At 32.5% G+C, this 288358-nt stretch overlaps 21 protein-coding genes and 1 long non-coding RNA gene across 28 annotated transcripts in view; 11 read left to right on the top strand and 11 right to left on the bottom strand.

The window, feature by feature from the left end:
• Nucleotides 1-29482: 29482 nt before the first annotated feature.
• On the top strand, nucleotides 29483-36467 carry LOC115877507 (metallophosphoesterase 1). 2 transcript variants are annotated; one of them, XM_030893707.1, is made up of 8 exons: nucleotides 29483-29605; nucleotides 29693-29796; nucleotides 29853-30202; nucleotides 30320-30486; nucleotides 30543-30622; nucleotides 30710-30844; nucleotides 30994-31125; nucleotides 36198-36467. In XM_030893707.1, the coding sequence occupies exons 2-8, from the start codon at nucleotides 29698-29700 to the stop codon at nucleotides 36327-36329; spliced, it is 1095 nt and encodes a 364-aa protein (XP_030749567.1). In that variant the 5' UTR covers nucleotides 29483-29605; nucleotides 29693-29697; the 3' UTR covers nucleotides 36330-36467. The 2 variants fall into 2 exon arrangements, with proteins under 2 accessions (XP_030749567.1, XP_030749568.1); XM_030893708.1 differs by lacking the exon at nucleotides 29483-29605 and having other exon boundaries at nucleotides 29699-29800.
• A 4592-nt stretch (nucleotides 36468-41059) lies between these two features.
• LOC115877505 (cytochrome B5-like protein) lies at nucleotides 41060-43837 on the bottom strand. Its single transcript, XM_030893706.1, has 2 exons — nucleotides 43497-43837; nucleotides 41060-41743 (listed from the first exon to the last, which is right to left on the bottom strand). The coding sequence occupies exons 1-2, from the start codon at nucleotides 43683-43685 to the stop codon at nucleotides 41558-41560; spliced, it is 375 nt and encodes a 124-aa protein (XP_030749566.1). The 5' UTR covers nucleotides 43686-43837; the 3' UTR covers nucleotides 41060-41557.
• A 7612-nt stretch (nucleotides 43838-51449) lies between these two features.
• LOC115877504 (probable RNA-binding protein 18) lies at nucleotides 51450-52718 on the top strand. 3 transcript variants are annotated; one of them, XM_030893703.1, is made up of 3 exons: nucleotides 51450-51681; nucleotides 51741-51954; nucleotides 52190-52718. In XM_030893703.1, the coding sequence occupies exons 1-3, from the start codon at nucleotides 51611-51613 to the stop codon at nucleotides 52481-52483; spliced, it is 579 nt and encodes a 192-aa protein (XP_030749563.1). In that variant the 5' UTR covers nucleotides 51450-51610; the 3' UTR covers nucleotides 52484-52718. The 3 variants fall into 3 exon arrangements, with proteins under 3 accessions (XP_030749563.1, XP_030749564.1, XP_030749565.1); XM_030893704.1 differs by having other exon boundaries at nucleotides 51451-51681; nucleotides 51784-51954; XM_030893705.1 differs by having other exon boundaries at nucleotides 51452-51681; nucleotides 51787-51954.
• Nucleotides 52719-53137: 419 nt separating this feature from the next.
• LOC115877627 lies at nucleotides 53138-53782 on the top strand. The gene is made up of 2 exons (XR_004049369.1): nucleotides 53138-53610; nucleotides 53657-53782. It is a non-coding gene; the product is annotated as an uncharacterized LOC115877627 (long non-coding RNA).
• Nucleotides 53783-55225: 1443 nt separating this feature from the next.
• Nucleotides 55226-66380, bottom strand: LOC115877503 (nuclear pore complex protein DDB_G0274915-like). Its single transcript, XM_030893702.1, has 8 exons — nucleotides 66366-66380; nucleotides 65830-66006; nucleotides 65472-65779; nucleotides 64396-64586; nucleotides 61457-61697; nucleotides 58532-61393; nucleotides 58339-58473; nucleotides 55226-55931 (listed from the first exon to the last, which is right to left on the bottom strand). The coding sequence occupies exons 1-8, from the start codon at nucleotides 66377-66379 to the stop codon at nucleotides 55738-55740; spliced, it is 4122 nt and encodes a 1373-aa protein (XP_030749562.1). The 5' UTR covers nucleotide 66380; the 3' UTR covers nucleotides 55226-55737.
• A 6930-nt stretch (nucleotides 66381-73310) lies between these two features.
• Nucleotides 73311-117109, bottom strand: LOC115877501 (extracellular matrix-binding protein ebh). Of its 2 annotated transcripts, XM_030893700.1 has the most exons (6): nucleotides 116527-117109; nucleotides 94940-97321; nucleotides 89978-90076; nucleotides 85002-89913; nucleotides 77376-84809; nucleotides 73311-75682 (listed from the first exon to the last, which is right to left on the bottom strand). In XM_030893700.1, the coding sequence occupies exons 2-6, from the start codon at nucleotides 97293-97295 to the stop codon at nucleotides 73912-73914; spliced, it is 16572 nt and encodes a 5523-aa protein (XP_030749560.1). In that variant the 5' UTR covers nucleotides 97296-97321; nucleotides 116527-117109; the 3' UTR covers nucleotides 73311-73911. The 2 variants fall into 2 exon arrangements, with proteins under 2 accessions (XP_030749560.1, XP_030749559.1); XM_030893699.1 differs by having other exon boundaries at nucleotides 77376-89913.
• Nucleotides 103345-105647, bottom strand: LOC115877502 (putative nuclease HARBI1). Its single transcript, XM_030893701.1, has 4 exons — nucleotides 105221-105647; nucleotides 104891-105166; nucleotides 104637-104829; nucleotides 103345-103838 (listed from the first exon to the last, which is right to left on the bottom strand). Exons 1-4 carry the CDS (start codon nucleotides 105491-105493, stop codon nucleotides 103615-103617), a joined length of 966 nt encoding a protein of 321 aa, XP_030749561.1. The 5' UTR covers nucleotides 105494-105647; the 3' UTR covers nucleotides 103345-103614.
• A 15264-nt stretch (nucleotides 117110-132373) lies between the features above and the next one.
• LOC115877500 lies at nucleotides 132374-142691 on the bottom strand. Its single transcript, XM_030893697.1, has 5 exons — nucleotides 141941-142691; nucleotides 141633-141877; nucleotides 141120-141347; nucleotides 140140-140392; nucleotides 132374-132608 (listed from the first exon to the last, which is right to left on the bottom strand). Exons 1-5 carry the CDS (start codon nucleotides 142455-142457, stop codon nucleotides 132448-132450), a joined length of 1404 nt encoding a protein of 467 aa, XP_030749557.1. The 5' UTR covers nucleotides 142458-142691; the 3' UTR covers nucleotides 132374-132447.
• Nucleotides 142692-143120: 429 nt separating this feature from the next.
• LOC115877499 (Y-box factor homolog) lies at nucleotides 143121-168350 on the top strand. 3 transcript variants are annotated; one of them, XM_030893696.1, is made up of 6 exons: nucleotides 143121-143302; nucleotides 144584-144681; nucleotides 149620-149786; nucleotides 158950-159155; nucleotides 165079-165335; nucleotides 167555-168350. In XM_030893696.1, exons 1-6 carry the CDS (start codon nucleotides 143230-143232, stop codon nucleotides 167630-167632), a joined length of 879 nt encoding a protein of 292 aa, XP_030749556.1. In that variant the 5' UTR covers nucleotides 143121-143229; the 3' UTR covers nucleotides 167633-168350. The 3 variants fall into 3 exon arrangements, with proteins under 3 accessions (XP_030749556.1, XP_030749555.1, XP_030749554.1); XM_030893695.1 differs by having other exon boundaries at nucleotides 143122-143302; nucleotides 149620-149798; nucleotides 158950-159149; XM_030893694.1 differs by having other exon boundaries at nucleotides 143122-143302; nucleotides 149620-149798.
• A 22159-nt stretch (nucleotides 168351-190509) lies between these two features.
• LOC115877608 (cuticle protein 19-like) lies at nucleotides 190510-191803 on the bottom strand. The gene is made up of 2 exons (XM_030893853.1): nucleotides 191686-191803; nucleotides 190510-191172 (listed from the first exon to the last, which is right to left on the bottom strand). Exons 1-2 carry the CDS (start codon nucleotides 191692-191694, stop codon nucleotides 190510-190512), a joined length of 672 nt encoding a protein of 223 aa, XP_030749713.1. The 5' UTR covers nucleotides 191695-191803.
• A 2483-nt stretch (nucleotides 191804-194286) lies between these two features.
• LOC115877606 (cuticle protein 19-like) lies at nucleotides 194287-199496 on the bottom strand. The gene is made up of 3 exons (XM_030893852.1): nucleotides 199485-199496; nucleotides 197438-197623; nucleotides 194287-194673 (listed from the first exon to the last, which is right to left on the bottom strand). The coding sequence occupies exons 1-3, from the start codon at nucleotides 199494-199496 to the stop codon at nucleotides 194287-194289; spliced, it is 585 nt and encodes a 194-aa protein (XP_030749712.1).
• A 4905-nt stretch (nucleotides 199497-204401) lies between these two features.
• On the top strand, nucleotides 204402-206198 carry LOC115877605 (zinc finger MYM-type protein 1-like). Its single transcript, XM_030893851.1, has one exon. It carries the CDS (start codon nucleotides 204402-204404, stop codon nucleotides 206196-206198), a length of 1797 nt encoding a protein of 598 aa, XP_030749711.1.
• An 11038-nt stretch (nucleotides 206199-217236) lies between these two features.
• On the top strand, nucleotides 217237-218521 carry LOC115877634 (cuticle protein 19-like). Its single transcript, XM_030893881.1, has 2 exons — nucleotides 217237-217298; nucleotides 217830-218521. The coding sequence occupies exons 1-2, from the start codon at nucleotides 217290-217292 to the stop codon at nucleotides 218472-218474; spliced, it is 654 nt and encodes a 217-aa protein (XP_030749741.1). The 5' UTR covers nucleotides 217237-217289; the 3' UTR covers nucleotides 218475-218521.
• A 1334-nt stretch (nucleotides 218522-219855) lies between these two features.
• On the top strand, nucleotides 219856-221713 carry LOC115877626 (cuticle protein 19-like). The gene is made up of 2 exons (XM_030893875.1): nucleotides 219856-219917; nucleotides 221006-221713. The coding sequence occupies exons 1-2, from the start codon at nucleotides 219909-219911 to the stop codon at nucleotides 221648-221650; spliced, it is 654 nt and encodes a 217-aa protein (XP_030749735.1). The 5' UTR covers nucleotides 219856-219908; the 3' UTR covers nucleotides 221651-221713.
• A 2755-nt stretch (nucleotides 221714-224468) lies between these two features.
• On the bottom strand, nucleotides 224469-225797 carry LOC115877624 (cuticle protein 16.5-like). Its single transcript, XM_030893871.1, has 2 exons — nucleotides 225767-225797; nucleotides 224469-225128 (listed from the first exon to the last, which is right to left on the bottom strand). Exons 1-2 carry the CDS (start codon nucleotides 225773-225775, stop codon nucleotides 224484-224486), a joined length of 654 nt encoding a protein of 217 aa, XP_030749731.1. The 5' UTR covers nucleotides 225776-225797; the 3' UTR covers nucleotides 224469-224483.
• A 23-nt stretch (nucleotides 225798-225820) lies between these two features.
• On the top strand, nucleotides 225821-230024 carry LOC115877625 (cuticle protein 21-like). Its single transcript, XM_030893874.1, has 2 exons — nucleotides 225821-225924; nucleotides 229398-230024. The coding sequence occupies exons 1-2, from the start codon at nucleotides 225874-225876 to the stop codon at nucleotides 229992-229994; spliced, it is 648 nt and encodes a 215-aa protein (XP_030749734.1). The 5' UTR covers nucleotides 225821-225873; the 3' UTR covers nucleotides 229995-230024.
• Nucleotides 230025-233770: 3746 nt separating this feature from the next.
• On the bottom strand, nucleotides 233771-235151 carry LOC115877604 (cuticle protein 21-like). The gene is made up of 2 exons (XM_030893850.1): nucleotides 235143-235151; nucleotides 233771-234355 (listed from the first exon to the last, which is right to left on the bottom strand). Exons 1-2 carry the CDS (start codon nucleotides 235149-235151, stop codon nucleotides 233771-233773), a joined length of 594 nt encoding a protein of 197 aa, XP_030749710.1.
• Nucleotides 235152-240304: 5153 nt separating this feature from the next.
• Nucleotides 240305-242097, bottom strand: LOC115877603 (cuticle protein 21-like). The gene is made up of 2 exons (XM_030893849.1): nucleotides 241890-242097; nucleotides 240305-240913 (listed from the first exon to the last, which is right to left on the bottom strand). The coding sequence occupies exons 1-2, from the start codon at nucleotides 241896-241898 to the stop codon at nucleotides 240305-240307; spliced, it is 618 nt and encodes a 205-aa protein (XP_030749709.1). The 5' UTR covers nucleotides 241899-242097.
• A 3107-nt stretch (nucleotides 242098-245204) lies between these two features.
• On the top strand, nucleotides 245205-247533 carry LOC115877602 (cuticle protein 21-like). Its single transcript, XM_030893848.1, has 2 exons — nucleotides 245205-245428; nucleotides 246907-247533. The coding sequence occupies exons 1-2, from the start codon at nucleotides 245420-245422 to the stop codon at nucleotides 247531-247533; spliced, it is 636 nt and encodes a 211-aa protein (XP_030749708.1). The 5' UTR covers nucleotides 245205-245419.
• A 14731-nt stretch (nucleotides 247534-262264) lies between these two features.
• Nucleotides 262265-271788, top strand: LOC115877498 (adult-specific cuticular protein ACP-20-like). Its single transcript, XM_030893693.1, has 4 exons — nucleotides 262265-262293; nucleotides 262357-262509; nucleotides 265319-265553; nucleotides 271154-271788. The coding sequence occupies exons 1-4, from the start codon at nucleotides 262285-262287 to the stop codon at nucleotides 271180-271182; spliced, it is 426 nt and encodes a 141-aa protein (XP_030749553.1). The 5' UTR covers nucleotides 262265-262284; the 3' UTR covers nucleotides 271183-271788.
• Nucleotides 271789-275097: 3309 nt separating this feature from the next.
• Nucleotides 275098-276984, bottom strand: LOC115877623 (cuticle protein 7-like). Its single transcript, XM_030893870.1, has 2 exons — nucleotides 276924-276984; nucleotides 275098-275703 (listed from the first exon to the last, which is right to left on the bottom strand). The coding sequence occupies exons 1-2, from the start codon at nucleotides 276930-276932 to the stop codon at nucleotides 275134-275136; spliced, it is 579 nt and encodes a 192-aa protein (XP_030749730.1). The 5' UTR covers nucleotides 276933-276984; the 3' UTR covers nucleotides 275098-275133.
• A 5051-nt stretch (nucleotides 276985-282035) lies between these two features.
• Nucleotides 282036-288358, top strand: part of LOC115877497 (transcriptional adapter 2A) — a 9039-nt gene continuing 2716 nt past the window's right edge. The window contains exons 1-2 of the mRNA XM_030893692.1: nucleotides 282036-282183; nucleotides 282364-283243. Coding sequence (XP_030749552.1) covers nucleotides 282123-282183; nucleotides 282364-283243 — 941 coding nt within the window. The 5' untranslated portion in view covers nucleotides 282036-282122. The remainder of the gene's footprint in view (nucleotides 282184-282363; nucleotides 283244-288358) is intronic.

The following is a 288358-nucleotide window of genomic DNA, read 5'->3' as shown; positions in this document are numbered from 1 at the left end:
CCGTTGAATGAAGTTTTTCATGTTTAAATAGAATTAAAACCTATTTGCGACAATTGCGACATACAATCACTGAAGAAAGACTTAATAACTTGGCCACAATGTCAATTGAAAAAGAACTTTTAAAAGACTTACTCAAATTAATTAAACCCTTCTATGAAGATATAATCGACCGGTTTGCAAGTTTAAAATCCCGAAGAATCGACCTGTTATATAAGAAATAGAAAGTTTGTTTTGGTAAGTACATTTTTTAAATTACAAAATACCTTTGTATTCTGGATTATTTTATTACTATAGGGCAGCAGAAAATAGTGCATCACTCTAAGAACAAAAAATAGGATTAGACGCGTGATTAGTATACATTTTTTGTTACACCAGATCCGAGTCATTTCTTTTTTAAAATTATTCAAATGTTGTGCTGTTTGGTCCCCATTAAAATGTTTGAAAAGTTTTTTTGTCCTCTTAGATGCATAACGTTTTAGGATTTTTTTAACGAAAGTGACAGGGGACGGGGGCATTTTTTCTATTATTGCTTCCCTACTTTTTTTTGCCACGAGCCGCCACTGGTATATTTACAACAATGTACAAAATGGAAAACCAACGGTTCGTTCCATTATAAGAAAAAGCATAACAAATTATCAGCAAAGCACATACAAGGCAATGTCAATGTCTAATCAGCCACCCTTGTTCCATTTGAAAAAATTGAGATATGATTTAAAATACCATTTGGGCATCTTTTAACCGGCCAGGACAAGACACTAAAAATATTAGACGATCAAATATATTTTTCCAAAGCTCCTTGATTAAAAATTAGTGTTTTTAACACAGTCATGGCACTCTAGATTGAAATTTAAAATCAAAAAATTCAAAAGTTGACATATGATATTATGTCGTTCTATTCAGAGTATCATTTTCTATCGAACAAAGTAAAAATGTACCGAGGGTACCATTTAAAAATCAAAAGTTGTAGTCATTTCCGGTGAAACAGGAAGTGATCGAAAACAATGGAATACGTCAATCAATCCTATTTTATGTCATATACTAACATACGAAATCTCGTTTTTTTATCTGAAAAAATAAAAAAGTTATATGGGTGAGCCACTTTCGAGACGCACTCGGTATATTGGGGTTGTAAATTAAAAATATTCCCACTTGTTACCGCTCTGTAATTTTTATAGCTTTGTAAAGCCATGAAAAGAAAATGTAAAGAACTAATTAAAAGTTGATTTTAAAATTAATTCCGTAATAATATTTTTGATTTACTGCTATAAATCAGAATAAATGCCACATAAAAAAGAATCACGGCCTTTGCTGGATCTAAGGCAGTCAGAAGTGGCCTTTATTATCCGGAGATATTAGCTCGGGCACTCTCGAGACGATTTAAGTTTTCAGGAAATTGGGTCGAGTGCCTATAAACTTGAAACTATTCCTGTGCCTTTTTTTCAATTCTTCAAAGGATAAAAATATTTTTAATTTATAGGATAATAATAAAAACTAATAGAGATTGTGTATTTCAGATTTCAATTGGTGTTAATTATTTAGAGATCAATTGTAGTATAGTCCGTCTAGAAAGTATCCGGAAAAAAGAAAGCAAAATTGCATTTATCGATATATATTTTTATTATAGGACTTAAGTTAAAAAAATTATAACAAATTATTAATTTTATTTACTTATACAACCTCCATTTAACTCCAAACACTTAACTAAACGTCTAGGTATATATAAAAATTAGGTCCACACCATAATGTTCAGCAGGGGCGGATACAGGAATTTATTTTAGGGGGGGCCTAAAATAAAAAGTAATGTAGAATGTGCTTTTTAGGGCCCATTTTTAACCGAAAAGCTTAAGATTTAACCCAATTTAGAGATCTTAGCGGGGGCCCGGGCCCCATGGGCCCCCCTCTGTATCCGCCACTGATGTTCAATGGCGGTAGTCCAGAACTGAGCGAATCAAATCTTGTTTATTCTTCATTAGTATCCATATGTTTTCAATGGGACTAAGGTCTGGTAAAGCTGCTGGCTATGGAATTGTTGCCAAATGGTGTTCTTGTATCCAAGCTTGACTATAGGCAGACGTATGGCATCCCGTTTTCAGCCACCCCGTTTTCAGCAGGATAATGCTAAATGCCCATCAGAGTTGTTAAACTACACGTAGTAATTAATAAACTACATTTACTACATGTCACAAGTAGTTTTTAAACGTCGAGTAGTAAATGTGTAGTTTATGTAACTAATGTAGTTTTTTTAAATAAAAGTGAAAACATAACCTAAAAACTTTGTTTGTTGATCAATTTAAAGAAATAAATCTATATTTTGTGAATTTGTTCCTTATTATGTGATATTTTTGATACTTAGTAGTTAAAAATGCTTGGAAGACGTCGATGTCTCCATACCTTGCTCCATATCTTCTGGGAAGAGGGGAATTATGAAGTTGTGCCTTTAGATGTAAAAAATCATATATTCTCCTGGAGAATGTCTATGGAGAATTTCTCCATAAGAATTTATAGTTTATTTTGTGTTCAATGTTACTTTGTTTTTCGTAGAAAATACACTTTTGTTGAAAAAAAATTGTCTTTTTTTCTGATGTTGTTTAACTTATACAAATATAATATAACTTCATACTTCCATGATAAGAATTTGGCTTGATTTTTGTTTAAAGTCTAAATTGTTTATGTTTTACTATATTTTTGTAGGTAGTTTTTAACGTAGTTTTTGTGTAGTTTTTGAGGTATTTTTTAAAATTTTAAAACGTAGTTAATACAAAAAACTACGCGTAGTTTTTGGTATAGTTTTTTGCTTCATAAACTACTTAACAACCCTGATGCCCATAGGTCTCTGGATATAAAATATGAGCCGTTTCAAGAAGAAAACCATTGAAAATATCAAAATATTTTGCACTATTAACAGTTCCATCGACTACACACAGAGGTGTAGCACCACGCTGAGATATTGCTCCCCAAACCATTATTTTAGTGAAAAAATTTTGAAACTTGAACGGTAAAATTTTCTTTTGATAAATTTTTTAGGTGGTTTCCACCAAGCTGGAAACAACTTTCGTCAGAAATAAAAACATTATTAAAATTATCTTCTTGAAAACGTTGACAAAAATCCATTCTCGCTACCTTTGTAGAGGTGTTATTGCAGGGATTTTTTTTGACTTCCTTGATATGTAGCCTTGTCTTTTCAGTGATATGCGGACGGTTTTTGGACACACTTTTAATTTTCTCTGACTTCCAAATCTCTTAACCAATTTGCGAAACCCTAGGCGCAGATTCTGTCGTCCTAATGCCACTAAAGCGTTTAAATTGTTTTCGAGAATCTTACGCGGTCTTCCTGAAACTGTGCTTCATATCTGTGCCATTTTTTATCCTCTTTATTGTCTCATATACTGCACTTTTTCCGAGTTCAGTCAATTGCACTAATTTTTTATCGTTTCGAATACCTTTTCTATACAAATATTCCACCATTACTTCGACCTTACTTGCGACAATATAGATAGATTTTTTAGGAAATTTTATGCTCTACAAGAATCCGCGATGTAATTTTTTTTATCGTAAACCGTTTCAAAGTTATGGAATGGAACTTTTAATGAAAAAATGGAAAACTTTGAATGTTCACCGACACATTTTAAAACTGAGCTAAAAATCCTGCCTTCCGGGGAAATTTTTTTATCGGTTGTTTGGTTGTTGGTTCATTTTAACCCGTAAATTCCATAGGTTAGTTTTTTTAGCTCACCTTACTATACAGAGTGGCCTCATAGACATGCTAATATCTAAGGTGATTCTTGGACCTATTTTAAGAAAAAAACCTCCTATGAATATAATATATCCTAAACATCTTAACTTTTCAGATACAGCGTGGTAAAATTTTCTATTTTTTTTCAAAATAACTCTGATGGTATAGTTAATACACGTCTTCCATACATCAAAATGCTTATTTTGAAATACAAAAAAAATTGTTTTATTTCTTAATTTCCTTCCAACTGATGCAGAAATGATTTCCACACAACAGTCAGATCACCGCATCAGATTTTCAGCGACTTGACCCCAAAATAAAATGATTTTAATTTTTATAAGCAAAAACTATGCGTCGGACAAAAAAATTAAGAAATAAAAAATGTTCAGAAATGAATGGAAATTTTGCAAATAATTGTTATTTTAAGAGAAGTCAGTAGTGTACCACTTTTTTCTCCAAACATATTCGATGTAAAACCCGTATGGACGGTACTGGTTGAAATAAATAACATTCATTGTACACCAAAAAAAGATATTTTGATGCATATGCACGTGTATCAAGTTTCATAAAGATATCTGTAATAAAATCAGAGTTATTATGAAAAAAAAAATGTTAGAAAAAATTACCACCCTGTTGCTCAGAAATTAAGATGTTAAGAACCATACATGCATATGAAGTTTTTCTCTTAGAATATGTCCAAGAATCACGCCCTTAAATATTAGCATGTCATTAAGGAATATCCTGTATATACATACCGGGTGTTTTCAATAGTGACTGTAATAGACAGAGAGCTGGCTACATAAAAAACCTTATCATCGTTACATGGCTAATTTTTTGTGTGAAGTATCCTTTTGTGTAGCCATTATGAAATAGTCATGTCTGCCAGCGCGATCCCGGGGCTTAAAGCGGGGGCGGCCGATCGATAGGGTGAAATTTTGACACTAAAAATATTATAAGGTGTTATAATTGCGAAAGGTGTTATAAAGCGTTATAATTGCGAATATAGCTTTTAAGCCGTATGCAAAAGGACAGAAAAAAAATCAGCGGTAGACCGTTATAAAAAACGCGATATGATAAATACAGGGTGAATCTTGAATAAGTGCAAATATTTTCTGAGCTGGTTAGGAGCTCGATAAAAGAAACATATTTTCTTTTTACTGTTTTCCAAATAAGTCCAAAATAACCGAGTTATTCAAGTTTGATTTAAAAAGAAATTGATTTTTTTAAATTTAAAAAGAAATTGATTTATTTTTAAATAATTTTGTGAGACACGTACTTGCATCCATTATTTCAGTGTCGTAGCCATAGAGTAAAGCTGTAAGCATGGTAGGGGTAGGTTAAGAAATAATTATACCGTTGGTAAATTTGCGGTGAACAGGCAATTCTAAAAAGTTTTCTAAAATTATACAGGAAAATTTAAAAATAATGCACGATTTTATCTTTTTTCCAAAAAAAAATCATAGACGTGTTCCTTGGGGTCGAAATATATCACCCTTAAAAGTATTTTCACTTATTTAAAACTCACCCTGTATAAGCGTTTTCAAGAAACGCTGGCGGCGTTATCAATTCAAACATAATACCTGTAAGTCTACAAAAATTTTATGGTGCAGATATCGACTTAGAGGAAGACACTTTTGCGAGAGCGGGGATCTGGAGTACGATGAGTGAGTACGATGATATAAGGTCTGTTCTCAGAAGAATCCCTGACTAGTCAGCACGTTTCTTGTTGGTTAAAATGCGTAGAAACCTGATCGTTAGTCTGGTTTCTACGCATTTTAACCAATGAGAAAAGCGCTGACTAGTCATGGATTCTTCTGAGAACAGACCTATAATAGTATACATGATTTATCTATACTTAAATGGATGAGGCGGCGAGCGTTTCCTGAAAGCGCTAGAGTAATATCCCGCTTTTGATAACTGTCTGCACTTGATTTAGCCACGATCTTTTTGTCTGCCCTTTTGAATACGGCTTTTACAATAAATAAATCTGACATTCCACCAATCGGCATGCATGTATGCCATAATTTTTTTTCATTCTTCAAATTTCATTTTTTAATAATTTTCGAGATTATTTTTAAAATTTCATGCCCCTTCGCGTTGTCTGTCGGCATTTTAGCGACCAGAAAAATGTCTGCCAACGATTTTCCACGTTTCTTAATAATAAATAAAAGCTATTTTCGCAATTATAACTTGTGTACCTTATAATATTTTTAGTGTCAAAATTTCACCCTTTCGATTGGACGCCCCCGATTTAAGCCCCGGGATCGCGCTGGCAGACATGACTATTTCATAATGGCTACACAAAAGGATACTTCACACAAAAAATTAGCCATGTAACGATGATAAGTTTTTTTATGTAGCCAGCTCTTAGACTATAACTCCCCTATAACTTTTAATTTGTTCAGGTAAAAAAACGAGATTTGACATTTATCTATATGACATAAATCAGGATTAACTGACGTATTCAGTTAGTTTTGATTACTTCCTATTTCACCGATTCAAATGTTTCCTTTTTAACTCTTCTTATCAGAACTATTACTGGTTCAGTTATAGCACTGCTGCGGTCTCGCCATAAACCTTTTTTTTTCAAGTACCTACTGACCTTGTTGCTATGGTTTATATAATACCTGAACAAACAAAGTAGGAATTATTTTAAATATGTCTAATCTATTCCTCTATTCTAGAAAAACAAAAAATATGTTTAGGCTGTTTTCTATTTTTAGGTCATTGCTACACAAGGTTAGTAGTAGCCATGGGAACTATCGAATGAATTAGACTATCGAATGGTTAATGAATGAATGATTTCAACTATCGAATGGTTTTATTCGAATAAAATCATTCATTCATTTGTATACTAAAGCATATGTGACAACCTCGCCGTGCGACTAAATGGTTATCGTTGAGCCACGACTATCGAATGCTTTTGATAAATGAAATTGTATTCGTTTGATTTTTGTGTGTGTCAGTGCATTATTAGTTCTTCCAAATTTTTATAACTTCGCCTTATAAATACTGTGCTATTTTTGCGTTTATTAAAATATTTAAAATACTAAAATTGTAGTTTTTTTTTAATTGACGTTTGTGTGCCGTGTGCAGGTGGTCAAAATTTTTCCGAAAATTTGTGTGATTTTCCGTGGCCCGATCTTTCAATTATTTAATTTTATATGGTATATGGTCTATTTTTTAATGGGATATTTTGAGAAGTAGCAATTTTTAAGAGAGATGAGATGAACTTACAATTAATTTTAAAAATACATATTTGTATTTTAGATATTTTAATAATATGAATTAGTTGAACTTAATAATCATATTTAAGTAATGTGGTTAAGTAAATGGGGGGTTATCGAACTCAAACTATGGGGTCTGAAAATTAAATTGAAAGTTTTACACTTGCCAATTTAAAAAAAAGTTAACGATGTTTGTATTTTGTTTATGCTAATTCTCTTACATGTAGTTTTTTGCGAAGAAATATTTTATTTATTTTTTAAAGTAAATGCCAGTAAAAGTAAATATTACTTTTAAATAGTAATATAAAGTACCTAATATAAATAATTTTGATTTCTAATTTTTTATTTATATTTTCCTTCCATTACACTGCATGCTTAGAAAATTAATAAATATTTATATTTCATGATTTTAAAATTTGTTGTTAATATAACAAATTAGTTCTGTAATTATTATTATTTAATAAAGCAACGTTGCACACAAAAAATTTAGAGACTATATTATTTTTAAATAGTATCTAATATAAATAATTTTGACATCTAATTTGTTGTTTATATTTTGCTACTACTTAAAAAAAATATTTATATTAAATGGTTTTAAATTTTGTTGTTAATAGGTATAACAAATTATTACTGTTATTATTATTTATTAAACCAGTCTTTGCTTAAAAACATTAAAAATAATTTTCCTACATCCAAAACAACAAGTATTATTGCAGTGTAACAACAGAATATTAATAAAAAAATGCAGAATATATAGACATGCCTACTATCCCTAACTAACTAAAGCCAAACAATAATATTCTTTGATAATATCAACTAATACCAAAATATGACAACAGCGCCCTTCATAATGTATTTTCTGTGTAAATACTAGCACCTTAATAAAAAAAATAATGTGTCCTTATCTATATCTGACTCCGCAAAAAATCAAAGATGCCGGCTTCTTTCATAGCATTGCCACCGACCGCTGTCGGGTTTCTCGGAAAGAAACCTACGTCGCGTCGCCGGGCGACAACTAAAATTCAGTTAATATTTTATTATAATCGATCCTGACGACTAAATGAATTTCATAAATGAATGAATTTTATAAATGAATGGTTTTTGCTGCCGAATTATTAGAATACAATATTTCAAGGCAGATGACGGATCTATTCGATAATTTTTATTCGAATAGTTTTCAACGAATGTTTTCTTACTAACTATCGAATTATTCGAATGAATTGCAACTATCGAATGTTCCGATAGTATTCATTCGATAGTTCCCACTACTAGTTAGTAGTCTGAAAATTAACATTTTTGTCGTTTTTCACGATTCATTGCCACTGTGGCCAGACAGTGGATAGTATAGAAAAATTACGGCGTTAGAAAAACTTCTTTTCGATTTTTTATTAATTTTTTATACAGGGTGTTTCAAAAAACATGTGCCATCTCTGGTGGGGAGATTCCTCACGTACAAATAAGATTGATTTTTCATATCAACATAGGTCCGATTCTGCTTTGTTTCGTAGCTACGGAGTGTTAAAGCACAGTTAAAGTCTTAATATTTTTTCGATTTATTATAATTTTCTTCTAAGTAACTTTAGCGTTTTAAATAAAATTTTGAGGGTAAAAGTTACTATAAATGCGACATATTTTAAACATAAAAAAGTGTCGACATATTCACCAGGGACGTGCAACGTGCATATGAGTTATCACTGGAATAGTTTTCAAAAAAATGCATGTACGCCACTGACTTTTTTTCTCTAGCGAAATAGTGTAAGCAATTTAATGCCGATTAAAAGTGGTCTCTTGATAGTTTGTCGATTTCGGCCTCCTTTATGAAATAAACACATTTTTGTGAAAGTCTTGTCTTGAATTTCTTGCAAAAGTCTTGGTCTTGCAAGACTTTTTCAAGACTCTTGTGCAACACTAGTCTGCACTAGGTTTTCGGTTTCACTTTTTTTGTTCTAATTTCTACCTTGAAGTTTTAACGCCTAAAAAATATTTGTGTACGAGTTACACGTACTGAAAAAAAAAACCATTGAAATTCATTTTTCGTATGCAGACAGCGTGGTGGTTGACTAGCAATAAACACTCGATTCGACTTTATTTTAAATGCAATATAAACTTCATCCAAGAAGCCAAACCGTTACGAAGCACATCTGAATCCTGACGCACTCCCTTTTCCACCCCAACCAACACCGTTTCGAAATAGAGAAGTCGATGAACTTTCGGTTCGTATGGGGTGACGAGCTGCAGTCCCTTACCTGCTAAGACGGCGGCGCCCCTCAGCTTTTTTCGTAAAGAGAACGCGGCCTATATCAATACCACCTTAACACTATACTAGAAGAAAAAGAGTAGTTCCACTCTCCCATATATTCTGCCAGCCGACAAAATTCGTCAGATTGTTGGCAGCATGTAATGTATTAAAGGCTTCATTTGAATAGCTTCTACGTCCCACTAGTTAATTCGCATACCCAACAATGTTGCCGTTTGCTGTCGCATTATTTTATGAACGGTTTTAAGAACGGCGGAAAGTAACGCCTAGGTATAGCCAATTTTAAGCTGCTGTGGATCCATTGATGAGGCCGTCGCTTCGGGATCGAGAGGTTTCAGGTTCCGGTCTCACAAATATAGAACTTTTATATTTTTTTACAGCTGTTTTTATTTTTTATGTCTCTGGGGTAAGTTTTTTTTTGTTTAGAATGCACGAGAAATACTCGATAGTTTATGAGCGTGCAGCACTGTGAAATTAAGGGACAAAAAACGGCAAAATTGTTGGGTATGCAAGTTGACTAGTGGGACTTAGAAGTTAGAAGCTAGTCTTCAATTGAGATTTTTCAGTCGAGCTGCGTTGTCCGACTCTATTAATAAACAAGTAACTTGTTAAAATAAATTAAAAATTGAATAAAAAAATCACAAAAAAGGTTGAAACCAAAGCAATCAAAACTCATTCGTGCAACTTTGTGTCGATTTGTAGTCATTTACCCGGTTGCGATTAAGTAAAATAAAATAACAATAAATAATGCTCTTTTAAACTAGGTTGATTTATGTTAAATAAATAATGCATTTTTTACCTTATTTAGGAAAATAATTACAGAATATAGTAAATTTTTAGAAAGCTTATAACAAGACAAATAAAACAAAAAAATAATATACAGAGTGTTCCATTAAAAAAATATACGTTTGAGTCATATTTCTAAAATTATAGCTTTTAATATTAATATTAAAACAGGTTTCTGTATTCTATCATTACTTTTCTTATAAATAAATATACAGATGGCCCTCGTAATTCGTTTTTACAAACTTCACTTTTTGCGACTGGTATAGATGAGGGAATTTGATTATCGCCATTTTTATTTTAGAAAGAGTTTAAGAAGAAGTTTAAAAAGCCTTTGGTCGTTGTTTTGGTTACAAACAACCACAAAATATATCAAATTATTAATATTTTGAGGCATAGATACCTGGTGTTAGGTAAGCATTGACTGAATATATTGATTGTGTTAGATGAACGTTAACTCGGTTGCTTATTGATTCTAATAATTATATTATTTAGATCTTTTGTTAAGCTATACCGGGTGTGTCTCAAAAGTAGCTCACCCCTATAACTTTTTTATTTTTTCAGTTAGAAAAACGAGATTTGCTATGTTAGTATATGACATAAATTAGGATTTATTGACGTATTCAATAAATTGTTTTCGGTCACTTCCTGTTTCACCGGAAATGACTACAACTACAACTTTTGATTTTTAAATGGCACCTTAGGATTTTTTTTACTTTATTTGATAGAAAATGACAACCTGAATAAAATAACATATCATATGTTACTTTTGACGTTTGAATTCATTTCATTCATTTGAATTTTGAACATTCGAATATGACTTATTTCAAATTGTAACAAGTGGTTCATAACGACAATTTGAGTCGAAATACCAAGTATGTGGTATCAAATTATTCGTAAAAAAATGCTTTTTCCAAATATGCTAATGAGCCACCCTCGTTCCATTTGAAAAAATTAGGATATGATTAAAAATACGATTTGGGTATCTTTTAACCGGCCAAGACAAGACACTAAAAACATTAGACAATCAAATCTATTTTTCCAAGGCTCCTTGATTACAAATTAGTGTTTTTAACATAACCGTGGCACTCTAGATTGAAATTTAAAATACAATTTTTTATTAAGCGAGATTATCAAACGTTGACATAATATGATATGGCATTCTATTCAGAATGTCATTTTCTATCAAATAAAGTAAAAAAATACCGACGGTGCCTTTTAAAAATTAAAAGTTGCAGTCATTTCCGGTGACCGAAAACAATTGAATACGTCAGTCAATCCTAATTTAAGTCATATACTAACATACCAAATCTTGTTTTTTTATCTGAAAAAATAAAAAAAGTTATAGGAGTGAGCCACTTTTGAGACGCACCCGGTATTATAATCATCAACATGGTAGAATAAAAAAGAATATTTCCTGCAATCTTTTGTTTGATTGACCAGCCTTCAGGACCTTACGTAAAAAGCTCTCAGCGAAAATCTAGCTACGCCACTGTTCTACGTGAAAAACTCTCTAGTTTTTCACGAGACTCTACTAGTTTTCACATTTACAATAACTTACAGAATAACCGAGATACGAGGGGCGTCGAAAAATTAAAAGTTTTCAAATTTGCCCTATATTTCAGGAACTATAAGAGGGCTAGGACAAATCTGTGTGTAGCAACTTTAGTTTTATAAAAAAGTAACATATGTTACAGTGATGTGGAAATCGCTTTGTATTATTGTATTTCTTCTCATAAACAAGAAACCCCATATAGGACACCCTGTACATAAAGGGCCCCGCTTAAGGCTTTAGTTCTTACTATGGTGTTGCCAGTAGTTCACGCCTCGTCATAAATCAACTCATCAAAGCTGAACGACAACGCGCGTATGGTATTTGGTAAAAATCCTGAGGTTCCGGAATTAATTGAGGGAAAAATCTTCGGAGGTATATAAATAGAAGTAATATTTTCTGTAGGAATTGTTGATGGGCTCTTAGGTCGTACGATTAATAGGCATACCGCACGCCGTTTTGTCAAAAACTATAAATAAGGTTGAAGATTGGATAAGGGCGAAATCAGCACTTTTGATTTAAGGGGTGCTACAAAATGGAATATTGTGAAGAAAAATAGGAACGGTATTTTTTTAGAGATTTTAATATAACGGGTGATCCAATAATAGAAAAATCAAAATCGTCAGAAACTCGAAGAACCGAACTTAAATGAAAAAAAAATGGGTAAATCTACAAAAATTTTTCCAGTTTCTGAATTTTTCTGAAATTTTAAGATAAACTCAAATAAGAGATTGGAATAATTTCTACTATACCATTGTAGATTTGTAGATGTTATATGGGAGAAGTAAGTAGTACTTTGATTTATGTAAGTACTTTATTTTTGAAAATAGACAAAACGTCAGACAACAGTTTTTAAGTTTATTCATTAGAATTTTGTATTGCTTTCTTTTTTACTACTACTATCTTAGTTACATCTGCTGATGTAATCCTTTCTTGAACAGTCCCATGAATACGCCTGAACCCAGCAAATTTAATTACTAACCGATCAAGAATCATTTTTAGTCAGTGTTCTGAAATTTGCGGGGCAAACCATAGATTCATACCTATTATGTTTGAAAAAATCAACCTTAATTTTACTTCCTAACCCATTTTCGGAGCTCAAACTTTTCTAGTAAAAAATAAGTTTTTATATGGAACTGTGTAATTTTGAAAGAATAAAAAGCTTAAAATTTACAAAACGCGTATAGTGTTAAGGCAAAAATCTATAGAAATGTCAGAAATCATATCAATATCACTTGGAAGATAAAAATGAAATCTGATATTCTGAATTTTAAATCCGCTTTTATTTAGGCAGATCAAAGGAAAAAAATGTATCAACTAGGATGTTTTTTCCTAAAATAAAACTTTTTTCTCTGGCCAGAGTTCAAAAAAAATATATACCTACCATTGAAATCCTAGAAAATCAAATATGTATCAAGCTTTCAATATAAATATTTATATTGCTTTAAAATATTTTTTTTAGTGTTATATTATAGGATTATATTATATGATGAAAAAAGGCGCCTCAGTGTGGCTTTAAAATGATGATCGCTGTAATTTCTCGGACATACCCCGACATAAAAACTTAAGAGTGCATATTTATCATAAATGATTAACAATATATTATTATATTGTTTGTTCATAAACGCTATTATTTATATGCATGTGATTCAAATTAAATAAATTTTCTGGAAATTATTATTCACAGGATGCACCAAGGATGAACTCATAGAACTTACAGGATTACTTATTTGTTGTCTGTCCGTTTGTCATATAATTTAAGTGATGACTGGACAGCTACAACTTTTACTGCCGTTACGCTGATCCGCCGTTCTGCTTTTCCAACGATGGGATGGACTTACTCTCTTTGGAGTCTGAGCATCGTATTAGAGGCGCCACCTTGTATATTAAATAAGTATTTGAAATTTAATAATTATATTATTACTAGCGTGTACCCGCGACTTCGTTCGCGTCGAATTAATCATTTATAATGGTGATGATAAAGCAAAGTAAGAATTTCCATTAACATACAAATTGGATAAAATTTTCTCACATTTACGTCAGCGTGAGAAAAAACAATATGGCGATATTATTATATAACTTGGTAATATTGGAGGGGTAGTTTCATTTCGTTGAAATTTGACTTTCGAAAAATCCGTTTGCCAAAAATAAGCCTTTTACGTAATTTTTTGGAACACCCTGTATAATTTTTTAAAAAATTTCAAAGTAAGTAAAAAAACAAAATAAATTATGCGTGACTAACCGTTTTTTAAATAACAAATATTGTAATATTTGAGGGGCGTTTTCACCCTCTTGAAATTTGAGATTCGAGAAACCCCTCCTTATCGAACCTCTACACCCCACAGTCAATCCGTTTGCCAAAAATTAGCTTTAAACGTCAAGCAGTTTAAGCAGAATCGTGATTACTCAATGGACATATTTTATAAAACACCCTATATAAATGTTTAAAAAATCTTAAAATGTGTAAAGCAACAAAATAAAATACACGTGTTTAAGAGTTTTTCCGAAAAACTCACCGGTTTTTAAATAAAAAATATTCTAATATTTGAGGGGTGGTTTCACCCCCTTAGAATTCGACTTTCGAAAAATCGTGATTAATCAATGACCAGATTTTTCGAAACACCCTGTATACATTTAAAAAAAATCTTAAAATATGTAAAAAACAAAATTAAATATACGTGTTTAAGCGTTTTTTTGGAAACTTGACCGTTTTTTAAATAAAAAATATTGTAATATTTGAGGGGTGGTTTCACCCCCTTGGAACTGGAATTTCCGTATTTTGTATGCCAAAATTGAACTTCTTACGTTGAGTGGTTTGAGCAGGATCGTGAATAATCAGTGAGCCAGTCACTTAAGGATTTTATATATTGGTATAGATTTAATACTACTACGGGTCAACTATTGATTGTTCTGTTAGAAAGATAAAAACAATTTAATCACGCATAAAACTACTATAAAACTTAACTGTAATAAAAGCACTATTTTTAAATATCTCAAAGATTTTAAATATATAAAACCTGATAAAAAAGAAAAAACGATAAATAATTCATCTAGCGTGCCTATTTCCTTCTATTGTAAGTTGACATGACTTCCGTTGTATGAGTTGTAGTAACCTGTGCCATAAATTTTTATTAAACAATGCACTAGTTGTAAAGATAAGCTATAAAAAGTAAATAAAATTCTACATATACCTTAATAGCGTGTCTTTCGTTTACAATCACTTAAGTAGACAAAAATTTCGTCTGAAGAATCTTAATTCTAGAATGTACAAACAGTTTTATCAACTTTACTGTCTATATGTACTTTCACAAAATAAACTGAGTTACTATTTATACAACGTTTAGGATAGTTTTAGAAATACAAGTAGAAATTTCATCACAATTTTTCATTTCCTGTTTTGTTTTTATGAGAAATGTACACAAATACTAAACAAGTCCAAATGTTAGTAGAAAAAAAACGACAAGTGCGAGTCGGACTTGGCCACCGAGGAAGACTATATTTTTTATGATTTAATTACAAATAGGGTACAATTTTCAGATTGTTCCCTATACTTTTAGTATAACACGGTATTACTTGTCAAATGTCATAGTTCTAAGTCAACGAAAAATACACTATAAATTTTGATTCCCTTGAGAGCATAAAAATATAAGTTTTTTTGCGGCATAAACGGCCGTATCTTTTTTTTACGTTAATTTAGAAGTCTTGAGTAGAAGTCTTGAATTTGAGTTTATCTTAAAATTTCAGAAAAATTCAGAAACTGCAAATTTTTTTGTAGATTTGTCCATTTTTTCTTCTCTGTGACCTGTGACTGAAAAGCTCGATACGTGATGTTATTTCTCTAGCGCACTCCGGACCATCAAAAATCTCATTTCTTTGTTGCCTCTTTACTTTTTGGTTTTCGCTGTTAACTAAGTTTACAATCCTTCTCCATTGCGTTCTATTGTGCGCTGCTTCTTCCCACTCATTCTGCAAGTTATTCCCATTTTAGTTTTCGTGGAAAATATCCTTGTACATTTTGAGTTGTCCATCCGGTTTCCTCTTACCGTCTACAAGCTCACCGTAAACCAGAGATTTTGGTATGCGGTTTTCTTGCATTCTGCATACGTGACCAGCCCATCTTAAGTGGGATTTTGTAATCATAACTTCAACGTTCTCGCAGCTTTTTCAAGGACCGATACGTTTGAAACATGATGGAACCATTTGAATCCTTAAAAGCGGGCGGCCACTGCGAGCGAAACTAAACTAAGCCAAGCGAAGATAAGATTTGTAAAAATCAGCTCCCATACTTTTAAATGCATCAGCGGCCACTTGAGCGAAACTAAACGAAAATATATGAACGAAGATTCAAATCGTAGTTTAGTTTCGCTCGTTTTAGTTCGTGACAGGTTCCAGCGAATTTTTCGCAGCGATTAGTTCTATGACAGCAGAGATACAATACGAAAACGCAGCTAACTTAGCTGACTACTGAGCGAAAATCGTTCCCAGTGGCCGATGAAACTTATTTTCGTTTAGTTACCGTTTGTTGTTATATTCTTAGCTTAGTTTAGTTACGCTCGCAGTGGCCGCCTGCCTCAAGAGTTGTCTAAAGACCTGTCCTCACTTAACAACATGTTGCTGCAATATGTTGGTGCAACATGTTGCAGCAACTTGTTGACAACTTTTAGGACGTCCACATTCAAAAAGTTGGAAATTGGAAGCCCGATTCTTCTCGCGGCTGCAGCTTGCGTAATTTTAGCATGCAGAGAAAAAAATAAGAAGTCCTCTGGAACTGCGTAATTAAGCTCTTTTTTCCGCGATTTGAGAATACGCATAATTTTTTAGCTGTCGATTTTTATAGTCCTTCGAACGACAATCCCATAATACCTCGTGTTCCTTAAATAATTCAATTAATTGAATAGTGGACTCTTTGCTCCACTCCATGATGTATACTGGTGAACCGACTAAACAAAACTAAAGATGAGAACCAAATAAACAAATACAAAAAGCCAGTGTGGACGTAGTCGCAACATGTTGCCAACACAATGTAACATACAACTTGTTGAAAAAACATGCAACTTGTTGCTTTTTAATGAAATTTTCGTAAACATGTTGCGAAACATTGTTGAAAACAATGTTGATTAACAAGTGTGGACGCGGCTTAAGATGTCTCTGTTGCAACTTGTTTAATGCGTTCATGTGTCGGCCGTACGGCACCCAGATTTCGCTTCCATATAACATGGTGGGGATTATTATTGCTCAGTACACTGCAAGTTTCGTTTTTGTCCTCAAGTCATGATTGTATAAAACCCTGTCTTTTAATTTCCAGAATGCTCTTGAGGCGCTGCTAATCCTGTGCTGAATTTCAGAGTCGATATTGGCTTTTTCCGAAATCAAACTGCCGAGGTAATTGAATTCCGCTACGTATTCCAATAGTTCTTCTCCGATTTTTATAGCACTGTTATGATTTTCCGGGGGAGTACACACTACACATGATTTTAGTTTTGTCGTTGGTCAGCTTAAGGCCCAAAGCCTCGTATGCCCAGGTATATATGTATTCAGCTTTTCCTGTAATTGCTGTAAAGTTTTTGCAACTAGAGCGCAGTCTGTATTAGAAAAATTCTAATACAGGCTCATCCAGGGACATCCTGTGTGCTTCTTTACCTCAAAGTTTTATAACACAATAAAAAAAGTAAAATAAACTTACCAACAAAAACATTTTGGCAACTATTAAACAAATGGATTTTTTCTGTTTTTTTTTATTATTATTTTCATTTTTAACTGACGAACCACAAATTTTATGATAAAAGAAGTGACAACGGCACTGAAAGCCGAAAATACTGTTTTATCACCAATACTGTGTTGGGTCACCCTTTTCCTGAAAACTTTATACCCTCTCTTTCCTTTTACTATCCTATAAACAAGTAACTTTTGATTATTCGTCAAGTATTGAGAAATGTTCGGAAGTTGTCGAGTTTTATTTATTGATACCCTTATACAAAATTGACTGAAAAGAAAGGGCTATACAGAGTAACCCATTTATTTCAATTCACTATTTTGTTTATAAAATTGCTGACTAAAATAATAGGGTTCATTTTGAAAATAGTTTTACGGATATTTTTAAGAATAAAGGAAGTGAAACAGACTGCGGAAATTACCGGGGAATTTCACTATTGGCTATCGGCGGAAAAATTCTTGCAAAAATAATGTCAAACCGCCTGCACCCATACATAGAAAAAATCCTTCCAGAATCGCAAACGGGTTTTCGTACCAACCGCGGCACCGTCGATTCCATATTTTCCATCCGTCAACTACAGGAAAAAATAAAAGAGCAGCAGTCTAAACTTTATGTTGCATTCATCGATCTACCAAAAGCCTTCGACTCTGTGAACAGAGATGCACTTTGAACAATTATGAAAAAGTTTGGAGTACCCAACAAATTTCTTACAGTGTGTAAAAGCCTCCATAACAACAACAAGTCAAGAGTGTCACATCATGGATCACTGAGCGACCCATTCCTAACAAAAACAGGAGTTAGGCAGGGATGTGTCTTACCGCCTCTCCTATTTAACATATTCATGGCAGCGCTCTCCATTATAGTGGACAGCAAACTGCAGGAGAGAGGATTGGGCATTAGATACAGATACGACGGCGGTCTATTTAACATAAAAAGACTCAAGGCAAAAACACGTACAAAATTCATCACAGAACTTCAATACGCTGACGACTGCGCTCTAGTTGCAAACACGGTACAACAATTACAAGAAATGTTGAACACATATACCTGGGCATACGCGGCTTTGGCCCTTAAGCTAAACACCGACAAAACTAAAATCATGTGCACTCCACCGGAAGATCACAACAATGCTATAAAAATCATCGGAGAAGAACTATTGGAATCTGTGGCGGAATTCAATTACCTTGGCAGTTTGATTTCGGAAAAGGCCAATATTGACTCTGAAATTCAGCACAGGATTAGTAGCGCCTCAAGAGCATTTTGGAAATTAAAAGACAGGGTTTTCTACAATCATGACTTGCGTACAAAAACAAAACTTGCAGTGTACCGAGCAATTATAATCCCCACCATGTTATATGGGAGTGAAACCTGGGTGCCGTACCGCCGACACATGAACGCATTAAACAAGTTGCAACAGAGACACCTTAGACAACTCTTAAGAATCCGGTGGTTCCATCATGTCTCAAACGTATCGGTCCTTGAAAAAGCTAACTGCGAGAGTATTGAAGTCATGGTTACAAAATCCCTCTTAAGATGGGCTGGTCACGTATGCAGAATGCAAGAAAAGGGCATACAAAAATCTCTGCTTTACGGTAAGCTTGTAGACGGTAAGAGGAGGCCGGGTGGACAACTGAAAAGGTACAAGGACATTTTACACGAAAACTTAAAGGGGATTAACATGCAGAATGAGTGGGAAAAAGCAGCTCATAATAGAACTCAATGGAGAAGACTTGTAAAGTCAGTTAACAGCGACAACCAAAAAGTAAAGAGGCAACAAAGCAACGAGATTTTTGAATGTCCGGAGTGCGGTAGGCAGATAACATCACGTATCGGGCTTTTCAGTCACGGAAAAGCTCATGAAAGAAAACGCCTTGCGTGACCATCTTCTTTATGTGTGTCGTATACTCGTCAGCGAGGAACGGCTGTATGTATGTATGTATGTAAGTTTTACGGATATACAAAGTGATTCAAATAAATTTTACACTACAGATATAGTTATTGAATGGAATGATTGTTAAAATCATACGGTATAATACTACATCTCCGTTATTAGTAAAGATAGAAGGACGTGGTTTGCACAAAACTGTCCCACTTTTTTACCAAACGAAAGATGCTGTATACAAAATTTTCATAACCCCCTTTGTTTCTGAACTACAGGGTCTTTTCGAAAATTTTGCAATTTGGTTAGGTAAGTACAGTCTCCGTATCTCCGTTATTATGCATGATATCGAGAAGGTGAAAACTGATTTTTATAGAACTTTTTCCGTAGTAATTTTTGTTTATTTTAATTTAAAAAGATTGGATGTGACAGCTTCCGATTTCTGAAAGCAACGGTATTGAACTTGTTTCCATGGCTAACTAAGTGAAATTGTTTAAAAATGATTAGAATTGGCTATAACCCTTTATAACTCAGTAATTTTTCGAAAAAAAAAACATATTATAGCTTATGTCGCTAAAAAGCTTAAAAAATGGCGCTTTTTATGAAGTCATGGCCAACTATGGTTTCCATTTAAAAAAAATATGTTTGTATCATATGTCAAAAATGACAGGCTTTAGAAAAAAGCGGAGGTCACAATCTCATTAAGGATGTAATTATCTACAACTTTTATCTGAAAACTTTTTGTCTAAAATAGATTATAATGGAATTAGGGACAATTTTTAAAATAGCCAAATTTTTTTTTTTTCGAAATATCTAGTAAGCCACGAACTTTTTCAAAAATCTAAAAGGCACATATTTATGACTCCACAAAACTGGAAATTCTTTCCCCATTTAACCTACTCTCTATCTTCAGTAGTTTCGAAGATACCCATAGAGAACATCGCAGGAAACTCACCCTGTATAATGTGAATAAGTATTCGAAAAAAATATTAACTGTGCCTTTCTCCGTAAAGATCACTGCATCGTTATGAACTTTTGACCCATTTTGTTTATTATTTCGGGAATTTGGGCCAGACTCATCAATCCGATGATCTAAATCGATACACCCCCCAGTATTTTCACGTATACATTTTGCAAACTCACTCTTGTTCCATATTTTGGTCATGTCCTAGTAATTAATAACCAGGCAATCAAAATATCATCCCCCTCTTTTCAATTATGTATTGTATCCCTAATATAGCCACAGCCATTATTCTGTCGTTCGATATAAAAGTACTAAAGACTGAAAACAAAAGAAGAAAACATTTGTGGAATCTTAAGAATAGATCGTGAGAGAGAAGTTATAAGCTGTTTTCTAAAATACAGGGTGTCAAATAAATACTTTTATAAACAATTTTAACTGTCATCAGTTATACAGGGTGGCTGATATGTATTCTGCATATTATTGTATATTTCGGTTCTTCCTTCAATTCTAAGCAAAAATTGAGATACACACAATGTACCTCAAAGCAACCGTTTCCGAGTTATTGACATTTGAAAATATCACTTAAACAATTCGATTTAATTAATTTCGATGTGTTTGTTTTCATTTAACGATGCCATTCTGCCGAAACTGTGATACTTAATAATATTTGACATTAGCTTTCAAGTTATCATTTATAGATGTATAAAATGAGATTATATCTTTGATTATATCAAGTCTAGAAATTAAAAAAATGTTCGGTTAAAGATGGGTATTCACTTGGAACAAAACACTCCGAACGAACAAAACGCGCCGCGCGCGCTGTAACAAGTTTGTGTCGTTATCGTTAAACGGGATTTGCTCAAAAGAATTTGTTCGTTGGCCGATGTTCAGTGGATACGGCAGTTTTGAACGTTCATTGTGTTTGGGGTGTTTTTCTTTCTATGCATATAATCTAGGTCACTAAGTAAGGCCATATTATATTGACGGCGCAAAAAGAGGCGTCTTGTCCACATTTTTCGTCCTGTCCTTTTTTTTCTCTTTTTTGATACCCGCTAATGCCTCTATAATTAAAAAAAGCACCAGCGGCTATGGTAATATCAGATGCATCCTTATCGACAAACACACTAACACTGATTACTGTTGGGAACGCAGCGAACACCGCAAACAGGCGGAACGCTCCGCGCAAAATGTTTTGTTGCAGGTCGTTCAGAGCGCTCCCGGAAAATGTTTTGTTGCAGATTGTTTGGAGTGCGCGGCGCGTTTGGTTTGTTCGGAGTGTTTTGTTGCAAGTGAATACGCACCTTAACAGCTCAAAATACATTATGTGTATTACGATTATGTACCTAAATTCAACAATTTCCGAACTTTGAAGTTTTGACTTTGAAATGTTTTTTGAAATTTTTAATTTTTTAAGTGCCCTAAAGAAGATACGCAAAACTGGAATAGACGCTGAAATGGACGAGCTTAAAGGAAATTAATAAACAAAAAGGACGTACGGACGTACTATTAGCATGGATACCAAGTCATACCAACATTCATGGAAATGAGGTAGCAGACAAGTTGGCCAACGCTGGACGGCTCCTACCCAGAACCACCGTAATAACTTGATACGTCCTACCTCCCACACTAACACCCAAAGCAGATTATAAAACCTTTATACCAAAAATGAAAGAATTCATATACAATAAATGGAAAGAAAAATTTGTAGCGATTGGTAGAACGAAAGGGAAAGAATATTGCACTACAGTTCAGCAGTCATTCTGGACTTCATGGTTCAAGCAATACAAATCCTTGATATATTGAAAGCAACAAATAACCACCATTTGTCGACTCAGATCAAACCATTACTTATCCCCGTCACATCTCTATAAAATCAGAATCAACAGAGACAATTTGTGTCACTCCACACTGACACAAATTGGTTGCTGATGTCTTTCATTTGATAATTGCTTGTCCACACAATTATAATCACCAAAAAATCTTATACTCCTATTTCGACAATGAGATAGAGCAAAAATCGATTTCCCTGCTTGCCATCCTTTTCAAATTCAACAAGACAGAACGCATAAAACAAATCGCTTTGTTTTTGAATGTTATTAATTCAAAAATCTAAATATTTACTAATAACAAGCCTAACATTAACCTTATAATCCAGAAAAAAAAACTAGCTGCAAATCTGAAATGTCATAACCACATTTTCTTGAAATGCACAGTAATTATTAGGACTTAGAGCTACTTAGTACTTGTAGAATGCATGCATAACTGAATAGTCGCAGAGCTTAAAGCAACCTGTTTAATAGCTTGAATAATTGTTAGTCGTTAAGAAAGATAAATCAGTGAAGGTCCATAAAACATGACCACCCAGAAGAAAGAAAACCAGAAAAGTACTTTGCCAGAATGGCCCTGGCAGCCTACGCAACGCAACTCTCTCCTGAAAAGGAGAGTTTGAGAAGAAAGAGGAAGAAGAAGAAGAAATTTTATACACAAAATTAATCAAGAAACTTAATTTTCCTTTACATTTGTAGTGAAATTTCTTTACGCGCGCTAGGAGTAAAAATCGAAAGCCTGAAACAGGAGAAAGGAAAAGAGGACACCCTACGGCTTAGAAAAAATCCTCCGATTTGAATGAAATTTGGTATATCGATAGATTAGACCAGGACCAACCTGGCCCTGTAGTGACGTTTCACTTCAAATTTGGTGGGTAATGTGAGCGACGATGCACACGATCCCACCCTGCAAAGTTGGATACGACGCCGACGTTTCGTTTACATCTTCATCAGGGTGAGTCAAAGGATTTAGCATTGAAGAAAAATGTGGGTCGATTTCGGCATAATTGGGGACGGGCTACAGGATGACACCCTCGACGTTTCGAAATTATGCCGAAAATTGTCAATAATTGGGCAAAAATCCAGAAGTATGTTGCAAAAATTCTTTTTTTGTACGATTTCATTCAAATTTGGTAAAAACACTCTATGCCAGTAGCCCCTGAACCCAGTTAGTTTTAGCTGACTTGAGAGTGGTTGGGGGTGGTGGGGGGATTCATAAAATGGAAAAATCATCTTTTGACTAATACACCTAGCAAAATGCGGTAAGAATATTTTACATTTCATTAAATTTTACGATTTTTGGTAGAGCCAAGATGAAACAGACAAATATTGAGCAATTATTACTCCTCCGGCATATACAGGTTTGTTTTATGTTTTATATATTGACTGACTGTATCTTTTTATTCGACGTTTTCGAAAAAAGTGTCTTGAATAAAGGTTTAATGGTCTCGAATACATTTTTCAAAACAGTCTTCTTTGCATATACAGGGTGCCTTAGAAATCCTGTGCGTGGCCCAACTTTCTTATTTCAAATTAGTACCCAATTTTTTATTTTCTCCTAAAAATCCTAACTACTTTTATGTAGCATGGTCTATACCTAATTTGAAATAAGATAGTTGAAAGACGCCCAGCCTTTTTGAAGCACTTTGTATATGCGAAATAGACTTTTTTGCAAATTTATTCAAAACCACTTTCATTTGAGAGTTTTCGGAAACGTCAAATAAAAAGGATAAAGAGGGTAAAATATTCGGTATATGATATATTTAAATAGCATTTTTCCTTCTGATTTTGAAATGCCCACTTTGCTATCACTATTTTTAACCATTGGCCAGTAAAATGGTAATATTTCCCACAAAATCTTACCTACTATTTACTGATATTTTGTTTTATAACAGCTGGAAGCAATGGTCACGAAGTGCACATTTTTAAATCTGAAATAAAAATCCATTTCATTTAATTTAAAAAATTAGGTACTGTCAAAGTTTGTCAATTTGTCAAAAAATGTCATTAATTTGACATTTATGACATACCTCTTCGGAAATCTTGGAAAAAATTACGTAATTTTATATTTCAAGTTCTTCTCTAGCTACTATAACAATTAATTTATGAGAAGTATCCACATAAAGGATCTTTCTATACACATACGCATGGAGGCTTACGCTTCCAATAAATTTAATGTTGCGATTTTTTGCGATTTTTTTGACTTAACTTTTCTAAGATAGAATATATGCCACTACCAAAAAAACCTTAAATGATTATGTCCTACTTTGACCTTTACCTAGTTTTTATCCAAAAAATCAAAATAAAAGATACTTTTTTACTTACCTTAACATTAAATTTATCGCAACCGGGAATCTACCTAAAACACGTTATGACAATTTCACAATAATAATTATTGACAGCAATCTAAGGTCGTCCAATTCAATTATTATAATACTGTGTCACTTGAACGCAACGCCTACTATTTAACAAATTGTAGAAAAAAGGCAGTTATTGGACACAAATTAACTGAAAATGTAAGGTTTTGCGCAAAGTTCGTTTTACAGCCCATCGAAAGAGACTCCGAATATGTTTTTTTCTTAGTTTTATGTGGTTTCCTCTTAACTAATATGTTTCCAATCTAATGTTATTGCCATAAATGCTAACTGTGGATGTTATTTTTTGCAACTTGGTTTGGACATATTGCCTACTGTGGGACGTTTCGAACCAATGCCTCTAAATTGACGAAATAATCAGGATTTCTCTTAATTATTGTGGGCCCATTGGAACCAAACTCGGCACGTGGATAGAAGTACCCGAATGGAGTCCTCAGACAGAGAGACGATTAATTTAATACAAATTTTGTGAAAGTGAATCATATTATTTATTAATTTTTAATTTATTAGTTTTTCAACATTTCAAACTCCACTTTTTGACATATGTCATTCAAATCCTCCAATTTAATAGCTGTTAGTAAGAAGTTTCTCTTCAAATATGTGCACATAGTGCACACACATTTTTTTTATTTCGGAGATCGAAGAATTATGAATTTTATAGAAAATTATGTTCCTCCAATCTCTAATTTGAAATGCACACTTTCCCGTCTAGCCCGAAAATTAGTTGTATTCTGGCAAAAAATTATCCAGAATACGTGTATTTTCTGATCGATAAACAAGTTTTTTTCCATTCAAAGGGTGTATTAAATTGTAAGTGACACGTGTATTGAATATAGAATTATAGGGTATATTGATCCAGATATTACAAACAATATGTTCACCCCCTTTTTATAGCCCAAACAACATAAATATAGGTCACGGACCATCGTCCACATTTTATGATGTTTACCGAAGAAAGTGGTCAAATTAAGTTTTATTTTTTACGACTTTCAGAATTACCGTTGCCCCCTCCGGTCTTATAAATCATAATTGATATTATATTGGGTGTTCTGAAGTCTTAGACCAAAGTAAAATATTATAGAGCGAAAATAAATATATTTTAGAATATGTGTACTGTGTACTCAAACTTTGAGGCGGTTTCCTCCCTTAGGTTGGCTGCAACGACGCGCGAAGTCCCGTAATCCTGCTGTTACATAATAATTGGTTTTTATATACAGGGTGCTACAAATTCAAGGTACGAACATTGGTATCTCGGAAACCGTAATAGATACGAAGATGGTTAAACTCGGGTAAAGTTGCGCTTTGGGATGTTCACCAAGATGTCATCAAAAAAATTTCAAGGATTGCTGAGTTTAAAAAAACGGAATTTTTTGAAAATCAATTTTATTTTTTCCTGTCCTTACTTTTTATAAAATCAAAAAACTAATTACACATTCTCATAGCCACTTTATTAGAGCTATCTGATAGTATTTTTAGAGTTTCAAATTAGCTACAACAACATAAATATAGGTCACCGATTATCGTCCATGTTTTTTGTTTTATGATGTTTACCGAAGGAAGTCGTTAAATTAAGTATTATTTTTTACAACTTTCAGAATTACCGTTGCCCCCTCCGGTCTTATAAATTATAATTGATATTATATTGAGTGTTCTGAAGTCTTAGACCAAGCTAAAATATTATAGAGCGAGAGAAGAATAGCGTTGGTAACATAGACTTAAAATAAAATATAGACTACACTATTTACATCTCAACGCGGTCAAACAATATTTTTTGTACACATGTTTACTTCTGGGTACAGTCGACCGAGCCTTCCTCATCCAGCCTATGTTGTCACGTCTTTAATATTATCAATATTTTTTTTCTTGTTATACACATATATTGAGATATTAATACTACAGTTTAATAAAGTAGGTTTTAATATTCCATAGATGTATTAAATAGTCCTTATACTACTAAATTATAATCGGATACTATTTAAAAAGGATAAGTTCTTTACAATATGACAACACCGATTAGAGGCGAGGGAGCCTATTCATTCATTTATTACCTTGTAGTACGCGTCGCACGTGTGCGGTAAAGCTTTGTTGCCGCTATGTCCCCGGCTGTATTAACGCATTTTCTTAGCTTGTAGTCCTTAAGTGTTTATTTTATTGACTTTTTCTGTTCAAGAACTATAAAATATGGTTCGCCAGTGCCAAATTTGCAAGAAATTTAACTTAAATAATCCATTTAAGTCTTGAAACGGCTTTCGACCGGCAGGCAACTCTCAATTTACCCATTGGGAGTCAGTGGCGTTGTTGTAGAAAGGCGCTTATTTAGATAATATTTTAGTAAAATGTAAAATCTGAATTTTTTCTCTTACATTACATTATTTACTTACTTACATTGTAACAAAATCATAATTATAACCCTGTTAATAATTAATAATGTTTTTATTAAAAATATATTCCGGTTTATTCTAAAATTATCTTCAGAATATAAAATAACATACAAGAATTTTAAAATCATATTACATTATGAAACAATATCTTTTAATATACCGGGTCGTCTCAAAAGTGGCTCACCCATATAACTTCGTTATTTTTTCAGATTAAAAAATTAAAAAAAACAGATTTGTATGTTAGTAGGTATATGACATAAATTAGGATTTATTGACGTATTCAGTTGTTTTTGGTCTCTTCCTGTTTCACCGAAATGATTACATCTTTTGATTTTTAAAGGCACCCTCGGTATATTGTTACTTTATTCGATAAAAAATGACACTCTGAATAGTGACATATCATATGTCAACTTTTGACATTGTCGCTTAAAAACAAATCGTATTTTAAATTTCAATCCAGGGTGCCATGGTGTTGTTAAAAACACTAAGTTTTAATCAAGGAGCCTTGGAAAAATTGTTTTGATCGTCTAATGGGTTTCGTGTCTTGTCTAGGCCGGTTAAAAGATGTACAAATCGTATTTTTAATCATACATATGTCAATTTTTTCAAATGGAACAAGGGTGACTCATTAGCATATTTGGAAAAAACATTTTTTATGAATATATTGATACCACACACTTGGTATTTCGAGTCAAATTGTCGTTATGAACCGCGTGTTACAATTCCAATTAAACCATACGCGAAACTGTCAAAAGTTGACATATGATATGTCATTCTATTCAGAGTGTCATTTTCTATCGAATAAAGTAGAAATATACGGAGGGTGCCGTTTAAAAATTAAAACTTATAGTCATTTCCGGTGAAACAGGAAGTGACCAAAAACAATTGAATGCGTCAATCAATCCTAATTTATGTCATATACTAACATACTAAATCTTGTTTTTTTATTTGAAAATATAAACAAATTATGGGGATGAGCCACTTTTGGGACGCACCCGGTATAATAAAGACAGTACCGAGTTAAATAAATGTAGTTTTCATTTTATCCACTTCCTATCACCTTCCTTGCTTTAATCGAACAGATATATGTTTTCTCTAATTTACATAATAAGACATCACTTAACCAGAAAAAAATTACAACAATTATATTTTTTTTCTCTCCCTGTCGCCGATTCTATTATATCTGTGGAATAGATCCTGTTTTGATTAATATTAGGGGTTGTAAATGTTTGACTAAAATTAATAATTTTAATTAATTTCAAAAATTACGTAATTTCGACTATAAAATTTCTTCTATAACGTGTATTTTATTATTTTTATCCTTTTGGACTCTAAGACGTTTTTCTAAACTTTTATTTAAAAACCTGTCCTAAATCTCAATAAAATATAAAAAAGTTTAAATACGATATATTTTTAATTTAATTATAGCTTCATTAAAATAAAAAAATTACCCGGCTATGATACGGAGAGTTCAGGTGTACTTGAGAAACGAAAGACAGTGTTGTGTTTCTCGGCAGAGTCGTCAGAGAACGACCGTTACGACAGAGACAACCTATCTATCGCTCGTGTCGCACTCGTTATAACCTAAAACAATAACACAACAATAACAAGATATTGTCTGACCGCATGTTCCAGCTATTTATGAATGAGATGCTCAGTCTATATTTTATTTTAAGTCTATGGTATATAAAATGTTATGGTTGCAGTTAATTATTTACATCCCCTCGTATTGACGCCAGGCTACGCCACGGCCGCTTAATTTGGTATAAGCGGCGCTTATACCAATAGATGGCATCTAAAAAACTGGATAAATCGGAGCCATGGAGAAGTTAGCTACGCTAAATGTTTATCAGGAAATGGGCGATTCAGGAATTACTTATATAAAATAAAACTTACCGATAGTCCAAAATGCATCTACGGTGACCATTGCACGATATATAACGACACAGCAGAGCATACAATCCTGGAGTGCAAAAGGTGGATCTATGAATGGAATAAATTAATGGAGAGTCTAAATAGGTACGAAGGAATTAACTTACACCTCTGACTTACACCAACTTACACCATCTTGGTTCCAACGATGCTTAAGTCTAATGGAACTGGAAAGCTGTTCGTGAATAATGGAAGTGCTGATATCTGCAAAAGAAAACGAAGCCAAAAGGTCCGGAAAGTAATTTAATTTTAATATACCTTACTTACCATACTACTCAAGTGCTCAACTTTCACTAAAGTGTTCAAGTAGTGCTCAAAGGTAATTCCTCGGGAAGATACTCAAAGCGGTTTTTGGAGGTTTTTTAGTCGGTAAGGTACATGTAAGGTATTTCAACCACCCCGACAGTATTGCTTACGGTCTTTAACATAATGAATTAAAAATTATAGAAATATAAAAATCAAGATTTTAAAATACACTATACGATCGAAAAAAACGCGTTTGAGATGGCTATGAAATCAACATCGCTGTCATTTTATATGTAAAATTATATGGGAAATGTTATCGATGTTCATTTCCAAGCCAACTATAATTGAATAATTATTGCAAAGAAAATCATCCAATTTTCATAATTTCCTAGAAAAAATATTTAAATCCTCGTGGCGCCATCTTTTGTAGTAGTTTGAAATTTAGAACTTTTAAATTACAGATAATTATTATTTGGCTGTTGGCCTAATTTAGTCTGTGGTTGTCAGTAACTTCGTCAGTATCTTAAACATCGCAAAGCTAAAGTATCTATGTTATCTAGGGCCTTTGAATTGGCTCAATGAAAGCATACATTTTTAATATTTGAATATTGGCCACACTTGATTTTAAAATACTCAAATCAGCTGATTATGTAAATATAAATAAATAAATAATAAGTATTTTTTTAAAGATTTTGTAATGTATTTACTACATATAAATATTAAATAGAAAACTACAGGTAACATAACTTTATAAATGTTAGTCAAAGTGTTTTAAATTCGATTTTGTAGAGTATTTTAAAGTACTACCTGATTTTATTTTTCAGGCATAATGAAACCATCTCTAAAACTATGTTTGAATACTTTTGTAGGAATCTTATGCCTTTTTTTATACTGTGAATATCTAGTTTTTTATTTTGTACAAATATCAGTAGGTATAATTTTATTTTGATGCTAAAAACGGTAATAAACAGACGTCTATTTTAGTGTTCATGGCCCAAATTGAATTTCGAACATATCAGTAATAATGGCAGGCAAAATAATGAACCAGTTAAAATTATGGTGATTGCTGACACACATCTATTAGGCAGTCGTAATGGACATTGGTTTGATAAGCTTAGAAGAGAGTGGCAGATGTATCGAGCATTTCAAACTGCTATTACTTTGCACAGTCCCGAGTTGGTTTTTGTATTGGGTGACTTATTGGATGAAGGGCATTTTTGTAGTCCACAAGAGTTTGACTATTATATCAAAAGATTTTACAGTTTATTTAATGTGCCAAAATCAACAAAAATGTATATAGCAGTGGGAAATCATGATATTGGTTTTCATTACAGGTTAACAGTTTTTATTTGTTGTTTAACATCTATTATAAAAGTTTTATTATAATTGTTTACATACTTATGGATAGTATTGAAATGTAACTTTAATTATCTAAAACTATTTTGTTTTAGAATTAATCCATATTTGAAAAAAAGATTTGAGGATGGATTTCAATCACCTCCAGTTCAGTTAATAAGCTTAAGAGGCAATCACTTTGTCCTTATTAACAGTATGGCATTAGAAGGAGATGGTTGTTTCCTCTGTAAACATGCAGAAGAAGAATTAACAAAAATAGAAAGTATGAAATTCTACGTAATATTTTTATACATGTATACTATAACAAATTTTTTTTAGAAATTTTATCTTGTACAGAAAAACAAAATGCATATTGTAATACCAAATTGGATCAGTACAGTAGACCTATTATGATGCAGGTTTGGTTTATTTAAAAGATAAAAAAATATGTGTAATATAATAGCTACAATGTGCAATTATAGTACTAAAAGGAACCGTTGTTTTAGCATTATCCTCTTTATCGAAAATCTGATATTGAGTGTACCGATTTTGATGCAGCACCTTTTCCAGAAAGGGAAGAACCATTTCAGGAAGCTCGAGAGTGTCTAAGTAAAGGAGCTACATATCAAATACTGCAACAGGTATAACATATCATTTTAAGTCAATAACTAACAATAATTAAACACCTGGATAAACTGGATATATTAATGGTTAATTGTGGATTTTATTAATTATTAATGGTTAATTTAGAATATTTCTATATCTATTACTTATATTTTTTTAATTGCAGATAAAACCTAGATTAGCTTTATCTGGTCATACACACCATGGATGTACCAGGAAGCTACCTGTTGGTGATGGCATTGAAATTACTATTCCTAGTTTTAGCTGGAGGAATAAAGATAACCCTAATTATGGTTTGGTAAGCATTTGTATTAAACTATTTTTTTCCTTTCTAAATACCGAAAATATATTTGTTTTAATTATAGCCTTTTAGGGAATTTATAATAAGGCGTTTTTTATAAAAGCAGTTTCACAGAGTAATTCTAATATTTGAGATTAAATGGTTTATGTATTTAACATACATATCTTGAAATATTTAGAATTGTTTAAAAAGTATAAATTTTTATCCATACATTTTTATTTATCCATCCATTCAATGATTCATTCTTATTGGTCAATAAATATGTAGATGTAGTATTAAAAAAACATAGATGTTTGAAAACCATATTTTAACTTGCAAAACTGATCAAATCTCGAAAAAAAAGTGTGGTCTGGATTTTAACGCGTAAGACAGTGATGTAGGCAGCTTAGTGGCAAATCAAATGTATTAAAAAGAGATAAAAGTTGGGTTGATACATTTCTTCTATGCCGTATTGCCGGATTTTGCATCAAAAATTCAAACCGCACAAGTAGGCGTTCATGGAAAATGTTGCATCATGGGTTGGAACCTTATTTTTCACAATTAGTTACTCATTTTACTACAGATGTAATAGATTATATTTAGCTTAGATATATTATCTTCATTTCAGTAGTATACATGAAAGATTTTAAAATAGTTTTTTTTTCTACACAAATCTTCCTACAAACGCACAAACTGGCAACACTGTATGCCCCTTTTGATTTTGTCTCTCTGTCTGTCAACCGGTCATTTATATTATTCTCTGTCTTACGCGTTAAAATCCAGACCACACCTTTAAAATGACCAAATCGGTATTAATCCAGTAAAATTGTATCGCCGTATAGAGAGTGAAAAAAAAATTATGGGCAAGCTGATTTTTTCAGAGTTTGTCAGCGACTGCCGTCTGAGTGTAAAATTAACAAAATCGGAAATTTTCCCCTTGCGGTTTTTGAGCAATAGGGGTGGTTTTTTTAAAACTGTACTACAACAAAATAATTAGACGCATATTGTACATAAGAACATTCTCTATAAGTTCGCCCAATGAATTTTTTTATAAGTTTATTATTTCCGGACTTAGCGGCCGTTTCATGAGCCCTTTGGGGTGGTTTTCAAAAAGTTTGTATTACAGCAAATTGACCCGTATGAAAGTTGTTCATAATGAATGGACAAGCAACTTTTCCTCATGAATTTTTTTTATAGCTTGATTATTTTTGGAGATAGCGTCCAGTTCATGAACAAATTAGGGTAGTTTTCAATGTTACTCTTTTTTCAGCAAATTCACCCTAGGAAACTCGTTCGAAATAAGAGTACATATACCTTTGCCTTATGAACTTTTTTTGTAACTTGACTATTTTTGGAGATAGTGCCCAGATCATGAACAAGTGCTGGTAGCTTTTTAATCCATCACACAAAAGAAGACGATACAAATAAAAAAAATCATAATATTCATTCGCTTGATGAATTCCATGTTTCGTTTTGGGGAAATAAATACATATGATAGGGAAGTTTGCATGTAATTTTAATATGAACACCTTTAACTTGGTAAATTTGTAGAACTAAAGAAAAATTATGAAACTACCCCAATTTATTCATGAACTGGACGCTATCTCCAAAAATAATAAAGCTACAAAAAAAATCATGAGGAAAAGTTGCTTGTCCATTTATTATGAACAACTTTCATACGGGTCAATTTGCTGTAAAACAAACTTTTTGAAAACCACCCCAAAGGGCTCATGAAACGGCCGCTAAGTCCGGAAATAATAAACTTATAAAAAAAAATCATTAGGCGAACTTATAGAGAATGTTCTTATGTACAATTTGCGTCTAATTATTTTGTTATAGTACATTTAAAAAAAAAACACCCCTATTGCTCAAAAACCGCAAGGGGAAAATTTCCGATTTTGTTTATATTTTACACTCATAAGACAGACAGACTAAAAATCAGCTTGCCCATAATTTTTTTTTAAATGACAATTTTATTGGATTATATATATATTCTGTTAGTCTGTTCTACAAAAATATATTTTATTCATAATCGACATTTTTTACACTATATAACAACAACGTAAAATTGATAACAAAATTTGTTCTCAACTCGTTCTTCCACTTCTTTATTTAAATATAACGCATTAAACGTATCAAAAATGCTTAATAGTAATTTTTTATGCGGCATGAACTCATGAACTGTACTACTTTTTCCTACTTATCAAATTATTAATGAATACAGGAATGTATTTATCACACAGATTAAATATTTTCATTCAGAACTATAACTGGATAAATCCAGATATTCGTATGATTTGTTTTATGTAGTAAATTGTGTTATGGTTTTTGTGGTTACTAATTATTAATTATCGAGATTGTTAAACATTACGACGCATTACTGAAGTTCTATATAGCTTTACAATCAAATATGGGTTTTGACTTCACACAGACATTTCAAAAAAAAATAGTAAAATTTTATTCTGAGATATAGTTTATACATACTTAGTCTATAGCTGTCTTTAGGCTCTTAACAGTGATATTGACAACTGATCATAAGTTATTTGAAATTCCTGTTAACAGTTTTTAAAACATATGTCTAAAAAAATAATTAATAAATAATATATTCTTGCCTTTAGCTGTGTATTTTTTCTAATTTCGAAAAATCGAAAGTAGAGAAAAAAATAAATCGTAAAGGGGGGAACCAAGCTCCACTCCCACAACCGGTTTCTGGGCCTACCCTTCAGCAGGTGCGCTGTCCAGGGGCTGGTTCTCACCGATACGGCAAGCAAAAAAAAATTAGAAAAAATACACAGCTAAAGGCAAGAAAATATTATTTATTAATATACACAAAAGCCGTAAGAATTTTGTTCATTTCATATAAAAAGAAATTATAGGCATATAACAGCATTGCATGCGCAGATATTAACATACATATTTGATTCACTTTCACAAAATTTGTATTAAAATGATCGTCTGTCCGTCTAAGTACTCCATTCGGGTAGACCTGTTCGGTGTTGAGATGTGAACACCGGTGTTAGGTGCTGATGACCACCGGTGTTTTAGTCGGTGTACCGGTGTCAACACCGACACTGGTCTTTATCTCAACACCGGTGTTCATTTCAGCACCGGTGTTCATCTACAACACCGGTGTTTAACTCGACACCGATGTTGATCTCAACACCGGTATCGTGATGAGCACCGGTATCGAGATCAACACCGGTGTCGATGGTGCCGTTTGTTTGTTTTTTTAGTTTTTTTTAATGTAATATTTTTTAGTTTATTTATATATACAGCTATGAATTTTTGTTTTTTATGTTTTGTTTTGTTTTCTGTTTGTTTTTAATCGTTTAATCAAACAATTTTTACTTATAGTTGTTTATCGCTTCCACTTTATTTTAGTGATTAGTCTGGCAAAAAAAATATATTTAAATTTGAAAGCTTTAGGTTAAAGTCGGTGCGCTTTAATAAACGATAAAAATAAGCACCAATACGACATTATTATTATCAGGTTTATTTTGAACTTATTAATTAACATTATTTCTTCTTTAATCCGTTTACCAAACACCGGTGTCGACATCAAAACCGGTATCGAGATGAACACCGGTGTTCAGACCAACACCTGTATCGAGATGAACACCGGTGTCGACATCAAAACCGGTATCGAGATGAACACCGGTGTTCAGACCAACACCTGTATCGAGATGAACACCAGTGTTGTAGATGAACACCGGTATCGAAATGAACACCGGTGTGGGTGCCAATACCTATGTCGGTGTCGACACCGGATAGCCCATATTTGGCCACCGGTGTCAGCCCAACACCGGTGTTAAAACGGTGTTCCGGTATTTGGAACAGGCCTACATTCGGGTACCTCTATCTATGTGCCTTGTTTGGTTCCAATCGACCCACAATTAAGAAAATTCCTGATGATTCGTCCATTTAGAGGCATCGGTTCGAAACGTCGAGGGGGTCATCCTGTAGCCCGTCCCCAATTATGCCGAAATCGGCCCACATTTTTCTTCGAATCAAATTCTTAGTCCTCTGATGCAGATGAAAACGAAACGTCGCGTCGTATCCAACTGACATGACAGTCAGAACTATGTACCTCCTTTTTAAGTAATTAAACTAAAATGTTAATTTTAAAATAGATTTTTTTAGTTTTTGGTTCAGAAACACAAGGAAATAACAGTTGCATTTAGTTTAAAGCCCAGTCTAGCCATACTATTTTACCTTGCGTTCAGTGTGTCATTAAAACGGAAGATCTCAATTGGCGGCAGTTCTCTAGACGATCTTTATTTTGTTACATAAAATTTTTATGGCTCTATATTAAACACATAGATTTAAAAATAACATATACCCTATATTTTTTTGAGCGTAGAAACTTAATAGCGCTTATTAATTAGTATTTATAATTAACTCAGTGAACCTATTCTAAACATAACATCACATCGTGGCCGTTTCATGTTTTTTCTAGTTTGATTTGGTTTGCAAAGAAAAAGATAAATTTTATTTAATTTTGCATTTTGCAATCGCACAATTTGTGAGCTATAAAATTTTCTAAAAGAAATAATTTTAGTTATTTATTTAAGTCCATTAAGAATTTGTAAATAAAATCAAAATGCGTAATTTTGTACACGAGATTTGTGGAAAAAATTACAACATGCCATAAGATATTACACGAATGAATTATTATTTATTTTTATGATGAAATTGTGGCAAATATTATATTTTAAATATAAAATTTTTAAGGCCCTGGCCCAACATACTTGCATATGTAGAGCGGAGCGGACAATAGTAATATACGCGCCAATCTGCAATACGCCTCGCCTGTACAGGGTGTCCCACTAAGAATAGCTCTCGGCTGTATCTCGGAAAGTATTAGCCGTAGGGCTTACGGAAAAAAATATTTGTAACTAAAGAGACTATGACAAATTGCTGGAAATTATTTTCAAGTTTGTAGAACGGCCGCTAGAGGGCGCAACTGCTATAAAAAATAAGAAAATGGAAAATTTGTTCTTGGCTTTTAAGGTTTTCATGTGATTTTCATGTAATCTTTGTAGTTTTAATAATGTTATTGTTTGTTATTTTTTAGTAATATATATTTTTAGGGAGTTTTTACACCAACAAACTACTCATTTACCAAATGCCAAATGCCGAGAGAGTCAACAGTGATCAACATGTATATATTGGGTCTTGTAGGGCTGTTTAGCTGGGCGTTTTACACTGGATTAAGAAGATAAGTACGTAACTGTGATAATATTAGACAAATTACATTATTTTTCATAAATATAATCTTTAAGGTTAATCCTTTACTGATTGGTTTATTCATTAGGTACATAAAGTGTCACGAATTTTGTAAATAAATTGGTAGAATTATTCAACTTTGTTTAATTATGTGTCCTTTGATTTGAAACTTAAAGGATATTCTTATTAATAATTCTGATACCAATCAAATAATCCTAGTGGCATTTTATCATATACAGGGTAGTCCGAATTGTTTTCGTTGAACTTCGGCAGCATATTCTGCAGATAAAAATAAGTAAAACAGTTCGTATAAATGTCCTGAAATGCTTCGTTTCGGAGATACAGGGTGTAGAAATTTCATTTTTATTTCGATTTTTCCAAATAATTTCTTAACTAACATCGATATTTAGATGAAAATTAGTGTCTGGGTGTTTCCTAACATGAGATATTCGATTTCAATGTTAACATGACTCTTACTTGTAGTGGCCGCCACCTACAGTGGTGGCCAAAAGTATGGAAACTTTTTTAATTTGTCATTTATGCTGAGAAATTAAAATATGAAATAAAACGACTTATATAATCGTGACCTACAAATAATTTCCTACAAAACCTAATACATTTAAATAAAAAATTACAGCTATCAAAAAATATATAAAAAATTATGAATATTTTCTTGGCAAAAGTATGGAAACTTAAGAAGAATGTTTATTAAAATTCAAGATAATATAAAAATTACTAATATTTAGTGGAATATCCCTTTGAATTAATTACTTCTCTACATCTTCGTGGCATCGAATCGATCAATCTCGTACAATTTTTACTGGAAGTGGCCGCCCATTCAGTTTTTAGCACTTCTCATAATTCATTTTTATTTGAAATAGAATGGCTTCGAATTTTGCTATCTAAATGGTCCCATAAATTTTCTATGGGGTTAAGATCCGGAGTCTGTGAGGGCCAATCCATTAGTGGAACATTATGTTCATTTAACCAATTTTGAACAAACCGAGATTTGTGCTTGGGATCATTGTCTTGCTGGAACAACCATCTGAGTGGCATTTCTTCATCAGCATGAGGCAGCATATTATTCTCCAATATGTCTTTGTACAAAAAACGTTCCATTATCCCATCAATTTTAACAAGAGGACCAACACCTGAGCGAGAAAAACACCCCCATACCATTATACTCCCACCCCCATGTTTTACTATGGGCATCTGGTACTTATGGCTGTACCGTGTACCTTTTGGTCTTCGGACATAACGTCTGCCGTCACTACCAAACAGTTGAAACTTGCTCTCGTCGCTAAACAGTACGGTATTCCATTTCTGATAAGACCAGGTGAGATGATCTTGAGCAAATTTAAAGCGGGCCATCCTATTTTTCTTTGATATTAGTGGTTTCTTCACCGCAACTCTTCCAAATGTCCCATGTCATCCAACCTTCTTCTCACCGTGCGTGCAGACACCGATATTCCCCTTTCACCCATTTCTCGAGAAATGTCTGTGGATGTTTTTCTTGGATCTCCCATTGATATTCTCTTCATTACCTACTTTCATTGTCCTGTTGCACAACTTTCTTGGTCTTCCTGACTTAAAAGCTGTTGAAACGTTCCCTGTTTTATTAAATTTACGAATTATTTTCGAAACGGTGCCTTTTAAAATGTTTAAATTTTTACTTATTTGAATTTGTTTATAACCGCTCTTGTATAATTCAACTATTTTATTTTTTAAATTCGTAGAGAAATATTTAGACTTGGGCATGATGTTTATATTTATCTGAAGCAAATCGTACCGTTTATCAGCTCAAACTAAATAATTTTAATGTATTTATTTATGGTTTCCATACTTTTGGCCACAAGAAATCTATTGTTCTCTTACAAAAACTGCTAAACAGATTTTTTTCGCTGTGTAATTTTTGGAATACTTTTATTTGCTGATAAGCTGTTCATTTATATTCCTGAGAGTTTAAGCATAGCAATATTTTCTGTGATATTTTAAAAAGTAAAAAGTTTCCATACTTTTGGCCACCACTGTACATGTTTTTTAACTGTTATGAAAAATAATAACTCTTTGTCTGTACCTGTATAAAACTACTGAGTGAAAAAATATACATTTCCGTCATTTTTTACGTAAAAAAGGACTTGGTAAAAATCGTTACGGACAACCGTTCTCAAGCTATCTAGAATGGAAATAATCAATGAATGTCATTATTGACAAAAAATAAAAATGATGTAGTAGATAGTTGTTTGACTAAAATAAAAACATTTTATTTTTTAATCATACAATTTTTTTTCAAAAATATATCTCTGTATCTCCAAACTTTTACTTATTTTTATCGCCAGAATATGCTGCCGTAGTTTTCCGAATACAATTCGGACCACCCTGTATACTGGGTGTTTCTCAAAAGTGGCCTACCCCTATAACTTTTTATTTATTTATTCTGAGAAATAAGTGAGATTTGGTATGTTAGTATATTACATAAATCAGGATTCGCCGGAAATTACTACAACTTTTGATTTTCAAATCGGACCCCCGGTATTGTTTTACTTTATTCGATAGAAAATGACACTCTAAATAGAATGACATATCATATATCAACTTTTGACATACTCTCTTAAAAAGACGTATTTGAAATGTCAATCTAGAGTGCCATGGCTGTGTTAAGAACACTAATTTTTAATCAAGGAGCTTTGGGAAATTAGATTTGATCATCTAATTTTTTTTGTGTCTTGTACGGGCAGGTAAAAAGATGCCCAAATCATATTTTTACTATGATTAACACAATAACTTTATACATTAATCATAACTCAATTTTTTCGAATAGAGTGTGGCTCATTATCATATTTGGAAAAGCATTTTTTCGATAATATGGTACCACACACTTGGTATTTCATAGCGAAGTCACAGTTTCGGCCGAATGGCATCATTAAATGAAACTAAACATATCGAAATTAATTAAATCAAATTGTTTAAGTGATATGTTCAAAAGTCAATAACTCGGAAACGATTGGTTTGAGGTACATTGTGTGTATTTCGATTTTTGCCTAGAATTGAAGGAAGAATGGAAACATGGGAATAATATACAGGGGTTTCTATTTAAAAAAATGAAACTTTGATGTGCCACGACTTTATGACCGATCCTGAATACATAAATTTATTACGCGTCGATAGACATTTAATAACCCTATAATTTTTGTATTTAACTTTTTGCAGCGACTGTCATATTACTGCCAACCATGAACATATTCGGCGCCGTGCTGACTAACTGAAATTTAAATTTCACGCTGGAGATTAAGGTAGTAAATCTGCTTTAAAAAAATGTCAAGTTTGCCGCGTTTATTTATTTATTTCCTGACATTGTCATTCGTTTTGACACTTTAGTTCTGTATTACGAGTTTTTGGTTTAAATATATAGTGTTGTGATACTTTAAGCTTAAAAATGTTTAGTAGCAGACCTTGCAGTCGAACATTGTTCTTTTTAGAACCTCTTTTAGTGCGAAAGGTACAAGATAGCTTAATAGCCGTAAAAAACTCATCACAACTTTATTAGAATATTTTGAACGGGAAAGCGGTAGTAATGGCTCTTTATGTCCCTTGGGTGATGTTAAGATGAGTTTTGTTGATGTAAATAATAACTGTTTATATATTTATAATTTACTTTTGTTTATAATGTATTATAATATCCTGTCTGTATCCAGTATAGGTTGTTTGTATAAATGCAAGAAATCATAGTTTAGACTTTTTGCATATTTGACCCAGACATTTGCATGATCCCAAATACCGATTTGTGTTTTTATTTATTATAAACTTTTCATTGAAAGAATCGTTACATTTTATGAAGCAATTTCTTCCAATTTAGTTAGGTGTTTTTTTGCAAAATACAGCAAAATAGTGTATTTTTATAATTGTATAACTCATGAGGTTTATGGGAATATATAAATGAATTATGGGAATAATAAAAAAATAAAAAGATGTTCAACTTAATAGAAACTGTTTATTTTATTATAAAAACATAAATATTAATAAATAATAATAATTTATACATATAAATGTCAAAGAAAATACTGATACACTGATACACGTACTTCCCTCATGTGATTGTTTAATAATAACCAATAAAAGTACCTAAAATTAATTACCTAAGAATGATTTTGTTGTATAATATTCTGATGTATATTGATGGTTCAGTTGACCTATAGCTTTTATTGATATTTATTACTATTTCATAACATTACGAAGATATTTTAGTCTTAAAAACAAAACTGCATTATTGTTCGCTAAAAATAAGAGCCATATTGACTCTTCAATCGTCTCACAGTAGTTTTACTAAATATAGTTTGTTTTTAATTAGAATTTTTAAATAATAATTACAGGTTTGGTGGTCAGTAATACATATCTTAAATTCTGGTAAATTATAGTGATTTTCCATATTTTAATACTGTATGTTAGCATATTTTTATGAATTTCACAAATTTGAAATTCGTAATGAACAAGGATAAAGATAAAAAAATCGCTGTTAAAATTTATCAAAACATTATAAAATTTTCTGTAATTTTTTCTATACTATCGGTAATAAGTACTAACAGCATGTCAAAAAGACGACAGACTAAAATTGATATACTAAGCAATTTTAACTATAACTGCAAGTCTATAGTCTGTCCAGCTAAAGAATATAATGACCGTGACAGTTAGTTGTCTGTCACTTTAAATCAAAAGTAGATTGTTCTTCTGTCTTTTTTTTTGTTAGTTTTCGGTCGAATACATGTAATTCTCCATTGGATAGACTATATGTCCTAGCTTACCCGTTTTTCCTTAAATTTTTTGTGTTATCGCCTATTAAGTGTAAAAAATAAATATAAACAATAAATTAGTGTAAATTCAAATTAAACATTGCTTAGATTAAATAAATTATGAAATATTTCTTTGACTTAAATGGCGAAACTTACATAAAAGTACTGACAATAAACAAATACTTAATATTGCAATAACAGTGACTAGGAGTTAAAATTTTGCTACTTTTCTTGGAACATTATACATACGCTACTCATAATAAATAAATTAAATTTAAATAAATAAATAGATTAATATAAATTAAAAATCTTTCAATTTTTAAAAAGCCTAGTGTGCTAACTCTAACGTAACTTCATTTTAATCTCAAAACGATCCAGCAATACTGAGTAGTATTTTTCAATTGAGCCAGCAATACTGAGTCCAATCCAATCAAGCCTTATTCTGGCATACCGGATAGCTTTATACCACCAGGCTTCCTGAAGAGTCTCTCGTTCACGGGTAGTTCCCCTATGAGGTACTTCTCCAGCCTTTTGTAGATCGCAGGCCCATGTCCGGCACCTCTGAAGGCTGTGGTGGCATCCCGGCCGGCTTGGTCAAGCAGTACTTCATCCCCACCTTCGTGCTGCAAAAAAATAAAACAATATTATTTAATAATTTGAAACTAAAGGATAATTTGAAACTAGTTTTTATTTGATCGGAAGTAGCTACTAAAGTAAGCAAGATTAGTAAATAAAAATATTAATCTAAATCTATTTTTTCTATATATTTGATATACCTGATGTAATCCATCAAGTTGAATGAACTTAAATGATGACACCTAATACTCAAACATTATAAAAACTAATTTTGTGTTGCATCAGAAAAATAACACAAAAACTAAAAAGATTATTAGTTAATCACGAGTAACGAAAAAACTGATTATTTATTTTTATTTTCAACAAAATGATTAGTCGGTTATAATCAGGCTGTGATGTTTCATCATTATTAATTACTCCTACATCATGTGGAACAGTGATCATGTATCAAGCATTAACACACTGTTTGCCAAATTATTAGAGGTCAGTTGCGGTTTATCAGAAATTATTTAGGCCCTCTCAGCAATTTGTTTATTAAATGATATATCTGGGCTATTTAATTAAAATGTATATTTTTTAGAAGTAATTGAAATAAACCTTCAAAAGCCAAACATATTTTTTATCGATTGAAGATTTTTTAATTTTTAACCTGGCATGGCTTATTTCTTTTCAAAAATTATTGATAGTTTGAAATTGGTTATAAAACTTCTAGAAACAAACCTAATATACCGGGCACGTCTCAAAAGTGGCCGCTAAAAGAAACCCTATAACTTTTTTTTCTCAGATAAAAAAACGAAATTTGGTATGTTAGTATACGACATAAATTAGGATTGATTGACGTATTCATTGGTTTTTGGTCACTTCCTGTTTCACCGGAAATGACTACAACTTTTGATTGTTAAATAGCACCAGTCAGTATTTTTTTACCTTATTCGATAGAAAATGACACTCTGAATAGAATGATGTATCATGTCAACTTTTGACATTTTCGCATATGGTTTATTTGAAACTGTAACATGTGGTTCATAATGACAATTTGACTCGAAATACCAAGTATGTGTTACCAAATTATTTGTAAAAAAATCCTTTTCCAAATATGCTAATGAGCAATCCTTTTCAATTTGAAAAAATTGAGATATGATTAAACGATATGGGGCATCTATAGATACGATTTAGACATCTTTTAACCGGCTAGGACAAGACACGAAAAACATTAGACGATTTATTAGACTATTTTTCCAAGGCTTTTAATACATGACTCTAGATTGAAATTTAAAACAAGATTTTTTTAAACGAAAATGCTAAGTTGACATATGATATGTCATTCTATTCAGAGTGTCATTTTCTATCGAATAAAGTAGAAATATATCGAGGGTGCCATTTAAAAATCAAAAATTATTGTCATTCCCGGTGAAACAGGAAGTGGCCAAAAACATATGAATACGTCAATCAATCCGAATTTATGTCATATACTAACATACCAAATCTCGTTTTTTTTTATCTGAAAAAATATAAAAGTTATAAGGGTGAGCCACTTTTGAGACGCACCCGGTATATTTAGAATTACATGTAGAATTCAAAAATCAAAAAATATATAGGGCGTTCTATTTAAAATTAGCAAATAGGCAAGTGGAAAAATGTTTTAAAAAGAAAAAAAACTTAGAAACATTAAGATTTTATTTAAATTAAATTCCATAAAACTTTTAATAAAGCAGTTCCTTGAAAACCGCTGTATATTTTAATAATGGCGTAGCAAATGATGCATCCAGAATCTTTTCTTGTCAATAAATAAATATTTACCTCATTGATGAAGCTTGTGATGTCGAACACTCTGTCATAGACCACTATCCAACAGTCGTGACGGTTGTCATGCCACGACACTTCACTCATACTGATTTCCTTTAGATCCGAATCAGATTTTTCAAAGGAAATCGGCGAATACCTGCCAATCGGGCAGGAAAATCTAAAGTTTACAATCGCGTTGGCCATGATCTTTTGTTATTTGACAACAATAAACACAAAATAAAATCGTATTAATAAAAACTTATGAATGGAATTATATCGATATATGTTAACTGCTCGTAATCTGTTTGTATTATGTATGGATTCTGCTACTTCATTTGCCTTTTATACGCGGCTATGGAGAATGATGAAAGAACTGGACTAAGTTAATAAACTAATAAACGTAATACGGTTGGACTATTTTGAAATGCTTCTTATCGTGTTTCAAGGCGACGTAACTTTATATGTTTTTTACTGGGTGATATGCAATTTGCAAAAATATCAAAGAATATTTATGTAAAAAATGTAATTAATAAAATAGATTTTTTAGAGGATATTTCTTGGAATATAGCCATTAAATTAGCCTCTATGTTGAATATAGGGTTTCCATGCATGTCTTTGGAAACTCCGAACAAGTGAGCAGCTTTGAATTGTGGTCTTCATATAAAGTTTGTCTAACGAGGGAATATCAGACAGTGAGAGTTGTCTGTCATTTAAATTCACAGGTGAATTGAATTTTTTATCATTGTTCGGATGTCGTCTGACGATGTTCTTCCATGACACGTTGGACAGGATTTTAAAGGGGAAATGGAAAATTAAAGGCAGTTGAAAAAGTGTATACTCTTTTGCCTTTTGTGAGCAGTACTAAGATTTGTACTGGCTGTACAAATCTTATTAGTACTTAGTGGATTATCCTTTTTTAATAGAAGGGAAAACTTTGATTATTTTATAATATAATAAATATAACAACGAAAGCGTGTAGTAAATAATTACTACACGCTTTCGTTGTGGCATTATTAGATTTTTAATTTTATTGGAATCCTGTTTAATCCCTCACTCGGAGGCCTTGTGCCCATTGCGATAACCCTATTATTATTGTACCAAACCTTCCTCTCATTCTTTCTTTGCTCTAAAGCACTTTCAGCCTTTTGTAAAGTTCCCGGTGTCGCTGACGTTGGCTTTTGCTGCTTCCTCTAGTCCCTTCAAAAAAACTTGCCCTAAAGTTTTAAAGCGTCGATGTTCCAATGTCGGACAGTGGGACAGCAGGTGCTCTATGGTTTCTTCTTCCTCTCTGCATTCTCTGCAGTAGTCGTCGTTGGAAATCTTCCATTTCTCGAGGTTTACCCCTGTGGTGCAGTTTCCAGTGATGACACCTACAGTTATGCATACTAGGTTCTTTTTGTGCTCTAGTAGTTGTTTTGTCTTTTTGCTATCTACCACTGGCCACAGTTCTCGAGCTGTAGCCAGTGGTAGATAGCAAAAAGGCAAAATAACTACTAAGCCAAATAAAATACTAAGATTCTAAAAAAATATCTAAATACCTGATATAAGATGAAATTAAAAAAGTATTTCAAATATAAGACGAAAATACGTATTTTGTATATCTGTATTTTTAAAATACTTGTATCTGAAATAAGTCACATCTCTGAGAGTTCCTCCTCCTCCTAGGTGCCTTCTCTGTTGAGGTTGGCGATTAATATGGCATATGACTCTCTGTCCAGAGCTTGGTGAATAAGGGTGTTTCCGTCGGTGTGAGAGTTAGCATGAGCTAAAGTCTGTCTAACGAGTCAGGGAAGATTTCGACAGATGACATTCAAGACATGACAGAAAATACAATTTACTTGTGAATTAAAATGACAAGCACACCTGCTACTTTAATGGAACATTGAACAGACTTATATTCATAAAGGCACGCGTAATCATAACACAATAAAGACAAACGAATTCACAATTCACATACACCAGTGCGCCATAAATGAAAAATTTGACCAGATAGCTATTGGTACTTTCGAACAATGTCAGTTTAGTTGATACCTGAGATCTGTCCGTGTGTTTTCCGACCGTCTGAGAGTTAGCCCGTTAGAAGGGGAGTTAATCACCGCGACCTTATAGATCTATTGTGTGTGTGAGTTAGCCCGTGGTTACATTGGATGCGTGTCCGTACGTTTTTTTGGTCGTACGTGCTCGGACGTGCACGCAGCAAAAAACAAACAAATGGTCTCTATGCAGGCGGTTACATTGCATCGGAGTTTGCGCGTCCGTGCACGTACGTCAATTTCCGTTGGTCGGATGAAAACAAACTGGTTTGTTTTTTAATACGTGCACGTCCGAGCGTTCGAATTTTTATTTCTCTGGGCCCAATACATTTGAATATAAAATACCGAAAAATTTGATTATTTGTGAATACCAGGTTTATATATTTTTATTTAGGATATATTAATGTTGCTGGAAACATTCTAAAATATTCAAAAAACTTGACCGGTTGCTGTTTTAATTCACCAAATATTTTACATAATATTCATTTTCTTCCCCTTTACTTGCATATAAATTATTTACCCTACATTTTCTTCTGTTCATAAGCAGTTATTTTAACATTAAATCCTCAGACAGCATCAAAGCAGTGGCGTCCGTTTTATCAAACTCAACACACAGGACACCATGAACGCGCATCTAATGTAACCATTAAAATAAAATAGTCGTGCGAGTAAATTCCGTCAGAGCTCGCACGTATAAAAAAACGCACGGACCCGCGTCCAATGTAACCGCGGGCTTTAGCATGAGCTAAAGTTTGTCTAAAGAGTCAGGGATGATTTCGACAGATGACATTCAAGAAATGACCTACCATATGACGTGTCATATTTAGTTATATTATTTAACATAGATATAGAAAGTAAAAAAATAATAAAAAAAACTAGTAATAAAATATCTACGATAAAATGTCATGTCATTTGATATTTGATATACGTAATCAAATAGAGGAATAATTAATGCACCAATAATAATAATTGTATAATGTATTACATTATCCCAGACTTAAGAGTCTATTACGCCGGGTGGCTCTCATGAGATTGGATAAAGCGAGTGTGTGGTCGAAGGAAATATACAGGGTGTTTCAAAACAAATGCGAAAAACTTCAGGGGGTGATTCCTTGTTCAAAATAAAGGGTAGTTTGCTTCATGAACGTTGGGTCAAAAGTCAACCATTAGGGAGATATCGCGGTACAAAGATGGCGGAAAAATAATGTTCTTATCTTTTATCTTGAAAATGAAAAGAGATAGACTAATGAAATTTTATGGAAGCATTACTGTTATGAAAACACACTTTCTGGTAATTTTTTCACTTTTTTAAAATGAGTGGAAGGGGTTGAAATAAACTACCCCTATCATTCTTGTTAACGAAATTTAAAGAAAAATCTTATCAAACACATGCAAAAAAATAATTTGGATAGTTTAGTTTGTTTAGAAACTTTTTTTTATCTCTTGTATTTTTTTATAAAACTCACTGATTTGAAATTAAAAAATAAAATGTAAAGCATTACATGTCAGAACTAAAAATATTTTTAGATTAAGAATCTAGTGATAATAATGATAATAATAATAATCTAGATAATAACGTATTGCAGTAGGGTAATGTCAAATAAAACAATATTAGAAACATCCTAAAAAGTGACAGCGGCCGACTAGATTTTTTCCTAAAAAAATGACAGCTGCCCACTAGATTCTTTATCTAAAAATGTTTTTTGTCCTGACATGTAATGCTTTACATTTTATTTTTTAATTTCAAATCGGTGAGTTTTATCAAAAAAACACAAGAGATAAAAAAGTTTCTAAATAAACTAAACTATTAATTTTTTTTTTTTTGCATGTGTTTGATAAGATTTTTCTTTAAATTTCATTAACAAGAATGATAGGGGTAGTTTATTTCAACCCCTTCCACCTCATTTTAAAAAGTGAAAAATTACCAGAAAGTGTGTTTTCATAACAGTAATGCTTCCGTAAAATTTTCATTAGTCTATCTCTTTTCGTTTTCAAGATAAAAAATAAAAACATTATTTTTCCGCCATCTTTGTACCGCGATATCTCCCTAATGGTTGACTTTTGACCCAACGTTTATAAAGCAAACTACCCTTTATTTTGAACAAGGAATCACCCCCTCAAGTTTTTCGCATTTGTTTTGAAACACCCTGTATATTATATTTCAGAAATCTGCCTAAGGCTTAGCCCGATCCTGTCGTGTTAAATCACACCCAAATTTCCAAAAACATAATAGCTTCAGCATTTGCAATAGCTTCAGCATTTGCCATAAAATAGCGAGCAGTTTTTTTACAAAATCATATAAATTATATATCACTGTAATCACAAAATTTCAATCTATTTCCGTATTTTAACGCAATTTTAAATTATATCTTTATTTTCGAGAAAATTTAGTCCAAACATAGGAATATTTTGTTGAAGTTTGACCATCAAAATCTTAAAAATAAAGAAGTTGTCTAAAAATGTGCTACAATACGGATATAGTATAATCCTTTATCTTTAATTTCCTTCTTCATTGGTGTAAAAATACCTAGCCAGTTTTACATAAAACGTTAAATGCCGAACGCTTATTTTGCTACTTTTTTCGGACTAGTGGAATGAACTCTTAATACAGAAGTTGGATACAGAACAATGTTTGACTTTCAAGTTTTATTTTTGTTGCAATATGCTGCCCCATTTCATTGAAGTTGTAACTTATTATTTTATGATTGTAACTAACTGAAAATAACTTTGCAACCCTATATAGAAAAATCAGAATAGCCAGAAAATCGTAATCATTCATCAATTATCATTCTTTGAGAACAATACTGTTGAAAAATTGAAGACTATGAAGATAATACCTTTTTTGAAATCAAATTCTATTTATTATTGCAATTTTAAATTTATTAATAATAGACGTAAGCATAGATATTATTTATTAACAAATGTTTTTTTTTATTATTTACGGTATTATTGCAATAGTGACAATAAGCGTAAATGGGTAAACATTAATAACAATATATATTGTTACTAACAACAAATGGTAGCCAATTTTTGTAATAAATTTCATTCTTGCGTCTGATACCATGACGCGAAAAATATTAAAAAACAATAATATAAAATTACGAAATACTTTTCTAACGTATGTTGTGATGTGGACTAGAAATTTTATTTCGTCAGACAAATTATAATTATTTTCATTTACTGAAACATAGATTGAGCTAAAATTTAGTTAAGGCGGGTTCTCATTAGTCGATTTTATTGATCATTCTCATTGAATCTATACCATTGAAAATAGAAATAAACGGAAAATTCGTTCGCATGATTCAAGAATATTGAACATTCAATCTAGTTTTAAAAATGGTTGCCATAAGAAGAAAATTGTGCGTATGCTGGCGTTCGTATGTTGTGTGAACATTTAATTTTACTTTTGATTTTGCTTTTAACATCGGTTAAAGTTAAAGATTCTATGTCCCATTCCAACACGAATATTTTCATAACTTTTTTCCCGTAGCGTTATATTTTTATAATTTCCACATTTGAAGTTCCATAAACATTCCTCTGCCTGATATAACTCCAGAAATTTTGCAACATGGAAATCCCTCCATTTAAACGACATTTTGATCTACTTATTTCAACAGAAACACACACCGAAAAATACTTTGATGTGACTGAACGCTTGTTCCAGCTTGTTCTCACGGGCAAGCACCAGTGGCGGATACAGAGGGGGGCCCATGGGGCCCGGGCCCCCCCTAAAATCTGTAAATTGGGTTACATATTAGCCTTTTGGGTTAAAAATGGCGCCCTAAAAAGCATATTCTACATTACTTTTTATTTGGGCCCCCCTCAAAAATAAATTTCTGTATCCGCCCCTGGCAAGCACTATTCAATTTCATTAAATCGATACGATTGGTCCACCAAAAGCAGAAATGGCTTCCATCAGTTTTCTAGAAATGCGAAAACATTGAACAATATGATTGAAATAATGTTCACATTAATCTGTTTTATTTCAATGACATAGATTCAATGATATTGATCAATAAAATCGACTAATGAGAACTCTAATGAAAAAATGTCTAATTTTTCTCAAATTGCTTGTTTTGGGATGTTGTAAATAACTATATATTTTCTTAATTTTTATGGTTACAAAGAAGATTCATTACATTTTTGCTTAAATTAGATCATTTCACGTCTATATAAGGTAATAAAGTGCTAATATGTGATGTTTTTACTGAATCCGTGTAGATAATTTTACATATTTGCTGTCCGTCGCCTGTACCCAAAATACGTTTTTGGCCGCTTTTTAAAGAAAAAAACTTATTCAGCCAACAATTTTTTTGCTTAAAAATGTTCGATTTAAGATAATCTTGTAAAAAAATCCCCAATAAGTGTTAAATGCGTGGAGACCTATTATTGTGCACAAGAACCCTCAGAAGGTAAAGAAAAGGTCAGAAGAACATTTTCAGAAGGTAAGGGTTCCTTAAGGCTTGTGAAAGCCTTAAGGAACAAAATACAATCAAATAGTGTACAGAAAAATCACATTATCTATCGAAAAATCAGAAAAATTTTAAGAGCGACATGACGCTAACAACGGAAAAAGTCGCACTGTCAACGTTGTCAGATTGAGCAGATGTAAAATAAAATAACACAACCATTTTTTTTGTATATATTTAAAACGTGTTAGATTTACTATTATTTTGTAAAGGTTCAATTCGTTTTGTAGAGTTAAAAAAATGCAATATTTGTAAATTAGAAAAAATTTATATAAAGCTTTAGCAGTGGCGCATCTAGAGATTGAGTCTGGGAGGGGTATTGTGAATATTCAAAAAAGTACTAAATTTGAATTAAATTTTTGTTGGAAGGTATTGTAACTGTCGAAAAAATCTACTTGGATTGGTTTGCATATTCTGTTTTAATTTGTATTATTAACTTTTTGTAACAATTTTAGTTTATACCAAATTTCATTCTCAACTCTTTACAATTTCCTGTCTCACAATGTATCGTTTGTGTCCGGGAAGGGTTCATAGTTGTCGGTTTTCTAAAGAAATAAGTACATGTATATTATTTGGTATATTTTTATTATATTGATTTTATGGAAAGCACTGTTCATTAAAATGTTGTATCCTATATGTTATAGGGCTTGTTTCTCTCTACAATTTCCTGTCTCACAATGTACCGTTTGTGTCCGGGAAGGGTTCATAGTTGTCGGTTTTCTAAAGAAATCAGTATATGTATATTATTTCGTATATTTTTCATTTTATTGATTTTATGGAAAGCACTGTTCATTAAAATGTTGTATCCTATGTTATAAGGCTTTTTTCTCTCTACAATTTCCTGTCTCACAATTAACCGTTTGTGTCCGGGAAGGGATCATAGTTTCATAGTTGTCGATTTTCGAAAGAAATCAGTACATGTATATTATTTCGTAACTGTCGAAAAAATTATTTCATTCATTTTATTAATTTTATGGAAAGCACTGTTCATTAAAATGTTATATCCTATGTTATAGGGCTTGTTTCTCTCTACAATTTCCTGTCTCACAATGTACCGTTTGTGTCCGGGAAAGGTTCATAGTTTCATAGTTGTCGATTTTCGAAAGAAATAATTAAAATAAATTAATTTCTTTCTGGGAGGGTAATTACCCCCATTACCCCTCCCGTATATGCGCCCCTGAGCTTTAGAAACATTTCTATGAAGATTAATTTAAATAGACATACGATCTGGTAACGCTGACGCCGTTTTTATTCGATCATACGCTACAATTCAAATAAAAACTCAATTCAGTCATTTAAAATACGCCATTACCAATTTGTCTGATTTTAAAACTAAATTAATATGAAAACTCAAATAAAAAAATCTCTTCGAAAAAATATGAATGGGTATTTAAACAGATTTAAACGTATTTCATTAGATTATTATCTTTTTATATTATTGGCAACATTGGTCAATCTAGTTTTGTTTGCTATGGTCTGTTGGCTAATCTGTCATTTGTCATCTCTCCAAATTATTTTAGGTTATATTTCTATTTTCTATATTTAAAAAGTTGTCATTTCTAGTCATTCCTCAATTCCAATTTTCTAAAATAGATTGCTATATTTAGTCAGATTTAGTAGAATTATTATGGAAAATAAAACTGATATTTTAGACGATCGTAAATTATGGATTGGCAGTTTGGACCCAAGAGTCACCGAGTAAGTACTAATTATATATTTCTGTAAAGTGTAATCCTAACATAATATTTCCTTTATTGGTATCAACTTTTGAAACTCGTCCAAATATATGGCAAAATCGAGAAGTTTGACTTGATATTCCATCGTACCGGTCCATTAGCAGGCCAACCAAGAGGATATGCCTTTGTAACATATATGAAATCAGAAGATGCCTTAAAAGCCAAAGAATCTCTTAACGGAAAATTAGTTGGACAAAGGAAGATTGCAGTTACATGGGCTCATAGTGCCGATGAGGTAAATAACATTATACATTAAATTTTAATGATTTGTTTATATGTTAGGGACAATGATGTATACAGGACACTTACAGTAATATTCATATTCATATTTCATTGGATAATATTGTCATAGCCTGGATATTTACGAAAATGGCTATAATTAAGTTGTTACAGGCTGGTTTTACAACTTTGACCGTAACATATATATTAGGTAACTAGCTTAAACATTTTTTAACTCATTAATTTTTTAGGATTACCTTCCTGTCCCTAAACCGAAACCTGAAATTTCAATTCCTGCCTTAGCTTTGTCCAAAGATTCCAAAAAGACTGATCGAGTTTCACAAATTCAAGCCATCGAAGCTAAATTGAAACTCATGGAACAGAAGAAAGACGAGTTGAAAATAAATGATTCTTTATCGACTAAAACGCCTGTCATACAACAATTTCAATTTAATAAAGAAAAGCCTTGTGGAACTACTTCCAAGAATTTCAAGTCACGAATAAATGATAGACATAAGAAACCATATAGTAAAAGAAAACCATAAAAGTAGAGCAATTAGGAGTCATGTTATTTATTTTAGTTATAATTAGTTTTATTAAATTTTAATTTAAGAGAATCATGAAAATACATTGTCATTATCTAGTACTTATCTTTCATAAATCATTGCTGTACAAAATTATATTGTTTTTATCATTCTGTGGCCATTTTTTTTTGTTAAACTGTAAATAATGTGTGAATTAATTAAACATGTTTTATGTGCTAATAAATTACTGTTTTTACTATATATGTATTATTATTTTATTATTTATATTGCAAGTATTGATTGGTATTAACATCAAAAGAATATCTGGATAAAAAATTTTAATGAGCAGTTTCATATGTATAGGCTTGTCCTATGATGTAAACTTTGACTTGTTCTTGTCATACTATAATATCAATCAATCATTTATTTTTATTGAAAAAAAAACACGTTAAATCTTCTGAAGGTATCAAAAGATTTAGCTCTTTATTTTTTTAGAATTTTCACAAATTGAACTTAATTTTCAAATAATGGTAGAACAAATTTTTCGTATACTCGCTATTTAACCTCGTGTATTTGTATAAGTCGGTGTTCTACGTGGTTTTCCAATGGTGGCAGCACCGTCGAAGAATGCCAAGTACGTCGATTTTTTACCAGCCACCTACAAGCAATGGGCTTGTTCCACAATTTTTTTTTATTTTACCAATCGAAAGTACAACTAAAAAATAACAGATCTACCAAAAATTAGAATTTTATTCGTACGTTTAGTACCTCAAAAACACGTACAAACATCTATTGGGCGAGAAAGGGGCGTGGCCAGCCGCTACGTCATAGCACCACAGGTCGGCTGGCGACCGCGCTCGATACAATGCACAGGTCTGCTTTGCCCGATTACAGAAAGTGTGTTTTAAATTTATAGTATAACGTAGTGTAGTACTAAAGTCTTTCTTTTATTCAATATTAGTGTAAAAAAGACAAGGAAACGTTATGTAGTGCCAGAATGCACAAATACGAATAAAAAGTCCCCAGAAAAACTATTTATTTCTTTACCGTCCGACATAAAGTTAAGACGAGCATGGCAGCATGCAATGTGAAGACATGATTTTGTCCCTGACAGAGGCACCAGATTTTGTTGTGAAGATCACTTTAATGTACGTTAATACTTACAAGTAGTGTTTCCTGTTTTTTTTAATATAGGTTGAAGAAGACAGAAAATTACATATATGTACTTAAAAACTATGAAATCGGGAAGAATAAAATTAAAATCAGGTGTTATTCTTTACATTTTTGAGTGCCAAAAAAACGATCTTCTGCTTCAAATACTGTAAAGTGTAAAGCCTCGAGGATTGGCGAAAAAAAGAGAACAAGCAGCCATTATTAAGGAAATATTAAAAGACGCGAGGCAGGAGGCAAATGAAAACTTTCATTTCGGGGCCAATACAGTAGACAAGGATCTTAAAATGCATGATCAAGAGCAATCAAGAGGAGCGCATTTCAAACCATCAAATTTATGCAGCCACATAAGAAATGCTACCGCGTGCTTGCACGTTCGGATGCGGCACAGTCATTACACTTTGCTTCTATTACACTTTTTTCACTAGTATTTATAATAATGCTTTAATTGTTTCTTACTTCATAAACCTTTAGATAATATCCATAATATAAAATTTAAAAAAATTCAAAAATAATTAAAAATAGTTTTCTACAACCGTGTTAAAATGTTTTTCGCCACACTTCGATATATAATAATATTACTTTAAGGTACTAGCGCTTTAAAATTTACTTTAGTCATTAAAGGAAACAAAAAAATATATATTTGAGGAAAGTCTCTTATTTACTTGTACAATTATTATGTATTAATTCAATATTAATTATATTTATATTCTAACTTAATTATATTATTAATATAAACAATAAACAATTGTTAATTCAATAATTAGCCGAAAAGCCTCAAAGTGCTAATTAATTGTATTAATGTTACAAATAGAAGAAGATTGCATAGGTTAGGTAAGAGAATGCATAGGTTGCCTTCTTTCATATAGGGTAAATAACCCTTTGTTTTTTTACCCTAGCGAGCCGCCACTGCTTTCCGATACAGATATAGGTATTTAAGCAATAGAAAATATCTTAGAAGGAAAATATAATAGAAATTAAAGGGTTTACTTAGTTACCTTTGTAAATTTATTTCCTTCATTTCTGAACTAATAAACTCCTTATTTTTATTAAAATAATCCATTATCATAAAAATGTCCGCTTCTGGGAGATTGCCCGAATCAGCTTTATTGAACCCTTTTCCTACCGAATGCATCTTGTGAAAATAAACCAACGAAATAGTCTAAATAACGATAAAATGACAAATCACATTAATTCAAATGAGTGTTTCCGTTACGAACTGATTGACGGCCGAAGTCGGGTGTAGTGGAACTACGTCACGAGGGGGCGTGGCCTCGTCTAGCCGTTACAAACAAGCTCTCATATCTCGAAAACGGCAAAAGATTTCGTTTTGAAATTTTAATGGTGCACTTATTATAATAAGTAGTATCCAAAAACGTTTAAAAAACATACCAATAGGATATGATGGAACAAGCCTATTATCTTTGAAGGGAATCGCCAAATTGAAAAAAATTCTACAAACACCCACCCTCATTTTTAAAAAGTAATAATCTCCTGAATTGTACTAAACTTGTATCAAAGATTTTTATTTATACAGTAGCCATAAGGTAAAACTTGGAAGCCCCAGCTGCATTTAAGAAAGTAGTAAAACAATTTTAAATTACTGAAAAATTTATTCTTATTAAAATATACAATCTTGTAACAAGAAAAGAACCCGCGACATACTTAAAAAATCGACAAATCTGGAGTAAAAATAAACAACTTTAACATATTTTCCATCACTGTACGCATATGCATCTGCAAGCATGACGAATAATAAAACTTTATGTATAATTACATATATCACATTTTCATAAATAATTTATAAATATATACAACAAAAATAAAGACATAAGAAAATATAGATCATGCTTACGTCGCATATTTACATCTTTTGAAATAGTTTCATACAAACAGAATAGTATTAAATAAGAATATTTATCTAATTAAAAAAAACGGTACATTAAAAATAAATTTAAAAACAAACTTTTGTTCTTTCATATCTCCCACATTACTTTGTTAATTACATCCTTTACTATATTTATATATATGAGTTACACTTTCATAAAAAAGCATATAAATATTATTGTATAAAGTTATAAGTCATACATAGCCATACAAGTATATTATGTTCGTCTTTTTGCCCTTAACTGTGTCCTCATTCGCCCTGAAGATGTAGATCCAGAGCCGATGTTAAACACACCTGCAGCAGGGGGCGCTGCGGCTCCAAAACTGGGACCTGTAGCGGAAAAATTTGGTGCGGTGGTTCCAAAAGCAGAGGGGTTACTTGAACCAGTAAATGAAGCATTGGCTGTGTTTCCTTTAAAAAAATGATATTATATGATATTGTGTAGGTTAAGCAATAAAGATAGATGTTTAAATAAAAATACTAAAAAAGGTGTCTAATATTATTTATAGGACACCACATCAGTCTCCTCAATGAACACCTAAGTAGATTGAAGATAAGAAACAACGGCGCAGAATGCAGTTCTGTGGGGAAAATGGGGAAACACCAGAACACATCATCAATGAGCGTCGAGACGACAAGCATTCGTGCAATAAACTTTGGTACAATTGATATCGGAGATTGAGAACTAACCTCTGGAAAACCGTCTCGGATACTGGCTTTTCTTACAATCCTGAGACTATGAAAAGTTATAGTTCAAGAAAGGGGGGCACAATAGATCTATAAGGTCGCGGTAATTAACTTCCTTCCTCCCATACAATCGATAATCTATATTATTTATACGTATATTCATGCGTTAAGCAGGTTTTACGATTTGCTTGTGATTGGTGCCATTTTATATTTTCATTTCCATAACGATTTCGATGTTTTACTTATAGTCTAAGAGCTAATAGTCTATAGTCTAGTTTTCGAGAGAGAATTTTAAGAAAGCTGGTTCTTTAAATATCTTTTGTTCTCTCCTGAACAGAGTGCGGTATCCGTCTGGCTGCCGGTAGACGTTGCGTTTACTACTGCGCATCATATCTGTATTCAACATCTGTTTACTACTGCGCATCACAAATTCGCCCTGTGTTTAGTTTCATAAAAGCATATTTAGTTTCATAAAAAAGTAGCAAAGTAATGTGAAAATCGCACTCATAAACGATAAATCCTATAAAACATACTGTAGAGTTGTTGTAGAGATGGAAAATGGAATGTAGAAACTTGTAGGATTTGTTCAGACCATTTTACCGATGACGACTATGAAAGAGATCTTCAAGTAAGAGGAATTATTAGGACTTGGAAACTAAAAAAAACATTAAAAGCAATTGGTAAATAATTTAAAGCTTTTCGGCTTTTTTGTAATATAATATTTTTAGTTATATAGGTATGAGTAGAATCTTATGTAATAATAAAAAAAAGTCAGTCCACCTGACAAAATTGATCCATTGAGGCAAAAACGAGTTGAACAAAGAAGAACACAAGTGACGGTGGAGGAATTACTAATGAAAAATTTCGAGGAAAGCAATGTAAATGTTGCCAAGGAACACAGTACCGTGGCATCTGGAGCTGTTATTACTTGTGTTGGTCAACCAATGTATGAGGAATTATTGTTAAAATATAATGAATTGAAAACTATCCTATCTCTAAAGGAAGAATTATTGATAGCAGAGGACCAAAAAATTAAGAAATAACAAAAACAACTTCGGTTAGTTTATTTATAAATTTTAAATTCAACTTTTGTTCTAATAAGTTTTAAGAAAATAAAACAGAAATGCTAAGAAATTTTATTTTTTTTACAATGTAAACTATTTTTATTTATATACATATTTAGAAATTAATTATACAAACCATGTCGTAAAATTGGTATTTCTGAATTGTTTAAAACTATTTGTACTAAATTTGCATATACATCATTTATATTACAAATAAATAATTTATTGCTTTGATTAGGTACTTTGATTTATTTATTTCAATAACTATACAAATTCAGATATTACTAAATAAAAATGTAAGGGTATTGATAATAATTTCCAAATATTAAATTTTATTTATTGTATCTATCTTTATAAATATATACCTAAATATTGATGAAAAAGAAAAACAAGATTTATTCACGATAAGATCCTTTTACAAAATCTTCAAAATTAATTAACTTTATACATTTTAATACATTTACACATTTCATTTAAATTATATGAAAATAATTTTTTACATTTTATAAAAAAATATTGAACATTACAAAATATACGAATTTTTTTGTATTTTGCATTATTTTAAGAGAGACAAAATTCATATAACTTCTAGGCTAGACAAAGAGGAACTGGGTCTCGGGCTGACGTCACGCGCTATGATTGGTTAGGCTTAGGTGAGGTAACCTTTAGAGTATAATAACCTTGAAGGTTGCCAACACTTGCAGTTGCATACCCGCTAGATTCGTATATTTAAAGCCGCTACAATCCGCTAGGAATGATATTGAAACTGAACCTTTTGACATCTTTTGGTAAGGTCCTCATCGCGTGCTGAGACAGAATTAACGAGACTTCGAAGATTCTAAGCATAGGTACTTTAAGAATATAATACAATAAGCCGCTAGCCGGCTAAATTATTTTTTCCGCTGCTATACCGAAAAAAAAAAACGTTAGATCTGCAAAAGTGCATGAAGATTTGTGTAAATTGCCGCCATGAGATTTGTTGCATAAGATAAGTTAAAATGATCTGTCTTATTATTGGGCATGCTTTTATCATGTGGTTAAAGTAGTAAAATAAAACATACTCATACCTGTAAAGTTAAAAGTTGGCTTTGGTATCTCAGGTGTCATAAAAGATGATGCTGTCGGCGTCGAGTTGGAACTGAAGTTAAAACCTGCATTTTGTGAAGGCACCGATGAACCAAAAGCATTATTATTTCCTGCTCCTGAAAAAAGAAATATGTATTTATGACTTCCTCGCGGGAATGTAATTTTTATAATTACCAAAAGTATTTGCGGTATTGCCAAATCCTCCAGCGGTATTACCAAATCCTGCCGACGTCGCACTGAACCCTTTTTCTGTATTTCCAAAACCATTGGGAGTACTGTTTGGCTTCGCAAATGCAGAATTACCAGCCCCCGAACCAAAGGCAGTACTAGTTTTGTTCTCGTTAGAAGAACCAAATGAAAAATTCGGTTTTGATCCAAATCCGAATGGAGTTGTTGTAGACGCAGTTGTAACAGTGTTGAAGGCAGAAGATGCGGCAGGAACATTACCAAAGGCGGAACTTGTAGCCGATCCAAAGGTGGGCGTCGGTGCCACGCTTGCAGCATTTGTGGAGCCAAACATAGTTTTGTTTGGAGCTGTAGCTCCAAATATTGCCGCCGAAGGAGCACCAAAATTAGTAGTTTCCGTGTTTCCCGTTCCAAAAACGTTAGTAGACCCAAAAGGCGGTTTAGTGTCAGTGCCAAACGAAGGAATTGCAGCTTGAGTTGTGGCTGGAGCCCCAAATGCCGACCCGGCACTTCCAAAACTTGGTGCTGGATTAGTCGAGGACGAACCAAAAATTGGGGCTGAAGGAGTTGCTGCTGATCCAAAAGCTGGAGGGGAAGTGGTTGGTGCAGAACCAAAGCTAGGTGCCGAAGTAGTTGGTACAGAACCAAAAATTGAAGCCGTCGAAAGTGGCGCTGAACCAAAAACTGATGCTGAAGTAGTTGGCGCTGCACCAAAAGCCGGGGCGGAAGTGGTTGTTGCGGAACCAAACGCTGGTACCGAAGTAGTTGGCACAGAACCAAAAATTGGTGCTGAAGAAGTTGGTGCCGAGCCAAAGACTGATGCGGATGTAGTTGGCGCTGAACCAAAGGCTGGTGCGGATGTAGTTGACGCTGAGCCAAAAGCTGGTGCGGATGCAGTTGACGCTGAACCAAAAACTGGAGCTGTGGTAGTTGGCGCGGAACCAAAAGCTACGCTAGGCTTTGAAACATTTCCAAATATTGAAGATGCTGTGGTGGCGGCAAATATTGGCGCCGTCGTTGTAACTGTTGAAGTGTTCCCAAACACCGATCCTACGACGGACGAAGTTGTCCCAAAAGCAGGAGAGCTTTCTGCAGTACTGCCAAAAATCGGAGCCGCGTTAGTGGGTTTGTTAACAATGCTGGGAATTGATGGTTTTGGAGCACCAAAAATTGAGGCGACTGTGGTGGCCGGCTTACTATCACCAAAGGTAAAAGGTTTACTTATAGGTGTTGCTTTTGAAGCTCCGTTTTCGCCAAATGTGAAATTAGATGCGGCGGCGGTGTTGGTGGTTGCTGGTATCAACGAAGAACTAGCTTGAGGTGTAGGCATACCTTTACCAAAAGGTGAACTACTTGGAAACAAATTGTTAGAACTTGCTACAGAACTAGTTATGAATGTTGAACTAGTAGTAGTCAAAACAGAAGAACCAAATGCTGGAGGAGGAGATGTTACAGCAGAAGAAATAGCTGAACCAAATGTTGCCACATTTCCTGTTGATGACCCGAAAGGAGTTGCTGCTGTGGAGCCTGAAATATTTTGATCGCCCGAACTTTTTAATGCGTTTCCAAAATTAAATGTAGGTGACTTAGTTACTTGGAAATTGAAGGTGGGTGCTGCCGAAGCCGTCGTAGAATTAATATTGGTTTTAGACCCAAAATTAAAACTCTTTGATTGATCAACATTTGGAAGGGGTTTTCCAAACGAAAACGAATTAATTATATTTGAACTTGGCAACGATGCAATATCCTTTTTAGATTCTGTCGGATTAACAGGAAAAGAAATATTTGAAGTCATAGCATTATTTTCTTTAGATGATGTATTTACTCCAAAAGCAAAAGAATTCTTGACATTTGTATCACTTTTAGTATCTGTTGTTTTACCAAATGAAAATGTCGGTGTTGAACTAGAACTAGTTAATGAAGAAGGCAAACTAACTAAAGAACTCGGTGAGAACGTCAAACTAGGTTGCGTCAAAGCAGTAGTAGAGGAAACCACGTTGCTACTACTCGGTACCTTCAAATCAAATTTAAAACCTCCAACTTTTGGAGGACTAGTAGTTTTAGCAGTTTCAGGCGTTTTAGTTGGAGTACTTTCAAGAGATTTTGGGACTGTAAAAATCGAAGGAGCACCACTAATTAGTTCTTTTACAGAACTACTCTGAGGAGTTGAAGTAGGCGAACCAATATTTCCAAATGAAAACTGGGACGATGGAGCAGTTGCTGTTGAATTTATTTTCGAGGTAGGTATGGCATTGGTGGAATCCTTTAGCGGTTCAGGAAAACTAATTGCTGCTTTGTTTACCGATGATGAAGTAATTGGTGTTACAAGGGAAACCGTCGTTTGAGTGAGTGTAACTTGTCCATCTCCAGAGGTAGAGGAAGTAGAAGCTGCCAAATTAAAATGAACATGTCTGTCCGATTTCACTGGTGACGTTTCTCTTGATTTAGGCGGTGAAATAATCGAAGTTAAAGGTTTATCCACTGTATCAGTTTCCTTTTTATTTCTTGAAGGTGTTAACAAAACTGTAACATCTTTAGCCTGTGATGATGACTGAGCTGAAGTACTGTTTTGTCCAATGACTGAATTAATAGAACTTCCAGCTAAATCAGCTTCTTTGCCAGCCAGGTTTCCCATTAGAGCTGCCAATCGATTTCTTCTAATTTTATCGAGAGACATATGATTAAAAATTCTTATTGAATTTTCAGCTTTTTGAACGCCAGGACTATCAGTTCTGTCACCAGGTGAATCAGTCTTGTTTGATTTACTTTCTTCTATAGCAGGTACAGTCTGAGTTTCAACACTAATCAATTTGATTTGCTTTGGATCCTTTAAAGATTCTGTAGAAGTACCTTAAAATAAAAAGAAAAAATAAGTACTTTATTTTTTAACTATTTGATTCAAAATATACTAACTTATTGTTTTCCGTTTTGTTAATCCTGGTTCAATATTCTTTAGAAAGGAGAAGTCTGTTGATGATTTTGAAGCAGCGTATTCATCATAAACACACAGTTTCTTCTGGGATTGTTTTGGAGAATGATCCTGTGATACATCTAATAATGGTGAGTCGGCTCTTAACCTTTTGGATGTTGTTGGAGTACCATTATGAAGATCTGTACGAAGTCTTTTACCGGAATCCTCATTTAAATCGTAATCCTAAAATATTACATACAGGGTGAGTTTCCTACGATGTTCTCTATGGGTATCTCGGAAACTACTGGAGATAGAGAGTCGGTTAAATGGGGAAAGAATTGCAGTTTTGTGGGGTCATAAATTTGCGCCTTTCAGATTTTTAAAAAAGTTCATTGCTTACTAGATATTTAAAAAAAAAACAAATTTCGGCTATTTTAAAAATTGTCCCTAATTCCATTATAATCTATTTTAGACAAAAAGTTTTCAGATAAAATTTGTAGATAATCACATCCTTAATGAGACTGTGTTCTCCGTTTTTTTTCTAAAGCCTGTCATTTTTGACATATAACACAAACTTATGTTTTTTAAATGGAAACCATAGTTGGCAATGACTTCATAAAAAGCGCCATTTTTCAAAAGAAATTGTTTAAAAATTATAAGAATTGGCTATAACTCAGTAATTTTTCGAAAAAAAAAACATATTACAGCTTATATCGCTGAAAAACTTGAAAAATGGCGCTTTTTATGAAGTCATTGCCAACTATGGTTTCCATTTAAAAAAACATATGTTTGTGTCATATCTCAAAAATGACAGGCTTTAGAAAAAAACGGAGGATATAATCTCATTAAGGATGTGATTATCTACAACTTTCATCTGAAAACTTTTTGTCTAAAATAGCTTATAATGGAATTAGGGACAATTTTTAAAATAGCCAAAATTTGTTTTTTTCGAAATATCTAGTAAGCCAGAAACTTTTTCAAAAATCTGAAAGGCGCATATTTATGATCCCACAAAACTGCAATTCTTTCCCCATTTAACCGAGTCTCTATCTTCAGTAGTTTCCGAGATACCCATAGAGAACATCGTAGGAAACACCCTGTATAGTGTTAATACACAGGGTGATTCACAGCTGTGGTAGTTTAGACATTCAAGGAGAAATGGTAATAGGATTTTTTTTGGAAAATTTGTTTTTTTTTATATAAATGCACCTGCTCCATCTATCTAGGAATGGATTAAATGCATATCTTATCGGAAATAACTACAACTTTTGATTTTACCCTCGGTATATTTCTACCTTATTCGATAGAAAATGACACTCTCAATAGAATGACATATCATATGTCAACTTTTGACATTTTTGCTTAAAGACAAATCATATTTTAAATTTCCATCTAGACTGCCATGGCTGTGTTAAAAACACTAATTTTTAATCAAGGAACCTTGGGAAAACAGTTTTTATCGTCTAATGTTTTTCGTGTCTTGTCCTGGCTGGTTAAAAGATGCTCAAAGCTTATTTTTAATCATATCTCAATTTTTTCAAGTGGAACAAGGGTGGCTCATTAGTATATTTGGAAAAAGCATTTTTTTTACGAATAATTTAGTACCACACACTTGGTATTTCAAGTCAAATTGTCGTTATGAACTGTATGTTACAATTTCAAATAAACCAAATGCGAATATGTCAGAAGTTTGGTTTGGTTTGGTTTGGTTTGGATTCTATTCGGAGTATCATTTTCTATGAAATAAAGTAGAAATATGCCGAGGGTGCCATGTAGAAATCAAAAGTTGTAGTAATTTCCGGTAAAACAGGAAGTAACAAAAAACAATTGAATATGTCAATCAATCTTAATTTATGTCATACACTAACATACGAAATCTCGTTTTTTTATTTATTTAAAAAATAAAAAGTTATAGGGGTGAGCCACTTTTGAGAAGAACCCGGTAGAATAATCCGGTGTTTAACCATAGTAAATTTTTGTTATTTTTAATATAAAATTCAATTGAAGTGATTAAAAAGTACTCCCTCAATACAAAAAGAAATGCACAATTAAGGAATAAATAATAAATCAAATTCAATACAAATTTCACTGGTTTGAAATGATGCGTAGAAAATTGTGACATCACCTATCAGCATTTGACTGAATAGTTGACAGAGGGCGCTCCAGCCACTGAAGAATAATATTATGGCGTATCTAGTTCTCTGCTACCGTATTTACGTCATATATCTTAAAATCACGTTAGATTTTTCTATTTTTATTAAGATCGTTAAAAAATACGTTTTTATGTGGGATTATTCTTTATTACCCCAATATTAAATTTACTTTTATATTTTTCACTACTAGAAATTAAAACTTAAATTTTTATAATTAACAGGTTACTGCCATTTTTATCGAAGCATTAAACACTACCAAAGTTATTCGGATGTTCGAGGCGTTCGAGGTTAGATTTGTATTTTGTTGCTTTTGCGTTTGGCGTTAAATACTTTGAGTTTTCAATTTTGTTTTGTTGTACCCTCTTTATTATTTTTGTAATGAAGGGCATTAAAGTTTGTTTTGTGAAGAGCTGTCTAAATAACTCTGAAGGCTCTTCAGAAAAAGTTTTTATAACTGTTCTTTTGGATGAAAGCCGTCGAAGAGTTTCTTAAGTTTTATTTTACAATTAATTTTATATCTACTTTAAAATACATTTAGAAAAATGGTTTTTATTTACCTTTGTACCTGGTGGCAAACCGTGACACTTTTGATAGGTGACGTCAGAGATTGCAAGTGTAAATTTGAAATTCTTAATATTGATTAATTTTTTTAAAAAAATGGGATGAAATTGAAGTAAAATAAAAAAATACGGGTGTCATAAAATTGTATGAAGATTAATTATTTGCAATAAAAAAACTATGGTTAAACTCCGGATTGTGAAAAGTCTACTGTATTATATTATATTTACCTCATTAGAATGTATTCTTTTCCTTGATATTTCCTTTAAAGCATCTAAAACACTTTTTGGTCCTGTCTCACTACTACTGCTGCCTTTAGGAGATGAAGATAAAAAACTATGTTGATTTTGAAATCTTGGCCTCAATACTCCATCAACATTTCTGGGACTACTACGCTGAAGAGGTGAGTGTTTTAAGTAATCTATAAGAATAACAAAAATTCAGCAATAATTAACAAAAATTGAGAGATTAATGACTGGGACGAATTTCATTATGAAATACAGTATTTCACTTCTATTTTACCATACATGGATAGGGTAGCACCACACATACGAAGAGGAGGCTCTACTGTAGGTTAATTAAAAGCATTTTTAAAAATATAGAGTTCTACAGGGAGTCCCAAAAAATGACATATCAAAAAGTAGCTTTTTGTAAATGTTGCAATCTTCTATTTTAAATGAAACGTTCAATATATTATTTAAATTTTCAATAGAGAATTCATGTCTCCTCAAAATACTATTAAGATTGCCTAACCCCCAAACAAAGATTTTCCTAGCTTATTATCATTTTTATGATTTAGTCTCAGTAGAATTTTAGTATTCGATAAAATCTAGGTGGCAGACACTATCCCTCTGACGTTACTTTAACATAGCTGACAAATTAGTTCAATTTTAACAACTATCTTCTTATTTTGTGCCAGTTTAACCAAAAAAAATCACAGAAATCTGCTAATAATGGAAACTTATCGTAGGGTAAGAGAAGAATAAAATAAAAATGTAGACTGTCTCAGTTTAACTGAAAAAAAATCACAGAAATCTGCAGAAAGTGGACACTTATCCTAGAGCAGAAATAATTTAAATTATTTTGGGGACACACTGTCTATATTAAAAAAAAACTCATCAAATTTTATTTCAATACAAACTGTCATTTTCCTTGGAGCCTCTTCATATGAGAGGCGCCACCCTGTACCCTGTATGTTTCAGAAATATTTCACCGTATTTCACAAGTACTTAATTACCTTGTGTGTTGTATATACAATATATATCTCAGTAAATAAACCCTCATAAAAATATATTGATATGCTTACCTGAGTTAGATAACTTAATTTTAACCCTATTTAAAGATTGATCTAAAACTGGAGGTTTCCTTTTAAATAAATGAACTATTGGAAACAATCCGGGACTATCATATTTCTCCTGATGTGTTGGTTCATGATTTCTTTCTGCTTCCTCATTATATAAAACCACTCGTTCGACTAGTCCAGGGCTTTTGGTTTCTTCGTACATGCTTACGCTATCTTTATAACTTAATGATGCTAATAATGGTCCTTGTATGTGACTGGACCTATTTGTTATGGATGATTTATTTGCAGGACTCATTTCTGATAAGGAGTACCTAAAAAATTATGATGTAGTTGTAATAGAACATATTATTCTAATGTTTACCTTCTTGGGCTCCCCAGATGTGGCTTGGGTGGCGATAAAACTATACTGTTTCTTCTTGGCATTGAAGCAGGCGAGGCATGTAAAGGAGTTGAAGTCACTTTGGGGACACTGTTATAACTGTTGTTAAATTTAGTTTTCGAATTATTCAAATGGTCCGAATCATTTGTTTTCTTTGAACTAAACATCGTTAACGTTTACATATAAATTTTACACACAATATGATAAATAATACTTAAAATTATTTTCAAACTTCGCGCATCCCTTTATACAAGATTTATAATTTTACTTGTTTAAACTTGGTATTTTAAATGCAAGTAAAAATTAAGCACAGTAATTTACTAAAGATAAAACACGCCATTTTATGGAGGTTAGGCAAGTTGTCAATTACACCAACCGTTAAATTTTTGACAGTATGAATTTTACTTTCAATGTTGCCAATAAGAAAACATTCAAATGTAAAAATTAGGAAAAATATAAAATAATACAAATCTTTAAATGTGTAATTATTAATAAATGTTTTATAAAAACACAAATACTTTAATAAGTACATATTATGGTAAGAGGATGGACGTATCTTTAATTTAAATAATACAATAATACCCCAATGTCGCCAACATAAAACTCATAATTGAAACCTCAGATTAAGATTAAAGCCAGGGCAAGAGCCAGGGCAAAGAGTCTACTCTTTGACAATACAGAAGTGTTCTGTGGTAATTACTGAATTACGGCCCGTATCCAGGATATTTTAATTTTTTAAAAATTAATAATATCTTAATTGTTTTATGGGTTTTGCTCTATTCAAAACTGTCTTTACTGATTGTTATACCATTATATATATTTTTTTATATTTGGACCCCAGAAAAGTTTTTTCCCCAAAAAAGGGAAAATTTGAAATTTTTTGAATTTTTTTTTTGAAAAATTTTTTTTAGTTAAAAAACAATTTTTTCATAATGTGGCAACATAGGTAGTTGATTAAATTTACAAGAAAGAAATTCCAGAAAAGACCCAGTTGAGGACTTGAAGACAAGGCGAAATAAATAATGTGTGTGTGTTCTAAGAGCCAAAATCAATATTTCAAGTAAAACGACATTTTTTGTTATACAGGGCGTTTTAATAAACATGTGCTCTCTCTTGTGGGGAGATTCCTCACATAATAATGAAAGGTTTATTTTTCATATCAACCTTTGATATCAACATAGATCCGATTCTGCTTTGTTTCGTAGCTACAGGGTGTTTGGTGTGGTCAGTTTGGTTGGGTCAGTCTTTATATTTTTTCGATTTATTATAATTTTCTTCCAAGTATTTTTAGCATTTCGAATGAAATTTTGAGGGTAAAAGTTACTATAAATGCGACATTTTTTAAAGCCACAGTTTAAAGCTAAAATGGACCCTTTAGTCATTGGCTAAAATAGTGCCAACATATTCACCAGGGACGTGCATACGGGTTATCACTGGAATATTTTTCTGAAAAAACGTGTACGCCACTGACTGCACAGTTTTAGAGTTACAGGATGTTAAAACTTTTTAAAGCTAGGTTTTTTGTAACTATCTTAAATACCATTATTTTTTTATTTGAAATTGCTGTAGGTTGGACTAATAGAAGGCTAATAGTAATAATCGAGGTAATAATATATAATAAATTAGGTAAAATATATAATTTATTAATTTAATTTTATTAACTGTGATTAATAAAACTGCGTTGATCTCACCAAGGAGGCCGAATTCGACAAAATATCCAGAGATAACTTTTAATTGGCATTAAACGGCCTACACAATTTTGATATCAAAAGAAAAAAGTCAGTGGCGCACATGTTTTAATAAGACTTTAACACCCTGTAGCTACTAAACAAAGCAGAATCGGACCTATGATGAGGAATCTCCCCATCAGAGATGGCACATGTTTTTTGGAATACTCTGTATAACCAATGTAAGAACGGGTGGCGGTCTCTGAGAATTTTTTTCAATACAATAATTTAATAACCGTGGCACATAGTGCTTAATATATGTTGTTGGTTATGGAACTTAGGACATTTTACAAATAAAAAGCTGGATTTATAAACTCGGAAGTTGGCGTTCAGTTGAGGTTCAGTTGCAGTTGGATGTTCGCGGCAGTTGAGGTTCAATATTTTTGCATTTATAAACTGTCAGTTTCGGTTGTAGGTTAGGTTTGGAATTGTGAAAATTTCGAACGTTTTTCTTTCGATTTAAAAATACTTCTGGTATTTGTCAAAGTGCAAACACAGTAATCCACGATTACGCAAAATATAAACATCACATTAACAGAAATAATGAAACAATAATAAGGGTTATTTTCCAATGCATCGGCGTACTGTGCTTCACGTGATCGACAGGCGCCTATTCATTGGCTGTCGCCGAACGTCGCCAGCGGTCGCCAACTGCCCGCAACTGCCGACATAAACATTGACCATCTTTGAACTCCGCTGGACGTAAAACGAACTGCCAACTTTTCGACCAACTGACTTTATAAATGCGCGCGTTCATTTCATAGCGTTGAACATTTTGAACGGCAACTGAACCTCAACTCCCGAGTTTATAAATCCAGCTTCATGAAAAAGCGATTTTTTGACATTTAGAACATTATTTACTTCAGTCTTCAGTTTCCAAAATTTAAGCAAAAATCATTTTTTTTTTTTAATTTTCAAAGTAACTCGGTTATTTTGGACTTATTTGAAAAACGGTAAAGAGAAAATATGTTTCTCTTGTCAATATCTACCGGCCCTGAAAATATTTGCACTTATTTAAGACTCACCTTGTATAATATACATCATTTGACCTCGCCTTATATTGTATATCTATACAGAGTAATCGTTTTATTCAAAGATACAGGATGACCCATTTTATGAGTAACAGTGCTATTAACAGCGGAAACAAAAACTTTTTAGGATGGAAAGTTCATACTGTCAAAATAAGGCCCCTTTTGGGCCTATATGTCGATATCATTTAGGTTGATATTATTTTTTCCTGAAATAAGGTTTTCTGTCTCAAAACGCGACTTCAGTCACGAAATGCAAAGATCGACAAAAATAACAGGCTTATTGTACTAGGCGCGTGTATACGTGCGACGAAACGTAAGCCTGTACATATGCTATAAAAATTTAAAGAGAAGAAACGAGAGAGAGAGAGAGAGATAAGAGTCTAAACAACATTTAACTAGTAATAATTTTATTGTACAATTAACTATACCAAATTATAAAAATGATTTTCTTATAATAGTTTTAATGCACATTACAAAAATAAAATATTGTTAGGTATACAGTGTTCACAAAAAAATGACTATTTCTTTAGGTAAAATTACAAATTAAAGAAAGAAATACATAGAATTTCTTCAATTAACAAACACTATACACAATCGCATTCTTGGCAGCAAAATAATTTTTATATTCAGTCAAAACAAAAGAGGACTATAATAGGCAATGCATATACAATTTCATAGAAATAATTAGAAAAAAGCACCAAATCAAAATAATCACTAAAGAAACCTACCGTACCTAATCGGGCAATAGTTCTTGCATATTAACAAGATTACCTATATTATGTATATATTAAGAAACGGTTCATTATCCGTTATTATATATTTTTCATCTTAAAAAATTTAGTATATAATACATGTATAAAAAGTCTCTACGCATATTCGGTCTTAAAAAATAAAAGGAAAATACACTTATCGACAAAAATTAAATCAATGTCTAAGGGCACGCAGACTTTCAAAAAAAATCTAAATTTCAATTTCAACAATATTTATAGCACGATCAGGTATAAATAAGAAGCATACGAATTTTGATTATAAAAGTTGAAGCTTATAAACTAGAATTAATTAGTTTTTCATGAAAATCGTGAAAAAATTAGCGCAACAAAGGTGCGTCAAACGAATAATGTTCTAGTACATTTTATATAGAAAAATTATCATAAATCACTGAATTGATACAATCCATAACACCATCAACTACAGGGGTCCTAATACAAATATACTTTATTATTTCTTACGATTTATTGATTTATTTGAAAGGATTTTTTTATATTTTAATTCTTTGAAGCTGTATTGAATATGTTTGATACCTAAATAATTAGGAAGCTAATAAAGATATTTAAATAAAAATCTAAACAATTAGTTAGTAATATCCTTGTTTATATATTAACTAGTTATTCAGCGTGAGTTAGTTCTGGGTGTTCACTGATAGATGGCTACGAGAATTGTACCGCCAGTATTTCAAAAATTTTATCTTTTCTAATTAAGTGAGACAATTGCAAGAACGGTAAACTAATAAGAATTAGTAACCTAATAAGTTTACCGTTCTTGCGATTGTTAAATTTTTGAAAGACCCGCGATGCAATTATTCTCGTAGCCATCTATCGGTGAACTCCCAGAACTAACTCATATGAAACAAGGGTAATATGTATATTTACTTAAAAACCTAAAAAAAATTGCAACTATTTTTGGGGTTTATTCTAAAAAATTTCGACAGAAAAACCAACATTTTTCGATTTGGAAAAGAAATATTTTGTATGGAATTTTTTGGCATTATTACTATTGAACGGCGAGAAAATTTGTTTTTGAAAAATAATTTCCAAAGATAGATAAAATAATGAAAATATTTTGAAATATTAATGAAAATAATTATTGCTAATAATTAGGGTTTCCATAAAGTCTTTTGAAAATTCCGGACATGTGAACTCAGAAATCCGGATAAATGAACTCTGAACTCCAGACAAAATCCGGACGTCACAAAAAAGAACTATACGTTTATTGATGAACTTTTATAGGACGCAAATAATAGCCCCCGAATCAACAAAATATAAACCCAAAAAACATACATTTTCCAGGAGTGCACAAAAAGCGAAAAATTTGAATCCCAAAAACTGCGAAAAATTTAAATGTCCAATTTAAAATAATGCGACTTTATACATTTTATTCTTCCGAAGATCATATTTTATTTATACTAAGCAGAACGTCAATATCTGAAAGGTATATTTCTGTGTTTTCTATATTTTTTTTCAACAAGAATTGTATATTTTTTACTTACTAAATATGAATGTTACTTTGTTTTGTCTATTTTAATAAAGTTCTTTTCTCATTTCATTTTTGATATTATGTACCTGCATTTTTATTAAGTATTTCTTTAGAAAAAAGGTTCTCCCTTCTTTTCTTGAAGCAAATTAAATTTAAATAAACATGTTAAAAGATTGTGAGTTTTTTGTCCCCAACCCCTCGTTAGAGGTTTTACTTTGATATGTACTCACACTGTGTTGGAGAACGTTTAGTTTAGTTTATTTCTTTAGATTAAATTTCTCATTCTGATAGTGAATCCCGAGAACCCGGGATTATAGGTTCTTATCCCGGAATTTCAAAACGGGATCCCGATCCAGAAAATTGGAAACCCTAGTTTACACTGCGGTTTTAAAAAAGGTTTTTTTTCATTGAACTTTTTGTTCTTTTGTTTTGTAGTAATACCTCGTTTTCATTAATATTTTAGAAATTTATTTTCATTATTAGCTACATTTTGAAACTTTTTTCAAAAAGCAAATTCACTTACCAGACATATTAAACGACACCAAAAATCAGTTAGAAAAAAGTGTTTAGAAGTTAGAAATCCACCAAAGAAATATATGACTACAACTAGTGAAATAAAAAAATTGTTGAAATTCTTTGGAATCGCCCTCAAAAAAAAATTGGAATTAGTAGACAAAATTAGTAATATTGTATCAACTGTTTTGACAATCGATTTTTATTTTTGCTTAATTATTATTATAATATAATACACATTCAACACAGTTTCAAAAAACAAAGAATTTTTTTATATTAAATCAATGATCGGATTATTATATTTTTGAAGGAATATTTTTATGAATCTTAATAGCCCGCCATACACCAAAATATAAGTTGACCGATTTGATATAGCACCAGCCAAATCCGCGGATAAAAACTTTGTATTAGTGTGACGGACCAAACCTGTGGCGAACCAAGCCTGTTACGAGCCCAATCCGCAGGCTTGATCTGTCAGATTAGATTGGTCTAAAAAACGATCGAAGGATAAAGTCCGCGGACTTCCTTTCTAAGTGAAAATACATCAGTTTTTATTCTGATAAACGTTTATCTACAGTCACTGGCACGAAAAACGGGCACCTTAAAATTTTGATGTAAGTATTTTAAAATATTATATATTGTGTTTTAGTGGGCCGATTTTGATGATCTTTTAAGCAATTTGTTGCTAAATTATTTGATTTTTAGGACCTCTTTCTAAATTAAAAATGAAACTTCCCATCTGTTAATTATACGAGTGAACACAAAATGTTGTTATTTTGGTGAAATTTTAGAACACCCTGTGGGATATGTTAAAAACGCAAGGAATTTGAAAATCATTTTATCATCTAGGTACATCTTTTCTCTATAGTTTATTTTTTGGTTCATCTCAATAGCTTTATTTTTATTGGAGATATTCGCTTTTGAAGAAGACACTAACATTTTTTCGTAATTTTTACATTAAAATCATGCCTTTGCTTTTTCTTAATATATTATATATACTTCAGAATAAAGAATTTGAATATCGACCGTACTGTTTTAAAGGATTGTTTGGATTATTTTCAGGTTAGCGGTCAGTGACTAAAAAACTTATTTGTTTATGTCTCAATATTTCGTAAATCTTTATTTACTTCGTCAGGAGATATACTACAAAGTCAAAAATAATGTCATAAGAAAGGACCAATCAAAATACACAAAAATTATACTTACAAAACTAAAATTAGTCGTATCTTTCAATATAAACATTCACCAATAATCTACTTTCAGTTACAAAATTGACGAGCAAAGCAAACGTACACTACATGGTGTTTAAGTTACAATGAAACTGACAAAAAAATTTTATTTTTAGATTAGAAAGAAAGATGTGTGATTCCTTCTTTTTGTTTTGTCCAAATGTATAACTATGTTGTCTTACTGTTTGTTAGTTTTATCTAATTTGTTTATAAATTTTTTTTGTCAGTTTCATTGTAACTTAAACGTCTGCTTTGTTTGTCAAATTTTGTAACTGAAAGTAGATTATTGGTGTAATGAATGTTTATATTGAAAGATACGACTGGCTTTTAGTTTTTTAAGTATAATTTTTGTGTATTTTGATTGATCCTTTCTGATGACATTATTTTTGACTTTGTAGTATATCTCCTGATGAAGTAAATAAAGATTTACGAAATTTTGAGCCATAAACAAATAAGTTTTTGAGTCACTGACCGCTAACCTGAAAATATTCCAAACAATCCGTTTCCATTATATATACTTTCTTAATAATCGATAAATTATTAGGAAAGTACGTACCTAGATGATAAAATGATTTTTAAATTCCTTGATACCTTAACATATTCCACAGGGTATTTCAAACTTTCACCAAAATATCAATATTTTATTTTCCCTCGTATAATTGACGGATAAGAACTTTCATTTTTAATTTAGAAAGGGATACTAAAAAGTCTAATAATTTAGCTACATGCTACTTAAAAAATCATTAAAATCGGCCCACTGGAACAAAATATATTAAACTTTAAAATACATCAAAATTTTAAGGTGCCAGGTATTAAAATTTTAATACCAGAGTTTTGAGATGTGACGAGCCAAGTCCGTCGACTAAATCCGCCGATCAAATCCGCTGGTGTATGGGGGGCTAGTTCAGATTTTTATGAATTTTATGACAACTGGGACCCCTGTAACTCTTAAATTTGCCCTAAAAAGCTGCCAAACAGTATTATAACGTAAAGAGAACCATCTAAGAGAAAAGAACTATCAACATATTCTTTACATTACCCATCTAGCGTAACTTTTCGAATATAACTAGAGTGTTTAATTTGTGTTGTTGTTTTTTTACATTAATGGACATTTTAAAAATATATAAGAGAGTAATACGCTATGAAAATCATGTAATATATACCAGGCAGCACTAATATTTACACATTCTAACTTTTTTACGACGCGTTCTTTCCTTGTACTTTCCGGTACAACGTACCGTTACAATAGTTTTCTATAAGGAGCACGTTAAAATATTGCGAATAGGTTAACAAAAGCGTTCATTTTTAACGTCAGCTGGCCGTGTTACTAGTCCGTCTTTTACCCTGTTCTTTAACACTGTCCACTTCCGTCTTTTTGCCCTTCGTTAACGCTAACATAGTCACTAGTTTTTTCGGGGAATCACCCACGATCCAGCCGTGCTGAATGGGCCTGTCCTCTTCGTCTTCGTACTCTTTTCGTAAGGGTTTAATCTCGATAAGGGACTGGGACTCGTCCTCGCTTGAACTGGACCAATGGTATAACGGATTGGCTGCAGCCCTTTTTCGTCTGTTGACCGTGGAAGAGGGGATGTTTGGATCTTGAGGGTTTTTCGTTTGAATTTTAGGTTTCTTGCTGGTAGTAGCTATCTTTTTCTTTTGGGTTAGTTTGTTGGGTTTGACTGGTTTTATTAGAGGAGGTTCAAGGAACAGGTTCTCCTTTGAAAGGTCGGGTTCGGGTACGTTTGGTGTCGGTATTTCTTCTTCCAAATCGTCCGTTTTAGGTTCAGGTTTTTTCTTCGTTTCCTCTTTGGCGGCTGGTGGAATCTTCTGAGTCTCGAGCAAGGCTTCAAAGGCTTCCTCGTCGGAACTCCAATACTCTACTAAAATGTTCTGTTTGCCGCTGGTGCACTTTCTTTGACTTTTCCTGCTGGCCACGCCGATACACTCTTTCAATTCCAACTCTAGGTTGATACCGGAATCGTCGTTGTTCTTTCTGTTAGTTCTTTTCCGTATCGTTTTATTTAAATTGAATTCGTCGTCGGACGATTCCGAATTACCCCGCATCCGCTTGCGGTTTTTCGGCTTGGTACATTTTTTCTTCTGATCACTATTTTTGTCTGTTTTCACTTTCGGACCTAAATGCTTGCTTACCGACTTTTGCGATTTAGCAGCGGGAGTCGGGTGATGATCGGTTACGTCCTTACCCAACAACTGATCAAAGAGCATGTTCATTTCTTCTTCAGTCATTTTAGGTTTCTTGGGTAACTCGTCAAATGCCGGAGGCGGCATCGGAGGTGGGATAGGACTGCTAACGTTTTGACAGCTACGGACGTAATTTTCAACCAACTCCAGATTGTCCATTTCGGGAATTTCGGGAATATTTCTCAGTTCTTCGTCGATTTCGTCCATCTTGGATTTGGCGGCGTTTTTGAATATCTTGCCCATTATCATATATTTCTTCTTGGTTATGTTTTCTGGAGTAGTCACTTCGGGCTTTTTGAATGAGATGGCGGAAACAGAAGATATCGTTGATATAGATCGGGCATCTGCACCGTTGGAGTCCGTGTAATCTAGGCTCTCATTATCACTATTTTCTAAGCCACCAGTTGTTTCTTTGATATTAGACTCGTTCTTATTAATGATATCGTCAGAAGTGGGTTTTACAAATATATCAGTATTACACTGAGTCTCTTCAAAATTATACACGTCTCTTTTAGTATCCATAATGGTTGGAGTTTTAGGAGAATTCTTCTTCTTATTTACTTTGAATAACAAATTACTACCGACCTGAGACTTCTTCACTGGTTTAGACTTTCTGGTAGGTCTTGGCTTAGATGGAGTAACAGGAGTATCATTAGAAGGTTCTGAAATGTCTTGCGCAGTTTTAGTTTCATACTTTTTGTTCAAGGGACTGTGATTAAGAAGCTCCAAATTCAATTCTTCCGTCGGAATCGACACCTTCAAACCCTCAAACACTTTTCTGGCTCCTTTAGTTATTATCTTCTTACTTGCTGTGGAACAGTCACTATCGTCCTTTTTTTCATCTCCGGAATAATTCGGCGTTGAAGATGTAATTTCAATCCTAGAAAAACAAATTATGGATTAAAATGATAAAAATTTAATGTGATTTAAAATTTATCAACTCTTGTGACGAACAGGTCCCCACGAATTAGAGCTTTTTTTAATTTATAAAACGGACCCCATACTCTATGGAGTAATTTAAAAGAAAAAAATTAAGAGTTTTATTTACGATTTTGTGAACATACAGTAACAATTTTAATGCTTTTTTTCTATAGGCGTATATAAGATTTCAAAACCAAATATTGTACTGAAGTTTTTCTGTTTACTAAATTTTGTGTTGCATTAATAAAAAAAATTGGCGCCGGGAGGCACGTATAGCCGCCCATACTAAAATATGTTAATAAAAAGTTGGTAGGAAAGGACTTTTTTCAATTTTTTTTATCTCAAAAACTGCGACTTTGACTGATTTTGATGTTATTACAAATTTTGTTGCAAATATTATTCCTAATCTTAAATTGAAAACCGCGTTTCGCTAACTACTGTAATTTTGGAGTTACGATTTTTTAAAATTTTTAACCTCCTCCCATACCCCCTTACCAACCCCCCACCACCACCAAAAACTAATAGCCAGATTCTCAAGTGCCACAGTACTTTTGTGCCAAATTTGGTTAAAATCACACCATGAAACAGACATCATGAAAATATTTTGACAGATACCATGAAAATATTTTGTATTTAGGACATTTATGACCCAAATAACTCATTTTGAGTGAAATTAAAAAAAACTTTTTTTTGCCGATCTGAATAGCCTACCATACCTATTGGTATGGTCGGCAAATAATACTACTTTATTACCTAGTGTTTAAAAATTTATTTTAAATAATTACTAGCTTTAAACGCCAATAACTTGGAACACCCTGTATATTTTACGAGGATCAGATGCAGGATTTAATTGTCTTTCAAATTGTTTTATACCATTTTTTACATATCTCTTCAAGTTTTGGTAGAAAATGCATTTTCTTATAAATTAGACCTTATTTATCTATATACCCATGGAATATTGACATTTTAGATTATTTTTAAAAATGTAACAAATTTACTTTAAGTACAGATACTAATATTGTCAATATAGTTCGCTTGTTTCATTAAAAAAATTTAAAAAAAACTGTTTAAATATTTGTTAATGAGGACCAGTTAATATGATCCCAGTATTCAAACTACATTGATTGACGGTTTGCGTTGATTAATAATCGCTCAAAATACTAAAAAAATCAAATTTTGTATGTATATTAGACAGTATGGTAAAAAATAACACCTTATAAATTGTAACTACCTTATAATGAGATCTAAATTATAAGAAAGTGCATTTTCTATAAAAACTTGAGCAGATAGGTAAAAATGGTATAATACAATTTTATAGACAATTAAATTGTGCATCTGATTCTCGAAAAATATACAGGGTGTTCCATTTAAATTAAACTAATTACTGCCGTTTAAAGTTTAAAGCTAATGATTATTTAATATAAATTTTTAGACACTCTGTATAAGGTACTATAATTTTTATCATAGCAACACAAAATTTAGTAAATAGAAAAACTTCAATACAATATTTGGTATATATACATGTAGAGGGCGTTCCATTTAAAAAAATCCATTTTTTGGGGCACTCTGCCAAATGTTCAATTTTTGATAATCTTGCAAAAAAAGAGTGTTAAATATGTGAAGACCTATTCGTTAAAAGAACTAAACCTTACCTTCGTTGGATACTTGGACTTGAGCCGAATTGATTTTTAAGACCTTTGGTCAACATTTCTCCAAACGAAATCCCGGAATGCGAATCATTGTCTTCTTTACTTATAACTTCTTCGAAAGAGAAACTTCTATTTTCGGTTGGTGGTTTCTCAGAGTTCAAGTGCCAGTTCGATGATATTGTATTAGAATTAGAGGCGTCGTCGTCGTACGTATCTCCTAACGGAGTTGGAGTTCTCGAATTATCGGAGTACTCGTGTGCTTCTTCCGATCTCTGAACTAATTCCACTTCGTGTCTCCATTTGCACTCGCTAGACTCTACAGGATGGCCTAAAGGTTTCTTTGAGTTTTTGGAAAAATTCGAATTCGATACTTCGGAACCACTTTTCAACAAACTGCAACATTCTAAAAACAATTCCTCGTCTCTGTTTAGTGTTTTTCGTTTTTCCCGAGCTATAGTCGAATCCTCGGAAATTTCTTCATAGTGATTCGGTTTCACAAAGCCTGTCTGGGGATTGTTGCAATCTGGCATGAGTTCGGTGTTGTCGTGAAATGATCTGTTCGAAACATAAGAGTTTGCTTCAGAAACGTCAGAACCGTTCGAGCAAGATGAGATATCGATAAAATTATTTTCGTGCTCAGGTTGGATACTTGCATTAACATTTTCTAAATTACTTCCTATTATATTTTCCAAAAGATTAATCTGCTTTTCTAGGATTGATGTTTTAGATATTTCCGGCTGAAGATACGGATCTGGTATTGAACTGCTCATGGCAGAGAGCTGACTGTCGGCATCAAAACTTTTTCTTTCAGCCAAACTCTTATATTGGCGACCATCAATTTTATTTTGAATAGCCATATCCGAATAACTATGTTTTCCAGCGTTGTAAGTTTCTAAGACAGGCTTGTTTAAAACATCACTGATTATATCAACCAAATTTAAAGACCGGTTATTGGTAGATGTTGCGTCTCTTTGAACGACTTGTGGCGCGGATGTTTCTGATTGTTGCAAAATGTCTGTTATACTGATTTCTTCTCTTACTTGTAGGGGTGCGCTAGATACTGTTTCCGAAGGATCCTCTACATCAGCTTCAACATTTTCCGCACTGGCTCTCTTTTCAGCTTCCTTAGCTTCCAATTCGGAAAGTTTCGAAATATGAGTAAGAGTGGTTTTGTGTTTTAACAAGTTCTCTATGCGTATGAATGATTTGTTGCATATTTCACAATAAGCGGGTTTTTCTTTGTTATTGTCTTTTGATTTATCTTCTTTTGGTTTTTTGTTGTCAATTGACGGGGAACTTAGATTAGCGCTAATATCCTCACTGTCAACGACAAAATCTCGCTTACTAGCCTGAAATCTTTTCTTGGATTTACTGAACAATTCGCGTATTTCTTCTGTGTTCTCCGGACTGTCTTCTGTGAATTCGTATATTTTATCAATATCAGTGACGTTAGCTTTATCTTCAAACGAGTATGATTCTGGAACACTGCCGAAATCGGATGGGATATTGCTTCGAGTGTCGTCATTTGCGATCAGTTTATCGAATTTGTCTAGATTAGAAGTCTTCCCTTTGCATGATGCATCTATTTTATCAAAAACAGAGCATGTAGTCTGTTCGTTGCTATGTTTTTTAGATTTCTCCACGTCTTGTACCGAGACATCCTTTTTAGAACTGGACTTGTCAGCGGACTTGTCCTTTCGGACTTGACTTCTCCGCTTCTCTAAAGCGTCAATAAGTGGGTCGATCAAATCGTTTTCGTTGTAGGACGCAACCTTCCGACTACCTCGACGGCTCCTCCTTAATTCTTGGAACTCGTTTGTTTCTTCTAAATCTGATTTTTCGAGATTTTCATTTAATTGATTTAAATTATTCTCCTCCTCGACGTTCTTGTCCATTGCCATGAAAGTAGACAACGAACAATTTTCTATACTAGACACCATAGCATCTGTAGTGGTAGATTCCTTTTCTTCAGCGGAATAATTTAGTATGTTTTGATCAGAAAGTGAATTATTTACTTCAGTTTGCCCGGATGAAATATCCATAACGCTATCCTCAGTAATTTTGTTAGTAACGTCTTCATCCCCTAAAATGCTAGTATCCATATCTTCCACAAGTTGATCTAATAAATTAGTTATTGCAGTGTTGAATTTAGATTCGCCAGATTCCGCCAACTTCGCGTTTATATTTTCCAGTGCTTTAGTTTTAGCCGATCTATTAGAGCGTTTCCTAGTGACGGTGGTTGTGTCAACGCTGTCAATATTATCTAAAGGTTCTTCAATATCTACATAAAATGAAGATTTCGATTTAGTTTTGCTCTTATTTTTGTATTTAGTTTTAACTTCGACTGTCTTTATAGTGGGTTCTTCATTGAACTCATAGATATCTTCACTTTCTAAGGATTTGTCGATTTCATCCAGCACTGGAGCAATGTCCATTTCAGAACTAGTGATAATGTCTGTTAGTGGTACCTCCGAGAAATCGTTGGCTTCTTCTTCACTATTTTTGTTAGGATTGATGACTTTTAAGGCACCATCAAACATTTTAAAAACGTTCTTTAGGGATACGACCGACTTGGATTTCTTTGATTTTTGCTTTTTTGATTTAGTTTTCGTCACAGTCGGCTGTTTACTTTCATCTTCATTACTGAATATATTGATAGAATCAACAGCTACTTCATTAAGAGTTTCGGTTTTGTGATTATCTGAAATTACTTGATCAGAATCGGACTTTTCTATATTTACAGTGGTGTCAACTTCTGGTTCAATAGGTTCACAATTGTTTTTCGATGATACTACCGCTTCATTTTTGAGTTGTTTATGTTTCTTGGCCTTTTGCTTCTTTTTAATAGTCCTAGTCGTTTCAGTACTAGATTTAATCATTTTGGATTCAAGGATGTCGTCTTCGGGCTCATTTAAAACTGTGTTGAATGTATCAAATATTTCACCATTGATATTTATGTCCGCTGGAGGAATATTTCCCAGATCGATGTCATTTTTGTCTTTTTCAGTAGAGTCACGAACTGTAGTTCCTTGATCTTTTGGCAGTTCAGCTTCAATTCTATTTGTCTGATTTGTTAAAGATTTCTTATTTCTGGACGATCGTCTATTCTCGAATCCACTGTCAACATCCAAAATGTTTGATATATCTATATCCATATTGTTTCTAGGTTTCTTAGATTTTCTCGATTCTGGGGTCTTAGTAGGTGAAATTGATGCGCTGTTATTTAGATCGGCTTGTTCATCTTCATATAATTTAAAAAGCTCTTTACTTATGCTGTCATCCGATTCTTCCTGTGCCATAACACTCCTCGGTCTTTTAAGGTTCTTTGAAACAGTAACCTTATCTATTACATCTTCTTCTTTAGCCAATTCTGGTATATTTTTCTCCTCTACCTCATTAGTTTGATCGTTTATTAGATCCTTTTCACCAAGTTCCGTTGTTATTTCTTTAACAAAGCTCGAAGTTTCTTGACTGGTAGTAATTTGCTTAAATTCTCCAGATTGAACATTATTGGAATCGCTTTTATTTAAAAGTTCTAAAGTTTCAATTGATTCTACATCTTTCTGAACTGTTGGAGGGTCTTGAGGTTCTGTAGAATTTGTTTCTATAGATGTTTTCTCCAAGTTTTCTTCATTGTAATTAATATTTCTTCTCGAACGACGGTTTTGCCTCGTTTTAGAATCAATATCTAATTCCAAATTATATTTTCCTTTATTTCGTTTTGAAATTTTATTTTCTCTCTCTAGATCAGTTATAGATTCTGTAGAATTTATATATTCAACTTGATTTGTACTGTCATCCAATCTCTGATCATTTGTTTCGTTCAGAGTCTTTTCGTTTTCATTTTGTACCAAAGACTTTTTAGTCCTTTTTATTTTAGAAATTTTCAATTTTGGTATAGTGTTTACACCATTTTCAATTAAATTTTCTGCAGATATATTTTGACTTATTACTACCTCTTCGGGATGTTCATTCTCTATTGTTTCTTCGACGCATTCAACCATATGTTCCACTACAGTATTTTCTATTTCTTCAGATACCGGATTAGTATGAAGAGTTTCGAAAGTAAGTTCTTCAGGGTTCTTAGCTATTGAACTGACTTTTTCTTGATCAGTGTTATTAATTTTCTTATTGGTATTCTTTTGGCGTCGTTTGGACTGTTTCTTACCAACTTTTTGAGTTAAAGATAATTTACTTTTATTTTGATCAAGATATGTATTTTTAATATCTTGTTCATCTGTTTTGGTTGCTTCGTTATCATCGCTTGTGAAAAAATCTTCAAAATCAAACACTTTCAAAGGATTTATGAAGTCTTCTTCTTTTTGTACAACTGGTGAGGAAATTATTTTGTCAGCAGTGTTTGCTGGATGTTCAGAAGCCAGAGAATTATCGTCAGATTTTTCAAAATTATCAGTCTCTTTGGAATGATCTGAAATATCAGTCTCCAGTAATTCAGCCGCCGTACCCAGTGCTTGTTTGACTAGATTCTCCTCATTGTAGTTCACAAGTTTACGCGATCTTCGAGACTTTGTACCGACAGATTCTAGATTCAAAATTGACTCTTCAATTTCACTGATATTCTTATATTTGACAATTTCTGTTGTTTTCTGTTCTGTAAATTCAATAGACCTTTTCGTCTTTTTATTATTTGCTATTTGGTCATTAGCAACTGCTACTTTGGCTGGAGAATCGTTACAAATAAGAGGACTAACTTCATGTGCGGTTACTTCATCTTTTTTACTATTTTCATTATCTGTTACAACTTCCTTATTAACAATTCTGCTTGATCTTCTACGCCCCTGGACTTCATTGGGCGGTAAAAAGTCCGAATTTAAATCAGTAGAAGAAATGTTGAGATTCTGACAGTCGATATCTTCAGTATCAACGTTGTTTATGTTTAGTTTTGTGTCAACACTAGAGACATTTAAATCGCTGAACGAATCTAACAACTTTTGTTCCTTCTTTTTTCTTTGGAGTCTAGGTGATTTTTTATCAGTGCTATTAAAACTGTTATCAGATATAATATTTGTTTCCTTATTTTTAGAATTTTGTATATCTTCGGATAATATTAGCCTGTCTGCATCAGAAAATTCAATACCTTGCAATGATTCTACCGCTTTTTTTATTCTGGAAGATGCTTTAGAAGTCCGCCTTACTGTTTTGTTCTTTTTGTTTTTCTTGGGTTTTTCTTCATACGATTTTTCAATAAACCCTGAATCTTCGGTAACTATACTGTTAAAAATATTTTCTTCTGTCAAATTTTCAATATCGCATTCGTTTGTAACAACAGACTGGTCTAAGGGTTCCTCTGAAGGGTTTTCAAAAAAGATATCTGATTTTATTTTCTCGGCATCACTGACTTTTATGGCCTGTTCCAAATCTTCTGTAGGTATACTGTTAGTTTGTGTATCTGCTATGCTATCTGTGTCATTTGTTGGAATGTCAAATAAATTTGTTTCTTTAAGGCCTATAAGATCATTGTGATCATAAATATTTTCTTTAACTTCCAGGGCTATCTGTGCTGCAATAATATCATTATTTGACATGTCAACATAGGCTTCTTTGCAAAGGCTTAGCAATTTTGTTATCTGACAATCATCAAGAGGTGAATTGGCAGATTGTGACTTGATTTCTTCCATCATTTCTTTAATATCACTCACAACGTCTATTGCATTAGTTTCTTTAATATTTGTCTCTTTCTGTAAATTATCAGTTAGATTCATTACCCCTTCTTCATTAGTTAATATATGAAAATCTGTTTCACTTTCTTTATCTCCTGTCATTTTATCTAGTGTTGGTATATTCAAGGTGTTTAGACTAGTATTAATTTCAGGAATTAACTTTAACTTTGAATCGACAACCTTGTTGGTACATATTTGTACGTCATTTCTCTCAATAATACTAGCGTTTATGGGAATATCTTCGAGTTCCATATCCATTTCTTCAACAGTATCATTTAGTTCTATAGAACTGTTTGGAGAAGGATCTTCAGAATTACTATGGGACAACAGTAGAGAATTATTTAGAGAAGTTTTTAAACAATTGTTTAAATCTGCATCTATATTGTCGGGCATCTTTTTAATGTTTTCTGTGGGTGAAATGACTAACATGTCAGAATCTAAAACGTCATCACAAACTGAATCATCTACTATACTAGACGGAAGAATTCTTTTAGTTTTCTTATTTATTACCAAAGAAAAATCTTTAAACAATTCATTATTAATTTTGTCGATCTTTTTAGAGCTTTTAGATTTTCGTCTTGTTCTTTGATTGGTGACGGAAGGTTTTGTTGGTTCCTTGATATCTGTTTCATTATCTGCAATTAGCGAATCTTGTTTAGGGACATAACTATCTTGAGAAGGCATTTCGGTTATATCTAATTGGGATTCGCCACTTTTAACATCATTTTGGGTATCAGTTATTATTGAATCTTGGATAATAACATCGTTAACCTGAACAGAACTTTCAGATATTTGATCATCAGTTTCTTTTACTCTGCGTCGCCTTGTTCTTGGACTATTTACCAATTTTTTTGTTGATTTATTAGTATCGGTTTTATTATCTATATCAGTACCCTCCATACTAATATTATTAGCTTCAGTAGATATTTTCTCTAAATTTAAATCAGACTCAAGATCTTTTATAAGATTTTCGCTATCCAGCTTAGTGGTATCATTAACTTCAGAAGAAATTTCAATTGCATTTAATTGGGTGTTCTTTCCTTTTCTGCGTCTAGTTCTCGGGCTGTTAATGGAAGATTTAGTTGGTTTATCAGTTTTGCTTTCTTTCTGAATCAAATCATTTACTGTAACATCGCTAATCTGGATATCCTTCTCCAATATATTTAATTCTAAATCATCTTTTCCCATATTTTCAATATTTACATTTACAGCATCTTGCTTAGTGGCATCAAGACTTTCAGTAGAAATTTCAGGTGTATTTAACTGGGATGCGCAACCTTTGACTCTTCTGCGTCTTGTAATTGGGCTCTTAATCAAAACTTCCTTTGGTTTATTGGCATCATTTTCCTTATTTACATGTATTGAATCTTCCTTATTGACATCATTAATATCGGTGGTCTTTTCAAGCATATTTAATTGCAAGTCCTGATCTTTAACATAATTTTCGTTACATGAAAGTATAACATCTTGTTTGAAGTCGTCAAAAACTTGATTAGAAATTTCGGATGCCTCTAGCTCAGACTGATGGACTTTTTCTTTTCTGCGTCTTCTTTTTTGGTTATTTGGCACATTTTCAACTGATTTCTTGACATCATATTCTTGAGTAGGAATTTCAGATATATTTAATTGTGATTCATCACATTCCACAGCATTTTCGTTATTTACCAAATCTTTCTTGCTTGTATCACTAATCAGAGCTGGATTTGCAGATTCGTCTGATTCAGATACATTTGGTTTTTCTCTTTGTCTCCTGGATCTTCGGCTGGTAACTGATTTCTTGACATCATATTCTTGAGTAGGAATTTCAGATATATTTAATTGTGATTCATCACATTCCACAGCATTTTCGTTATTTACCAAATCTTTCTTGCTTGTATCACTAATCAGAGCTGGATTTGCAGATTCGTCTGATTCAGATACATTTGGTTTTTCTCTTTGTCTCCTGGATCTTCGGCTGGTAGTGAGGATTTTAGCTGGTTCACTATTTACATTTAATAAATCTTGTGTTATTACATCGTTAACGTCAGAAGTTACTTCGGATTTGTCAAGTTTTACATTGCATTCATCTTCTTTAGCGATACTATTAATTTCATTGTAATTTTCAGATGTATTTAGCTCAGTTTCGTTGTTTTTTTCTTTTTTGCGTTTAGATCTTCGTCCAGAAACTAGAGCTTTAGATGGTTTACTAACATCCATTTCATTACTTACAAGTATCGAATCTTGTACAGTAGCATCTGTAATTTGATATGTAGACACTTCTGGTTTATTTAAATTAGTTTCATTTACATTATTTTCGGTATTTACAATTTCCGACTCTAGCTTAGAGACATCAGTAACTTGAGAAACAATATTTATCTCAGATTTCTTTCTTCTTCCCCTTCGTTTCTTTACAAGTTTAGTTGATTCATTTAAATTAATTTCAGGATCCTCATGTAATTTATTTTGCTCCAAAACATCGCTCTTTTGAGCGGGTATTTCAGATATAACTGATTGTGGTTCACTGTCGCTTTTCGATGTTTGGTTGTCGGTAGATAGTTTTGGTAGCTCGTTTTCATTCAATAATTCATTATCTACAAACTTTAAATCTTGCTCTGTGCCACTGACTTGATTAGGTAATTTAGATGTCTCTAACTTGAAGTTATTATATTCTTCTATTTCACGAGTTAAGTAAGTTCTTTCTTTGTCAAGGAAAATTCTAGTTGATTCTTTCGCATCGTTATCTGATGGCATATGATCGGATTCTAACTGAGTGACGTCGTTAACTCCGATGGACAGGGATTCATCTTCATCTATAACTTTATTGTTATTTGCAAGTTTGATGTCTTGTTTACCACCATCTTCATTGTTATCTTGAAGAGGAACTTCTGATATGTCTAATATGGCACAGTCCTTTTCTCGTTCTAGTTCCGTATTTTGGCTATTAAAAACAGCTTCATTTGATTCTTTTATATCGGCATTAGTCATGCATAATTCATTGGTATCTCGCTTAATTTCATCACTAACTTCAGATGGTATTAGAGATATATCTAACAGGGACTGGCTATCTTTTTTAATTTCCTGTTCTTCTGTTGTGTTATTAATGGTAAGTTTAGTGACCTCCTCGTTGTCTTTCTTTTCTTCATGTGTCCCATCTTGGTCAGTAACAGCACTAACTTCATTAGGCATTTCAACTAGATCTAATTGAAAAACACCAACTTCATCTTCTTTGTTCCCTCTATTAATTAAATCTTTAGATGGTTTCTTTGCATTATCGTTGTTATCTTGTGTTACAACTTGCTGAACGACATCAATAGCTTCAGTAGATATTTCAAGTATATTTAATTCGGGATCTTGGTCTTTCAGATTGACTTTAGAACCTTCGGGATGTATTAATTCTTCTTCAATCGGTTTTGAGGAAGTTTCTGAACAATCTTGGTGTACTGACTCTAAGTTGTTTAAGGCTTCTGATTCCATATTACAAATGCTATTACTGGTATTTTTAAGGGTTTCTATTTCAAAAAAATCATTATTGTAAAGGTTCTCTGACAAATTAACTAGATTATCGTTCTCGGTAACGGATTTTCTGTCATCTACTAATTCTGATGGTTCTTCAATCAAATTTGGTACCAGCGAACTGCCAATTTGCGGTAAATCTGGGTTATCCAAAATTAACTTATTAGAGGTATGTTTACTCTTAAGAACTTCTTGTAATTTTCTGGTCTCTGAAAGAGACTTTGCTTTGGATTTGGCAGGAGGCTTTTTAACTACAGATTTTGCTTTCCTACGTTTCTTCCTCGGTGTTTTAACTATGTCTGTGCTGTTCTCTACAAGTACGGGTTCCTTTTGTATATTGACATTTTCATTTTGATTCAGGGTTTGATCGTTTTCCTTTAAGCTGTCGGTGGTTAAATGTGCAACTATATCTTCGGTTTCGTTTTTAGACAATGATTTACCTAGTGTTTCGGGAGTACATGTTTCCAAACTCACTTCAAAATTCTCCTTGGTAGCCTTATTTTTGTTTAGATTTTTCTTTGCTATAACCGCTAATGGCAACTCGTCTTCAGATTCGTATTGCGGTGCTGTAGATGCAGTGTCAATACTTTTATTTTCCAAAATATGAGGCGTTTCGTTTTCCACGCCTAATACTGTGTCAATAGTTAAATTAATTTTATCGGTACCTGGATTTGGTAGAATATTTGTAGCACTACCTTCCTTTGATGGTGCTGGAGTCTGTAAAACTAGATCTATGTTTGTTTCTAGAACGGGAAGTTTGGCTTTATCAATTATATCATTCTTTTCGCCCTTCACCTTCTTTTTATTACTAGGAGGCCTACCTCTTTTTCTTACCACCACAATTGCATCAGTCACATTAGTTGTTTTAACATCTGAAATAGTACTATTCGATTCTTCGTTTAGTTTTATATTATTTGTTATATTTTTTTCAATATTCTCAGTTGCATTTAGAGTTTGTGTTTTATCCTCTTTGGGTTCGTCAGAACTTACTGGGCTTTGTTCATTATTAGAAGTAATATTTTTTATTTCTGATACTGTCTTTGTAATAGTTATATCTAGCTCTGGGTGTTGAACGATGTTAGATGAAATAAAGGCAGGTTTTTCAATGTTTGGACACGGTCTACTTAGATTTATAGCATTTTTATGGGCTTCTTCAAGACTTTTCTGATTTGCTAGAATAGCATTCCTTTGTTGCATTTTTAATTCATTCTCTTTAATCTTTGCTATTAAAGGCAATTCTTGCAAAGTACTCGATGGGGCTATTATAAGTTTATCTTTTCCGAAAATAATATCTTTAATTAAATTATCGTCTGAATTTTTCCTCCTTCTTGGTTTTTTAGAAGACGTATTTTTAACTTCATGGCTTACGTTTTTCTCTTCATACCAAGTACTACTGGAATTAACCACGAAATCAATAGTATCATCGACGTGGGTTCGACCTGTGTAGAAAGTTTTCTTATTCAACTTTTTAATTGGGCTAGAGGGGTTCTGGATAGCTTTAATTAAGTCTACAGACCACGTAGGTGCTGCTAACTTCTCTGTTAGTACCTCTTTACATTTATGTTCGATAACTCCCTCAATAACTCGGTTTATAGTATTTTCTATGGCGTCAAACTTAATATCATTGTGAGATGCGCTTAGTAAATTTGGACTACTGTAGGATTTTTTACTGAGATCTAATGCAGCCTCTTCCTCGACCACTGGGGATTTTGATGCCTTAAACGATGGAATTTTAAGTATACATTCGTTTTTTTGTTGCTTTAAAGGTGGAAAACCGCTTTCGACTGGAGATCTAAACTCGTTTCGTACTTCGGAACTAGTGACTGAGGACGTACTAAACAGGCTTTCTAAAGATGAGGACACTTTTTCTTCTTTTTGCTGTAGTTTGCTGGTGAGCATGGCAATACAATCATTCAATCCCCTATTAGGTTTCTTTATTTTTCCTTTTAAATTAGGCGAAACCATCGGAACACATTTTGGTTTTAATGTCGTATCTACGAGCACCGGTAAAATACTTTCGCTTTTCGATGTAGGGATAACAGGATGTTTTGTTTCTTCTAAAGAAACATCAGTGGTAACGGAAATAATGGGATTCTCTCTAACTATACTAACTTCAACATTCGTTTTTGTTTTTTGATCAAAATCCAGCTGACCTTTGGCCTGCAAACTCTTTTCCTCGCTGTTGTTTAAGTTGAAAATCGTTTCAGGTATGGGAGGATTTTCCTTTGAATCTGACAGGGTGGGAACAATAGGGACATGATCTTTCTTGCCTGACATGTTTTCTCTGACTTCGGCGGGAGACACAACTGTTTCCGGCTGCATAATATCCAACAGTGTGCTCTTCTCCTCTAAAAAAGGTTGCTCTTGGCTTCCCTTCGGTAGGTTCTTCTTCGTCGGTTGTATCTGCGTTTTCTCAGATTTGGATTTCTTTACTTTGTCGATGATATCTTGTACTCGACGCTGTAATTTTCGCTTTTTCGGTACAGCCTGTTCTGTTTTAGTATCTTCACTATCAGGATTACTACTAGCTTCAGATGGTTTTGTAGTTTTCGCTTTTACTCTAGTAGGTTTTTTTGCAGTTGTGTTTTTTGGGTCGGAAGCATCAGTTAAATGAGCTTGGTTTACTTGAATATTGTCATCTTCTCGCGAATTTCTTTTCCGCAAACTCAAAGCTCTGACGAAACCTTTTAGGCCTCCCTTTTTGTTAGTCTTAAAGTGCTGCGTATAACCGGAATTGCTATTATCTTCCAAATCATCAAGTGCTTGGTTTTTCTTTTTGTTTCTTGTAGCATTTTCGGTGGTATTGGAAGAATCTCCCGAAACAGCACTTTTGGAGTTCTCCGATGATTTTTTTCTGATTGGAAAAAAATTCTTGATATTCAGTCGGCTGGTTATTAGTTTTCTACCTAATGTCCTCTTTTTATTTGTCTCGGGACTTGATTCCTCAGAATCTTTCTTGGGTGATTTTCGTTTTTGCGACACTGACGATGCATCAGACTTTACAGAACTCGTGTCATCGTCTTCTTGTTCTCTAAGCCTCTGTATAGTCGACCTGCGACTATGTATGGCCTTCATTTTTCTCTTGACCATTATCGAAGAGTTAAAGTCCAAAATTCTGGACGATAATACTTTGTTTATACTGCGTAGAGACTTGCTATGCGATTTGTTATTAGAAACTTTTGAATTATTTGGCACTGTGGACTGTTTGTTGCATATCGTTTTACCACAAGCGATTTTTCTTGTTTGGGTGGTTTGGTTTTGGGATTTCGAATTAGTTCTCGATTTAAAAACGACGTCGCGTAGGGAGATCAGACTTCTTCTGGAACGTTTCGCTGGAAGATTCGCCAACATTCTTTGAATCGTGTCAGCTAAAATATAAATCAATTGAAACAATCTGCGGATGGATGTAAAAAGTGGTTAAGATTAACTTACCATCACTAGGTCTTTGACGCGGTCCTTCCAAAGGTTTCTTATTAATCTTCTTTTCAGATGGTTCAGTCTTTTGTTTGTTTGAAACCCGCCGCACCAAACCTATAAAATGGTGAAATAATATGATAATGCAGTTATCTAAAAACAATTTTTTATACAGTTACGTTTGCCAAAAACTGAGGCTCTTGGATAAGATTTTTTTATATTAAAATATTGCAAAAACTTTATATGCGATCGATTCAGTATGCCTGATAACAAAAAACATACTAAAGCATTGTGATGTGGGACAAGACATGTCATGGATTGGTCATGGAGATGTTTTGTGCATGTCATATAGTAACAGCAACTGTCATCTCCGCAAATTAATAAACTAAAAAAACGTCGAATTTCCAACTAAATCACGATCCACATCCGGGAGATCATATTTGTATAGAGCCGGTTCTACACGATGGGTCCAACGTTGGTTCCACGCTGGAACCGACGCGACGTTGGACGCATCGATTGGCATAGGTCTCGACAATATTAAGCCGGCTACAGACGGCATGGCAAGCCATGGCCAGCGTTTCAGCAAACGTTTGTAGAAGCGTTGGTCTTTGCTTGATATTCGCGCACCGACGACCGTACACACTACATGTTTTATCTTTGCCAGTCTTTTCGAGGCAAGTGAAGGCGAACGTTGTACAAAGGTACAAATAACATAAGAAATGGAGTTCGACTCCGATGATGAAGTAATACCAGCGTCTGCTTTAAAAAAAACAATAGTTGACAACAAGAAATATTATTAAATGTACTGCAGTACTTATTACCGTGCACGACAAACTTCCTCAAGGGATACCATAAACTATTCAAACGAATTAGAATTTTATTGTCATTTAAACTCAAGCTCTCTTGGACTAACATATTATGTCGTGTGTACGGCGATCAAGCCCACTGGCGAGTTTCAACAAGTCCCTTTGATGTGTGTCGAAAATACCGCTTCATAGGCGAACCCTGGCCAGCGCCAACCTTGCCTTTGCTTTGCCATATGTTTTGCATACACACGATGCGCCAACGTTGAAACGAGCGGACATTGGCCAAGGCTTGCCATGCCGTCTGTAGCCGCCTTTACAGTTGACAAGTGTGTCTCGTACACGATGTGGAAAATGTGCATGTGTCCAACGTTGGAAGGTGTTTGCCACATCGTGTAAGACCGGCTTAAGTAGAGTTTTCAATTTTCAGGATCATGGTCCCGTTTTGAAATCAATAGATTTGAACCTATAATCCCGGGATTGACTATCCGACTGAAAAATTTAATCTAAAGAAATACTTAATAAAAATGCAGCTACATACTTATATCAAAAAGAAAATGAGAAAAGGGCAACATAAATAAACAAAATAAACAAAACAAAGTCACCTCGAAAAATATTAATATTTAATAATTAATTACTAAGTTCTTAGAGATTTTCGGGATCCCGGGATTTAATATCGGGATTTATTATCGGGAACATACACCGGGATCCCAATCCCGGTGTATGTTTATCCCCGAAATCCGTCTGTAGCCAGGGTTTCTAAACTGGAGTTTGGAAACCCTAATAAGTAGGTAGCTACTTACTACTACTTACAGTACTTTTTATTTACCGATAATAATAGTATTTTATTTTCTCATACACCCGGCTCTGAGACTACGCCTCAGGGTGCATCCACACTATCTTAGAAACGGCGTATCAGCGTAACGACCTTGAATAGGTTTCCAGTAATTCTAGTGGCTGAAATTTTTGACAGATGAATTGATACATGATAAAATTTCTGACGATGAATTTTTCAACCAATAGAATTGCTGGAAATCGATTCAAGGTCGTTACGCCGATACGCCGTTTCTAGGATAGTGTGAATGCACCCTCAGATAAACGATCTACATTTTATTTATTTATTGGAGAATGTCTACCTGAATTGCAATAAAAGTAATAATGATCACACCGAACAGTAGAAAAATATATTGACTTGTCTTATCTATATTTTTATTACTCGTTCTTTATGGAGCACCGAATAAGGGTTTATATACGGGGGATTTCCCTACAACTTTTTTATTTTTTCACATAAATAAACGAGATTTGGTACAAGAGTGTATGACATAAATTAGGGCTGATTGACGTATTCAACTGTTTTCGGTTACTTCCTGTTTCACTGGAAATAACTATAACTTTTGATTTTTAAACGGAACCCTCGGTATTTATTCTATAGAAAATGACACTCCAAATAAAATGACATATCATATGTCAACTTTTGACATTCTGGCTTTACAAAATTCGTATTTTAAATTGTCTAGAGTGTCATGGTTGTGTTAAAAACACTAATTTTTAATCAAGGAGCTTTGGAAAAATAGAATTGATCCTCTAATGTTTTTCGTGTCTTGTCCTGCCCAGTTAAAAGATGCACAAATCGTATTTTTAATCATAACTCAATTTTTTCAAATGGAACGAGTGTGGCTAATTAGTATACCGGGTGCGTCTCAAAAGTGGCTCACCCCTATAACTTTTTTATTTTTTCAGATAAAAAAACTAGATTTGGTATGTTAGTATATGACATAAATTAGGATTGATTGACGTTTTCAATTGTTTTCGGTCACTTCCTGTTTCACCGGAAATTACTACAAATTTTGATTTTTAAATGGCACCTCGGTATTTTTTTACTTTGTTCGACAGAAAATAACATTCTGAATAGAATGACATATCACATGACAACTTTTGACATTTTCGCTTAAAACAAAATTGTATTTTAAATTTCAATCTAGAGTGCCATGGCAGTGTTAAAAACACTAATTTTTAATCAAGGAGCCTTGGAAAAATAGATTTGATAGTCTAATGTTTTAGTGCCTTGTCCTGGTCGGTTAAAAGATGCCCAAATCGTATTTTTAATCATATCTCAAGTTTTTCAAATGGAACGAGGGTGGCTCATTAGCATATTTGGAAAAAGCATTTTTTACGAATAATTTGACACCACACACTTGGTATTTCGAGTCAACTTCTCGTTATGAATCGCGTGTTGCTATTTCAAATAAACCACATGCGAAAATGTCAAAAGTTGACATATGATATGTCATTCTATTCCCAGTGTCATTTTCTATCGAATAAAGTAACAAAATACCGAGAGTGTCATTTAAAAATCAAGAGTTGTTGTCGTTTCCGGCAAAATCGGAAGTGATCTTTTTTGTATCTCAAAAAAAAAAAAAATATATATAGGGGTGAGTCACTTTTCGAAAAAAAACGGCCGCAAAGACGGCTGGGGAATAATGACAATCGATGATAATTTTGGCAAGGTCAATTACTAATAATTGACATAAAACCTGTCAAAAATTGACACCGAGATTGAAACCAAATTCAAAAAAATCAAAAATGGATGGAACGTTTCCAGATACACAAATCTATTTTTTTTTAATTTAAAAATATACCATTTAAAAATCAGTTTTACTGAATATAAAAATAAATTACAACCTTGACAGTAACTGACAGTACAGATGAGCAAAACTGCGATTCTCCAATCGCAATTGAAACTGCGATTGCGATTTTTAAATCGCTGCGACTATAATCTGCGATTGCGATTTTAATATTTACATACTAGGTTTTCTATTCAGAGTGTCATTTTCTATCGAATAAAGTAAAAAAAAATACCGAGGGTGCCATTTAAAAATCAAAAGTTGTAATAATTTTCTGTGAAACAGGAAGTGATCGAAACGAATTGAGTCAATCAATCCTAATTTATGTCATATGCTTACGTACCAAATCTTGTTTCTTTATTAGAAAAAATAAAAAAGTTATAAATGCAAACCACTCTTGAGAAACACCCGGTATATTATGATTGGCATTAGAAAATAATACCTTCTCTATAAATAAATAAAATCAGAGAAAAAATTCAATCGCAGTTTCAATGGATCACAAAATTACATTCGCAACAAAATGGCAACTCCTAAAAATTGAAACTCGCAGATAGAAGATTATCATGGTTCTAGTTTATGAAATCACAGTCCCAACAAAATCGTTGCTTAAATTGAAACTCGCAAGTAGAAGAAATCGCGAATCGCAGCAAAATCGCAGCTATAGTAATATTGGTTGTTATAAATTGAAAGTCGCAAATAGAAAATATCACAGTCACAGTTTTCTATGAGAGCCAATCGCTGATTGAATCCCAGTTTGCCTTTTGTTAGCGACGGTAAGCGTCATTAAAAACTAAAGAAGCGTACGGGCCAAGTATTGAAGTCTAGGGCTTGATCTCGCTAAAATTATTATCGACTGTCATTTCCTAGCCGTCTTTGACGTCGATTTTTTTTCGATCGTATTTCGGTACTATTGTCGTATCTTACAAAAAAAAACGGAAGGATGAAAATGGAAAAGAATTGGAAACGTGTATAATTGTAATATTTTAAATGGTTTTCTTCTTGAAACGGCCCATGTTTTATATCCAGAGGGGTGGCGTTTTCAGCAGGATAATGCAAGATACCATACGTGTGCCTATACTCAAACTTGGATGCAAGAACACCATTTGGCAACAATTCCATGAACAGCAGCTTAACCAGACCTTAGTCCCATTGAAAACATATGGGGACTAATGAAGACTGAAGTGGAACGAGCAGCTCCACGAAATAAACAAGATTTGATTCGCTCAGTTTTACAGGCCTGGACTACCGCCACTGAACATTATGGTGTGGACCTAGTTTCGGGTGTACCTGGACGTTTAGTTAAATGTTTGGAGTTAAATGGAGATAGAAGTAAATAAAATTAATTTTTTATAATTTTTTTTAACTCAAGTCCTAAAAATATATATCGATAATTGTAATTTTGCTTTCTTTTTTCAGGATACTTTCTAGACGGACTATACATATTCAGCATTCTACATTTCCTAGCCGTCTTTGACGTCGAATTTTTTTCGATCGTATGGTACTATTGGCGTATCCCGCAAAAAAACATGGAAACGTAACTAAAAGAAACTCACCTTTTCTTTTCCGCCGAGACTTGGCCCCGAACGGTCTATATTTGCACTTTTTCCTGGCCAGCATCCAAGTCCAATCTCCGCCGCACTCCAGCACATGCCTGTGAAGTTCGCCCAGAGAGTTGCATTGTTTCCCGCACTTGGTACAAGTCCGCGAGTCGCTCCGCTTCCACTGTTTGCACGATACACTATTCTCTACCACACCGATTTTGCCTAAACCCGGTATACTCAGATGCCGATACAGTTCACTCTGATTACCCACGAACTCGTAATGCTGCACCCACACGTTCTGATGGTACGCGCTTTTGTGGTCGAGAAGGTACCGCATGTTGGGGAACTTCCCTCCGCACGCCGCGCATATGTACATCCTGCTTCGAGCCCATTCACCGGTCAGTTCGATTAGTTCGTTATTCGATCGAGACTTGTTCGTTGACGCTTCAAAATTCTCAGTTTCCTGAGAGGAACAGATCAAAGCTATCCTGTCCGAGCGATCTATTTCTTCTTGGATGGAAGAATCTCTGCGTCTTAGATCTAGGAAAACTGGTATTTGCCGGTGGTCGATTTCCTTACTGTCGTTTTCCGTTGGTCGGTCTTCTTCAGTAACCACCTCGAACACCCTGTCAAGAATATCGTTCAAGACTTCTCGGACATCGGAAAAAACTTCCTCGCTGATATCCTCGTCCGAGGTCAGGTTTAATTTGTCGAAAGCCGCCTTCTTGCTGGCTTCTTCCTTGAGATCTTCGAACGGGCCTCTCCTGTCCAAAATTCGGTTAAGTTCCTCCTTTTTTATTTTGTTTTTGTACTCGTGCCCCAGAGTGTACTCTTCCATTTCCTTCGCGCTTTTCTTGTTGTTTGATATTCGTTCTTGGCGCTCCTTCACCACCATTTGAGTCCACATGTCTAATTTACTCAAGTCTCTGTTTTCCTTCTGTAAAAGTATGCTGGCCTGGTATTTTCTCCGGGTGAAGTATTTGTAGTGGACCTCATCGTTATTGGTTTGGGTCTTCTTTTTCGATGGTTTCGCTCCGTATTCGATCTGAGATTCAAAATCTTCACCGAATTGGGGGTTTAGGGAGATAGAAGCGACGGGGGTGATGGCGTTGAGCGAGAGATCGCAACCGTAGTTCTCAGGGTTGGAGTTTTGTACTTCCTTTTCGAAATTCGATATCCGGCTTTCGGACTCTTCGTTTTTGAACAGTTTTCCGTCGATATGGTGGAGGAGATTCTCCTCGATATTGCACTTGATTCGGTTGAAGAAGGCTTTGTCGAACACGTCGTCGAAGGTGAGCGAACTGATTTTCAAATTGTCGATGGAATGGTCGGTGATTTTCTTAACGCGATAGAAATTGTCGAATTCGGGATAAGGGTTCACGCACGCACCTTTGCTTTTGTCTGTAGTCGTGTCCGACTTGCCGGAAGTCGGCGCTTTTCGTTCGCGACGTTTCTTTTGCGAGTCCGAGTCTTTCGCCTGCGCCTGCAATCGCTTGCTTCGTTTCAGAGCGATTTTTGACGTTTTAACGCCGATCTTCTTCGTTCGCATGTCCTTGATTTTGGTCTTCCGTTTCGACTCGGGTCTCTTCGCTACATCAGAGGCAGTGTCCGTCTCGGGTGAGTCTTCAGTCTTGACCTTTAACTTGCTCCTTGTCAGTTTAGGTGTGATATTTTGATCAGAGTCGTCCGAATCGCCGTCTTCCGCCGGGTCCACTTCGTATAATTTCATTGGGGGCTTTTTGTCCACCGAATGTTTGGAAGAATTGTGGTCGGTGAGGTGGGGTAGAGTCAGAAACCTCTCCTCGCATTTGAGACATCCGAAGTACTTGGACGTGTGCTCGCGGACATAGTGCTTGAAGAGGTCGTTAAGCGTGTGCTCCGAGGTGTTGAGCTTATCGCAGTACACGCACGGAGTCGCGCTTAACTGATTCTGCCTCCTGGCGCTGACTCGCCGGTTGGGTTTGGTGGAATGCGCCCGTTCCACGTGCTTCTGTCGCAAATTGGCACTGACGAAGGATCGGTCGCAGTATAAACACAGCATCTTCCGAGGCGACTTGGCTTTGTCTTCCGCCGTTTGGTCGGGCGGTGGCGTGGTGGTAAGCACCCCCTGGACCTTGTCCAGCGGAAGGCTGCAACAGAGACTGGCCTTTTCGTCGTCATCCTGGGCTGCGGTCTCGTCCGATCGGGCCGCGGTCGGAGCGCCGTCGGCGGCGGAGTCTTCGTTGTCGGCGGTCTTGGAGCACTCGGTCTTGCAGGCTACGTCGGTGGCGTCGCCCGAATCGGCCGTTTGGGAGACCGTGGTTGCGTCTCCGAGTTGTTGGTAGCGCGGCTTGCCTGGGTCCGAGGTGAACGAGCCGCTGTTGACCATGCTGACGCGGCTCTAATTAACCTAACCTGAAAAAGGAAACATAAGTCAATAATTTTTAAGCACCAGTTTTATAGGTTCTACTTATAACAACAATACAAAAGATATACAAAAATTCTTGTTCTTCAATAAAAACTGAAAATAAAGTATCAAAAAGATTAAGCCAATGGTGTTGCCTGTCACCAACTTAATTCAAAATATACGTCAACCAAGTTTAAAAACAGAGGAAAATCAGATGTAGAGGCATGGGCATACCAATAAGTGATGATATCATCAGGGCGTTCAAAAATCTACGCCAAATTTTTAAATGGAACACCCTGTATATTTTTTCTTAATTAGAAGGAAAATCAAAAAATAAACATTTTTGTATTTAAAGTATTTCAAAATTTTTATTGGTTAGTGTAATGTATCTACGAATACACGCAGTATTATTTCATATGGCTCTTTCAACGATAAAATACTAGAGAAAAATTATTGGGTGGTTTGATAAAAATTTACTCTGGAAAATGTCATATGAAATATAAAACAGCGAATCTGCGAAACCGTTAAAAATTTTAAATTACTCCAAATACAAAAAATGTTAATTTTTTAATTTTCGTCTATTGAAAAAATAATATACAGTGTGTACCATTTAAAAAAAATCCAAATTAAAAAAAAAATTATTATTTTAGAATGTGTAGCGTAGAATTTTGAATATCCTGTATGTTTTACGATTATCATATTTATAGCAAAGTAAGTACAGATCATCTAAAATACACACCTAATATAGTTTTGATTCCCCGACTGTTCTATTCTTAATAATTTTTTTAAGAAAGGCTGAAAAATATATTTTTTTATTTATTTATTAATATCTCTGAAACTATCGAAATATATTTTCTCATATCTTAGTGATCTGAAAGAAAGCCAAAAATGCAATAATATACAGAGTGTTCCATATAAAAAAAATCATCCCGATCCACTTACTTTTTTGGGCCACCCTATAAAACTTCAAATATTTTCCTGAAATACATCCTAGTACATACTTAATAGTAAGGTTTGCACTTAAAAAAAATTCCCAAGTTTTATATTCTAGAGGTGGGTATTCACTTGCAACAAAACACTCCGAACGAACCAAACGCGCCGCGCGCGCTTTATCAAGTTTGTCTAGTCAGTACGTTGCGCCGAACCGAACCGAACGCGCCAAACATTTTCCGAAGCTTGTCGGTAAACGGGATTTGCTCAAAAGAATTTGTTCGTTGACCGGTGTTCAGTGGATACGGCAGTTTTGAACGTTCGTTGTGTTTGGGGTGTTTTTAAACTGTACCTAGCTATGGAGTGGAACAGAGAAAAGTGTTTAGAGTTAACTGATGAGTTTGAAGGTCGGCCTATTTTATTAAATTAATAGTTAATTATTAAATTAATTAAATTCTTCTTATGTATATAATCTAGGTCACTAAGTAAGGCCATATTATATTGACGGCGCAAAAAGAGGCGTATTGCCCAAATTTTTCGTCCTTTCCTTTTTTTCTCTTTTTTGTTACCCGCTAATGCCTCTATCATTAAAAAAGCACCAGCGGCTATGATAATATCAGATGCATCGTTATCGGCAAACACACTAACACTGATTCACACACTGATTACCGGTGGGAACGCAGCGAACACCGCAAACAGGCGGAAGGCTCCGCGCAAAATGTTTTGTTGCAGGTCGTTCAGAGCGCTCTCGGAAAATGTTTCGTTGCAGATTGTTTGGAGTGCGCGGCGCGTTTGGTTTGTTCGGAGTGTTTTGTTGCAAGTGAATACGCACCTTAGGAGCTACAGATGCCCGACGCACTAAAGTCGAACCCTTGTATACAAATGTTATTAATCAATAACCTATATAAAATTTTCTTATTCTGATGATATTGCTCACATTGTACAAACTCACCCAAAAAAACTTCGGAAATTTCAGCAGTTGTCACTGATCCAAAGGTCAAAATAGAACTAACACGCACATTTTACCCATTAACTACTCACTACCTACCTATCTTAAAGTTATCACAATTGCCTTTAAATGTTAAATATACATAGCTGTATTATTTATTATATTGAGTTTATATAGAAATTTACCCCTATTTAGACCAGGTAGGAAAAATAAACTTTTATTATATGTTCAATAAACCAGGAGACAAAGAAAAGTAAGCGACTTCAAATTTACTACTTAATTTCTTATAAATACCATAGAATCGAAAAAAAGGGTGCCAGAGTTGGTTTGAAAATGAAGATCTCTGTCATTTTTATATGTAAATTATAGGGTGAATGTCATCGATGGTCATTTCCACACTAACTTGACACCATATACGTATTACTTTTTACAAATATACTCAGGGTTCCCTATTTAACCCCGTGTGCAATTTCTGTGCCGTAAGAAAAAGACAACATAACCCAGCTCCATATTAAAACCATATACGTATTACTTTTTACAAATATACTCAGGGTTCCCTATTTAACCCCGTGTGCAATTTCTGTGCCGTAAGAAAAAGACAACATAACCCAGCTCCATATTAAAACTGCATAAGTCTATTTCACCCGGATATGGATTGAACTGCGATTGCGCCAAACTCCGATTGATTGTTGTTTTAGTTCTGTTTGGATTACTTTTTATTTGTGCGCGTAAAAGAGTGATTTTGTTTAGTTTATTGTTTCCAACTATTTTTTGATATTTTTCCAACTCCATGATGATGTGTTATAAATTGGTTATAAATAATAAAAATATAAATAAAATTGAAGGTTAGGGGAAATGTCAGTCAACCACTTCCCTTTAAAAACATCGACCAATGAAAACTTCTTCAGGTGAGGCATGCTCAGTTAAATGAATATCCGGGTGAAATAGACTTATGCAGAATTCCATATTGTTCTCTCACTGTTTGGGCTTCACTTTTTGGAGATTAGGCTGAGTATATTTGTAAAAAGTAATACGTATATGCTTGACACCGCTTTGTTTTCGATCATAGAGTAATTTTTCTATTACCAACTTCAAAACAGTAATAAGAAAATGAGGAATATTTAAATAATATTGAAATAGCTGTATTCCTATCGTAATAAAAGTGACAACGGCAACAGTAGTGGTAAATCTTTAGGGTCCGAATTCTGAACACCTGCACCGATTGACGTGAAATTTTAACAGTGAATAGAGATATGTGTAAGAAACAAAAGTTACAGAGTAGCGATGTGTGCTTTCACCGTGGGGGTGAGTGCCACCCCTTCTCGGGGGTGAAAAATAAATCACTCATTTTAATTACAAAAATCAATAAAGGGATGAATTCTAAGCAAAAAATGTTCTATAAAATTTTTACAAAAAAATAATATTTTCCTAGGACAGAGGACAAGCAATTTTCCCAACTTCCTACTTTTTTTTAGAAGCCATAATACATGTAATAATGTATCGTGATAGGAATAAAAACCCTTGTTTTAAAAAAAATTGTTTTATTAATTTAAAATTTAAATTTAACATTATTGAACATTATAAAATGCATAAATAATTATTGTTATGACAACTCTAAAATTAAAATAAAATCGTACCACCCTTAATATTTTATTTAATAACTAGCGTGTACCAGCGACTTCGTTCGCCTCGAATTAATCATTTGTAATGGTGATAATAAAGCAAAGCAAGAATTTCCATTAACATACAAACTGGATAAAATTTTCTCACATTTATGTCAGTATGAGAAAAAACACTATGGCGATATTATTATATAACTTGGTAATATTTGAGGGGTAGTTTCATCTCGTTGGAATTTGACTTTCGAAAAATCCGTTTGCCAAAAATAAGCTTTTTACGTCAAGCCGTTTAAGCAGAATCGTGGTTAAGAAATTACCCAACTTTTTGGTATGGTTTGGTTGGGTAACACCCTGTATGATTTTTTAAAAAAATTCTCTGAAAGGAAGCCAAAAATGCAATAATATACAGGGTGTTCCATATAAAAAAATCATCCCAATCCACTCACAATTTTTTAACTACCCTATAGAAGTTAAAATATTTAGACATCCTCGTACATACTTTAGGTTTACACTTAAATAAAATTCCCAAGTTTTTTATTCTAGCATCTACAGATGCCCGACGCACTATTGCCGGACCCTGTATGTACCTACCGTATAAAAACGACGTCCAGTTGGCTGGGAAATGATGATCGATGACATTTCCTATATAAATTTACATATAAAAGGACAGCGATCTTCATTTCATAGCTATCGCTGACGCCGTTTTTTGTCGTTTTTTTTTTGATATTTCTAACATATTTCTATTATTGTTTTCCATAACTTTCAGTCTTCCAATACAGAGCAAAAAGTATACAGAAGAAAGAATTTACATTAGAAGGGTAGCTAAATGTAATCGATATGATCTATTCATAGTTTTGATAAGATAACTGTAACATGTAGATATTAATAGTTTAAAAAAAAACGATGTTTTAAGTGGAATGAGATATAGGCGCAACTATTAGGTAATTTTAAAGATAACACTCTTCCATTGCATATTTAAAATATCTCTGAAATACGTGCAAAGATTAATTAAGTTATCAGAATGTAGGATAGACAAAAGGTTTTGTCTAAACTGAGTTCAAACAACATAAGGCTTATTATTTATCAGCGCCTACAGATTTGAATATACGGTATATACAGGGTCCTGCAACAGTACGTCGGGTATCTGCAGCTCCTATAAAAAAGAACGTAGAAATTTTGTCTAAGTGCATACCTAAAATATGTACTAGAATGTATTTCAGGAAAATATTCTAACTTCTACAGAGTGGCTCAAAAAGTGTGAGGGGATCGGTATAATTTTCTTAAATGGATCATCCTGTCTCCTGTATAGATATGGTTGCATTTTTGACTTCCTTTCTGATAACTTTACATAATCCTGAGATATTATTAAATATGTTTTGATAGTTGTAGAAATATTAATTAATAAAAAATATATATTTTCAGCCTTTAAAAAAAATGTCCGGAAATCAAAACTATACTAGGTATTTGCTATAGATGGGCAGTATTTATATTGTTATACATACATAGCGTAATTTTAAATCATTCAGTTGTTTTGTGTTCAAAATTCTACTCCAAATTTTCTAAAATATAAAATAATTTTTCGTCGTTTTTTTTTTAAATGGAACAACCCTTTATATATATTTTTTTGTTAGATGCAGAATTAAAAAATGAACATTTGTTGTATTTAAAGTATTTTCAAATTTTTAACGGTTTCGCAGATATTCGCGGTATTATATTACATATTATGACTCTCTTTCAACAACAAATTTTTATCAAAGCCTAATGATTTTTGTCTGGTGTTTTACTAATGAAAACGCCATTTGTAATAATACAGCAAATATCTGCAAAACCGTTAAAAATTTTAAAATACATTAAATACAAAAAAAAATTTACATCTAACAAAAAAATAATATACAGGGTGTTTATTAAAAAATCAAGAAACCATTTAAAAAATCAAGAAAAATTATTTTATATTTTAGAAAGTTTGGCATAGAATTTTGAACACCCTGTATGTTTTAAGACTGACCAACTAGAGTAAGTAACTAGCATAGTTTTGATTCCAGGACCCATCACATTTTTTATATGTCTAAAAAATATATATTTTTATATTTTATTTATTTTTATCTCTGAATTTATCAAAATTTTTTTAATAGTATCTTAGAAGTATGTAAAGTGATCAGAAAAGAAGTCAAAAATGTAAATGTAATATTTAGGATGTTCTATTTAAAAAAATCATCCCAATTCACTCATACTTTTTGAGCCACCCTGTAGAAGTTAAAATATTTTCCTAAAATAGGCCCTAGTACATACTTTACGTATGAACTTAAACAAAACTTCAAGTAACAAAGATCTCTTATATAGGACCTATAGATGCTTCACGCACTGTTGCAGGCCCTTGTATAGTAGGAGCAAGTAGGAGTTTATGTAAAAATAAACTAATTTAGAATAAATTTATACAACTTTATTGTTTTGTTTCAATCAAAGAATAATGTAACACATTTCAACAAATTTTAACCACCAAAATTTGGAAAAAAGTATTGTTTCTAACTACACAAATTTTTTAATACAACGAATACATAAATAATAATTAAAAATTAATAATAAGTAATATTACTTACAAACATTTTTACAACAATTATTTTGGCATTAGTTTCTACATATTAATAATAAGTACCTACTGAATAAAAAAAACATAAATCAATAAAATAATAACAAAAATATGTCCGAATTTATCTTAATATTACAGTAATAAAAATAATATCTAATAACCGCTAATCCTAAAACTGTGATTAAATTAAACACTAATATTGCTAACATCCTCAACTCAATTCTCGAGCGACTCCTCCTCACAAGTAATATTGTCCTTATATTTTAAACCTAAGTTATACAAGGTCGTCGTAGCACAAATTACAGCTGGGCTTGTTGTGAGTTCCGTCGTGAGTCCTCTGTGCAAGCACGGAAACCGTCGTTTATAATTACCAAACGCACGTTCAATAACCTCCATTGTGCCTTTGTGAGCTTTGTTGAAGCGTTCGTCACGTGCACTAGCTACAAGAATCAAATTAAAAAGTATTATAATATGTATACAGGGTGCTACAAATTCGAGGTACGAGCATTGGTATCTCGGCAACCATAATAGATACGAACATGGTTAAATTGGGGCAAAGTTGCGCTTTAGAATTTTCACCGAGATGAAAAAATTGTATATTGTGGTTTTCACCGAGATGCCATCAAAAAAGTTTTAAAAATTACAAGTATTGCTGAGTTAACTCAGTTTTCTCGAAAAGATTTTTCCCAGAAAAACGGATTTTTTGAAAATCGATTTTATTTTTTCCTATCGTTACTTTTTAGAAAATCAAAAAACAAATTGCACATTCTCATAGCCACTTTATTATAATCATAACCACTATCTGATAGTATTTTTAGATTTTCAAATTAGCTGATAATTTGTGAGATACATAGTCTTATTTCTCTTTATAACTTAATTTTTTTAAATACGGACCTGCATTTTTTATTTCATGTTTTGAAAGAACTCGGTCTCCTGAGTACAATGATATACCACACTTAATATATATATTTTTTGTTTTGGACATTTGAACCCAATTTTTTTAAACTAATTTCAAGTCCGACTCTGTTTTTTTTAATATTTAACCTATTCATCATTATAATATTGATTAGCTTTAAAACCTAACAATGATGTGGGGTAAAACATTAAATACGGAAAATTAAATGCAATCAAATAATAAAAAATATTATAAAATAAATAATATAAATATAATATTTGATGGCATCTTGGTGAACATCCCAAGGTGCAACTTTGCCCCAATTTGCCCTTTTTTTACTTGCCTGGATGAACAATTGGTGTTAGCAGATTTGGTCTTTTCTTCGGATATCCTCTATCAGCCAAAAGAACGCCCCCCATTTCACCTTTCTCGCAAGCTACTCGCAGATAACTTCTATCATAGATTATGCCGTCAGTGGATGCTCCGGGATATCTAGCAACAATGTCAATCATTTCCCTCTGTGGACCCACCGCAATCTAAACAGGTACGTTCGTTTTAGAACATAATTAAAAATAATTGTTGTCGTATATAACTCACTTGTATATTTAGAGAGAAGATGCCTCTGCGATTTGTGAAAACATACTCCTTGTGATCTCCTATGTTAGCAATTTTAATATGCATACAATCTACGCACGCTGCCACACCAGGAAATCCAGCTATTGCCTGAAACAACCTTACGTTTCGTTGTTTCTGTTCCAGGTATTTAGGATGTTGAATATAGTCACGCAAATGCCTAGCTATTCCCTCGGAAACATTTTTTATTATAAGGCTTACTGATTCCCGGCTTATTCCACGTAAATCCCCGTTAACCAACTAGAAAATTAAGATTGATTAGAAACATGGATTACAAAAACAAGAGGAACTTACCTGAAAATCTCCTGTTGCATAATATCGTAAACTGGTTAAAAGTTGGATTAGGGGCGATACGGGTTCGGAGTCTAGGCTATTGGCAACAAGAGGTAGTAAAACATTTAGCACAAACGTTTTCGAAAAACGATAGCGGTAGCAAAACGCCTGGTCCTCGTAAAATTCAATTGGGTTTTCGGCATCACAAATACATCTTTTGTGCACTCTGTTTTCAGATACCTCTTCCACATTGTCGAAATACTCAAGGAAATCCTTAACTTCTTTTAGATCCATTTATAATTTATGAAGAATAGTAAAAACAATTCAAAATTCAAAACACGGGCGACAATAAGGTAAACAAAAGTAAAGACTAGAAAAAAAGTAGGTTATGTTTGTGCAGTGTTCCACATATTTCATTCCAAAAATCACTAGAAAAACAAATGTTACTAAACTTCACTTGCTCGAGCCGTGAACTGCGCATAGAGGCCGGAGACAACGATTCCGACGTCACGATCGTAGACGAGCTTACTTTATTGCTTTGTGGCATGTTATTGCTTTGTGGCATGTGCCCAGGGCTGCCTTTTTTATTGTTAATCTAAGAGCTGCCTGCAAGCTCACAGAAAATTTAAGTAGTTTTTTGATTAAATCATTTTAACGACTTCATAAATCATTTGAACTTACGTTATACCGGGTGCGTTTCAAAAGTGGCTCAGGCTCACCCCTATAACTTTTTTAATTTTTCAGATAAAAAAAAACGAGATTTGATATGATGTTAGTATAGGACAAACATAGATAAAAGACTTATACTATTAAATAGATAGGCAACTTATAATACATTTCAATTTTATTATACAAGGGCGCCTCTGGTAGTCGGAGGAAGAAATACTAATGGAAGAGAGGGGTGCGGGGAAGGGGGGTTGTTTTAGTTAATTTAAAATAAATTTAGACATACATGTAAGAACACTTTGTGTGCTTTTAATTAGGTCGAACATATTATAAACGATAAATCAACTTAATTAAAAGCATACAAAGTGTTCTTATGTCGGATATTAATTAAAAATATATTAAAAGACTAGAAATAGTATATATTAAGTTGTTACAGTTATAATTTAATCTTTGGCGGTTTTCAGCAAATAGCAGGCAGTTTTACATAATTTTCCTCCCTTTGAAGTGAATTGGAAACGGCTATATAATTTTGGTGTAGCCAAGATTCCCAGTTTGTTTCCGTTTGAGACCTGAAATAATAAAAACAAATTAAATTAGATGTAATCATCTGCTGATCATGCTAATATAACACAACACGCGTCCTTAATTCCTTACATGCACCGTAAAAAAATTAAATAACTGCTCAGCAAGTAGCATTTATTAGCAGTACTAATTTAAAAAATCTATAACTGTAAGTAGATATGTTTAATTTACTTACCATTGTATCCTTCGGAAACCAGGTGTACAACAATTAAAGTCCATGATAAAAAATAATTAAGAGTCTATACAAAACACAAATTGTCCCACCATTTTTAAAAAACATTGTCTAAAAACAGAATACTGGCAAAAACTCTGAAGGAATTTAATTTTACAATAATTCGACAAATCAAAACGAAATCAAACCGTAAAATCACAACAAAAGCGTCTCTGAGTGACAGTTAAAAATCAAATTTTATTATTGTCAGATATTGACATTTGCATTGTTAATATTGACAGTTTTAATATTTTGCGCCTCTGCATCTTGGAGGAAAAACTATTTTTAATGAACCGTCATTTCCATTTAAGTTTCTCAGCCATGGACACAAATTAGGATTGACTGACGTATCCTCGTATCCAATTGAGTGTCCGGATTGCACAACGACCTTAGCGCGTGGCCGCGGGCAGCCCAGTAGGCAAGCGAGACAGCGACGCGCCGATTTAACAAAATAAATAATTTTAAACCTGCCGTCGCGTCATTTCGTTAATAATTATCGTAGCGTGTTGATTTTTGCGACAAGCTAAATAACTGGATTATTTTTTATATTTTCGATTTGATTACATTGCCCCAGCATATTATAACTTTGAGATAAAAAATCTCTGTTATAAATTTTAAAACTGACAGATATGAATACTATCATTTAATTAGTTATATATCTTTGAATAAGAAGACTAAGGAAGGAGCATATCAAAAATCTTAGGTACACCGCGATGGGCCTCAAATATGGCCGACTTAAATTCCGGTTTATCAGTGTCGTTCTAATTTTATTTAAAAAATGTAAAACTATGATGTAGGGTAGACGTGGGGTAGACTCAATAATTTGTTGTTTTATTTTACGTTGTGAATAAATGTTGGTAGTTATTAAAATTGTTATAAAAATATAATTCTAATAAAAATAGATAAGTTATAATAAGTATTTATTAACACAAACACCCGATACGCTACTGAAGCAGGTAAGTCAAATTAACGTATCTAAATTCTTTGACATCTAATCTTTGACAAGTAATAAATAAAACCTAAAATGCAAGAAAAATATATAATTTAGTTAATTTAAGTGAATTTCATAAATGATCGGTTTACTACACGTATGTATATTATATAGTCACTTACTAGCGAAAAGTTGTTCCATTATTTCACTCAATTTTTGCCGAGATCTACCGCACGCTACACAACCAACTATTTTAGAGTCTTTTTTCGATAAATCGCGATAGTGTCACTGTTAATTTAAGTTCTGCCACAATTTCCATCTAGATTTACTACCTTTATACAACTATCAGTAGTAGAATAAATAATAAATAACATAAAATAAGCTCCATAAAGACTGACAAATCCACAAAATTTCAAATCAAATTCAAATGTGTCAAATGAATCGTCAAACAGAACTGTCAAGGATCCCCACCCTAGAGAGCTTTTATGGTGCCTTTTCCGCCCACCATGCATGAATACATGGATAGCATTATGCTCCTTCCTTAGTCTTCTTATTCAAAGTTATATATTTAGTTAAAACATATTCAAAATTTAGGTCTATCGGTTTATGCTAGCAGTAATAACGAGTATAAATAAAAAAATGGTCAGTACAACGCTCGCCGTTTTTAGCGCACGTTCAGCTTTGGTCTTAATTTTAGCGCTATTTTTACAGAAAATAAATTCTGAACTTTGATCAAATGACAAGAACATTATCATTGCCGATATCTCCTGGTTATAATGTAGTTCTTTTTTCAAAATATTGCATTGTTTTAGCTTAAAAAAAACTTGAATTATGCGGCTTTTTTGCGAGAGCTACCGGAGCTGCGTTAATAAAAAGATGGCTATGTACGTATTGTGAATCATCCTTAACGCTGGAGCTACGGCCGGCCTTAATTTTGTACAGTAAGGTTTATCTATTTATAGAAAAAAAAACATTTTTGGTAGTACAATCTTCAATACCTACACTACCATAGTGTGTAGTTGGCAACTATTGATTTTGGTTAGAAATTGTGTGTAACAACAATAGAAAACCAGAAACGTAAAAACTGCCTAGATTTTTATGGGTAATAAACTAGTTGGAGTCATAAACAGCAAAATGTTTCCGTATATATAGGTGGCTATAGAGACTAGAAAGCATCATAATGCGAAAGTGAAATTATTGCTTTGTATTTAAACTTTAGTATTCCACATAAAAAATATTTTTTTTGTCTAGTCTACCAATTACAAAATACAAAATTAATATTCACTGATTTGAACTTTTCACAATAAAATCTCACACCAAAAAACAAAAACCTTTTATACGGAGTGTTTTAAATTTAACTGTCCGCATTTGAATCTCGAAATTATAAAATATATTTACAGAAGGTATATTATAAACTAGCGTGTACCCGCGACTTCGTTCGCCTCGAATCATTTGTAATGGCGATGATAAAGCAAAGCAAGAATTTCCATTAACATACAAACTGGATAAAATTTTCTCACATTTTTATGTCATGAGAAAAAACAATATGGCGATATTATTATATAACTTGGTAATATTTGAGGAGTAGTTTCATCTCGTTGGATTTAGACTTTCGAAAAATCCGTTTGCCAAAAATAAGCTTTTTACGTCACGGAGTTTAAGCAGAATCGTGGTTAATCAATTACCCAACTTTTTGGAACATCCTGTGTGATTTTTTAAAAAATTTCAAAATATGTAAAAAAACAAAATAAATTATGCGTGTCTAGGCGTTTTCCCGAAAGACTAACCGTTTTTTAAATAACAAATATTGTAATATTTGAGGGGCGTTTTCACCCTCTTGGAATTTGAGATTCGAGAAACCCCTCCTTATCGAACCTCTACACCCCACAGTCAATCCGTTTGCCAAAAATCAGCTTTAAATTAAACGTCAAGCAGTTTAAGCAGAATCGTGATTACTCAATGGTCATATTTTATGAAACACCCTGTATATTTTTTTAAAAAATCTTAAAATATGTAAAACAACAAAATAAAATATTCGTGTTTAAGAGTTTTTCCGCAAAACTCACCGGATTTTAAATAAAAAATATTTTAATTTTTGAGGGGTGGTTTCACCCCCTTAGAATTCGAGTTTCGAAAAATCCCTTCTTATCGAACTTCTACACCCTAAAGTCAATCCTTTTTCCAAAAATCAGCTTTTTACGTCAAGCGCTTTAAGCAGGATCGTGATTAATCAAGGACCAGATTTTTCGAAACACCCTGTATATACAATTTTAAAAAATCTTAAAATATGTAAAAAACAAAATAAAATATACGTGTTTAAGCGTTTTTTCGGAAAACTCACTGGTTTTTAAATAAAAAATATTGTAATATTTGAGGGGTGGTTTCACCCCCTTGGAACTGGAATTTCGAAGAATCCCTTCTTCGCAACCTGTATGCCAAAATTGAGCTTCTTACGTTGAGTGGTTTGAGCAGGATCGTGATTAATCAGTGAGTCAGTCACTTAAGGATTTTATAAATTAGTATAGATTATTAAAAAAATATACAACAGTATCTGTCTCACCTATAAAAGAAATCTTCCCCCATATAATAAGTATCTAAATCTATTCGTCTATTTTATCATACCGTATTAATTGTTATTGTTTATAACTTTATGGTTTACGCTTAAGTATAAAAATCAACAAAATCAATTACAAAACTATTTTATTTTTTATAGAATTTAAACGACTGGACTTAATCATTTTATCGTTCTTGGGATAGTGTTTTTATTTTTATTGAAACATTATTTAATTATAGTAAGCCTTGACTGAGAGACAAACTATTAATAATCAGTTTTTAACAATCTTATCAAGGTATTTATTTATTGCAGATTGCAGCTATTCGGTTTATTAAAATATATTATAATGCATTTAGATATTCCCCCGAGTTAGGATATTTGAATATTTAAAATAGAATTACCTGATAAAATAGAATAGAACTACCTGAATATTCTGGCCGATCATTCGAACTCGTGTAAAAATACCGGGTGCGTCTCAAAAGTGGCTCACCCCCTATAACTCTTTTATTTTTTCAGATAAAAAACGAGATTTGGTATGTTAGTATATGACATAAATTAGGATTGATTGACGTATTCAATTGTTTTGGCACCCTCGGTATTTTTTTTACTTTATTCGATAGAAAATGACATTCTGAATAGAATGACATATCATATGTCAACTTTTGACATTCTCGCTTAAGGCTATGTTAAAAACATTAATTTTTAATCAAGGAGCCTTGGAAAAATAGATTTGATCGTCTAATGTTAATGTCCTGGTCAGTTAGAAAATGTTCAAATTGTATTTTTATTCATATCTCAATTTTTTCAAATGGAACGAGGGTGGCTCATTAGCATATTTGGAAAAATCATTTTTTTACGAATAATTTGATACCACACACTTGGTATTTCGAATTAAATTTTCGTTACGAACGGCAAGTTATAATTTCAAATAAACCATACGCGAAAATGTCAAAAGTTGACATATGATATGTCATTCTATTCAAAGTGATATTTTCTACATAATTAAATTAAAAAATAACAAAGGTACCATTTAAAAATAAAAAGTTGTAGTAATTTCCGGTGAAACAGGAAGTAACCAAAAACAATTGAATACGTCAATCAATCATAATTTATGTCATATACTAACATACCAAATCTCGTTTTTTTAAATGGAATAATAAAAAAGTTATAGGGGTGAACCACTTTTGAGAAGCACTTGGTATAAAGCAGGGTAGACCGGTAGACTCAAACCTGACTCCTGACTCGATAATTGGTTTTTTCATTTTAAATTGTCAATAACTGGTAATAGTTATTAAAATTGCGATAAAAATATGCATTTCTATTAAAAGTAGATAAGGTATAACTGGGAAAGCAACCGAGTAGTGAACACTCAAGAGATAGCAGTCTACACTAGAGTTGCCAACCGTCCTCTATTCCAGAAGACAGTCCTCTTTTCTCTCGCGCTTTGAACAAGTCCTCTTTTTTTGCATACCAAACTCAAAACCTAAAAAATATTCGTCTATCGCCACAATGCTTTAAAAAATTGATATCTGTCTTTCGTTTTAGCCCAGGGCCGATACATCGTTTTACATGGGTGACCTTCAACAAATTAGAGACAAGCTGCGATTTTGCATGGAGCTTCATTTTGTAGATCTTTAAACATCCTGAAACCCCAGCGATGAACCGTTGAGCCCGTCACCCCAAAACCATCCCTACAAGGGGTAAAAATGACCCTTTTTTTACTTTTTCTTCAATAACTCTAAAACTACGAATTTTAGTAAAAAAAGTCATGAGTAAAAAATTGAAGAGAAGAAAATTTCCTACTACATAGGTAAAGAACCAAAATTTTTAGAATTTCAGTGGCGCAGATGCGAATTCTTTAATTTTGGAGGATTGTTTTAATAACCGCTCGACCATTCTGTGTTTAACTTCAAATGAAAGCATTTTTGATATAAATCTCGAGAGCAAAAAATTTATTAGGATACAAGTTCCTATAAAAAGGAATATATGGCGGAGATAATTTTTTTAAATGTGTGTTTTTTACATTTTAAAAACATTGAATAAGAAAAATTGCAGTTTTACGCATAATTTCCCATGAAATAGGTATATTGAAAAATGTACACGTTTAATAACAAAATAAGAAAAACCTTAGCTCAAAAATAGGATCTTATCTTAAGGATAGTCCTCATTCACTTCCATATTTGTTGGGTTCATACATGTAATGCCATTGCATTGACCACATGCCATAGTGCAGGTGAGACAAAAAAAAGTAGATATGGATAGTGCCAGATACATGCTTTATCAACAGTACGTAGCTAGACGAAGTCTTAATACCAACTTCAACTTGGCATCATTACCACCTACCTCCAGTAGTGCGAAATATCATGGACTTCGAGTTTTTCATCAGGTAAGTTAAATTTATGTTGCATTCAAATGTTAACTAAATTCACATTTCATAAAAAGTAGCATGTACATGCAGGCGAATGGGATTCACCTGCACTGTGGCATGTGGTCAATGCAATGGCATTACATGTATGAACCCGACAAATGTGGAAGTGAATGAGGACTATCCTTAAGATAAGTTATCCTATTTTTGAGCTAAGGTTTTTCTTATTTTGTTATTAAACGTGTAAATTTTTCAATATACCTATTTCATGGGAAATTATTTGTAAAACTGCAATTTTTCTTATTCAATGTTTTTAAAATGTAAAAAGCGCACATTTTGTTTTGAAAAAGTTTTGTTGAAAATGGTTTGTTTTATTTTTTTCGAGTTAGTTTTTTTTAGTTTCGATTAGTTTCGAGTATAACATTTTTAAGAAAGTAGGAAAACCATCAATCGCATAACGTTGAAAAATTTTTGATAAATACTGGACATTGGCCAGGTTTCAAAAAATGTTTTGCCTGTGCCTCTTTTTTACCCTATCATCCTCTATTTATTTTGAAAGTTGACAACCCTAGTCTACACAGATGCTTCCGTACCTTCAGGAGGCACAGGTATAGGCTCAAGGTATCTTCTCAGAGGAACTAGACATCCGACGATCTCATGACTGTAATGTTCTCGAAACAGAGGTTTACGCCATAAAGGAAGCGATCAGTTGTATACGAGAGAAAATTGCTGATAGACCAATAGGGGATATCGTGATATATTCTGGCAGCTTAGCGATTTTTGACCTACTAACTGAACGAAAAGTATCAGATATTTAGAAATTTTAAGTGTCTAGGCAAGGACTAAACCTAAAATTAGAGCAATGTCGAATTGAAAATGCAATTTCGGTGAATGTTTAATTATGTATATTTATTTATAATCAGACCACCACACGGTGTTTTGTATAATTAACTACACAATATTAGTTTCATCAAAATAAATTAAAACCGCCATTAAAGTTAAACATAAAGGTACACTGGCACGAAAAACGGAGACTTTAAAATTTTCATGTATTTTAGAGCTTAATATACCGGGTGCGTTTCAAAAGTGGCTCACCCCTATAACTTTTTTATTTTTTCAGTATGTGACATAAATTAGGATTGATTGACGTATTCAATCGTTTTCGGTCACTTGTCCTTTTCGGTCATTTTCCTGTTTCACCGGAAATAATTACAACCTTTGATTTTTAAATGCCACTCTCGGAATTTTTTTACTTTATTCGATAGAAAATAACACACGTAGACACATGTCAACTTTTGACATTCTCACTTACACAAAAAGTCGTATTTTAAATATCTAATCTAGAGTGCCAGTTAAAAACACTAACACTAATAATTTCAAATAAACCACATTCTAAAATGTCAAAAGTTGGCATATGATATGTCATTCTATTCAGAGTGTTATTTTCTATCGAATAAAGTGAAAAAATACCGAGGGTGCCATTTAAAATCAAAAGTTGTAGCCATTTCCGGTGAAACAGGAACTGACCGAAAACAATTGAATACGTCAATCAATCCTAATTTATGTCAAATACTAACATACCAAATATCGTTTTTTTAAGTAAAAAAATAATAAGGGTGAGCCAGTTATAAGGGTGACGCACCCGGTATTTTTTGAAAATCAAGTTAAATAAAAAAAACTGAATTTTTAAGAGACTAAACATACAATATAGGTATGTAAATAACATTAAAATGTCAATGACCTGTCAAACCAGATACCAGAATTTGTATCTTCGTTTTATAATACAATATGATCGAAAAAAAAACGGCGTCAGCGATGGCTATAAAATGAGGATCGCTGTCATTTTATATGTATAATTATATGGGGAATGTCATTGCGGGCGTCGTTTTTTTTCGATCATACAATAGTACAAAGATGGTATAATAAACACAAAGCGAATAGACATACACTATGATCAAAACGCTTTTTAATTAAGATTGCTTTGTATAATAATAGTTACACAATAGTTACAAAAAAATATATTAGATCTCGGATTAGATTTCTTCAGTCTCGTCATTAAAAAAAAATTATCGTACAGTAGGTATCATAAAATCAAAAAGTTTTATGATCAAGCAGGCTTTGACAGGTTGACAATTCAACAAATTGAAATGCCATTTAGGTACGTAAGAATTAGATTAAAGAAGAAATTTAATTTAAACAAATTTAAGGTAAGTACTTTCTTAGTAGAAATAATACCGTATGATCGAATAAAAACGGCGTCAGCGATGGCTATGAAATGAAGATTGCTGTCATTTTATATGTAAATTTATATGGGAAATGTCATCGATCGTCATTTCCCAACCAAATGGACGCCGTTTTTTTTTCGATCATACGGTACCTATACTGAATGATCAAATTGAGCATATTGTAGGTGGGTACACCTATATTCAAGCCTATATTATTTGAGTACCTACTCATATCAATATTTCTTTAAAAGTAGGTAGGTACAATGCGATGTGTACTATGTGAAAAATCGCGTCATAGTTGGCTAGGAAATGACGATCGAATGACATTCTCCAAACAATTTTACATAATATATGAAACGTCATCAATCTTTATTTCCAATTCAATAGTCGTTCTTTTTTTCGATTGTATGGTACAATATACTCAAACAGTTGTATGATTAAATGTATCGTATGACCGAAAAAAAACGGCGTCAAAGACAGCTGGGGCATTACACTCAATGAAATGATCATTTTGGCGAGGTCAATCTCTAGGCGTCTTTTACTAAAAATTGACATAAATATTGTCTAAATTAGGTAAGACTAATTATAGTATATGAAAAAAACGGCGTCCAGTTAGCTTGGAAATGACGATTGATGACGTCCTATTTTTACACATCAAATGACAGCGATCTTCATTTCATAGCTATCGTTGACGTCGTTTTTTTCGATCATTAGGTAGAAGGTTTCCAAACACAAATCTGTTTCAAGAAAATTATTTTTTATCGAATTCTAAAATACCTACACCATTTAAACATCGTTTTTACCGAGGTTTTTACTCAATATAAAAATAAATTACAACCTTAAGGCCAATTGAGAGTAAGCGTCTTTAAAATTAAAAAAAAGTACGGGCCAAGTAACGATATCTAGGGCTTGACCTGGCCAAAATTATCATCCATTGTCATTCCCCAGCCGTCTTTGACGCCGTTTTTTTTTCAATCGTATTTATACATGGCAGATAAACAATTCTTATATGAAATAGCATTAGTGCCTACAACTTGAACTAAAGAAGACAGTCTGCTTGATAATATACCTTTTTTTATCACACGGTAGGTATATTTTGAATAAATAGTTTAAATTTTAAGTTAAAAAAATATTGGTTGGTTTGTAACATTTAATTTAAATAATTGTAAATACAATATCAAGAAAACTGTTAATCGTTTTAATGAAAAAGTTATTTTTCGTTAAATAAAATAAATTAAGGTTGCCTATAAATATTTACAAAATGCATAAAAGTACATAACTTTGGTATGTACCTGAATTAAAAGCTTTATTTATCGAAGTACGAACCCATCTGAAGCTCAGAAAGGTGTACTTAGGGTCAAAAAATTGTATCTCAGACGTTTCAATAGGGTCCTATTTTCAACACTTCTTTATAAACCCTCGTATTCACGTCAATTCATGGAAATATTAAATTTCCAAACTTACAGTATCTTTATTTCAAACAAATATAGGGTAGTAGCTTTGGTAGTAGATATTATAAAATTGATCAAATTTGGCAGCAGCATACACATAAAAGTATGTAAGTAGACACTCGCCTGACGATGTAAAAATAGTGTCAAAAAACAGCTCCCAGTACAGGCCTGTCTGAGTGCATTCAAAAATTCGACAAAAACTTAGCCCGTGCATCGAAAACACGAGCCCAACTTCTAATTACCCGATGGTAAATAATGATTACCCGAATATCGTAAGGCTGCATTCGTACACCCTTTCGTCCAAGGACACACGTAACAACAAAACTGTCACAAGTAACTCACCAAAATGAGGTTAATCCTGTTAGTGTTCACCTCGATATGATGTTGGGTGGATGTCCCAGGACTCCACAAGCACCCAGCACGAGCATTTTGCCAAGTTCTACTTAGTTTAAGGTTAATATCAACAAACAAAAACAACTTTGTTTTAATTTAGAATAGGGCGAAGCTTCACGTACGCGCACGGTCTCGTCGAACTAACGTCGATGGTCTGCGCCTGCGCAAGACCTGTCTCCAGCTGATTAAGTACTTAAAAAAATATGTATTTTATTTTTAATACCGTTATGCTGGTTGCATTTTGGTAAAAAAGGGATGATTTACAAAAATATTTGCGTTCGCTTCTCGGCGAACCGACCCGTTTCGCATCGATATTTCTGCCCTTTAACCGCATGAAAATCGAAAAGAGGGCCGTGTAAATTTTCTTGTTCTTAATAAAATCAATAAAATGTGGTTTGGGTACTTTTGTCATTTTGTCCAAATTTTCGTTAATTTCTCATAAGTAATAAATTCTGAGTAAAATGGAATTAACATGTCTTTAATAATTTATTCTTTACCTATGTAATGAATGCCAAACTTTCGGGGTACCTATCATATATTTCTTTAGATAATATAAATGAAAGGGTAAAGAAAAAAAAACGACGATGTCCATTTTTTATAAGAATTTTTTAATTAATCAACTTAATCAGTAGAGAATACCTACTAAACACAATATGCTAAATTATTGTAATTGAATATATTAAACGATGTCCAAATAATTTATTTATTTATTTATTTATACTCCCTACAAACACAATATCAATAATTGTAATTACATACAGAGAGTTGACCACACTTAAGCTTAAAATTTACAAAAGAATGAAAACAACACTACTACAGAAGCATACTCGAGATGTATGGTCTCACTAACGTGCTAACGTGAACGTAACATACAACTTTACTATGCTCGACATATTGACAAAATTCTTTGAATTTCTTATCACAAATCCTAGTACCCTATAGGCTTTACTTATCGTGTGATTGTAATGAGCATTAAACTTTAGATTTGACTACATGACGACTCCAAGATCCCTGAACTCGCCCTTTCTACACAAAATGGTGTCATCTACACGATAGTTGAAATTTATCGGTATTTGTCTTCGCGTGAGAGTGGTGTAGAACCGCATTTATCTTTATTTAGTGACATTCTATTGGTTATAAACCATGCATTTACTGCAGTTATATCTTCTTGTAGAAGAAGGCAATCCTCCTTTCCATGGACCGTCCTAAACATCTTAAAGTCGTCAGCAAAAATTAAACATGATGAGTGTTTAAGGCAACTTGGTAAATCGTTGATAAATATTGCGAACAGTAAGGGGCCCAAATTACTCCCCTGTAGCACCCCTGAGGTGACAGATATACAATCTGAGAGACAACTCCCTACCCTTACTCGTTGGGTTCTATGTGACAAATAAGACTGCATCAGTTTCAGAGCTGGGAGCGAGAATCCCGCCATTCCCAACTTTCTCAGTAAAAGACCATGGTCCACCCTATCAAATGCCTTCGCACAGTCTGTCATAACTGCATCGAGCTGATGTCCACCCTTGATCGCCTCCGAAGCTGCCTGAGTAAAAACTAATAAGTTAGTGCATGTGGACCTGTCTGTCAAGAAACCATGTTGCTGATTTACGAACAAGTTTGAAAAATGCAGAATGATGTCTTCATACAGTAATGATTTAAATATTTTGGCTACAGAATTCAATATACATATCGGGCGATAGTTCTCTATATTTCTATTATCTTTAGCTTTAAAAATAGGTGTTACAATAGAATTTTTTAACACTTTAGGAAATATATTTGATTCTAGACATAAGTTAAAAAGATATGTTAAAGGGTATGCCAGCTCATCCATACATCCCTTAAATATATAAGAAGGAATATTATCCTCCCCAGTAGCCTTCTTAGGTTTTAGTCTTTTTATACTGTTCCTAACTGAAATTTCTGATATTTTGGAGAATTTAAAGCGACCCAATTGGTTCAATTCAACCAAATTGCAATCAGTAGACATCTGGTAGACAGAACTGAAAAACTGTGCGAAAGCATCCGACATGACATCCGGCGCAGTTAACAATTGTTCCTCATATTTCATTTCAGAAGGAATGGACCCCCCCTGATTTTTAGATTTCATGTAAGCCCAAAAAGAGCTGCGATCATCATTAATGTTGGTTTCAATTAGATGTTGGTATTCTCCACCCTCATGCTTAATCTGGTCTTTGATTAGTTTTCTAAGCTCAGAATATTTGCGTTTAGTATTTAGGTCAGCCCCAAACCTTTTGACCTTTTTGTGCAATTGGTTTTTTTTATGTTGGCCTTCAATTCTACATAGTAAAACCTTGGGTATTTATGTTTATAATTTTGAACTATACGCATACTATACCCTGTGATCGAAAAAAAAACGGCGTCTAGTGGGTTTGGAAATGACGATCGATGACATTCCCCACATAATTTTACCTATAAAATGACCGCGATCCTCATTTCATAGGCATCGCTAACGCTGTTTTTTTTCGATCATACAGTATTTTTTGTATCTTTAACATGGTACTACAATATGATCGAAAAAACGGCGTCGGCGATGGCTATGAAATGCAGATCGCTGTCTGTTTTATTTTATATGTAAAATTATAATGGGGAGTGTCATCGATCGTCATTTCCAAGCCAACTGGACGCCGTTTTTTTCTCCTTACCTTTCAAATTATTTAATAATATTATATAAATAAATCATAATAATTTCTTCATAATTCTTGAATTTAAATTTTGTTTAGCTCACTTACAGGTTCTACGATTGTTATAAAAATAAAATGAAAGTGTGTAAATTTATGTCAGAAAATATGATTATTACATGATGAGCAGTGGCGGATACAGAGGGGTGGCCCGGCCCCCCTAAAATTTATAAATTGGATTAAATATTAAGCTTTTGGGTTAAAAATCGCGCCCTAAAAAGCATATTCTACATTATTTTTTATTTGGCCCCCCCCTAAAACAAATTCCTATATCCGCCCCTGATGATGAGGACTCACATGAATACTGATATGATAAATCACTGATGTTAGAAGTATTAGAAAAACAGATTAAATAAAAAAAAATGAGAAAAATAAATCTAGAAAAGCAGTTTAAAAGAAATTGATGTATTTTCGTATTGAAGTAATTCTATTCTTCAGTAACCTATAATAATTTCTTATTACAGCTGGAATTTATCCTTTTATGGGTAATGTGATTTTTTAATATTGTTATAGATGTCAACGCAAAAAAATAATAGTATTCTTAATTTTAGGTCTAGCTTATAGATTATAATATAATTGAATATACGGGGGTGTTATGATAAATTATTAATTTTATCAGGAACGATTTCAGCACTTCTACGTTTTTTTTAAACTTAACATGTAATTTGGATATTTAATTTATTCAGTGCTAAATTTTAACTAATTAGCTTCTCAAAAGAGTCAATTACGTATTACTTCACTATACAGGGTGGTCCGAACTATATTCCGGAAACTTCGGCGGCATATTCTGCAGAAAAAAATGAGCAAAGAAGTTCGTATAAATGTACGCCATTAAATGCTTAGTTTCGGAGATACAGGGTGTAGCAGTTTCATTTTTATTTCGATTTTTTCCAAATAATTTCTGAAGTAACGTCAATATTTAGATGAAAATGGGTGTCTGGAAGTTTTTTGATATGAGAAATTTGATTTTGATGTCAATATGACTCCTATTTGTATTGGGCGCCATCGCCACCTACATGTGTTTTAACTGTTTTAAAGAGTAATAACTTTTCATCCGTACCCGTATAAAACTACTGAGTGGAAAAATTTACATTTCCGTGACTTTTTACGAAAAAATGTCTCTTGATAAAAATCGCTATGAGTAACCGTTCTGAAGATATTTAGAACGGAAATAGTCAATACATGTCATTATTGACAAAAAATAAACACGTTGAGTAGATAGTTAATTGACTGAAATACTGAAATAATAAATTTGGGAAATGCATATTTTTTTTTATATTAATCATAAATTTTTCTGCGAAAAAATGATGATATAACAGTTTCTGTTGAACTTTTGGCACAAAAACACTTCTATTTAGTCAACATTTTTAATTTATATCAATGATGACAGGTATTGATAATTTCGGTTCCAAATATCTCGAGAACCATTACTCGTAGCGATTTCACCAAGAGACCTTTTTTAGGTAGAAAACGTCGTAAATGTATATTTTTTTACTCAGTAGTTTAATACAGTTACCGACGAAATGTTATTATCCTTCAAACCAATTAAAAAATATGTAGGTGGCGCCCTCTACAAGTAGGAGTCATATTGACATCAAAATCAAATTTCTCATGTCAAAAAACTCTCCGACACGAATTTTCATCCAAATATTGACGTTACTTCATAAATTATTTGAAAAAAATCGAAATAATGAAACTTCTACACCCTGTATCTCTGAAACTAAGCATACGAACTTTTTTACTTATTTTTATCTGCAGAATATGCTGCCGAAGTTTCCGGAATACAGTTCCCCGGACCACCCTGTATATAATTTTTCAAAAATCCTTAAATAAAGAAATTGAGAACGGACAAATCCGGAGATTTGGAAGCTCATCGTATTAGACGATATCACCATATACGTCAAATAAACACAATACACATTTTACAATGATGTGATAGGTTCTAAATAAAACTAAAACAATAATTTCCAATATATATTTCTCTACAAACCATTATAATAATGTTTAAATACAGTAACCAGGGGTTAACATATACCTTGTATCATATATTGTCGAATATTTTTGATCCTTAAACCAAATTTCAACCTTTACACTTTAATATCAGCCTAATAATCCTGCACATTATTAACGAAATTAATTAACGTATATTTGTATAATTAATTATATAGGTAGTTATTATTTAATATATCCATATGAATAAATATTCCACATATAAGGTTATGTAAGTTTATATATTGCACTATAACTAATTCTTTCTCATGAAGCAAAAATAAGTATATTTTTGAAAAACGCGTTAGTACAGACTTCATTTCCGTATGATCGAAAAAGAAACGGCATCCCGTTGCCTTGGAAATAAACATAGATAACATTCCCCATATAATTTTACATGTAAAATGACAGCGTTCTTCATTTCATAGCCATCGCTGACGCTGTTTTTTTTCGATCATATTGTATAATCGCAAGGCAATCAACAATCAGAGGATTGACATTGACATTGAATTGAATTTTGCATATATGTCTCATATCCGTTATATTTGAGAAGGAATTAGTCATGTTTAAATATAATAATTGGCTTCCAATATTAAGTGTGACTTGCTAGGAGACATATTTCTTATAAAATAAAATGTATTATACAGTGCGTTTATTTCTTCGTGCTTCTATTAACATTATATATATTATAACACTATTTTTACATCTGCTATAGTCTGCCCATCGATTCAGGAAAGATTTCGACAGTTGAAATCCAAAAAATGACAGAAAATACAATTTGTCTGTGAATTAATATGACGGACAGAACTGTCACTGTCAGAGAACAGAACACCCCGTTGGACAAAATATCATTAGGTCGTGTTTGAAATCTGCAGTTATGAAATTTGGGATAAAAAACTTTGGTTTTTAGCATACCTAACAAAAGATTGAAATAAAATGTCATAACTGCGACTAAAGAGTATTAAACAAAAAAGGAATTTGTCTTGACAATTATTAATCCAACTGTATTACAAACATATTAAACTAAACGCACTGTATTAAAGCTACATTTGATAAACTGTATGCGGCAACAAATCCCTGCCTTTGGAGGTAGTTTATTTCTTAGGAACAATTTCATAATAATTGCTGACGTACCGTATGACCAAACATTATTATGATCAAGAGGGCTTTGGATGTTGAGAAATAAATCCTCTCATGACAGTAAGTTATATTAGAATAGTATGGCCGACTTGATCATAAAATATTTTCATTGCATGGTAGTATTTATATGTGTATATAATCATACTTCAACAAGAACAGGCTTTTTCTATAACTTGGTAATAATGATATAAGAATGAGAATACCAGAAAAAATTTTGGTAATTATTGGGAAAACTGGAAATCGTCCGATTTTTACCAAAGTGGGTATACACCCTATTTTGAGGTCGTACATTACGAATCTGAACTTTTTTCTTGGCGGTCTCTTACCGTTTTTAGAAAAACGGAAAATTATTTCAACATCAAATTTTTTTTAATTTCTCATATTTTTAAGGTTTTCTATCACATATTTTGTTAGCTATTCAATAAACAATGATGTTATTGCTATTTTCTGTTACTTTTTAACGAATTCTATGCATAATAGAGGAAAATTTGCTAAAATAAATTTATAAACAATCTGAAAATGTTGAGTTATGTGTTTCTGGCATTTAAAGCAACGTTGCCAATGCTAAATCTAAATTTAGCGTGTTTTTTCGCTCATTCTGGGATTACGAAAGGCGGTCGCCAGAAGAACGGCTCCTGCCCATATTTGCCATTTTACCAATGAGATCTGACTATTTATAACCATGAAGTTGCACGAAAGAGCTTTGATTGCATTGGTTACAACTTCCATGCGGAGGGTGTTGGAAATCTTTTGTTGTTATATTATATCAAAAAAAGATTAACCCCCTCCGCAAAGAAATGCAACCAATGCAATCAAAACTCTTTCGTGCAACTTCGTGGTTATAAATAGTCAGATCTCGTTGGTAAAATAGCAATTATGGGAAGGAGCCGTTCTTCTGGCGACCGCCTTTCGTAATCCCAGAATGAGCGAAAAAACACGCTAAATTTAGGTTTAGCATTGGCAACGTTGCTTTAAATGCCAGAAACACATAACTCAACATTTTCAGATTGTTTATAAATTTATTTTAGCAAATTTTCCTCTATTATGCATAGAATTGGTTAAAAAAGTAACAAAAAATAGCAATAACATCATTGTTTATTGAATACCTACCAAAATATGTGATAGAAAACCTTAAAAATATGAGAAATTAAGAAAAATCCGATGTTGAAATAATTTTCCGTTTTTCTGAAAAACGGTAAGAGATCGCCAAGAAAAAAGTTCAGATTCGTAATCTACGACCTCAAAATAGGGTGTATACCAATTTTGGTGAAAATCTGACGATTTCCAGTTTTCCCAATAATTACCAAAAGTTTTTATAAAATGACATCTAGAAGCATGACGTCAAATTAAGTTAAAAATGATTTCTTGCTAAAAAAAATAAAAAGTGTTCTGATGCATCGATTAAATAAGGACATAAAATAAGGACATAAAGGGGTCTCAAAGATTACTGTCAAAAGAGGTAAGTTTCTCATTGCTTTTTTTATTTATTACAACTGATTGTTTTTATTTTTACTACTGTAGAAATGATTGGATATAGATTTCAAAACTTTACCGAAAAGGAGTTTGAAACCATGAATAAGACAATTCAACATGCGAAGACAAAATATGAAGGATCCAAAAAATCAATTAAAATATAAGTTTGCTTTTCCTTCTACATACATTTAATGTTATACTTTCCTTTTGTATTTTTGAATAAGAAATATAAAATAATGTTTATACTGTACCTATATATTTTGTATTATTTCAGACATTCAACTTTAAGATTTTTTTTAGAAATTCGACTCGGAAGTTAGAGTTGAGTAATTCCTTATTTAATGAGCAGCCGAAAAGATCAGTAAGTTCTCAGTACTTGACAGTATTTTTGATATTTTTGAAACAAGTAAGTGATAAATTTCTAATTTTTATTTGTTTTTTTTTTCAATTTGTTTGACAAATTCGACTTTCTTGGTAGTGATATATTTACCGAGCATTTTTAATTTTTCTAAGTCAATGGATATAGAGATATACCTACATATTTTTATCAATATTGTTTATGTTTTTCGTCAATACAATATTAGTAAAAGTATATTATACCTATGTGAAAGTTCACAATTTAATACTCATTAATGTTTCTGTTGATTATAACCTATTACTGATGTATTATTGTTAACATAAAATTGCTAATGTTCGCAAGAAAAAACTGTTTCATTTATTGATAAGTAAATATTAAAAAATAATTTTTATATTTTCCCTCTGATGAATGAAATGGTTTTTTAATGCAAACATTATCTATTTTTTGCTATATTATTTTAGCAATACGTCAGTTAATTATAATTAATAATATAATTTTACCAATATTGTATTGACGTAAAATTAACGATATTGCTAATACATCCCAAATTAGTACTTTCTTGAACGTTACGTTAGCAACGTTTCAATAATATTTTGAAATGCAACCTTGCACTGCAATGTTATTAGGCGGAAGATTAAGCTACCCTGAAACCTGGCATAAACCTCCCGACAATGAAAAAAGCAATGTTACACCTTGCTTTGCGAGGTTTTGGCAATGTTCCAGCAATAAATTTTGCTTGTTGGGAAGCCACTGCTGACAATTAGTCTCTATTGGATTCACGCAGCAGTATTTACAGAAAATAACTATTTTGTTTTGTAGACTTTCTTACAGTGGCGAAATGCCCATAGGACTTTTTTGGAGAGATGAATCCGGCACAGAGGTATAGACATTTTTTCACACATATTATTCAAAAAATGATTTGAAATAAAGTTTTATTTCAAGCTGACCAATAAATTAGAAACAGTAAAGTAAATTAATTAAGTTTGTATCCTAAATTTATTTCTAATTTGATAATTATATGAAACGTTATAAAAAAAGAGATATAGCGAAATCAGAAAATTAATTTATTTAACATTTCTTTACATTTTATCATTTCAATAATACTAAAATCGATACATCGTAATCTTTAAACACAAATATCTTGAAAACCGTTTACCTTTTCGAACTAAACGAAGAGCACCTGTTTTACGTAAAAAAGTTCTAGCTTTTTATATAATTTGTTGAAATTACTGTATCTATAAGGATAAAAGAAGTACCATCAGTAGTAATCTCTACCCTAATGGAAAGTACTAGTAGTAGGAACTTTTTGTTTTATTTTTATCTGTAGAATCACCCACCAAAGTGAGATACACTATTTCTTGACACCCTGTATACAGGGTGGTCCGAAATGTATTCCGGAAACTTCGGCAGCATATTCTGCAGATAAAAATAGGTAAAAAGTTCTTATAAATGTATGTCCTAAAATGCTTAGTTTCGGAGATATAGGGTGTACAAGTTTCATATTTATTTCGATTTTTTCTAAATAATTTATGAAGTAACATCAACATTTGGATGAAAATTGGTGTCTGGGAGTTTTTTGAAATGAGAAATTTGATTTTGATGTCAATATGACTTCTACTTGTAGAGGGCGCCACCTACATATTTTTAACTGGTTTGAAGAGCAATAACTTTTGGTCCGTACCTGTATAAAAGAAGTGATTAAAAAAATATAAATTTACGACGTTTTCTACGTAAAAAAGGTCTCTTGGTAAAAACCGCTACGAGTAACGGTTCTCGAGATATTTGGAATCGAAATTATGAATCATCATTATGAATCATCATTGACATAAATTAAACATGTTAACTAAACAGTTGAATCTAAACAGTTAAATTTGAAATGTTTTTATGTAAAAAGTTAAACATTAACTGTTTTATCATCATTTTTTTCGCAGAAAAAATTATGATTAATTTAAAAATATAAAAATTTTCCAAATTTATTATTTTACTTAAATAACTACCTACTCAACGTGTTTATATTTCGTAATAATGACATGTATTGACTATTTCCATTTTAAATATCTTGAGAACGGTTGCTTGTAGCGATTTTTACCAAGAGACATTTTTTACGTAAAAAGTCACGGAAATGCATATTTTTTCACTCAGTAGTTTTATATAGGTACAGACGAAAAGTTATTATTCTTTAAAACAGTTAAAACATATGTAGATGGCGCCCCCTACAAATAGGAGTCATATTGACATCAAAATCAAATTTTTCATCAAAATATTCTTAGGTACCAATTTTCATTCAAATATTGACGTTACTTCAGAAAATATTTGGAAAAAATCAAAATAAAAATGAAACTTCTACACCCTGTATCTCGGAAACCAAGCATCTTAGGACATACATTTATACGAACTTCTTTGCTTGCAATTCGGACCACCCTGTATATGTATAGGGTAAGTCTTAAATAAGTGCAAATATTTTGAGTGCTGGTAGATCTCGATAAAAGAAACATATTTTCTCTTTACCGTTTTTCAAATAAATCCAAAATAACGAAGTTATATTACCTTGAAAATTTCCAAAAAAATATTTTCTGCTAAAATTTTGAAAACCACTGGATCTTTTCTGGATTTGCTTTCTTAGCCGCCAATTATCCGAGGTAGAGTAGAGCCCACATTATATCGGATAATCGAGAGGCTACTGTATATACAAAATTTTATATAACAAAAATCTAACACCAGTAAAGAAAAACCAAATCGAATCTAACACATCATTGTGTCTTCTAGGAAAAAGAATCAGCTCAAAAATTACTGCATTAGTTATTAAATTAGTTATTTTATTTTTATCACGCTATAAAAGTACAGAAGTTATAGGAAAAACACTGTTCAGAAAACGCTTGGCTGTAAAACAAAATAATTAATGTCACACTTACACTACATAATATTATATTATAAACAAGTTAAACCACAATATACTTTCTATGCAAAATATATATATAGAACAATATACTTATACCTATCGTTAAAATACCTGATGATGGATTAAATTTTGTACCGCATTTGGACGCAAAACTCCAATTTCGAATGAAAAATAGAATTTAGATTGAAACCTTTGATGCCACAAAAGAAAATTACATAAATTAACCACATACCCATATACTGCCATACCTATTTATTTTTTGTAAAATGTCTACACTTTTATACAAAGTTGTTCAACCAAAAAAAAATCACTTGATGTTTCAAGGAGTGTATTTATTTTCCCCTTCGTCTAAGGTAAAAAAAAGAAGGAAACTTTAAAATATAGAAATTTATTTAAAGGAACGTTTTAACTCTTTTTCCCATATATGTAAGTCTATTTGTGATGATATATCCAGACCCTGCAATAATCAACTTGCCACAAAATTATAGACATTACCCACATGAGAGAAGGTTCTATAAATCAACTTCTGCTGTTACCTCGCACGCGTACGCCAATGGGAGTGGCTGAATTGTGTAATTTTCTTTAAATGAAACAAAAGGTCAATATTCGCAGACGTAGTGAATCAATACAATCGGAAATTTATAGAAAAAAATCAGTCTCGTTTTGGAACAAAGTTAATTTCTAAGATACTAATGACAAGTACTTTTTCGTATATATATCACATATTTGTAATCTTTGGCAACAGTTTTTTCTTTTTTTAGAAGACCAAATTGGGAGGAAAATACTCATTTTAAATAACATATTATCGTTGATTGAAACAATTGGGAAGATACGCAACCTAATGGGCGAATTCTTAACCTCTTACGTCTCAAGTGCTGTACGGTGGAGCTCCAACTCGTTCTGCGGCCACCGCATAATACACTTATTTTCAATTCGGCTAGCGAAGGCATATCGAAAACGGTGTGGAACTGAAGGCGATCTCGCAAAATCCGTATTATTAACATACCGTAACCAAAATCCGTAAATCTACGGATTAATCCGTAGTTCTGGCAACACTGTCTCCAGCAACCACCCACTCAGTCAACTGAAAGCAGAACTACGGTACAGTATTCTTTATCCGCTGCGCTGTAAACGACAATCAGCGCGCAGCGGCGCAGAGCAAAGCTAAATCTCGGACACGCTGACGATAACGCCAGCTACATCTCCGATATATTTTGTGCCACGAAATCGCCCATAAGGTTGTGCATCTTCTTATTTCTTCAGTCAACGATATTATTGTAACATGCCTTCTTAATTTAAATACATATAAGAATTTTTAGAATATACCTCTAATATATTCTATTTTCGTATTTTGAACTGTTATAGCTGTTAGTAAGAAGTTTCACTTCAAATATGCGCACATAGTGCACACATATTTTTTTTCTTATTCTTTAAATAATTTTGTGAATAAATGCTCTTGATAAAAGACGTTGTTTTTGTTTAAATACTGTCTTACACATAAAAATAGCATAGCGGTGTGCTAGACCGCACATTAGCGGTTAAAGGTAATTACTCTATCCACAGATGGACCAAACCAAAACAAAAAGCATTTTTATGTTGTATAATTACTGTTTCCATGTGTAAAACCAAGATAACACACATTTATTCCTAAATATCAAGGAAATGTGAAGAACAGCATTTTATTTCACCAACAGCTCAATTTTGAAGACCAACTGACGTAAAATGGTTCATCCATAGTAAAATATACTATTATCTGTTATATAATTATCCTATACCGTGCTGGCAACTGTTACTTTTGGGTCGGTACTTACATGTGTAGAAGTAAATCGCATAGGGATCTTATTAAGTCGGAGTGAGAGAAATGCGACGGTGTGCTGTTACGGCGTTGCCGGTACGCCTTTCCCTATCAGGTAGAGTAAAATCACATCGCAAACCGCTATTTTTAAACGACTTTTTTTCGAAAAGATAACTAGATAAAATCATTAGATATGTTTCTGAGCATCTGAAATGGAATTATAAGGATATCGTTAGGGTGTCCGTTTTTTTTATCACAACACAAATTCCAGAACCACTTTAGATACTGAAACTTTTTTTTATTTTGTAGATCGGATCTTTTACAATATATTTAAATAAGAAAAATTCGATAAGGTTGTTTTTTTCCATTCAAAAATTTTAAATAACCCATCCATTTACTTTTGGTGCATAGCAATTTTCAGCAATCGTGTAACTTTTTTATTTATAAAGAATTTCACATACTGTCTGCGAAGAAAATATAGCAGGAGTGTTAAGAAAGTTTTTGAAAAAACTACAATCAATTATTTTTAATAGATTTTGAGATATCCACTCATCTTGAATTCAGAGTTCTAATAGCGCGACCACTGTAGAACACTAATTCAATTCCATTTATTTTTACCAAAAATGCAAGTGTTTCTAACTTGCACTTAGAAATTAAATATTCAAGATGTAGGGAAAATTACAACGACTCGTTAATAAATAAACAAATAAAGTATAGCGAGACGTAATTAAATCGTGAAGCTGAACGCATGATGTACACCTTTCCCTAGAACTTTAAGTACTGACAGAGGTACTGATTGGGTCGACCGGTGGACTGCGACAAATCTGCTATATCCCCTTCCACGTCTCTTAGCATTATGCGCAGTTTCTCGGTTTAGTTCGTACGTTTGGCAACGTGTTTACTGTTCTCTCTTTGTTCAGTACATTATAAACGCATTGTACTCTTCTTACATACGGAAATCTCGACCCAAGACTAACTTTTGCCAGCCCTTAGTATAGTTTCTATACTAGATAATTACCATTAATTATAATTTTCAATAGTCTTATAAATATGTTTTCTTGATGTTATTAAATGTTAAGAAACCAGCAAAACGAGCAATGGAAATTAATATACAAGATAAAATATATTTACTTAAATTGACATTGCTATTAGATATTTTGGTAAGTATTTATTATAAAAACTCTAAATCTTGATAAATATAACCTGTAAATACTGGATAGAATAACAAATTTTAATTTTAATTGACTACACTAAAACAAAATTAACTTCAAATTCAACACCAATTTTGCATAATTTATAGTAATAATACAACTATTATGTTAAGTACTTTAAGATAATAAGTACTACAATATTAAAAGTAATAACATCAAGTTAGATCACTTTAAATTATCTTCACCTAAATAACTCAGTTGGAATATACCAAAACAAATGTCACGTACAATGTGAAGTTGTAAATTAACATGACTTTAAAAATTTATAATTATAATTTACCTTGTCTTTTAACGCTATAGTTGTATGGCACAAAGTAAAAAAAAATAAAAATTACGTATTCGCTGTTAAAAGTTAAGACTAGTCAGGTTATAGTCTAAGAGCTGGCTACATAAAAAACCTTATCGTCGTTACATGGCTAATTTTTTGTGTGAAGTACCTATCCTTTTGTGTAGCCATTATGAAATAGTCATGTCTGCCAGCGCGATCCCGGGGCTTCAATTGATAACGCGGCCAGCGTTTCCTGAAAACGCTTATACAGGGTGAGTCTTAAATAAGCGAAAATTCTTTTAAGGGTGATATATTTCGACCCCTGGAACACGTCTATGAGTTTTTTTCGCAAAAAAAGATGTAGAAAATCATGCATTATTTTTTAATATATGAGAAAACCTTTTAGAACTGCCTGTTCCCGCAAATTTACCAACGGTATAATTATTTCTTAACCTATCATGCTTACGGCTTTATTCTATGGCTACGACGCTATAATGTATGCAAGTACAGAAAAAAAAACAGTTCTCACACAATTATTTAAAAATAAATCAATTTCTTTTTAAATTTTCAAACTTGAATAACTCGGTTATTTTGGAATTATTTGAAAAACGGTAAAGAGAAAATAAGTTTCTTTTATCGAGATCTACCAGCTCTGAAAATATTTGCACTTATTCAAGATTCACCCTGTAGAGTAATAATCGCGTTTTTTATAACTGTCTACCATGATACAAAGAAAACAAGGTATGATCGATAGCGGCTCCAATTTCGTTAAGTTTGCGCATACCACCTGTGACGTCATACAAAAAAATATCCATATTGTTCAATTGCCCCTAATAAAAAAAGACCTAAAATAGGGAAGAATTAGGACATAACCCCAAAAGTTATGTCAAATCATCTAGCTTGACATTTGAAAAATTATTTTAACATTTATTGTGTCATCTGTTTGACAATTTGAAACGGGCGCGCGGAGCTTGCCACCCAATGGTGCCGTTTATCACCTGTGACGTAGTGACCGACCTGCGCAATATCATACCTTGTATTCTTGGTATCATGACTGTCTACCATGTGGCTACCGCTGATTGAGCCACAATTTTTTTGTTTGTCCTTTTGCATACGGCTTTTTAAATAAATAAACATGACATTCCACCAATTGACATGCATGTATGCGATGGTTTTTTTTGTCAAATTCCATGACTCTTTCGGGTTGTCTGCCGTCATTTTAGCTACGAGAAAAATGTCTGTCAACAGTTTTACACGTTTCTTAATAATAAATAAAAGCTATTTTCGCAATTATAACACGTGTACCTTATAATATTTTTAGTGTCAAAATTTCACCCTTTCGATTGGCCGCCCCCGCTTTAAGCCCTGGGATCGCACTGGCACACAAAAAATTAGCCATGTAACGATGATAAGGTTTTTTATGTAGCCAGCTCTCCGTCTATTATAAAGAAGTAATTTCACATAGGCTTAAATATTAAGAGGTTTTATTCTATATTCAAACTCATTCAGATCGATCTTGTACGTCGAAATTGGTATAATCTTTTTTTTTGGAATACAGAAGAAGATAATATTGGGTTGTATCAAAATGAGTACTTTGGTTTCCATTTTTCAGTACATACAAAACCAAAAAACGTGAAGTAAATTGCCACACCCTGAAGTAAACTGCCACTGCTTGAAAGCTGTAATTCTCCTTTAAAAAAAAACATGGCCAGCTTATTCCAGTAAAGGCTTTCAGCAATCAACCAGTCATCAGCTTTTCAATAAACAAAAATATAAGAAATACAAATCGGCTAAAAATATACCGTCGAAATGAGTTTGAATATAGCCTCTGAATAACATTAAAATTACTTCTCAGCAATCAGTTTTTTCGAGCATCTTAGGGTCATTGAAACCTATTTTTTTGTTACACTTATCACCTTAATAAATTAACTAGATATTTTAAAAATAATTAACTAGATATTTTAAATTAATAATTTCTCTATATAATAGGTGAAGATATATGAACAGAATCTCGGAAATGCAAAATTAGAAAAATAATTTATGGCAACTGACTTCTAGTTGTCATACGACCTGTTATAAACCTGCGATAATCTTCAAAATGCGCCTTACATAGTAATCCCAATCCGATACTTACTATTGGTATCCCAATGATGGAACATACAAATTCACCTCTTATTTTCGGAGACCACACCAAAATACCTAAAAAAATTGTCTTTGAAATAAATAATTTCCATAAATCCAGCATAAATGTATTGTATCTGGCAAAAGCATTAATAACATTGACTAACTTGACAGTTGTCTGTAATTTTAATTCAAATGTAAAGGGTATTTAAGCGACCGGATTAGTAAATACCGTCTTTATACCCTTGGTTTCGTGGTTATCAATAATTATCCTGAGTCAGTGATGGGCAAATTTCTTTGGGCTATTTTTCCAAAACTCTTTGATTAAAAATTAGTGTTTTTAACACAACCATGAAACTAGGTTGACACGGGTAGTGAAGCACGATCGTGTCTCACACTTTCGTGAGCTACGAAAGTATCAAAAAGCCATACGTGAAAAACGAAAATCGTCCAGCGATTGTAGGCTGTTTACACGGCATTATTTTAATTATGGTTTTGTTATGCATATGAAGTTAATTTTTATAATCATATACTAAAATATATTTAAAAAAATGTAACAATCTCGGTAACAATTAAACAACTTTTTTTGCAACAAAGATTATAATCGGAAGTCAATCAATACTTTCTAATGCGAGAATAATGCAAAATATGCCTTTTTTACCTCAACTTCCTCTGCGACTTCTTATTCACTATCGATTTGGTTCGTGAAATATCTAACACGTTTGATTTGCTTATTCACGATCGTGGCGTCTTTTGTACTGATTCGTTTCTATTCTTCTTTCACGAATCTACTGTTGACATGAGGCGTGGTTCACGAAAGTGTGGGCCACGATCGAGCTTCACTACCCGTGTCAACATAACTTTGCTCTAGATTGAAATTTAAAATACGAATATAAATTTAAAAAGAAATAATTTGTTTAAACGAAAATGTCAAAAGTTGACGTAAGATATGTCATTATATTCCGAGTGTCATATTCTATTGAATAAAGTAAAAAAATACCAAGGGCGCCATTTAAAAATCAAAAGTTGTAATAATTTCCGGTGAAACAGGAAACGACAGAAAATAATAAAATAATTGAATCCGTCAATCGATCCTAATTTATGTCATATACTAACATACCAAATCTCGTTTTTTATCTAGAAAAAAATAAAAAAGTTATAGGGGTGAGCCACTTTTGAGACGCACCCGGTATTTACTTTGTTAATATAAGGTACTACAAATTTTAGCAATAATTGGTTGTTAAATACGACATTAAAGAAACATCTAAGAATAAAAGAAAACTACAAGTTAGTCAAACAGTGCACAATAGAGAATAAATTGTGTCAGCACAACGCCGGCGCCGGTGACGCACGACGGTGCAATTTGGGTGAATACCCTAATTTTATAAGGAAATTACCAGACGACCGCCATAGTAAATACACGGTATAATACCAGGAATATACCAGGTATATAACTACAAGATCTTCTGGTTTTATACCACCTTTTATATACCTACCCGTTACATATTTACCCATCACTGTCCTGAATTGACTTTCCCTCTTGACAACACTGGTAAATACTAAATTGAACGCCCTTGAAAGACACTTTTTGTGTGTTGAAGTGAGGAATAACGTAATCTTTTAATAAACCCCTAATTTAAACTAATCTGACGTGATAGCATTATAGAATAAAACAGAAACAAAGTAATTTTTTTATATGACAAATAAAATTGGATATTTTAAAAAAAGAGAAGAGGTAGCCGTACCGTGCAACTCTTCAACCTCAACCCACAGTACCGGCGCATACGTATTGGAACGGCAGAAAAAAGTAATGTTTCAATATGTCTGGTTTCGAAAGTAGCATGTAGCTCCGTGGTTGCGGTTGCCGCTTCCCCGGCAGAGGTAGAACCAGAGCACGGTGCAAAAACTTAAATGGCAGGATTTGGAACAAGAATTGCCAAATCCTGCTGTCAGAGGGTGCCACTGTCGATTTAAAAATACGTGGGCGGAGTAAGAGGGAAGGAAAAGTTTCTTCCCGTCACCCGTCTCATCATAATATTTCGTCATTTTTCCCGGCAGCCATCAGTACCTAACTTTGTCTGGAGCTGAGAGGTATGTGTTTTGTGGCTGTGAGTGTCGTAGTGTTCATTCCCAAAGTAAAGACGTTTTATGTTGTGTGCCCGGCCCTTTTATAGTGTATTATTTTAAATTAAAAACTTTTTATTTTGTGTATCCATTTAGAGTGAATTATTCTTTATATGTAAGTACCTAGAAATTAGTTTATAATAATATAACCTGCTCGATAAAAGCTAGGTTAGGTTAGGTTAATTGTACCTTGGAAATGGCTATCGATGATAAGGAAGATTGATATTCATTAATTGGTTAGATTTACTAATATAATTTACATTTTAAATGCCATCAAATGTCATTCCTAAGGTAACTTGATGCAGCTTTTCGTAATCGTATGGTACAATATGATCAAAAAAAAACGGCGTCACCGTTGGCTATGAAATGAATATCGCTGTCATTCTCTCTCTATATGTAAAATTATATGAGGAATGTCATCGACCGCGTTATTTCCAAGCCAACTTGACTTCGTTTTTTCGAGCATACGGTATTACTTTAGTATTACCATGTACCTAGGTATAGAAATTTAGAAAACAAAAAGAATACAAAAATAGTTGTATATATATATTTTATCCGAGCAATAATTGTAATGTTTAATTTTTAGTTGCCTATAAATTTAATGAGCCGCATTTGTATTGTAAAATTTCGAAATCTACAAAAAAAAGAGAAAAATAAATAAAATTTATAACAAAAAATAAATGATTTTTATTATAAACCTTGTAATATCTGGTATATAATCAATCACATGTGTTATTAATCATACACCTATTATTAAGTTAAATCTAATAGTACTTTTTGATTTTGGTATAGAAAATATTGTAATGTGATTTTTACCGCATGTGTATTGTTTAACGATTATAGACTAGATATTTGTTTGGCAAGTATATTAAATCAAACATCTTTTACAACATATTTTTTAAAAAATATATTGTATAAGATGTTTATTTAACTTTACTTGAAACAAATTATCTGGCATAAAATCATCTTAGTTTTTTATATTGTATGATCGAAGAATACGGCTTCAAGTTAACTTAGAAATGACTATTGATGACATTAACCATATAACTTTACAAAGAAAATGTTATCGATCGTCATTTTTAAGTTAACTTGGAATCGTTATTTTTCGAACATACGGTATATTAAATTAATTAGGTGTAATATAATACTATAGATGGCGCTGCTAAAATTGCTTTGAATGCAATGCAGATTTCTTTTTAAAATTTAATTGCAGATTGCTTTTTTTAAATTTAATTTGTAGTTCTAAATCCGTGTCATAGATGGCGTATCAAAATGTTGTCTTAATTGTTTGTACGGAAGATTTCGTTCTGTTTTAAACTGTTCTGTGAACCAGAGTAAGTAAACCGACGAGTAGCTACAGTCCCGTTTTCAATTTTCTTTTCGGCTGCGCGAAATAAGTAGGTTATCTGTCATATGAAGAAGCGAAGTTGCCACTGTTGTCATTTATCAAATATCTCTGTATACTTTATTTCAAGTATACCTCAGGCAACGAATCGTTTTTTTAATTATTTATTAGATGTAAGATATTTTATACATTCAAATTCAGAAATAAGCATAAAACAAAACAAAAAATATGTATAGTAAACGCCACGAATGTTTAGGAGTGATTCATCGGTCGCTACCATGTGAACTAATCTGTTCAAGGTCACATAAAACTTAATTCCAGTGCCGTGGTGTTTCAAGTCATATAATAATCTGTTGTAATTTGTTGTTTTAACTGTCAAAGTCTTGTCAAAACATATATTTGGTTACAATCAATCATGGTCAATCACGCTAACATTTAGAATAAGTAGGAGGAACGCAGGCAGATGATTAGACCGGGCCTTTAAAAACCTACGTCTACGGTAAATATTTACGTTTTTAATGTAAAAATAATAGCGCGCGTGTCGATTCTAACTTCATCAAGCGATGAATCACTCCCAAACATTCGTGGCGTTTACTTTATAAGACTTTATAATTAATTCCACTTCAAATTATGAGCAGTGTATACCATGTTTATAGGACCACTTCATAAGTTGAGCAGTTAAATACGTAGTCTATCTGTCAAACACGTCAAAAGAGAGTTATAAATATACAGTTGACGCGCTAAAATTCAAAATAAATTCTTAGTTATAAATCGTTTGTAAATAGTTCTATAAGTCTTTTATCGTTATTATTTTTGTTCATTAGTGTTAAATAAATAGTGTTTAAATAAATTGTGACTTTCTATCCACACGGAACCGACGAAAAACGTAACAATAGATTGCACATGAAATACCCGATCGATTTTGTAGAACTGTTATATATTATTATAATTTGTACGTTTTTAAAATTTAGGGTAAATTATGCTATTATTACTTAAAAACTTACTCTCGAAGAAAATAACCCACGATTTAAGTTTGGTGGAAACCAAAGACATTATAAAGATAGACCGAACATCTCATTCATAAATACTCGTTGGTAGTGTATCAAACATTCCAATGTGTTAAACAAGGACAGAAGAGACAGAGAAGTCTAAAATTTCCGACCTCGCTAACTAGGCGAATTTGGATTGTTCTAATGGCCAGTGGCGTATCGTTTTTAGGAACGAATTTAATTAGTAAAGTAATTAGAACAATTTTTACTCCATATTAATATACTACATTAACAGTTTTTCGTCAGATGAGTTTTGTTATAAGGTCTAATATAATAATATAATTAATATCCCACATATACTTATGTTGAAACGTTAGTAGTTTTGCGAAATACGCTCCGACGTCGATTTTCAAATTAACTTTCAGTTACTTCTATAAAAAAAAACAGCGTCCAGTTGGCTTGAAAACGACGATTGATGATATTCCTCTTATAATTTTGCATATAAAATGACAGCGATCTACATTTTGAAAACATCGTTGATGCCGCTTTTTTCGATCATATTGTATCTCGGTGAGTAGTATCAGTTAGTAGTGGTTATACAATATAATCAAAAAAAAAACGGCGTTAGTGATGACTATTAAATGAAGATCACTGTCATTTTATATGTAAAATTTAATGGGGAATGTCATCGATGCCAACTTTTTTTCCGTCATACGGTAGTTATGTATATAATACCACGACCGCATATGCGGCATTTGGCGATTTCCGAGCGCTCGTCGCCGATCTCCGATCAGTGTGGACGAGCAAGTTGGAATTCGGCGACTCGATCGCCTACGAAAACGAGCGCTCGTCTCTATGTTGTTGCCATCAGAGCTCGGCGATGCCCGCATGTGTGGACGGAAAGTCCGATGACGAGCGCTTGGAAATCGCCGATTGCCGCATGCGCGGTCGCGGCATAACGAATATCAATTTTAAACATCCGCGAATGCGAATATCTACAACGGACATTCGAGAATATTAATTCGTTTTTATAAAATACTAGTTGAAGCCTGGCGCATCCGCCACGACATCAGGAAAAAAAATACTTTTTTTTAATTAAATGAAAAACAAAAAATCCGGCGACGACAGTTTTTAGAAGAACCAATTAGTTATCTTTTAGTAAAAAAGCAACTTTCTAGAGCAAGTCGTTACTTCAGTAAAGTCGACACAGATAAACATTAGCATTTTATATATTGTAGATTATGTAAAAAATTACAGATATAAAAAGAAAGATATATAGAAAAGATTTTTTGTTGCTATTTTCGAAAGGATGTTTAATAGTGGAATATATTGTTTCTTATTATTTTAGTAAAAAAAAATATTTTTTCTTCAGTTTAAAATCGAAGATTTATATTATTAAAAATGTAATAGAATAGGTACGTTAGATAATATACTAAATATACAAATATAATTAGAAATTATTTTAATTGTGAAAGGCTCCCTTGTGGACGCCTATGTACAATTATGGCGGAAATATAAAATGTGAATCTGTGAAACGACAAATTCGGGTAATTTGAGCTTATTTTTCCATACACTTGACACTGTCGTACCATACTGAAAATTAGCAGATTCAAAAGTACGTTAAACAAAAACAAAAACTACTGAAAAGTTTATTTTCGACTGAATTTCAACCAATTCCGACTTCAAACACACCGTAAGCAAAACGTAGTACGCTACAGCTAACCAAGGGCCGTCGCGAGGGGTGGTGGGACGAACGGTTCATTTCATTCTGGAAGACTAGCAGCGACGTTGCCAATAGTTCTAGACGTTTCAGCACATTAATAAACAGTAAACATGTCCTTTAATAGTAACGCATATATACCCTTTGGTTAATAACATTTTATTACGCATGCTTATTTGGAAATATACTTTATTAATTTAATTAAGAAATTGATATCCGGTGAAGGTTTAAAAGTCACCTTTTTTGCAAATCAAACTGAATAGATAGGCGCAAATTTGATATGTGGCAATGTCGCCTTCTCTATCTCTGTTGGTTTTTACAGTACGTAGTCAACCACAGAATGTTTGATCGGGTTAAAATGCAAAATGTGATATCTGTTCTTACTAAATCTATGGTGGAAACTGTGGGTTTGAGTTGGAGAGTTGCACGGTACGGCTAGACGCAAGTGAAATTATAATAACCTGTTACAACCTTAGGTTACAACCTTAGATCTTGTTGTGAGGTTACAACACAATTTGACGAATAGGTAAATATTGGTAATTATCTTAGGGTGTATTCCGTTGCTTACCTTGGTTATGGTTTTATGTTCCGTTTCTATCGGTTTCCTGAAAGTTTTCTTATTACGGAACACGGTTCCTGAAAAATTCGATTATAACTGTCACCAAACTAACCAGCGCGACTGGTTTTTCTAGTTTTGTTTGTCAATCAATGTCATTTATCTGACAGAAATTAAGCAAATATTGGAAGTTCGAGTGAAATTCTCATTTAATTTCTAAAATTTGTAATAATATTTTGTATTGACATCCAAAAGCAATGGAGGTAGGCAGTAAAGGTAAATAAATTTCATTAACTAAATAGAATGACTTTTGAGGACCATTTAAACTTATCATGCAGCCATTGTTTCTTATAGTCAGGAACATTTAAAGAAAACATGAAAAACAAGACAATAAGTAATCGTAAATGTTTTGTTAGCTATAAAAATATAAATATTGATTAGATTTGTTTATTTATTATTGATCTGTTTTAATATTGGACCAGCAAATCTTCACTTGAGCTGTCTAACGAGTTTAACAGTTTATTAATAAAGTACTTTTCAATATTAAACTCCATTGAAAAGACGAAGCAAACGTAAAAACAGAGAATAGGTACATTAAAAATGCATAAAAGATAAATTTTATAATAGAGGTATTGAAATTTAGAAAAAGTCAACATTTGACGTTTCCAGTATTTTACCAAACGATTCCGTATCAAACCAATGTTTTTCAGGAACCGCTCTTTACAGTAGTTTACCGGTCTGGTTCGCCTGGTTTTGCAACGGAATACAGCCTAATTTTGCAAATGTCAAATGGTGGACTCTCTAATTTTTTTGTTGAAAAGTCTGTGAAAGTGATTGTGCTAACAGGCATATTACCTGATTTTAGTTTAACTTACCATTTGGCGTGGCATAAAACATCGACCACCAAATACCAATCAAGGGCAAAGCACAAGACATAGCTGCAACTGTAAAAACAGCTGATTGGGACAGCATTAAAAATTTGACGGACGATAGAGCAAATATTGCATAGGCAATCTGAAATGCTATCATGTACCAAAAGACATTACCACAATTTTCAGTGTTTGGCTTAGCAACGTGGCACATGAGACCATTCAATGTATAATTCCAAGATTCAGCTGGTGTGTTACCCTATAACGTAATAAACAAATGTCACTATCTTATATTCTTTGGCTGGACAAAAACTATATCGATGGGGCCACCTTAAAAGCGTGGTCTGGATTTTAACGTATAAGACAGTGATGTAGACACTGTAATGAAAAATCAAATGTATTAAAAAGAGATAAAAGTTGGGTTGATACATTTCTTCTATGTGGTATTGCCAGATTTTGCATCAAAATTTCAAACCGCGCAAGTACGCGTTTACGAAAAATGTTGCATCTAGGGATGGACTTTATTTTGTTATGTATACATGAAAGTTTTTATAATAGTTTATTTTTTTCTAATTTATTTCAGGCTAAGAAAATAATATACTTATACCGGGTTGACAAGAGCAGGGTCTTGGGTCAGTGTATCTTGTAAGTCGAAAAAAAAAATGCGAAGTTTATTACCTATCCACACATATCCCTGCCTACACACGTAAAAACCGGCAACACTGTATGCCGCTTTTTATTTTACCTCTCTGTCTGTCAACAGTCATTTATATTTATCTCTCTCTCTGTCACATGCATTAAAATACAGACAACGGAGATAAAGTGTCCAGGCCCAGGCCCATATACTAGGTTTGTTCTAACACAATACTTAAAATGGTTTAATCATCTTTTAAGTGCTTGCTGAAAAAATTACATAAATTAATGAATACAACTGATGATAGAACAAACCTATTATTATGTTATTGATTTGTACTATTTAAAATTACCTTTCCAACACCAGGTATAAAATCAATCCAAAATGTAAGCAACATTAAACCAAAAACAAATATGTGTATCCAAAATGACAACTGCAAAGCGGATTTACATTTAGGTAACTGAACATTTACTTTACTTTGGATTTCTTCAGTTTTTGCAGAAACTAAATTTGAAGTTGATGTAGTCACTGATCTCGATATTGTGTTCACAAAACAATTTGAGATTAGATTATGAGACATCTACAATAAAAAAATAACTTATTATTAATAAATTTGGCCTCAGACAAATTATAAATTATTATTATATTATTATTAGAAATATATTTACTTAAATGTATTCACAATTATTTAATAGTCAGATGGAAAAACTGACATAATTTTTAATATATTTTTTAAAATCTTATCAAATCCTAATTTACCCGCCTATGTTTTTGGATCCAAAAATCTAAATTGAGGTTAAAATTTTTGTATTCAAAATGGACATTATCCACCTATTTTTATTTACTATACCTATTACATTCTTACCATATCATTTTCAGGCATAACGTGTCTATCTAGCAATGTAAAATATGCAGCAAACGATGTCAGTCCAGAAATGTATATTCCTGTCCATATACTGTGTACTTTCCAAGACCATGGACCTGAATCATCAAAAGCTTGTTTTCTATCATACCCTCTGCAAACAAATTCATCACATAATCCATAATCAATTGCCACAAATAGACCAACTATTACTGCAGTAGTTGAAAATATTCTATGAAGGCCCATCACTACAGAAAAATAAAAGCACAATAAAAAATTATATCTAAAATATCTCATGGTATATGACTTACAATTTCTACAAAAGAAAAAGTAGTACAGCAGAGAAAATACTACAATAATGCCTTTCAGAGGATCTTGTAAATGACATACAACTTTATTTCTATCAGTGGCATAAAAGTATATTAATCCACAAAGCAAATAAATTCCAGAAAGTTTAATTAACTCCCAAAATTTAATAGGAATTTTGAAAAACTTAGTATATTTATACTTTTCACTTATTACACTTAGAATTCCGAATATTACTAAATGTATACAGCAAGTATATAAGGTATTTATTATAAGAATGGAATAAATATTTCCTTTCGCATTAATTGAACTAGTATAAAGAGGAACAACAATTAAAAGGCAAAATGTTGAAAGTATAAGCAAAACAAGGTAACTGAAGAATTTCAATTTTGTATGAACAAAAAATGTTAAGGGTGGCAAATAATGCTCTTCAGACTTTTGCATAGGACAGCATTGTTCTTCTGTTTCAGATAAAGATTCGTCATCAGTACACTGCAAAAGTTCTTCGTGATCTTCCTCCATCACAAAAGAATGTTTTTAAAGCACACAAAGCAGTTCACTAATTAGTGCGATTTTTATTGCGTCGTAATTTTGTAAAACAAGTATATAATATGTTACACAATTGATATACTTTTATAAAATCATTAAAAGATGTTAATGCGAAATATTATCACTACTGAGTTATTTTTTCAAACACTTTAAAAACACTGCACAAAAAAACAAAAACTATTCTGGTCAAACGTATTTGGTTCTGGTAAATACTGATGACACATGACAAATGACAACTGACAAGTATTAATTTGAATTTTCTCAGTGTTCCCAATACATAAACTAATTATAACCCTAATGGAATAAATTGTTTGAAAAAATAAAAGTTATTAATTCACTGGCTTGAGGTTTATTCCAGCTCATAGTGAATATATTGAGATAAATACCTGATATTTTATAATAAACAAAATTTCGAATACGATAAACAATTTATCCATACATGTAAAAAAATATATTTTATGTTGGCAGTCTTGTTTATATTTTTAAAGATCCTCCACATTAATCAAGCCTGCGCAAGTTTTGATTCCAGCCAAGACTCTCGTTTCTAAAATACACATCTAATTTTGTGCGGTTGAGAAAAAGATGGACAGAGACGCTTCGATCCGAACTTGAATCGGAAAAAGTTTATTTATACTTAAAAAAAAGCCGAACATCGCAAGATCTCTCAACATCAGAATTCGACAGGAAGAAGCAACATCAAGGTGAGGTAGCGGTTTTAACATCTTCCACCGGCCCGTATAACACCATGGCTGAAGCGGAGCAACAACAACAACCCCAAGAACAAGCGAAAGCTCCACCGAAACAGAAAGAAGTTATCGGTAATATAAATTTTCATTCGTTTAATTTTAATCGTGGCGTGGGCCCTGTCGCCGAAACGTCCATTTTACTTTGAGCACATGGTCATAGATATTACTATTTTTTGTATCACACATATTATTTCTCATTGAAATATGCGTTGTAGTCATAATTATTCATAATTTCATTAACCACTCTATTATTAGTGACTTGTTTGGAGTGTTATTCTCCTATTGGTATTTAAATAGTTTTTTAGCTATCCTTTTTTTTAAGACCGCCATTTCTATTCTCCTGATTTAAGAGTTTGTTTTACCAAAATCACAGACTAAACTAGGTATATAATATTTAGTTGGGTTTTAAGGAAATGTTGAACACTTGATGGAGATCCGTTTTTTGGTGCTATTATTAGTACAAGCCAGCAATAAAAAAACGCTTTTGTTGTAATGTGCTCCCACGCGAGACTGAACAAAAAAAATATTGCATTTGTATATTCCTGCTTAAATTCATTAAAAAAACTCGAGATAGGATGCTTGACACTGTTGAAAATTGACTGACACTGCTGAGAATTAGGGAATATTATAATATATTATATACATGTGTTTTGATCTAATAAAAATTACATTTTATCAGCATCATAATTTTTATCACAGAAATATTTATTATACCATACTGGTTTTTTAGTAAGTCAATCTATTTGGACAGAAAAAAGTATTTTTTGTTACTTTTTTGTGGCACCTGTCAACACATTTCAAATACCTATGAAATAAAATCTATCTTTAGTTTAAAAAACAATTATTTTTTATTAGTTTTTCTTTGGACATTATTTTGTTTTTTTAGGTATCATTGTTTACTTTTTTATATTATAAATGTCAAATATTTTACATGAAATTCAAAGACTATGTCAGCAGCAGTTGTTCCTGTCACCATTATTAGGTATTTTTTATAGCTCTTGATAGATTTAATCTGAAATGTGTTGTCTGTCTAGTTATAAGAAAATACAGTATGATAGAAAAAACAGAAAGGAGTACCTATAGTTGGCTTTGAAATGACTATAAAAGACATTCATATAATTTTAAATAATAAATTGACAGCAGTCTTTATTTCTAAGCCAACTCTAAACACGTTTTTTTTTATTATTTGGAATGACAATGTTAAAATAACAATTTTTCTAACTGGATAATAATAATAATCGTTATTAGTGGTGCATAAAATAATTTCACAAGTTAAAGGGCTCTATAAAGTTTTTGAAAAGTTGTTTATGGACAAATATCACATTAGGTTCATTGTACTTTTTCTTCTTACAGCAACCAAAGTAACTGGTACGGTGAAGTGGTTCAATGTTAAAAGTGGATATGGTTTTATAAACCGTAATGACACTAAAGAAGATGTTTTTGTTCATCAGGTAAGTTAATACCGTTTAAATGTGACAAAGTTGACTCAGTTGAATTACAAATGAAATGAACATGGAATGTAAAATATTTTAAATAAATGCACACTCCTTAGATCCATCTCTGATCCTTTTAGGAGATGCTTGAGTCATAAGTGTGCTAGATTATGGTACCTCCATCAAATACTGATTACTGGGAATCTTTTGATTTCTGGTAGTTTTTTGATGGGGAACATTTTTATATTTGTTTTTTAAACTCAGCTTTCATGCCAGTCTATTTCTGAATTCAAATGACAAATAATTGACTTTCACTCATATTTTCTGCTGGATAGACTCTACAATTTTGTGATTCCCTTTCTCTTCTTTGTATTGAAATGATACATAAAATTTATTATACATACATAATATGTCTATACCGGGTGGTGCATTGTCATTGGAAACAGGAAATACCATGCAAATTTTGAACTGTCTAAATATTGGCTCCCAAATATATTTTTTTTAAAGGTCTGCCTATTTATGCTGAATACACATGCCAAATTTGAACAATTTTGGAGAAACCGATTTTAACTAATTTAAGAAAAACTGCATCCTTTTTTAAATTAAAACTGAACAGGTAATAATGTAAAACCACACAAATGCCAACGTACCTTAAGTTGTCATTCTATAATATTGTAAAAACGCCAAATTGTATTTTCTAAACGTTAGGCTTTTGCCAAATGTGGCAAAAGCCTAACCAGTTTTAAATTAGAAAAACACATTTTGGTGACAGTAAGCATAGGTACTATAAGGTCGTAGTGTACATAGCACAACAGATTACATTTGACAATGCTAAAATCATAGGGAGAACTTAAGGTATGTTGACATTTGACTGGTTTTGTTTGCATTGCTACCTGTTCAGTTTTAATTTAAAAATTAGATGCAGTTTTTCTTAAATTACTTAAAATTGGCTTGTTCATAATTGTTCAAATTTGGCATGTGTATTTAGCATAGGCAGACCTTTATAAACTATTTCCGACTTCGCTGTCAAATCAATAGGGGACTCACTGTATGATCAAAAATATTATATTTCGGTAACACATTTGTTTACATAAGGAACCAAAATTTCAGATTTTTATAGAACTTCTAATATAGACTGAGAGCTGGCTACATAAAAAATCTTATCATATATCACATATATATATATATATATATATATATATATATATATATATATATATATATATATATATATATATATATATATATATATATATATATATATATATATATATATATATATATATATATATATGTGTGTGTGTGAAGTATCCTTTTGTGTAGCCATTGTGAAATAGTCATGTCTGCCAGCGCGATCCCGGGGCTTAAAGCGGGGGCGGCCAATCGAAAGGGTGAAATTTTGACACTAAAAATATTATACGGTACACGAGTTATAATTGCCAAATAGCTTTTATTTATTATTAGGAAACGTGTAAAATTGTTGACAGACATTTTTCTCGTGGCTGAAATGCCGGCAGACAACGCGAAAGAGGCATAGAATTTTGACAAAAGAAAATCATCGCATACATGCCAGGGTTGGCATGATATATATCAATGATATATATCGGATATATATCATTGATATATATCATGATATTTATACCTTGATATATATTAGGATATTTATAAAAAAAGAAAACTCAACTCTTTTCTTAAATTTCTACGTTAAAAAAGGCAACATGGAACGAAAAAGCTGGAAAATTGACCTTTTTATTTAAATACAACAATCAGAACAAAAAAAAAACAAAAAAGATAATATTGATTGGATCTGGGACAATTCAAATGTACCAAAAACTTTGCCAGAAACAGTATCAGTTGATTCTGACTCCTAACCGAATCTGACGATGATTTACCATTAATAAAATTAATAAATCAAATATAAATTTGTTTGTTGTTATTTTTTGAATTTCCGTTTATTTTTTAGAATTTCCGTTTATTTTTTAGAATTTCTGTTAATTTTTTTGAATTTCTATTTATTATTTAGAAGTTCTGTTTATTTTTTTAGAATTTCTGTATATTTTTTATATATTTATGTTTTAATGTTGTTCCTATTATGTGCAAAGCAACAATATTTAAGTTGAAATAAAAATATTTGCTTGAGCTCTTGATTTTACTTGATACTAAACGCAGTTTTACATAAAAAATAGAAACAAAAATAAATATCAAAACTTGATATATATCGGATATATATCAGATATATATCCGATATTTGATATTTATATAAATATCATGATATTTGCCAACCCTGATACATGCATGTCGGTTGGTGGAATGTCATGTTTATTGTTAATTAATTTAAAAAGCCGTATGCAAAAAAAAATCGTTATTGAAATAATAAAAAAAATATATTTATAATATAATAGTATATAATATATTATATTATATGATTTATCTATACTTAAATGGATGAGGCGGCCAGCGTTCCATGAATTAGAATAATTAGAATTGGAATAAGTGGGAGGGGGGTTAATCTCTGCGACCTTAGAGATCTATTGTGTCCCCCTTTCTTGAGTTATAACTCATCATACAGTCCCAGGACTTCCTACGGAGACCCGTGTCCCTCACAGTCGAGGAGCTACGACCCAGGCCGGGTAGACGAAACGGTTGCTTGTGTCGCCTGTTGGGTTTAGAGGTAGGAGGTAGGCTCCCGACCCTTGGAGGAGGTGGTAGCTTGTATGCCACTTGCGGAGGATGGTCTCACGCAAGTGTCAGCCACCTCTCCTGTAGTTCTCTTTGGGTTTGGCCCCTTGGAACTTTCATTGTTACTGTTCCCAGTGTGCTAGGGGTTTCCCTACAGCTTCACCGGTGATGTTTTTATTACTATTATTATCAGATCTCGTAGTGTTCCTATGAGTCGCTAGGGACAGTCGGTCCACTTCTACAGAGCCCCGCATGTAGAAGTAAGGGGTAAAATACAATGGGGTGCCCCGGTGCCCAAGGTTGAGGCTGTCCGTAGCCCCGCCCGGTATCGTTATATGTCTTGGTGCAATTCCCTGGCCACGACACTACAGTCAGGGACAAGACGATGAGTGAGATGCTTCTTAGACCAAGCCAAGTGCTAGAGGGGATTCCCCCCAGCACCTGACCAGGAGCTTCCCCACCAACGACAAGGTCTTGCATCTCCTAGGGGAAGGTTCCATGAATAAAGCGCTAGAGTAATATCGCGCTTTTGATAACTGTCTGCAGCTGATTGAGCCACGATCTTTTTGTCTGCCCTTTTGCATACGGCTTTTAAAATAAATAAATATGACATTTCACCAATCGGCATGCAAATATGCCATATTTTTTTTCATTCTTGAAATTTCATTTTTTAATAATTTTTAAAGTTTCATGCCTCTTTCTCGTTGTCTGTCGGCATTTGAGCGACTAGAAAAATGTCTGCCAACAATTTTCCACGTTTCTTAATAATAAATAAAAGCTATTTTTGCAATTATAACTCATGTATCTTATAATATTTTTAGTGTCAAAATTTCACCCTTTCGATTGGCCGCCCCCGCTTTAAGCCCCGGGATCGCGCTGGCAGACATGACTATTTCATAATGGCTACACAAAAGGATACTTCATACAAAAAATTAGCCATGTAACGATGATAAGGTTTTTTATGTAGCCAGCTCTTAGACTAATAGGACACAATAACACCCTGTATATTTTTATATTATTAACGCAGTTTAATCGGTGTTATTAACTAATTAAATATGACTGCAATCTCAGACCAATATTTAGTTTGAGATGGAGAGTATGTGGTTGAAAAACTAAAAAAAATAATTTTGCATTCCTGCATAAATTTGTATTATCTTAAAATGTGCATAAATTTTAACAAATTAAGTGATAGCAGTAGTAGTACTCTGCGTTTCATTTGTTTTTATAGCGATACCGTACTAAAAAGATTAAGAAACAATGTATAAAAAATATGTATACACATGGATTTAATCTTTTTATTTTTGTTTTTTGGTACCACATTTTCCTCCTTTTATTATATTTTGATTTTGATCCAAAAAACAAAATGCTCAGGAGACATGGTTCTGACCATAAAATTATATTTTAAGAAAATTTATACACCAAATTATTGCACTGGGTGTTTTAAAGTTAAGGTAAAAAACAACTCCCCGATTAACCCTGTATAATATGCCAAATACTAATGCCCACTTGCACCGTTTCTATAAACTTTGTTTAAAGGCTAAACAGTGATTAACTATAATAAAATATGTATAGTTAATCACTGTTTAGCCTTTAAACAAAGTTTATACAAACGGTACAAGTGGGCATAAGGTTTATAAAAAAACCGAGTTTACAAATTAAAGTTGATATAATTATATACAGCTTGCTAAAAAAATCATGAAAATAGACCTAAAAATAACAAAAAAATATCTGTTACAGAAATATATTTTTTTTTGGACAGATTTTTATAACTTTTACAGTTATTTTTTGATTTATTATAAAGTTTCAATAAAATTAATTATTTGATTTAAATCACATGATTAAAATTTAAAAAATCACTTGATTTAAATTATGATTTAAATCATTTCATTTAAATCATGCCAACCCTGTTCATAATAAATGAGATTTTTTATTGAGTTATAGAACAAAAGTTTATGTGGAATCAATTTAGAAAGCCCAGTCTAACTGTTTTAGTTAAAAAAAAAACTAATAATAAACTATTTAGTTTTCTGAGGCCAGGATTATTATCTTAGGCCCTTATGGGTTGAAAAAAACATGTTTCTTTTTTAAACAAAACGTGTTTTTATGGTATTAACAGTTTTTATTGATTTAAACATGAATTCAACTCCAAATTTCGGATTGTTTAAAACTTGTCTAAAAAAACACCTGTTATCAATTTAAACTTAGTTTTATTTCTTTTTTAAATAATTATTAATATAAATAATATCTTTGATACTGATTCCTAAATATTATTTTCAGTCGGGGATTGCTAAGAACAACCCAAAAAAGGCCGTCCGTTCCGTAGGGGACGGAGAAACAGTGGAATTCAATGTAGTGGTCGGAGAAAAGGGCAACGAGGCCGCCAACGTGACGGGCCCCAATGGAGAACCGGTCCGCGGATCGCCCTACGCAGCAGATAGACGCCGGTACCGATTATGGTAACACCACTAAACTAATAACCAATAACAGAACGAATTTAACAAATAACCTTTCAATTAAAAATAGAAACAAATCCACTAAGAGTGTTCTAGTCAGAGATAAACAGGGTGTTTCCTAAGTAGTCTAAAAAAAGTCAAACACCGCTAGAGTGTGTATTTGATAAAGAGTGCTTCAAAAGTACAGTGCAATTTCCTAGAGGCATTATGAATTGAGTGTGTTTGTCCACAATGGGTCTAGGAAGGTATGACGTGTTAGAAGGTACAATTACTGAGTAAAAAAATCCAGAAATTTTGAAAAATCTTGTGCCAAGTGTGAGAGATCTTTACCAGGACATGAATTTTATATTTCAACAGGACGCTGCTCTATGTTATATTGCTAAAACTACTAAAAAATGGTTTAGGGACAATAACATTAAGGTCCCTTAATGGCCTTCGAATAGTTCGAACCTTAATGTTAACGAGGCGTTGTGGCATAAAATGAAACAAAAATGCCTGAAAATTTCCAACAAACCGTTGCCCATTTGACGATGACATTAGATGAATTATTGCAAAATTGGCTTATGTCACTTAATAAAAATAATGCCAGACAGGATTGCAGCGGTTCTAAAAACGTAGATCGATGTAACGCCATATTAAAATAGTTTTTTTCTTAAAATGCCCCGATGTAACGCCATATTAAAATAGTTTTTTCTTAAAATGTCCGAACATTTACTTATCACGATATTGTGCAATATTTTTGTTTATTTATTCCCCTGCAGTTTATTTTAATGTTTATAGAAACCAAACTAATTTAAATACTCATTAGAAATGACACATTTTAATGTATTGTTAATGTAGTTATTAAATTTAATAATTCAGTTTATGTAAATCAAAGTTTTCAATAAATTTTTGTTTTTCCGAACATTTAGTTGTTAGGGCTCATAAATCAAAAAGGACAACGTTAAACCCTATATTCATATAATCTTTTTTTCTTTGAAAACATATCTACACATGAACATTTTTTAGACTTCTTAGGAAACACCTTGAGGTAGGGGAGAATAAGCTTTGATGAGCGCGTATCCAAAAAAATTTTTATCCTATGGCGGCCAATTTTTTTTATTCTATGGTGGCCGCCATGTACGTGCTTAGGTCTACAGGGGAGATCAATAAGTAATAATAATAATAGTTGATTTGAGTTTAATTTTGTCTTTTGTCTGTCCTATTATCATTTCTTGTTGTCCTATTATCATTTGTTGTTTGGAGATTAGTTTGGAATGTGTTCTAATTTTTTGTGTTTTTTTTAAACTTATAGACTGATATAAGTGGGTTTTCTATTCTTCTGTTTTTAGTATTTTTGTGTAATAATTTAACAATTAGTAGGTAGTTAGTTTAAATCAATTTTACTATTCATTTAATATTTTAATCATGGCTCATTATACTCAGAATTTTAAGAATAATTATTGTGGGTTTAAACAGGTAAATAAAATAACAAGTCAGAAATTCTTATATGTAAACTTTTAAACAGTTCAACAGTGTTCAAAACTTTTAAACAGTGTTCAAAACTTTTAAACAGTGTTCAAAACTTTTAAACAGTGCGTTGAAGTATGATAAAAATTGACTTTAATTATTGTTTATTGTAATTTTACAATTTAGAGTATTTTCTGTTTTCTCCTTTTGGTATAAAGATAATTATTCACTTCATGTGTTTGTAGTAGTCTAACGCGATATATTTTTAAGACTTAACTAAAGATGGCCGTCAAGAAACTTATAATCGCTATTACTTTCTGACCTCCTCCTATAGACCTAGGCAGGAACATGGCGGCCACAATCATTAGAATTTCTGCGTTCATTCATGCTCATTCTCCCTACCTGTATTCTGTATGTCTCTGATTCTAGTACATCTGTTCGAATAGTGTACCTTGTTGGCTTAAAAGCTTGATATTTTATTTTTTCATGGTAGCAAACATATTTAATAATAATTCTACCAGCTGCAGTCGAGTCTTTAAAGCTTAAATATATTAAAATATCTATTTTCGTCGTGACTACATTATTTTTTGACCATTATTATAGAAGTTAAGTTCGAAAGTTATCGGTTTAACACAGTTTTGGCATATTGCAATAATCAGCATAAAGTTTTAAGCAATTTAAGTTTCCTTCACAGCAACAAGGAATACAGAGTTTCTTTACGCAACTGGTTCTTTAAAAGTTTTTTAGGACTAATTTAGATACAAATTTGAATGTTTTAAGTTAACGTTATTTCAACGGTTTCTTTTTCAAAATATTTTCAACTTTCTGGTACTTACGGTTTATTTTTTGATTCTGCATGCAATTCTTCCAAACCCATTTTGTGTTTAATGTCATATGCATACCTAAGTTTAGCCCTTTTATATCCCTGATTTTTTCACAATTTTATGTTGCCCGCCTGTTGGAAAATGTTTTACTCTGCTTAAGTATTTACAATAATTAATTTAGCTAGTATTAATAGTGCAAATATTACTTTAATAAAAAAATGTCCCATCTTTTTATTAAAGGAAGTACAGCGCTAAATTTTATGACTGTCAATTTTCGAAGTTGCTTCAATTACTTAAAAAAACATTATTACATATGTTTAAACTATCTATCTATTCACATTTTTTCTTTTTTAAGTGCATATTATTTATAATAGCGTTTTTTTATCTTGTCTGCAACAAAATTGCTAAATATTCATATTGTCCATACTTAAAATTATGTTAAAATTAGTCTTTGACCTATAATTTAGATCTATTTTTAAAAAATCAGGAAGTTTTTAAGATTTTTTGGTTTTTCTGCTCGATTTATTAGAGAAGAGTTATTATATTACATAAGCTGCTATATTTAGTTTTGTGGATATTTAAATATCTTACGTTTTTTTAAATCTTGAATCACCATAATGATTTCAGAGTAATAATTAAAGAAATGGTAAATTTTCAATGGAATGTCTATAAAGTTTTATTTAATTGACTATTTTTTTAATAACGATGTGGGCGGTAAATTAGAAATGAATATCTAAAAACCGCTGGTATTGAATGTTTATGATTCAATTTATTTTTTATAACACAGGGTGTCCCAACATAACCGTTATTCCGAATTGAATGAGATTTTGGATGCCTATGTGTTGTTAAGCGCTGTAACATTCGACTTTTACAATAATCCGGGAAAGATGAAAACTAGCCCAACATAAATTCTAGTAGAAAAATGTTCCAACTTCAGGGAGGACTATTTTTTTTTTCGTAAAAAGGCCATTGTAGTATTTACTACATAAGTGCTTATCAAGACATATTCAGCCTAAATCCCATTCAAATCTGAATATCAGTTCTTCAAATAGTTCAAATATCAGTTCTTCTAAAAGTGGCTCGCCCTTATAACTTTTTTTATTTCTTCAGAAAAAAGAAACGAGATTTGGTATGTTAGTATATGACATAAATTAGGATCGATTGATGTATTTAACTGTTTTTGGTCACTTCCTGTTTCACCGGAAATGACTACAACTTTTGATTTTTAAATGGCACCTTCGGTATTTTTTTACTTTATTCGATAGAAAATGACATTCTGAATAGAATGATATATCATATGTCAGCTTTTGACATTTTCGCTTAATAAAAAATCGTATTTTAAAATTTAATCTAGAGTGCCATGGCTATTTTAAAAACACTAATTCTTAATCAAGGAGCCTTGGAAAATTTGATTTGATCGTCTAATGTTTTTAGTGTCTTGTACTGGCCAGTTAGAAAATGCTCAAATCGTATTTTTAATCATATCTCAATTTTTTCAAATGGAACGAGGGTGGCTCATTAGCATATTTGGAAAAGCATTTTTTTACGAATAATTTGATACCGCACACTTGGTATTTCGAGTCAAATTTTTGTTACGAACCGCAAGTTATAATTTCAAATAAACCATATGCGAAAATGTCAAAAGTTGACATATGATATGTCATTCCATTCAGAGTGATATTTTCTTTCGAATAAAGTAAAAAAATACCGAGGGTGCCGTTTAAAAATCAAAAGTTGTAGTCATTTGCGGTGAAACAGGAAGTGACCGAAAACAATTTAATACGTCAATCAATCCTAATTTATGTCATATACTAACATACCAAATCTAATTTTTTTAACTAAAAAAATAAAAGTTATAGGCGTGAGCCACTTTTGAGACGCACCTGGTATGTGTCCTCTAACGGACAAACGAAGCACGTTAATTACTGAGTAGGTACGATTTAATAAAACTTGAAATAAAATCCAAAATGGTTTGGAAATTATTAGTTATCCGTTACATATACAACAACTAAAACATGGTACTGACATCTTATCAAAAATTAATGCATCGAAAACCTAAAACTAATCTTTATGCTATTTATTATTTTTGCTATACGTGCGATATTACAAATTTGCATAAACCCAAGAGTCAGAGGTTACATTTAATGTTACTTTAAAAACACTTTGAGTTTAATGTATTTTTTACCGAGAATCAGGAAATTTTGAATGAGATCAGACATTTTTTAAGAATGTTAACGTTCTGTAGTTTCAGGAACAGCTTGGTAACAGTTTTGTCATAATTAATTGGTTTTGGCATATTTTCCGTAAGGTGGGTGTCTAGTCTGGACGACCTAAATAATTTAATAAAGTATTAATGGTGCTTTATGTTCAAATACGCTTTGACATACAGGGTGATTCAGGGGAGGGTAGTCTAGCCCTTTCTGTGGAAGTGGTGATATTTTTTTGAAAATTTTGATTTTTATATACTTATATACAGGGTGCTACAAATTCGAGGTACGAGCATTGGTATCTCGGAAACCGTAATAGATACGAAGATGGCTAAATTGGGGCAAAGTTGCGCCTTGGCATGTTCACCAAGATGCCATCAAAAAAGTTTTAAAAATTTCAAGGATTGCTGAGTTTTTTGGAAAAACCGGATTTTTTTGCAAATCAATTTTATTTTTTCCTAATTGCACATTCTCATAACCACTTTATTAGGGTTATCTGATAGTATTTTTATATTTTCAAATTAGCTGATAATTTGTGAGATACAGAGGTCAACCTAATTTTTTTAAATACGGACCTGCATTTTTTATTTCAGGTTTTGAAAGAACTTGGTCTCCTGAGTACAATGATATGCCACACTTGATACTTCTTTTTGTTTTGGGTACCTTAACAGTAACAAAACTATTTAACTGTTATTTAAAATAATTGGAAGTCCGATTCTGGTTTTTTAATTTATTTAATCTGATCTCAGCACAACAATATTGATCAGCGTCAATTAACATTGAATACTCGCGCCAATTGAAAGATTCAAATAATTAATATCCAGGTCAGCAATTTAAAGATATCTATTATTTTTAACTTTTTTTATTGTGAATTTGAAATCTCAGTGTACGATCTAATAATATCCATAATATTAATCGTAGTTATTATAAATAAATCAACTTCTACAAACTAGTTTCTAATGCTCTTCATGTTCGAAAGGGTTACCACCCTCCATAATGCACACATTTGTTTTTCGTTCAATCTTATTTATAGCTCTTTGAACAAATCTTCTTATACTTCCGAATGCATTTTGTACTCTTTAATTGGTTTTTATTACTTGTTAATTGTTTTTGTACTCTTAATGTTGAAATGTATTGATTTCACATGTCCGAAACAATTTTCATTGATTTTCCTTATTCAATGTTAATTAGCGCTGATCAATATTGTTGTGATGAATATAATCAGATTAAAGAAATTAAAAAACCAGAGCCGGATTTGAAATTATTTTAAATAACAATTAAATAGTTTTGTTATTGTTAAGGTACCCAAAACAAAAAAAAGTATCAAGTGTGGCATATCATTGTACTCAGGAGACCGAGTTCTTTCAAAACCTGAAATAAAAAATGCAGGTCCGTATTTAAAAAAATTAAGTTGGCCTCTGTATCTCACAAATTATCAGCTAATTTGAAAATATAAAAATACCATCAGATAACTCTAATAAAGTGGCTATGAGAATGTGCAATTAGTTTTTTGATGTTCTAAAAAGTAACGACCGGAAAAAATAAATTTGATTTTCAAAAAAATCGATTTTTTTCCAAAAAATTCAGCAACCCTTGAAATTTTTAAAACTTTTTTGATGTTATCTTGGTGAACATCCTAAAGCGCATCTTTGCCCAAATTTAACCATGTTCGTATCTATTACGGTTACCGAGATACCAATGCTCGTACCTCGAATTTGTAGCACCCTGTATAAAGCTATTTGCTAAATCGGTCTAAATTATTTTCAGCATATTGAAATCTGAAATATGGATTATAGGTTAAGGAAAATGGATATATATGATCTGTTTAAAGGAACCCATTGAATATCACACAGGGAGATAAAATAAAATATTTTCGTTTATCTGAAAGACACTACTACTTTTTAAACGAAGCGGCAACACTAACGCTAAAAATAATTTAGGTACATACATGAAGCAGGTGTTTTGTAAAAATCTAAATTTTCAAAAATCGCATCGATTTTACATTAATATCTAACCTACCATCGTCGTAAATCACCCTATACCGGGTGTAATATCACTACTAAACATGCTTTTATATAATAGAATATAATATAAAATTCATTAATAATTTCAAAAATATAAATAAATAAATTTAAGTTTTTATATTGAAGATTATTAAAATTTTCTTGAAATGTGCTTTTGGAAAAAAAAACTAAATTGGATAATATCATGATAATATCCTATAAATTTGAAGAGTTAAATATCAATTTTAAGTAATATAGATTATACATTTTTCAGGATTAAAAAACTTTGCTTTTTTTTCAATGAACTAAACTTACTAATTATTCTAATTGATCATTAACATATTAATATGGAACCTTTAATTACTCACCTAAAACAATAAATATTGTGGAACCTACTGTTGATTTGATATACAGGGTGGCCCTGTATTCCGGAAACTTGGGCAGCATATTTTGCACATATAAATCAGTAAAAAAAAATCGTATAAACTTATGTCCTAAAATGGTTTGTTTTGGAGATACAGGGTGTAGAAGTTTTATTTTTATTTCGATTTTTTTTTCAAATAATTTTAAACTATAGTTGATGTTTGCATAAAAATTGGTGTCTGCGTGTTTTTTTGACATGTGAAATAAGTAGTAACTTTTTGTTCGTACCTGTATAAAACTACTGAGTGAAATACATTGTATTATGCATACACATTGTGCCTTCTTCCACGTAAAAAAGGTCTCTTGGTAAAAGCCGCTACGAGCAACGGTTCTCAGATATTTGGAATTGAAATAGTCAATGCATGTCATAATTGACAAGTAGATAGGGGTCATATATTGACATCAAAATCAAGTTTCTCATGTTAAAAACTTCTAGAAACCAATTTTCATGCAAATAAGGAATGAAACTTCTACACTTTGTATCTCCGAAACGAAGCATTTTAGGACAAGTTCATACGAACTTTTATACTTATTTTTATGTGTAAAATATGCTGCTGAAGTTTCGGGAATACAGTTTGGACCACTCTGTATACCTTTTGTTTTAGTTCATTTTCATTAAAACTATTTATATAGTAGAATGAATTAAGCTGATTTATACTTTACTAATGTGTGAACAGTGTCTGTGTGTGATTATAATTATTGCAAGTATTTTATTTATTGTGAAGGAAAAAAAATACCAAATTAATAAATTGAAAATTTTAAATAAGTAAATCTTAAAGTAAGAATACCCCTTTCCTCTTAGCGATAAATGTCCCTAATTTGTCAACCAAAAAATAAGGTTATATTACAGTTGTCAAAAAATCAGTTATATTGGCGAGATTGTCATTTTGGACTAGCGTCTACGTCCCACTGCGGGCATCCAACAATGTTGCCAAGTTGTAGTGGGTTGTTTATTCTCTTATAAGCTAATGATTACAAGATTTAAAATTTGATTAAAAATTAAATACAAATATTTTTGTTTATGAAAATATAAGACACTTGCGTAACGTTGAACGATCGCTGAACAGACAGTACTACCACAGATTAGGTATCCTATAAGTATACAGATAAAAATCTTGTCCCTAATTCGTGGTACGAAAATTGTTTTTTATGACGATGTGCAAACGAGTCAAATTTCCTGTGCGCAAAAATAAACTCGCGTAAAATAACAATAAACAGCGTAATAGAGATATATCGCTAAACCGAATAGCGTGCATGGACGTTAATAAGGCCAGGTGTTATTTCCTTTACGTGAGGTGGTATTAACTCTCTTCATTTATAGTTATAGGATCGGAAAGAATTCTGATCGCGTCGCGTCCGCTATTTAACCTTAACCTAACTTGAATTTAAAACTTTGAAATTGTTTTGTTTACTAGGTATTTTAAAACTAAAGGGCTAAATTGCTTATTTCCAGTGCTTTATTGTTCAACGTCTGCCAATGGGTTTAGGACAACAAGCAACAAATTCTCTTAGAAGGGCTAAGTCGTCATCTGCTGTAAACCTAAGACTCTTTATAGGTTCTTTAGTATTGGAAGAGGTGGAATCCATATTTTGGGCCATATTTATTTAATTAAAACTAATCCCAGCTACTTAAATATCAAATTACCTAATAAAACTAAAGCAATAATTCAAAACAATTCAAACATAACCTAAAATAAAAGATCCCGCCGGCCGGCTCCGGTTGTCAAATACCCGCACATGCCCATTTAAGCAATTTTTAAACGTTATCAGGGGTTATTTAGAAAGAGCGCTTGGTGTAATTGATCCGCAAATTACGTCAGGCGGTAACGTTATTAGCGGGTGTTGCGTTGACTCGCGCATATCGTAACCATGATAAGGTACGCGTAAATACTGGATGACGCTATTCGGTTTTCCGATATCTCTTTAATAACTGTGCCGGTCAGGCGCTGTGCACAATTTTAGAGGCCATAAGTGGGCGTGCTATGTGCGCAAACTAGTCACCTAACTAGTGCCCGATTCTGAAAATTGGAACCACGAAAAACAATAAAGAAAAAACAAAGATTATAAATCTGTGGTACTACATTATCTCATATTTTATTTGTGAGAAAATAAGTAATGACTAGCGGCCCTAGGATTTGGGACTATAAAGTTGGTTTCTACTACAGCACATTTGAAGTATAAATCCACTTAATCCATCCCATTCCTCATTTTTCTACAATATATCTAACTTGCCTCCTCTTCCTTCCAGGTACTACCCACGCGGCCGTGGCGGAAGGGGCGGTCCTCCCCGCCGCCCGCGCGACACGAGCGATGGCGACAAGGACGGCGGCCAATCTGGCGGCGAGGGCGGACCGCAGCAGGGGCCCCCGCGTCGCTACAGGCCGCGCAGAGGAGGCCGTGGCGGCTACCGCGGCGGCTACATGAGGGGATTCATGGGGCCCCCCAGAGGTATGTGTGGGTATTTTTTTCTCTCTTACTTTTTTTAGTTGATAAGTCTAGGCGATTAGATGCAAAATGATGTTTATTTCGGTTATTGTGTTGACCCCCAAAGATACGTACTTCCTGGCAGTTTTAAAGTTAAGTGAAACATGATTAAAAATCGTTTACGCCGTAAGGAAAGAATACGGCGTTTTGGATTACACTGTGCATCGTCGTTGGAAACAGAAATGGCATGCAAATTTTGAACTGTCCAAATATTGACTCACCTGTCGATTTTACAGTGAACTTGTTCAGCGAAAACATTCGTTCAGCATAAGTGGTAAAAAGCCGAAGTGAATTTAACTTTATTAAGCTTCATTCAGAACCTCACAATTAGTGGAATAAATTAGTAGTTTCAATTAGACTTTTTAGTTTATGATCATTCACAATGTCTAAAATACACAATTAAAAATTAATAAAATATCCTAGCAACAGCTTGCGGTAGACTGTTATATCTATAGAGAACGCATAATATTTAGCATATAAAACAATAAACTTTTGATTTCTAACCAAAATTTTTCTTGACGGGTGATAATCAAAGGCCAAAATGACATTCTTCGCAAATTTTGAAGTATAATCAGTGGAAAAGTCAAAAGTTTGTTAGCTTTTTCCAATAATTGAAAGTTAAGCTTCATTCAGAACCTCTTAATTAGTGAAATAAATTAGTGGTTTCAATTAAACTTTATACTTTTTAGTTTACGATCATTCACAATGTCTAAAAAAGACAATTAAAATTAATAAAATATCCTAGCAACAGCTTGCGGTAGTCTGTTGTATCCATAGAGAAAGCATAATATTTAGCTTATAAAACAATCAACTTTTGATTTCTAACCAAAATTTTTCTTGACGGGTGATAATCAAAGGCCAAAATGACATTCCTCGCAAATTTTGAAGTATAATTAGTGGAAAAGTCAAGTTTGTTAACTTTTTCCACTAATTGAAAATTTCTACCACTAATTATGACGTTCTGAATGCTTACATTAAAATTAGGTGAGCAAACTTCTACGACTAATTGAAACTTACTACTTAACTACTTACCTATGTTTTCCTAAGCACCAAGGGTAACAAAATAAATCATCGAAGAAACACTTTCATAATCTCATACACGATATTTTTTATGGCATGTCCAAGATTGCAATGTTTATAATGGTGTATCTCAATTTTTTAAATGCATTACCCTGCATAATATTTCTCTTGTAGACGCAGAATTAAAAAATTGGTCAAGTACACAAATTGGTAAGAGAACGCACAAAATCTCGATTTTTTCTATTTTTACTGACAGTTCGACAAGCCAATCCGTTAAGATAGCTGTTTTCAAATCGCTTAGCGTAATGGGTAAAGACGTTAAGCGCATCAAATGAGAATACCTCAATCGGTAGTCAGGTGCGAGCTAAGCGAAAATTAATATCATATACGCTGAGCGTCTGAAAGCGCTTACCGTTTTCTAAATTACAGAATTCGGGCCCTGGGCCCGTATTCTGTAACTTTGAAAACGCTAACCGCTTTTAGACGCTCAGCGTATATGACGTTAATTTTCGCTGAGCGCGCACTTAATCAACGATTTCGGTATTCTCGTCTGACGTGCTTAGCGTCTTTACTGATTGCGCTGAGCGCTTTGAAAACGGTTGCCTTAAAGGATCGTTTTGCTTGTCGAACTGTCAGTGAAAATCGAAAAAATTGTGATTTTGTGCGTCATCTTGCTCTTTAGTGAAAATTACTACTTTTTTTATAAATTCCTCAATAAAGTAATCGACAAATTACAAGTTGGTAGCTATAAATATTGTTCAAAACATCGAAAATGCTGAGAAGCGTCTTCAACATTTCGTCGTATAATAAGAATAATGACATATCCATAGAAAAATAGGTTGACATAACTCAACAATAGGTTATAAAATTCACGTAACATTGACATTTTTCATTGTTTTAGTCACATTTGACTCTTAGATACCTGCGAAATTACGATGCTGTCAATATGTGCTCAACGCGTATCCAGAAAACGATTCGCACAGCAACGAGAATACCAAAATCGACTGCTTGAAGTTCCGCTTTCGCATACTTTCGCTCACCGCTTTGAAAGCGTAACGTTTTTATGTCAAAGTTACAGAATTCGGGCCCTGGGGGTACAAAAGATTAAGTTTTTCAAGTGTTGTCTCTGATAAGGTAATATATTTGCGAATTTCTTGATATTCATTTTCGCAAAATTTATGCGTCGTGCTTTATACGATTTTTGCATCTAATCGCTTCATTTGTAATTTGTATATCTAGCTTCTTTCCCGCATGCTCTTCCACATTTTGACCCTTAGAATATTGATATTCAAGTATACAGGCTGTTCCTTAATGACATGTTAATATTTAAGGGGTGATTCTTTGATATTATATTCTTGGACGTACATTCATATAAAATTTTCTTAGAATAGGACCAAGAATCGTCCCCTTAAATATTAGCATGTCATTAAGGAAAACCCTGTCTATTTATCGTAAAAACTGGGTTTTCCCAGCACTTATTCATAATAAATATTTCAGTGAGCTTAAAATTTAATATATAGCCGAAAATATTATATACATACTTCAGTAAAAGTATTGAGCTTAATATCAAAACTATTAGCCTAAGAGCTGACGACATATTTAGAGAACATATTTTAGGCAAGCTAGAATAACTAAAAATGTATAGTTTATTAACTGGTGACCCCAGAATCCTAAGTCTGGCTGGGGGGTTGGGGGTATTTCGCTACTGCGCAACCCATAACATTTGCAAAAAAATAAATCCAAAAAAACATTCTTTAGGCAACTTGAAATTTGTTTATTCTTAAATTTTAGCATCTATTTAACCTAGAAATAAGTATGCCAGACTTTTTTTTCGGGTTTAAAGTGCAACCAGACCATTCCAAATATGTTTAATTATTATACCTGGAAAACATACTTTAGGCATTCTAAAATTTTTACAGCGTGTTTATTAGATGATATTAAAAAATATGTGTTAATTGCCAGACGAATTCAATGGGATTTAATACTTACCAGACGCGAATAAAGATCTTAAATGAGCGCGATAAGAAAGTCTTACGAGTATCTATAAGCGCGAGAAAGATAGTTTATTAAGACCCGGTCGGCAGCCGATGCGGCTGACGTAACAGTATTTTGGAGTATGTACTTCAAATTTTCATAAAAACAATTTTTTTTCGGTTTCATTTCAATTATTTGCAGACTTTTAATTCAGAGATTATTTTGTTGGAATTAAGTTACCATGTACAAATATGTATTTATAAATTAAATATTGACGTGCATAGTGTAAATAGTTTAGAATAATTACTGCAAATAAATATTTTAGTAACTACTAATTTCGCTACTAACTACTAAATCACAATGGATAAAAAAACATTTAAGTTGTGTAGTTTGTAAAAAAGTTACTAGTGACAAATTTATTGTTTTTGATGAAGGCAGACTACAAAATTGCAAAGAATTTTTAAAAGTGCGCCAACATATTTTAAAATTTAAAGAAGTGGTTTCACCAGAAAACGTAGCCCCGACAAAAGGGTACCGTGTACAGTGCTAAAAAAATAAGTATTCTGGAATTTTATTAAAGTACCTACCATTGTTAATCTTTCTAAATAGATTCAAAATTAAGTAAAAGTGCTTTACTTTTATGTTTAGGCGTTAAAATGACTTTTATATTGTCAATCAGGTCGCAAAAATTAATAATAATATAATATGTCACAAAAGTATAATAATAATTATACTTTTGTGACGTTTGAAAGAAATAGATTTTATATTATGCTATTTTTTAAATAATTATTCGTCTTTTTATTCTTTCAGATACAAAATACTTAAATTAAAAAGTCTTCTTATTGAAAGGATTTCAATCATACATTTTTATTAAAAAATGTTTATTTTTATTTATTCAATATTAGTTAGTTTTTTTACGACTCCAAAATGCTGTTACGTCAGCCGCATCGGCTGCCGACCGGGTCTCAATAAACTATCTTTCTCGCGCTTATAGATACTCATAAGACTTTCTTATCGCGCTCATTTAAAATCTTTATTCGCGTCTGGCATGTATTAAATCTCATTGAATTCGTCTGGCAATTAACACATATTTTTTAATATCATCTAATAAACACGCTGTAAAAATTTTAGAATGCCTAAAGTATGTTTTCCAGGTATAATAATTAAACATATTTGGAATGGTCTGGTTACACTTTAAACCCGAAAAAAAGTCTGACACACTTATTTCTAGGTTAAATAGATGCTAAAATTTAAGAATAAACAAATTTCAAGTTGCCTAAAGGATGTTTTTTGGATTTATTTTTTTGCAAATGTTATGGGTTGCGCAGTAGCGAAATACCCCCAACCTCCCAGCCAGACTTAGGATTCTGGGTTCACCAGTTAATAAACTATACATTTTTAGTTATTGTAGCTTGCCTAAAATATGTTCCCTAAATATGTCGTCAGCTCTTAGGCTATATCAAAACAAGATAATTTTAGATATAAAATTACATGAAAACTTTATGAATCTATTCAAAGTACTTAAACTTCAATCAAATATAATTTGATAACTACATATATACTACTTATTTGAATTAAATTCGAAATCTAAGTCTGGTAATATCGTAAATTAGTTGCTTGCTGGTGTTGAGTGACTGGCGTTATGTGTATTTTAACATATTTGGCACAAAATAATGTCCACATTTTTACAATTTTTAATTTGTTTGAATGTATCCAAATTTGTGCTAAATTAATTGATGAAAATAGGCGTTTCTTTTCAGCTTTTTCTGCTGAAAAAGGGTTATTTTATCACACATGTAGATTTTTTTTTCTTTTTTTAATAACAACAGCAAAATGAGTTCTGATACAAAACAATTGTATTAGTCACAATGTACTAAGTGTCCTGCTATGACCAATTATATTTTAAAAATATTTGACCCAAAAATATATGACCCTCGGTCATAATTTTTGGTTAGCGTTCTGCACACGGCATCGACAATCGGCACAGGCTTTATGTTTTTTATTGCTGAGCAACTTTTATATCTTTTATGTTATCCAGCATAACTTTGCCAGGATGATACAGTTTCTTTAAATTATCCTGAGAGGATGCAACTAAGAACGGAGTTGCAGGTTTCACATCCGGTTTCCCACGAGGTTAATTCTGTTCGATTGCGCTAGTTTCGGAAACGGAAAAATGACTATGGGACTATTAGTACGAGAGCTAGTAACGTCGGGAAAACAAGTATTTTAAGACATCTGACTCTTTGATTTGACTTTTACTATGCCCTGTAGAACAGCGCGCGGTCCGTCTGGCTGTCTATAAACGTTGCGTTCACTACTGCGCATTGCAAGAAGATCCTATATTTTTTATTAATGCATTAAATTCTAGTATTGAAAATAAACCGAATGAGTCTCCAAAGCGCGGCGCGAAAAGGTTCCGCCTATGAAGCGAGGAGTCGGGAGTTCGAGACCGGCTCGGGGTATAAAACTTTTTTATTTTATTTTCGTTTATATTCTGATAGTAAAGTATTAAATAATTCTGCTGGTTCAAAAAAAAAAACAAATATTTAATACTGTGTGTACAGGTCTCGAACTCTGACTCCTTGCTTCATAGGCGGAACCTCTGCGCGCCGCGCTATGGAGGCTTGCTCAGTTTATATTCAATACTAGAATTTAACGGACTATATAAAAAAAATATAGGGTCTTCTTCCGATGCGCAATAGTCAACGCAACGTGTATCGGCAGCTAGACAGTCTGCATACTGTTCCAGAGATCATAGTAAAAGATATATAAAAGAGCCAGCTTTCTTAAAATACTTGCTCGAAAACTTTGCTAGCTCTTAGACTATATGGGACTCAGTTTCCCTGAACTCCAAGCCTAAAATGTATTTGTTTTAATTCTGTTTCCGTTTGAATTGCAGATGCCTACCAGGGCAACCCTGATGAGAACGGTGACGCTCCGATTCGGGGGCGCGGCCCGCCTCGCCGCTTCTTCCGGCGCAACTTCCACGGAGGACGCGGAGGCGGCGGCCGTCGCCCCACGTCGCAGAACAGCCAGGGCCAGGGCGACCAGCAGCAGGGCCAGGGAGGCCAGCAGCGGCAGCAGCGCTACCGCAGGCGCGGCGCGCCCAGGCAGCGCAACGCCAACTCCCAGTCTGACAGCAACGGCGCACCCAAGGTTCGTATTCCTATTCATAACCATATATCGCTGCTTTCCGACAAAAGCGGCTCAATGCAAAATTTATAAACTTTACAGTAGAGGCAATTGAAAATTGTTGAATCGTGTTATGTTTTCTTACACAACCAGTTTTTAACTAATCTTTAAGATGGAGTTTGATAGTAAATAAGTATAGTTTTAGATACACTTTTAATACCTATTGCCTTTAAAAAGTTAGGTATTTAATATTAAAAAAAAGTCACAGTCATTTTTGTTTTGCGACTCTTTACTCTGTAAAGCGGGTCTCAAATATTTATTCACAAAAAGTATGATCCAACGTACACAAATGTTATGATGTGCAACCATGACGCAACTAAATTGGTACAGTCTTCTACGTTAATCATATTCCAATAATCAAAAAGTGACCGTTGGTCCGCATGACACCTAGCGGTGAATTATTTAATTTTAAATTAGGACGGTATTGCTCGTTAAAAAGTTTTTATTACTATCGGTTAGAAAAACCAGAAATTACAAAATTTTGAATTGTGCCACTTTTGTCGGAAAGCATAAGATATAGATCATACCATATAAACTTTTAGCCATGTCATTAGGCTAGTCCGCCACAATGTTGCGCACTTTTACATATTTCCTTTTAATCAAAATATTTTAGGAAACTAACATAAATGAATTATAAATATTGTTGTATGTAAGTATCAACACAATTCATTTAAACCAAAAACTCGTAATACAAAACTAAATTGTCAAAACGAATGACAATGTCAGTAAATAAATAAATAAACGTGGCACCTTGACATTTTTTTACAGCAAACCTACCAACTGAATCACCAGCGGGAAATTTAAATTCCAGTTAGTCAGCTATTTAGCCATTTGGCAACAATGCATTTAAAAATCGCGCCCTCGATTATGTAACTAAAAGTTTAATTGATATCGCTTTTGCTCTATGTACTTATCAACATATTTGCATAAAATAATGTCCACATTCCCACAATCTTCAATTTGTTTGAATGTATCCAAATTTGTGCTAAATAGATTGATGAAAATAGGCGTTTCTTTTCAGCTTGTCCTGCTGAAAAAGGGTTATTTTATCAGACATTTTAAGTTTGTATTATATTTGATATAATTCTAATTATTAAGTTTGTATTGATATCATTCTAATTAACGTCATATTTTTTACTGTTTTAAAATGTTAAAAGAAGCACAACATTTATTTAGTTTAATGCTACAGAAAGGGTGCTAATAGTTGTCGGAAAATGTGATACTTTAACAACAGCAAAGAATATGACGTTAATCAAAATTGATAATAACCATCTATCAAAGAATGAAATCGAAATTATATTACCATAGAAACGCTTTTTGATTTTTAAGACTTAGATGAAATTGAACCATACTTTCATGTATTTCTTATTTTTCTCTAAAACTGTATGGAAATTTCGAAAAGTATGAACGGGAATAACCATTTCAGAACAAGCAACAATTTTTATGAAGAATGCATTTTTCTCAAAATGTCAATAATAAAAAAGGTTTTTTTCCTCTTGTAAAGACCATCCGGGGACATACTGTAGATGAGAAAAAAAAATATTATAATATAAAATATAAATAATATATAAAATAATATTATTTATAATTAAAATGGAGTGAGAAAATCATTTTAAAGGAAAATCAAAATATTATAGGCCATAATTAGAACTTTTTTAAATGGCGTGCTATACTTGCGTTTAGCCGTACCGTGCAACTCTCCAATTCCAACCCACAGTTTCCACCAAATTTAAATCGTAGGATATTTTCTTATCTTTTATTATAAACTTGTAACTTTCGAGAATAAGTTCTTAAGTAATAGCATAATTTAACCTAAATTTCAAAAACGTACAAATTATAATAATGTATAACAGTTCTACAAAATCGATCGAGTATTTCGCGTGCAATCTATAAACAAAAAAAAAACTTGCACCAGAGACTAAGCAACGCAATCAAAATACGCCTAACCAACGCAATCAAAATACATCTACGACGTATTTTGATCGCTGTTACCGACAGCTCTAAATAAATTTAATTATACTGTACAACGAGAGGAAATTTGACAGTGACAGTTGTCTGTCATTTTAATTATTCGTACATTCAATTTCTGACATTTTTGAGATGTCTTCTGTCGAAATCTTCTCCGACTCGTTGGACAGACTTCGATGGTATGATACTTATTGATATGAAATCATTTGTTTCAGGCCCAAGAAGCAACTGCACCTGTCAAGACCGAAGACAGTCAGCCAGTGCAGAACACAACTAATGAGAGCACGGCTTAAACGCCAGTCTCAACATCACTTTTTATTTTTAACAAGGCGTGTTTAATTACTAGCAGACAAAAGGCATTTCATTGGGCGATTTATATGATTAAACCTTATCTTCAGCTTAAGTAAAAGTTGTGTATTATTTTGCCCAGTACGCCCCTGCTTTCAGGACGGTCTATTGAAACAAAACATTTTGATACTTTTTTATAATTCTATAAAGTTTTTTATAAGAATGATGATTTGTATAAATGAAACCCGACTGAAAGCAGCGCTTGTTAAATTCGCTAATGAAATGTCTTAAGACCTTATGTCTTGCTGCGTTTTCATAACTTATATATTATTTTAATAAAATGCAACACTTTAAGGTTCAATGCCGTTGCAAAAAAACAAGATTGAAACATCTAACTTTAATCTTTCCAATTTACAAACAGGGACGAGAAAAAAACAAAAAGAAAAATACAAAAAAATCCGTAAAAATTAAAAAAAATGGAACAGTTTATTTCCATCGGAGGAGAATATAGTGTTCGCGATGAGTGATAAATTTATTTCTTTTATAAATTGTAGGTTTTTCGGGTTTGCTAGTCATATTGTGATTAACTATTATAAAATGGGCGACTTCGTCGCACGAACTTATAATCTCATGGATTTTGAATGGACTATTTATTTTTACTGTATTTTTTTCATACTTGTTTTTGTAGGATGTTGTAAACTGGGAAATAAATGCTGTTCTCAATGTGCTTTGTTTTATTGTTTGCCTATTTGTACTACTTCATATGTTTATTTACAATCACAGATAAGGTTAACACACGCCTATGAGGTTTTTTTCGTGAAAAAAGAATTTTGAAAATTTGGAATTTTTTGAAAAATATTTGGAAATTCTTGTACTTTTTAGTTAAAACATGTAATTTCTTGATAACGTGGCAACATAGGTAGTAGATTAAATTTACAAGAAACCCCAGAAATGATCCTGTGGTTCTCAAAATTTAAGCAAAAAATCATTTTTTTGGAAATTAAAATAAATTGGTTTTTTGGACTTATTTGAAAAACGGCAAAGAAAAAAATATATTTCTTTTATCGAGATCATCTGCCACCCCTTAAAATATCTACTTATTTCTGGGACACACTGTATTGTAATGTTGAAATTACTGATTTTAAAATTTTTAATGTGTCGCATTATCTACCTTCAGATTTTTGGTATTTTGGCGGGGTACCAATATTATAATAGTTTTTATCATTTTTTGAGAATACTGTAGCATTCTTTGTTACACAAATTCGAAGCCACAAATGTGAAATTCAAAATTGACAAACTTCTGAAGTAAGTTACCATTACTGCGTCAAGCATAGACTTAAAATAAAATATAGACTGAGCATCTCATAAATAGCTGGAAAATGCGCTCAGACAATGTGCGCGTTCAGGGAACACAGCGGCTGACCGACCGCTGAGAATTTTGCTCAGCGGCTGACTGTTTTTGCATGTAAAAAGAGACCGTTTAGGGAAATCGCTTACTCAGCCGCTGACCGTCACTGAACGCGCACAATGTCTTGTTATTGTTTTAGGCTCTAACGACTGCGACACGAGCGATAGATAGGTTGTCTCCGTCGTAACGGTCGTTCCCTGACGACTTACGAGAAATGCTACTATTTTATTTTAAGTCTATGGTGTCGAGGTTTTAGTTAATCCTTTGACAGTAATTATTAAACACCACTGTATATTAAAAATCAAACCTCTGTGTAAAATGGATGCTTTCTTTAAATCTCTGTATACTGGATGCGTCTCAAAGTGGCTCACCCCTATAACTTTTTTATTTTTATATAAAAAACACCGGAAATTACTACAACTTTTGAAGAAAATGACATTCTGAATAGAATGACATATTATATGTCAACTTTTGACATTCTCGCTTAATAAAAAATCTTATTTTAAATTTCATTCTAGACTGTTAAAAATACTAATTTTTAATCAAAGGAGCCTTGGAAAAATAGATTAATCGTCTAATGTTTTTCGTGTCTTATCCTGGCCGGTTAAAAGATGCCCAAATCCCCCCTATTTTTAATCATACCTCAATTTTTTCAAATGGAACGAGGGTGGCTCATTAGCCTATTTGAAAAAAGAATTTTATTACGTGTAATTTAGTAAGACAGACTTGGTATTTCGAGTCAAATTTTCGTTATGAACCGCATGTTATAATTTCAAATAAGCCATATGCGAAAATTTCAAAAGTTGACAAATGATGTCATTTTATTCAGAGTGTTATTTTCTGTCAAACAAAGTGAAAAAATACCGAGGGCGCCATTTAAAAATCAAAAGTTGTAGCCATTTCCTGTGGTCCCGAAGTCAAAACAATTGAATACAATCAATCCTAATTTATGTCATAAACTAACATAGGTACCAAATACCAAATCTCGTTTCTTTTTAACTGAAAAAATAAAAAGTTATAGGGGTGAGCCACTTTTTGAGACGCACCCGGTATAATATACTAACTATTATTCTACCTATATTGATATCTACTGAAAAGTATTGTAAGGTCGAAAAAAATGGCGTCCAGTTGGCTTTGAAATGACGACCGATATATAAAATGACTTCGATCTTTATTTCAAGTGCAAGTGAAAATGTTTCTATTTCTGAGTCAAGCGACTGCACGGTTTCCATGGTAACGTGACGTCAGCCTAGCAGCGGAGGGCTGTAAATCCCCCCGCCCCGAAGTTTATTATCGGCGACCGATGTGAATGAGTTTTTGGTTTTGGCCAGTTCTCTTCGTCTTCCTTTTGTTCAGGAAATGCGTGACGGCGCGGCGCGGCGGCGCATGGTTTATGCATTTATGCTAATATTCGGCTACTTCGGCGAGTAATTAACCGTGTAAAGACTGTTAAGTTGTTGTTGTTATTTATTGTTGTTTGTTAATGGCTTTTGTTGATTTAACTTGTTAATTTTTGCCGATTTTTGCTGTTTGTTTTGTTGTTATGTTTTAAAATTGTTTTGTGTGTGTGTATGTGTTAAAAAATGAACCCAATTAATGACTTGATGTGCAATTTATTGGAAACTCCCTTCAGACGTTGGACAGATGAAGATAAGAGAAAGAAGGATGTTTTATCTCAAGGGGGACCAACTGAAACTTTAACCATAAATTGCAAAAAAGAAATAAGAAAAAGTGACAAATCTTATCATATTAAATTTAAGTCTTCCTGGTTTTCTATTTTAATTGGCTATGTAGTAGTATTGTTTTACAAAAATTATTTTGTTGGTCGTGTTTACTATTTTCTAATAAACATGACATTTGGAATAAAGAAGGGTTCACTGATTTCGTAAATATAACAAGATCTTTTCATAAACACGGCGATTCTGCAGAACATTTAAAATGTCAGTTAATGCTAAGAAATTTAAAAAAATCAAAATACAGTAGCCGATGCTTTAGAAAAAAAACGTTAGACTCTATAAGCTTAATTCTAATGAAAATGTTCGTTTGCATCAATAAAGAACAGAAAAATTGAGTTGATTTACAAAAATTAGTAAGGTTAGTAATATAAATAAGTCAAATTTATTTTGGTTAATATTGCTTAGTAAACATGAATGTAATAATAATTAATGTAATAATTGAATAATAATTGAATGGCTCCTCAGTTGTAACCAACAATTTTTTCAATATCGAAATTTCAGTGAAAAAACCGAGGAATAAACGCTATACCTATGAAAATTGCAACCTTATTTCACTGAAATCTCTATTTTGAAAAAAATGTCGGTTACAACGTTTTTCGGGGAAGCCCTTCAATAATTACAGTGTTCACCATAAAGTTGGATCCATATGGACGGTTTTTTTTGGTATTAGAGTTTAAAAAAAATTTTGTGGCTATCAATTCTGCTTTAAAAACAACTTAAAATGCGCCAAGTCAAAGTTGAAACATAATTTTGTTAGTCACTTTTTTTAAAATAATAATAATTTAAACAATTTTTAAAAATTTCTTTTAAATATTTTGTATTTGACAGCTCCCTGATGTTAGCTGTCAACTTTGGCTTGGCGCATTTTAAGTTTTTTTCAAAGCAGGCGAAGTGATTGCCACAAAAAGGTTTTTTAAAACTCTAATATAAAATAAAACGTCCATATGGATCCAACTTTATGGTGGGCACTGTATATAATGTTTATTATATTTAATTTAAATTTAATTTTATTTTCACTGGAATGCAAAATAATGTGTTTATCGAAAACTGGTTGTATCTCTTTTTACTTAATGCGTTTTAGCCCAAACTAAAACGAAAATATTATAGGTATTAGAGGGTATTAGCCAAGTATTAGTGTATGTGTATAAATAACAAAAAAATTTTTGACAAAATGGTGAATTTGCCAAAAAAATTAACTCTAAAAAAATTAACTCTTCACCTAATTTTTTACCCACGAGCCGCCACTGGTAAGCAGAAAAAAACAATTTGGAAGTAATTTATTGAAACTGAATCTTACAAGATATTCCAATACAGATGTCTCATAACATATCTCCAACTACCAATAATTGTAACTTGATAAGTCATATTTTACTTACCACATGCTTACCACCATGCACTTACCACTGAATTAGTTAATTTGTTTGACATTAATCATCATGCTCCAAATTATTTTCCCCAAGCTCCATTAATTATGAGGCGTTTTTGAAGATTTTTTGACCCCCCGTCGTGAGATTTGTTTCGATCGCCCCTTTCCCCTCCCATAATCTCACGTGAGATCTTTCAAAATTTGTATTTTGAGTATAAATTTGGATTTATTTAAAAAACACAATTTGCTATATTATTTTTATTAAGATTAGTAAAGCCTAATAGTAGAAACGGTTACACATGTTAAACCTGATAACACTGTAGGAGAGAAATTTGCTTTAGAGAAATATTATACCGGGTGCGTCTCAAAAGTGGCTCACCCCCTATAACTTTTTTATTTTTTCAGATAAAAAAAAAAACGAGATTTGATGTGTTAGTATATGACATAAATTGGGTTTGACTGACGCATTCAATTGTTTTCGGCCACTTCCTGTTTCACCGGAAATGCCTACAACTTCTGATTTTTAAATGGCACCCTCGGTATTTTTTAACTTTATTTGATAGAAAATGTCACTCTGAATAGAATGACATAATATCATATGTCAACCTTTGACATTTTGGCTTAAAACAAAATGGTATTTTAAGTGTCAATTTAGAGTGTTGTTATTTAGGTTGTGTTAAAAACACTAATTTTTAGTCAAGGAGCCTTGGGAAAATAGATTTGATCGTTTATGTTTTTAACGTTTTGTCCTGTCCGGTTAAAAGATGCCCAAATCGTATTTTTTATATCTCAATTTTGGAACGAGGGTGGCTCATTAGCATATTTGGAAAAAGCATTTTTTACGAATAATTTGATACCACACACTTGGTATTTCGAGTCAAATTGTCGTTATGAACCGCATGTTGCAATTTCAAATAAACCTTATTCGAAAATGTCAAAAGTTGACATATGATATGTCATTCTATTCAGAGTGTTATTTTCTCTCGAATAAAGTAAGAAAATACCGAGGGTGCCATTTAAAAATCAAAAATTGTAGTCATTTCCGGTGAAACAGGAAGTAGCCGAAAACAATTATGTCATATACTAACATACCAAATTTCGCCTTTTTATCTGAAAAAAATAAAAAAGTTATATGGGTAAGCCACTTTTGAGACGCACCCGGTATAGTAAAAAAAATTGCAGAACAAATTATTAAATTAATCGTAGAAAAAATGTATTATAATAATTAAAATACTAGCTATTTTTCCTTATAGAAAGGAATTTAACCAACGCCCAAATTTTGGTTCTGAAAATAATCTGCTTTAGGAAATATAGATCGAGTCCGATTTTGACTGTAAGTTACATAATTCTGTAAATGATATTACTAATTGTGTAGCCCAATAACTTTAGACATAATTCTAGGACAGAATGAAAAATAATGAGTTTATATTTTTTACGTAATTAGTTTCAATTTGATCTGAACACCCTGTACTTGAGTTTTCCGTGTGTTAAACTGCATTATTTTCTAGGCTAGTCGTAGAAAAAAGAGTAATTGACTCTTCTCTTATATTTTTTATTTAATTTGTGACATAATTTTAGCAAAAAAGACGTTGGTTTATTTTTAAGCTGAATCTGATCTAAAAATTTTGGACTATAATATGATAGTACTTTTTAATCTGGTACTGATCAAGATAGAGTCGATGGAACGGTGAACAATACAATTATGTTCTTCATCGTAATAATTCGTCGTCACCTTTATCTGATTATACCCAACTATAAAAGTAAGAAAAAAATTGGTACAGTCAGTAATTTCTGTTCTTCATTTAATACTAACACACAGAATAAATTGGTAGTATCTATCTATGCTTACCATGTATCTAAAGGTAGGTAATAATATTATTATAGTAATTACTAATTATTTTTAGTTTTAAGAATAATAAGCAACAAAAAAATATTTAAAAATTTTTTGAAGGAAAAACTAAAAAAAGAGAAGGTTAAAATCAACTACAGAATAGTCTCTCTCTCTCTCACAATAACATCGAAATCGAATTTCTTATGTAAAAAACACCCATACACCAATTCTTTACACAGAAATTATTTGGAAAAAATCTAAATAAATTTGAAATTTCTACATTAGTGATGGGCATTACGATTTTCTCAGTGAATCGAATCACACGATTCAATTTCTCATATTGCATCGACTACTACGATTCGTTCATTTGAACGAACCACATGCACAATTTACGTTTCATAAAAAAACAAGATCTTAACTGGCACATTCGCTGGCGATAATTTGGTAGGACAATTACTTAAAGGACCAGAAAAAGAAATATACAGTTCTTTCATTGTTTTTTCAACACTTTATGACACTGGCGTAATTGGATTGATTATTTTACCTATATATATTAATCGGTTTAAAACGTTCTACGTCTTCCGATGCCATCTCTCCCTGCCTGTCTGTCTCTCCATGCACCGTCTCCGAGAGATCTTTCCTCCATAAACGTGTCAATCCCTTCCTGCCAACTTCTTCTCGGTCTACCCGGTTTTTTTCTTCCTGCAGGTTTCCAGTTTATAATTTGCTTTGGGATTCTTATTTCTGCCATTCTTTGGACATGCCCGTACCATATGAGTTGACTGTTCTTTATGTCGTCCACTATCGTATGTTTAACTTCCATAATCTCTCTTATGCGTTCATTAGTTATTCGCTCGAGTCTTGATTTGCCTGCTGATCTTCTCCAAAAATCCATCTCTGTAGCTTCCACCATTCGTTTTGTTGTTTCCTTAATTGGCCACACTTCACAGCTGTACGTGGTTATACTCTTTATGATGGTATTGTATATTAGAGTTTTGTTCTTGTTGTTTATGTTTCTGTCCCACAGTATCCCATTCAATACCGTGATAGCATTCCTTCCAAGTTGGTTTTGTTCTTTAATTGCTGTATCCAACAGTCCATCATTTGTGATTTGCATACTCAAATATTTGTATTTTGTGCAGCACTTAATTTTCTTCCCTTCTTCTAGTATTAGATCTTGTTGTTCTCCTCCGATACACATATATTCTGTTTTGTTAGTATTGATCTCGAGTCCCCATTTCTGATATTCTTCTATAAGCTTACGTGTCATATAATTTATGTCATCGTAATCTTGTGCTATGATCACCTGATCGTCCGCGAAGCAAAGTGTGTAGAGCATGTTATCCCCTATACATGTTAAACTCCCATATTTCTACATTTTTGCTTCCAACCTTTGAGAACTTGTTCGAGATATATCTTGAACAGTGTTGGTGAAATACAGCACCCTTGTTTCAGACCTTTGGTTCCATTAAATCCTGTTGTTAACTTTTTGCCGACTTTTATTCAAGCTTCTTTCTTTCCATAGCTTCCCAAAGTCTCACAAGGGGAACGCTGTCGTATGCCTTCTGCAGGTCCACGAACACAAGATGTAGCTCTTGGTTTAGATTGCTCTTTTTACTTATTACTTGAGTGACTGTAAATAAGTGATCCACCTTCGATCTTCCGGCTCTAAATCCTGCTTGTTCTTCGGCTTCTATTTCTTGGTATTCGTTTTCGATCCTATTTCTCAAAATTTTTCCATATATTCGACTCACGGTGGCTGTTACTGATATTCCCCTGTAGTTTTCGCACTTAGTACGATCTCCCTTTTTGTATATAGTTGATAGGTAAGCCTCATTCCATTCTTGTGGTACATCCGTTCCGTTTATGCAGTCCTGGAATATTTTAATGATTATTTTACCAATAATATTAAATTATCAATCCAATTTCTATATACTATATTTATTAAAGACTTCTTAATACCAATTTAATATTTTTAGAACCATATTTTAATTCCGATTTAATAATCATAATAAATAGTATATAATACCGCATGATCGAAAAAAAAAAATAGCGTCTAGTTGGCTTGGAAATAAACCGATGATATTCCCCATATAATTTTACATATAAAATGACAGCCATCTTCATGTTATAACCATCGCTGACGCCGTTTTTTTGTCACATTGAGCAGAGGCCAACAATATTTATTTGGAGTTGCATAAAAACATCATTTCGTCTTTAGTCCGACATTTAATAGTCGGTAATATTATTTTAACAAAAATACTAACGAATCGGACCTATGTTGATATGAAAAATAAATCTTATTTTTACGCGAGGAATCTCCCCAAGGCACGTGTTTTTGCAAACACCCTGTATATTTGCTTATGCCAGTACGCGAGAGTTAATTTTAGGGTCTGAATTCTGAACACCTGCACCGATTGATGTGAAATTTTAACAGTGAATAGAGATATATGTAAGAAACAAAAGTTACATAGTAGCGATGTGTGCTTTCACCTTGGGGGTGAGTGCCATCCCTTCTCGGGGATGAAAAATAAATCACCCATTTTAATTATAAAAATCAATAAAGGGATAAATTCTAAGTAAAAAATACTCTATAACATTTTTTCAGAAAATTAATATTTTCCGAGTTATTTAGGATTGAAAATGTTGATTTTTCACCTAAAAGCTGCATATTTTTTGCCAATTTTTATAAATAACTCGAAAACCTTGCGTTTTATCGCAAAACTCATATAAAGCAAAAATGAATCTTTTGGAATAACTAAATGATCCATTTTTTGTTGATTACCGTAGGTGTAGTAATAGCCGAGTTATCATTCTGTAAACTGTGATTTTTTATTTTTCGAAAACTAAATTGCAACTTTAACTGTAAAATAATGGCGAAAGAACACATTTTTCGAAGAAAATGAACATGACCGTTTTTAAAGTGCTTGAAAAGACCTTTTAAATGCTTTCTGAAAAAAGTTCGTAGCTCAAAATCTCGCGGAGTTATGAAAAAAATAATATGGTCACCTCATTATTTCGGAAAAAAAATAACAACAAAATGACTAAATTTATTACTATATTTATAATGACTATGACTAAATTTATTACTATATTTAGGTACTAGAATTGACTCTGCAAGTTCGAGCATATGTCTATTCCCTGCATATCTCAAAAACTAAACAAGATACGTAAAAAATACAACAGAGGAAAATTGAAGGTCTTTTTTTTGCAATATTTTTGCTCCCTTTTAATTTTTCTGTATATCTCTTTATTTCCTAGATATTACGTTTTTTTAGTTTGACTTGCATGTAAGGACCGCCTTCTTTGAGCCCTTAAAACCCAAAAATCTCGTGATAATGAAGAGTTCAAGACTGTTCAACTATAGAGGTTAATTTGTAGCTCGTGTAATTTTCTAAAAATTGATAGTTTTTATTTTTATGATTTTAGTCATAGATTTTGTTGTTAATATTTTTCCGAAAAAATAAGGTGACCATATTATTTTTATCATAACTCCGCGAGTTTTTGAGCTACGAACTTGAAAAGATCTTTAAAAATGTGTTCTTTCGCCATTATTTTACGATAAAAGGTTGCAATTTAGTTTTCGAAAAATAAAGAATCAAGTACAGAGTGATAACTCGGCTATTACTACTATCTACGGTAAAAAATAAAAAATGAATCGATTCGTAGTTCCAAAAGCTTCATTTTTGATTTATATGAGTTTTGCGATAAAACGCAAAATTTTCGAGTTATTTATAAAAAATTGCAGAAAAATATGCAGTTTTTAGATGAAAAATCAACATTTTCAATCCTAAATAAAACAGAAAATATTAATTTTCTGAAAAAATGTTATAGAACATTTTTTGCTTAGAATTCATCCTTTTATTGATTTTAGTAATTGAAATGGGTGATTTATTTTTCACCCACGAGAAGGGGTGGCACTCACCCCCAGGGCGAAAGCACACATCACTACTATGTAACTTTTGTTTCTTACATATATCTCTATTCACTGTTAAAATTTCACGTCAATCGGTGCGGGTGTCAAGAATTCGGAGGTAATACCCTATTTCTATCCTCGCTTACTGATGGCCTGTTAAAGAGGTTGCATTGTAGATGTTGCGTGTTTTTCAGCAGACCATACTCATTAAGTGCTTTATTAATTGTTTGCAGGTTATTCCATTAACATTACTTCTTAGCCGTATAAGCTGCCAAGAAACCACGTCTACGACATCAGACAGCGTGGAGGAACCTTCAGACAGAACAGAATCAAGTATTATTAATGTTAACATGACTGCCAACATATCAACTCCTAATGAGGAATCAACTGAAAATAAAGAAACTTTAGGGTTATCAGCTTATTCTACTAATCTTAACGGGTATGAAATACAAAAAAATAAAAATATTGATAAAGGAGATAGATCTGAAAATGTTATTAAAATAATTTTACCTAGTGACACTAGAGGAAGTTTCTCAGCATATTCCAACGATATTCAAAATATAAATAAATATGCCTCAATTCAAAAAAATCGATATTTAAATTTTGTATACCATCCAGGTAAAATCTATAATCCTGTATCATCAGGCGATTCTACCGAGAGTTCATCGATACGTGATCATGATAGAGATCTCTCCTTGAGGCACCCTAGCTACTTACCTCCTAGATACGAATATCTTTATCATATTCAAGATGGTGGTACTAAACATTCATTCGGTCAGAGAGAATACAGGAACGGTGACCACGTAGTCGGCCAGTACTACTTGTCCGATGCTGATGGTACCATAAGGATAGTGAAATATTATGACGTAGGGAATGGCTTTAATGCTCTTATTGAAAGACGGACTCAACCCTTGGTGTATCAAAATGGACCATGACTGATTATGTAAAATATAATCTAAGTATAAGCTGTATAGAGAAGGAAACCACGAATGGAATTGTAATTTTTGATTTATGTTAAGTTTTGTTAGATATATTTATGTCCATTTGAACTGACGTCAATGTGAGTACTTAATATACAGGGTGGCGCCTCTCATACGCCGCGGACGCTCCAAGGAGAACGACAGTTTGTATTGAAATGAAATTTTGTGAGCATATGTAGGTTAATTCAGAGCACTTTTTAAAAATATAGAGAGTTCTACAGGGTGTCCCCAAAAAAAGTTACGTATCAAAGTTGTGTTTTTTTTAATGGAACTCCCTATATATTAATTGATTTTCGGATTCTGGGAGAAAAATAAAGGTGAGTTTTATAAGAAAAGTATATGACTAAAACGTAAGGTTTTTGACATATTTAACATTTTCTAGAAATAAAGAACAATTTTTAAATTACAATAAAAGCTATCTAAATTGGAACTTACCCGGTATAGCCTAATATGTAGTTAAATTAACTATTGTACTTTAAATCAAATTAAAACTTGATCCAAAAAGTTATACAGGGTGAGACAAAATTAATATTGAACATTGGTCACCTTTAAAAGCATGTTACTCTTTTATTTTAAATGAAACACCCAGTATATTATTCCGATATTCAATGGAGAATTCATGTCTCTTCAAAATACTATTAAGGTTGCCTACCCCTCAAACAAAGATTTTCCTAGATATTTTCATTTGCATGATTTGATCTGAGTAGATCTTTATTATTTGATAAAATCTAGGTGGCTGTGATATGTCTGACGATCCTTCAACATAGCTGTCTAATTAGTCCAACTTTAACAACTAGTTATCATTTTGTGTCAGCTAAAACAAAAAAAATTTCTCAGAAATTTGCCGAAAATTCAAACTTATCCTACATCAGAAAGAATTGACATGATACTATTAGTTGGTGAATGCAGTGTGCATTCACCAATTAATAGAATACTTAAATGCTCCTGATTTTATCTAGTCTGGTTTTATTATGGAGATATGTTAAAGACAATGTTTACAAAACTCGACCAACTATTGTCGACAACATGAGAGAAATTATTGTAGCTGCTTTTCGAGGTAGAACTCCACATATGCCTTTTAAAATAAAAAGATCCTTTTGAAAAGACAATCATTTTATGCAGTTAACAGGAAGGGAAGCATTTTGAGCATTTGATTTCATCTAGCTAATTTTTGTCACATAATTATAGGTTTATATCTAGTTTTAATTCTGTAATAATTAAAATATGTTTTAAACTTGTATCTTTTTATTACCGTTGAGTATTTTACTCGACAATCTTACTCGACAAAAGATATATCACACAGCCACCTAGATTTTTTCATATAATAAAGATCTACTGACGCAAAATCACAAAAATTAAAATATCTACGAAAATCTTTGTCTGAGGGGTAGGCAACCTTAATAATATTTTGAAGATATATAAATTCCACATTGAACACCAAAAAAATATACTGGGTGTTCCATTTAAAATAACGGAGTAACTTGCTTTTAAAAGTGACTAATGTTCCACATTAATTTTGTCTCACCCTGTATAACTTTTCGGGTCAAATTTCAATTTTGTTTAACATACAATGGTTACTGTAATTAAATATCAAGCTATACAAGGTCAACTAAAGTTTAGGTAGCTGTTATCGAAATTTAAAATTTACTCTTCATTTTCACAAAATGTGAAATATATCAAAATCCTTAGATTTTAGGTATATGCTTCTTTAATAAAACTGACCTTTATTTTTTTTCCTATAATCCGAAAATCAATTAATATATAGGGTGTTCCATTAGAAAAAACACAACTTTGATGTGTAACTTTTTTTTGGGACACCCGGATATAGTTCTGTATATTTTTATAAAATGCTTTCAGTTAACCTACATAAGCTGCCAAAATTTCATTTTCATATAAACTACCGTTCTCCTTGGAGCTTCCGCGGCGTATGAGAGGCGCCACCCTGTACAGGGTGGTCCGAACTGTATTCCGGAAACTTCAGAAGCATATTCTCCAGCAGTAACGTGCCGTGGGTTTTTACCCCCCTTTTGGCCGGGGTGTGGGGTTGGGCCCCCGTGCCCCCTATACGTGCACCCCGTACACGCCACTGTTCTGCAGATAAAAATAGAGAGTTTTTTGACATGAGAAATTTGATTTTGATGTCAATATAACTCTTATATGTAGAGGGCGCCACCTAAATATGTTTTTACTGCTATGAAGAGTAATAACTTTTCGTCCGTACCTGTATTTTTATACTGACTAAAAATATACATTTACGACATTTTTTACGTAAAAAAGGTCTTCTGGTTAAAATCGCTGCGAGTAATGGTTCTCAAGATATTTGATATCAAAATGATCAATACCTGTCATCATTGACATAAATTAAACATGTTGACTAAATAGTTATAGACTGAAATCATAAATTTAAAATGTTTTTGTGTCAAAAGTTCAACAGAAACTGTTTTATCATCATTTTTTCGCAGAAAAATTTACGATTAATTTAAAAAAATAATAATTTTCCAAATTTATTATTTCAGTCAAATTACTATCTACTCAACGTGTGTTTATTTTTTGTCAATAATGACATGTATTGACTATTTCCATTCTAAATATTTTGAGAATGGTTGCTCGTAGCTATTTTTACCAAGAGATATTTTTTACGTAAAAAGTTACGGAAATGTATATTTTTTTACTCAGTAGTTTTATACAGGTACGGACGAGAAGTTATTACTCTTCAAAACAGTTAAAACACATGTAGGTGGCGCCCCCTACAAATAGGAGTCATATTGACATCAAAATAAAATTTCTCATGGCAAAAAACTTCCAGACACCAATTTTCATCCAAATATTGACGTTACTTCAGAAATTATTTGGAAAAAATCGAAATAAAAATGAAACCTTTCACACCCTGTATCTCCGAAACTAAGCATTTTAGGACATACATTTATACGAACTTTTTTACTTATTTTTATCTGCAGAATATGCTGTCGAAGTTTCCGGAATACAGTTCGTACCACCCTGTATAGTTGTTTTAAATGTATTTTGATGAAATTTGAAATATGAATTCATGACTAAATGGCTCTATCAATGTAATATTGTTTTAACGCAATAAAACTATATCCTTTTATGTGTTTTTTTTATTAAAATTAAAATTCGTCAATACATGCTAAAAATCTAGAGCCTCCGTAACTCCTAACAGCGCTTTCAGATGGAGCGGATCGTCCGCGACTTCGAGCAAGTACCATAAATTTATATGAACAATTTCACATGGGCGCGTATGCTTCGTCCGATGGATTTTTTCAGACGCGCGACGATTACCTTGAAAAAACACGACGGACGGTCCGTCGCGGACGGTCCGCTCCATCTGAAAGCGCTGTAAGGCAAGGCGCGCCAAATGATTTCTTTCTCTGGGGCCATTTAAAAAACAGGATAAAAGACAAGGATAAAAAATACCCAAATCTAGACGAGTTAAAAAATGCTATTTCTGCCGAATGCAATAGAATTTCAGTTTACCAACTAGTGAATGTAAGAAGAGAATTTTATGATCGCCTGGGTTATTGTCTAGCAGTCGATGGAGGAATATTTGAACATCTAAATCCTAAAGTTCTAACAATTTAATAGTACCTAAATTAATAAGTTATTGAATATTGTAATAATACTATAATTAACCTTGTAATTGATTACTTTATTTTACTTCAATTCATATTAATTTGTATTTATAAATACATCTTTAAGATTCCCGATGTAGGAATGAGTTTTCAATAATAATAAAGCACTAAATAGGTAAATTTCTGAAATGACAACTTCATTTGACAGTTATCTTTTACCTTGACTAGTGCTCATAAGTAAATACAGGGCCATAAGAAAGGAGAAATATTTAAAAAGAAATCGGCGATAACTCGTAAACGAGCTAATCAAAAATATCTAAAGTTATTCTTTTGAATGTGGGTTTTAGTGCTCTTCAATAAACCTAAATAGAATTATTCTCTAAAATAATTAGGGAAGCCCATTGACCTCATTAAAATTTACATGGGATTTCCTATGTCCCGTCCGACGATGCAACACCCGGTATAAAGCAACTAAGAAGTATTAGTAATCCCATTATTATTATCCTACCCTATCAACTGGCACACACAGTACACTTTTGCTTGATGAATGTGTTCGTGCAAATTGTGAGATGCATATTGTGATTATGCTCCATTCTATACAGGGTGAGTTTCCTACGATGTTCTCTATGGGTATCTCGGAAACTACTGGAGATAGAGAGTCGGTTAAATGGGGAAAGAATTGCAATTTTGTGGGGTCATAAATATGCGCCTTTCAGATTTTTGAAAAAGTTCATGGCTTACTAGGTATTTCGAAAAAAACAAATTTTGGCTATTTTAAAAATTGTTATAAGCTATTTTAGACAAAAAGTTTTCAGATAGAAGTTGTAGATAATCACATCCTTTATGAAACTGTGCCCTCCGTTTTCTTCTAAAGCCTGTCATTTTTGACATATAACACAAACATATGTTTTTTTAAATGGAAATCATAGTTGGCCATGACTTCATAAAAAGCGCCATTTTTTAAGCTTTTCAGCGATATAAGCTATAATATGCTTTCTTCGAAAAATTACAGAGTTATAGCCAATTCTTATCATTTTTAAACAATTTCACTTAGTTAGCCATGGAAACGTTTAATCGTCTTTGCTCTGAGAAATGTGAAGCTGTCACATCCAAATTTTACAAATTAAAATAAACAAAAATTGTAAATATGAATTTTTCAAATGAAGAAAAGCGTGTAGATACTCCCGCATCAATAGAGTGGTTCCAACATGACTTTTATTACGACCTCCCCACCTCATAATGAAAGAAATGTTAAAAATTATTTACATCATAATTATGCAAACTCAGGAATAGAAAGAGGTGGACCAATTGCATGGGCCTCCTCGATTACCTGACCTATCCATTTTAGATTTTTTTATGCGGTATGGTTAACAATAAGGTTTACAAAAGAATTTGTGAATTAAGAGAGGCACTCGAAGTGGCGGTACGAGAGAAGTTTAAGTCCACCGGTCCTTCTATGAGAATAGGTACTAATTCAGTTTTAAAAAGATGCAACTCAAAACAATGGCGGATTTTCTAAAATAACTTAAAGTGTATGCAGTGATATTATTTTTTAAGTTTTAGTTTGTGTACTGTAAACTGTAAAGAACCTTTTAGTAATATATTCTAACTTCTTATAAGTTTTATAAATCATAATAGAATAAGAATACCATGCAATCAAATTGAAATTAATCAAGAAAGATCAGAATTGGCTATAACTAAATGTAACTTTTCTAACATGTCTTGAAACCCGTTCTCTGAAAAAACGTAACATTCACCGGTTAACGTATCCTCGAAAATATATGGTCAAGAAAAGTTGAATCAATAATCCTACACGCTTTTCTGCATTTGAAAAATTTATTTTTACAATTTTTGCTTATTTTAATTTACAAAGTTTGGATGTGACAGCTTCACATTTCCGAGAGCAAAGACGATTAAACTTGTTTCCATGGCTAACTAAGTGAAATTGTTTAAAAATTATAAGAATTGACTATAACTCAGTAATTTTTCGAAGAAAACATATTTTAGCTTATATCGCTTAAAAGCTTAAAAAATGGCGCTTTTTATGAAGTCATGGCCAACTATGGTTTCCATTTAAAAAACATATGTTTGTGTCATATGTCAAAAATGACAGGCTCTAGAAGAAAACGGAGGGCACAGTCTCATTAGGGATGTGATTATCTACAACTTTTATCGGAAAACATTTTGTCTAAAACAGCTTATAATGGAATTAGGAACAATTTTTAAAATAGCCGAAATTTGTTTTTTTCCAAATATCTAGTAAGCCATGAACTTTTTCAAAAATCTGAAAGGCGCATATTTATGACCCCACAAAACTGCAATTCTTTCCCCATTTAACCGACTCTCTATCTCCAGTAGTTTCCGAAATACCCATAGAGAACATTGTAGGAAACTCACCCTGTATAAACAAATAGGCAGCTTTAAATAAAAAAAAATATAGGGTATATAGAAACACTTTCGAGTATAACATATATGTTTAATATATTTTGTTTTAAGCATTTTCTGTGTAGTAACATAGTTAAGTTTATAAGAAGTTGATTTTGTAAAACAGTAAGCTACATATTTTGGTTTTAAAAATAAAATACAATATACAGGTTTTAACAACGTTTAAATCGATAAAAATCATCCGTTAAAAATTTAGCCAAATTTTTATTACCTTCATTACACAAATTTGCAATAACCGACCAGGGTTCGTGAATATCTTGGATTATATTATTATATATTAAACATTTATCATCTGGATGTTTGGTCATATTATTCAACATCTTTCTTACTAGTAAATATTCATCTTCTCTAAGTACCTTTACCATAAATTCCTTTTCAATGGAATTTTCTTGAATATACTGTGCCAGGAAAAAGAATTTATACAGGCTATGAACGAATACTAACTTTTCTTTTTCCACAAACATTAAACCAACTTTAAATACTATTTCATCAAAACTACTGTATGGAAGTTTTGGTTTAATTAGATTATATTCATTGGCGGTAATTTTTTTGAGTAAATTTAAGAGTGTCGTTTGCAGTTCATCAGATTCTTGTTCATTTAATTTATTCTTTCTTTTGAAATTATTCACTGTATGGAAAACCCACGTGCCAACCGATAGATAAAGCCCCCCGTCCAATAGATAAGGAGATGGATGTAATATGTCCCAGTGATAAGGAAATCCTGTAAATTCGATTTTAGAATGTTCGTCAGGAATGTTATATGTACGCATAATAAAGTAGTACGTTTCTTTATGGGTAGATCTTAAATTCCTTACCCCAGTTAGGTTGTGCCAAAATAAGGTTTGAGAAAAATATTCACTTGTTTCTGGCACCTTTAAAGGATTTATTCTGTAAGCTGCAGTTTGAAATAGAATTTGCAATTTAACTCTGGATTCCAGATTACAGATTATCCATACGGTACTGTTTCTAGAAGCTAAATATTGTATTTGCTTAAAAACTACATCTTGTGTTTCTAAATCGACTATTTCTTCAAAGTTGCAGACAATTATCAATTGAGAGTAGTCAAATGCATTGAAAAATTTTTGTGAAAGGTTATCCATTTTATTTTTATCCTTTTCAAAAAAAATATTAGAGAACACCCAATGAGTGGGATTGCATTCTTTTAATTCTCCTGCTAAGTAATTTAAAAATGTTTCTCCTCCCATACCAGGAAAGTCAGTGATAATATTAACTTTATTGTTTGGTACGAATTGATTTACACTGATTTCTTCCGAGAAAGGCAAATCTTCCAAGTTTTCCACGAAACTGGTAACATTGCCGGAAAAGTCTTTTAAAAACAATCGGCTCTCTTTATGCTCTAACCAGAAAATCCCATTCACAGTACTATCATGGCAACGTTTATGAAAATTATTTAAATTTTCTTCGGGATTGTTTAAGAGACAAATTCCATTTCTAAGATTTTTAGATTCACTATGCTGAACAGCATCTACTTCTAAATGTGATAATTCTTCTGCAGTTATATTGGATATAAGTACCAAATTGTTAGATAAAAATTCACTGTTAAGCACTTCTCTGTTCACAAGCTGTCTTCTTAATGTCCTTTGAAAATATCGAATTTTATTGAATTTATTGAAGTGTTCACCAATTTTCATGCTCCAGCCTTGAGTAAGCCGGTCTAGGGTGAATTTATCAAGAATTTTTGAAATGGTATTTTTATCCAGAGCATCCCCTAACTTTAGAGGGACGCCTTGCAAAACAACTTCTCTGCTCACTAAATCATTTTGAACATCCTCGCTGAAATCATTGAACCACCCTTTATCATCAAAATTATCAATAGTCTGGTGGATATTTTTTGATATTTGCTGACTTTTATTTACTAGAATAACCTTTTTATTGCTATTGAAGAGTTTCAGAGAGTCACTGGTTAATATACTTGACATATCACGGAGCACTGTTTCACTCAGTAGTGTATCTTCTATTACAAGTAGATTATAATGCGAATTTAACCAGTATGTTAAGTATTCGGTAAAGTTAAATGTATCCTTAGAGACCAAGAATATTTCTTCCTTCGAAAATAGGTCAATTATTCTTAAAATAGTCAAAAATGACGATTCAGTATTGATATCTAAAATTTTCTTTGTACTGCTGTTGAAAAATTCTGTTAATAATTGAGGATGGATAGCAAAATGGATTTGATAACTTCGAAAAAATTCTATATAAACATTAGATTCATTTTCAAAACAAGAATCAATTTTTTTGTAAACAGCTTCCAAGGACTCACTAGCTATTCCGGAAGTGTTTCGATTTTCCTGAAGCCAGTCGTTAAAAGCTTGTGAACGAACGAAACTAAATTCGTGAAGCCGAGGAAAATAATTGCCGGTAAAATGTCCAATGGGTGAGAATTTAATCCTATTTAAGAAACTGGAATATTGCTCTTGGTCGAATTCTGTCACGGTGAGGAGCTCTTTTTTCGTATCATTAGTAAGAACATAACCACCAGGCCTATGATAGCGTGGTGTTTCTGGTAGTTTATATAAACGAAACATGGGTTCATCATTAGCAAACGCTGTTCTCACAAAAACGACGATTTCTTCACTATCATAATTAGTATTTTTTACCATCATGAAATATCTATCAAGTAAAATAGGTAAATTTATCTTTTCATTTACGGTTGCCTCTGACCAATCGTTATAATCAAAAATATCACAACACCAATGTAAGGTTTTATCATGTTGATATTGATATGCTATAGATACAGTTGGCAATTCATTTGTTGGTTCTAAATATACGCAATATTTAATGGATTTATTTCTTACTTCTATTAACGATTCAGCGACCATATTGATATAAAACCTAGTTTCCAAAGGTAAATAACTAAATGCTGTAGTTGACTTGTTCGAAGACATCTTTTATGCAGTATTTCGTGAGGTCTTTTTGAAACAAGTATAACACTACGCTATACTTAAACTGTCTATCTATACTCAATATCTCCAGATATCGGTTTGAATTCGTTTTTATTAGAAAACATTATCTTATCTCAAGATTAAGATGTTTTCGTGTAAAAACGAGTCCTAGAATTTTATTGATAAATCCTTTTATCAATTTAAATAAACAATATGAATGGATTCTATTACTCCTGATATATTTGTTCAACTTACACACATGGCCAAAATTATTGCATATATCATTTAAAAATATACGGAAAGGAATTTAAAGAATCTTTTATTATACATAGCTTTCATAATCTGTATCTTTCATAACATTTTTTTGTTAAAATGAATATGGTAAACAATGTTTATCGTTCAGATCCAATATTATTACAAATTCTTGCACATTTCGATTTGTGGTTTCTTGGGTTTCAGAAGAAATTTGACCATTGTCTTGGCCTTAAAATGCCTAGAAACATTATTTCACAGTTTAATAGAGTCCTATAGAATAGTAACACTGTCTCAATAAGGCTACCGGCAAGTTGCAATAGCTGAAATTGTAGGAGTTAACCAAAGTGATGTTTCGCGAATATTAAAAAAAATCAGGGAGTCAAACGAGGTTACAGACCGGCCTGGAAGAGGTAGAAAGAGAGTTACTACTGCCGTGCAAGACCGTCAAATATCCCTAATTGCACGACGCAATCCCCTCCTTCCTAGTATTGCTATTAAAAATGAGTTAGCTCGCCTTTATGTTCTAACCCACAATGACTAAAGAATACAAGGACATGTAACGCCTATATACGGGCTGCAGCAGAATTGATGATGAGCCATTTTTTTGTAGTTTTTGAGATATGTCAAAAAAATAAAAAAGATAAAAAATAAAATGTTTCATTATTTTCAACTTTTTTCCAAATTTAGGCATTCTAAATCGCTCGAACTTGCAAAGCCCATTGTTAGTACCTAAATATAGCCAACTGTACATGTATTACGCTTAGTTTTTAATTTTATAATTTTGGTCATAGATTTTGTTGTTAATTTTTTCAGAAATAATGAGGTGGCCATTTTATTTTTATCATAACTCCGCGATTTTTTGAGTTACGAACTTTTTTAAGAAAGCATTTAAAAGGTCTTTTCAAGCACTTTAAAAACGGTAAAATTCATTTTTTTCTAAAAATGTGTTCTTCCGCCGTTTTCGAAAAATAAAAAATCAGCTTTACAGAGTGATACCTCGGTTATTATTACACCTACGATAATCAACAAAAAAAGATGAATCGTTTAGTTATTCCAAAAGATTCATTTTTGCTTTAAAAAGTTTTGCGATAAAACGTAAGGTTTTCGAGTTATTTATAAAAAATGGCAGAAAAATATGCAGTTTTTAAATGAAAAATCAACATATTCAATCCCAAATAACTAGGAAAATATTAATTTTCTGAAAAAATGTTATAGAACATTTTTTGCTTAGAATTCATCCCTTTATTGATTTTTGCAATTAAAATGGGTGATTTATTTTTCACCCCCGAGAAGGGGTGACATTCACCCCCAGGGTGAAAGCACACATCGCTACTATGTAACTTTTATTTCTTACATATATCTCTATTCACTGTTAAAATTTCACTTCAATCGGTAGAGGTGTTCAGAATTCGGACCCTAAAACCCTCGCTTACTAGCCTATAATAATCGTAGAGACGAAAATTCAGTTCTAGCTTTACTACAGTCCGGCAAACGGATCTGAAAATACGGGACAACAGTAAAAGCAGTTTTTAAAGATATGACCGATTTCATTCATAAAACATTCAGCATCGTGCGGCGTTTTGGCGAAAATATATAAAGAATTTCTAAGATATTTTCCAACAAACTTTATAATATTCTTTTACTTTAAATGTATCTACATTTTGTTTAGTGATTTGCTAAATATAACTAATAGTTGTTAGAAAAACGTGTACTAATTATAATATGCATAAATGAAGTTAAAGGTATAAAATACAATACAATAAGACTGCCACTGGATACTACAATATTAGTCAATTTACTCTATTCCCAGTGAGGGGTATAAAATTGAGGTAACCCTGGCCAATAAGAAAACTATATGCGCATGGCTACCGTCTAGCAATGAAACGTGATAGAATCCCCACCAATTAGGTCGGTTGAAACCGGGATGCCATGATGAATTTTTTCAGCGTTGCCAGCTTACCCCAAGCCCGCGGTTGATATCTTTAGAAAATATTTACCTTTTCTAATAGTCAGATTGAAGAAACTGGCAGTGGATTAAGCGTATTTCAAGTTCAAATACTTTTCGTTTTTGTAAGAAGTTGCATTAGTGGCATACTTAGTTACAGAAATCCGTATTGAAAGAAAGGAAGAATTAAAGAAGTTATGTTATTCAAAACTCTGGAAAATATTGACAGCCAACCAAGCAATGAAGTACCAACTCTGTTCTAAAGAAAAACAATGAAGCTTGATTCGATAGCGGTAAAAATTGACACTTATATGAAAATTCCATATTTTAATTTTATTAAAAAAGAGGAAATAAAAATTAGTAATCTCGAAGGTAACGTAACATAAGAAATAAAAACCAAAAATAAACATTGCAGGTTTTAATAAATAAATAAACAAATAAATATAATATTATATCACATTTCGAACGCCATATTTGTGACAACTGGTGTAACGAGAAAAACATAGATACTTAATGAGAATATTGCGGTGCAGCTACTTTCTTATAAGCACCTGGAGCATGGGCTGGTTCTCCCTGTTTTTCTACTACGGCATTAAAACCATGTCCGTCATCAGAGTACTTTACGATTCTGATGGTTCCGTCAGCTTCGTGGAGGGAGTACTGTCCAACAACGTGATGCCCATCACTTTTTTCTTCTTGCGAGTGGTAGTCTCCGGTGTGTGGGTCTTGTACAGCGTAAGCGAATTCGTATGGAATGATAGCGTATTCCTCTTCTTTGTAAGCTGGAGCGGAGGCGTATTTAGCTACTGGGACAGCTACCTTAGCTACAGCCGGAGCGGAAGAATAAGAATAAGCAGAAGGAGCAGAGGCAGAATAGGCTGACGAGGAGGAATAAGTAGGAGCCGAGGCGTATGCTGGAGAGGCGGGAGCGGCGTATTTGGTAGCTACAGGTACAGCTATTTTGGCTACGGCCGGAAGAGCTACTTTGGCTACAGCTGGTGCAGCGTAGGCAGGAGCAGCTGAGGCGTGATACGAAGGAGCTTGGTAAGCAGGTGCTGAATGGATGTGGTTGACGGCATTGTGGTTATCGTTGAATTTGACAAATGATGTGGCACCTTGGTATTCGGCTGGCGCTGCGCTTACAGCTACTAAAAGAGCGGCGATAGTGTAGAACTGAAAAATTATTATGATTTATGTCGGTGTGATATTAAATCTCAATTAAATTTTTGTTACGTTTTTCCAATTTTAATAGCAATAGAGATTGATTTTTTTGTAAATATCGAATTTGACAGTATGAAGCGGTAATATTAAGTAAATTTTTTTTTTATATTACAGTTTAGTAGTCTATACCTATAAATTTAATATTTTTATTGTTAGTTTTCGTTTTAATGATGGTGTTACATCCGCAATCGGAAGAATATATTGAATATATAACAATCAAATTCTTTTATAAGAAAGAACAACCAAAAAGATAAAACATTATTAAACGTAAACTAATTAATGTAAAAAAGTGGAAAACTTTATACTTCTAAAAATAGTCAACGTGAACTCTTTTACTTATTTTTATCTGCAGAATATGCTGCCGAAGTTTCCGGAGTACAGTTCGGATCACCCTAGCGTAGTCTATAATTAATTTTTTTAAAATTATACAAAATAATTTAAATTGAATCAACAAACGATACTTACTTTGTACATTGTGATATGGCTCCGAACAGTTTCTATGAACAGATCGATTTTGGAACTGATCTTAGAAAAAATGTGACCGCTTTTTTATATGCCTGTTCCGCCTAACACGCCTTTTCTTACCAACTACCCTGCGTTCGCATATATTACCAAAATATTTTTAAGGCAAACATTACGTAACAGAAATTACTTAATAGGACCGAAGTGAAGTGACCCTCTTTGATAAATTAATTAAAGCACTGTCAAGGCCGGCTTATGTCCATGTCATTAAATTATTCGTGCCATAATGTAACAAACGCTCAGATTATTTTTTAATTAAATCAATCACAAATAGTTTAATATGTTTCATAAGTAGAATAACTAAAAATGGTTTTAGTGTGCTTTCAAAAGATTGTAAAAAAATAAACATCTTAAAACTTTTATTAAGATAAATATGAGTACAGTACTATCGAATAAAAACGGTGTCAGAGACGGCTGGGGAATGACAATCGATGATAATTTTGGCGAGGTCAATCTCTATAGTATAGGCCCTTTACTAAAAATTGACATAAAACTCATAAACCACCTCTTTAGTTTGTCTTTAACTTAACAGGTAATATTTTTTAATTACAGGCACAACTTCCTAAACTACATAAAAATAAATAGGTATTTTTATTTTTGGATCGTTCTGTTTGATGTTTATAGGTATCTTTATTTAGTTGATTACATTTGCTACAAAGGTTCTATTGGTTTGTACAGGGTGTCCCACTAAGAATAGCTCTCGGCTGTATCTCGGAAAGTATAAGCTACATTCGAAATCAATTCGCTGGCCGAGTGGCACTTCGACGTTAAAGTCGGCACGAAATTAATCATTCACAACAAATTTCAATTCGAATTTTGCGCATGCGTGTTTAAACGTTCTCCTGGCATTTTTTAGGTTAGTTGTTGGTTTTGATTTTGGAAGAGTCAAAATTCGGGACAGTTGTTAATTAAGTTTTCCAAGTTTTTATGTTTAGAAAAATGGAAACAAAAACGTCATTTATTGATGATTTTTTTCTAAAATGTGTCTCAAGCACCCAAAACTTTTTCTCGCCATTAATATGGGTCGAACACCCCATTTTTTGGGTTTTGGTAAACCCTTTGGTTTTCGGTCAAGCTAATTATTGAGCTGCAACAATAATAGCCGTTTTTTTAACAGCAAAGCCACAAGTCCTAAGAAAATAAGAATAGCGTCCTTTACTCATTTTTCTTTTAATAATTATTTACTTTTCACAGGAAAATGGCTTGTAACAACGACACAAACAAAATAATTATTAAAATTTAAATGTCAAATTTGTCATAATTGTCAAACGAAAATTCCGTGCTGAAGTGGAAGTTTGCAGCTTGCAAGCTTTCAATCCAACTTCAACTTGCACTCTGGCGTCGAATTTTGTTGTGAATGAGTACACTGAAGTACATAAGATAAGCTTGCGTGCCGAAGTACGACTCGGCCAGCGAATTGATTTAGAATGTAGCTTAGTCGTAGAGCTTGCGGAAAAAAATATTTTTAACTAATGAGACCATGAGAAATTTGTAGGACGGTCGCTAGAGGGCGTAACTGCTATGGACAATAACAAAATGGAATTTTTAGGAAATATTGCCTAGTTACGATGTACTATGAATAATAGCTTCATAATCTTCAGTAAATTTTGGATCTTTTTGTTAGAACCATTTTCCCCTATCTGCTAAAATAAAGTGGGTGGTTAGATCTGTTTTTATTTAAATATTAAAAACTCCGGACTGGATGATCGGAATCCAACAAGGGAGGGCTCGTTTAAAAGAGCGTTTCGGAACGGGGCTAGTAACACCGTGTTAGAAAAATAAGGTAATTAAGGGCTTATATTTTCGTATTTATTATAATTTTGCTAATAACTTTGGTTTGAAAAAAGATATCAAGATGCGGTTTTTGCTGACTTGTTAAGCTTTTATTACTCTTTACTATCAGCTAAAATTACATATACTATCGCATTTAATTTTTTTGACAAAACGCGCAATGTTTGCTAAATTGTAAGATAACGCTCCCTAGCGTCTATGTTCAAAAGCTTATTATTATTGTTTATATGGTATAATATAGAGTAAGAAACGCTCTTTCAAACGAGCCCTCGCTTGTTGGATTCCGATCATCCAGTCCGGAGTTATTAATATTTAAATAAAAACAGAACTAACCTCCCCCCACCACTTTATTTTGGTAGATGGGGAAAATGGTCCTAACAAAAAATATTCAAAATTTACTTAAGATTATGAAGCTATTACTTATAGTACACCTTATCTGGGCAAAATTGTGTAAATTTTCTTATTTTTTGTTGGAGTTGCGCCCCCTAGCGGTTGTTCTACAAACTTGAAAATAATTTCCAGCAAGTTCTCATAACCTCTTTAGTTATAAATATTTTTTTCCGCAGGCCCTATGGCTAATACTTTCCGAGATACAGCCGAGAGCTATTCTTAGTGGGACACCCTGTACATTATAAACATTTTGTTAAATCTTTGGCATTTTTTATTACTTAAAAAACAATAAATATAAAAAATCTAATATACAAGACATTATAGTTCAAAATAAACGGCACAAGAATACATGCAAAAATAAATCTAATATCCATAGGGATCATTGTGGTGACCATAACCATATCCCCCATACCCACTCCCATAATGGTACGGTTTCTCGTAAACGACCTCTTTATCTACTGGCACTATCTTTTTAACTACAGGCACAACTTCTTTAACTACAGGTACGACTCTCTCAACTACCGGAGGGTGATGTATTGGTTGCGGATGAACCGACTCGCCGTGTTTTTCGACCACAGCTCTGAATCCGTTGTGATCGGCGATGTAATGAACTACTCTTAGGGTACCGTCTGGATCGGCAACGGTGTAATGTCCTTTGACAACGTCGCCGTCTCGATGTTCCTCTTGAGACTTGTGATCTCCTGTGAGTGGGTCGCTGACGCCGTAGCCGAATTTGTATTTTGGATAAGACTGGAATGAAATTGGAAGTTATTAAAAATGCGATTTAGACCATGCACACAAGGGTCGTCTCAAACTCGAAGCGGAAACGTCTCGAACTCTACTTCCTACGTAAATAATAGTAGGTTCACGAATAGGTCGTTTGGCGGTCGACGCGGAGTCGAAGAGATTGATACTATTATTTACGTACAAAGGTAGACTTGGAAAGCCAGACGACCTGTATGCGGACGCTCTTGTGGGCACAGGGGAATAACACAATACAGATAAATGAAACAAGTTTAGATTGGAAAGTACCCACATTCTTGGAACGGTCGCGACCCAAAGCTTTTGAAAATTTCGGAGCGGTTCGGCTTTTTCCGGAATTATGTCGCCAAATATTTTTTATTCAAATTTATTATTATTTTCTTTTAATTTTATAAATAAAATACAGTGTGTTGCATACAAGAAACTTTATTTTATATAAGGACATGCATGTGAAATATCTGAAACATTGGAAACCGACGTTATGCCACGATCCACAATGGTTTTTGCAGTTCACAGTTCACAACACAGTTTTTTAGTTTTTAATGCCACTTTTTTACAATTATCACGGATTTGAGTAAGTAAAATTTAAATTAAACTCACAAGATAGCAATAATTAATAATTACTTTGAGAATGGACGCTTTAAACGCTTTTCGGTATTTTTTCAATGGGCGGTTTAAATTTTAAAAAGATTTATAATTTCTGAAGATTCTGACTTTGACAAGAGAAAATTATTTCTGTTATTGTTTGCGGTTGTTCTTAGCAACCGCTATAGCAGCGCCAGATCACGTACACGCGAACCAAAACAATTATATATTTTGACGGGCTTTCCCATCTAAATTTATTTCCTTTATTTATGAATGACACTTCTTTTGGGAAAACTGGCAAGTTGAATCTTGATCATCTGCTGATGATGCTAACATGGTTAGCGAAACGCGCGTCCAGTGTGAAAGTATTAAGGTAAACTAATAACACTGTGTTTATCTCGCTAAGGAGACTGAAATCGACAAAATATTAAAAGACAACTTTTAATCGGCATTAAATGGCCTACTCAAATCTGCTAACAAAAGAAAAAAGTCAGTGGCGCACACTTTTTTAGAAAAATATTCCAGTGATAACCTGCGTATGCACGTCCCTGGTGAACCTGTCGACACCTTTTTAATATTAAAATATGTCGCACTTACACACAACCAAACTTATATGGAATCATTCTTTATTTTTGACTAAATTTCTTGCAAGGATAAAAATTGGTATACAACTTTAAGATTAACAGATGTACAAAATGGGAAGAATTATTACTTTCACCGAACAAGGAATGTTCCAGTGCGACGTAGCAGAGATAGTAGGCGTTACCCAGGTGTTGTATCGAAAACATATGGAAGGTACTTGGAATTAGGAACACACAAGGATAGGCCCAGACAAAGTCGTCAAAAAGTCACAACTGAACAACAAGACCGCCTTGTGTGCTAAATTGCTAGAATAAATCCCAATGTTTCTCATCCAGAGCTACAAAGACAACTTTTGGCAGCTACAAGTGTGAACGTTTCAGTTGAAACCATAAGAGAAAGGCTTCATGCACGAGGGTTTTACAGTAGGAAAGAGTTACGGATCCCACAGTTATCTCGGCAAAATAAAATTGACCGGCTAAGTTGACGCCTTCAACATCAAAACTAGACAACTGAGAATTGGCAAAATGTTCTTTTTTCGGATGAGACAAGAACTGGCCTAAGATCAGATAACCATCGAATTCGGGTTCTCAGAGCTCCATGAAGACGAGCGAGACTTCAGACTGCCAAATCTGTACCAAGATATAAAGGAGGAACTGTAATGTTCTGGGGGGGGGGGTATTATACTGGGAGCAAAAACTCCATTGTTACCACTTCAACAAATTTTGACGGGTCGGAGATATGTTGATTTCGTGCTAGAACCAATCGTTAGTCTTTGGAGAGCTGCAATTGGGGATAATCTTAACTTCGTGCACGATAGTGCATCTCCCCATACCAGCAGAGTGACTAGAGAATGTCTTGAAACGGAAGGTGTCACAGTTTTGGACTGACCTGCCTATTTACCAGATCTAAATCCTATCGAACACTGGGACTATCGTGGAACTAGCTCAAAAGAAGGGTTAGAGCTCGTCGAAACGATCCAGAAAATCTCGCACAGCTTATTGATGCAGCATTACCAGAATGGGAAAACATACCCCAAGACAACGTGGATAATTTAATAAGAAGCATGTCAGCATGGATAGAAGCTTGCATAAGGGCTAGAGGTGGCAACAAGGAATATTAAAATTATCAATTTTCTTTTTAAAAATTTAAATCTCAATTTCGTTTCAGAAACCAAAAAAAATACCATTTTGTTTATTTTGGAAACTGATTATTTTATTTTATTGCTATATGGATTATTTTTCATTAAAAGTCATTGGTAAGGACTGAGTTTTATTCATAAACACAAAATTTTCATACATCTCAAAAATTATGAAAAATAATAGATGATTCCATATAAGTTTGGTTGTGTGTATATCTTTTACTCTCAAATTTTCATTCAAATCGCTAAAAATACTTAGAAAATTATAATAAATGGAAAAAATTAATATTTTAACCCCCTGAAGAAACAAAGCAGAATCGGACCTATGTTGATATGAAAAATAGATGATATTTTTACATGAGGAATCTCTCCACTAGAGATGGCACATGTCTTTTGAAACACCCTCTATAATATTCAATGATTTCTAACATCTTTAACTTTACTTACGTGATAATCCTTCTTGTAGCCGTGACTGTGACCATATCCATGACCGTATCCATGTCCATAACCATATTCCTCACCCAAGTGACCGTAAGGTTCATAGTTATAACCATCTACATAATTAACACTCGCTTCTGGATATGGTTTGAGAACTCCATAGCAGGTACTGACCAGCGTAGTCAGTGCCAAAATCTAAAATATACCCCATAAAATATAGTTTTTACAACTGCCAAAAAATTGTTGAAATTATGACAAGGACATCATTCACGCAGTGTTCGAAATAGGTACTTGCTTCTTTGAAAATAAAACCTATTTGATGTTCTTTAATCAACACTCTTTTAAACTTTGTTAGTTATGAGCGAGGTCTTGCAGAAAAAGCAAGACCAAGCCTAGTCTAGACTAGAAGAAATTTGATTTTGATGTCAGTATCTCTCCAGACTCCTACTTGTAGAGGGCGCCACATACATGTGTTTTAACCTTTGAATAAGAAGACTAAGGAAGGAGCATAATGCTATCCATGTATTCATGCATGGTGGGCGGAAAAAGCACTCTAGGGTGGGGATCCTTGACAGCTCTGTTTGACGATTCATTTGACACATTTGAATTTGATTTGAAATTTTGTGGATTTGTCAGTCTTTACGGAGCTTATTTTATGTTATTTATTATTTATTCTACTACTGATAGTTGTATAAAGGTAGTAAATCTAGATGGAAATTGTGGCAGAACTTAAATTGTGACACTATCGCGATTTATCGAAAAAGACTCTAAAATAGTTGGTTGTGTAGCGTGAGGTAGATCTCGGCAAAAATTGAGTGAAATAATGGAACAACTTTTTGCTAGTGACTATATATGCTAGTGACTATACATACGTGTAGTAAACCGATCATTTATGAAATTCACTTAAATTAACTAAATTATATATTTTTCTTGCATTTTAGCTTTTATTTACTACTTGTCAAAGATCAGATGTCAAAGAATTTTGATACGTTAATTTGACTTACCTGCTTCAGTAGCGTATCGGATGTTTGTGTTAATAAATACTTATTATAACTTATCTATTTTTATTAGAATTATATATTTTTATAACAATTTTAATAACTACCAACATTTATTCACAACGTAAAATAAAATAACAAATTATAGAGTCTACCCCACGTCTACCCTACATCATAGTTTTACATTTTTTAAATAAAATTAGAACGGCACTGATAAACCGGAATTTAAGTCGGCCATATTTGAGGCCCATCGCGGTGTACCTAAGATTTTTGATATGCTCCTTCCTTAGTCTTCTTATTCAAAGGTTTTAACTGTGTTGAAGTATATACATCAAAATCAATTTCTCATGTCAAAAAAAACTTCCAGACACAAATTTTCATCCATATATACGTTACTTCACAAATTATTTTGGAAAAAATAGAAATAAAAATGAAACTTCTACACCCCCTATCTCCGAAACTAAGTATTTTAGGACATACATTTAGACGAACTTTTTTAGTTATTTTCATCTGCAAAATATGCTGCCGAAGTTTCCGGAATACAGTTCGGACCACCCTGTATATTACATGTATTACTTATTTTGTTGCTGAAAGCCTGATTTATTTTTTTTGAGGTATTTTCTATTTTTAACGTAGTCAAAACCAACTGGCTTTTTCAAAATCAACTGAAATGTTTAAGGCGCCGCCGCGCCGTCCAGATTAGCCTTACCAGCAAAAAAGAGGCGTTAAACACCAATTTGGACTTTTTTGAAGGGAGACCTTAACACTTAATACTTTACTTTTTCACTTTTTAATTTCTAAGCAAACATTTTTTCATCGTTTTGGAGATGGAAAGATGGAAACTATCAAATAACGGTTTTTAAAAACAACGGTCATGAATTAGAAAATATAATTTTGTATGCAAATAAAGTAGGTATCTTTTCGGAACAGGTGTGTATAGTATTATATTATAACATAATCTGTATACTGCAAAAATTATTAAGACATGAAAGAAGTTTGTTATTGGTAAATAGTTTTTAGCCAAAAGCAACTTATAAAATATTCGGTTTAAAACTTACTCTAAAAATCATTTTCCAATAATGGTTAAAAAAAATACACTTGTATATTTGGACACGGACAATGTAGTGATACTGATATTATTAACTTCGTGCATACTATTTATAATAAAATTCTTTACCTAGACCTCTAGATTTAGAAAAAAATAACCGTCACACGTTAACCGCATCCTAAAAACAAAACGAGACATATCTAATGTAATGGGCAGTCATGCGTTAAGTTTACTTTAAGGTTGATATTTACTTTTTTACGTAATTTGAAGCGGAAAAAATATATTTATTAAATATATGATAATAGTATAAATTTTAAGAATTTTTTAAAGTAAAACGGTGAAGATTTTTTTTAAGCTTTAGTATAAGAACTTAAATTAACAGTGGCATTATTGCGAATTTCAGAAAAGACTGAAAAAGAGTTGTGCATTTTCTTGGTAGTCGTTGGCGTCAGTCGACTATAATTATATGGCAGACATAGGCAGGCTTCTTCGCAGTCATTGGCAGTCGCTTGGCAGTAAAATGATATTTTGGCAGTACATGTACATTTTATCCAAATGAGACACCCCTCGTTTATTCCCTAAGTAAATAAATTAGGGATAAATACCAAAATAGAGGTATTAACATTTTTTAGATAATACGAAGCTTTCTTAAGCGTTTGACTGAAAATTCGATATTATGATCTGAAAGTGAAAAATTTTGTGTAAAGATTCCTTAAGTATCATAACTAATATTAACAAGCGATACCGGGTGCGTCTCAAAAGTGGCTCACCCATATAACTTTTTTATTTTGTCAGTTAAAAAAACGAGATTTGATATGTATTTGACATAAATTAGGATTGATTGACGTATTCAATTGTTTTCGGTCACTTCCTGTTTTACCGGAAATAACTACAACTTTTGATACTTAAATTGGACCCTCGTTATTTTTTGACTTTATTCGATATAAAATAACACTCTGAATAGAATGACATATCATATGTCAACTTTTGACATTTTTGCATATGGTTTATTTGAAACTAGTATAACTTGTGGTTCGTAACGAAAATTTGACCTGAAATACTAAGTGTGTGGTATCAAATTATTCGTAAAAAAATGCTTTTTCCAAATATGTTAATGAGCCACCCTCGTTCCATGTGAAAAAATTGAGATATGATTAAAAATATGATATGGGCATTTTTTAACCGGCCAGGACATGACGCTAAAAACATCAGACGATCAAATATATTTTTTCCAAGGCTTCTTGATTAAGAATTAGTGTTTTTAACATAGCCATGGCACTCTAGATTGAGATTTAAAATACTAATTTTTTTATTAAGCGAGAATGTCAAAAGTTGACATATGATACGTCATTCTATTCAGAATATCATTTTCTATTGAATAAAGTAAAAATATACCGGGGATGCCATTTAAAAATCAAAAGTTGTAGTAATTTCCGGTGAAACAGGAAATGACCAAAAACAATAATTGAATACAGTTGCAGTTATTTATAACATATAACTGCAACTTGCACAAACGGGGAACTCCAGACTCCAGTTCAGCAGAACGCGTTGTTGCCAACCAAAATTTGATTAATAAAAAGAACACAAAAGTGTGGCGTGTGCCTGTGGCCCTACTTTGAGCGTCATATGAAAGTAATTTCTATCTCTTTTTAGTGACGTACAATAATAAGAAATAGGACTACCCTTAGCGCATAAATCGAAAACGCTATTTAGTCGGAGATATAGATATCTATATCTCTGTATTTAGTACAATTTATGTACGTTCCGGCCGAGGACGCCACATCCGAGTAGTCTCATCGGCTTATTAGACTAGGGGATTTTACCGAGCATTAGTGCAGCGGCATATTTTGTTTTTTTTTTGACAAATTTGGGATTTAGACGTCGCGTTGTCATAACTAATTTCCCAACTCAATTATACATTGGGGGGAGCATTCCCCCAATGTATAATTGAGTTTTGGGGAGCATTCCCCACAAACCAAATCCCCCCCTCTACCCCCATCACTTCCCATAGCTTCCCCACTGCAGTTTTGGAAGGATTAAATTACTGCATTAAGTAAAATATCGACCCCACCTCATAAATAGTAGGTATTCAAAAAATCTGTCATTAACAGTTACGAGATATACTAAAGAGAAACAAATTTTTAAAGACGCAATTTGATGCAATTTTTAATAAACCATATTTAATAAAAACACTAATAAAATAATTTCTTCATCAAACAGTAATTAAAAGTAAAATTAAACCGACGCGTGTCGTCCAATCTGATTAGCTCCATTTTATTAAGAAAGCCTAATCGAAACCTACCGATACATTTTATCAGAATATATTAGAATAATTTATTAAACGTTCACTTCGCAAAGCGATACTATCACGCCTTATCTGCCAGCAAATAACCCTGTCAAAAAAATTGTCCTACATATGAGTTCAAGTGAACTGCTCAATTTTTTTAACCTCACTGGTCCATGGCCTCGTTGAATAGCGTAAGATCATTATTCCCTTTTTACATGTGAGTTAAATTTAAAAGGGACATAGGTACTTGTCTATCAATAATTTTTTTTCTAGATATTTAGTTGAACGTAAAATAGCGAAGAAAACTATTGCAATAGCGATTCTAGAGATATACTGTTGAATAATATATCAAAAATATCGAGTGACGAACTTGCTTTTATACAGGGTGTTGAAAAAAAAAACATGTGCCATCTCTCATGGGAAGATTCCTTACGTAAAAATAAGACTTATTCTTCATATCAACATAGGTCCGATGCTGCCAAACCAAACCAAACCAAACCAAACCAACTTACCCTAAAAATTTCATTCGAAACGCTAAAAGTACTTGGAAGAAAATTATAATAAATGGAAAAAATAATAATACTTTAACACCCTGTAGTTACGAAACAAAGCAGAATCGGACCTATGTTGATATGAAAAATAAATCTTATTTTTACGTAAGGAATCTTCCCATGAGAGATGGCACATGTTTTTTGAAACACCCTGTTATAAGTAAAAAAAGTCAGTAGTTTTGTACAGGTACGGATGAAAAATTATTAGTCTTCAAACCAGTTAAAAATATGTAGGTGGCGCCCTCTACAAGTAGGAGTCATATTGAATGTCAAAAACTCGCAGATACCAATTTTCACCCAAATATTGACTTTACTTTAGAAATTATTTGGAAAAAATCGAAATAAAAATGAAACTTCTACACTCTGTATCCCCGAAACTAAGTATTTTAGGATATATATATATATATTTTAGGATATATATATATATATATATATATATATATATATATATATATATATATATATATATATATATATATATATATATATATATATATATATATATATATATATATATATACCGGGTGCGTCTCAAAAGTCGCTCACCCCTATTACTTTTTTATTTTTTTCAGATAAAAAAAACGAGATTTGGTATGTTAGTATAATACATACAGTTCGTCTGCTGGATCTGTGTCTACGAAAGGAATGCGGACAAAAAACATTTAAATAAACAACAATATATTTTATACGTCGACTTGACGAGTACGTCACCGCTAATCGCTCCGTCCACTCATTTTATTGGCTACTTGCAAATTTGTCGAATTTTTATTGATGGGACGCGTCCGGGGCCGTATCTGGGGGTTTGGGGTTCAAACCACCCCCCGAAATTATGGCCGAAAATTTTTAAAAAGTAATGATCATTAAGTAAGTAAGAACGAAAGAAAAAAAGAAGAAGAAGAAGATAAAGTCAACGAAGAAGAAGATAAAGTCAAACCTGAATAAAAGTTTCAAATAAAGTAAAGCAAGCTTATATATATTCTCCGGCGCATTCGCCAAATTTTTTTAAATTAGTTTGTCCTGTTGTCACAGCAGCGCTAGTGAATGCGATTCCAATTTTTACTATGCAATCTGCATCTCTCTTTTTATTACTTTCTCTATGCACTAACTTCACTTTTCCACTTTGACAGCAAATGTCATTTTCGACTTTCAACTTTCAAGTGTTTAAAACAGCAAAAGTTTGACAAGGTCAAAATTTTGAATGTTGTGTGTTTTGCTGGTCATTAACGTGACTAACGTTTGTTATTGTTCTGCTATTCATAGAAGGTGAGTGAATTGGTATTTTGTTTTATGGTGGCGGTTTTGCCGTTTGTGAGGTAATATGTACATTCTTGATAGTATGGGTATAGTTTCAGGTAGTTTTAGGCTTCGTCCTACGTGGGCGACAAAAGCGAACGAGCGACGCGTGCGACAACAGAGGGCGATGAGCGCGACTAGCGCGACATATTTAAATTGCCTGCGATGCCGCTTCAGTCGCGCGACTCTCCTACCTAGGTCAGCTTCGTAAAGCCGCGTACACCTAGCGAACGCATACGTTCGATCAAATCCCGCACACATGCCGTGATTTTGTTTGAAGTATTTTTTCGCTGTTCGCTGTTACGTACACACCTAGTGAACGCATCATACATCTGTTTGCGTGCGGTAGTATTCCCTTTGAAGTACCGCCAAGTCAGCGAACGTAACCGCACGCGAATGTATGCGTTCGTTGCTACGTACACATTTTCCGAATTCGTTCGTTCTAAGCGATGCGGCCGTATGCGTTCGCGGCTTAAGAAAACGTTATTTGATAAATACGCGTCGCTCGCACCGCCCAAATCGCGCGCTTTGGTCTCCCACGTAGGACGAAGCGTTAGTTTAACTATAGTTCTAATCTACTGTCTTTTTTCTCTCGTGTAACCTAACGAGTACATTATCGGCAGATGATGTCGATGTTCGATGTCGATATTCAGTTTAATATGAATTTTTACTTTATACGTTTTTACTTAAATTTTTCATTATACCAATTCAGCAGCAGCCGCCACTGTACAATGATGCAAAGCCAAATATTTTATATTTTCCTAATAGCGCACTTTTATTGCTTGTAGAATTTAAAATGGCAAAACGTAATGTCCAGAGTTCACTGACGGATTTTTTTTGTAAAAAAAGCAAAATTTCTTCTGAATCTATTGAAGAAGCTGCTAGTTCTAGCCAAGCAATTTGTACAGATACTCCCACTTTAGAAGTTGCACCAAATTGTATTCAGACTCTGATAGAAGTAAATACAAGGAATCAAACCAAATTTGATAATTCAGATATCGGCTGCTGTTTTACTGAAAAACTAGATGACGGAGTAAAATTTAGACTTTTGACCTCTCCGTGGGTTCCAGATGAAAAATATAATTTTCCTGTTTCAAAGAAAAGGAACCTAAAATTTCAAATAGGTTGGCTAAAACGTTTTCCGTGGCCTAGTTACAATAATCATGGTGATCAAGGTGCAGTGTGTAAGTACTGCGCAATATTTGCGTCTGAATTTAATGGCAAAGGTAGTCACCAAAAGCTGTTTTCCTTGGTTGTAAAACCCTTCAATAACTGGAAGGACGCCATAGAGACATTCGTGCATCATAGTAATACTGACTATCATAAGAAAAGTACCGTCTTCGCTGATAATTTTGTAGCCACTTTTAACAGATCGGCCCCAGATATTGTGATGCAACTTGACTCTAGTCGTGCAAAACAAATAGCGGACAATAGAAAAAAATTAAAACCTATAATCGAGACTATTATACTCTGTGGACGCCAAGAGTTGGCTCTACGTGGAACTAACGATTCTGGTCCATTGACTTTAAATTCCATAGAGCCTGTTTATAATGATGGGAATTTCCGGGCATTACTGCGTATGCGCCTATCATGTGGGGATAAAGATTTGATTGAGCACATTGAAGGTCAATCTTTAAATGCCATGTATATAAGTCCAATCATTCAAAATAATATAATTCAAATTTGCGGAAAAATGATACAAGAACAAATTGTTTCCAGAATAAATAAATCCAAATATTTTTCAATTTTGATGGATGAGACTACGGATATTTCCCGGATCGAGCAGTTATCCCTTTGTGTGAGGTACATTGACTCCAATGAGCAGAACGGCAATCCAGTCTATATTATGCGTGAAGATTTTCTACAATTTGTGCAAGTTCATAGTACAACTGGGAATGATTTAGCGACGGTAATGTTAGAGTGTTTAGAAGAACTCAAGATAGATTGTACTTATTTGGTTGGGCAAGGTTATGATGGGGCTGCAGCCATGAGCGGCAGCTTTAAAGGCGTACAAGCAATAATAAGAGAAAAACACCCAGCAGCATTATACGTGCATTGTAGTGCACATTCTCTAAATTTAGCTCTGGCTCACTGCTGCAATGTCCAAAGCGTCAGAAATTGTATTGGAACCATCAAATCCGTTGCAATCTTCATAAAAATGTCAGCAAAGCGGACTGATATTCTACAAAATAAAATTAAAGAACATGCCCCTGATAATAAATGGAAGAAGTTGACAACCATGTGTGAAACTCGATGGGTGGAAAATCACGACGGATTAATTAGGTTTACAGAAATTTTCAAGCCTCTTGTTGAAACACTGGAAGAACTACAAGTAGTGAAAGATATAGAGACGTCCTCAAAGGCTACACAGTTACATCATGCCATTATGACCGGTGACTTTATTATCAGCATGTTAACCGCAACTACTTTATTCGCGTATACCCTACCTTTATGCAGAATTCTTCAGACAGTTAACATCGATCTCTTTTCAGCAACGGAACATGTTGATACTGTTTTAAGTCAACTTAAAAGTATGAGAGATAACATAGATCAAGTGTTCAGCAACATTTTTGAAAAAGCCAAAAAACAATAGATCGAGAGAATCAATAGATGCACAAGAGCATATTCAAATTCCGAGAATAGTTGCACGTCAGAAAAATCGTTCTAACATCATGGTAGCGAGCCCAGAGGAATATTTTCGAATTACAGTTGCAATTCCTTTTTTGGACGATTTCATACATCAGTTGACTGAACGATTTGCGAAGCACAAAAAATCATTGTCCTCTCTACATTACTTATTACCAAATGTATGTGCTGTACACAAAGTGGAACTAGAGGACCTTTCCCTATACAAACAATTTTTGGACTATGACACTTTAGCGGCAGAACTAGATTTGTGGCGGCAGAAATGGAAGCAGCTACCTGCAGTCGACCGACCTAAAAACGCCATCGAAACGATATCGGAGTGTAACCAGTGTATATATCCAAATATATACATTTTATTGAAGATTCTAGCAACTCTACCAGTGTCAACAGCTACACCAGAAAGGTCTTTTTCAACCCTAAGATGATTGAAGGACTTCCTACGTAACTCTACAGGTCAGGAGCGATTGACAGGACTTGCTCTATTAAGCGTACATAGAGAAATAAATGTTGATATAGAAGAGGTAGTCAATCGTTTTTCCAGGGAAAAGACTAGAAACGTGCAGTTTATCCTTTAAAATTCATGATTTTTACCTGTTACTTTTTTAAAATTTTATTTTCAATTAAAATTTGAGTGTAGCCCAAAGCGATTTTTTTATTATGCTTTTTTCCTAGTAGCTTTTGAACCCCCCCCGAAATTTTGGTCTAGATACGGCCCTGGACGCGTCGTCTAATTTTTTACGAAAAACATCGAGAGAATATCGTTTCCCCTCTACGGATACCCCGTAGCCACAGGACGGACAGACGTTCTGTATGTAAATTAGGATTGATAGACGTATTCAATTGTTTTTGGTCACTTCCTGTTTCACCGGAAATGACTACAACTTTTGATTTTTAAATGGCACACTTATATTAATATGCTGCCGAATATTTTTACTTTATTTGATGGAAAATGACACTCTGAATATAATGACATATCATGTCAACTTTTGACGTTTTTGCTTTAAAAAAAATCATATTTTAAATTTTAATTGAGAGTGCCATGGCTGTGTTAAAAACACTAATTTTTAAACAAGAAGCCTTGGAAGAATAGATTTGATCGTCTAATGTTTTTTGTGTCTTGTTCTGGCCAGTTAAAAGATGACCTAATCGTATTTTTAATCATATCTCAATTTTTTGAAATGGAACAAGGGTGGTGCATTGTCATATTTGGAAAAAAAATAAAATTTTTTACGAATAATTTGATACCACACACTTGGTATTTCGAGTCAAATTGTCGTTATGAAACGCTTGTTACAATTTCAAATAAACCATATGCGAAAATGTCAAAAGTTGACATATGATATGTCATTCTATTCATAGTGTCATTTTTTATCTAATAAAGTAAAAAAAAGTTGTATTCATTTCCGTTGAAACAGGAAGTGACCAAAACAATTGAATACGTCAATTAATCCTAATAATTTATGTATTATACTAACATACCAAATCTCGTTTTTTTATCTGAAAAAATAAAAAAGTTATAGGGGGTGAGCCATTTTTGAGACGCACCCGGTATATATGAACTTTTTTATTTATTTTTGTGTCCAGAATATGCTGCTGAAGTTTCCGGAATACAGTTCGGAATTCAGACCACCCTGTATAGTTTGAAAAAAAAATTGGATATAATTTCTGTTTAAAGAGTTCAGAGATTACTGGGTATTAGCGCAATAGACTATATTAAAAAATTAATAACAGAGATCATTTATATACGCGGTAATCCGTAACGACCTTGTATGCGCCTCATTGAATAAGAATTCTTTCGAGTAAACAGCAAGGTAGCGGCTACTACTGAAATTTTGTAATATTTCTGGAATTTTCATTCATTAATTCTGCCACTTTTGCGGCTTTATTTAATACTTTTTATATTTTTTTAATGTTATAAATCATGGTACAAAGAATACAAGGTATGATATTGCGCAGGTTGGTTGCTACGTCACAGGTGATAACAGGCGCTATTGGTCAGCACGCTCCGCGCGCCAGTTCAAATCGTCAAGGTATTGTTATAAACCTGTTTTTTTGTTTATATACCGTCATTGAATTATCGCTAAGCAAGTTACTGTGGAGCAGTGCGTAAGGAGTTGGGCTAGGAAGCGAGAGACCGGAGTTCGAATCTCGGCCGGGACATAACTTTTTATTTATTTTTTTAAATACTGTTGTATTCTATAGTTTATTTTTGTAGTATAAAAAAAGAACTATTTATTCTGTTATTTTTTCATCTCCGGTATTAATATAAATTGACTGTTGGTACAATACCTCATTTAATATAAAATAATATTCTACTTTTTGAAATGTATCAGGCCCTAATTGTACCTAAAAGTAATATATTTTTAATGATATACCATATTGTAAACTATTTAATATTTCAGTCACTTAAAAAGTTAATTTGCATTGAATAATTGCCTACCATTAAAGGAAATTTGAGCTATATAATCTTTGATGGGCATATTCTGGGTATGCAAATACTTCCTCTAAATTTTGGGTGTCGTTCAACGGATTTATTCTCAAAACCAGAAACATCTACATATAAAAAGAAAAGCACAGGTCACTAATTATAATAAACTTCACCCTTGGAATTACTTCCACTAATTATAATAAACTTCACCCTTGGAATTACTTCTATCACAATTACAATACATTCATCTGCATTGGCATTTTCTACTTTTCGATGGGAAACAATAAAATTCCCAACATTTTATAAATGATGTAACAATTCCTCTTGTGGTTACTTTTCCATATATTATATCCTCATCTCTGTCCTTATGTGAAATCAGAGGCAATGAACATGAAAATTATTTACCATAAACATCGCAAACTAAAAACCTAATAAACAATTTTATAGGTACCAAATATAGAAATAAATTTAGTATTCTTACCTATTATGGTCCAAAGTCCAAATCCATGTTAATAGATAATTATTATTTTTAAATATATTTTTTTGGAACTTCTGGTTTTAGTAATTATTAAATTAAACGAACTAAAAAGTCTTAAAAATAAACAATTCTTAACCATAACCCCAAAAAATGCAGATCTCCTGTCAACTTTCTTTATTTTTTATTTATTCCTCATTTTCCTAGTGACGTCACAGGTGGTATGCGCGAACTGAACGAAATTGGAGCCGCTATCGATCATACCTTGTATTCTTTGTACCATGGTTATACATAGTAATATTGAATTACTAAGTTGAACTTAACAACCGTGTTCTGGAATAGATATTTATTATTGATTATTTATATTTAAAGTTTTTTAAAAATAAACTCTTATATTTAATATTATTTCATCACATTTTTGATTTAGCATGAGAAAAATACGGAAAGTTGAGGAAAATTGCTTCTTGGCCTCAAGGGCTTATGCTCATAGGAATCTTCCTGATAAGCGTTCCTTTGAAAAACTACTTGTCCTATTTCGCAGAGCTGGTAGTATGGTTTATAAATAACCTATTAGGCAGAAACCTGTCGTTGAAAGTAAAGAAGATGAATTTGCCGTAATTGGCTCTTTTATCGAAAAACCATATATAATAGTCATCGTAAAATAAATCAAAGAACTACTTCTTCGTTTTTCTTGATAGAATAATAAATACATATTTAATAAATATTATTTATTAAACTATTGTAGGTAAATTAAATAAAAATAAACTGGTATAAATTTAAATAAGTCCATAAACTAATTTCGAACTGTCACTAAAAACTTGCCATGACGACACTAGCCCTCTTGGTTGCCATTTTATTGAAAAATTGCTCTTTATTCAAAATAGATAGGTATAGCAAACCCTAGTATAGTTTGAAAGAGCATTTGAATCTGCTTCGATTTATTTTAAAAAAATACAGAGTGTGGTATTTGAAATATGTTTCTATGTAAAATAAATATTTAAAATAGACAGTAGTTTTTGACACCTCTGTATACATTAAACGCAGCAGTCAAAATTTCCAGTACAGTTTATTTCTTTGGCTTAAAAGTCAGCAAAACAATTAGTACCTGGTGTTCACAATCTTTTTTATTATAGCATGCATATTTAAATATCTTTAAATATCTCAAAAACCAAAGATTGTAACAGATACAAAATAGTACAGTACAATACAACATAATATGCTACTATATCTAATACACATTATCTAAGTACTATTTAACTAAGACTATATTTAAATTTTAAGAATCAAAATAAACGTTAAAAGAATTACCACAAAGTAATAGAATTACTTGTATGTGGAAAGGAATACAATTTAATTATGACAATATATAATGTTCACTGGCACTTATGAAAATTTATTTTGTATATTTTAAGTTAACTAGGTCATTAAATATATCTCTCCCTCGATCAACCATCCATTTGCATACCCCTTTTTTAAACCCGGAGTAACTTTTAACATCCTTTAGGAAGGTTGGTAAGATGTTATATAATCGAGGTACAAAAAACTTTGAAGATCTTTGTCCAACAGTTTTAGAGCATAAACTAGGATAAAACGCCTTATGTCTAGTTTCATATTCATGGTCAACATGTTCAATAGATATTTTCCCCTGATAAATGAATTTTAAAACATCTAGGCTGTATAGCTGACGTATATCCAGTAGATGTGCCTGCTTAAAGAGAACGTTTGAAGAGAAAGTTTTCTTTTTATTGTAAATAATTTTTATGAACCATTTTTGAACAGAATACAAGCTCTTTAAATGACATTCAGCCGCACCACCCCACCCTAGAATTCCATATGTCAAATGAGATTGTACAAGGGATGAGTACAGGATTCTAAGCTGTTTGACGTCCAAAAAACTTTTCAAATAATTAAATTTCGGCAACAATCCTCGCAATTTTTTAGTTACATTATTAATATGAATATTCCATTTAAGATGTTTGTCGATTGTAACCCCTAAATATTTTATAAAATCACATTCCGGTATTACATTATTATTGGTTATTTGTAATCTGTCCCAATCTGGTTCATTATTTTTATAAATAGAGAAGGATATATATTTGGTTTTGTCATAGTTTAATGTTAATTTGTTTTTGATAAACCAGGTATTAATTGTCTGAAAGTCTTCCTCTGCTAATCTTTTCAAATTCGACCAAGAGTTAGATTTATAAAATATCGCTGTATCATCTGCGTAGCTAAAAATTTCTGCTTTTGTGTTAATTGTAAGTAGATCATTAATATAAATAACAAATAATAACTGACCCAACACAGTGCCTTGTGGTACACCATGCTCAATCCTTCCTGGCTTGCTATTAATATCTCCCAAATTAACATATTGTGATCTGTTCTCAAGGTAACTTTTTAAAATACTTAGGCTGTTTCCTCGTATTCCATATCTCTCTAATTTGTCTAATAGTATTTTGTGATTTACCGTATTAAATGCTTTAGCGAGATCTACGAATATACAGAGGCTTCGATGTCCCGAGTCTAGAGCATCATAGATTGATGATGTCAATGCATGAACGGCATCCTGTGTTGATTTGCCTTCTAAAAAACCAAATTGATTTTTTGATATTATGTTAAATTTTAGAAAGAATTTTAACAAACGTTTTTTTATAACTGTTTCAAAAATTTTAGAAAAAACTGATAATATAGATATCGGTCTATAATTGCCTATATGCTCCTTATCACCCCCTTTATATAATGGTTTAATTACACCTACTTTTGTGTCCAAGGATTCAAATATGACATAAAATATCGGGTGTTCCATAAGAAAAAAATATAACTTTGGTGTGGATCTTAGTCCTGACATACCCTGTACATTTCAAAATAATTTTAAATTTGCACATACCGGGTGCGTCTCAAAAGTGGCTCACCTCCTATAACTTTTTTATTTTTTCAGATAAAAAAATGAAAATTGCTATGTTAGTATATGACAAAAATTGGGATTGATTGACGTATTCAATTGTTATCGGTCACTTCCGGTTTCACCGGAAATGACTACAACTTTTGATTTTTAAATGGCACTCTCGGTATTTTTTTACTTTATTCGATAGAAAATGGCACTCAGAATCGAATGACATATAATATGTCAACTTTTGACATTTTGGCATATGGTTTATTTGAAATTCTAACATGCGGTTCATAACGACAATTTGACTCAAAATACCAAGGGTGTGGTATCAAATTATTCGTAAAAAAATACTTTTTCCAAATATGCTAATGAGCCACCCTCGTTCCATTTGAAAAAAAATGAGATATGATTAAAAATATGATTTGGGCATCTTTTAACCGGCCAGGACAAGACGCCTAAGACATTAGACGATCAAATCTATTTTACCAAGGCTCCTTGAACTCATGATTGAAATTTAAAATAGAATTTGTTTTTCAGTGACTATGTCAAAACTTGACATATGATATGTCATTCGATTCAGAGTGTCATTTTTTATCAAATAAAGTAAAAAAAAATACCGAGGGTGCCATTTAAAAATCAAAAGTTGTAACCATTTCCGGTGAAACCGGAAGTGACCGAAAACAATTGAATACGTCAATCAATCCCAATTTATGTCATATACTAACATAACCAAATCTCGTTATTTTATCTGAAAAAATAAAAAAGTTATAGGGGTGAGCCACTTTTGAGACGCACCCGGTATACCCATAAAATATTTTCTCTCTACATCTTTCCGTTTTTGTATAATCAATCGAGGCTAATGAGGTGCGCCACCCTGTATAGCTACAGAACAGATCGACGTATTTTACTTTGCACAAAGGACAAAGGACAAAGGGCCCCGCAAAGATCAGCAGCCGCTGCCATAAACGCAGGTGGTACTGTAATTATTAGAGATTTAGAGGAACCTTTTAAATATACTTTTAGCGCTGTCACTGACCTACATTGTACCACATTACGCAGTACCGAAATAAATATAGTACCACTGTTGTGATTAATCGATGCAATGGGTGATAGCGATCTGGTCGATCATGTTAATTCACTCGAATCTGATCCCACCTAACGTTCTGTGATTGATTGTTCAGATTATTCCAACTGACCGTTGGTTTGGGAGAGTGTTTATTTGGACGTACCGGCGCTTTTCTCGGTACTTTAATGACACAACGCGACCTTGTCGCCCGCAAGTCTATCAATTAACAAATTAAATATGGGTCAGGTACTTACTTTCCTATTTTGACTGGCGGCAAATTAGCCGAAAGCTTAGAACCGTATACTGGGTTGTTATCTAATCAAACGGCCCATTCCAAAGGCCAAAACACCGGTTCCCCATAAATCACCGAAGTTAAGCGACGTTAGACGATGCGAGTGAATGGACGGGTGGTCGTCTGGAAACTCTGTCGTGCTGTTGTTCCATGACAAGAGTGTAAAATCTATTGACGATTGACACACACTGCTCATTCACGCCGGTTTGAGGCTGGATGAGATCGGATATCTCGTGAGTAAAAGTCGATTTAGACATTCGCCAATTCGGTAGGCCATTGACAATGAGATGGCCGAGGAGAGCGGTTCAGATTCCGCGTAAATAAAGTAGGCCCCATCCAGATTAGCCTTACACTACAAAAAAGAAAATGTAAAATGTAGTAATTTTACATAGCTTAGTAAAAGTTTTCAAGTTTCTGTGTAAATTTTCGCAAACTTCTGTAACTAGTATTAATTAAAAATATGGAATATGTTACATCAAATTATGAAATAAATTACATATCTATACTAATATCACAGATAACATTAATATTTATTACAAAATCCTTAAGCGACTGACTCCCTGATTAATCACGATCCTGCTCAAACCACTCAACGTAAGAAGCTCAATTTTGGCATACAGGTTGATTCTAGGGTGTAGAGGTTTGATAAGAAAGGATTTTTCGAAATTCCTGTTCCAAGGGGGTGAAACCACCCCTCAAATATTACAATATTTTTTATTTAAAAAACGGTCAAGTTTCCGAAAAAACGTTTAAACACGTATATTTTATTTTGTTTTTTTGCATATTTTAAGATTTTTTAAAAATGTATACAGGGTGTTTCGAAAAATTTGGTCATTGATTAATCACGATCCTCCTTAAAGCGCTTGACGTAAAAAGCTGATTTTTGGAAAACAGATTGACTTTAGGGTGTAGAGGTTCGATAAGAAGGGATTTTTCGAAACTCGAATTCTAAGGGGGTGAAACTATCCTTCAAATATTAAAATATTTTTTATTTAAAAACCGGTGAGTTTTTCGGAAAACTCTTAAACACGCATATTTTATTTTGTTGTTTTACATATTTTAAGATTTTTTATAAATTTATACAGGGTGTTTCATAAAATATGACCATTGAGTAATCACGAAGCTCATTTTTGGCAAACGGATTGGCTGTGGGGTGTAGAGGTTCGATAAGGAGGGGTTTCTCGAATCTCAAATTCCAAGAGGGTGAAAACGCCCCTCAAATATTACAATATATGTTATTTAAAAAACGGTTAGTCTTTCGGGAAAACGCTTGGACAAGCATAATTTGTTTGTTTTTTTTTACATATTTTGAAATTTTTTAAAAAATCATACAGGGTGTTCCAAAAAGTTGGGGGTACATTCTTAACCACGATTCTGCTTAAACTGCTTGACGTAAAAAGCTTATTTTTGGCAAACGGATTTTTCGAAAGTCAAAATCTAACGAGATGAAACTACTCCTCAAATATTACCAAGTTATATAATAATATCGCCATATTGTTTTTTCTCATGCTGACATAAATGTGAGAAAATTTTATCCAGTTTGTATGTTAATGGAAATTCTCGCTTTGCTTTATCATCAACATTACAAATGTTTAATTCAACGCGAACGAAGTCGCTGGTACACGCTAGTAAAGTACATATATCCTTCTTATCTTAAACATTTTTATTATTTTTTTTTAGAAAATATTTATATATATTTTGTGGAACTGACAGAAATGACTTCTGAATTAATATTTCGAAAAATGACAATTACAATATGGCCACCAAGTGATAATCACTGAAATGATTATCACTTATTAATCACTAATGTGATTAATAAGTGATAGAGTTGTATAATCGTGGTAATTTTACATAGCTTAGTAAAAATTTTCAATTTTCTGTGTAAATTTTCGCAAACTTCTTAACTAGTATTAATTAATTAATTAAAAATATGGAGTATGTTACGTAAAATTATGAAATAAATGACATATAAGGGTGGCTGCAACGACGCGACGTCCCGTAATCCTGCTGTTAAACCATAGCAGCTGTTTTTTTTATATAAAAACCAATTGTTTTGTTTTAACAGCAGGATTACGGGAGGTCGTTGCAGTCACAGCCACCCTTAATTGGTAATATTTTCCATAATTTTATGTAACATTTTGTGTAAAATTTCACATTTTAATGTATTATTTTACATAACTAGTTCTAATTTTACATTACTAATAAGTAAAAGTGTGTGGACAATTCCCAGATTATCCAGTTACAGAATAATCTGTAAACATTGCTGATGCCTATGAGTATTCCTAGAATAGGCAATACCATTACATAATATAATTATGTAAAATCACAGAATCTTGTGTAAAATCACATATTATTTATTATATCGTCGGTGAAATGTGATAAACTGCTAACTCCATTATTCCTAATTTTACAGAAATCTAAGAGCAAAAAAACAGTGGTCAAAGTCAGGTGGTAGCTCTGCCGTAAAAAATGTTAAGTTGCTACATTAATTTATTTATTTCCTGACATTGTCATCCGTTTTGACACTTTATTTTTGTATTACGAGTTTTTGGTTTAAAACGAAAAAGAGAAAATTAGAAAACTTAATTAATGAACTTTATTAACTACCAGCGTGTACCAGCGACTTCGTTCGCGTCGAATTAATCATTTGTAATGGTGATGATAAAGCAAAGCAAGAATTTCCATTAACATACAAACTGGATAACATTTTCTCACATTTATGTCAGCATGAGAAAAAACAATATAACGATATTATTATATAACTTTTTTTTTACGTCAAGCAGTTTAAGCAGAATCGTGGTTAAGAAATTACCCATCTTTTTGGAACACCCTGTATGATTTTTTTAAAAATTTCAAAATATGTAAAAAAACCAAATAAATTATGCTTGTCCAAGCGTTTTCCCGAAAGACTAACCGTTTTTTAAATAAAAAATATTGTAATATTTGAGGGGCGCTTTCATCCTCTCGGAATTTGAGATTCGAGAAACCCCTCCTTATCGAACCTCTACACCCCACAGTCAATCCGTTTGCCAGAAATCAGCTTTAAACGTCAAGCAGTTTAAGCAGAATCGTGATTACTCAATAGTCATATTTTATGAAAAAAATATGTAAAACAATAAAATAAAATATACGTGTTTAAGAGTTTTTCCGAAAAACTCTTTTTAAATAAAAAATATTTTAATATTTGAGGGATAGTTTCACCCCCTTAGAATTCGAGTTTCGAAAAATCCCTTCTTATCGAACCTCTACACCTTAAAGCCAATCTGTTTTCCAAAAATTAGCTTTTTACGTCAAGCGCTTTAAGCAGGATCGTGATTAATCAATGACCAGATTTTTCGAAACACCCTGTATACATTTTTAAAAAATCTTAAAATATGTAAAAAACAATATAAAATATACGTGTTTAAGCGTTTTTTCGGAAACTTTTGAGGGGTGGTTTTACCCCCTTGGAACTGGAATTTCGAAAAATCCCTTCTTATCGAACCTCTACACCTTAGAATCAACCTGTATGCCAAAATTGAGCTTCTTACGTTGAGTGGTTTGAGCAGGATCGTGATTAATCAGTATGTCAGTCATTTAAGGATTTTATAGATTAGTAATATTAGTATAGATAACGAGAGAAAATATATTATATACATTACATACATGCTTTCTCTGTATAAGATTAATGAAATTGAGTCACCTTGTATGAATGAAATGTGCGGTATGGTGATACAGCTTTAGGTAAAATGCATACTATTAAGAGATAGAGTTAAATTTGGGCGTTGGCCTTAGGTGAATGGAAACCATAGCTGGGAGTCAAAATTTTGCCTCGGATATAAAAGTGGACGCGATTTTTTTTTATTCACTGTTCAAGTCGATTTTGTATTAATCACATCAAATACACAATGTACAAAGTGAGTAACTTATTTTTAGTCTTAATTTTAATATTCTATTAGTTGCTAATTTTATTAATTGATACTACGTTATTTGATTTTTCAGTTTTTTCTTTAATATTTTATTTTTTCAAGTTAATTCCAGACAGATGCATATTATATACCAATAATTGTTAATTTATGTAGTTTAGTAATTTACTTAAAATTTATAATAAAGAAAAAAGCTTAGTTTACTACAATGTAAGATATTTTTTGCGTTTGTAAGTCAAACCTAATTTAATTAATCAGCTATTAACTTAGATATAATTTTAGCCGAAATTTAATAGCATATAATGTTATTTTTTACTGCAAAATATCCTTCCTTGCGTTTTGACTTAAGTCAGACATATTCTTTATTGCATGACAAATATATAAAATTAGATAAAGTTAAATAGAACAATGTGCTTGAAAGAAAGTGGTAACCAGTTCAGAAAGTTTTACAATGAAAAACAAATAAAATTTAAAAAGAATCTGTCCCTTAGTCTTATTTATAATATATATGATACTTTTCAGATCTTTGCTGTAGCTGCCGTTTTGGCCGTTGTCAGTGCCGCTGACCACCAAGCCACTTCATTCGTCAAATTCAACGACAACCACAACGCCGTCCACCACATCCAATCAGCTCCATCTTACAGCGCTCCCTCATACCACGCCCAAGCTGCCCCTGCCTATACTGCTCCAGCTGTAGCCAAAGTAGCCGTACCAGCCGTAGCTAAATATGCTGTACCTGTAGCTGCCAAATACGCCGCTCCAGCCGCACCAACTTACTACTCCTCTCCAACTTATCCAGCTTATTCTTCTGCTCCTTCTTACTCTTACTCCTCTGCTCCTGCTGTAGCCAAAGTACCTTTTCCTGTTATCGCTAAAGTAGCTGCTCCAGCTTACAAAGCCTACAAAGAAGAAGAATATGCACCAATCCCATACCAATACGCCTACGCCGTACAAGACCCACACACTGGTGACTACCACTCTCAAGAAGAGACTAGCGATGGACACCACGTGTCTGGACAATATTCTCTCCACGAAGCTGACGGTACTATCAGAATTGTGAAATACTCTGATGATGGACACGGTTTCAACGCTGTTGTAGAAAAACAAGGTGAACCTACTCCAGCTCCAGCCGCCTACAAGAAAATTGTAGCTGCTCCCCATTATTAAGTCAAACAAAATAATCTGTATATAGTTTAGGTGTTAACTTATTTATTTATTTATAATAAAGAGCACGATTCGATATTATTAGTGTATTATTGTACAGGTACCTTTAATTCTATACTAATTTTCATTTGGTTTTCAAAATAGTTTGAGATATTTATCAGAGGATTCGAAGTTTTCAATGCCCCCCCCCCAAATATAATAAAATAAGTTCTAATGTATAGTCTGCACAGGGTGCCCCATTTTGGTTGAAATCATATGGTATCTCCGTTATTAGTGAAGATATGCGGTTTATGCAAACCTATTGTACTTTTTTGTCAAACCGAAGATGCTGTAAACCAAATTTTCTTAGCCATCGTTGTTTCCGAGCTGTTATGGGTCACTCCCCGTATCTCCGTTATTGTGAAAGGTATCGAGAAGGTGAAAATTGTTTCTTATAAAACTTTATACGTAGAATACAGCGGGTAAGTCTGTTTTTCTACAAAAAAATATTTTTGGAGATATGAACTAAAGCTATATGTTTTCTCAAATAGAACACCCTGTATATTAATAAATCATATGATCCGGCGTCTCAAAATATAATATAAGCTTCTCAAAAATACAATATAACTTTCTGTATTTATTATCACTAATAGAGTGTACCCGCGACTTCGTTCGCGTCGAATTAATCATTTGTAATGATGATGATAAAGCAAAGCAAGAATTTCCATTAACATATAAACTGGATAACATTTTCTCACATTTATGTCAGCATGAGAAAAAACAAGTTGGTCGACACTCTGATCGGCAGTTTCATCTCGTTGGACTTCGACTTTCGAAAAATCCGTTTGCCAAAAATAAGCTTTTTACGTCAAGCAGTTTAAGCAGAATCGTGGTGCAGAATGATTTTTTTTAAAAAATTTCCAAATATGTAAAAAAACAAAATAAATTATGCGTGTCCAAGCGTTTTCCCGAAAGACTAACCGTTTTTTAAATAACAAATATAGTAATATTTGATGGGCGTTTTCACCCTCTTGAAATTTGAAATTCGAGAAACCCCTCCTTATCGAACCTCTACACCCCACAGTCAATCCGTTTGCCAAAAATCAGTTTTAAACGTCAAGCAGTTTAAGCAGAATCGTGATTAGGTACTCAATCGTCATATAACACCCTGTATAAATTTTTAAAAAATCTTAAAATATGTAAAACAACAAAATAAAATATACGTGTTTAAGAGTTTTTCCGAAAAACTCATCCTTGTATGAATGAAATGTGCGGTATGGTGATACAGCTTTAGGTAAAATGCATACTATTAAGAGATAGAGTTAAATTTGGGCGTTGGCCTTAGGTGAATGGAAACCATAGCTGGGAGTCAAAATTTTGCCTCGGATATAAAAGTGGACGCGATTTTTTTTTATTCACTGTTCAAGTCGATTTTGTATTAATCACATCAAATACACAATGTACAAAGTGAGTAACTTATTTTTTAGTCTTAGTTTTAATATAATATTAAGTGATTTTTTTTATCATAAAACCGTTGATTAAAGAAATAAGATACTTCTTTATCAGATATTTCAATTTTTTCGTTGATAATTTATTTTTTCAAGCTAAGTCCGGATAAATTAATATGTACCTAGTAATAATTGTTTACTAAAGGAATTATTTTATATTATTATTCAATTTATTTTTTAATAATTATGTAATTTAGAATTTGTAATAAATAAAAATATTTTTAAAATATAATAGGATAAATTAGAACGGGCTTGCTTATAATACACACGTAAAATATATTGAGACAAATTTTGCCTTTATAAACTAATCATAAGTTAATTAATCAACTTTTAATTTAGGTATGATTATTTTACCAGAACTTTAAAAACTTTTGATATAATTACATCCTTACATCCAAATGTTCGTCGTTGCGATTTTATTTAATCCAAACCCATTCCTAATTATTTGACAGCTAAAATCAGTACAAAAGTTTAAATAGAACAATGAGTTTGAAAGAAACTGCTAACCAGTTCAGAAAGTTTTACAATCTTTATATCAATTTACAAATATTCTATTAGTTGCTAATTTTATTAATTGATACCACGTTATTTGATTTTTCAGTTTTTTCTTTAATATTTTATTTTTTCAAGTTAATTCCAGACAGATGCATATTAAATACCAATAATTGTTAATTTATGTAGTTTAGTAATTTACTTAAAATTTATAATAAAGAAAAAAGCTTAGTTTACTAAAATGTAAGATATTTTTTGCGTTTGTAAGTCAAACCTAATTTCATTAATCAGCTATTAACTTAGATATAATTTTAGCCGAAATTTAATAGCATATAATGTTATTTTTTACTGCAAAATATCCTTCCTTGCGTTTTGACTTAAGTCAGACATATTCTTTATTGCATGACAAATATTTAAAATTAGATAAAGTTAAATAGAACAATGTGCTTGAAAGAAAATGGTAACCAGTTCAGAAAGTTTTACAGTGAAAAACAAATAAAATTTAAAAAGAATCTGTCCCTTAGTTTTATTTATAATATACATGATACTTTTCAGATCTTTGCTGTAGCTGCCGTTTTGGCCGTTGTCAGTGCCGCTGACCACCAAGCCACTTCATTCGTCAAATTCAACGACAACCACAACGCCGTCCACCACATACAATCAGCTCCATCTTACAGCGCTCCCTCATACCACGCCCCAGCTGCCCCTGCCTATACAGCTCCAGCTGTAGCCAAAGTAGCCGTACCAGCCGTAGCTAAATATGCTGTACCTGTAGCTGCCAAATACGCCGCTCCAGCCGCACCAGCTTACTACTCCGCTCCAGCTTATCCAGCCTATTCCTCTGCTCCTTCTTACTCTTACTCCTCTGCTCCTGCTGTAGCCAAAGTACCTTTTCCTGTTATCGCTAAAGTAGCTGCTCCAGCTTACAAAGCCTACAAAGAAGAAGAATATGCACCAATCCCATACCAATACGCCTATGCCGTACAAGACCCACACACTGGTGACTACCACTCTCAAGAAGAGACTAGCGATGGACACCACGTGTCTGGACAATATTCTCTCCACGAAGCTGACGGTACTATCAGAATTGTGAAATACTCTGATGATGGACACGGTTTCAACGCTGTTGTAGAAAAACAAGGTGAACCTACTCCAGCTCCAGCCGCCTACAAGAAAATTGTAGCTGCTCCCCATTATTAAGTCAAACAAAATAATCTGTATATAGTTTAGGTGTTAACTTATTTATTTATTTATAATAAAGAGCATGATTCGATATTATTAGTGTATTATTGTACAGGTACCTTAAGTTCTATACTAATTTTCATTTGGTTTTCAAAATAGTTTGAGATATTTATCAGAGGATTCGAAGTTTTCAGTGCCCCCCCCCCCCCAAATATAATAAAATAAGTTCTAATGTATAGTCTGCACAGGGTGCACCATTTTGGTTGAAATCATATGGTATCTCCGTTATTAGTGAAGATATGCGGTTTATGCAAACCTATCGTACTTTTTTGTCAAACGGAAGATGCTGTAAACCAAATTTTCTTAGCCATCTTTGTTTCCGAGCTGTTATGGGTCACTCCCCGTATCTCTGTTATTGTAAAGGTATCGAGAAGGTGAAAATTGTTTCTTATAAAACTTTATACGTAGAATACAGCGGGTGAGTCTGTTTTTCTACAAAAAAATATTTTTGGAGATATGAACTAAAGCTATATGTTTTCTCAAATAGAACACCCTGTATATTTATAAATCATATGATCCGGCGTCTCAAAATATAATATAAGCTTCTCAAAAATACAATATCACTTTCTGTATTTATTATCACTAATAGCGTGTACCCGCGACTTCGTTCGCGTCGAATTAATCATTTGTAATGATGATGATAAAGCAAAGCAACAATTTCCATTAACATATAAACTGGATAAAATTTTCTCACATTTATGTCAGCATGAGAAAAAACAAGTTGGTCGACACTCTGATCGGCAGTTTCATCTCGTTGGACTTCGACTTTCGAAAAATCCGTTTGCCAAAAATAAGCTTTTTACGTCAAGCAGTTTAAGCAGAATCGTGGTGCAGAATGATTTTTTAAAACATTTCCAAATATGTAAAAAAACAAAATAAATTATGCGTGTCCAAGCGTTTTCCCGAAAGACTAACCGTTTTTTAAATAACAAATATTGTAATATTTGATGGGCGTTTTCACCCTCTTGAAATTTGAAATTCGAGAAACCCCTCCTTATCGAACCTCTACACTCCACAGTCAATCCGTTTGCCAAAAATCAGTTTTAAACGTCAAGCAGTTTAAGCAGAATCGTGATTAGGTACTCAATCGTCATATAACACCCTGTATAAATTTTTAAAAAATCTTAAAATATGTAAAACAACAAAACAAAATATACGTGTTTAAGAGTTTTTCCGAAAAACTCATCGGTTTTTAAATCAAAAATATTTTAATATTTGAGGGATAGTTTCACCCCCTTAGAATTCTAGTTTCGAAAAATCCCTTCTTATCAAACCTCTACACCCTAAAGTCAATCTGTTTTCCAAAAATCAGCTTTTTACGTAAAGCGCTTTAAGCAGGATCGTGATTAATCAATGACCAGATTTTTCGAAACACCCTGTATACATTTTTAAAAAATTTTAAAATATGTAAAAAAACAAAATAAAATATACGTGTTTAAGCGTTTTTTCGGAAACTTGACCGTTTTTTAAATAAAAAATATTGTAATATTTGAGGGGTCACCCTCTTGGAACTGGAATTTCAAACAATCCCTTCTTATCGAACTTCTACACCCTAGAATCAACCTGTATGCCAAAATTGAGCTTCTTACGTTGAGTGGTTTGAGCAGGATTGTGATTAATCAGTATGTCAGTCTTTTAAGGATTTTATATATTAGTATAGATTAATATAGATTTAATGCAACATTTAAAAGATCATTTTTATTAGTAGGTCGTTATGGATAATAAAAGAAACCAAAGAATTATAAAATATCTATCTGTCTCTTGTTTTTTTTTCTAGGAAGCATTATTAAATCCTCTATATATGAGGGAAACTTAACAGCCTACTGCAACTTGTAAATATTGGAAGCTATGCTGCAATTCTCGGATTTCGTACAATATCAGAAATTTTAGAAGATATTCCTTTAGCTAATTTACGTGAAATATACTTTCAGCAATATGGGGCTCACAACTCTAAATAAAATTTTAATATTTGTATGAATATTATTTTCGTTAAATACCATTTTGATTTATATTGTCATCTTATCATGGGCTACTAATAAATAATAATAAAAAATTACCTTTTAATGAAAACTTTTAAATTTTGGACTAAATCGTGAAAATATATACTTATATATTTTAGAGAGAGACTTATTTAAGATCATAGTAAGCTGAATCATATAGTATATAAATATACAGGGTGTTCCATTTGAGAAAACTAATAGTTAATATCTCCAAAAATAAATTTTTTAAATATTTTTTTAGAGATTTGGATTATTATTTTCATTTTTTGTAGAAAAACAGACTTCCCCACTGTATTCTACGTAAAAAGTTCTTTAAGAAACCATTTTCACCTTCTCGATACGATACTCTGTATATATACACTCTGATCGATCTCGACAATACCAAGATACGGGGATGTCCCAAATTGCAAAATTTTTAAAGAGACCCTGTAGCTCAGAAACAAAGAAGCATATGAACATTTGGTTTAAAGCATCTTCCGTTTGACCAAAAAGTACGATAGGTTTGTGCAAACTGCATGCTCCTATCTTCACTAATAACGGAGATACCATATATAATTTCTACCAAATGGGAAACCCTGTACAGACTATACATTATAGAACTTATTTTATTATATTTGGGGTGGAATTGAAAACTTGGAATCCTCTGATAAATATGTGAAACTATTTTGAAAACCAGATGAAAATAAATAAAAATCAAAAGTACAATCATACACTAAGAATATCGAATTATGCTCTTTATTAATAAATAAATAATTTAACACCTAAACTATATACAGATCATTTTGTTTGGCTTAATAATGAGGAGCAGCTACAATTTTCTTGTACGCGGCTGGAGCTGGAGTAGGTTCACCCTGTTTTTCTACGACAGCATTGAAACCGTGTCCATCATCAGAGTATTTCACAATTCTGATGGTACCGTCAGCTTCGTGGAGAGAGTATTGTCCAGACACGTGGTGTCCATCGCTAGTCTCTTCTTGAGAGTGGTAGTCACCAGTGTGTGGGTCTTGTACGGCGTAGGCGTATTGGTATGGGATTGGTGCATATTCTTCTTCTTTGTAGGCTTTGTAAGCTGGAGCAGCTACTTTAGCGATAGCAGGGAGAGCTACTTTGGCTACAGCGGGAGCAGAGGAGTAAGAGTAGGAAGGAGCAGAAGAATAGGCTGGATAAGCTGGAGCGGAGTAGTAAGCTGGTGCAGCTGGAGCGGCGTATTTGGCAGCTACAGGTACAGCATATTTGGCTACGGCTGGTACGGCTTCTTTGGCTACGGCTGGAGCAGCATAGGCAGGGGCAGCTGGGGCGTGGTATGAGGGAGCACTGTAAGCTGGAGCTGATTGGATGTGGTGGACGGCGTTGTGGTTGTCGTTGAATTTGACGAATGAAGTGGCTTGGTGGTCAGCGGCACTGACAACAGCCAAGAGAGCAGCTACAGCAAAGATCTGAAAAGTATCATGTATATTATAAATAAAACTAAGAGACTGATTCTTTTTAACTTTTATCTGTTTTTGATTGTAAAACTTTCTGAACTGGTCAGCACTTTCTTTCAAACTCATTGTTCTATTTAAACTTTTGTACTGATATTAGCTGTCAAATAATTAGGAATGGGTTTGGATTAAATAAAATCGCAACGACGAACATTTGGATGTAAGGATGTATTTATATCAAAAGCTTTTAAAGTTCTGGTAAAATAATCATACCTAAATTAAAAGTTGATTAATTAACTTATGATTAGTTTATAAAGGCAAAATTTGTCTCAATATATTTTACGTGTGTATTATAAGCAAGCCCGTTCTAATTTATCCTATTATATTTTAAAAATATTTTTATTTACTACAAATTCTAAATTACATAATTATTAAAAAATAAATTGAATAATAATATAAAATAATTCATTTAGTAAACAATTATTACTAGGTACATATTAATTTATCTGGACTTACCTTGAAAAAATAAATTATCAACGAAAAAATTGAAATATCTGATAAAGAAGTATCTTATTTGTTTAATCAACGGTTTTATGATAAAAAAAATCACTTAATATTATATTAAAACTAAGACTAAAAAATAAGTTACTCACTTTGTACATTGTGTATTTGATGTGAATGATACAAAATCGACTTGAACAGTGATTAAAAAAAAATCGCGACCACTTTTATATTCGAGCCAAAATTTTGACTCCCGGCTATGGTTTCCATTCACCTAAGGCCAACGCCCAAATTTTACTCTATCTTAATGGTATGCATTTTACCTAAAGCTGTATCACCATATCGCACATTTCATTCATACATGCCTACTTTATTAATTCTTATACAATGTCCCCCAATTATCTTTACAAGAGAAAAAATACTTTTTTATTATTGACATTTTAAGAAAAATGTATTTTTCATAAAAAAATTTGCTTGTTCTAAAATGGTTAATCCCGTTTATACTTTTTCCATACAGTTTTAGAGAAAATAAAAAAAAAACATAAAAATATGGTGGTCCTAAAAAGTTAAAAGTCCTATGGTTTCCAAAAGTCCTAAAAATCAAAAGACATTTTTATGGTAATATTATTTCGATTTCATTTTTTGATAGATGGTTATTATCAAATAATTACATTTATGGTTATTATCGTTATTATTACACTATATCGCTAGTCAGGAATAGAAATTGAAGCCAAAATGCTTACTAGCAATATATTCTCATAATATATTGCTAGGTTATGATTAATTTTGATTAACGTTATATTCTTTGCTGTTATTAAAGTACCACAATCACCCTTTTCGTAGCATTGAACTAAATAAATGGTGTGCTTCTAAGTTACATTTTAAAACAGCAAAAAATATTATGTTAATTAAAATTCTATGAATAACAATCGATTAAAGATTGGAAACGAAATTATATTACCATAGAAACGCGTTTTGATTTTTATGAAAAGGCATATTTTTTTGCAAAAACAAATTTGAAATTTTTTGAAATGTTGGAATTTTTTTTAGTTTTTAGTTAAAAAACATTATTTCTGGATAATATGGCAACATAGGCAGTATATTAAATTAAAAAGGAAGAACACCCGGAAAGGATTCAGTGGTTCTCAAAATTTAACAAAAGAATTATTGTTAGCATATCACAGCCATCTAGATTTTATCAAATAATAAAGATCTACTGCTACTAAATCACAAAAATTAACGTATCTAGGAAAATCTTTGTTTGACAGGTAGGTAACCTTAACAGTATGAAGAAACATGAATTTCTCATTGAATATCGGAATAATATACTGGGTGTTCCATTTAAAATATAAGAGTAACTTGTGTAAGAGTAAGTGCTTCTAAAAGTGACCTATGTTCAATATTAATTTTACCTCATACTGTATTACTTTTAGAGCCATCTTTTAATTTGATTTAAAGTACAATGGTTATTTTAAATACAGGGTGGAGCCTCTCATACCCCGCGGAGGCTCCAAGGAGAACGACAGTTTGTTTTGAAATGAAATTTTGTGAGCATATGTAGGTTAATTCAGAGCACATTTTAAAAATATAGAGAGTTCTACATGGTGTTTCCAAAAAAAGTTACATATCAAAGTTGTGATTTTTGTAATGGAACATCCTATATATTAATTGACTTTCAGACTGTGGGAGAAAAATAAAGGTGAGTTTTATAAGAGAAGTATATGACTAAAATGTAAAGTTTTTGACATATTTAACATTTTCTAGAAACCAAGAATAATTTTTAAATTACAATAAAAGCTACCTAAAATGGAATTTATCCGGTATAGCCTAATACGTAGTTAAATTAACTATTGTACTTTAAATCAAATTAAAACTTGATCCAAAAAGTTATACAGGGTGAGACAAAATTAATATTGAACATTGGTCACCTTTAAAAGCAACTTCCTCTTTTATTTTAAGAGGAACACCCAGTATATTATTCCGATATTCAATGGAGAATTCATATCTCTTCAAAATACTATTAACGTTGCCTACCCCTCAAACAAAGATTTTCCTAGATATTTCAAATCATGTAAGTGAATTACATGATTTGATCTGAGTAGATCTTTATTATTTGATAAAATCTAGGTGGCTGTGATATGTCTGACGTTACTTTAACATAGCTGTCTAATTAGTCCAACTTTAACAACTAGTTATCATTTTGTGTCAGTTAAAACACAATAAAATTTCTCAGAAATTTGCCGAAAATGCAAACTTATCCTATATCAGAGAGAATTGATATGATTCTATTAGTTGGTGAATGCAGTGTGCATTTACCAATTAATAGAATGATTAAATGCTCCTGATTTTATGTAGTCTGGATTTTTTTATGGGAATATGTTAAAGACAGTGTTTACAAAACTCGACCAAATATTCTCGACAACATGAAAGAAATTATTGTAGCTGCTTTTCGAGGTAGAACTCCACATATGCTTTTTAAAATGAAAATATCCTTTTGAAAAGAAAATCATTTTATGCAGTTAACAGGAAAAGAAGCATTTTGAGCATTTGATTTCATCTAGCTAATTTTTGTTCTGTAAAATTATAGGTTTATATCTAGTTTTAATTCTGTAATAATTAAAATATGTTTTAAACGTGTATTTTTTTATTACCGTTGAGTATCTTACTACTGTCTTTAATTTTTGTTAAATTAACAAAAGGTATATCACACACCCACCTAGATTTTTTCAAATAATTAAGATCTAATGACGCAAAATCATAAAAATTAAAATATCTTGAAAAGTCTTTGTCTGAGGAGTAGGCAACCTTAATAATATTTTGAAGATATATAAATTTCCCATTGAACACCGAAAAAATATACTGGGTGTTCCATTTAAAATAAAGGAGTAACTTGCTTTTAAAAGTGACTAATGTTCCATATTAATTTTGTCTCACACCCTGTATAACTTTTCGGGTCAAATTTCAATTTGGTTTAACATACAATGGTTACTGTTATTAAATATCAGGCTATACAAGGTCAACTAAAATTTAGGTAGTTGTTATCGAAATTTAAAATTTAATCTTCATTTTCACAAAATGAGAAATATGTCAAAATCCTTAGATTTTAGGTATATGCTTCTTTAATAAACCTCACCTTCCTAGAATCCAAAATTCAATTAATATATAGGGTGCTCCATTAGAAAAAATACAACTTTGATGTGTAACTTTTTTTGGAGCACTTTTTTTAAAAAGTGCTCTGAATTAACTTACATATGCTGCCAAAAGTTAGTTTCGATATAAACTACCGTTCTCCTTGAAGTTTCCGCGGCGTATGAGAGGCGCCATCGCCACCCTGTATGTAGGTACTAAAGTCATTAATAAATTTTTTTCCCCAAAATTATACGATAAGTCGATTATAGATAGCCGGCGTCGATTCTTAGTTGGCCACCGGGTACTAAAGACATGAATGCGACCTTGCCACTTGTCTAAAACTCTCTAATAAATTAATCTGGAGCACATATTATGTTATAGCTTGAAGTCAAATAAAAGAATTTGAACTTGACCCACGACCTAGAAAATTTGTCCACCCCTAAATGTTCTTTCTAAATTTTAAAATATATAAGTGTGCGATTTTGATTTCATCGTCACTCCTTGTAGTCGTTTCAGTTATAAAAATATCAATACAACTATGTACAAAGTAAGTATACTCGATATTGATTTAAATAGAAGGTGATTATGAATATAAAACCACAGTTGAAATGAATAGATTTTGAATAATTTGTAATTATAACATTTTTGTTTCAGTTTTTCGCTGTCGCTACCCTCCTGGCTACTGTCAGTGCCATACCAGCCGACTACCAAGCCACTTCTTACGTCACATTCAATGATAATCAGAATTCGATCAGTCACAGCCAATCTGGTGCGTCTCCAGTATATCCCGCCCTTACTAAAGTAACTGTACCAGTAGTAGCTAAAGTAGCTGCTCCAGCTGCGCCTGTAGTCACCAAATACTCCGCACCTGCTGCTCCAGTTTACTTGACCGCTCCAGCTTATTCCGTTTCTCCATCTGTCAACAAAGTAGCTCTTCCTGTAGTTGCTCCAGTAGCTAAATATGTTGCTGCTCCAGCTTATCATGAAGAACAATATGAGGTAATCCCATACAAATACGCCTACGCTGTACAAGATGCCCACACTGGTGACTACCACTCCCAAGAAGAAGTTAGTGATGGACACCATGTTTCTGGACAGTACTCGCTCCACGAAGCTGACGGTACCATCAGGATCGTAAAATACTCTGATGACGGACACGGTTTCAATGCTGTAGTAGAAAAACAAGGAGAACCAACTTCTACACCAGCTGTTTACAAGAAAGTTGTTGCTGTAGCTGCTCCTCACTACTGAAAGAAGACTTAATGATGTGTTTGTAGTTTTTGTAACTTATTTATTTATTTGCAATAAATTAAAAAAATCAATATATCAATGTTTTTGTAATAGAATTATTTAGAATAATTTATTATAATTCTTTTATCGAAGCGATTCACTGAATTTTTGACCCTTCTGTAGCTTCGTTGCGGATAAAGCAAGAATCTAAATAATATTTAGTGACCAAGAGAACACACTATAACTGGCTATATGGTCAATATACAGGGTGGTCCGAACTGTATTCCGGAAACTTTGGCAGCATATTGTGCAGATAAAAATAAGTAAAAAAGTTCGTATAAAATGTATGTTTTAAATTGCTTAGTTTCGGAAATACAGGGTATAATTTTCATTTTTATTTGGATTTTTTCCCAATAATTTCTGAAGTAACGTCAATATTTGGATGAACATGATAAATTTGATTTTGATGTCAATCTGACTCCTATTTGTAGGGGGCGCCACCTACATATATGTTTTAATCGTTTTGAAGAGTACCTAATAACTTTTCATCCGTACCTGTATAAAACTATTGAGGGTAGCACCGGTTGGTAAAAATCGCTACGAGCAACCGTTGTCAAGATATTTAGAATGAAAATAATCAACACATGTCATTATTGACAAAAAATAAACACGTTGAGTAGATAGTTATTTGACTGAAATTATAAATTTGGCAACTTTTTATTTTTTTAAATTAATCATAAATTTTTCTTCGAAAAAATGATGATAAAACAGCTTCTGTTGAACTTTTGGTACAAAATCATTTCAAATTTATGATTTCAGTCTAATAACTATTTAGTCAACATGTTTAAGTTGTGTCAACGATGACAGATATTGATAATTTCGATTCCAAATATCTCGAGAACTATTCCTCGTAGCGATTTTTACCAAGAGACTTTTTTTACGTAGAAAATGTCGTAAATGTATATTTTTTTCCTTAGTAGTTTTATACAGGTACGAACGAAAAGTTGTTAGTTTTTAAACCAGTTAAAAAATATGTAGTTGGCGCCCTCTACAAGTGGGAGTTATATTGACATCAAAATCAAATTTCTCATGTCAAAAAACTCCCAGACACCAATTTTCATCCAAATATTGACGTTACTTCAGAAATTATTTTGAAAAAATCGAAATAAAAGTGAAAATTTTACACCCTGCATATTTGAAACTAAGCATTTTCGGACATACATTTATATACCAACTTTTTTATATATCTTTATCTGCAGAATATGCCGCCGAAGTTTTCGGAATACAGTTCGGACCACCCTGTATATAACAAGTATACCTTACAGTTTTTGAATTAATGTTAGTTAAAGTTCTTTATTTTCGACTCTGACTCACTCACCGATTATCAAAATTCTAAAAGGTATTTATTTCTAGAAGTCTTACAAACCTCACAGTATGAGGTCATACCATACAAATATGGTTATGCTGTACATGACCCCCATGTTAGAGATTACCACCTCCAGGAAGAATTTAGTGATGGACATCACGTTTCTGGACAATACTGATAAAGTACTCCGATGATAGAGACGGTTTCAATGCTGTAACTGAAAAACAATAAGCTGTATACAAAAAATTGTAACTGCTTCCCACTACTGAAAAAAATACTTAAAATAATGTATTATATGATTTTTTTTTTCAATCAGTGTGTACTGCCAGTCATGACTTCATAGAAACTACAGATCACACAATACTTGATAGAACGAAATAGGCTGGAAAAGACAAAGAAGGAAAGTAGAAAATAGAGTGGATACGACAAAATACCAAGGTACAAATAGATGTCATTTATAGAATCAAACCCCTCAAGTTGCAATGGACTACAGCATATTTATGAGCAATTATTAACTACCAACCATGTTACATAGTTCATAGTTTTAATATGAATGTATGAGACCGAGACGAGTTTTTTTATTATAATTTATAAATTGTAACGTGTGCTAGAATTAAGAAAATATAACTATTTTACGGTAAAATGGCAATTTTTAATTTTAAAATTTAGTTTTTTGCGTAAAAAACAATTGCGTCGGTTTTCTTTCTGAGTTGCGATGTTATGTAACATCTATTGGGGTAATTCCTAAATGGCTTTTAAATGTATATACAGGGTAGTCTTAGATAAGTGCAAATATTTTCAGGACTGGTACATATTTTCTCTTTTTTTTCCAAATAAATACACAATAATCGAGTTATTTTACTTTGAAAAATTGATTTTTTGCTAAAATTTTGAGAACCACTGGATCTTTTCTGGATTTTCTTTCTTGTAAATTTAACCCACTACCTATGTTGACATATTATCTAAAATTATGTTTATAGGTTTTGATATCTAAAGATATAAATGGTATAACTAACTTAGATTATTACTAACTAATATAGATTTAAAAAAGAATTATTAATATATTGGTTTTTGCTTATTTTATTATAAATAAATTAATAGATCACAAATTATGTACACCAGGACAGAGTTTTATATTCGAAATTAATTTACTCAAAAAAAATCAATCGAATATAACAAACCAGCGTATTTGTGTTTTATTTATTTAGAAAAAGCATTTGACCGTGTGCAGCTAAGAGACGTTGTACACCTTTTTTACAATAGGCAAATCCCAAAAAACCTCGTTAAAACCATAGAAAACATATATGAAGCGAACCAAATTCAAGCCAAAATTAACGGGGTCCTGAGCGAGCCAATAAATGTAGACCGTGGTATCCGACAAGTTGACTCCCTGAGCCCTCTTCTTTTCAACATCATTATGGGTGAAATAATAGGAAATGTACGTTTACTGAAGGGATACAGTATGGGCGACCAGGAATTACTGTTCTGTGCTATGCCGACGACGCACGCCGTATTGGTAGCTGAAAATGAGGACGATCCATACAGCGTTTTAACTGCACTGCAAAATCACTTAATATGATATTAAGAAAACTAAATGAACAACGACATCATAAGTATCACTAAGATACAAACTGGAAGTTGAGGGCAATGTTATCCAGCAAGAAATGAAGTTTAAGTATCTAGGCATAGAAATCTCAGGATATATGGTGATGTAGAAGCGGAGGTGCGAGAACGGACAACGAAGGCAACCAGAATAGCAGGATGCTTGAATGACATAATATGGCAAAATAAAAACATTGAGGTGTAAACTAAAGCAAGAATTTACAAAGCAACGGTACGACTAATAATGGCATACGCTGCAGAAACTCGACCTGATACAGAGAAAACTAAACAATTACTAGAGACAACCAAAATGAGAGTACTACGCAGAATAGCTGAAAAGACGCTTCTGGATAGGGAGAGAAATGAAAGCATAAGAAGAGCATGCAACGTGGAAAATGTAGATGAGTGGGTACTCAGCAGAAAGGAAGAATGGAACGATGGAACGACAACAGAAGGATAGTGAGAGTTGCACGCGATAAATCACCGCTAGGTCGCAGAAGCTTAGGACGTCCACGAAAACGATGGAGCGACAACTTGTCAGTCAAACCGGTAGAGACGACGAAACCAAACAGGCGATTCGCCTAGTATGAAGAAGGAAGAAGAAGAAGAATAAGATTCTGCTATTTGTGCCAGAAACGAATCCAACAAATCAAAGATCATTAAAATTGGTCCAGCCATTCTTGAGTAATAAACGGTATAACTAACCCGACTTTGTTATATTTATACTTATAGATTTTAAAAAAGAACTATATATTGGTATATGCTAATTTTATTATAAATAAATAAATAGATCACAAATTATATGTACAGCATTTTAAAATTTCATTATTTAATAGTAAGAGGCTACGTCTTTCTTGTAAACAACTGGTGCAGCAGTTGGCTCTCCTTGTTTTTCTACTACTGCATTGAAACCTTGTCCATCATCAGAGTACTTTACGATTCTGATGGTACCGTCAGCTTCGTGGAGAGAGTACTGTCCAGAAACATGGTGTCCATCACTTACTTCTTCTTGAGAGTGGTAGTCACCAGTATGTGAGTCTTGCACAGCATAGGCGTATTTGTATGGGATTATCTCATATTCTTCTTCGTGGTGGGCTGGAGCAGCAACATATTTAGCTACTGGGGCAGCAGTTTTGGCAACTACGGGAAGAGCTACTTTACTAACTGAAGGGGCAGCAGAATAAATTGAAGCGACTGGAGCGGTAGAGTAAACTGGAGCAGCATAAGCAGGGTATTTTGCAGGTGCAGCTGGAACAGCTACTTTAGTTAGAGATGGTGCAGAATAGACAGGGGCAGCAGCAGATTCGATATGACTGACGGAATTGTGGTTGTCATTGAAAGTTACGTAAGAAGTTGCTTGGTAATCGGCTGGGATGGCACTGACAGTAGCCAAAAGGGTGGCGACTACAAAAAACTGAAACAAAAAACAAATTAGTAAGTTTGTCCAACATGTCAAGCAATATTTAGATATACGACATCCAACAAATTACCGGAAATACAATTTATATGTGAAATAAAATGACAGATAACACTGGTCACATCTTTCAACTTCAAGGATATTTAGTATTTAGCATAGTTATCTATATTAGTTAATACAGTATGATCGAAAAAAAAACGAATAAATAATTGAAATATATTTAAAGAATTATTTTGTTAAAACATATAGAAAGTATTAAAAATACAACAATTTTTTGTATTATCAAAATTAAATTAAATTTATTAATAAGTTATTCAGATTTATCATTTTTTCTTTTACAATTTTGATAGTATTTTTTTTAAATTCCTTTTTATGCTTATTATTTTCTGAAGATTAAACGCAACGACTAACATTTTCTAAGCACAAAATGATTCATTAAATCTGAATTAGAATAAGAACTGAAGTTGATTAAGAACTAGAATTAAAAAAAATAAAATAGGAAGGATATTACATTATAACAAAAATGATTTCAGACATTTCAGTCTCATAGTAGAAAAACTGGAAGAAATGAGGAAAATATGGAAATATTAAAAATAGAAAATGTGTAAATAAAATATAAATATTTTTATAAACATGGACTAATTATATGTATATTATATTTTTTATACCTACTTATTAATTTTAAAACTAAAATGAAATATACTTTAAGACTCTCAATATGTAAAATGATTATTTTAAATGTAAGTACTTGTATAAAACAAAGAGATCTACCTATTTTACTTACTTTGTACATTGTAGAAATTGATTAGTTTGTTTCTGAAACGACTACAAGAGTGACGAATGAACCAAAATCGCACACTTTTATATTTAATAATTTAGAAAGACTATTTAGGGGTGGTCAAAATTTGTGGGTCGTTGGTCAAGTTCAAATTCTTTTATTTCACTTCGAGCGATAAGAAAATATTTGCTCCAGATTATTTTATTAGACAGTCTCACAAGGTCGTTTCACGTCCGTCGTCTGTATATTAAAATTATATAATATAAATTAGCATTTATTTATTTAAATAAACCCAGTGTGAACATGTCTATATCTATGTGGCGGATTCATCTCTCCAAAAAATCCTATATGGGTATTTCGCCACTGCAAGAAAATCTACAAAATAAAATAGTTATTTTATGTAAACACCTCTGGCGTTAATCCCAAACGGAAACTACTTGTCAGAAGTTAGGTTTAAAGAAATACAAATTTGCTTAACGAACAAAAAAATGTTTAACGTTTGGGAAAGTTTATCTCTTTCCGTCGTCGGAAGCAAAAAAATACAAAGAATAAAGAAAAAAAAAACTATTAAAAATATTTAAATTCAACTATTCGAGAACACTGTAGCTTTTTAAAACAGATACGTCTACAAAAACCGTTGACGTTTTGTTAAAATGACGTTATGTCAAGTTAAACTTCAAAATTAACAATTACTACCTGATAACAATTACTTAATAAGGTAAAACCAAAAAGCCCCAAACTTTCTGTATGATTATTTTTATAATCCAGTAATATTACGATTTAAACCCGACAAAATTCAGAAAGTTTTGAAAATTGGTAGATATGTTGGGGATAGCATGAGGATTCCTAAACCGAAAAGTTCCCACCTCTAAATAGTGTGCGTCATCCCCCAGGACGTCGTTTCTACCCCCATTTTAAGTTTTTTTAGATAATCTCGGCAACGGTGCAATTCTCGACAAAAATACTTATATAGAAAATTGTTCTTCATAAAATTCTCTATCAAAAAGATAATTACACTTTTTTTCTAAAGTGAATAATAAAGTGACAAATAGGGTGCAAATATTGTTGGTTGTGACTAGCAATATCTGCAGTTCAATCTAATTTAAAGTTTAATGTTTAACGCTAACAAAAAGCAGTAACCACTAAATTATACTTAGAATTTTAATATACGTTGTTCTCTCACATTCCTCTACCCCTATAAAAAGGGTGATTTGTACTTATTTCCAAATCACCCTAGAGGTAAAGTATTTGATGCGTTTTTTTAAGTGGTATCCCCTGTAGGCCTAATCCACTAATTATCGAATGTTAACTAGTAATCTTCGTCATCTTCCACAGGTTCAAAATTCAAACATGACTGTCCATGGCAATTATAATACATTGTAGAGCAACGCAAGCCTGTTCTTCTGCAGCTACATCTGTATTCGCACCCTAATTTGCATGAACATGAAATAAGCGTTAAAACAGATGCGGGGGCTGGCTTTTTGTTTGTCATTGTCGGGGATAATATACCGCCAACTTTTTTCCACCCCCAGTCGGTAGGTTCGAGCATAACTCCTTTCCATGTTTGAATTTGGTGAAAAACCCGATACGAGTGTTGCCGAGCTGCAGCAGAAGTTGGTGGTAGTTTTTTGAACATGACAATGTTGTTGGCTTTACCAACAAGTTGGATTAGGTCTACAGGGGATACCACTTTAAAAAAAACGCATCAAATACTTTACTTCTAGAATGATGTGGAAATAAGTACAAATCACCCTTTTTATAGGGGTAGAGGAGTGTGGGAGAAGAACGTATATTAAAATTCCAAGTATAATATAGTGGTTACTGCTTTTTGTTAGCGTTAAACATTAAACTTTAAATTAGATTGAACTGCAGATAGTGCTAGTCATAACCAACCCTTATATTTGCGCCCTATTTGTCACTTTATTATTAATTTTAGAAAAAAAGGGTAATTATCTTTTTGATAGAGAATTTTATGAAGAACAATTTTCTATATAGGTATTTTTGTCGAGAATTGCACCGTTGCCGATATTATCTAAAAAAACTCAAATTGGGGGTAGAAACGATGCCCTGGGGGATGACGCACACTATTTAGGGGTGGTAACTTTTCAGTTTATTAATACATATGATGAGTGTGTTTATTAAACTTTATGAATTTTGTCGGATATATCGCAATTTGAGCCATAATATTACTGAACTATTAATTTTTATGTATGTTATGTTTATTTGTGATATGTTCGTTAAAATCAAAAAAGCGATTGCCATACATTACTAACATCTACAGATGCATGAGCAATACATTTATTTTTATTAGATTGTATTAAAAAAGCCTCTTTTATTTTTCTTTTAGAGGCTATCGCTTCTTTCATTATAATTTCGGCGTTATTAAAATTTATTCTGTGCCCTGTGTCCCATGAATGTTGACAAATCTTAGATTTGTGAAAATCTCCCTTTCTTAAATAATCTTTATGTTCTTTAATTCGAAAATTTAAGGGTCTAGATGTTTCACCAATGTAAAATTTATCGCATTTACAGTATTGGTATATTACATTTTTTGTTTGTTGTTCTGTATTTATTGTTTTTTTTTTATTTGATAAATTTTAGATTGGAGTATAATACTATCCATATATGTATAATCGGAATCGACATCATAAACCTCCATTCTTGATAGTTCTGTTTGATGTTTCAATTGAAAGATTTGAATTTGATTTGAAATTTTGTTCATTTATTTGTCTTTGCTAAGTTTATTTTATGACATTAAATATCTATCTTATTCTTTATTTTACAATTGGTTTTATTTATCGTTAGTAATAGACCGAGAGAGCTGGCTACATAAAAAACCTTATCATCGTTACATGGCTAATTTTTCTTGTGAAGTCTCCTTATGTGTAACCATTATGAAATAGTTATGTCTGCCAGCGCGATCCCGGGGCTTAAAGCGGGGGCGGTCAATCGAAAGGGTGAAATTTTGACACTAAAAATATTATAAGGTACTCGAGTTATAATTACCAAAGAGCTTTTATTTATTATTAAAAAGCCGTATGCAAAAGGGCAGATGAAAAAATCGTGGCTCAATCAGCTGTAGACAGTTATCAAAAGCGCGATATTACTCTACAGGGTGAGTCTTGGATAAGTGCAAATATGTTCAGGGCTGGTATCTCGATAAAAGAAATATATTTTCTCTTTACCGTTTTTCAAATGAGTCCAAAATAACCGTTCAAGTTTGAAAATTTAAAAAGACATTTTTAGAAAGATTTATGAGTCACCTGTTTTTTTCTGTATTTGCATCCATTCTTTAAGTGTCGTAACAAGGTCGTAACCATAGAGTAAAGCCGTAAGCATGGTAGATTAAAAAATTATACCGTGGGTAAATTTGCGGTGAACAGGCAGTTGTACAAAGTTTTCTAAAATATAAAGAAAGCGCTAGAGTAATATCGCGCTTTTGATAACTGTCTGCCGCTGATTTAGCCACGATCTTTTTGTCTGCCCTTCTGCATACGGCTTTTAAAATGAATAAATATGACATTCCACAAATCGGCATGCATGTGAGCCATATTTTTTTCCAAAATTTCATGCCTGTGTCCTTTCGCGTTGTCTGCCGGCATTTTAGCGACAAGAAAAATGTCTGCCAACAATTTTTCACGTTTCTTAAATAAGTAAGATAAAAATACGATAAAACAAAGAGATGTGCGTTTGTATATATTAATATTATTATATTTTTAAATAATTGAGGTATGAGAAACAGTGTATTGTATATGTAGTTAAAATTATAATAATACAAGAAACGTATTTTTAACTATCCATATATAATAGTAATATACTAATATGGCAACTACAGAAATATCAGAGAGTAAAGTAGACATATTTAGAAATTATATATTTATTTTTTTGGTTGGAACTTTCATTGTGGGTGTCGTCAAAAGTCGTAATAGTTGCTAATTAAGTAATGATCAACACTGTCCCGCTTTTTCATTATGAGGATCTGTCAACCCGCAGGGGCCGGAAAGTGAAATATGGTGAAATAGCAAAAGCGGTTCCACCGTTTCCACGGAAACTTCAAATAAAATAGTTCCAGCCTCGGGCGCTAGGTGGTAGTGCAATTTTTTAGGTTAAGAAGTTGCTACTAGTTATTGCCAGATGGCGTTCAATCAGATTTTTTTTGTAGTTTCCATAGTTTCCAACGGCCATTGTCATACTATTGTCAAATTCTCAAAAATATTGTCGTTGTCATAACGCCAATCATCAAAAATGATTATCAAAACGTTTTTCAAACTATAATTTGTTATATGTGTTTTTATTAGACAATTCCTTTTGTTTGTGGCCCTAAAAATATTATGTAAGTCTTTTATTTTTGCCATCATTTAAGTACCTATTTATATTTACTCCATTTACAAAACTTTGGGCGTATTACGTTGGTCTTGTTTATTATAATAAACGATGTTTAAATATTTGACTTAAAACTTAAAATAATAAATAATATTTACACATGTTTGGCTTTAATTTTATTTAATAATTGTAAAAATTATACTGTTAAATGTTATTTTTTACACCTCACAACGGTACTTGTTATTAGTATTGTTGAATTTGTGTAAAAAATAAGATTAAATAATCAAATTTAATTATTTTAGAGCAAAATTCAATAAATACGCTCATTTAAAAAGCCCGCTGTTCGATCCATTTAAAACAAGCCCTACTCAATAGATGGCGCCACTTCTGTAGGACCATTTTTCAGTATGGCAGAGTCCATTCTTTTTCTAGCTAGGTATATTCTTTGGTCAACCCTGCTTGTATGTTGCTAACATTTTATTGTTTATGTCCAAACTTCTTTTAAAATTTGGATCGTTCTTTTCAAAAAATGACGCAACTCGAAACAGTGGGACGTAACTTTGAGGAATAGTGACAAAAATTTGTTCGACGTAACTCGAAACGACGTAACACGAAACGACGTAAATCGAGGACTGCCTGTATAGGGGCAGATACGAATTCAATAATTGAGAGATCATTACAATCGGTCCAGCCATTCTTGTACAGCCATTCAATGGTATATCTAACCCGACTTTGTTTTATTTATAATAATTTAAAAAAGAACTATATATAGGTGTATATGCTAATTTTATTATAAATAAATAAATAGATCACAAATTATGTACAGCATTTTAAAATTGCATTATTTAGTAGTAAGAGGCAGCTACGTCTTTCTTGTAAACAACAGGTGTAGGAGTTGGTTCTCCTTGTCTCTCTACTACAGCATTGAAACCGTGTCCATCGTCAGAGTACTTTACGATTCTGATGGTACCGTCAGCTTCGTGGAGAGAGTACTGTCCAGAAACATGGTGTCCATCACTAACTTCTTCTTGGGAGTGGTAGTCACCAGTGTGGGCGTCTTGTACATCGTATGCGTATTTGTATGGGATTACTTCATATTCTTCTTCGTGGTAAGCTGGAGCAGCAACATATTTAGCTACCGGAGCAGCTACTTTGGCAACTACTGGAAGAGCTACTTTACTAACAGAAGGAGCAGCATAATAAACTGGAGCGGCAGAGTAAACTGGGGCGGCAGGGACAGAGTATTTGGCCACTACAGGTGCAGCTGGAACTGCTACTTTAGCCACAGCAGGTGCAGCTACTTTAGTTAGAACTGGTGCGGCATATACAGGAGCAGAAGCAGATTGGGAGTGACTGACAGAATTATGGTTGTCGTTGAATTTAACGAATGATGTGGCTTGATAGTCAGCTGGGATGGCACTGACAGTAGCCAAAATGGCAGCAATGGCAAAGAACTGAAACAAAAATTATATTAATAGGTATCTGTAAGCCTCTCTAGTAATTTAAGTATGAAATAATATATTAAAAGTAATTTACATAAATATTATTTGTAGAATTCAGAATAATTCTATAAAACGGATAGAACAAAATCTAAATGAGAAAGATCACAACGTAACAACACTTTTTCAAAGGAAAAGAGTAAGATTTGGAAATGTATAAATTAACTCAAATCAAAACATTAATAGTTGTTTTTTATACAAGACGATAAAATGGTATTTTATTGTCGATCGAAAAGATTAACTCACGAGCGATGAAATCGCGAGTGAATTAATTTCGGGAGACGATAATGCAATTTTATCGTCGTGTATAAAACAATACTCTTTTCCATAGCGAGTTACGTTTTAAAAAATATTCAGAAATTATTATTTCAAGGAATTTATTATGAGTAGAAAAAATATTGTGCTGGGTTGGCGTTGGTTTCTATGTAATTTGACAAATAAATAAAGCTGTCTCTTTAGCTGTCAGTTTTGAGTCAATATTTTTTAATTCTCTTTCATGTCGATTGCTGATTGAATTGTAGCCAGAAATGGCTCAAAACGAAATAAGTAGATTAACAGATATTCAGGCTGAGACGACAAACGCCATATTCAAACTACTTCCATTTAAGTAAATCCTGAATAACTTATGAAAAGGAATACAAAAATTTTCAAAAATGGAAGCAATTAAAAAACGTGAGAGAAGAAATAAAGTTTTTAAATTATCCTCGCTGTTAAAGTATCATTTAATCTACCCTTGCCGTTAAACTACTATTTTATCTACTATTTTTGATAGATATAAGGCAATTTTACCAGTTGCTATGGAGAAAAATATTTTTATTAGATTAGTTTGAACATATTTTTAGTTTGTAGATTGCTCAAATAAACTATCTTAAGTTAGACAAATAAAGGCGTTCTACCTAGTTACAAAGAGCAATTTTTAATATTCACTTACTTTGTTCATTTTTCTAAATATGTATAGGAATGTGTCTGAGACCAATTGTAGTACTGGAATGATGAAAATAAAATTCTGCGACCTTTTATATGAGTTTAGAAAGATATATTGGACTGTATTACATTCACCTAGAATATTGTCCTCTGTTTTTAACACTATATATTTATTTTTCAGACTTTCTATCTAAGGCAATAGAAATACACACCTGTAGACATGTCATGAATTTGGTTGCGGGTGTAGATCTTTGACATTGTACAAAACAATGTGACCTAATTTTTATCTAATGTAACTGATAAGGTCGTGCAAAATTACTATTATTTTATGTTATGCATATATTAATAAAATTATATAACAGATTCAATATTTATTTTTGTTTAAATTGATATTAATCCCAATTTTTTACCATTTTACGCATTAAGTTTATAAATAGGCACTATTTTCAAACATTTTTAGACATACATTAGATATAAATTGATTTGTTTTGATCCAGTATTTACAAGCAAAATGTAAACAAATTGTTTGTTTATTTACGTCTGATTTGGCCACATCCTAAATTTAGTAATACTTTTAATTGGCGTAGTTTCACTATCCTCATAAAAACCGAAAAATAAGTGCTTTAATAGACACTATCTAAAATAACTGACCAGGTTTTACATGAGAGTTTACTTATTGTTTTTTTTATCTATAAAAATAAAAAAGTTATAGGGGTGAGCCACTTTTGAGACGCGGTAAAAAACGAAATTTGGTATGTTAGTGTATAAGATAATTTATTAGGAATGATATACAGGGTGGTCCGAACTGTATTCCGGAAACTTCGGCAACATATTCTGCATATAAATAAGTAAAAAAGTTCGTATAAATGTATGTCCTAAAATGCTTAGTTTCGGAGATACAGGGTGTAGAAATTTCATTTTTATTTCCATTTTTTTCCAAATAATTTCTGACGTATCGTCAATATTTGGATGAAAATTGGTATTTGGGAGTTTTTTGACGTGAGATTGATTTTGATGTCAATATGACTCCTACTTGTTGAGGGCGCCATCTACATATTTTTAACTGGTTTGAAGAGTAATAACTTTTTGTCCGTACCTGTATAAGACTACTGAGTAAAAAATATACATTTACGACATTTTTTACATAAAAAAGGTCTCTTGGTAAAAATTGCAACGAATAATAGATCCCGAGGTATTTGGAATCGAAATTATCATTATACCTGTCATTATTGATATAAATTAAACATATTAACTGGTGCCCGGTGGCGTAGAGGTACATGCTCTCGTCTACCAATCTCAAGGTAGTGGGTTCGAATCCCACACCCGGCATTTCGTCAGCCGACTATTTTTATTAAAATAAAAATAGTTTGGGTACCTAGGTCGACTCAGCCTTAAATGAGTACTTGGGATTCACAATCCTGAGGTAATAATAGGCGGTTGAAGCGTAGTGCTAGCCACATTACCTTCTTTGTATACCGAACGACTCTAGTATAGCAAGCTGTACCTTGCTACTCCCAAAGCGTCAAACGCTATATACGGGAGCTATTATTATTATTATTATAACTAAATAGTTAATAGACTGAAATCATAAATTTGAAATGCTTTTGTGACAAAAATTTTACAAACATTGTTTATCATCATTTTTTTGAAGAAAAATTTATGATTGATTAAAAAAAAAGTTCCCAAATTTATCATTTTAGTCAAATAACTCACAATAATGACATGTATTGACTATTTCCATTGTAAATATCTTGAGAACGGAAGAGACATTTTTTATGTAAAAAATCACGGAAATGTACTCGGTAGTTTTATACAGGTACGGACGAAAAGTTATTAGCCTTCAAAACAGTTAAAACGCATGTAGGTGGTGTTCCCTACAAATAGAAGTCATATCCGAAACCAAATTTTTTGTATTAAAAAAAAACACCAAGAGACCAATTTTCATCGAAATATTGACGATACTTCAGAAATTATGTGGAAAATCGAAATAAAAATGAAATTTCTATACCCTGTATCTCCAAAACTAAGCTTTTTAGGACATACATTTATACGAACTTTTTTACTTATTTTTATATGGAGAATTATAATATTAGTATTGCCGAAATTTCCAGAATACAGTTAAGACCACCCTGTATATAAACGTATTCAATTGTTTTTGATCACTTCCTGTTTCATCGGAAACGACTACAACTTTCGATTTATAAATGATACACTCGACATTTTGTACTTTATTAGATAAAAAATGACACTATGAATAGAATGATATATTATATGTCAACTTTTGACATTTTCGCATATTATGGTTTATTTCAAATTTTAACATGCGGTTCATAACGACATTTTGACTCGAAATAACAAGTATGTGGTACCAAATTATTCGGTATGAGCCACCCTTGTTCCATTTCAAAAAAAAATTAGATATGATTAAAAATACGATTTGTGTATCTTTTAACCGGCCAAGACAAAACATGAAAAACATTAGACGATCAAATCTATTTTTCCAAGGCTCCTTGATTAAAAATTAATGTTTTTAACACAGCCATGGTCCTCTAGACTCTAGATTGAAATTTAAAATGCGATTTTTTAAGCGAAAATATCAGAAGTGGACATATATGATATGTCATTTTATTCAGAGTGTCATGTTCTATCGAATAAAGTAAAAATATACAGAGGGTGCCATTTAAAAATCAAAAGTTATAGTTATTTCCGGTGAAATAAGAAGTGACTGAAAACAATTGAATACTTCAATCAATGCTAATTTATGTCATATACTAACATACCAAATCTTGTTTTTTTATCTAAAAAAATAAAAAAGTTATAGAGGTTGAGCCACTTTTGAGACGCACTCGGTATAATGATGCTAAACAATTTGATCTGGCACCTTTTGAGCTTTGCGCCTCTGGTAGGCACAGTCTTGAATATAATACATATCTACTTTTTTAAGGTAGGTTTTTTTAAGTTCTACGCAAAATGCAAATTTATAAAAATATACATTATGTGTATTTAAAAGTCTTGGCTGGCTTAAATTTAGTTTGAGAAAAGCGGAAGTAATCATTATTTTGTATGAACGTTTTAATTGACGTTTTGATTCAAACCTGTGTCTAAAAAAATATATGATTCTTTATTTTCATGACATTATACCAATTATCTTACTGAATATAAAGCTTCTAAGAGTTTCTTTTTTAATTTACATTTCCAATTCTAATTTCCAAAATTCTAATTTTGGAGGGAATACCGTCTAACCGCAAAAATGATCACATAACCTTGTTACTTGCAAGTGAAATGAAATTAGATCGCATTCTTTTAGAGGTCAATATATCTATCTAAATAATTTAATGATTAAATAACTAATAGTTTTGGGTATATGGCTGAAGAATAAATTAATCTATATTGATTACAAGATAACAGTAGGTCGTGACCTAGTGAACGTAGAATTGTCTAGGGTTGTTTTATTCTAATATAAAAGCACGCCATTTTTTGAATAAATCACTCTTGTAGTCGACTCTGATTCAAACACATCTAACACATCTCTTAAACATGTACAAAGTAAGTAATATTATACCTATTATTATGTTTAATATATTATGTACAGGGTGTCCCATTTTAATTGAAATCATACGGTATCTCCGTTATTAGTAAAGCTAGAAGGGTGCGGTTTGCACAAACCTGTACCACTTTTTTGTCAAACGAAAGTTGCTGTAATCAAAATTCTCATAACCTGATTCTCATAACCTGTTTCTGAGCTACAGGGTCTTTTCGAAAATTTTGCAATTTGGGACAGGCTCCGTATCTTCGATATTATGGATGAAATCGAGAAGGTAAAAACTGGATTCTTGCAGAACTTTTTACGTAGAATACAGTGGCGTAGTTTGTTTTTCTACAAAAAAAATATTTTTGAAAATATGAACTAAAGTTTGATTTTTTTTGTTTGTTTTTTTCAAATAGAACACCCTGTATATTTATAAATCATATGATCCGCCTTGCTATGCGCTTCTCAAATATATATATATATATATATATATATATATATATATATATATATATATATATATATATATATATATATATATATATATATATATATATATATATATATATATTTATTTTCAATATTTACAGTCTACTTTTAATAATTCTTTAGTTTCTTATATTATCAATCATGCCCTACTAATAAATATGACCTTTTAATATATATTTTTTATATTTTTGAGAAGCTTATGACAAGCCAGATTATATAATTTATTAATATACAGGGTGTTTCATTTAAGAAAACATAACTTTAGTTCATATCTTTAAAAATATTCTTTTAGTAGAATAACAGACTACGCCACTGTATTCTACGTAAAAAGTTCTACAATAAACAGTTTTCACCATTTCTATACCTTTAACAATAACAGCGAGACAGGGGGTGTCCCAAATTGCAAAATTTTCAAAAAGACCTTGTAGCTCAGAAACGAAGATTGCTATGAACATTTTATTTACGACATCTTCCGTTTGACAAAAAAGTGGCACAGGCTTGTGCAAACCGCAACCTTCTATCTTCACGAATAACGGAGATACCGTATGATTATTCAACTAAAATGGGACACCCTGTACAAGGTTTTCAGAGATATTTAGTGCGATATCTGCAGACTTACCTATTGAAGGTAGTAAATGACTTTAAATATAGGAATTGAAATTATAAATATAGAACTTTGAAATTAGTGGTTTCATTTTTAGTGTTTGTAAAGTTGGTTTCTCTAATTCCAATGTAAGAATTCAGAACGTCAAAACTAGTGGTAGTAATTTTCAGTTAGTTAACAAAGTTTTAACTTTTCCCACTAGTTATGCGTCAAAATTAACGAGTAATCATTTTGGCTTTTGATTATCTTTCGTCAACAGAAATTGTGGTTGAAAATGAAAAGTTTATTGTTTTATAAATTAATTATTAGGCTTTTCTTTGTGCTAGTACTAAATATTTCATTCTATGTCATTATATTGATATATTCTTTTTGTTTACTTAAACAAAATAATTTCCATTTCAGTTCTTTGCTATTGCTGCCGTTTTGGCTACCGTCAGCGCCATCCCAGCTGACTACCAAGCCACATCATTCGTCAAATTCAACGACAACCACAACTCTGTCAGTCATATCCAATCTGCTGCCGCTCCTGCATATGCTGCCCCAGCTTTCGCTAAAGTAGCTGTACCATCTGTAGCTAAAGTAGCTCTTCCAGTAGTCACCAAATACTCTGCCCCCGTTGCTCCAGTTTATTCTGCTGCTCCAGTTTACTCTGCTGCTCCCGTCGCTTCAGTTTATTCAGCTGCTCCTGCTCTTACCAAAGTAGCTCTTCCCGTAGTTGCCAAAGTAGCCGCTCCAGTAGCTAAATATGTCGCTGCTCCAGCCTACCACGAAGAAGAATATGAGATCATTCCATACAAATACGCCTACGCTGTACAAGACGCCCACACTGGTGACTACCACTCCCAAGAAGAAGAAAGCGATGGACACCACGTTTCTGGACAGTACTCCCTTCACGAAGCTGACGGTACTGTCAGAATTGTCAAATACTCTGACGATGGACACGGTTTCAATGCTGTAGTTGAGAAACAAGGAGAACCAACCCCTGCTCCAATTGTATACAAGAAAGTTGTAGCTGCTCCACACTACTGAACAACTTAACGTATAGATAATTAATTTATTTATTTATAATAAAATATTTGAGCAAGAATGTAATGTATGATTGTTATTTATTGATAATTCTAAATCAAAAGTTTGATTTTTGCGGTTATTAGTACAGCCTGTTGCATCGCCAACCTGAACATAGTCAATCCCATGTAAATTTTAAAAATGTTGGATAAGTTTTTCCCATTTTTTTAGAGAAAAAATCATTTGAAACTTTTTTTAAGGAACTCCTTAAAATGAACCAAATTTTTCATTTTTAATACCTTCTAAGAATTCCTTTGCTGTTATGAAAGATAAAGAAATACTAAATTATAACAATCCGATCCGGAATAACAAACATACCACCTTCAAATTCAATTTTTTAAAAACAATCTATACTAATATATAAAATCCTTAAGTGACTGACATACTGATTAATCACGGTCCTGTTCAAACTACTCAACGTAAGAAGCACAATTTTGGCATACAGGTTGATTCTAGAGTTTAGAGGTTCGATAAGAAGGGATTTTTCGAAATTCCAGTTCCAAGAGGGTGAAACCAAAGAAAAATCTGGTCATTGATTAATCACGATCCTGCTTAAAGCGCTTGACGTAAAAAGCTGATTTTTGGAAAACGGATTGACTTTAGGGTGTAGAGGTTCGATAAGAAGGGATTTTTCGAAACTCGAATTCTAAGGGAGTGAAACTATCCCCCAAATATTAAAATATTTTTTATTTAAAAACCGGTGAGTTTTTCGGAAAAACTCTTAAACACGTATATTTTATTTTGTTGTTTTACATATTTTAAGATTTTTTATAAATTTATACAGGGTGTTTCATAAAATATGACCATTGAGTAATCACGATTCTGCTTAAACTGCTTGACGTTTTAAGCTGATTTTTGGCAAACGGATTGACTGTGGGGTGTAGAGGTATTTGTTATTTAAAAAATGGTTAGTCTTTCGGGAAAACGCTTGGACAAGCATAATTTATTTTTTTTTTACATATTTTGAAATTTTTTAAAAAATCATACTGGGTGTTGCAAAAAGTTGGGTAATTACTTAATCACGATTCTGCTTAAACTGCTTGACGCAAAAAGCTTATTTTTGACAAACGGATTTTTCGAAAGTCAAATTCCAACGAGATGAAACTACCCCTCAAATATTACCAAGTTATATAATAATATCGCCATATTGTTTTTTCTCATGCTGACATAAATGTGAGAAAATTTTATCCAATTTGTATGTTAATGGCAATTCTTGCTTTGCTTTATCATCACCATTACAAATGATTAAAGGTTGTCGCCCACTAGACCGCTGCGCGGCGCGGCGCTGGGAAGAGAATTTTTTCCGGCTGCGAAGGGACTGCGCCCACTATAGCGCGCTTTTGAAACGCGGCAACGCTATTTAGTTATAGTCGAAGTGTTTTTTACTTACTGTAGTTTAGTTTTTAAAGCAATGAGTTCAAGTACGGACGAAAGCGTATTTTTTGTGCTCTTCTAACAGAGGAAGAGGAAGAGGGGGTGAGGAAAAGTTTGGACTCATACGATTAACAAAAAAAGAAAGAAGTTTGGAGAATTTTACCATCTTTTTCCAGATTTAATAAAAGACAAAATCATTTTTTTCAGTATTACAAAATATAAAGGAAACATTTTACGCACTCCTCAATTGAGGGTTTTAGAAGAAAAAACACCGGGTATATCTACTCATCATATTTTTTCAGAAGAGACAAATTACTAATATTTTTGATAATTCTTATTTATTCTGATGTGTATATTAGTTATGTGGTCAAAAAAACCCTGATCTTTTTTATATATTTAGGTAATTAGAATTTAAAAATTGGAGATTGTCACTTTTGTTAAAAAGTGGAGATTGCCAGTTTTGCCTCTACACCCCTCAATTATATTAAATCTTTGATAGAAAGGCATTTCGTCCATCTGTCTCTAGTGAGGGAAGACTAAAAAAAATATCATATTCCTTTATGAAAATCGATTTGCCTAATTTACCTTTAAAAATACAATTCTGCCATTGATACATATCACTAGTTCCTAGTCAAAAAGCCAACTGAAAAGACTCGAATGCAAAATTATTTCCCTTGTGAGTACGCACACTGCAACGCGCCGAAACGCGGGAGACGGAAAAAAGTTGCTAGAGAAGTATTCCGACTTCTTGACGGAAATCCCGCGGCGCGCTTCTGCGCTGCGCGCTCTAATGTGCGTTGGTCCATTTAAATACATGGCAAGCAGACAAAAGAAATTTCCACATGGCGCCGCGCCGCGTCGCGCCGCGGTCTAGTGGGCGACAACCTTAATTCGACGCGAACGAAGTCGCTGGTACGCGCTAGTTAATTATAAATAATTTAATATTTTGAAAACAATTTGTAAATACGAAATATGAATCCCAGAAACAACATAGAATGTAAAAAAATGTCAAGCCTTGTAACACAATTCTTCCACTATAAAAAGTTATGAGATCTCGTATAAAACCAAGTCAGTTTATTTTATTTAGTTTCTCTTTAAGCACCTATTAAACAATTTTGTTATTAATTGTTAGTATCACATTAGTATCAATATTAGACGGTCGAGTCATTGAGAAAATATGAAGGATTGAAATTTGAAAAGTTTATTTAAACATTTTTCAGAGTGAATGATAAGGATAAATTCCTTCGACCAATTTGCTGTTTTTTCTTATTATTTCTAGATGTTTACGGATTTTTTCATTTGCCACAAGGTTGAACGATCAGGTGCTATAGTTGCTAGATAGCTGTTCTGTGACTTTTGTGCGTTGAAGTTCTTCTCAATATCGTTAAACTGACCCACAACAGAATTTCCAAAAATACCAGCCCACACGTCCAATTTCTGAGGGTTTTGTGCATGCACCTCGTAAAAAACCCTGGGGTTGTCCTCAGCCCAATACCGCATGGCAACTTGGCCCAATACGAATACCTCCATAGCTTCATTTACTACAGGATTTTCCCCCTGCCTCTTTTTATTCACAACGGAACCAGTTTCGCAAAATGTTGCTACTAACTCGCGAACAATTTTGCCATAATGGTGTTTGTCAGGATGGTGTTCATTGAATATCTGCGCAACCCGATTGCCACATTCAATATTTTTAAAATAAAGTTCGATTATTTCCACTTTTCCTGTAAGTTAGTACACCATAATTGTTAAAAATTTTAACGATATTGAGAAGAACTTCAACGCATAAGTCACAGAACAGCTATCTAGCAACTATCGCACCTGATCGTTCAACCTTGTGGCAAGTGAAAAAATGCGTAAACATCTAGAAATAATAAGGAAAAACAGCAAATTGGTCGAAGGAATTTATCCTTATCATTTACTCTGATAAATGTGTAAATAAACTTTTCAAATTTCAATCCTTCATATTTTCTCAATGACTCGACAGATTTTCAAAAATGAAGCCGGAAAGTATAGAGAATAGAAAGCCCTTTCCATTGCGGTACCACTTGACCCCCCTTCCCATTTGAAAAAAATTGGGGGATGACACCCCCGCTTAGAGGGTTGAAGATTTTGCAATCATTTTTGGGGCAAAAGTCGCCCCCCTCACATACAAAATTGACGTGTTTTTGAATTTTCTGAATAAAAAAATTACCCTGGCCGTTATGCCTTGCGGAACGTTTTCGATGGACCACCCTGTATAGCAACATAGGCAGTAGATTAAATTTACAAGAAAGAAAACCCAGATAAGCATTTAATTGCATTATTGCATTTTTATTGCATTTATTTAAGCCATCTGACATATTACCCTGTATTTATGCATCTCTTTTTAATCTGTATAAAAGTGTTATAGTATGTATGATTGTAAACAAATGCTGTTCCATTAATGGAGTACTTGGTCCTATTTTGTTTCTGGTATTTATCAACGACATTGCAAATCTAGACATTAGCGGTAAAATCTTCCTCTTTGCGGACGATACTAGTTTCACTTGGAGCGGCCCAGATGTTACGGCACTATATTATGTACTATAATACTATATCCAGTGACTTACGTGACACAATTAAATCTTGGTGTGATTCTAATCTCCTATGCCTCAACCTATCAAAAACTAAAGTTTTGTCAAATAAAATTACTATATAACCTTTTGTACTTAATAACACCACTATTGACGTCGTGGACTCAATATGTGAAATTCTTAGGACTTGTTGCAGACAACTCGTTAAAATGGGACTTGCACATCGATACTTTATCAAAGAAACTAAGCGCTGCCTGTTTTGCGCTAAGATCAGTTTCTAAGGAGTCCAGTTCTTAACTTATCAACCTCTAGAATAGCCTATTATGCCCTTTTTGAGTCACATCTTCGTCATGCCCTTCCATTCTGGGGTACTTGCTGCGCAACAAAATTTGATCGTATTTTCAAACTTTAAAAGAGAACAGTTCGATATTTATTGGGACTGAAGAGTAGAACTCACTGCCAGAATTTCATTAAAAATTTCAAAATATAATTTTTGAATCCGTTCATTTCTGAATCTTTTATAATTAATTCTAGATATTAACCACTAATATAAGATGTTAATTTCTTAAGACACATATTACAACGTTGTTACTGTTAATTAATATCTTCTAATTAATTTAAATAATATCGAAAGTGTTGATCGCAACTAAAATAATATAATCGATCGCCTTCGTTTAGCGTTTGTCTATTTATTATTCATAAGGCACGGTGTCGACAAATAAGGTTTTGCTACCACTTCGTCCCGACAATTTTCTACATAATTAATTACAATGAAACTGGCAAATGTATTTACCGTAGGCTGATCGTAGATAAAATCTTTTTATATATGTATATCACCTAAAATAATTGTAGATAAATTACGAAATTGGTTAGATGTTTAGATTAATAAATAAATGGGTTTTTGCTCTACTGGGTGTTTTTCGATAGTGGCTCATCCCTATAACTTTTTTATTTTTTTAAATAAAAAAAACAGATTTGGTATTTTAGAATATGACGTAAATCGGGATTGATGGACTTATTCTTTTATTTTTAGACACTTCCTGTTTTACCGGAAATAATTTCAACTTTTAAATCGTATACTCGGTATTTTTTAGGGTTCCGTACCCAAAGGGTAAAAACGGGAACCCTATTACTAAGACTTCGCGGTCTGTCCGTACGTCCGTCCGTCCGTTTAAAGTGTTTTTTCATTTTTTAAATCGGAAAAAAAAGTTTATAATAATATAGTGTCTAATGTTGTATAGATAATGAATGATATTCCAGAATATATATATCATAAAATCAGATGTATTAATATTTAATAATTAAGAAATTAATAATAGTGAATAAGAAACGATGATTCAGTGGAGCATGGTAGGCTTTGGAAAAAAGTTGCTTTTGACGTAATAGTATAAACGTCAAATTATTATTAGATCAACATGTTGATAGACTTAGCAGCGTTTTTTTTTATCTTTTGATTGTTTTTTCAAAATGCCAACAACTTCAACTACTTCAAATAATAAAGGCATTTTGAAAAAGCATTTAAAAGATAAAAAAAACGCTGCTAAGACTATCAAAATGTTGATCTAATAACAATTTGACGTTTATACTATTACGCGAAAAGCAACTTTTTTCCAAAGCCTACCATGACTTCACTGAATCATCGTTTCTTGTTCACTATTATTAATATCTTAATTATTAGATATTCATACATCTGTTATTATGGTATTGTGGTATTTCGTCGATTTTAAAATAAACTAACTGTTTCTATCTTATTTTTTTGTTAGAATGGACCTAATTAAGAAGGCTACTGATACTGTATTGTAAAAATAAGGTAAATAAGGGCTTATTTTTTAGTATTTATTATAATTTTGCCAATATCTTCGGTTTGAAAGAAGATATCAAAATGCGGTTTTCGCTGACTTTTTAAGCTTTTACTACTCTTTACTATCAGCTAAAATAACACATACTATCGTATTTAATTTTTTTGAAAAAACGCCCTATGTTTGTTAAATTGTAAGAAAGCGCCCCCTAGCGTCTACGTTCAAAACCTTATTATTATTATTTTTATGGTATAATATAGAATAAGAAACGCTCTTTTAAACGAGGCCTCGTTTGTTGGATTCTGATCATCCAGTCCGGACTTATTAACATTTAAATAAAGATAGATCTAACCTTCCCCCACCACTTTATTTTAGCAGATAGGGGAAAATGGTCTTCACAAAGAAAAATCCAAAATTTACTGAAGTTTATGAAAGTATTATTTATAGTACCCATTATCTAGGCAAAATTCTGTAAAAAATATATTTTCTTATTTTCCATAGCAGTTGCGCCACCTAGCGGCCGTTTTACAAACTTGAAGAAAATTTCCAGCAATTTCCCATAGCCTCTTTAGTTATAAATATTTTTTTCGTAAGCCCTACGGCTTATACTTTCCGAGATACAGCCGAGAGCTATTCTTGTGGGACACCCGGTACAGGGTTTCGAAGTTTTGCCTAGATAAGGTGTACTCTAAATAATAGCTTCACAATCTTCAGTAAATTTTGAAACTTTTTTGTTAGAACCATTTTCGCTTATCTGCTAAAATAAAGTGGTGGGGGATGGCCAGATCTGTTTTTGTTTAAATATTAATAACTCCGGACTGGGTCAACGGAATCAAACAAACGGGGGCTCGTTTTAAAGAGCGTTTCTTACTCTATATTATACCACAAAAACAATAATAATAAGCTTTTGAATGTGGACGCTAGGGGGCGCTGTCTTACAATTTCACAAATATTGTGCGTTTTCCCAAAAAAAAATAAAATGCGATAGTGTATGTAATTTTAGTTGATGGTAAAGAGTAATAAAAGCTTAAAAACTCAAAATAAGGTTTTGAACGTAGACGCTAGGGGGCGCTTTCTTACAATTTAACAAACATAGCGCGTTTTTTCAAAAAAATTAAATACGATAGTATGTGTTATTTTAGCTGATAGTAAAGAGTAGTAAAAGCTTAAAAAGTCAGCGAAAACCGCATCTTGATATCTTTTTTCAAACCGAAGATATTAGCAAAATTATAATAAATACGAAAAAATATGCCCTAAATTACTTTATTTTTAAAACACGGTTACAGTAGCCCTCTTGATTATGACTATTCTAATAAAAAATAATATAGAACCGATTATTTTATTCTAAAATCGACAATATACCACAATACTGTAATACCAGATGTAATAGTATCTAATAATTAAGATATCAATGACAGTGAATAAGAAACGAAGCCTCAGTGAAGTCATGGTAGGTTTTGGAAAAAAGTTGCTTTTGACGTAATAGTATAAACGTCAAAGTGTTATTAGATCAACATTTTGATATTCTTAGCAGCGTTTTTTCTCGTTTGAACAAAGGCATTTTAAGGAAAGCAATCAAAAGATAAAAACGCTGCTGAGACTATTAAAATGTCGATATAATAATATTTTGATGCTTAAACTATCTCTTTAAAATCATCTTTTTTCCAAAGCCTACCATGAATTCACTGAGGCGTCGTCGCCGTCGTTTCTTGTTCACTGTCATTGATATTTTAATTATTAAATATTAATACACCTAGTATTACGATATTCTGGTACATTGTCATTTTTTTGTATAAAATAATCTTTTTTATCTCATTTTTTATTAGAATGGTCATAATCTAGAGGGCTAGTGATACCATATTAGAAAAATAAGGTAATTAAAGGCTTGTTTTTTAGTATTTATTATAATTTTGCTAATAACTTTGGATTGAAAAAAGATATCAAGATGCGGTTTTCGCTGACTTTTTAAGTTTTTATTACTCTTTAGTATCAGCTAAAATTACATATACTATCGCATTTGATTTTTTTGCAAAAACGCTTAATGTTTTTAAGTTATAAGATAGCGCCCCCCAGCGTCTACGTTCAAAATCTTATTTTTATTGTTTATGTGGCATAATATAGAGTAAGAAACGTTCTTTTAAACGAGCCCCCCTTTGTTGGATTCCGGTCATCCAGTCCAAAGTTATTAACATTTAAATAACAACAGATCTAACCTTCCCCCACCACTTTATTTTAGCAGATAGGCGAAAATGGTTCTAACATAAAAGATCCAAAATTTACTGAAGATTGTGAAGCTATTATTTATAGTACACCTTATCTAGGCAAAACTTCGTAAAAATTTAATTTACTTAGTTTCCATAGCAGTTGCGCCCTCTAGCGGCCGTTGTACAAACTTAAAAATAATTTCCAACCATTTCTTATGATCTCTTTAGTTAAAAATATTTTTTTCCTCAAGCCCTACGACTAATAGTTTCCGAGATACAGCCGAGAGCTATTCTTAGTAGGACACCCTGTACTTTTGTGATAATGCCAACGTGGAATTATTTTTAAAATATCCATACCAAAAATACTCCATACTGCAATAAAAGTATCCATACTTTCACAATATCAAAGTCTCACTATCTCTTGCTAATCACTCATTACATTAATAAACTCATCCCATTTATACCAAGTCAGAATAATTAAAACTACAGCAAAAAAACTATTATCACTCTGAGCACTTGCGGTAGCTAGAAGCTGGAACGTGTAAAAATATATTAAGAAATAAATTATATTTTATGACGTCTAATAGTCTACCTTTTTCTTAGGCGAAGTTTTAAACTAGAGCAAAAGAAAGAAATGCAAATAACTATGTGTCTATTTTTAGATGTCGCCTAGAGACTTTTTTATGGTACCAACTTTTTTACTTTATTTTTTCCACTATACCGCATAAGTATACCTCGTGGTGCATCGGAACTGTGATCGGAACGCGGGACATAGGGTATCTCATGTAATCCCATGTAAATTTTGAAAAGGTAAGTAAGGTAAATATTATCACCCCAGATGATTGTCTGGAATTTCGTTTTATTTCAAATAGGCATCTAAAAGTTATTTGCAAAAATCTACCTTCAAATTATTAAACACTTATAATACGGTCCAAATATTAACCAACTTAAAATACCAGCAAAAATATGATTTGGTCATTGTCAAATTCGATGTCACATTTATTTTGCTTACAAGAACTTATGTGGTTTGAATAGAGTGGTTATTTTTTTTCTGAATTGGAATGATTATCTACAAAAGAATTAGTTGAACTGAGAATAATGTTCGCGGTGTATGACTGTTTGCTTTTTATTACTCGATCACTCGCTGGCCTCGATCATACCACATACATCCAAAATAATTCAAGGGATAATCGAAATATTTATAACACAAGAAACTTTATTAAACTATACTAATTAATAAAATATTTACATAATTCCCCATTCACAGCCAAACAATACCCCAAATAATTGTGGAATTCACACCTCACAATACAAAACTGTTAAGGGGAGAATTTTTAGCATTCAGCAGAGGTGTCGTTTTCAGTCCATCTAAATTTCTGTATTTAGTATACCCATAAAGATGGCTTTTGAGTGAACTCCACAGGAAGAAGTCGTTCGGCGAATGATCCTATGTGGAATTTTCCTACTGTATCACCAATAAACAAGAGTCAATGTTTTTTCTTTCTTCAACATGAAGAATATTCAAGTCATTGTTATTTTCAATTAAATGTGAAGACTTCTTTGTCTTCACACTTTCATATGCTTAATACCTTTAGTTTCAAACCTCCGGTTTATTCTTTAAACTGTTGACTTATTCGGTATAATAATTTAAATCATAATTTTTTTATACAAAATTACTCTATTTGGTAGCTTCAAATTTTTGTAAACAAAATATTGTGACATCGACTTTAACAATGACACAATCACATTTTTGCTGGTATTTTAATTGCAGCTTTCTGGGTCGTATTATAAATTTTACTAATTTGAAGGTAGTTTTTTGCAAATAACTTTTAAATGACTATTCCAAATGAAACGAAATTCTAGACAAAGGTAAAACTTTAATGCCTCTTCATAAAACTCTAATACAACTTTTGCATAAAATTATCTGTGGAGATTATATAAGGATACACCACACGGTATAGTAATATTAGTAATGTACTATTATTACCTGAAAATTGTATGACTACCAGTACAAATATATTTTACTAGTAAAATTCCGTTGACAAGCTGGTTTTCGTTTAGATTCAACGTAGTGACAAGAATTTTTACCAACGAAGTTACAGGGGAGTTAAAAGTGCCGTGAGAATGCTTTGAGAAAAGGACCATACGACTGCTCGAATTATATGGATATTCGATAGATTTTGAAAAACGCATCTATTAGTTTAGATTTCAAAAAACTAAAAGTTCAACTGAAGTAGAAACTTAAATAGTTTTGTAATTGTATTGGAACTAAATATTTAAGTAATTGAACCACACATTTTTAATCACTTGTTGAGAGAAACAATTTTTAGAGGTTTTAAAAAGAGTTTAACAGTCGATTAGGCAAGAAACCTGACAACACGCTTTTATATCAAAAACGTGAATAGTACCTTTGAATAAGAAGTCTAAGGAAGGAGCATATCAAAAATCTTAGGTACACCGCGATGGGCCTCAAATATGGCCGGCCTTAAATTCCGGTTTATCAGTGTCGTTCTAATTTTATTTAAAAAATGTAAAACTATGATGTAGGGTAGACGTGAGGTAGACTCAATAATTTGTTGTTTTATTTTACGTTGTAAATAAATGTTGGTAGTTATTAAAATTGTTATAAAAATATATAATTCTAATAAAAATAGATAAGTTATAATAAGTATTTATTAACACAAACATCCCATACGCTACTGAAGCAGGTAAGTCAAATTAACGTATCTGAATTCTTTGACATCTAATCTTTGACAAGTAATAAATAAAAGCTAAAATGCAAGAAAAATATATAATTTAGTTAATTTAAGTGAATTTCATAAATGATCGGTTTACTACACGTATGTATATTATATAGTCACTTACTAGCGAAAAGTTGTTCCATTATTTCACTCAATTTTTGCCGAGATCTACCGCACGCTACACAACCAACTATTTTAGAGTCTTTTTCGATAAATCGCGATAGTGTCACTGTTAATTTAAGTTCTGCCACAATTTCCATCTAGATTTACTACCTTTAAACAAATATCAGTAGTAGAATAAATAATAAATAACATAAAATAAGCTCCGTAAAGACTGAAAAATCCACAAAATTTCAAATCAATTCAAATATGTCAAATGAATCGTCAAACAGAACTGTCAAGGATTCCCACCCTAGAGTGCTTTTTCCGCCCACCATGCATGAATACATGGATAGCATTATGCTCCTTCCTTAGTCTTGTTATTCAAAGGAATAGTACGCACTAAAAACAAAGACGCCATAATCTAAAAAATAATGCTTAACTTAAAATATTTTAATTTTGGGGTCAACATTTACTGAGAAGTTTTTACTTCAGTGGAGGTATTTACTACAGGTTTGGAGAACAAAACATCACAAAAATAAACGTTACAAACTTATTGTATCTTTTTGTATTATAACGCGAAACGTTCTACCCCAAAGTACTTTTTAATCACACTATCGATATTTTATGGGCCATTATTTTTTTGGTTTAGTAATGTCTAAAAAGTTTGACCTCAGTGTTAAGATTGTTCTTGAGCATAAATTATACCAAGGCGAAATAATTTATAAAGTAATATCAATATTTGGATAAAAGTTGGTGTCTGGGAGTTTTTTGATATGAGAAATTTAATTTTGATATCAATATGACCTACTTGTAGATGGCGCCACCTACAAATCTTTTAACTGGTTTGAAGACTAATAACTTTTTGTCCGTACCTAAAAAACTTAAGAAGTTATAGATAAACAGGTAGTTCTAAAAAGTTTTCTAAAATATACAGAAAAATTCAAAAGAAAATGCACAATGGAAAAAAACTCATAGACGTGGTCCTGGGGTCGAAATATACCACCCTAATAATATTTGCACGTATTTAAGACTCACACTGTACAATAATAATGCTATTCTTTGTAACAAACTTTAAAACTAAATTCAAATGAATTTAGTTCTAGAGTTTGAATGAAATCAAAGTGTTGATTAAAACGTCAAATAAAAATGTCAAAAATCAGGGGGAGGGGCAGAGGTTGTAATGTCGAATCCGCTATAATATAGTATTTTGCATAAAACGTCTGTAATTGGTATGTATGAAAATGAAGAGTAGGCTTAATTCTGTGTAATTGGCTGATTCTGCTGAAATTTAGTTTATATCATTTTGGAAAATCCAATGTAAATACGTAAAATTGAGTAATAAAGTAAATATCTAATTAATTTTAATTTATTACTTGACTCAGATCTATTTTTCACTGGGTTAATGCTATATGTTTACCACAACTTTATCTTGACGTATGCCAATCAAATTTTTATTAAATCGTATAATCACAATAATGCTTATTACATAATTACTCAGTGAGATACGAATCGATATTGTTAGATAATATTTTGAAGCTTGTGGCTGCAGTTGGTTGCAGTTAACAACAACGTGGGGGTAAAACATTGAATACGGAAAATCAAATGCAATAAAATAATAAAAAATATTATAAAATAAATAATATAAATATAATATATTATAATATAAACAATCAAATCGCTTCAAAAAGTGAAATCAATACATTTCAACATTTACAATAAAGAGTACAAAATACATTCGGAAGTATAAGAACATCTGTTCAAAGAGCTATAAATAAGATTGAACGAAAAATAAATTTGTGCATTAGGGAGGGTGCCCTTTGCATGAGGAGGCCTTTTGAACATGTAGAGCATTAGAAACTAGTTTGTAGAAGTTGATTTATTTATAATAACTACGATTAATATTATGCATATTATTAGATCCTACACTGAGATTTTAAGTTCACGATTCACAATAAAAAAGTTAAAAATAATATCTTTAAATTGCTGACCTGGATATTATTTATTTGAATCTGTCAATTGGCTGGATTTTCCTTATTCAATATTAAATAGCGCTGATACATATTGTTGCCATGAATATAATCAGATGAAATAATTTAAAAAACCAGAGTCGGACTTATTATTTTAAATAAGAATTAAATAGTTTTGTTATTGTTAAGGTACCCAAAAACAAAATAAAGTATGAAGTGTGGCATATCGTTTTACTCAGGAGACCGAGTTCTTTCAAATCCTAAAATTAAAAATGCAGGTCCGTATTTAAAAAAATTAAGTTGGCCTCTGTATCTCACAAATTATCAGCTAATTTAAAAATCTAAAAACATTATCAGATAGCCCTAATAAAGTCGCTATGAGAATGTGTAATTAGTGTTTTTAATTTCTAAAAAGTAACGACAGGAAAAAATAAAATTGATTTTCAAAAAAATCCGTTTTTTCCAAAAAACTCAGCAATCCTTGAAATTTTTGAAACTTTTATGATGGCATCTTGGTGAACATCCCAAAGAACAACTTTGCCCCAATTTAACTATCTTCGTATCTATTACGGTTTCCGAGATACCAATGCTCGTACCTCGAATTTGTAGCACTCTGTATACAATTTTTGAAACCCATCCCTTGTTGATTGACAAATCCATTATTGACTGACACACTACACCATCAATGAACAAAAATTGGCTAGTACCGAAAGTACCTAAAAACCGGTTCCTTAGAGGTGTGGGACCGAAATCCCCGGTTCCGAAAAACAGTTCCGGTTCCGGAAACCCTAGGAGCATGTTTGATGCGGTTCGTCAATGCAACTCGTTAGTTCGTTTGGAAATTCGTCCATTCTGTTCGTGATATTTCTTTTGATGATTCGACCAAAAACCGATATTCTCCTGAATCGCTGCCATTGGCGTAACTACAGGGATGCCCGGGGGTGCCGCCCCCCCCCCAAGTACCGCTGGGCACCCCAAAAAGAAATCCTGAATTATGACTCTTGGTTACGTATTAATTTTTATTTGCTTGTTATGCAGTAAAAATGACGTTTTCTAGTTTTGTTTAGTTAATATTATTTTGTTGTGTTCAAGAAATGTGTTAATTTTTAGTTTTTTAGAAAATGTGTAGGTATTTAAGTAATCTACCGGAACACGGTTTGATAACCAAGTCTATGAAATTTATTGATAGAGAAATTCATGTAAACGTTTTATTCAAAAAATGTGTTCTTAAAATTATTTTTCATTTTTAAAAAAACAAAAGCCCCCCCCTAGGCTCAACCCCAGCTCCCTCACCCGGCCCACCCCAGGATAAATTGGTAGTTACGTTAATGATCGCTGCACAAACCATTGCATTGACTTAACAATTTGCAGCCTTGGTGCATCAAATCGACATTGACTTAAAATTTTGAAATAATTTGAAAAAGTAAGCTATTAAAAAAATCTTTTAAATCCACAATTAAGACTTTAGTAAAGTGATAAATTGTTTTGCGATGACTACGTTTATAAAGTGCTCAAAATTAACTAGACCAAAAAATGGAGTTCTTATTACAAAATAATAATAAAAAAAGATATTATCTTTTTAAGAGACATATGTATAATAGCACAAGCAACACACGACTAGAATGCCGCGCCTTACGTAATGCATATTCGCACATAAAAATATTGTTTTAAACAGGTAGCTTTGATTTATTAATTGTCGTTCCGCCGCTTTTGTGTAGCTTATTAGGCTTTTACAAAAAAATCGGCTAATGCTCTCTTTATTTTCGTCCACATTAAAAGGAAAAGATACGATCGCACAGGCACAAGTGGATTTAAACAAGTTTATATTTTTATATTTCTCGGGAAATTGTAACATTTATTGCGTTATTCTGCAAACAACTTAGTATATATAAACAAATCTTGCAAATTCGAGCTTCCAGTAAACTATTTTTGAATCTCTGAATATATACAGATTGGTAGTAATATTTATAATAATGTACTCAGTAAGAGCATTTTCATGAGATGTACTTAGTAAGGTTGTTAAATTAAATCTAATATTGTTTTAGGTTTTATTAGTGATAACCCTTATTTTGGCATGCAACGGTGCTGTAATTCTTAGTGACTACCATCACGACTATGGACTGGCATTTGGGCATGCTCCTGCCATTGCGATAAGTCATGCACCAGCTGTCATTGGACATAAAGAGGTTGATTATTACGTAAGTTTTGCACATTTTTGTACGGAGATTATATTGAAAAATAAGTTTCATAAATCTATGTAGGTATACATACAGGGTATCCAATTTAGTGTGTTTTTTGGGGTTTCCCAAAGAGCAACTTTGCCCCAATTTAACTATCTTCGTATCTATTACGGTTTCCGAGATACCAATGCTCGTACCTCGAACTTGTAGCACTCTGTATACAATTTTTGAAACCCATCCCTTGTTGATTGACAAATCCATTATTGATTGACACACTACACCATCAATGAACAAAAATTGGCTAGTACCGAAAGTACCTAAAAACCGGTTCCTAAGAGGTGTGGGACCAAAATCCCCGGTTCCGAAAAACAGCTCCGGTTCCGGAAACCCTAGGAGCATGTTTGATGCGGTTCGTCAATGCAACTCGTTAGTTCGTTTGGAAATTCGTCCATTCTGTTCGTGATATTTCTTTTGATGATTCGACCAAAAACCGATATTCTCTTAAAAAAAACATAATTTCTTAATAATATGGCAACATGGCAACATATGTATTAGATTAAATTTACAAGAAAGAAAATCCAGAAAAGATCCAGCGGTTCTCAAAATTTTAGCAAAAAATAACTTTTTTTGCTAACAAAAGTCCGTTATTTTGAACTTATTTGAAAAACGATAAAGAGAAAATATGTTTCTTTTATCGAGATCTACCACCCCTTAAAATACTTGCACTTATTTCTGGAACACCCTGTGTATTAATATAATTTATTTATTATAATATATACAGAATGAGTCTTAAAATAAGTGCTACTTTTTTCAGAGCTGGTAGATCTCGATAAAAGAAACTTTACTTTTCTTTTTCATGCATCCGTTATACGTTGGTACGTTGGTCCGACGGTGCTCTGATTGGTCATAGCGTTTTCGCGCCACTTTTCATCCGTAAATATTTTACTTCGTAGTTAAGCTAGTTAATGGACCCGTTCATACGATAACGGACGTTTTGACACTTTTTTGACAAATTTAATCTAACAATAATAAAATTATAAGTAAAATAGCAAAATCGTTATGGAAACAATATAAAAAAACACCAACGTATATCCGATAAACGGAGGCATGAAAATGCAATAAATTTAAAAACTGCGTTATTTTTTTACCAATCAAAGTCTTTAAATTCTACCAATAAAATTAATATCGTATCAACGTATCGTCGGACAACGGATGCATGAAAATCAAGCTTTACTGTTTTGAGAACCACTGGATCTTTCCTGGATTTTCTTTCTTATAAATTTAATCTATTACTTACGTTGCCATATTATCAAGAAACTATGTTCTTTAACTAAATTATAGATAAAACAAACTCCATTTTTTTTTAAATTCCAAAATTAAAAAAAAATCGTGAAAAAAACTTCATAGACGCGTTTCTGGGGTCGAAATATACTACTCATAAAAATATTTGCACTTAATTAATACCTACCCTATACAATAACGCTATTTTATTTATATAATAATAATAGTTTCCGTATATAGCGTTTAAGCTCCCGTATATAGCGTATATAGCGTTAGCCTTGGGAGTAGCAAGGTACAGCTTGCCATACTAGAGCCGTTCGATATACAAGGAAGGTAATGTGGCACTACGCTTCAACCGCCTATTATTACCTCAGGATTGTGAATCCCAAGTATTCATTTAAGGCTGAGTCGACCTAGATACCCAAACTATTTTTATTTTAATAAAAATAGTCGGCTGATGAAATGCCGGGTATGGGAATCGAACCCACTATCTTGAGATTGGTAGACGAGAGGCTGTACCTCTACGCCACCGGGCACCTTTATTTTATTTATAACAATTAATAAATTTATGATAAAAATCAAATTAAAATTAAAAATAATTGTATTTAAGATATTTACAAGAATGACCAATTTTTTTAAAGTTTAACATCCTGTAATTTTAAAACCCATGTTTATAGGGACTTTTTTCATATTTTTTTTAGTGAATGAATAAAATAAAGTAAAGACAAGATTTCAGTTAACGTCTCCTTTTTGCTGCCAGGGCTAATGTGGACGGGGCCTACTTTGTTTACGCGGAATTCGAACCGCGGTCCTCGGCCATATCATGGTCAGTGGCCTACCGACTTAGGAAGTGTCTAAATTAACTCTTACTCACGAGATATCCGATCTCATCCGGCCTCGAACCGGTTTGAATGAGCAGTGTGTATCAATATATTTTACACTTTTCCCTTGGACAACAGCACGATACAGAGTTTCGAACCGGGGACCCGTCCATCCACCAGTATCGCCTTACGTCGCTTAACTTCGGTGTTCTAATGGGAACCGGTGTTTCAACGTAGTTAGGCCGTTGCCTAATCAATGAATACTTAACTTATTTAACACTTTGGCTAGTTAATGACATTAACATTTTTTAAATGTTGCTATTAGACTTGGATTTAGGCAAATTAAGAAAATTACATTTATCGCATCAAGAATACTGAAATCCATAAAATATCAAGAGACAACTTTTAATCGACATTAAATGATCTACAGTGGAACACATGTTTTTTTTTCAATATTCCAGTGATAACCCATATGAACATCCCTGGTGAATCTGTCGACACTTTTTTAGCATTAAAATATGTATCACTTACAGTAAATTTTCCCTAAAAATCTCCATTCAAATCGGTAAAAGAATTTAAACTCCTCTAGCTACGAAATACAGCAAAATGGGAATTGTAATATAAAAAATAAATTTTATTTTTACGTAAAGAATCTCCCCATGAGAGATGGCACATTTTTCTTGAAACGCCAGTAATGGCAGTATTTTTTCTAACAACTTTTTTAGACACCGCCAAAGTATGAGTTCCAATATGGAGTAGCCGATCATCACACGGGGGATAACAAGGAACAGAAGGAGGTTCGACATGGAGATACAGTTCATGGTGAATATTCAGTCAAAGAGGCGGACGGTACTATTCGAACTGTCAAATATACAGCTGACGATCACAATGGATTCAATGCTGTAGTTTACCGACATGGTCACGCATTGCATCCCACTGGACATCATCATCAGGCTATAGGTAAAACCTCAGAAATATAATAGATATAAAGTCTGTTCAGCCATCGTTCACAGTTACGTCATCATTATGTGTCAAATATGAATTTTAGGGTGTGTCTGAGATCAGTTCGTATTGTTTAGAACATTTTAAGTACGTTCCTATAGTATTGATTGACCGAGTTCTGATTTTTTCGCCATTTATTCATCTTTTCTTAAACTGTTCATCAGTTATGATCCCTTTAATTCCAGTCTATACAGGGTCCGGCAATAGTGCGTCGGGCATCTGTAGCTCGTAGAATAAAAAACTTAGGAATTTCATTTAAGTGCTAATCTATAGTATGTACTAGGATGTATTTCTGGAAAATATTTTAACCTCTATAGAGTGGCTCAAAAAAGTTTGAGTGGATTTGGATGATTTTTTTTAAATGGAACACCCTGTATATTATTGCATTTTTGGCTTTATTTCTGATCACTTTATATAATCCTAAGATATTATTAAGTTTGTTTTGATAGTTTCAGAGATATTAATAAATAAATAAAAGAAATATATTTTTCAGCCTTTCTTATAAAATTTATTAAAAATACGAAAACTGTCCTGAAATCAAAAATACTCCAGGTATTTACTATAGTTGGTCTGTACTTACTTTATTATAAATAATCGTAATCTTAAACTATACAGGGTGTTCGCAATTCTATTTCAAACTTTCTAAAATATAAAATCATTTTCCTTCGTTTTTTTAAATGGAACACCCTGTATATTATTTTTTTGTTGGATGGAGAATTCGAAAGTGAACATTTTTTGTATTTACAGTATTTTAAAATTTTTAACGGTTTCGCAGATATTTGATGTATTATTACATATGGCTCTTACATCGCCAAGATACAAGAAAAAGATCATTAGTTGGCTTTGAAAAATAAGTATTACAGTATAATTATATTGTAATCTAACTTTCAAGTAGGTTTAGTGTCAGAAATAAATCCTTAAATATCAAAACATTAAAAGGCTTATAGGCCAAAGGACAAAAATGCTTTAATAAATATTCACTTTAGGCTTTCAACAGATGTAGGTTGCGTTGATGAAAATATTACCTTAACATTTTTTTAGTAAGTTCTCAATTTGCTGCCTTCTAATAGAAAAATAACAATAATAGAAAAAAGTATTCAATAAAAAAAAAACTAATATACTTTACACTACTACCTTAAACTACCAAAAAACGTAATTGTTTATAATAAATGTTCAAAATGTCTTCCACCTTGGTTTAAACACATTTCTATGCTATTTCTAAAAGATATGTCATCATCATCATCATCATCATTAGCCGTTTGTCGTCCAACTTTGGACATAGGCCTCTCCCAATTCTCGCCACCGATCTCTGTTCTGTGCTGTGCGTGTCCAATGTAGTCCTGCCACTCTTTTGAAATCATCGTACCATCTCATTTGAGGGCGTCCTCTCATTCGCTGTCCTAAGTATGGCCTCCATCGCTGAATTACCGTGTTCCATCTAAAAAAAGATATGTCAACATTTCGTAAAATTGCAGGTGTAATGCGGGTAAACGCATCTGTAATTCTTTGTCGCATATTTTCTTTGGTTGTAGGCAATTCCTTATACACAATTTCTTTTACATATCCCCACAAAAAAAAATCTAATTTGGTCAAATCGGGAGATCTGGCTGGCCAGCCGACTGGTCCGCCTCTTCCTATCCATCGTCTCGGAAAAACATTATCAAGGTGGTCACGTACTTCTAGAGCGTAATGTGGTGGCGCACCATCTTGTTGCAGCCACATTCTGTCTCTGATATGTCTAGGAATATTCAAAATTAACCGTGGAAATTCGTTTCTTAGAAAATTTAAGTAAATTTCGCCGGTGAGATGGTTATCAAAAAAATAAGGACCTATTATTAGTTCACCAATAATTCCACCCCAGACATTTAATGACCACGAGTGCTGATAATCCACTTGCCTAATTAGTCGTGGATTTTCAGTAGCATAATAATGAAAATTATGCTTATTTACGCATCCAGTTTTGTAAAATGTGGCCTCATCGGTAAAGAAAACTTCCGTAAAAAAATTAGCATTTTCTTGTACTTTAAATCTTGCCCAATTACAAAATTCCGTTCTATTTTGAAAATCGTTTTCTGTTAGGCTCTGATGGAGTTGGTAATGGTAAGGATGGTAACGATATTTTTTTAATATTCCCCGAACCGTCCTTTCATTTACGCCAGTTGCTGCGCTGATTTCTTTTTGAGACGAATTTGGATCTTCCTCTACAGTTAAAAGTACATTTAACTGATTTTCTTCGTTGGTGACATACTTCCTTCGTTCCTCTTTTTTATAGATCACGCTTCCAGTATCAGTAAATCTGTCAAAGAGTCTTCTCTCTCTATAACTAACCTCTTCAGGATGCCTTCTTTCAGGACACCGACAAGCATACAGCTTACTTGCTAGTAAACATTTTTTTTCGCTTTCGCCCAATACAAATATCATATCAACAAGTTCATCTTTGCTAAAATTCATTTTACATTCACAATCTACTGAATATTTAAAAATTAATATACTTTTTAATTATGTTAACAGTTAACTGAATTAAATGAAAAACTATTGTGTCATATAAACTGACAACTATTGTAAATTTTGACATAGCAATCTACGTTTATTGAAAGCCAAATGCGGATATTCATTAAACGTTAAGGCATTAAAGGATTTTAGTCGTTCAAAGTTTTTTTTATCTATTTCTGGTACTAAAATAACTTGGAAGTTAGATTACAATATAATTATACTGTAAGACTTATTTTTCAAAGCCAACTAATGGTCTTTTGTCTTAAATCTGCGTTGCTAGAGCCATATGTAATAAATACTCCAAATATCTGGGAAACCGTTAAAAATTTTAAAATACTTTAAATTCGAAAACTGTTCACTATTCAATTCTCCATCTATTGAAAAAATAATATACAGGGTGTTCCACTTAAAAAAACGATGAAAAATTATTTTGTATTTTAGAAAGTTTGGCACAGAATTTTGAACACTCTGTATGACTTAAGATTACGATATTTATAGCAAAGTAACTACAGACCAGCTATAGTAAGTACCTGGTGTGTTTTTGATTTCAGGTTTTTGTATTTTTAACAATTTTTTTAAGAAAGGCTGAAAAATTTATTTTTTTCATTTATTTATTAATATCTCGGAAACTACCAAAACAAATTTAATAATATCTTAGGATTATGTAAAATGATCAAAAATGAAGCCAAAAATGCATTAATATACAGGGTGTTCCATTTAAAAAAAATCATCGCAATCCACTCACACTTTTTTGAGCCACCCTGTAGAGGTTACAATATTTTCCTGAAATACGTCCTAGTATATACTATAGATACTGGAAAGAAATTTATAAATTTGCTATTATAGGAGCCACAGATGCCCGACGCACTATTGCCGGACCCTGTATATAGAAATAGGCCAGTTCCTATTTCTAAAGCATCAGCTATATTATTTAAAAACGCTATCAATTTGTATTTTACATAGGAATATTAATAAATTTAACTTAAATATAAGCTGAGCAAAGAGCTCTTGTTCATTTTGGTTAAATCTTTGAGGCATTTTGGCAATAAAAAAAATGAATATAGGGTGTATTCCGTTGCTTACCTTGGTTATGGTTTTATGTTCCGTTTCTATCGGTTTCCTGAAAGTTTTCTTATTAAGGAACACGGTTCCTGAAATATCTATCATAATTGTCACCAAACTAACCAGCGCGCGAAGGCTGGTTTCTCTGGTTTTGTTTGTCAATCAATGTCATTTATGTGACAGAAATCAAGCAAATATTAGAAGTTCGAGTGAAATTCTCATTTAATTTCTAAAATAAAGAGGTAGTAGAGGTAAATAAATTTATATTTTTATAAAGTCAGGAACATTTAAAGAAAACATGAGAAACAAGACAATAAGTAATCGTGAATGTTTTGTAAGCTATAAAAATATAAATATTGATTAGATTTGTTTATTTATTATTGATCTATTTTAATATTTGACCTGCAGAAATGAATCTGAAATCTTCACTTGAGCTGTCACGAGTTTGACAGTTTATTAATAAAGTACTTTTCAATATTAAACTCCATTGAAAAGAAGAAGCAAACATAAAAGCAGAGAATAGGTACATTAAAAATGCATAAAAGATAAATTTTATAATAAAGGTAATGAAATTTAAAAATGTCAACATATTTGACATTTCCAGTATTTTACCAAACCGTTCCGTATCAAACCGATGTTTTTCAGGAAACCGCTCTTTACCGTAGTTTACCGGTCTGGTTTTTATTGGTTTTGCAGCGGAATATAGCCTTATTTTTACAGCAACAATCAATTTTGACATTGATCGATGTCCATCATAGACTAATGTCACGTACTAGAAATAGATTGGACACTGATATAAAACAAATGGGTCCGTCATTTAGAGCCACCTGGTGATCCGGAAGAAACTAATGGAGAGTTTTGGCATAACATAATTTAAGCGTTCCGTTAGTTATTAACGCTAATTAAGACGGTAACGTTACTCAAGCGCAAAATTATTCCTTGTAAAATATAAAATAATAAATATAGACCTTTTTACTGCATTTTATGTTTTATTAGATCATTAGAAGTGTAACATAATTACAACAAAATTAAAATTATAAATTCATACATTTTAAACACCAACAATAGATCACATAGCGCCTATTTTTTTTTGATTTAACAACTAAATTATAATATAGTAAAAATATTATAGACTACTAATTAACTGTTACTAAAAATACTATATATTACCAACTATGTACTTACTTATTTATGACTAAACTATTTTTTTATTTGGTTTATAAATTATTATTTCTAAAATGTCAAGATGACTTTAATAAAAAAAGGTTAGTATCTAACACGAAAATGATGATCGACTGTAAGTATCAGAATGCACAAACTAATAAAAATACAAACTATAAACACAAATCACTGAACTTTCCGACAAATCAGGAATATCTGGGAATATCTGAATTAATAATTATTTAAATAATGATTTAAAAATAACTTGACGGATCACCAACATTTTGTCAACTAGACAAAAACTAGACCATAGACAGTAGCTAACATAGAGACTGTCATGTCATCTTCATAATATAAATTAGAAACCTGTACTTTAATGTCTTTTGCGCCGTCTGGTGAAATTACCATTGAGTGTCTAGGGCATGATGTCCATCAATAAAATTATAACCTCAAATCAAACGACACCGACAATTACTGAAAGGAAATTTTGACATTGATCTATGTCAGTCAATAAAATTATCACCCGAAATCAAATGACAATGACAATTACTAAAAAGAATATGTAGTAATTTATGAAATGCCCTAATGATCTTATATGCCTAATTTTTTTAACTTCAAAATTAAGACTTTAATAAAAAAAAAGAAAAAAAAAACTTTATGGTGTTTGGTTTGTGGCCGCTGAGCATAGGCCTTCAGTAAAAACCTTCCATCTTGTTTTGTTTGCCCCAATTTTCTTTACTTCTGAGGATAAGTATCATGTCATGGTTTTCATTTTCTACAGAAGTTTATCAAAAACAAGTGATATTCTGTTTAAGTAAAAATAAAACATATTTTTGTTTCAGGATATGGACCCATCGCAGTTTTACATTAGAATATATTTAAAAATAATTCTTCAATAGTCAAAGTATAGTAGTATAATTATAGTTTATAGTGTCTTTTTTATAATGTAGTATGTAGTGACAGGTATATCAATTATTAATTAGACATTAGTTAATTCAAATCTATAGTAAAGTATGACATTGGGTCAAGTTTTCTTCATGAGGTTTGATTAATTAAAACACTAGTAACTTAAACACAGCGTTATAACAGAAAGTAATCAGTATAATGATTTTTTTTCTTTTATTAACACTAAATCTTTTATCATATAACTATAGTTTTAATTTTAATCAATTCTTAAGTCAAGATTAATGTCGAATAGTGAAGTGGGTTATTTCGTGTATTCTCGCCTAACTTTGTCTCGTCTCGGCTTATTTTCACCAGACGAGGAAACACGAAAAGCCTCTCTTCTTTTTGACCTACTTCGGCTTATCGGGCTTATTTCGCGAGTAGTATAGAGGCCATTTTAAAATTTAATAAAGTTACAACATCTGTGAAGCATAATATATGAAGAAAATTTGACTCAAAGTTAACATAATTCTATTTCTTTGTATATATTACTGTAATTTTGTGTTTGAAATAAAACAACTATCAAATCTAAGTAAGTGTTTATAAAGAAATTACCTCACACATTATTTTTTCTTAAAAGTGTAATAGACTAAGTCCAAATAGTTGTCCAGTTTTAATAGGATGAACTGAATTTTCTCTAATCAAATAAGACTAAGACAAAAAATTTCTAATAACTATAGATACGGTAATCGCAAAACATTTTCCGATGCACGTCATCAATCACACCGAAATTGGCACTAAAGCCTATAAACCTGACTAAATAAAATTATGGCAAAAAAGTTTAAATTTTTTGTATAATTTAAGATACCCAGCAGCTCTTCATTTTACTTTATAGAGCAAATGATTGTAAATTGTAATAGATATTTTATTATCGCTATGTTGGTGACATTGCGCCGTGTTCAGCAACGTTGTCGTTTATTTTTTGGCAATTATCATAATGTCATATTTTGTATAATACCGTGTTGTTGATTTTTTGTAAGTAATTCTCGTTTTTTGCCTATTTTCATAGTCTTCTTTAAAAAATTGATGGTCTTTTAAACACAAACAGTTCTTTTAAGAACTAAATTTTGGAGTTTTTGTATTATATTATATTATATATTATTTGGATTGCATTTCTTCAAATTGTGTGTTGAAAATATGCCAAAGCATTTAAACAGTTGAAGCAAATAAGAGCGTGTAGCTTCCCTGATAAACTATTTTGAATGATAACGTGATAATATTTATTTATAATATAGGTCCTTTATTATCCTTGACTGCAGTCAGAGAAGTAAGTTTGATTGGTGAGCCACATTATACCACTTTCAAAGATATTTCTACGTTAGTTATTAGTAAATTCTGTGATTATTAGTTTGTGCATTAATGACACCCTCTTACTTGCTATTATCACTTGTAGTGTTATAAGATGTACATCAATAAATAAATAAATAACCCATAAAAACGCTTAGAATAATCTTCATAATATTCACAAATAAATCAAATAATTACTAAAATATAAATTATTAAATTAAAAATAAAACGTAAAAATCTTTAAAAAATTATATAATAAATACCGTATGATCGAATAAAAACGGCGTTAGCGATGGCTGTGAAATCGTGAAGATCGCTGTTATTTTATGTGTAAAATTATATGGGGAAATGTCATCGATCGTCATTTCATAGTCATTGCTGACGACGTTTTTATTCAATCTTACGGTATATTGTTTCCCAATTTTACACAGTAAGATTTATCTCATAAATCCATCACAATCTGGCAGCGCTGTCGCCATCGCTTGTCACTCAAAAGTTTATCACGTGCATGGAAAATCGTTTTGCGATTACCGTAGAATTGTTATTAAGAAAAGAAAATAATACATACAGGGTGAGTTTCCTACGATGTTCTCTATGGGTATCTCGGAAACTACTGGAGATAGAGAGTCAGTTAAATAGGGAAAGAATTGCAGTTTTATGGGGTGATAAATAAGCGCCTTTCAGATTTTTGAAAAAGTTCATGGCTTACTAGATATTTCGAAAAAAACAAATTTTGGCTATTTTAAAAATTGTCCCTAATTCCATTATAATCTATTTTAGACAAAAAGTTTTCAGATAAAAGTTGTAGATATTCACATCCCTAATGAGATTGTGTTCTCCGATTTTTTCTAAAGCCTGTCATTTTTGACATATGACACAAACATATGTTTTTTTAAATGGAAACCATAGTTGGCCATGACTTCATAAACAGCGTCATTTTTTAAGCTTTTCAGCGATATAAGCTATGATATGTTTCTTTCACAAAATTAGTGAGTTATAGCCAATTCTTATCTTTCTTGACCAATTTCACTTATTTAGCCATGGAAACAAGTTCAATCGTTGTTGTTCTCAGAAATATGAAATTGTCATATTCAATCTTTGTGAATTAATATAAACAACAATTGTAAATAAGAGTTTTTCAAATGAAGAAAAACGTGTAGGATTATTGGTTCAACTTTTCTTGGCCATACAGTTTTGAGAATACGTTGACCGGTGAACGTTACTTACGTTTTGTAGAGAAAGGTTTTCAAGACATGTTAGAAAAATTAAATTTATTAATACTCGCCCATTAATAGAGTGGTTCCAACATGACTTTCATTATGACACACCAACCCCAATCCCCCCCCACAAACACACAATGAAAGTTATGTTATAACACAAAATGTTAAAAATTATTTATATCATAATTATCTAGACTCAGGGATAGAAAGAGGTGGACCAAATTGCATGGGTCTCCTCGGTCACTTGACCTATCCATTTTAGATTTTTTTATGCAGTATGGTTAACAACACGGTTTACAGAAGAACTTATGAATTAAGACAGGCACTCGAAGAGGCGGAACAGGAGAAGTTTAATTAAGTCGACCGGTCGTTCTGTGAGAATAGCTAGAAATTCAGTTTTAAAAAGATGCATTTATGTACTCAAAACAATTTTTTGTTTTGAGTACATAAATGCATCTTTTTAAAACTGAATTTCTAGATTTTTTGAAAATCTTCTAAAATAACTTTATAATATAGATTAATAATATATTTTGTCTTTTTATAAGTAATAAATCATAACAAAATTAGAACACCATTGAAAACCGTTCAGTAAAAAAACGTAAATAACTTTCACTGGTCAACGTATCCTCGAAACTGTATTTCCAAAAAAAGTTGAACCAATAATCCTACACGCTTTTCTTCATTTGAAAAACTCTTATTTACAATTTTTGTTTATATTAATTCACAAAGATTGAATATGACAATTTCATATTTCTGAGAACAACAACGATTGAACTTGTTTCCATGGCTAACTAAGTGAAATTAGTCAAGAAAGATAAGAATTGGCTATAACTCAGTAATTTTGTGAAAGAAACATATTATAGCTTATATCGCTGAAAAGCTTAAAAAATGGCGCTTTTTATGAAGTCATGGCCAACTATGGTTTCCATTTAAAAAAAATATATGTTTGTGTCATATGTCAAAAATGACAGGCTTTAGAAAAAATCGGAGAACACAATCTCATTAGGGATGTGAATATCTACAACTTTTATCTGAAAACTTTTTGTCTAAAATAGATTATAATGGAATTAGGGACAATTTTTAAAATAGCCAAAATTTGTTTTTTTTTTGAAATATCTAGTAAGCCATGAACTTTTTCAAAAATCTGAAAGGCGCATATTTATGACCCCACAAAACTGCAATTCTTTCCCTATTTAACCGACTCTCTATCTCCAGTAGTTTCCGAGATACCCATAGAGAACATCGTAGGAAACTCACCCTGTATAAATTTCAATTTTTTAAAATTGCTTTATTTGAAATAAATAAATAGTTTTCTACATACTAAGTGCATTTGGCATTATTTACAGTGCAACAGACATCAAATTCAAAATCTAGTGGTATTGTGGAGCGGCTACAACTTTTTTGTATACAGCTGGAGCAGGAGTGGGTTCTCCCTGTTTCTCTACTACAGCGTTGAAACCATGTCCATCATCAGAATATTTGACAATTCTGATGGTACCGTCAGCTTCGTGGAGAGAGTACTGTCCAGTAACGTGGTCTCCATCACGGTGTTCTTCCTGTGAGTGGTAATCACCGGTGTGAGGGTCCTGGATAGCATAGGCGAATTGGTACTGAGCTGGACCGTACTCTTCTTCTTTGTAAGCTGGAGCAGCGGCGTACTTAGCTACCACGGGAACAGCTACTTTAGCTGCGGGAGCTGCGTCATAAGCTGGGCTGGAGTAAGCTGGGGCAGCGTATTTTGTGATGGCAGGGAGAGCTACTTTGGTTAGGGCTGGAGCGTATTTGGCAGGAGCTGGGTAAGCTGCTGGTGCTGAGTAAGCTGCTGGTGCTGGGTAGGCTGCAGGTGCTGGATAAACTGGTGCTGAACTGTAGCTGTAAGATGTTTGGTATTGGCTGAGGCCGGCGTTGGCTGTAGCCACAATGGCAAGGACGGCAAAGAACTGAAAATTAATGAATTGAATTAATCTTTGTTTTATTGAAAACTACAGGGTGGCCGTTTTGTGTAAACTACAGGGTCACCTGGGATTCCGAAAAAGTTCTATTTCTCGATAGATTATTGGATAGTAATTTTAAGCATAGAGGGTGATTCAACCATAGACCTTCAAACTAAAGTTGTATATTTTTAAATAGAATAATGTATATTTTTTAGCTCAGTAGATTTGGCATTAATTTAAAACTATCATAATGTCAGTTAGGTTACGCCAATATTTAGATGAAAGTTGGTGTTTGGAAGTTTTTTGACAAGAGAAATTTGATTTTGATGTCAATATGACTCCTATTTGTACGGGACGCCACCTACAAGTGTTTTAACTGTTTTGAAGAGTAATAAATTTTCGGTCCGGACCTGTATAAAGCTACTGAGTGAAAAAATATACATTTCCGTGATTTTTTACGTATAAAATGTCCCTAGGTAAAAATCGCTACGAGCAGCCGTTCTCAAGATATTTAGAATGGGAATAGTCAATAAATATCATTATTGACAAAAAATAAACAGGTTGAGTAGTTAGTTATTTGACTGAAACGATAAATTTGGGAACTTTTTATTTTTTTAAATTAGTCATAATTTAAGTAAAAGTATTTAGTCAACATGTTTTATGGTATGACAGGTATTGATAATTTCGATTAAAAAACGTCGTAAATGTATATTTTTTCATTCGGTAGTTTTATACGGGTACGGACGAAAAGTTATTACTCTTCAAACCAGTTAAAAAATATGTAGGTGGCGCCCTCTACAAGTAGGAGTCATATTGATATCAAAATCAAATTTCACATGTCAAAAAACTCCCAGATTTTTATCCAAATATTGAAGTTATTTCAGAAATTATTTGGAAAAAATCGAAATAAAAATGAAACTTCTACACCCTGTATCTCCGAAACTAAGCATTTTAGGACATACATTTATCCGAACTGTTTTACTTATTTTTATCTGCAGAATATGCTGTCGAAGTTCCCGGAATACAGTTAGGACCACCGTGTATATTAGGTATGTACATTTAAAAATATACTTTAGTTTTAAAATATGTTTGAACCACCCTGTATGTTTACAAAAATATTCTCAAAATGTGCGTTAACATTGCTCTCATGTTACGTAAAAAAATTGAAATAAAGATCACAAAAAGAAGCCTGGGTCACCCTGTATAAGATTATATATTTCACTTACTCTGTGCATTTTGTTGTTACTGTGGTGTGAGTCTGACTTTAACAGTGTCTTTAATTATTTTTTTCTGCGTTTATATATCTAAATGTATTTGATTTAAATTCCTGTCCCAGGTCCCACCCTTCTTACAGCTCTAAGAAGCGAATTACCCAATCGATCCTTACGATCAAACCGCACATATATCGGTAACAGTTTTGACCGATATTTTTTTCATTAATTTTTGTGTTCGACATGAAGGTCGTACCCTCAGGTCGTACCCGATTGGCACGCGAGTGTTTTGCTCCGCTCTCGTTATGTCTAACTTGGTCTAACTAGAGAAAGAATTGTTTTGGGCCGATGACAAGTGTGAAGAAACCGAAGCAATTAAAAATTAATAAACCGAAATATTGTTTATTTCATACTGTGTTCAGAGGCGGCTAGACTATTTTTTTGGGTTTGGTCATATTCGCAATAGGATTTTTTGACCAAAATCACAATATTATCGACTTCCAGATTTTCCAAAACAGTAATTGGAAAGAGCATGATCATATACAGCGTTCGGCAATAGTGCGTCGGGCATCTTTAGCTCCTAGAATAAAAAACTTGTGGAGCCTCTGATTCACCGCTGAGGCTCCAAGGGGAACGATAGTTAGTATTGAAATGAAATTTTGTGAGCATATGTAGATTAATTCAGAGCACTTTTTAAAAATATAGAGAGGTCTACAGGGTGTCCCCCAAAAAAGTTACACATCAAAGTTGTGTTTTTTGTAATGGAACACCATATATATTAATTGATTTTCGGATTCTGGGAGAAAAATAAAGGTGAGTTTTATAAGAGAATATGACTAAAATGTAAGGTTTTCGCATATTTAACATTTTCTAAAAATAAAGAACAATTTTTAAATTACAATAAAAGCTACCTAAATTAGAATTTACCCGGTAGAACCTAAAATATGTAGTTACATTAACTATTGTACTTTAAATCAAATTAAAACTTGATCCAAAAAGTTATACAGGGTGAGACAAAATTAATAATGAACATTATTGGGTCATCTCTTTGGGTCATCTTCAAAAGTATGTTACTCTTTTATTTTAAACGAAACACCCAGTATATTATTCTGATATTCAATGGAGAATTCATGTCTCTTCAAAATACTATTAAGGTTGCCTACCGCTCAAACAAAGATTTTCCTAGATATTTTCATTTACATGATTTGATCTGACTAGATCTTTATTGATAAAATCTAGGTGGCTGTGATATGTGTCTAACGTTACTTCAACATAGCTGTCTAATTAGTCCAAATTTAACAACTAGTTATCATTTTGTGTCAGTTAAAACAAAAAAAATTCTCGTGTCAGTTAAAACAAAGAAATTTGCCGAAAATGCAAACTTATCCTACATCAGAGATAATTGATCTTCTTCTTCTTCTTGTTGTTTTACGATGACCACGCGCCTTTCAACGGCCAGTCAGAGTCTAAGAGATAATTCATATGATTCTATTAGTTGGTTAGGTTAGGTTAGGTTAATCCTATCAATTAATAGAATACTTAAATGCTCCTGATTTTGTCTAGTCTGTGTGTTTTTATGGGGATATGTTAAAGACAGTGTTTACAAAACTCGACCAACTATTGTCGACAACATGAGAGAAATTATTGTAGCTGCTTTTCGAGGTAGAACTCCACATAATGCCTTTTAAAATGAAAAGATCCTTTTGAAAAGACAATCATTTTATGCAGTTAACAGGAAAGGAAGCATTTTGAGCATTTGATTTCATCTAGCAATTTTTTTCCACATAATTAGGTTTATATCAAGTTTTAATTCTGTAATACTTAAAATATGTTTTAAACGTGTACCTTTTTATTGCCGTTGAGTATTTTACTCTACAATCTTTAATTTTTGTTAAATTAACAAAAGGTATATCACAACCACCTAGATTTTTTCAAATAATAAAGATCTACTAACGCAAAATTATAAAAATTAAAATATCGAGGAAAATCTTTGTCTGAGGGGTAGGCAACCTTAATAATATTTTGAAGATATATAAATTCCCCATTAAACACCGGAATAATATACTGGGTGTTCCAGTTAAAATAAAGGAGTAACTTGCTTTTAAAAGTGACTAATGTTCCATATTAATTTTGTCTTACCCTGTATAACTATTCGGGTCAAATTTCAATTTGGTTTAACATACAATGGTTACTGTAATTAAATATCAGGCTATACAAGGTCAACTAAAATTTAGGTAGCTGTTATCGAAATTTAAAATTTACTCTTCATTTTTACAAAATGAGAAATATGTCAAAATCCTTAGATTTTAGGTATATGCTTCTTTAATAAAACTCACCTTTATTTTTTTCCTAGAATCCGAAAATCAATTAATATATAGGGTGGTCCACTAGAAAAAACACAACTTTGATGTGTAACTTTTTTTGGGGACACCCAAAAAAAGGGGAACTCTCTATATTTTTAAAACACATTATGCTTAACATATTATGCTGCCAAAATTTAATTTCGATATAAACTACCGTTCTCCTTGGAGCTTCCGCGGCGTATGAGAGGCGCCACCCTGTATGTTCAAGGATGCATTTTAGGAAAATATCTTAACTTCTATAGGGTGGCTCAAAAATGTGTGGCTAGATAGATATGATTTTTTAATGGAACGTCCTGTATATTATTGCATTTTTGGCTTCCTTTCAGATCACTTTACATAATCCTAAGATATGAGTAAATATATTTCGATAACTTCAGAGATATTAATAAATAAATAAAAAATATATATTTTTCAACCTTCTTAAAAAATAATTACGAATACAAAAACCTGTTCTGAAATCAAAAGTATCTTAGGTATTTCTTTTAGATGGTCTATACTTAACTTTGCTATAAATATCTTAATTTTAAAGCATACAGGGTGTTCAAATTTCCACGCCAAAGTTTATAAAATATAAAATAATTTTCTTTGTTTTTTTAAATGAAAACACCCTGTATATTATTTTTTATTAGATCAAGAGTTAAAAGATGAACATTTTTTGTATTTAAAGTAATTCAAAATTTTTAATGGCTTTGCATAATATATGCATAATGATACATGGAGTATTATTTCATATGGCTTTTTCAATGGTAAAATACCAGAGAAAAATCATTGGGTGGCTTTGATAAAAATTTACTGCGGAAATGCCATAACATAAAACCGCGAATATCTGCAAAACCGGTAAACATTTTGAAATACTCATCGAATTACAAAAAATGTTTATTTTATAATTCTCCATCTACTGAAAAAATAATATACAGGGTTTTCCATTAAAAAAAAACAAAGAATATTTATATTTTTGAAAATTTGGCGTAGAATTTTGAACATCCTGTATGATTTACGATTACTATATCTATAGCAAAGTAAGTATAGACCATCTAATGTAAATACTTAATATAGTTTTGATTTCAGGACAGTTCTTGCATTTTTAATAAAAAAAATACCAAAAAAATATTTTTTTTTATTATTATTATTAATTATTTTATTAATTTCAGGACAGTTCTTGTATTTGTAATAATTTTTTTGATGAAGGTTGAAAAATATATAATTTTTATTTATTTATTAATATATCTGAAACTATCGAAATATATTTATTCATGTTTTAGGATTATGCAAAGTGATCTGAAAGGAAACTAAGAATGCATGCAATAATATATAAGGTGTTCCATTTAAAAAAAATCATCCCGACCCACTTACTTTTTTGAGCCACCCTATAGAAATTAAAATATTTTCCTATCCCCCCATCCAATCCTCCACTGTATCATAAAACACACCTTTACAAACTTAATTTCTGCCCTAAAAATAAGGTTTTGTACATATGTTGATACATATTGATAGTATAGATTATTGCAAAAATCTCAAAAATAAGTAACCTGATATACAGTATGTCCCCGGACATACTGTATTGTCTTTACAAGAGAAAAGTCTTTTTTTATTAACATTTTGAGAAAAATGCATTCATCATAAAAGTTTTTGCTTGTTCTAAAATGGTTAATCCCGTTTATACTTTTCCAAATTTCCATACCATTTTGGAGAAAATTACAAAAAACAAGTTTTGTGTGTGTGTGTGTGGGTCTCTTGTAAAGACAATCCGGGGACATACTGCAGAGCTGCGTTATTTCGAAAATTCGAAATAGTGTATCACTCTGTAAATTCACTTTATCATAAAATCCAAGATATCTTTGATATCTTGCAAGATATTTTTCTTCATAAATTTTGTAATTGATTTCACTAATTCTAAACTACTTAAAATAATTTTTCCGATTATTAGTATAGACAGATAAACAAATTTATTGATAAAAATCAAACCTAATTACACTTAGAAATTTAGATATTTTTACGACTGTGGTGCCCCAGGCGTTTCAGCTCATACTCATAGAGATATAGGTACACCATTAATGATTAGTATATTTTGTAATAAATAGATGATAAATAATATTCATAAATATTTCTATACTAATAAAGAGGCCTTGTTATAATTGTACCTAATTAACTAAACAGAAAATCTAGAGCATTTTTTCATAATGTATAATTTAAGCTGTTTAGGAGTATTGATGTCTATAAGTAGAGAAACTTGTTATTAATATGGCTTTATTTTAATTAGGTACAAATGGCCATATATCTTGTGCAAGAAAATTATATAATGGTTTATTGAAATGTTCTGCATATAAACAATGGCGAAATATTGAAATATTCCGTTCTGTAGGCCAAGTAATATTTTGGTTTGATATGTTCTAGTTCAGATTATTTAAAGCCAAATATACATAATAATCGCAGATTAACTTATTCTCACTGTAATAATGTAATGCTAAGCTCGTTACATGAAAACGTAAATGTTTCAATTGGAGCGCCCTGTATACTGTATCTATTATACAAATTATTTTCTGGTTGTTAATAGCACAATTAATAGCAGAGCAGTTAATAGGCATTTTTAATTTGAAAATTTAATATTTTCTTAAAGTGGCGAATGCGCTAGGAAATAGAGTTTTGAATATATATGTAGAGATGGCGGTAACAGTACTTAAAATTTAAAGTCCCTAAATATTATCTAGGAACTCTAGGGAAATTTCTAAAACTTACTTTGGCGACATTGCTTTTGAATTCTAACCTCACTTCGAACTGTCTATTTGATAGCGATAGGCGATAGGTAAATTTTAGTTTATATTTATTAATTTATTCTTAATACTTTAAAACGATGGCTAATGTAAATACCGATTTAACTGAAGAAGATGCCGCAGATTTGCAGTTTCCAAAAGGTACATTTATTATATTATTATACTTAAGCTTATGAAGAATATCTTAATTACTTACATACACATTGTTTTGGTTTGGCTAACTGATGTTTTTATGTTCAAAATTTGTTTAGCAACAAATTCAGACATTAAGATATAAATTCTTCATAAACTTACCCTAAGGAGTGTTTATTGAACTTTCAGACTCTACATCCCAAATACCAACTACAAGTACTCTTGTTAATGTATCAGATAAAAACGTAATCTTAGGGTACTGCTCGAACTGTTATAGCGAAATCGTTTTGCGGTATATTTATTGCGAGATGTGTAAAATCAATATTTGTCTAGAGTGTTTTTCGAAAGGAGCAGAGTTTGGAAAACATAACAATAATCACGATTACAGGGTTTTAACGACCAATTTTCTCTTGTTTGATAATTCTGATTGGACGGCAGAAGAAGAGCTTAGGCTTTTAGATTCTTTAATATCTTATGGTAATTGGAGTTTAGTAGCATTAGACTTTCCAAACAGGACCTTGAATGAAATTAAAGAACACTACGAGTATTTTTATTTGGATAAGAATGGTAATAAGAACCTTCCGAGTTACGATAAAGATCTTGGACTTCCTGAAATTGTTGTTCCTTATCGGTTCCGACTAACAGACTCAGAAGATCCTCCTAGATATTCATCAAATACAATCGGTTATCAGTCATTGGCAGGCTATAATCCTGCCCGAGGTGATTTTGAGAATGAATATGATAAAAGTGCCGAAGACTTGTTATCTTCTCTAGAAACTGTCGATACTTCAGATCCATTATACGAAACATTAACAGATATACAGTGTTCAGTGGTTCAAAGCTATAACAATCGATTACAAGAAAGGCAAAGAAGAAAAACAATAATTGCTCAGCATGGATTATTAGTTTTTCGTAAAACTGTTTCATGGCTGCACAGATATGACGCGACTATAACGAGAAGTGTCTATGAGAAATTTATGAGATTTATGCATTTGTGTGAACCCACGAAATTTGAAATGATTCTGGAAGGACTCCATAGGGCGGGAGAGTTGAAAATTAAAATACAAAGGTAAGTTATTTCAAAAATTAATTATACAGAGTGTGTGGACCAAAATCATAATATTATCAACTTATTTTAAAAAGGGCTCTGTAATATGGTGTGTGCATGGTTCTTACATCTTATCTATATATGTCATATACAGGGTGTTCAAATAGATACTGTAATATTATACTACATAAATAAGTATATTTTTTGTTTTGATTATTACTGAAATATTTTTTTAGTGTCATTTAAAAATGTTTGTGCCTTTAGACTTTGTTTTTCACATAGAGCACTTAGAGAAATTAACAGTGATAAAAATAAAATTATTAGTAGGCACTTAATAGCATTAAAACTGCAATTAAATTAATACTGTCGGATTTTTATAAAAACTTTCCTTTGTTAGCTTATTTTATTTTATATTTCTTATTAATTCATTGTAGAAAAAATATGTTAAGTCAAAATATTCTAAATTGACTGTTATACAGGGTGTCCTAGGCTGAGCGTGCATTAGAAGTTTCGAGAGAACTACAATATCTAGATCGGAGATTTTTTGCACATCATTGTTTGACAACGAGATCTATCGATTAAAAATATTTTCAATATGGCGGCATTTCCGGAAATACTGGAAGTTGACAGCAACTTTCTTATTTTAAATGGGTGTCCCCATTTTTTATTACACACTTAAACTCTCTATAAAATTTTATGAATTTTGATATTAACACTTTATACCTAACGTTAACCATTTTTGAGAAAAAAAAATATTTAAAATTTTTGGACGAAAAAAACTCGTCTGTCAAAAAAATCTGTATAGCCTAAACGTCAAATTTAGCGATTACCACAGCCACTGTAACCTGAAACATAAAGAGAAGACATGTGGCTATCTATTTCAAAAATTAAAATGTTTGAATTATGAAAGACTCATATTACAGAGAATTTAAGTATGTAATAAAAAATGGGGACACCCATTTAAAATAAGAAAGTTGCTGTCAACTTCCGGTATCTCCGGAAGTGCCGCCATACGCCATATTGAAAATATCATTAATCGATAGATCTCATTGTGATATAATGATGTGCAAAAACTCTCCGATCTAGATATTGTAGATCTCTAGAAACTTCTAATGCACGCTCAGCCTGGGTCACCCTGTATACGCTGTGGGTTAAACAACTTATTGTGCAATATTGCAAGTTGAGTAGTTGTTGAACATCTGGTTGTATATGCCATACCCAAATAAGAATATCAAAACACTGGATTTGCTTAGTGCCATCCACACACGAAAATTCAATTTTCTAGTGCAAATCTCTTTTTTAAATAAGTAAATAATAGATATTGTAATTTTGGCTCACCCTATATATCATGTAGAATCAATTTTAAAAAAATAATTATATTATTTAAAAAACATTTAAAAAAAACTTTAAAAAATTTACCCTGGATAAAAAGTTTTCTTATATTTGTTTTTACATGTATGTTTTAATACTATGCAATTTAAATACCATGTGAGCGGGAAAAAATGGTATTATAGTGGCCTTTGAAATCACAATCGATAATTTCGGCCTGGCCGATCTTTAAATGTAATTTATTAACATAAGGTGTCAAGAATCAATTTTTATATGAATAAAAGTAAAATTTTCAAACATGCCACTCATTCATAATATGAATAAATAACTTTACACAATATGTAAAGTTATTGAGTACAAATTTTTTTTTAATAGATTTGGCGTACATTTTTCTAAATTAAATATTCATTTTTTACATACTTTTATGTCAATTTTTATCAAAAAAAAGTACTCCTAGGTATACCGGGTGCGTTCCAAACGTGGCTCACCTCTATAACTTTTTTATATTTTTCAGATAAAAAAACGAGATTTTGTATGTTTGTATATGACATAGATTAGGATCGATTGACGTATTCAATTCTTTTCTATCACTTCCTGTTTTAGTGGAAATGACTATAACTTTTGATTTTTAAATGGCACCCTTGGTATTTTTTACTTTATTGGATAGAAAACGACACTCTGAATAGAATGACGTATCACATGTCAACTTTTGACATTTTCGCATATGGTTTATTTGAAATTATAACTTGCGGTTTGCAACGAAAATTTGACTCGAAATACCAAGTGTGTGATCACATCAAATTATTCGTAAAAAATGCTTTTTCCGAATATGGTGATGAGCCACCCTCGTTCCATTTGAAAAAATTGAGATATGATTAAAAATACGATTTGGGCATCTTTTAACCGGCCAGGACAAGACACGAAAAACATTAAACGATCAAATCTATTTTTCCAAGGCTCCTTAATTAAATATTAATGTTTTTAACACTGCCTTGGCACTCTAGATTGAAATTTAAAATACGATATTTTAAGCGAAAATGTCAAAAATTGACATATGATATGTCCGAGGGGTAAACCACTAGTGGAAATCATTGTACATTTTCTTGGGAATAACATGGCAATCAACTGGGAATACATGGAAATCCTTGAGAATCATCTGGGAATACCTGGGAATCACATGGGAATCCCTGGGAATCACATAGGAATCAACTGGCAATCGCTGGGAATGATGTGGTAATCGTTAGGAATCACCTCATCCTAACCTAGAAATCACATGTCATTATACAAAAGTTTTTCACGACGCGGCGTCCCCGTTCGCATGTGTACAGTACGTCTATCCGTTCTGTAGCTACGGGGTATCCGTGAGATGGGAAACGATATTCTCTCGATGTTTTTCGTAAAAAATTAGACGACGCGTCCCATCAATAAAAATTCGACAAATTTGCAAGTAGTCAATAAAATAAGTGGGCGGAGCGATTTGCAGTGACGTACTCGTCAAGTCGACGTATAAGATGTATTGCTGTTTATTTAAATGTTTTTTGTCCGCATTCCTTTCATAGACACAAATCCAGTAGACGTACTTTACCTATTTATTGTGATTAGAAAGTGTTCAGGCCCGTAAAACTTTTGCTAAAGCAGTAAGATAAGTAGGTACTCTACTCTGTACTCTGTACTATTAATATTATTTAATATACTTCGTTGCTTGTATAATATTTATTATATAAAAATTCAACTAATTTTAATCTTTACTTGGTGTCTAAAGTATCGTTAGACGGGTGTGTAATAATAAAATAAAAAATGGCCGATTATCAACAGCTGATTTCAGATTTCTAGCTTTCAAGCCATATCAATGACTAAAGAATCCAAGGACAAATAACACCCGAGAGCAAATTGTGACGATGTCACTAAACAGTGCCGTGGCACATATTTTTCTTAACCTAGCCTATGTTTGAAGAGATATTTATATTTTTTGATAAATGTTTTGACTACGCCTATGGTGTATACTATGGTATCATACTAATTAATTAAGAAAAAAACGTATTAAAATGTTAACAAAAGGTACAAAACTAGTATCGACGTATATCACACATCAAGTACATATACGCGTAATATCAGAAAAATAATTATCGAATTCAATAAGAAAACTAAAAAACGCCAAAAAGGTGGAGCTGCCTGTTTATTTACTTATGAAACGTAACTCCTGGCTCTTTCTTATCGCTGCTGCTTTTACACTTGAAAGCTTAACAACTAATCACCATTGTAATAAAGTTTATACAAAGTTCACTACACACAAACTATTAAAAATCGCTAAAATTGTCGCTGGTGACTATGGACGTTACATGTCCTTATATGTACGGCGTATATATGGACGTTACATGTCCTTATATTCTTTAGTCATTGAGCCAGATGGTAACAAGCTCGGTAATAAGGTTAAATTTTATTTGTCAATTTTGATTTTTGGGTGCGTTCAGATTAAACAAAAATGTATTTTCAAAAGTAGCTAATTGATAAAAAATATGTAATTAAATTAAAATGGCTGTATTATTATCATCATAAAATTCAAATAATACAAGAGCACCAAGAGTTAAAAAGTATCTTTATGATTGTCACGACATATTTGTATTATTAAACACTCGATTAAACGATTTAATTTAATTTGTATTGTCTGATTGGGCTGTCTGTCAAATCTTGCGATTCATTTTTGACACACTTCCCGTGAACCGATTTTAATGAAATTTGGCACAGTAATGTAAATCCGATGACAATACATTATTATGAAAAAAAAATGGGAATAGGGGGTGGTTAAGGGGTGTAAAGGGGGTAAATTCATAACTTTGGCACCAAAACAGATACAAACATGCGGTTTTCAGATTTTATGATTTTATCGGGGATTTTATGTTTTATGAACTCTTATGAAAAAAAAATCGGAAGTACAGGGGTGGGTGAGGGGTGTAAAGGGGGTAAATTCAGAATTTTGTAATGAAAACTGATACAAATATGCGGTGTTCAGATTTATGTTTTGATTTGATAACAAGAAATGTTTATAAAAAAACGGTGTAGGGGGTAGGTAAGGGGTGTAAAGGGGGTAAAAACTCATAACTTTGGAATAAAAATGATAAGACCTTGCAGTTTCAGATTCATGATTTTATGTGGTAAAAATACAATTTACTGAAAAAAAAGAGGGTGAGTGAGGGGTGTGAAAGGAGGAAATTCACAATTTTGGAACCAAATCAAATATGAATAGGCGGTATTCAGATTGATGATTTGATCTGGCGATAATACAATTTAACTTGCAATTTAATCAACGAAAATGAGTGTAGGTGGGTGAAGGGTGTAAAGGGGGTAAGTTCATAATTTTCTTATCAAAACAAATACAAACATGCAGTTTTAAGAAGTAAGGGGTGGAGAGGGTGTTTTTGATTAAGACCTCGATTAAGACTAAATTGTCCATTATCGAGTCAATTAGCTTAGACTCATATTATGCTGTGTACTATGACACGCAATGGTATCTAGGGCTAGTAATTAACTGCAAATCAGAAAAATTTAAAATTAAATTTTTACAACAGGACAAGGATATTTTTAAATGGCCCAAAAAAGACGATATACAAGAAGTTCATCGACGTTTCATTTTTCATGGACCTATCACATTATGGGGCTGTGATCGGTTTACTATAAAGAGAAACGATTTGGTTGCCATAAACAAAAAATACAAAGATTTTAAATGTTAATAATTTATCTATTTAGATACTATTTATCAGTTTCGTTCTTTTTTTAAATAGGTAATAATATTTTAGTTTTTTTTAGCCA

The sequence above is a fragment of the Sitophilus oryzae genome, unplaced genomic scaffold, assembly GCF_002938485.1.
Source record: "Sitophilus oryzae breed Bouriz unplaced genomic scaffold, Soryzae_2.0 scaffold_1494_pilon_pilon, whole genome shotgun sequence".
NCBI lineage: Eukaryota > Metazoa > Arthropoda > Insecta > Coleoptera > Curculionidae > Sitophilus > Sitophilus oryzae.
The sequence above is the reverse complement of the archived record's forward strand: the minus strand, read 5'-3'. Positions and strand labels throughout refer to the sequence as shown.

Bases quoted from the DNA above. Each gene is read 5' to 3' on its own strand.
- LOC115877507 (XM_030893707.1), top strand. From the start codon at position 29,698: ATGAAACCATCTCTAAAACTATGTTTGAATACTTTTGTAGGAATCTTA. The intron at 29,797-29,852 runs GTAGGTATAATT...CGTCTATTTTAG, and splicing joins TTTATTTTGTACAAATATCA to TGTTCATGGCCCAAATTGAA. The intron at 30,623-30,709 runs GTTTGGTTTATT...CCGTTGTTTTAG, and splicing joins GTAGACCTATTATGATGCAG to CATTATCCTCTTTATCGAAA.
- LOC115877505 (XM_030893706.1), bottom strand. From the start codon at position 43,685: ATGGCCAACGCGATTGTAAACTTTAGATTTTCCTGCCCGATTGGCAGG. The intron at 41,744-43,496 runs GTAAATATTTAT...ATTTTTTTGCAG, and splicing joins TCACAAGCTTCATCAATGAG to CACGAAGGTGGGGATGAAGT.
- LOC115877504 (XM_030893703.1), top strand. From the start codon at position 51,611: ATGGAAAATAAAACTGATATTTTAGACGATCGTAAATTATGGATTGGC. The intron at 51,682-51,740 runs GTAAGTACTAAT...TTTCCTTTATTG, and splicing joins TTGGACCCAAGAGTCACCGA to GTATCAACTTTTGAAACTCG. The intron at 51,955-52,189 runs GTAAATAACATT...TTAATTTTTTAG, and splicing joins GGGCTCATAGTGCCGATGAG to GATTACCTTCCTGTCCCTAA.
- LOC115877503 (XM_030893702.1), bottom strand. The intron at 61,394-61,456 runs GTTAGTATATTT...TTTTATTTTAAG, and splicing joins AACAAAACGGAAAACAATAA to GTACTTCTACAGAATCTTTA. The intron at 55,932-58,338 runs GTATGAGTATGT...ATTTTTTTAAAG, and splicing joins GCCAACTTTTAACTTTACAG to GAAACACAGCCAATGCTTCA.
- LOC115877501 (XM_030893699.1), bottom strand. From the start codon at position 97,295: ATGGTCAACAGCGGCTCGTTCACCTCGGACCCAGGCAAGCCGCGCTAC. The intron at 89,914-89,977 runs GTAAGTTAATCT...TTTATATTTTAG, and splicing joins GCGTCAAAGACCTAGTGATG to CTGACACGATTCAAAGAATG. The intron at 75,683-77,375 runs GTAAGGTTTAGT...TTGTTTTTCTAG, and splicing joins AGTCCAAGTATCCAACGAAG to GATTGAAATTACATCTTCAA.
- LOC115877502 (XM_030893701.1), bottom strand. From the start codon at position 105,493: ATGGATCTAAAAGAAGTTAAGGATTTCCTTGAGTATTTCGACAATGTG. The intron at 104,830-104,890 runs GTGAGTTATATA...GTACCTGTTTAG, and splicing joins TCTTCTCTCTAAATATACAA to ATTGCGGTGGGTCCACAGAG. The intron at 103,839-104,636 runs GCAAGTAAAAAA...TGATTCTTGTAG, and splicing joins AACACCAATTGTTCATCCAG to CTAGTGCACGTGACGAACGC.
- LOC115877500 (XM_030893697.1), bottom strand. From the start codon at position 142,457: ATGGAGGAAGATCACGAAGAACTTTTGCAGTGTACTGATGACGAATCT. The intron at 140,393-141,119 runs GTAATTTTAAAT...ATTACGTTATAG, and splicing joins TTATACCTGGTGTTGGAAAG to GGTAACACACCAGCTGAATC. The intron at 132,609-140,139 runs GTAAGTTAAACT...CAATTTTTTTAG, and splicing joins GTTTTATGCCACGCCAAATG to GTATTTTGGTGTGGTCTCCG.
- LOC115877499 (XM_030893694.1), top strand. From the start codon at position 143,230: ATGGCTGAAGCGGAGCAACAACAACAACCCCAAGAACAAGCGAAAGCT. The intron at 143,303-144,583 runs GTAATATAAATT...TTCTTCTTACAG, and splicing joins GAAACAGAAAGAAGTTATCG to CAACCAAAGTAACTGGTACG. The intron at 165,336-167,554 runs GTTCGTATTCCT...CATTTGTTTCAG, and splicing joins ACAGCAACGGCGCACCCAAG to GCCCAAGAAGCAACTGCACC.
- LOC115877606 (XM_030893852.1), bottom strand. The intron at 194,674-197,437 runs GTAAGTAAAGTT...ATTTCATTCCAG, and splicing joins GCTACAAGAAGGATTATCAC to TCTTATCCAAAATACAAATT.
- LOC115877605 (XM_030893851.1), top strand. From the start codon at position 204,402: ATGGCAAAACGTAATGTCCAGAGTTCACTGACGGATTTTTTTTGTAAA.
- LOC115877625 (XM_030893874.1), top strand. From the start codon at position 225,874: ATGGTTTCCATTCACCTAAGGCCAACGCCCAAATTTTACTCTATCTTA. The intron at 225,925-229,397 runs GTATGCATTTTA...TTTTTGTTTCAG, and splicing joins AATTTTACTCTATCTTAATG to TTTTTCGCTGTCGCTACCCT.
- LOC115877498 (XM_030893693.1), top strand. The intron at 262,510-265,318 runs GTAAGTTTTGCA...CAACTTTTTTAG, and splicing joins ATAAAGAGGTTGATTATTAC to ACACCGCCAAAGTATGAGTT. The intron at 265,554-271,153 runs GTAAAACCTCAG...TTTTTGTTTCAG, and splicing joins ACATCATCATCAGGCTATAG to GATATGGACCCATCGCAGTT.